The 288358-nt window shown below is 44.4% G+C and overlaps 1 protein-coding gene and 1 long non-coding RNA gene across 7 annotated transcripts; both read right to left on the bottom strand.

Moving 5' to 3' along the window:
* Positions 1 to 50753: 50753 nt before the first annotated feature.
* Positions 50754 to 54040, bottom strand: LOC141095213 (uncharacterized). Its single transcript, XR_012233336.1, has 2 exons — positions 51532 to 54040; positions 50754 to 51498 (listed from the first exon to the last, which is right to left on the bottom strand). It is a non-coding gene; the product is annotated as an uncharacterized lncRNA (long non-coding RNA).
* Positions 54041 to 54309: 269 nt separating this feature from the next.
* PXYLP1 (2-phosphoxylose phosphatase 1) lies at positions 54310 to 168653 on the bottom strand. 6 transcript variants are annotated; one of them, XM_073581098.1, is made up of 7 exons: positions 168265 to 168653; positions 95570 to 95705; positions 81138 to 81194; positions 75037 to 75207; positions 73610 to 73736; positions 68946 to 69085; positions 54310 to 55609 (listed from the first exon to the last, which is right to left on the bottom strand). In XM_073581098.1, exons 2-7 carry the CDS (start codon positions 95646 to 95648, stop codon positions 54678 to 54680), a joined length of 1506 nt encoding a protein of 501 aa, XP_073437199.1. In that variant the 5' UTR covers positions 95649 to 95705; positions 168265 to 168653; the 3' UTR covers positions 54310 to 54677. The 6 variants fall into 6 exon arrangements, with proteins under 6 accessions (XP_073437199.1, XP_073437198.1, XP_073437194.1 ...); XM_073581097.1 differs by lacking the exon at positions 168265 to 168653 and adding an exon at positions 148900 to 149001; XM_073581093.1 differs by lacking the exon at positions 168265 to 168653 and adding an exon at positions 148676 to 148887.
* Positions 168654 to 288358: the final 119705 nt, after the last annotated feature.

The following is a 288358-nucleotide window of genomic DNA, read 5'->3' as shown; positions in this document are numbered from 1 at the left end:
TAGTCTATCTAAATGGGCTTAAAGAATCATATTAAAATCTCCCATGCATATCATTTTAGCCTCAGGGTATTGTGCAACAAAAATCGCAGCCTGTTGGAGTATATCCATCTTAGCTGGTGGCAGATTATAAATATTGAGCAACACATAAGGCACCATATCTATGAATGCATAAATGAAGGTAATCTACCATCCAGAACGCTTTTTACTACTTGTGCCAACCATCGCAAGGATTTATGAATCATGATGACTACCCCCCTAGAATAAGACATATGTGTGGCGTGTCTCTGCCATTGTATCCAAGGTTTATTCATTCTAGATATAGTGTCTGGTGTCAGGTGAGTCTCTTGGAGACAGATTATCTGCACTTGTGTCTTATGTATCTGAGAAAACACCATATTCCGCTTCCTAGCAGTCCCCTTATGTTCCATGAAAAAAATTTAAGTAATGCCATGAGGGCTCCACAACAAATTTGTACCCAAAATAATATTCACCTCTTTCACCATCAGCTCCGTTACACACATATCTTCCCTGAATAATAAAGTAAAGATGCAACATTTGTTTCCAGCTAAATTCCTGATTAAAGGAAAAAACACTAACCAATAATGGTCATGAAAAAACAGCAAGGGATGCCCATGAACCTCTTCAAACTGAAGCATAGGCATAACTAGAATTCCCATACTCTCGTCCATCCATCCGAACCACCAATAACATGTATATCGGTTCTATCACATACTCGAGTACCCAATTCCCCCTCCCAGTTCAGCAGGTCCAAAATTATAAGTCTAGTCACCCAGTTTTTACTTGACCCTGAGGGTAACCGAGTTCCCAGACCAGGAAGAGCGACATCAGCGTCCCGGAGATGAACGCCCGCCACTCCTCCATTACCAACTCTTCTGTCAACCTCCCCATAGACAGGAGCTTATGTAGTCATGTGTCCAGCACATATCATATCTAGAAAGGAAAAAAGGGGGAAGAGAAATGCAACAGCAGCAAAATAGCCAATGTGCTAGATTAAACAAATTAATCTATAAACAGCCTGTAATAATTCACTGCAGCACCCAGTCCTGGTATAAGCATAAGTAATATGAGAGACATTAGTATTTGACCTTAGTAATGTACATCACTGTTGTTACTTCTGCCGTCTTTCTTTCCCAGAAATCCATTCCTCCGCCTCTATCGGATTCTGAAAGAAAATTACCCTTCCCTCATCTACTACTCTAAGCCTGGCTGAGTACGCCATAGAATTAACCACATTTACGCTCTTCAAGCGTCTTTTGATTGAGGTAAATGAGTAAATGAGGCTCTTCGCTTCTGTAGATCTGCCGAAAAATCTGGAAATAGCATCCCAGTAGTATTGTCATACTTTATTACATGGGCCTTCCGCGCTAACTGTAGGATATAGTCTCTGTCTTTCCAATTAAGAAATCTGGCCAACAGGGGTCTTGGGGGCGCCCCTGGGGGATTTGGTCTCCCTGGTACCCGGTGTGCCCCCTCCAACGCGTACACAGCAGAGAAGGTGGCTTCCAGAAACAAAGTACGGATACATTTTTCCTCAAACGCACTCGGATTGTTCCCTTCAGCTCTCTCCGGCAATCCAATGATACGGATATTATTTCGCCTTGATCTATTCTCCAGATCATTCTGCTTTTGTATACATAGCTCCAGACTGTTCCACTATACTGATCCACTCATTTAGAGGCGCCGTTTGGTCCTAGATATTTGAGATTCTGTCCTCCGCCTGCCGGACCTTTTCTCCCAAATTAGACATATCATTGCGGAGGAGTCCCAGGTCAGTTTTAACTTCTTCAATTTTCCCGGTCAGTGAAGCCGTACTGCCTTGAATGGCAATTAAGTTGTTCGGATACCTGTTTAAGAGTGGGCTCCATATCCATATCCTCTGAGTTTTGGGAGATTAATACCTCCTCTTGAATTGATTTATTTGAGGATTTTTGCGTGGACGTTAGATTATTGCCTCTGGCATAGGTCTTGAGTTTATCAGCAGCGGATTGTGATTTAGAGGGACTCATAGCGTCACTTCGGTTCATAAACAACTTGAGGGTAAATCACAGAAAAAAGTATTTTAATGAAATAAAGCACTACACAGTTTTCAACATTTTTATTGTACGCCCAAATCTAAGCAAAGCCCTCGATCACCTGAAAAAAAAAAACAAAACAACAGTATACTCCCTGATCCGACGTAGTCCTAATAACAATTGTCCCATGACGAGTCCAGCTCTGCTACATCTGGATGCATGACAACCAGATATAGCAGAGCTTGTAGATGACCACCGGAGATCTCCGGCGGTCACATACACTGTAGCTCTCGCGGTCAGCTGACCGTGAGAACTAGCCTAGTGTGACCGGAGATAACCTCTAGTCATGTACACGGCAGTTCTCACGGTAACACGGCAGTTCTCGCGATAAGCTAAGTTATCGCGAGAACTGCAGTGGATGCGAACTTCCGGCAGCGGGACAGGTAAGACATTATGTTAATTAGTAGGCATGCATAGTAAGCTGCATTTATGCAGTTAATACGCATATGACTAATCATTAGATGCGGTTTTACCACATCTAATGATTGTCTATGGTAAATTTACGATGCGGCGATGGAGCGTTGCTGCATCGTAAACAGACATGCTGCATTCTGGAAAGACACGCCGCATGTCCATTTATGCGGGTCTATCGCCTGCGTCTTTTAACGCATAGTGGAGATAGGATTTCATGAAATCCTCTCCACTATGCTGTAAAATCTGGATGCTGCGGTTGAGCGCAGCGTCAAACACGCAGCGTTTCCTGACCGTGGAAACATACCCTTAGTTTCCACAAAGTTTACATGTTTATTTCAGTGAACGCTGTGTAGGGAAGGTGATCTGAAGGACGGAATTGTCTGTAGGAAGAAGGGATGCTGGGTGCACTGTAGATGGATGTTTATAATAATAGAAGGGAAACAGCTGGGGGAAAATGGAATAGGAGTGCAGTACCTAAGTTTGACCACAAGATGGCAGGGGGGAGCATGAGTACAGGACTTGACAGCAGCTAATGGCTTTAGAAACCGCTTAGTCATGGGGGGCGGGGAGACAGGAACCCAGGAGGGGATTTCCCGAGGAGGGAGATAAATAGGACAGGAGAGGGTTCCAGAGCGTTCCAGTCCTGGGAGGAGCTCAGGAGGAGAAAAACCAGTGAAGGAGAATGAACAGCAGTGGGGAGCTCGACCAGGGGACTGAGGAGAAAAGAAGTCAGGAGGGTGGCCCCGACACGAAGAACCGCAGGACAGACGAGGCCCCGGGGGTACCAAATAGACGACGACCTCGGACTGGTGAAGCGCTGGCTGTAGATAGGCCTAGGGCAGCCCCAGTGAAAGAGCCGTGAGGAACGTCACTACGACAGAAGGAAGGTGCAGGTACCCGGGCCTGAATACGGAGAGTTGTAAAGGTGCTGCGTCGTATGGCTACGGTCGTCAGGAGGACGGCCAATAAACTCGGACCTGTTGTACCCAAAAATCTGCCTCCGTCTCGTCTCTGTGTCATCTGTGCGTGGTAAGCAGTGGACTACCCCCCAACCTAGCCCCTTCCACAGCTGTGAACGCTTTTCAGTTGATCCTTTTAACTGGACATTGAAAAGCGGCTAAGGAGTAAGAAGCTAAATAAGCAATAATGTATCCTGAAAACACTTTTTAATTGTAGTTTTCCACAGTGATTTCAGTCATTTTCATTCTTAATGATCTTTTTGTTGATAGTTTCCTAAAAAAAGAAGTCATGCTCAGAAAAAAAAAACAGAACAGTATGTATCAGAATAATGCAACATTTTACAGGTGTGGAGAAGAGAGGTTCACTGCCGATATCACCTGGTAGGGCAGGGAACAAGCTCTAATGACTCATGACTCATTATGGCTGCAGGCTTGCTACAGTTCCATAATGCCAAGGTTGACTCATTACAGTATTATAGAATGGCTTCTGGCTCGTGCAGAAATGTCACATTTTACATTTATTGTAATTATTAACACTCTCCATGCAGTGGCACAACTATAATAGGTGCAGATATTGCAATTACATCCAGTCATGTTTAGTCATGGAAATATGTATGTTACAGTGCAGATAGCAGGTGATGGCTGACACTCAGCTGCAAACCCTCAGATGCTGCAGTAAATACTGTCAAGGTAACCCCTTCCAAGAAGAGACAATTTGGGTTCAGATGCAAACGATCTCCAATCTTCCATAATTGGTTCAAATTAAATGAATATGATGCATCATAGATAAGAAAATAACACACAGCTAGTGTCTGTCAGTCTTGTCTGCCCTCAGATCCGAAGCAATAAGTATTTTATTGCACCCCCAGAAGAAAGGGGAATGGCTAAGTACTTTAACTAAGAAAGAAAGTACCTTGGGAATAACAATTCCATAATTATGGATTCTGCTGAATTCCTCGAAACTGGCTGTGTCCAGTTTCCTATGGCTTCTGTAACAAAGAAAACAACACAAAGACACCAATATCAGAGAAAGCGCCCTGTGTTATTGCTTTTATGAATAACACTTATAAAGCTCATACTAAAATACAGAGATATCAGAGATATATAGGTATATTAAATTTTCTAAATAATAATCAAAGCAAAGTATAAATATTTACCATAACAATACTGACTACAGCATGTAAGCAGTTAGGCCTCCTTCACACGTTCTGATGATTCCTGTACAGGAGAAACCAGTACTGGTGAGATCCGTGGTCTGTGTCCGTGTGCCATCCATATGTACATGTGTGATATCCATGTGTCTGTGTGCTGTCCGTGGTCCGTGTCTCTGTATTTCACATCCATGTGCCGCGATCCATATGTCCTTGTGATACGTATCGGTGCCTGGGAAAAACAGTACATTTCACTTTGATCCCAGGCTCCTGCTGCTGAAGGCAGCTCTTATCATTGTCACCTGGTAACGCTGATCTTAGTGTGGCCAGGATACAACGATGGAAATTCTATTCAGCAGCTGAGTAATTCCTGTTTGAAATAAGGAATTAAATTAAAAAAACAGCGAGAGCTCACATACAATTTTCATGACCAGCATAAGGAAAGCCCACAGCTTGGGGCTGATGCTAATAACCTGGGACAAGGGACAATATCCTATGAGGTTCCCAGGCTATTAATAAAAGATCACAGCTGTATGCTTAGCCTTTACTGGTGAATTTACGGGGGGACCCCAGAAAAAAGTGATATAGGGACCCCCTAAAAATTCAAACCAGCAAAGGCTAAACAGACAGATGTGGGTTGATATTAATAGCCTGGGAAGGAGTAAGAGATATTGCCCCACCCACGCTACCAACATCAGCTCTCAGCTGCATCCATAAGACGTGCCAAATCTGGCACTTGGCCTCGCTCTTCACACTTGCCATGTGGCATGGCAAGGGGGGTAATATTTGTGGGGTTGATGTCACCTTTGGACTGTCTGGTGACATCAAGCCGAGGGGTTAGTAAAGTAGAGGCATCTATAAGACGCCTATCAATTACTAACCCCATAATCATATTGTAAAAAAATTTCCAAATTTATTTAAAAATAAAGTTTCAATAATAAAAACAACAGAGGTAGAGAGGACATGTTTTCTATGGGCTCCTGCCTAACCTGAATACGTTTGGAGAAAAAACCCTATTTCACATACATCGCCCCCCCCCCCCCAGACTGGGCTGGTGACCCTCTTCACCCCTTGGAACTGACCTGGTTGCTGCAGGGCAACATCTTCCACCCTCACAAGACTCTGGGGGATCAACAAGAAGTGGAGGGGCACCATTTCCCTGCTCCGAACTCTTCCTGGGAGAGCTGACGCCGAGGCAACGAAGACGGGAGAGGAGGTAGGGGGGACGCGACTGTCCCTTGGAGTCTCCTGCCCTGGCAGTTGCGGTCCCGGCTCCCCCCTCTCCTCTGTCAGTGGACGGAGGTCCGTGCTTCATCGGAGGCCGCACCAGACTTACACGCTGCCGGGGAGCACGGGGTCCCCCACTGGTTTCCCCCCTGGTACGGGATCTGCAATTGCCCGGGTGGAGGCTCCTGCTGTGGCATCCCAGAGTTGCTCCTCGTGACCCGCATCATCTTGGAGACGGAACCCTGCAGCACTCTGGGAACCTGGAACTACAGGTGCAAGGTCTACTCCTTGGCAACGGCTTACAGAGCGCACGATCACTGACTGCTCCCTGTACACGAGCAGACTGAATTGGTGGAGAGAGGGCTTCACACCGAGGGAAGGAGAGGAAGAGAGAGTAGTGGGAAGAGGAACTTAGCTGTGGCTTCTATATCTAGGACAAAAATCCTAAAAAGAGGAAATATCTCAGTTTGGACAATGCACACAGGCTGTATTACATCTCTGAATCCTCTTTTATAAAAACCTTTGAACTCTCTCACAACTTTCCTAATAGGCCATAGTGGCTAGATATACTGTACCTTTATTACTATACTTTTCCCTCACTAAGACTGAATATAATACAAAAGTCTGGGGCTACTCCACTGCCACCTACTGGCTGATAACAACACAATTTGTACAACTGCTCTTGATGTATATCTCTACTAAATGAGGGACTCCTGGTAGACTTCCAGAAGCGGGGCACCCAGCGTGACCACCTTTTAAATTAGCGCCTGCCTATATAGCCCAGTCTGCTGAATACCACCACTATAGGCGGGGAATCCAACTGACTAAGTATGAGGTTTCCCTCCTCAGAACCACTATCTTTCAGGACCTGTAGTTTCTTTTCTTTTTCTTTCCGGAGGCCCTGCGTGATTCACTAGACATTACATATGTTTCTGGTGACATCATTCAAAGTAACCCACAGCAGGGCCTACTGTAAATGATCGCAGGCTCCTTCAGGAGCATCAAGGTAGGACTCCTAAAACATTGCATAATGGCCACTCACACTATCATTCCTAGTTAGTGGCGTTCTAAAGGGCCTTTTACACATAGCGAGATCGCTAAAGCGTCACCGATTTTGTGACACAACAGCGATCTCGCAAGCGATCTCGCTTTGTGTGACACGTACCTGCGACCGCCCCCCCCCCGCTGGATATCGCTGATCGCGCTCGAATGTCCTGGGCCATTTTTTCCTCATTGGCGTCCCGCTGGCGCCGACTAGCGACGCATGGACGCAGGCGGATGTCGTCATCATCGCTGTGGTGTGACAGGTAAGAGCGACCGCCGACGGATCGCTTATCGCTGCTGCGTCGCTGGTGAGATCTGCCTGTTTGGCAGCTTACTAGCGACCATTTAGCGATGCACCATCGATCCTGACCAGGTCGTATCATTGCCGGAATCGCTGGTGCATCGCTAAATGTAACGGGACCCTAAGCCTCAAATTTTGGGGATTGGATAGTTAAAGTGGATTTCCTATGTAGGATGGAGAGGCTATCATCTGTTACAACGCAGCATGAGGATACACTTTACAAAACATGGCAAGAATAGATTATGTTTCGCGAATCGACTGAATTCTTAACACTCTTGGAGACAAATTAGTGGAGTAGGGTAGAACAGAGAGGCAGTTAACAAACGGGAGAGATTCAACTCTCCTCATACATCACCCCTCAGTTCCCTTCTCCCCCCCCACTTTCTTCCGTTCTCTTAATCAGACCCCCCATTTCCTCCTTTCTCTGTTTTGCGTACTTTCTATTACCTACTCTACATTCTTTTCTTCTTTTCATTCTATTTTGTTTATTGGATGTTTATGATGATAAGGAATATGATATTCAAGACAGCATTATGGCAACGCTCTGGACAATCAATTAATGGTTATTGAGTGAATCCGACTCATGTAAGCTGGTAATGATTTACTTGATTGTCTTGCTGTTTTACTTGACTGTTTTGCTATTTTTTGCTTTTCCCTGTCCTTGCATGGATACTTTTTACTTTTTGTATGTTATATATGAAAATATTCAATAAAAACTGTTTAAGAAATGGTGCCTGCCATGTTCCAACAACGACTCTATCAGTGACAGCCAGGGTAGATATCTAATCTTTAAAGCGGATATAGCCGGGAAAATATATTTTTTGGTCAGTCTTTATGCTCCTAACTGTGACCAACATCACTTCTAAACATCACTTCTTCATATTCTTTTAGGACTGGGGCCCAACCATCTAATAGTAAGGGGAGACTTTAACTTAGTACAATGTCCTGCTCTGGACTGTTCCCATCTTCCCCACAAACCTCAGTGGCCACTGCCTCTCTTCTTCACTTTATGGAACAGCTCTCACTTTGTGACCCGTGGAGAGTGATGAACTCTGCAGCTAGAGAATACACATGCCATTCCCTTACTCATCAATCCTTCTCTCGTATTAACTACTTCCTCATCTCCACACAACTATTTCCTCAACATCATAATTCTCGCATCCACCCAATACTGATCTCAGATCATGCTTCCATTTCATTAGCCCTGATTTTAACAGACCCAAGCAGGGCCGGACTGGGACTAAAATTCAGCCCTGGCATTTGAAGTTACACAGGCCTACTAGTCACATGGTGACTAAATAATATCTTTGTACACTTGTAGGTTACAAGAAGTGAGAGGAGATTAACACGACTATATAACATGTAGTCACAGCTGTGCCCAGTATTTCAGCTCAGTCCTATTTATTGCTTTTAGGTACAGTACTCCTCCCAAAGCTCTGTCCCCTTTTGTACGCACAGTGACAGAATTCCTGGCAGAACTGCTATCCATTGGGCAACAAGACCCCCTGGTCACAGCCGCCCCTATCATACCTCCCAAGTTTTGAAGAAGGGAAAGAGGGAGAAAGACAGTGGCGCGCTGCAAATTTTAGGCCACATCCTTTTCACAACTAGCCACACCCATGTCCACGCCCAACCGCACCCATTTAGCACTGCTGATCACACTGATTGGTACTGAGGGTACAGTGGCTGGCATTATGGGCACACTGACTGGCACTTAAGGAAGAGAGAAAACAGAGAGAGAGAAAAAAGAAAACAGAGAGAGTGAAAGAAAGGAGAGCGAGAGAGAAAGAAAAAACAGAGAGAGAAAGAAGGAAGAACAGAGAGAGAAAGAAAGAAAGAACAGAGAGAGACAGAGAAAGAACAGAGAGAGAAAGAAAGAAGTAAAGAAAAGAAAGAACAGAGAAAAAGAAAGAGAGGAAAGAAAAAGAAAGAAAGAGGGGAAAGAAAACAGAGAGAGAAAGAAAAAAGAAAGATTAGAGAGAGAAAGAAAGAACAGAGAGAGAAAGAAAATGAGGGAAAGACAGAACATAGAATGAGAAAGAAAAAGAGAGAAAGAAATAAAGATTCTATAAAAATACTATAGCAGCCCGGCTCCCATTGTAGTGCCCACCTGAGCCTCCCGATGCAGGACATATCATGATCCGCTCACATGGCCGGCATCCCCGATTCCAAGGCGATCCTGCTGTCTGCGCTGTCGGAGGAGGACATGGTGATGGAACAGAAGCATTCCTAGTTCCGTCACAATCTCCTCATGAAATTATCTCATATCCGGTCAGCTTCCAGCACATCACTTCCGGTGGAACATCATGTGTGCGTTTTAAAATGCTCCTCGGAGCTCCGCCGTGTACTCCTGTGTCCGTGGGAAAAGCCCGCTTTGTATGCTTCGTACACACTTGGCTCCACTCCGTACATCCCGTACACATATGGCTCCACTCCGTACACTCACGGCTCCGCTCCGTATACCCCATACACACCCGGCCCTGCTCCGTACACCAAGTACACACACGACTCCGGTCCTCTCCGTACACCTCGTACACGTGCGGCTCCTCTCCGTCCACCTCGGACACGCGCCACTTCGCTCCGTCCACCTCATACACAAACAGCTCCACTCCGTCCACAAGCGGCTCCGCTCCATACACCCCGTACACGCGCGGCTTCGTACACCCCGTACACGCACGGCTCCTTTCCGTACACCTCGTACACGTGCGGCTCCTCTCCGTACACCTCGTACACGCGCGGCTCCTCTCCGTACACCTGGTACACGCGGCTCCGTTCTGTACACCTCGTACACACACGGCTCCTCTCCGTACACCTCGTACACACACGGCTCCGCTCCGTACACCTCGTACACACAGCTCTGCTACATCTACCCTGTAAAACCCTCCTGACCCCACACATACTTACCTCATCCAGCACCATGACAATCAGCACAGCAGAGTCCGGCAGACACCAAGAGACAGGGCTGTGCGCACAGGACCTGTGATGAGGTCACAGGAGGGGCGGAGTCAGGGGTCACATGATCAGGGGTCTGGACAAAGGCTCCTGATCATGTGACCCCTGACTCCTCCCCTCCTGTGACCTCATCACAGGTCCTGTGTACAGAGAAGAGAGCAGGCAAGCGACGCTGTGAGTGGCTGCGGTGCGGGACGGGGCAGGGCATTCAAGCTAGGGCGAGGATGGGGGGGCGTGGCAACTTATCTCCCTGCAGTGCGGGATAGAAAAATCCTGGGAGGGTTGGAAACTATAACCACCGTGCCCGCAGAGGGCCGGCGGCAAAAACAACAGCCAGGCCAGTGGCCGCATCAGCTGGCAAGCGGCCCACATGACAGCGGCCCAGCGTGAAAATGCCCGGTTGGGCATATTACCAATCCGGGCCTGGACCCAAGCCTCCAGACACGACACTGGAGATTTCCATCCTACCTGGCAGAATCAGACAATTTTAAAACTTTCCTTAATGGGAATCTGTCACCCATATTTAGTGATATCATGTAAAGATATCACTAAATTGTGCATCCCATAAGGATTCTAGTAGGGCTTTTGACTCCCCCGGACCCTGCACCTTTGAGGCATAAATACCTTTTTAGCTTGTTGGGGATGCATGCAAATCGCTGCAGTCCGGTCCGATGGGCGTGGCTTAGTGGTCTTCTCCCCCCACCTCCTTGGCTTGCTTCACGTAATCTTTGTCTGTGAATACCACAGACGCCGTTGGTTTCCGTGCTTACGCAATGTAAAGGCGCCCGGCGCCTGCACAGTATGCTTTGTCCAACTGTGGGCGAAACATAAAATTGCTACTGCACAAGCGCCAGTATTTTCCCGTGTGGTCTATGCGGTCTTCACATGCAGGACACACTTCCGGGGCATAGACCGCACTGGAAAATACCGGCGCTTGCGCAGTAGTGATTTTATGCTTCGCCCACAGTTGGGCAAAGCATAATGCGCAGGCGCCGGGGGCCTTTACATTGCACAAGCGCGGAAACCAACGGCGTCTGTGTTTTTCACAGACGAAGATTACGTGAAGCAAGCCGAGGAGGTGGGGGGAAGACCACTAAGCCATGCCCATCAGACCGGACCGCGGCGATTTGCATACATCCCCAACAGGGGGAGTCAAAAGCCCTACTAAAATCCTTATGGGACACACTTTAGAGATATCTTTACATGATATCACTAAATATGGATGACAGATTCCCTTTAAATCACACTGGAATGACTTTCCAGACGACAACGTCATCCATACCAATGATATCCCTCTGCTCTGGGCCACTTCTAAGGCTGTCATGAGAGGGCATGTCATCGGTTATCTGTCATGTAGGAGGAAAGCACATAGAAAATAATTTGATGCCTTGAATGCCTCCCTCCTTCAAACTCAGACAACAATTGCCCAGTCCCCTTCCCCTGATGCACAATGAGCTTACTCTATGGCCAAAAATCTTCTAGACTCTTTTATACATTTTCAATCACACTGACAAATTTAATTAACCTGTAATAAATTTTACCGCTAGGGAAACAGGACGGGCAATTACTAGCTACCCTAACTAAAAACATACAACCCTACAAACCAGTTATTAATCTACAGAACCCTACAACAGGCTTACAGGTGACTGGTCATGAAGAGATAACGTAAAGTTTTAGTGACTATTATGAGGACCTCTATAGAGCCTCCCCTGCCAGTCCCCCTGCAATCAACTCCTTTTTGAACCTTATTAATCTACCATCAGAGATAACAGAGGACATGGTGAGACAAGCTACAGTTGTGGCCAAAAGTATTGACACCCCTGCAATTCTGTCAGGTACTACTCAGTTTCTTCCTGAAAATGATTGCAAACACAAATTCTTTGGTATTATCGTCATTTAATTTGTCTTAAATGAAAAAACACAAAAGAGAATGAAGCAAAAAGCAAAACATTGATCATTTCACACAAAACTCCAAAAATGGTCCAGACAAAAGTATTGGCACCCTCAGCCTAATACTTGGTTACACAACCTTTAGCCAAAATAACTGCGACCAATCGCTTCCGGTAACCATCAATGAGTTTCTCACAATGCTCTGCTGGAATTTTAGACCATTCTTCTTTGGCAAACTGCTCCAGGTCCCTGTTATTTGAAGGGTGCCTTCTCCAAACTGCCATTTTTAGATCTCTCCACAGGTGTTCTATGGGATTCAGGTCTGGACTCATTGCTGGCCACCTTAGAAGCCTCCAGTGCTTTCTCTCAAACCATTTTCTAGTGCTTTTTGAAGTGTTTTGGGTCATTGTCCTGCTGGAAGACCCATGACCTCTGAGGGAGACCCAGCTTTCTCACACTGGGCCCTACATTATGCTGCAAAATTTGTTGGTAGTCTTCAGACTTCATAATGCAATGCACACGGTCAAGCAGTCCAGTGCCAGAGGCAGCAAAGCAACCCCAAAACATCAGGGAACCTCCGCCATGTTTGACTGTAGGGACCGTGTTCTTTTCTTTGAATGCCTCTTTTTTTCTCCTGTAAACTCTATGTTGATGCCTTTGCCCAAAAAGCTCTACTTTTGTCTCATCTGACCAGAGAACATTCTTCCAAAACGTTTTAGGCTTTTTCAGGAAAGTTTTGGCAAACTCCTGCCTGGCTTTTTTATGTCTCGGGGTAAGAAGTGGGGTCTTCCTGGGTCTCCTACCATACAGTCCCTTTTCATTCAGACGCCGACGGATAGTACGGGTTGACACTGTTGTACCCTCGGACTGCAGGGCAGCTTGAACTTGTTTGGATGTTAGTCGAGGTTCTTTATCCAACATCCGCACATTGCGTTGAAATCTCTTGTCAATTTTTCTTTTCCGTCCACATCTAGGGAGGTTAGCCACAGTGCCATGGGCTTTAAACTTCTTGATGACACTGCGCACGGTAGACACAGGAACATTCAGGTCTTTGGAGATGGACTTGTAGCCTTGAGATTGCTCATGCTTCCTCACAATTTGGTTTCTCAAGTCCTCAGACAGTTCTTTGGTCTTCCTTCTTTTCTCCATGCTCAATGTGGTACACACAAGGACACAGGACAGAGGTTGAGTCAACTTTAATCCATGTCAACTGGCTGCAAGTGTGATTTACTTATTGCCAACACCTGTCAGGTGCCACAGGTAAGTTACAGGTGCTGCTAATTACACAAATTAGAGAAGCATCACATGATTTTTTGAACAGTGCCAATATTTTTGTCCACCCTCTTTTTTATGTTTGGTGTGGAATTATATCCAATTTGGCTTTAGGACAATTCTTTTTGTGTTTTTTCATTTAAGACAAATTAAATGAAGATAATAATACCAAAGAATTTGCATTTGCAATCATTTTCAGGAAGAAGCTGAGTATTATCTGACAGAATTGCAGGGGTGTCAATACTTTTGTCCACAACTGTATATCAGGTGCATCTAACGGTAGGACCCCAGGCCCCGATGGTTTCTCTGAGGAATATTATAAGATTCTCTCCCCTGACTTGGTACCCATTTTGTCTAATCTCTTTAACAAAGCTTTTCTTCAAGGAGCTTCTATCGACCAATTTACAGACATGCACAATAGTTATTCCCAAATCTAATAGAGACCCATTATTGCCACAATCGTATCGCCCAATCTCACTCCTCAACCACAATTATAAGCCCTTGCGAAGATCCTGGCGATACCTCTACAGACGTTGTTGCCTGGCCTTCTATGTGAGACTGAAACAGCATTTACCCAGGGACGGAGCAGTGTGGCAAATGTATTCATGGCGGTCACAGTTACGGTTCTGGCCCAAGATGCATCGAGACCGCCGGCAATGCTGATGAGTCTTGATGCCAAAAAAGCCTTTGATGAAGTGGCATGGCCTTTCCTATACGAAGTCCTGGGTAGGGGAAATTTTGGTCCAAAGTTCCTACAGCATGTCCAATACCTTCATACAAATGCATATACTAGGGTGTCGGTTAACTGATGTGATGTGCCAACAATTGACCTTTTCAGGGGCTTTAAACAGGGATGTCCTCTGTCACCCCTCTTATTCAACCTGTCTATAGACCCTCTATTACGTCATCTATTACAGATCCCTACTTTTAGGGGGCTTACGACGGGTTCTAAAGAGTTGAAGGTTGTGGCGTTTGCAGATGATATTCTGCTGGTAGCAACCAACCCCAAAAGGGTCTTACACTCTCTTAAACAAGAGTTGGGGGATGTGGGAGGCTTGTTGGGCTATGATATCAACTAGGACAAAACAGAGGTGATGATGCTACGCGGCCCCTTCAAACCTTTATGGGTATCAAGGTTCCCGTGTCAATTTACTAATGGCCCATTAAAATACTTGGGAATACAGGTGACAAAACACCCAGCTAAATTATACAAAACCAATATTAAATCATATCTCAAATACTTAGAATCTACCTTAGTCAAATGGAATGATTTTAACTTGCCATACCTAGGTAGAGCCAACTTAATTAAAATGACATAGTTTCCAAGTCTCCTCTACCTCTTCCATACTCTCCCGAAAGAGATCAAGTATCTGTATCGCTCATTCATCTGGGAGGGGAAGAAGCCCCGTATAACCTTTAAACTACTCCAACAACTGAGGGGGAACTGGGGCAAAACTTCCCTGATATTAGACACTATAACCTAGCATCCCTGTTCCAGATGGTTGTGGACTAGCTGGGAGGGACGTCTTAAAGCGCCCAAAATGACTTGGAATGCTGTCTTGCCCCGGGACTGGCTCTCCCTGCTCTCCTACATCTTCCTTATACTGAACTCCTGACTGAGGTAAGAGTTAGCCCACTTCTAATGTCTACACAGAAGGCATAGCAGAAGTTACGTCGACATTTCCACTCTCTACTTGGATGTCTCTCCTCCTCCCACTCATTGGTAACCCCCACTTTCATTATGGACACTCTCAAACCCGTCTTCTACCAAGTACTCTCAGGGTATAACATCTATTAAAAACTTAGTCCACCCCGAGGAACGACGGATATACTCAATAGGGGAGTTACAATGTAAATATCCCACCGCCTTATTCCCTCCCTTCCAATACTTGCACGGTAAAAGTTATGTAGCAAAACTGCTAACACATCTTTCTGAACAAGAATGGAGACCATCCCTGCTTAGACAGTTTACTAAATCTAATTCTTCATCTGACCAAATAGCCACTAACTACAAATTCATCCATGTAGCTCTGAATTATGAACAATACCAATTTCCGCTAACAAAATGGCAGATTGAAGACTCAAGCTTGTCCTGCAGCACCATCCTGAAAGCTCTAGATTAAGCCTATAAATTCCTCCCTTCAGCTCGTTTCCTAGAAATGAGACTGAAAATCTGTCATGGATCCTACCTAACTCAACAAAAGGGACATAGAATGAGGCTGTACACAACTCCCAAATGTGTTTTAAATGCCATTCCCCAAAGGTCAACCTGTTTCATTGCTGTACTCTCTCCCAACACAGTGCAGGGCACTTGGCATTTGTCACAGAACACCAGGATAGGCAAATTCGCCACTGGTGCCCTGTGCCCTTCACAGATGAAAGCAGGTTCACACTGAGTACATGTGACAGACGTGACAGTCTGGAGACGCCGTGGAGGGCAATCTGCTGCCTGCAACATCCTTCAGCATGACCTGTTTGGCCGTGGGTCAGTAATGGTGTGGGGTGGCATTTCTTCAGCTGGTTGCATGGTTTTGGGCTGTGAGCACAACCCCCATCTGTGGACGTCAGGCCCTCAGACAATCCTCATGTAGTCGGTTTCTAACCGTTTGGGCAGACATGCACATTTGTGGCCTGCAGGAGGTCATTTTGCAGGGCACTGGCAGTGCTCCTCCTGTTCCTCCTTACAAAAAGGCGGAGGTAGCGGTCCTGCTGCTGGGTTGTTGCCCTCCTACGGTCCCCTCCATGACTCCTGGTGTACTGGTCTGTCTCCTGGTAGTGCCTCCAGCCTCTGGACACTATGTTAACAGAAACAGCAAACCTTCTTGCCACAACTCGCGTTGATGTGCCATCCTGGATGAGCTGCACTACCTGAGCCACTTGTGTGGGTTGTAGAGTCCTTCTCATGCTACCACGAGTGTGAAAGTACAACCAACATTCAAAAGTGACCAAAACATCAGCCAGAAAGCATTGGTACTGAAAAGTGGTCTGTGGTCCCCACCTGCAGAACCACTCCTTTATTGAGGGTGTCTTGATAATTGTCAATCATTTCCAGCTGTTGTCTATTCCATTTGCACAACAGCATGCGAAATTGATTGTCAATCAGTGTTGCTTCCTAAGTGGACAGTTTGATTTCACAGAAGTTTGATTTACTTGGAGTTATATTCTGTTCTTTAAGTGTTCCCTTTATTTTTTTGAGCATTGTATTTATTTCTGGGATAAAAATATTTCTTTAAAAGAGAAACTGACTTGCTGTGTTTTTCGCACAGTGGAAGATCACTAACTAGTTCATAGACTTGATAGGTATAGACATTCATATACTTTGAGGTATTCATTTCAAATTACAAAGGATCATCGTTGTTCACATCGTTCATTATGTCATGATTGGATCTGTTCTTTCTCTTTTTGGATGTGTTGTTGGGTTGTATTATTCTACCAATAAAGAATTGCTCCAAGAAACTTTTGCTTGATTTTGTTTTATTATTTTTAATATTTTGATTATGCAGTGGATCCACGACTTATGGAAGTGCATTAGACACGTGTATATATATATATATATATATATATATATATATATATATTTATTATGCACCTTTTCATATGTAAAAACATGTAGGTCTTACATATAACCCTTTTGAGATACCATACACCCAGACATGACTTACTTTGTGTGAGTGAGAATCATTTTTGTCCAAAGTATTTGTTCCATTATGGTTTCTGGCGCACGCACATTATATGTTCAATCGGCGAACGCGCTGTAGACATTTTCTTCAGACTTGCTCTGGCGCCCGTGCATGATGCAGCTTGGCTCGACGCTTTTGCAGTCTAGACCTACGCATGGTTTTCTTGCGCATGCGCTGTGTGCGTCTCCTTGAGCACCTGCGCCGTCTGTACTCTGCCGACGCACGCGCGATAGATAACTTTTTAACGCATGCGCAGTTCAACTTTTAACAAACTTTATAGACATGTGTCTCACTACATCACAGACAAGATGGCTGCGATCACGTTTCTCTCTGGTTAGTTTACTTTCTGATAATTAATCGGTTTCCATACCGGAATGGCATATATACTTTACACATGCCAAGTACAGCACACTACTTTTCCCCTGATGAAGCCACAGCGGTAGTGGCGATACGCATGGGGTTTTCACCCCCCTGTTACTCCCCTCAGCTTTCACGGCTCTATACTGGATCTTTTCATCCCCATACCATTGGGTGTGAGCTCCAGGGTGTCTTTTTCCTGTTGCATCTCAGGAACTGGTTTGGCTACCTATTTCCTACATGTATTCATTTGTCTTATTTGTGCCTCTTCCTGTGACTATCCAGTGGCTTTATTAGCCACAAACATTGAGCACACACTTTGATATATATTTTTTGCCTTTTTCCGGACTTTTATTCATATGGTGCTGTGAATAGGCAGACTAAGTCACTTTAATAATTAATTTAAGTGTGCGCTTTGTTATTCTACTTCAGCTACTTATTATTGGGAAAAAGCTAGCAACATGTATATTCCTTTGTTTACGAAGGATTCTGCAATCTACATTCATGAGCCTTTTTCTATTTCTACGTGATTCTATGCTGTGTGAGTCTAACTGTGGGTTAGTCATTGCCATATTATTGGCATGGCTAGATGGAGTTTTCCATAGTATTTTTTAGATGTTTTTATTCAGTGTTGTCCTTTTGTTGCATGTGTTTTCTTTGTTATACATAATAAAGTTTGTCATTTTTTTGATCATTTTGGGTGTTCCCATTTTGTGGGCATGTTTCTTTTTCTCCTTTTTGCACATGTTCATTCAACATGCTCTTGGACAACCGCTTATAATATTATTTAGTGGTGCCCTCCGTGCTTTGTCCTACTCAATTGTGCGCCGTTGTGCTGCACGCATCAGACAAATGTCTTCTGATGCGTCTTTTCAATTGACCTGTTGTGCAACCAACATACACATGGCGCATTGGATTAAATAAACTACCGTAGTTCTCCTGTGTTACAGTTTATAAAGCTTTTAATCGGATAAATCTGTTCTGTGGCATGGAGATAAAAGTGGTTGTTTGATTAACATGAACGCAGGTTTTGCACAGAATGTGGATGCATTTAGAAAAAAACCAAAAACTTATACTTTATCCATCTTTTCTGAATGTTTTTATTTTTTTCATTTTGAAATGAACTTGGTGAAAGCGTTCCCCCTAATGTTGGAGCTTTTTTTTTTTAGCAACAAAGTGAAATTCAGAGTCTTTCAGTAAATTTGCTAGTTTTTGTCTTGGTACAAAACAGGCACATTTTCTGATTATCTCTATAATTTTGTTATACTGGTGACTGCAATTTATTGAGAAGGTAATGGAAGCATTCTTATTATATATATATATATATATATATATATATATATATATATATATATATATATATATATATTTTTTAACAATATTTTTTATTGTATCATTATGGTCCAACAAATTTATTTATTGTTATAGCGCCATTTATTCCATGGCGCTTTACATGTGAGGAGGGGTATACATAATACATACAAGTACAGTAATCTTAAACAATACAAGTCACGACTGGTACAGGAGGAGAGAGGACCCTGCCCGTGAGGGCTCACAATCTACAAGGGATGGGTGAGGATACAGTTGGCGAGGGTAGAGCTGGTCGTGCAGCGGTTTGGTGGTTACTGCAGGTTGTAGGCTTGTCGAAAGAAGTAGGTCTTCTGTCAATCTTAGCAACCACTGACTTCACTTTATGAAGAGACCATTGTGGATAGCCTTATGGACTGCCATGGACAGTTTCATGGACTGTTAGAAGCAAAACTGATGGAAGACATTGTTGTGGGTCTGGATATTCGGAAACTTATGAAGGACAACGTGTTTGAAAAAAAAATGAAAGCTGTTGAGAAAAGGGCTTGACATTCTTTTGAAGAAGTTGAGAAGAAATTTCTGGGTAACAACAAAGTTCCAAAATTTAAGTCCATCGTGGAGAACATACTGAAACGTTTCAAAGCCTTTGGTGGACTGGTGAATTTGAAGTTTTTTTATTTACATTTGAACTACTTTACTGAAAATATTGGTGCTCTTAAAGATCGAGGACAAAGATTTCATTAGGATATTAAGGAGATAGAACAATGATACCAAGGTAGAAGGAACATGAACATGATGAACATGATGAGGGACCACTGCTGGACGCTTCACAGAGAAGATCCACACGCCTTCTATTAGGCTGGTTTCACATTTGCGTTTTTTTGCGCTTGAAAAAAACGCATACGTGCGCATGCATTTTTTCCCCTATATTTAACATGGGTGCGCATACCTGCGCGCTGGCATGCGCACGTATGCGATTTTCATGCGCTGCGTTTTTTTGGGGTGTGCGTTTGTATTTCACAGACGCTACATGTTGCATTTTTTGGTCCTGGAAAAAAACGTATGCGCACGTTTTGCGCTAAAAATGGCCATTATAGCCTATGGATGCGCATACGTGCGCACTGGCATGCGCATGTATGCGTTTTTTTATCGCTGCGTTTTTTTGGTGGTGTCCACTTGTTGTACTAGTTATAAACTTCTAAAGTAAAAAAAAAAAAGTCTATATAAAGGAGGTGCCTGCCAAAACTCTGCCACTACTACACTGACAGATTGGAGAGCAGACAGTCACCAAGGAACACATTATCAGCGCAAGAATGTGAGTATATTACATTATATGCCTGTCCTTTTAAATTATGTATGTACTAATGATTTTTATTATTTTTACATGCAGTATGTCTTCAGAATCCGAATATTCCCCATCGCGGCAAGGAATTGGCGCAAGCAGACCGTGAGGTGATTATTTTCGTGCATCTGGTAAGTATATCTGCTGCTACTCCAAATCTCTTACGTTTTTTTCAACTTTTTTAAGACATCATCCTCATCATCTTCTGCGGACGGGACTTCTGAGGGCGAAGAGCAGGAGCAGCGAAGCCAAGTCCCAGTGGTGATACGGAATGTATGTATCAAATGATTTGTAATGTTCTTTATTTTTTATCTTCTATTTTTACTCTTTTTTTATGTTTCTTTTTTTTGTAACTTTTTATTCAATTTAAATTTGATTATTCTAATGAATGTGTTTTGTCTAGGTTCCACAACGGGATGAAGACGTCTACCTGGATAATGAGCAGCTCATCAGCCTGGTCCAGGAGCGTGCGCCGTTGTGGGACAGCCGTGACCGGCTGTACAAGGACAATGTGGTGACCCGGCGGCTATGGAATGAGGTGGCCGCAGCGTTGATGGATGGCTGGGACAGCGCCACAGCATCCTCCAAAAAGGCGTTTAGTGAGTATTTCCCTGCTCTGTATTGTGCCGCAGTGACTGTTGTCCTTGACGGCACTGTTGGGTTTCGTGCTAGATATATTCTAGCAGGAAACCCAACAGTGTCATCGGGCTCTACAGTGACTGCTTTGAGTATTGTATTGCTATATTGTGCCGCAGTGACTGTTGTCCTTGACGGCACTGTTGGGTTTCGTGCTAGGTATATTCTAGCAGGAAACCCAACAGTGTCATCGGGCTCTACAGTGACTGCTTTGAGTATTGTATTGCTATATTGTGCCGCAGTGACTGTTGTCCTTGACGGCACTGTTGGGTTTCGGGCTAGGTATATTCTAGCAGGAAACCCAAAGTGTCATCGGGCTCTACAGTGACTGCTTTGAGTATTGTATTGCTATATTGTGCCGCAGTGACTGTTGTCCTTGACGGCACTGTTTTTTTTTTCCTAACAGTGGACAAAGTCCGAACACGTTGGCGTTCGATCAAGGACCGCTTCAACAGTGATGTTCGTGCTGAGGGCCAGGTTCGCAGTGGATCTGCGTCAAGGACCAGAACTAGATACAGTCACTATCACGCGTTGCAGTTCCTAAGACCGGTCCTTGCCACGAGATCGTAAGTATTATAAATTTTGGGTTTTTATTTTTATTAATCTGTGTTTTTCTAATCCACAGCTGATGTTTCTTGTAAAGGCATGGTAGTAATGATTTTCCTTTCTTCCACAGCACCTGGAGCAGCACCCTGCAACCTGGCCCTGGAGCGGTCCTTCCTCGGACGTCCTCTGACCCGTCCCAGCCATCCGACAGCCAGGAAGCACCTTGCAGGTCAGCCACACACACAGCTGATGACCAGGAAGCTGGGCCATCAGGTGTTCCCCTGTCCCAGGTCTCTGCCACTGGCTATGCGGGCACTACCCGCCAGCGGCAGAGGGCCTTGGACAGGAATGTCTTGCCCGAGTTTATGCATTTGAGCGAGGCCTTTAATTCCAGCCTCAAGTCGCTGTCCGACAGAGTTGAAAGCGGTTTTGCACTCATGGAACGTGGTTTTAACCACTTTGAACACCGCTTCAATTCTGTAGAACAGCGCCTTGACCGTCTGGAGGCCGACCTCAACAGACCAGCACACCATTTTTTTAGTAAGATTGAAAAGGGCATGGCGGAACACCTTAGTCCTGAGCAACAGCTGAATGTGCTGCAGGCCTGCAACAATGCTTTCTTGCAGGCTATGCAGCATAATCAGTACGGTCAGCAGTCAGTGGTGTCATTTCCACCTGTGCCACCATTGACTCGCTTCACCTCACTACCGACTTGTGCTGCATACCACTGCACGGACACCTCTATTCAAAGCCAGGACACCCACCGTTACACCACCACAAGTCTGAGTGCAGCTGGTCACTTCACCGACACCACCATGGCAAGCGCTGCTCCTGTCTGGAGCACCACCGCCACTCCCATGCATGCGTGGAGCTCAGCCACCACTAGGCAAACATGGAACAGCCCTGCCGCTACAACAACATGTAGTAGCCCTGCCACCACCACTCCACAAACCTGGACCATCACTGCCACCACCAGTCCTCCTGCAAGGACGAGCACTGCCAACCAAGAGCAGCAGCAGCAGCCACCTCAGCAGCAGCAGCAGCCACCTCAGCAGCAGCCACCTCAGCAGCAGCAGCAGCAGCCGCCACCTCAGCAGCAGCAGCAGCCACCTCAGCAGCAGCAGCCACCTCAGCAGCAGCAGCAGCCACCCCAGCAGACGGGGGACCTACACTCAATATTTGCCCCAAGTTCAAGGCGAAATCAGCCACCTCAGCAGCAGCAGCCACCTCAGCAGCAGCAGCAGCCACCCCAGCAGACGGGGGACCTACACTCAATATTTGCCCCAAGTTCAAGGCGAAATCCATCAAGGCGGGCATTGGGCCAAAGTCGGTCCAGGCACACAAGTCTACGGCGACATGCCATTACAACAAATGTACCTGAACAGATTTCCTCTCCTCCAAGTGTTCCTAGTTTAATTCCCTTAACTGGACTACCTTCCCCCACAAGTTTTGTTGCCCCTTCCCCTCAAACACCGTCTTCAACTGCAAGTGTTGCATATTCCCTGCACACCCCCAAATTGAATCCATCTGCCCCCAAACGCCAGAAAAAATAATTTTTTGGTTTATTTTTGTGATTAAAAATAAATTTACATTTGTGGTTCACCATTACAAAGTTTCATTAATGTTGTTTGCACCGCTCACACACACTGATGGGTAAATACATGTTAAAAACCAACCCAAGGCCTAGTATAGTCATATGTGAAATAACACGGACTAGTATAGTCATACCAAGGCCTAGTGTAATAACTCGAGTTTTACCAACTTGGATCTAGTTTCATGAAAAACAAAAAGTTGAAACTTGTCTAAAAAATAAGTTTCTTTCTTAAAAAGTTTCACCAGTTTGTTTTTTGTGAAACAAGATGCTAGTTGGTAAAAATCGAGTTATTACAGTAGGCCTTGGTATGACTATACTAGGCCGTGGTATTTCACATGACTATACTAGTGTAGGCCCAAGGCCTACTATACTCATATTTGAAATACCACGGCCTAGTATAGTCATTCCAAGGCCTAGTGTTATAACTCTAGTTTTAACAACTAGAATCTGGTTTCATGAAAAACAAACTGTTGAAACTTGTCAAGTTTCACCAGTTTGTTTTTCGTGAAACAAGATCCTAGTTGGTAAAAATCGAGTTATTACAGTAGGCCTTGGTATGACTATACTAGGCCGTGGTATTTCACATGACTATACTAGTGTAGGCCCAAGGCCTACTATACTCATATTTGAAATACCACGGCCTAGTATAGTCATTCCAAGGCCTAGTGTAATAACTCTAGTTTTAACAACTAGAATCTGGTTTCATGAAAAACAAACTGTTGAAACTTGTCAAGTTTCACCAGTTTGTTTTTCGTGAAACAAGATCCTAGTTGGTAAAAAGTTTCACCAGTTTGTTTTTTGTGAAACAAGATGCTAGTTGGTAAAAATCGAGTTATTACAGTAGGCCTTGGTATGACTATACTAGGCCGTGGTATTTCACATGACTATACTAGTGTAGGCCCAAGGCCTACTATACTCATATTTGAAATACCACGGCCTAGTATAGTCATTCCAAGGCCTAGTGTTATAACTCTAGTTTTAACAACTAGAATCTGGTTTCATGAAAAACAAACTGTTGAAACTTGTCAAGTTTCACCAGTTTGTTTTTCGTGAAACAAGATCCTAGTTGGTAAAAATCGAGTTATTACAGTAGGCCTTGGTATGACTATACTAGGCCGTGGTATTTCACATATGACTATACTAGTAGGCCCAAGGCCTACTATACTCATATTTTAAATACCACGGCCTAGTATAGTCATTCCAAGGCCTAGTGTAATAACTCTAGAAACTTGTCTATTTATACACTACCACAATTTTAAATAAAAGTTGGAATTGAGCTGATTACATTCATCCACTCAATGCTGACTTGTATTCCCCATTGACTTTCATTGGGTGGGGTTGGGTTTTGAAAAAATCACATACTTTTTTTTCAACTAGTTTGACAATTTTCTCTTGAAAAAATTTGGTTTCCTGATTCATGGCCTGCAGCTTTGCTCGTTCCAATATATTTCACGCAGACTAGCAATGCTGCATTTTAACTCATATGTGTATTTACCTGCCCAGGTGTGTGAACATCAAAAAATTCAGTTATACATGGGAAGTTTTTTATTTAATTGGATTTTAAAAAATATAGTGCACTCAGTAATGGTATCAAATAAGGTTTTTTATTACCATAAACAAACAAAAACATTACACCATTTCATCTTGCCAGTGCACCCGTCCTACATCAGAAATAAAGTAGGCCGCAAATTGGTCCCTCATTTGGCCAACTTCAACGGATGACCTGAGAGTGTGCTGAGTGAATTCAGGCAATGGGTTAGGAGCATCATCGTCCAGTTCAAAGGTCGGGTGCTCTTTAGCCATCACAAAGTTATGTAGAACCACACAGGCCTTCACCACCTCATCGACTGTTTCAATTTTAAGATTAATGGCCGTGCCCAGAATTCGCCATCTGGAGACAAGAATCCCAAAAGCACACTCGACAGTTCTTCTGGCCCTGGTCAGCCTGTAATTAAATATTTTTTTGGTGTGGTCCAAGTCCCGGCTGGAGTAGGGTTTCAGTAAGTTTCCGCACATTTGAAAAGCCTCATCGCCAACCATTACAAAGGGCAGTGGCGGAGCTTCGGTGTGAGGAAGAGGCCGTGGCATAGGGAAATTAAATTGGTTGCCATACAACCTCCGGCCCATGTCTGAGTTTTTAAAAGCCTGTGAGTCATTACCACGGCCAAATGCTCCAATGTCCACTGCTACAAACATACATCCGGCATCCGCAATGGCCATGAGTACTATTGAAAAGTACTTTTTGTAATTATAGTACTCAGATCCCGTTCTTTTGGGTTTGATGATCCGTATGTGTTTACCATCAACAGCTCCCAAACAGTTGGGAAAATTGCATACTGTCCAGAATTTGTCAGCAATTTCCATCCACTTTTCAGCGGTGGGCAGGGGCAGAAATTCTGGACAAAGAACATTCCAGAGAGCCCGGCAGGTGTCAGCAACAATTCCAGACAAGGTAGAGATTCCAATACGGTACTGGAAGTGTAGTGAAGATAGGGTTTCTCCAGTCGCCAGGAATCTGTGAACAGACAAAGAAGTAAAATTAATATTTATGTATATTATTTTAAAAAACTATAAAATAAAATATTAGTACATTCACAAAAACTAATTACCCAAGGTTTTGAATACTAAATTTAAAAAAAAAACATCAGACCGCACCCCTTGGTTTAATATTACATACCGTAATGTCACCAGTAGCCGTTCCTCAGGAGGAATCGCACGACGGAGCTGTGTGTCCTGTCTCCGGATGGATTGTTGGACACGAGCAAGCAAATCCCTGAAACTTTCTTGGGACATCCGGATATAATCTATAAATTTCTCCGGGTTTGCCTGGAGCTCGCTGTAGAGGGTGTGGTATGCCCCACGGCTCTCCCGGAGTTCAACAATCGGATGTATCCACATACGCCGCCGCTGCAGTCTTCGCTCCCTCTCTCTTCCTTTGTTCATGGCAAGCAACTGCATACGCCTGAGCCATCGCGATGTCCAAATCCAAGTTGAAGTGAAAACTCTTCCAGCGCAGATCCATGGTCACGAGAAGAATCAAGCAATTGTGAAGAATACTGTAGACAGGGTCTATATATTAACATACCACACCCACAATGAAGTCCCATTGGTCTTGTGTGTTGTTGAATGTTTTTTTTTTCTTTTTTGGGTTTTTTTTCCAAAATCTGTAAAAAAACGCAAACGCACAAAAAACGCACAAAAACGCTGCGTTTTTTTCCTGCATGCGCATAAAAATGCTTGAAAAAAACGCAGCGTTTGTATGCATTTGTATGCGTTTTTTCAATGCGTTTTTTTGCGGGAAAAACGCGCTGCAAAAAAAAGCAAGTGTGAAACAGGCCTAAGGCTATGTGCACACACTGCGGAATCACCTGCGGGTTTTTCCCCGCAGAACAGCAGGTAAAAACGCAGGCAAAGTGACCTGCGGTTTTTCTGCGGTTTGGCCTGTGATTTTTCCCCTGCGGTTTCACACCTCTACTAAGTTAAAGGTGTGAAACTGCAGCGGGATCCGCAGAAACAACTGACATGCTGCGGTTTATAAACCGCAGCAAAACCGCTAGGAAAAAAACGCAGCGTGAGCACAGCGGTTTTGAAAACCCATAGGGTTACATGGTACTGTACCATGTCTGCGGAACTGCAGAGGAACCGCAGCAAAAACCGCAGCGTGTGCACATAGCCTAAGAGAAAACGTATCAAGAGAAGTTTGAAGAGAAATGAAAAGGAGCAAGAATTAATTTCCAATAAAGAATGAATGTTCAATACATTTATATATATTATGGTGTACATTTTTTTTCATCTCACTTGTATGGAATTTAACATGGGTTTTTTTGCAAAATCCATACGTGATGGTTAAAAATGGAAGTGTTTTTTTTTTTTTTAAATCAGGGTATGAGAAAACATAAGAATCAGTCACTAGATTTGAAATAATTTTCATAAACCCAAATTTTACATACTTGTGTTAATGGTTCTTAAAGGGAGGAGCAAAGCATGGCTGTGCTAATCCAACATCAGTAACATCTTGACGATGGGTTTTGTCTCTTATTGCAAAGCAGCCAAATTCAAACAATTTCGCCTAAGCTCCATTACCAAGCAATGAATGCATACAATAGAGCCGATCTTACTAGAAGAAAGCCGTTATGATGTTTTCAGCCCTTTGAAATTAAAGCAAAGGTTTATTTATGTGGCCATATATCCTCCGTGCAGGTCTGATCCTGTTATAAAGGATCACAGATCTCTACACCGCTCTATAATGGCAGTATTCCTAGTTACACTATGGTAGTAGTGAATCACAGCTATAAAACTCGTGATTGTAGAATTTGTATTGAGCAAGGTTTTATAAAACACATCTGTAGCAGACCCTGAAAATCCATTTTTAGCCAGGAAGAAAAATATCCATCAGAATACACCGAAGAGCGCCATTACTGACGTCACCTCACTCTCCAACATTACATATGTGCACTGTACTGAGCGGATACTGGCAATCGCTCTCGGGTCATGCTTAGTGTCCAGAGCCCACATTACAATACAATAATGTAACACTGCCCCCACCTGGCAAAAATGAATATAGCAGCCAGTTCCTCATAATGCAAGCATCAATGGACATGAATGTGACACTACATTAATACGATGAATAATACTTGTTCAGAATAAGTACCAAAATTGAAGTCTCCAGCTACTTATGTCCTGCATCATGGTACTAGATATTAAATGCTTGTGGGAAATGGCACCGCAGGCTGATCTCTGGTGTGCAGCTGAATGCATACAGTTAGTTGTCCATCAGCAACAGTTCCTGAGTGGAGAGAAGGCCATATGTTAGCATAGTACAGGTGTTTCTCAAAAAATTAGAATATCAAAAAGTTCAGTTCTTCAAAAAGTGAAACTCCTATTATATAATATACTGTCAAAAGGGCACGCACAGCGCATTATTACTTTCTAGGGGGAGAAATGTGCCCACTGTTTTCTTAGGCACTTGCACCCGGCATTGCTATATTCTAGAGGTTTGTTTTACCATCTAGAGGACTCACAGAACCACACCCCAGGTGCAGTAATAGGGAATCATACGGCATAGGCTCAGTCAGGGGTGGGACTACCGCGGTCGCAGAGGTCACAGCTGCGACAGGGCCCGGAGTGTTAAGGGGCCCGATCATGGAGCTGCAGCTGCTCATTGGCTGTGCAGCTCCTTGCTTTGAGTGGCTGCCAGGCTTCAATTGGCCTGACACAATCATTGCACACAGGACCTGTGATGAGGTCACAGGAGGGGAGGAGTCAGGAGTCACATGATCAGGAGCCTCCCAAGTGTGTGTGTGCAGGACTCTGCTGTGCTGGTTGTCATGGTGCTGCTGGATGAAGGTAAGTTTATGTGTGGGGTCAGGAGGGGTTTACAGGGTGGATGTAGCAGAGCTGTGTGTGTATGAGTTGTACGGAGCGGAGGTGCGTGTGTATGAAGTGTATGGAGTGGAGCCGCGTGTGTACGAGGTGGACGGAGCAGAGCCTTGTGTGTACAAGGTGTACGGAGCAGAGCCTTGTGTGTACAAGGTGTACGGAGCAGAGCCGTGTGTGTACGAGGTGTACGGAGCGGAGCCGTGTGTATGAGGTGTACGGAGAAGAGCAGAGTGTGTACGAGGTGAGCGGAGCCATGTGTGTACAAGGTGTACGGAGCAGAGCCGTGTGTGTTATGATTGGGTCACCGAGGAGGAAAGCAAGAAAAAGCTATAAGCCACAGAAAACCAGAGAGGTTGGTAACTAAGCGGATTGCAGACCCCTGACCTATCCACACAACTAGCAGTAGCCGTGGAGCGTACCTACGATGATTCTAGATGCCTCGACACAGCCGGAGTACTAAATAAGCCTAAAGCAAGAAAGGGGAAAGCTAAACTGCCCCAGAGCAGACCCCAATAGATAGCCCCCAAACATATATTGTCGGTGAGACAAGATGAAAACACAAACGCAGGTAGGAATATAGGCTGAGCAAACGATGGGGCCCAAACTAACTAGACAGGACAGGAAAGGAAAGACACGGTCTGCAATCACGCAAAAAACCCTGCAAAAAATGCCCAACACGTCTGATAGAAAAAACACTGAAGTCAATAGACTTCTCCCACTATATCAGCACTCTGGTATATTCTGAAAACAGAGCAAAGAGAGGCCAATCTAATAAGGGACAAAAACAAACTGGCACAAACAGTAACATAAGGATGGAAATTCTCCACAGCCCCAGCTGGGGCTGGCTGACCACACAAAACTGAAATAGACAAAACTAAACCAAATGTGAACAATAGCAAAAGAACACTTAGTTTCCAGCTCAGTCCCTGCATGCTCAAGCTATGACCACAGGAGGCAGGAAAAAATCACCAGCAGGGATAGAGGGAGTCGGCTGTCTTAAATCCAATCAGAAACTCCAGATGTCCAATCGTCCTCATTATCAGGTGGCAGACCTCTGTTAAATAGATCAGCTCCATTACCTCCTGTAACCACCAGAAGGAGCCCGGAAAGATCACTAGTAACCAGAGGTAGGCCAGAAAGTGAATTCACAACAGTACCCCCCCCTTGAAGAGGGGTCACTGAACCCACATCCTCGCCACCAGGCCGATCAGGATGGGCCCGGTGAAAAGCATGAACCAATCTATCGGCATGAATGTCAGAAGCAGAGACCCAAGAATTATCCTCCTGGCCATAACCCTTCCTTTTGACCAAGTACTGGAATCTCCATCTAGCCAAACAAGAATCCAATATTTTCTCTACCTCATATTCCACATTGCATTTAACCAATACAGGGTCAGGAGGTGCCACCATAGGAACTACTGGCTCAACAAACCTCTTCAACAGAAATTTATGAAACACATTATGGATCTTAAATGAAACTGGAAGCGCCAATCGAAAAGAAAACAGGATTAAGAATCTCCAAAATCTTATAAGGTCCAATGAATCTTGGTTTGAACTTTGGAGACGCAACCTTCATAGGAATATTCTTTGCCGACAATCAAACCATATCACCCACTTTAAACCGGGGACCAATGGTCCTATGCCGGTTGGAAAACCGTTGAGCTTTTTCCTGAGAGAGGGACAACTTATGCACCACTTGGTCCCAAATCTGCTGCATTCTCTCTACCACAGTGTCCACACTTGGGCAGATCGAAGACTCCACTTGCCCCGAAGAAAATCGAGGCTGAAACCCAAAGTTACAGAAAAAGGGCGACATCAAAGTGGCAGAACTAGCTCTATTGTTTAGTGCGAATTTGGCCAAGGGCAAAAATGAGACCCAATCATCCTGATCAGCAGATATAAAACATCTCAAATAGGACTCCAAAATCTGGTTTGTTCTCTCAGTCTGCCCATTGGTCTGAGGATGAAACGCAGGGGAGAAAGATAACTGAATTCCCAGATTGGAACAAAAAGTTCTCCAAAATCTGGAAACAAACTGGACTCCTTTGTCCGATACAATGTTCTCAGGAATCCCATGCAACCTAACCACCTGTTGTAAAAACAAGGGCACCAACTCTGAAGAAGATGGCAACTTTGGGAGTGGTACAAGATGGATCATCTTAGAAAATATATCACAAATCACCCAGATAAGTCATATTCTGAGAGACAGGAAGATCAGAAATAAAATCCATTGAGATATGGGTCCATGGCCTCTTGGGCACCGGCAGGGGCATCAACAACCCACTAGAATGAGAACAGGGTTTAGACCGAGAACAAGTCCCACAGGACTGCACAAAATTCCTGACATCACGAGATAAGGCATGCCACCAAAAAGACCGACTCACCAAATCTCTGGTACCAAAAATACCTGGATGACCAGCCAACGTGGAGCAATGAATTTCAGACATTACTCTCTTCCTCCACTGGTCAGGAACATACAATTTTCCCATAGGGCAACGCTCAGGTTTGTCCTCCTGAAATTCCTCCAGGGCACGTCTCAAATTGGGCGAGATGGCGGAAAGAACTACCCCCTCACCTAGAATGGCAGTAGGCTCGGTCACAATAAGAGAATCCGCAAAGAAACTCCTAGAAAGGGCGTCCATCTTAACATTCTTAGTGCCCGGAAGAAAAGAGACCACAAAATTAAAATGCGTGAAAAACAAGGCCCACCTAGCCTGTCTAGGATTCAAGCGTTTGGCTGATCCAAGATAAATCAAATTCTTGTGGTCGGTGAGGACCACAACTTGATGTCTAACTCCCTCCAGCCAATGTCTCCACTCTTCAAATGCCCATTTCATGGCCAACAATTACCGATTCCCCACGTCATAGTTACGTTCAGATGGGGAGAATTTTTGAGAAAAGAAGGCACAGGGATTCATTTTAGAAGTCACTGGATCTTTTTGGGACAAAAGAGCTCCTGCACCAATCTCAGAAGCATCTACCTCCACCTGAAATGGAAGGGAGACATCAGGTTGCCGTAGAACCAGAGCAGAAGTGAATCTCCACTTAAGCTCCTGAAATGCCGAGACTGCCTCTGGAGACCAATTCACCACATCAGCGCCCTTTTTGGTCAGATCAGTCAGTGATTTGACAATACCAGAAAAATTACCTATAAATTTACGATAGAAATTAGCAAAATCCAAAAACTTCTGGAGAGCCTTCAAAGAAGTGGGCTGAACCCAATCATAAATGGCCTGTACCTTGGCCAGGTCCATTTCAATAGCCGGCGGAGACAAAAAAATCCCAAAAATGAAATCCTCTGTACACCAAAGAGGCATTTCGATCCCTTAACGTACAGGGCATTTTCCCTCAAAATCCGGAACACAGTCCGGACATGTTCCACATGAGAATCCCAATCACTGGAAAAGATCAAAATATCATCCAGATAAATGATCAAAAACTCATCCACAAAGTCCTACAAAATATCGTTCATAACAGATTGGAAGACAGAAGGGGCATTAGTGAGCCCAAAAGGCATCACCAGGTACTCAAAATGTCCCTCCGAAGTATTAAACTCCGTCTTCCATTCATCACCGTGCTTGATGCGAATAAGATTATACGCCGCCCCCCTGAGGTCAAGCTTAGTAAACCAGCAGACACTCTTAACTCTGGAGAATAAATCAGACAACAGGGGTAACGGGTACTGATATTTAACAGTGATTTTGTTAAGGGAACGATAGTCAATACAAGGCCTTAATGAACCATCTTTCTTGGTCACAAAAAAAAAACCACAGCACCTAAGGGTGAAGAGGATGGTCTAATACGACCCTTCTCCAACGACTCCTTGATATAAGATCGCATAGCATCATGTTCGGGTACCGATAAGATGAAAAGCCGACCCTTGGGAAATTTAGACCCAGGCATTAACTCAATTGCACAGTCATAACTCCTATGAGGAGGCAAAGATGCAGACTTACTCTCACTAAATACATCAGAAAAATCAGCCAAATAATCAGGAATATCATGAGATTAGGGAGAGGTGGAGAAAACAGGAGTGTCATTAAGAACACACTGACAACCCCAACTCACTACAGACACAGATTTCCAATCCAAAACAGGATTATGAGTTTGCAACCAGAGAAAACCCAGAACAATAGTATCATGCAAATTGTGCAGCACCAAAAATTTACAATTTTCTTGGTTGTCCGGGGCAACCCGCATTATCACCTGGGTCCAAAACTGGGGTTTATTCTCCGCCAAAGGAGTAGCATCAATACCCCTCAAAGGGATAGGAGTCCGCAGGGGTATCATGGGAAAACCACAACGTTTAGCAAAGTCCAAATCCATCAGATTCAAAGCTGCTCCTGAATCCACAAAAGCCTTAGCGGAAAATGTAGATAAGGAGCCAATCAGAGTAATTGCCAAAAGGAACTTAGGTTGTACACTGCCCACAGCAAATGTGTGCGCAAAACGTTTCTCTCGTTTAGGGCAGACAGAAATAGTATGAGAGGCGTCTCCACAGAAAAAACACAGCTTATTACGCCTTCTAAACTCCTGACGTTGCGCCCTAGACAAAACCCTATCACATTGCATGGGTTCAGACGTTTGTTCAAAAGGCGGCAACGCCTCTCGTGTAGTTTTACGTTCACGTAAACGCCGATCAACTTGAATGGCTAATGACATAGAATCATCAAGACCAGAGGGAACAGGAAATCCCACCATAATATCTTTTATGGTTTCTGATAAACCCTTCTGAAAGAGAGCTGCTAAGGCTAGTTTCACACTAGCGTTTATGAGCGCAGCAACGGCCTGTGCACGGCCGCCGCTAAGCCCCGCCCCCTTCCGCACCCCGCCGGTAGCTCCGCCCACCGGTGCATGACGCTGCATGCGCCCTGCGTCCCCTATCTTTATCACAGGGGGCGCAGGCCGTGCACAGTATGCGTTTGGCGGCGCATGCGCCTTTTTGACGGTGCGCCGACGCAACCAAACTGCAGCAGGTTGCGTTTGGCGCAGGTCGGCGCACCGTCAAAAGGACGCATGCGCCGCCAAACGCATACTGCGCACGGCCTGCGCCCCCTGTGATAAAGATAGGGGACGCAGGGCGCATGCAGAGTCATGCGCCGGTGGGCGGAGCTACCGGCGGGGGCGCGGCAGGGGGTGGGGCTTAGCGGCGGCCGTGCGCAGGCCGTCGCTGCGCTCATAAACGCTAGTGTGAAACTAGCCTAAGGCACAGTCATTCCATGTAGTAAGGACCGCCCACTTTCTGAATTTTTGACAGTATAACTCTGCAGAATCCTGACCCTGGTTCAATGCCAATAGGGTTTTCTCAGCTTGATCAATAGCATTAGGTTCATCATACAACAACCCCAAGGCTTGAAAAAAGCATCCACATTAGTCAGAATAGGATTTCCAGGTGTCAGAGAAAAAGCCCAATCCTGGGGATCGCCGCGCAGCAAGGAGATGACAATTTTAACCTGCTGCGCAGAGCTCCCCGATGAGTTAGGTTTCAAGGCAAGAAATAGTTTACAATTATTCTTAAAATTCAAAAATATAGACCGATTCCCAGAAAACACATCTGGAGTAGGGATTTTTGGTTCAACAGCAGGTGATTGAGCGAGATAGGCGGAAATTCCCTGCACTTCAGCAGCAAGCTGCTCAACATGATCAGACAATTGCTTAATCTCCATAAAAAAAATAAAAAAAATAAATATATAAATATATATATATATATATATATATATATATATATATATATAAAAATTCTGACACTTTTTTTTACAATTCTCTCCTGCTTTTGAGTACCGTGGAATCTGCAGTTTAGGCTGGTGATTCTGTTATGATTGGGTCACCGAGGAGGAAAGCACAAAACTGAAATAGACAAAACCAAATCAAATGTGAACAATAGCAAAAGAACACTTAGTTTCCAGCTCAGTCCCTACATGCTCAAGCTAAGACCTCAGGAGGCAGGAAAAAATCACCAGCAGGGATAGAGGGAGTCGGCTGTCTTAAATCCAATCAGAAACTCCAGATGTCCAATCGTCCTCCTCATGATCAGGTGGCAGACCTCTGCTAATTAGATCAGCTCCATTACCTCCTGTAACCACCAGAGGGAGCCCGGAAAGATCACTAGTTACCAGAGGTAGGCCAGAAACTGAATTCACAACACGTGTGTGTACGAGGTGTACGGAGCAAAGCCGTGTGTGTACAAGGTGTATAGAGCGGAGCCGTGTGTGTACGAAGTGTTCGGAGCGGAGCCGCGTGTGTACGAGGTGTACGGAGCAGAGATGTGCATGTATTTTGGCATGGGGGGCCCCATTTGAAAGTTCGCACGGGGCCCATAACTTTGTAGTAATGCCACTGGGCTCAGTATTGGGGGAACGGCAGGATGAGGGGTTTGTGTGGTTTGGGAATACATGGTGACGGTGCTGAAAATATGAGACGTGAAATGTGTGTTTGTTGTAATCTCTGCAGCCAAGTCCTGGCTGGAAGAAGTCGTCATGTTGTTCTGGGCCAGATGGAAAAGACGGGAAAAGTGAACGATTCCATCAAAAAGAACATCCTCTGTGAGTTACCATCTGTAGCTGTGCAGTAATCTCTTACACATTCTGCAGCACGGGTATCTACCAATATATGTCACTATATGGCGGTAACATCAATGTTGGTCTTTGTATAGATTATTTTCGGAAACTGCATGGTCATCTGCTGAGATTCTCCTACATCTACTATGAGGATGCAGCACCATAGTTGTAATTAGGGTTACCTGGTTAGGGGCCCACTCAGAAGTTTCATCCCCTGAACCAAAACCCTAGCTACGCCTCTGGATTTAAGTAAAATTTACTCATTAGGTGACAATACTTTGCTAATATCTCTGCAATGGAAAAAAGGTGTTATTCCACTTTGCAGCCAATATTGCATCATGTGTCACGTCCAGTTTAACATGAAAAATTTGGTGAAAGATCCTTTTAGGCAAATGATGAAAAAATGTCACAACATGTAGATTTATTCAGTATCCAGCAGCTCGCTTTGCAATTGATAGTCAATGATGTCCCAGATGTGTCCGGTGGGAGACAAGACCAGAGGCGCTGAAGGCGAAGGCAGCGTATTTAGACCACACGGGCTGCTCACAGTAGCACAAGCACCATGGTTCCTGGTGTTGTGCTGAAAATCAGCTTTTGTGAAACTGGAAAGTTTGGGGTATTGGGAATTTGGTTAAGTTTAATAATGTCGTTAAGGGCTCGCTCACACTGTCGTATTACACGGCCATGTGCTATCTGATGTTTTATTGGATAGCACTCCGCCTAATATTATTGAGGGAGTGCAGATCTGCGATTATTTCATCATAGCAATTCGGCATTAGAGATCAAACACAGCATGCTGCGACTGCATCCAAAAATCGGATCACGCGCATCCATACAAGTCTATGGGGGTGTGTAAAACATCAGACTGCACTCGGAAGTCATCCGAATGCAGTCAGACTACCACAGATGCCGGCAATAAAGGAGATGGAGAAATTACTTTCTCTGTCTCCTTCACACCTGCGCTGAGATTCTCTCATGAGAGAGAATTGGAGCAAAGTGAAATGACGCTCATGTCAAACTCTGATCAGAGTGTGAGCTAAGTGTCATCTGCATAATTGGCCTGATTCTCTTGCATGACAGAATCGGCAGCCGTGTGATCCCGACCTTACGCTTAGAAATACAGGCAGATACTTATCCATCATGCAGTACCATCAAGGAGGCATCTGATTGGCTATAAATATATTTTGCAGCAGGACAACGACCCAAAACATACAGCCAATGTCATTGAAGGGACTCTGTCAGCACAGAATGACTCTTGAAACCAATTACAGGTGATTGGTGAACTGCGGCGGGGCCAATCATTTATATACACCTTCCCACCTGCCTGTTTTCCATCTATCTCCACCCTTCTCTAGCTTTATTAAGCCAGAGCTGTCAATCACAGAAGAAGAGTGTGAGGAAAATCGAGCAGGTGAGAAGGTATGTATAAATGATTGACTCCGCCATGATGCACAGAGCACCTGTACTTTTCTTGAACAGTCATTCTGTGCTGATAGAGACCCTGTAAAGGTATAGTCGAAAATCAAATTTGATTTTCATCCTAAGGCCGGTTTCACACTTGCAACTGCAATGTGAGAAACTTGCGCGAGTCTCTCGCCTCAATACCCGGCACTGCCGCCGGCACTCGGGACCAGAATGTGCGGCTGCATGTATTTCTATGCAGCTGAGCGCTCCCGATCCCGAGTGCCAGCGGCAGTGCCGGGTATTGAGGCGAGAGACTTGCGCGAGTTTCTCACATTGCAGTTGCAAGTATAACCCCGGCCTAAAGGTCATTTTACAGAAGCCCTCCCATGACATTTTTTTTCCACTTAACCTGTGCATGTAGTATAGTGTGACTGTGTTAATATTTCAAGCAAGAAGAAATAGACATCACTCACCGATCTTGTCGAAAAATTGTCTTCTTTCTTTATTGGCAAAGATAGAACCAGAAGCACCTGATGACTAAAGATAATACAACATACAGAACATACAACATACAGAACATACAACATACAGAACATACAACATACATTGTGAAAGCCATTTCTGGGTAATGCATAAAGCATACAGTGAGTCGTATACAGCTGAGCAGTGATGTCACTGAGAAGAGGAGCACAACAGCGCTGAATACTGGAAAAGGTGGCGCTTTTTAGCTCGAAACCTCCGTCAGCAGCACTCCCACACTCCTGTCCTCACTCTCCCGGCCAGGAGGTTTTATTGTTGCCAATAAAGAAAGACGACAATTTTTCCACAAGATCGGTGAGTGCGGTCTATTTCTTCTTGCTTGGAATTGTTGATATTGTGTTCTTCGGACTAGCACCCAGTATCTTCAGGTACAGCCTGCAACATATCTTATTGTGTGCCGTGGAGCAGTACAGCGGTGCCGTCCTCCTTTGCCCTAGAGGTATTTTTGGACATTTGACTGCGTTAATATACTCACCTGCTGCCACCATTTCCGGTATTCAGCGCTGTTGTGCTCCTCTTCTCAGTGACATCACTGCTCAGCTGTATACGACTCACTGTATGCTTTATGTATTACCCAGAATAGGCATTTACAATGTAAGTCTATGGCCTGTTTCACACATCCGTTTGTCACCATCAGTCAAAATCCACCGTTTTGGAAAAAAACGGATCCGCCATTTTTCTTTGCGGATCCATTTTTTCCCCCATTGACTTTCATTATCGGCGGATTTTGACTGATGGCCGTCCGTAGCATCCGCATTTTTGCGGATCCGCCAATACTTTGGCGTCCGCTGACCTGACTGGACGGACCTTGCAACGTTTTTTCTCTCCCCAGATCTGCTATTTTCTGTTTTAACCCGCAATTGTCTGGCTGCTGGATGAAAATCTCTCTCTCTTCATCGCGCGATCTCCGGCCCCATTTCTCTCATCGCGCAATCTCCAGCCCCATTCATCGCGTGATCTCCATGCTCTCACCCACATCCCGCGAGATGATCGCTCACCGCAGATGTCCGCTCACTACATCCACCGGTATTAATTTTTTTTTTTCTTTTTCCCCAGGCGCGGCTCCTTTAAATTTTTAACATCGGCAGATCCGTACATCCGCCGATCCCCGTTTCTGTCAGTCCGCCTGCGGATCCGTTTTCCGCTATTTTGGCGGATTGAGACTGACAGAAAAAACTGATGTGTGAAACAGGCCTATGGAGCAGCGTCAGACGCTTCTGGCTCACACAGAGTATACAGTGAGACAGACTGAAATGGTGACGTCACTGAGAAGAGGCACAGAAGAGCACGGGATACTGGCAAAGTAGGGGAATATAATAATATACACACATAGTTCACATGTACACAGGTTTAGCGGAAAAAAAACTTCATGGAAGTAATCACTTCTCGAATATAATTCAATATTCCATACTGTTTCCGCTCTACTCTTCTTGCTTTTTTTTAACTTCTGTTCCTATGGTGGTTCTTTTATTGAGAATCTTTAGTGTAAACAAGAATACTCAAATGAGACGCCATCAGATGTCAGAGGCAGCTGTCCCCTCCCTGAAGAGTCATTGGTGACGTCCGTTTCGGGAACTCGGCCAGTCTCTTCTCTATCGAGATGGTGCTATACGCCTTTGAGCGTGCACTCTCTCGCTGGCAAGAGAGTGCATGGTCACTGCGCAGTCACAGTAATAAAGCACTGTAAGCAGCGATGGCATACTGACCATGTTTTTAAAATGACTACTGCCTCATAATCAGTAGAGCAAGTATTATCCCAGCCCCAGGCCCTGATGGCGTCCCACTTTATCACTAGGAATTTGCAAAGAAAACGTCATCAAAATGGGAACAGTAGGGAATTTTCATTTGAAATATGTTAGCAGAGTGATTGAATAATTGACATTTAGGATGAAATTCAAATTTGGTTTCAGAAGACCACTTTAAGAACTATCTTCAGTGTCATGAAGAACAAGGAGGCCTGGAAGTGATAATATGGCTCTCACAGATCCCTGATCTCAAAATCAAGGTTGCCTGGGATTGCATGAAGAGACAGATCTTATGTGATGCAGACTTGTGCAAACCCTTCTCTCATCAGTTCTCCAAGAGGTTTGCAACAATCTCCCTGCAGAGATCTTTCAAAAACTGTGTGCAGTGTACGTAGAAGAGTTGGTTTAGATTTATCTTTCCTTTATACACTTTGCATTTTCTAAATTGATATGAAACTTTTAACATTTCTATTTTTGAAAGCAGTCTTCCTTTGCCTCATTTTTTCCCATATAGCCTGGAACTGCTGCTCATAGATAATGGATTGTGTGGATTCAGCTGCACACCAGAGATAACACCGGGGCACCGCTGTTCAAAAATCTTATAATACTATCACATTATATATATTCTGAGATGCAACTAGACTGATCCCATGAGCATACTGTATATTTACAGCTCTGAGAACATTATGCAGCAGCTATTTAGCACTTTTATGAGCTTTCAAATCTAGACTTAGGCTCCTTTAATGCCGATTTCACACTTCATTGTACAGTCGAAGTCACATTATGTACAAGACGCATAATGCTAGGTCTGAGGCCGGTATCCACAGCGATTTTCTCAGCTTCATGCAAGTGAATGGCTCCATCATTGTTCCAGACTGGAGTATAATTTTTTGGGCATAGCAACAGAGATACTGACGAGAGAAAATTTTCCGGTTCAAAAGTCCAGATCCCCATTGTTTTTAATGGGGTTTGGGTTGAAACTCGAGTACACAAACCGAACTTTGGAATAAAGTTTGGATCGGTTGCTAGAACTCTTACTTCCATGTGTCCGCTCATCCCTGATCAAACAGTATGTCTGGAGGAGAATGAACAACCTGCCTAGAGTGAAGTAAGGCGGGTGGTCGGTGACAACTAGTTATGGTGGTGGCCTGATGATGCTTTAGGTCAGCTTTGCTCCTTTGCCAATGAAAACCAGCAGCATGTTGACGTGAAGATTGATTCAATAAAGTATCAGGATATCCAATGAGAAAACTTTGGGCCCAATTCATGCAAGCTTTTCAACCAGTATTCTGGATTAAAAAGAATTATAAAGACACAAAAGTTTGGTGCAATGTAAGGCTGGGCTAAAATTGTACAACTTTTGGTGCTCACATCATGTCAAATTGGCTAGGGCTGGGGTGAGACGTGGGTTTGGTGACCACCACTAGTGATTACCTGTGCCACAAATCTTACTTCAGCAGAGGCTCAAGTAAGATTTGTTGTGAGGTGCACACAAAAGGCGCAAACCACTTGTCTGACACTCCTGATTCATAAAGAGGTCATACGTCTCTTCCGCATATGTCCTCAAGCGTGGCATGAACAATGCCGGTCTTGTAGAATTGTGGCCTTCAAGTCTAGAGTGAGCTGAAGCTTGGCCATCAATGGCACTTCCAACAGAATGATCCCAAACATACCTCAAAGTCCACCAAGGCTTGGCGGGAGAAGAAGTCCTTAAACATGTTGAAGTTGCAGTCACAATTGCTTGACTTGAACTCCATAGAAAATCTGTGATCGGATATGAAGGCGGCCAATTTAAATTGTTCTTGTTTGATTGGTTTCTTATACAGGTGCTTCTTACAAAAATTAGAATCTCATCAAAAAGTTAATTTATGTCAGACCTACAATACAAGAAGTGAAACTCATATATAGTCATTACAAACAGAGTAATCTATTTCAAGTGTTTATTTCTGTTAATGTTGATGATTATGGCTTACAGTCAATGAAAACCCAAAAGTCATTATCTCAGTAATACTTTATAACACCAACTCGAAAAATTATTTTAAAATCCAAAATGTTGGCCTACTGAAATATTTGTTAGGTAAATGGACTCAATACTTGGTCGGGGCTCTTTTTGCATCAATTACTGCATCAATGTGGTGTGGCATGGAGGTGATCAGCCTGTGGCACTGCTGAGGTCTTATGGAAGTTGCTTTGATAGCAGCCTTCTGCTCCTTTGCCTTGTTGTGTCTGGTGTCTCTCATCTTCCTCTTGACAATACCCCATAGATTCTCTATGGGCTTAAGGTCAGGTGAGTTTGCTGGCCAATCAAGCACAATGATACTGTTGTTTTTAAACCAGGTATTGGTACTTTTTGCAGTGTGGACAGGTGCCAAGTCCTGCTGGAGAATGAAATTTCCATCTCCAAAAAGCTTGTCGGCGGAGGGAAGCATGAAGTGCTCTAAAATTTCCTGGTACATAGCTGTGCTGACTTTGGTCTTGATAAAACACAGTGAACCTACTCCAGCAGATGACATGGCTCCCCAAACCGTCACTGATTGTGGAGACTTCACACCGACCTCAAACAACTTGGATTGTGTGCCTCTCAATTCTTCCTCCAGACTCTGGCACCTTACTTTCCAAATGAAATGCAAAATTTACTTGTTTTCAGATGAAAGTAACACCTTGGGCCACAGTACAGTTCTTTTTCTCCTTGGCCCAGGTAAGATGCTTCTGGCGTTGTCTATTGGTCATAAGTGGCTAGACACAAGGAATGTGACACTTGTAGCCCACGTCCTGGATATGTCTGTGTGTGTTGGCTCTAGAAGCAATGATTCCAGCAGCAGTCCTTTTCTTAACCATCCATTCAAGGCTGCGGTTATCCTGGTTACTCACTTATACGGCACCATTAATTCCACAGCGCTCTACAGACACACTTTACTACACTTTTTCCTTCCACTCAACTTCCATTAATATGCTTGGATACAGCAGTCTGTGAACAGTCAGCTTCTTTAGCAATGACCTTTTGTGGCTTACCCTCCTTGTGGATTGTGTCAATGCCTGCCTTCTGTCAAGTCAACAGTCTTCCCCATGATTGTGGCGCCTACTGCAACAGACAAAGGGACCTTTTTAAACACTTAGGAAGCCTTTGCAGGTGTTTTTTGTTAATTATTCTAATTTACTGAGATAATGACTTTTGAGTTTGCATTGGGTGTAAGCAATAATCATTAACAGAAATAAACACTTGAAATAGATCACTGTGTGTAATGACTATATATGAGTTTCACTTTTTGTATTGAAGAACTGAAACAAATTAACTTTTTGCTGATATTCTAATTTTGTGAGAAACATCTGTATACAGTAGAAAGTACAGTTGTGGCCAAAAGTATTGACACCCCTGCAATTCTGTCAGATAATACTCAGTTTCTTCCTGAAAATGATTGCAAACACAAATTCTTTGGTATTATTACCTTCATTTAATTTATCTTAAATGAAAAAACACAAAAAGAATTGTCCTAAAGCCAAACTGGATATAATTCCACATCAAACATAAAAAAAAGAGGGTGGACAAAAGTATTGGCACTGTTCGAAAAATCATGTGATGCTTCTCTAATTTGTGTAATTAATAGCACCTGTAACTTACCTGTGGCACCTAACAGGTGTTGGCAATAACTAAATCACACTTGCAGCCAGATGACATGGATTAAAGTTGACTCAACCTCTGTCCTGTGTCCTTGTGTGTACCACATTGAGCATGGAGAAAAGAAAGAAGACCAAAGAACTGTCTGAGGACTTGAGAAACCAAATTGTGAGGAAGCATGAGCAATCTTAAGGCTACAAGTCCATCTCCAAAGACCTGAATGTTCCTGTGTCTACCGTGCGCAGTGTCATCAAGAAGTTTAAAGCCCATGGCACTGTGGCTAACCTCCCTAGATGTGGACGGAAAAGAAAAATTGACAAGAGATTTCAACGCAAGATTGTGCGGATGTTGGATAAAGAACCTCGACTAACATCCAAACAAGTTCAAGCTGCCCTGCAGTCCGAGGGTACAAGTGTCAACCCGTACTATCCGTCGGCGTCTGAATGAAAAGGGACTGTATGGTAGGAGACCCAGGAAGACCCCACTTCTTAGACATAAAAAAGCCTGGCTGGAGTTTGCCAAAACTTTCCTGAAAAAGCCTAAACCGTTTTGGAAGAATGTTCTCTGGTCTGGTTCCCTGATGTTTTGGGGTTGCTTTGCTGCCTCTGGCACTGGACTGCTTGACTGTGTACATGGCATTATGAAGTCAGAAGACTACCAACAAATTTTGCAGCATAATGTAGGGCCCAGTGTGAGAAAGCTGGGTCTCCCTCAGAGGCCATGGGTCTTCCAGCAGGACAATGACCCAAAACACACTTCAAAAAGCACTAGAAAATGGTTTGAGAGAAAGCACTGGAGACTTCTAAGGTGGCCAGCAATGAGTCCAGACCTGAATCCCATAGAACACCTGTGGAGAGATCTAAAAATGGCAGTTTGGAGAAGGCACCCTTCAAATATCAGGGACCTGGAGCAGTTTGCCAAAGAAGAATGGTCTAAAATTCCAGCAGAGCATTGTAAGAAACTCATTGATGGTTACCGGAAGCGATTGGTCGCAGTTATTTTGGCTAAAGGTTGTGCAACCAAGTATTAGGCTGAGGGTGCCAATACTTTTGTCTGGCCCATTTTTGGAGTTTTGTGTGAAATGATCAATGTTTTGCTTTTTGCTTCATTCTCTTTTGTGTTTTTTCATTTAAGACAAATTAAATGAAGATAATACCAAAGAATTTGTGTTTGCAATCATTTTCAGGAAGAAACTGAGTATTATCTGACAGAATTGCAGGGGTGTCAATACTTTTGGCCACAACTGTATGTACACTTTGATAATTCTACTTTTAATGGGTGTTAATGATATATTAACAGGAGCATTGTTTGTATATTGAGTGTGAGGCTATGTTCACACGGTCAGTATTTGGTGAGTTTTTTAACCCCGGAATTCGTAAGCCAAAAATAGTAGTGGGCGATAAATACAGAAGTGAGCGGTGGCACGGTTAGCACTGCAGCCTTGCAGCGCTGGAGTCCTGGTTCAAATCCCACCAAGGACAACATCTGCAAGGAGTTTGTATGTTCTCACCGTGTTTGCGTGGGTTTCCTCCCACACTAATGATAATGTGTGCAAACTTTAAAGCACTGCGGAGTATGTTGGCGCTATATAAAGATTATTATTATAAGTGGTGTATACTTTTCCTACGATTGTTCCACTCCTGGTTTTGGCTTACAAACCCGGAGGTAAAAACTGATCAAATAAGAATAAAATAAGATGCAAAATCTGGCTGTTTTTGACCTGCCGATAGGGTCCTCCTCCGTAACGTCAATGCTCTGGTTAACCCTTATATGCCTTTGTTTTCATTCTGAGAACTATGATTTGCTGTCCCTGAATCAGTCCAGTGCCTGATGTATCAGGACATCGTTGCCAGGAGGTGTTTTTTAATGAACTGAAGGCTTTATTCACGGAATGACCATTCAGCATATTTGCTGGGAAGATGGAATACCTACATGTAACCCCAAATGTAACTCAATAAAATCAAACCTTTTGTATAACATATTACATGGTATACAGTTTTATGGGATGTTCCTATACACAGTGACACAATTTAATGAAGACATTACAAATACATCATGAAAAAAACTTGTTTCAAGCAATGTCCAGATTGCAGTAGGTTCTGTAAGGCCTCTTTCAGACATCCGGTGTCAGGGGTCCGGGGGCCTGCGGCGAATAGCCGGGCCGCCGGATCCGGCCTGCAGCGGTGACACCGGATGTACATGCGGCCCCTGATGCGACTTGGAGGACATTTAAAGGAGCCGCAGCAGCGGGGGTCGAGAGAGCCAGCCGGAGAGAGATCGGGAGGCGAGAGAGCAGCCAGAGAGACAGCGGGGGACAAGAGAGCAGCCGAAGAGACAGCGGGGGACGAGAGAGCAGCCGAAGAGAGCGGGGGACCAGAGAACAGCCGAAGAGACAGCGGGGGACGAGAGAGCAGCCAGAGAGACAGCGGGGGACGAGAGAGCAGCCAGAGAGACAGCGGGGGACGAGAGAGCAGCCAGAGAGACAGAGGGGGACGAGAGAGCCAGCCAAAGAAAGGTATGGAGCGTATGGAGAGAGAGAGAGAGAGAGAGAGAGAGAGAGAGAGAAGGGGAGGGGGAGAGAGAGAGAGAGAGAGATGCGCGCCGGGCACTTGTGGGGTTAAAACTCATAGTGCCCGGGCATGCGCAGTTGAAAAAGCCGGTCCGGCGCTGCAAAAAAACGTTGCAGCCAACGTTTTTTGCAGACGCCGGACGGCGCATGTTTGCCGTATCCGGCAAAACCCGGAGGCGCCGCATGTCCATCCGGCATGATGCGGCGATCATTATATTCTATGTGAAAAAACCGGATCCAATTCCGGATCTGGTTTACACAAATTTCGCCGCATCATGCCGGATTTAAAAAAACGGATGTGTGAAAGTAGCCTTAGAAGGGTCCAGTATTTACACAAAGCTGCAACATGTAGGACAATGAAATGGTACAATAGTATGGAGGGTTTCATGAAACAAGTAATACCGTATAAAACGCAAGAGCACGAGACCAGAACATACTAATGAGAGAAGACGCGAGTAGTCACAATCTACAATGACTCATTTTTCCATTAAGGCAACATGAACACAGGACGGATCTTCTGCTGTGGACTTTGAAGAAAATCCACTGCAATATCTGCAAAAAAAAAACAGTGATACATTTTGCTCTGGATTTACCACGCATTTCACTCTGAAATCCCCAATAAGAATCTACAGAAAGAATTAACAAGCTACAGGTTTCCACCCCGCATGGCAATATCCACTCTGAAAATGTAAGCAGTGTGGATAAGGTCTTATCTATTACAGTATTACACCGTAGATCTTCCACTACAAAATCCCAAAGAATGACTGCAGCTAAAACGCTACATGTGCATTTATTTATTGTACTTACTATCTAGCGCCATTAACTCCACAGCGCTTTACAGACATCAGCATCGCTGTCCCCACTGGGACTCACAATCTAGATTCCCTATCAGTATGTCTCTGGAGTGTGAGAGGAAACCGGAGAACCTGGAGGAAACCCACGCAAACAAGGCAAGCACATTCAAATTCCTTGCATTTACCCAAACTACCTCAGCCAGTCAAGTAAATGCAACCCGTCAGGTCCCCCAATTGTAGGTACTGTAGGTTCAGGTGCAATCTTTGAAGGATGTAGTTTTGTCAGTGTCACATGAGGACTGCCGTTTTCCAATCACACATCCTTGGAAATGACCAGCAGTCTGCACTCAATTCCATTCTGGTACAAACATTATGCAACTGTCAATCACACCCAGTGAGGTGTGGTTAGAAATTCAAAGACAAGTCTAGTTCAGGGGAAGAAACACCTCTACGAACTAATCATGCCTCATTAAAAGGGGGTGGCCATTACTTCATTAGGATAGGTCAGCAGTATCTGGTTGGTGTGGGTGCAATACCCAGCTCTGCTGTAGACAGCAGTTACCTGCAGCAGCTAGAATTTCTCGGGTACTGGCGGAACACAACAGCTCCGTTATTACCATAGTGGCCGCGGCCGGGTACTACAGATCCGCCTCTTATTAAAATGATCGGCAACTATGCAGTAGCCAGAGCGGAGATATCGCACACCCAAAGGATCGGATATTGATGGCCTATCTCAACTAAAAGTTGTGGTCAGCCTCTTCAATATTTGCAATGCTGCAAACTAAAATATCATTCTTCAAATATTGCCGCATTAGTATGTCACATAAAACATCTTATCGGATGAGGGAAAACTGCTCCCATAATGCTAGAGTAGTGGTTGGAGACAATCAGGGGACTTGAGAGGTTCCCTGTCAACTTATGGGTGAAGAGGTGAAGATTGTGGACACGTCCGCAGTTAGGATCCTGCAAACGTTACCGACACCCAAAACACATAAGGAGAGGGGTGAAACCTCTAACCTGACTATATTCCAGAGTGAGACTTACACATGGAACTTTTTGCTAAAATCCAGGACAATGTGTCATTTTTAGCGGATACACAAGTGCAATGACCAATGTGGCCAACATGTGCAGTTACGAAAGTCTACAATCAGTGTCCATCTTTTTTCGGAGGGGTATTCAAGTCTCAGGAAATAAAGGTTGTGTATAGTTTTAAGTTATAGATTCCCAAAGAATGACTGCAATTAAAGCTCTTGAAAGCCAAAATAACTGATGCAGAAAGTAGATTGGAAAATCTCAGAACTTTCCATTGTACAATAAATGACCTTTAGTTGCCGAACTTCGTGTTTAATCTAAGTCGTTCAGCACAAAAGTTTTGATCATTTTGTAATCTATCTTCTAGGGAATGTGTCATTATGACCTAATCTTTAAATCAAATTCTTAAAGATATATATATATTAACTTTTGATTTTTTGTTTTTTCAATTCTTAATCACTAGCTATGAAGGGGTTATATTAGACTCTCTAGGCCGTGTACTATACTCTAACTTCCTGTTCTGTGCAGAAGACTTTTCAGCAGTCTCAATATCATCACAGGCTGATTTAGGAAAGTTAAAACCTCTAGCTACAGTAGATAACACAGAATCCAACATCAAGTGATGTATAGCTCACCTCTTCCCACTTCTTTCACAGTGACCTTGCATGCTCAAATAACACTAGAAATGAATAGTGTCAAAGTCTGTCTTTTGTTAATGACCATGTGTAAAACAAAGTAAAAGTCTAATATTAGGCCTAGTGTCCAGCGTAGATACTGTTAAGACTGAATATTATTTTTTTTTACAATATATAGAACAAAGAATCTGATTTAAACAATAGGTAATTTCCGATGACACATTCCTTTTAATGTCAGATCTCAATTTTTCCCCTGCCCTTCTTCCTTCCACACTTTAATACAGTTGTCCAAGCACTCTCTCCCACCAGATTACCATTGGGCACGAGGAGATGTGGACACATCAGTCTACCAAGCATTGTACACCGGACAATCAGAATGAGCCCCAGCGGATTGTGGCTACCAGTCATAGGCCTTGGCAATCGCATCACCCGGAGTGGAATGGAGTGCATCCACATCTGATATCAGATAAGGCTAGAATGTGCAGGGACAAAATAATCTGATTTCCTGCAGTCAAGGTGATGGGGGACCTGAGGCACTTACTGCATACACATATTTCATTAGTAACTTCCTTTAGATTTCTTAATAATGTTATAGTACCAGTGTGAACAGAGCCTAATAAAACCACATGCTCATAGGCACAATCAGACTTCGTATACAGTTAGGTCCATATATATATAAGTGAGTTCAAGACTTCAGGCAGTCATTGCCAACAAAGAGTTTTCAACCAAGTACTAGAAATGAACATTTTACTTACAATTATTTAATCTGTCCAATTACTTTTGGTCCCTTTAAAAACGGGGTGGCACATGTTAAGGAGCTGAAACTCCTAAACCCTTCATCCAATTTTAATGTGGATACCCTCAAATGAAAGCTGAAAGTCTGAACTTCAACTGCAGCTCAATTGTTTTGTTTAAAATTCATTGTGGTAATGTCTAGAACCAAAATTAGAAAAATGTTTTCTCTGTCCAAATATATATGGACCTAACTGTATGCTGTCGATTTTTGTGGCATATTCTGCCTAATACAATACATAGTGAAGGTATCCTATTGCTAGATTCATGCTGCCCAAACTGCGGTCATGAATCAGAGACTGGTTGCGTGATCGCAGTGTTTTACATTAACGCATTACCATTTCAGAGAAAGTATAATTTACAAAAAAGTTAGAACATAGAGGGGAACATGACCAGACCGGTGGTGGCACCAGCTGTCTTCTTCCTGCCCCAGGGATGTAATAGGTGTTTACATAGGGAGAGATCTGGGACAAGGCAGGGAGTCCGTTTTTTTCTCTATAGGCCCCGGCTGCCTTTTAAAAACTTTCTTCTCTGAAATGTTGGCTGCAATCATGTCGTCAGGCTCATATTCAAGCTGCCCGTAGTTCAGGCAGCACGGATCTAGTGACAGGTTCCCTATAATAGTATTTTCCCACACTTTTTCCCCCCTAGTTGCAGCTACAGGGAGATAAAAATTTATCATTTACCCTATATTTGTCTGAATAGGAGAGGGGCATTTGGAACTCAGAAAAAGAGATTTCTGTCCCCTTTACCGATAGAGTGTAAGACACATTTTGATGTACTAGTACGTATTTGATGTTGTTGTACATTGTTAAAAAGAAAACTGTCTAGAGGAATGATTTGTTCTAATAAAGCAGCAGAGTATCGAATGTAAAAGGCGTATATTCTTTTAAAGCGAACCTGTCAGCAGAATGTTGCCAGGTAAACTACAGTGTCCGGTTGGTACCATTATACTGATCAAAAAGGATACCTGGGGTGAAGAAATCTGTCTTGTGGAATCAGTGTTAGAAGTGTTCAGTTAGGCTAGTTTCACATTTGCACTTTATAGCGCAGCAACGGCCTGCACACGGCCGCCGCTAAGCCCCACCCCCTCCCGGCTCCCTGCCCGCCCCATCCGGTCATCGCCTCCTACTAGCGCACATGGGCGCTTGCGATCTGCGCACCCTATCTTTAGCATAGGGTGCGCAGATCGTGCGCTAGCAGGATTTTGCCGTGCGCTGCACACTTTTGAAGGTGCGCGCCGAAATGCAACATGCTGCGTTCGGCACTCACCTTCAAAAGTGCGCAGCGCACACCAAAATCCTGGTAGCGCACGATCTGCGCACCCTATGCTAAAGATAGGGTGCGCAGATCGCAAGCGCCCATGTGCGCTAGTAGGAGGCGATGACCGGATGGGGCGGGCAGGGAACCGGGAGGGGGCTGGGTTTAGCGGCGGCCGTGCGCAGGCCGTCGCTGCGCTATAAAGCGCAAATGTGAAACTAGCCTTAATGAGATGCTCATGCTCCGGGGTGGACTGTAGGCAGAGTCTTATCTTCATGCTCTAAGCCAGAGAAACCAAGGAAAGACCTGCCCATAGGCAGCCGTGATGCACAGTCAGTCACTATGATGAGAAACAGGTTTGTGCTTCGGAGCAGCCTGTGGGCAGGTCCATCCTTGGTTTCTCTGGCTTAGAGCAGACGCTGCCTACAGGCCGCCCCGGAGCAAGAGCATATCATTGACTGAAATCTTCTAATACTGATTACACAAGAACCACAAGACAGATTTCATCACCCCAGGTATCATTTTAATCAGTTTAACAGCATCAACCTTACAGTGTCTGTAGTTTACCGTATATACTCGCGTATAAGCTGAGATTTTCAGCCCATTTTTTTGGGCTGAAAGTCCCCCTCTCGGCTTATACGCGATTCATATACCGGGGGGTTGGCCGGGGAGGGGGAGCAGGGGTGTCAGAGATCATACTCACCCCCTCCTGGCTCATCTCTGCAGACCCCCTGCTTGTTCCATGTTCTCGGCGGTGACCCTGCTCTTCCTGCTTTCAGTAATCACGTGGTACCGCTCATTAAACTCATGAATATGCGCATATACATGAGTTTAGTGAGCGGTACCACGTGACTGCTGAAAGCAGGAAGAGCAGCGCGGTGCCGAGAACATGGGACAAGCAGGGGGGCTGCAGAGACCTGCACCAGGAGGGGGTGAGTATGACGGGGGAGCCATATTAACCTGTCCCTTGTTCCATCGCTGCACGTCGCTCTGCTGACTTGCTTCCTCTGGCAGTGACATTCAGGTGACGTAGGTAGTATGCGCCCTCTGCCTGAACAGTCACTGCAGAGCCGGCAGCGGCGAGGTGAGTACAGTTTTTTTTTTTTTTATTGAGGCAGCGGCAGCAAAATAATTGGTTTACCTTATGCTACCTGTGCAATTGGGGCCACTCACTGTGCAGCATTATACGGGGCCACTCACTGGGCAGCGTTATACGGGGCCACTCACTGGGCAGCATTATACGGGCCACTCACTGCGCAGCATTATAAGGGGCCACTCACTGCGCAGCATTATAAGGGGCCACTCACTGTGCAGCATTATATGGGGTCACTCACTGTGCAGCATTATAAGGGGCCACTCACTGTGAAGCATTATAAGTATTATACTGATGTCTCAATTAATTTTACTTTTATTGGTATCCATTTTTATTTTTGAAATTTACCAGTAGCTTCGGCATTTCCCACCCCAGGCTTATACGCGAGTCAATAAGTTTTCCCAGTTTTTTGTGACAAAATTAGGGGGGGGGGGGGGGGGTCAGCTTATACGCGAGTATATACGGTACTTAGCAAAATCCTGCTGACAGGTTCGCTTTAGTTACAGGTAATAACTGGCGGGTATAGCCCTCCACAGCAGTCTTTAGCCCTCACTCATATCTCAGTATTAGATCAGTATGGATATTTATATTTTATAAGAGAAATATAAATATTTCCATTATATTATTTCTGCATTTAGGATCTACTTAATTTGGCTTAAAAACACGGATGAAGACCACAAATTCAATAACAAACTGTGAATGAGGCCTGAGACAGGATTTATAAACTGTGCTCCAAATTATTATGCAAAAAGAGTTTAGGAGTGATAAGGTTAGAATTTTTTTGTTTGTCATTTAAACTCATTGATGGTGATGTGTGTCAGGGCTCTTTATATCCCTGAAAGCAATTGCAGATACCTGTGCAAATTAGTTTGGCAGGTGTGTCCAAATAAAGGCAAGACTACTTAAGAAGGCTGTTCCACATTATTAAGCAGCCTACATTTTTTGCCAAAATGGGAAAGAAAAAGGATGTGTCGGCTGCTGAGAAGCAACAAATTGTGGAGTATTTAGGTCAAGGCATGACTACAATCAACATTGCCAAGACACTTCATCGTGATCATTGCACAATCAAGAAGTATGTAGCCGATTCCCAGCACACACGTGTGCGTGCTGATAAGGAAAAATTGAGGACTCTTTCCAACAGGCAATTGCGTCAGGTTAAAAGAGCAGCTGCAAAAATGCCTTGTCATAGCAGCAGACAAGTTTTTGAAGCTGCTGGTTCCTCCAACGTCCCCCGAACAACAAGATGCAGGGTCCTTCAGAGGTTTGCAGCTGTAAGCCGTCGACCACCTCTATCCACTGCACACAAGCAGAAACGGCTCCAGTGGGCCAAACGAGACATGAAGACTGACTTCCAAACTGTTTTGTTCACCGATGAGTGCCGTGCAACGCTCGATGGTCCAGATGGATGGAGTGGAGGATGGCTGGTTGATGGACACCCCATGAAAACACGGCTAAGGCGCCAACAAGGAGGAGGTGGAGTAAAGTTTTGGGCTGGAATCATGGGGAGATTGTTGGCCCCTTTAGGATCCCTGAAGGGGTAAAGATGAACTCCATAATCTAAGTGGAGTTTCTAAAACAGCTCTTCCTGCCATGGTTCAAGAGGAAGAACCGTGCTTTCCGCAGCAAGATCATTTTCATGCATGATAATGCACCGTCTCATGCTGCAAATAACACATCTGCATCTCTGGCTGCTATGGGCATAAAAGAGGACACACTTATGGTGTGGCCACCATCTTCCCCTGACCTCAACCCCATTGAGAACCTCTGGAGCATCATCAAAAGGAGTGTCTATGATGGCAGGAGGCAGTTCACATCTAAGCAACAGCTCTGGGAGGGTATTCTGTCCACATGCAAAACAATTGAAGCACAAACCATCCAAAAACTGACATTCAATGGACGAGAGAGTTCAAAAGCTTCTTTCGAACAAGGGGTCCTATGTGCAAATGTAACATCACCTAGAATAAAGTTTTGACTTGAAAACTGTTTGATTTCATTTTGTAATAAGCTGATAATGCTTATAATTTCACAATTGACCTTTTTTTGTTCAAAATAAGAAGGTTGAAAACTCTGCTGTGCATAATAATTTGGAACATGCATTGTGAGTGTTTCTTATTTTTAAAATATACTGTTTTCATAGGCAGTTTGTTAAAAAACATTGCAATTATGCTAGAATATTAGATGACTGGAAAATAACAATGACTGCAATTCATATAGGTAATTTAGAGAAAATATGAGAAAATATTTTTTGCATAATAATTTGGAACACAGTGTAAGCAGTGTTTTAATGCATTTTTTTGTGTTTTAATTTATCTTCAATGCCTTTTAGTAAAAATGATGCAGCCAGATGTTACCGTTAAAGAGGTTTCCAGGACGAAACATTTATCTTGGCAGAGGCTACAAGTTTTTATATGCATAAAATAAACACAGATCTTTTACCTTCCCTCTTGGGGTCCAGAGGCGGCTCGTCATCACTGTTCCAGTGATTGGTTACTAGGTGCAGCAGTAACATCACAACTGTGGCACGCAGCATCACTGCAGTCAATCACTGAGCTCGGCAGATAGTGCGGTCTACATCGGTAGAGCGGCTGAGCTCAGCGATTGGCGGCATCGATGACGTGATGCAACAGCTGCAGCCAGTAACCAATCACTGGAGCAGCAGCAGAGAGCTGGCACTGGACCTGGGGAGGGTGAGTTACCAGTTGTGTTGATTACTTCATACCTAAACAAGACTCTGTAAAGGTAAAAAATTTATCCTGGAAACCCATTTAAGTCGATTGCCAAGTATTGAAAACTCTATATACCCAGAATTTTGGTACAAGGTAGGAGACACCGCTCTCTTGGCCCAGGAAAAAGCTTTGAATGGCGCACTATTCCTCACATCAAGAATATTGAATATTCAGACCATAATAATGCAAATCAGGGCATTGGTATAAATCATATTCATAGTCTTTCAAGTTTGATCAAGAAACCATTCAGTAAGCATCATGGCTTTCTAATTCTGGTGCACTTCTGCCAGACATTTGTCAGTAACATCAGGCATTCAATGTGTAAATTAACTAGAAACCTAAAAAGTCAGGTGTGACTGCAGATAAAGAAGTGATCTACCCTTATAGATGTGACCTCCTTTAAAAAAAAGCAGATCATGAGAAAATGACCTATTCTTTAAATTAGGTTTCTCTATCAAATGTATGCACAGAGTAACTGTTGCTGTAATATTTTTCAAAAATCAATAGTACACATGAAATTTAGAAACTTTGGAATACATTTTAATCAGAGGAAACTGCTTCTTTTGCCGCCAGGACCAATTATTCATTCTTAAAATTCTCAACTCATGGGTAAAATCTCTATTCAGTGAAGAAAGATCATGACTGAGAAAAGAGACGACAGTTGGTACTGATAAGGTTCTATGTAGATAGGAGGAGGGAGGAGCAAGAGGCAGAGGTTCACCTCCTCCTCTTCCTGTCACAACCGTCAGCTCTTAATGCAGCAATGGTAAATTTGCAAATCAGAAAAACTATCCTACATTTCTAATTGGATATATTTGGTAATAATATTATTAGTACATATACTACATATTGGGATAGGATCTTGTAGATGGGTATACCTCTTTAACATAAAACCTGATTTAAACAATAGGGCATTTTCTCATGATCACTTCCCTTTAAAGTGGATTTCACATCTTAAGGCCCCGTCACACAAAGATGCACCAGCGATCCCGGCAGCGATACGACCTTGTCAGGATCGCTGGTGCATCGCTACATGATTGCTGGTGAGCTGCCAAAGAGGCAGCTTCACCAACGATCAGCACCAGCGAGGACGCTGGTATCCAAGGTAAATATCGGGTTACTAAGCGGCGCGCGTCACTTAGTTACCCGATGTGTACCTTAGAAACCTACGTGCTTGCAGCTGCCGGCGCCAGCACGCAGGTTTCTAAGGTACACATCAGGTAACTAAGTGACGCGCGCCGCTTAGTAACCCGATATTTACCTTAGAGACCAGATCCCAGCGCCTGCTTAGAGCGCTGGGAGCCTCGCTGATCTCTCGCTGCCACACGCAGCGATGCGCGCTGGCCAGCGGGAGACCAGCGATTAAAAAATGGTCATTCATTAGAAAAAACGCATACATGATAGCTGCCAAATATTGATAATTAATACTATCTGTAACTTTCTTTCTTGAACACCTGAGAAAGTCATTCAAGGAATTATAGGTTATTGGGGTACGTTGTGGTCACATCTGAAGTGTAAGGTTGAGACCTGCGTAGGGCATTTTTTTTTTAAATTGCCGTTAACGTAATGCAATAACTTCCCTTGTGTCTTCCATAGGAGGCTGGTCACCTTATCAGTAATCGGTGTTAGTGGGGCTGTGGCACCCATCTGCATGGCAGACAGTGCGCAGGTCACACGTGCTCTGTGTTGACTTTGCTTTGCACAGATACTGAACCAAGATGTCGTGGATGGGACAATGAATTATTAGGTGTCTGGTCACGAATTCCGCTCTAGAACAACCTTGAATGACACGCGTCATAATAACTGGTACTGTTCAGGGCCGAGAACATTTCTTTTTTCACAAAGTTGACAAATTTTGACAGTGAACACAGAGGCCGATCCGAGCGCTTCTCGTGTTCTCTGCAGAAAGAAGTCTGAAAAGTAACGTCCTCCCCATTGTAGAGTATTCGGACGGTGTGCTCCTTCTGTCTGTCAGTGTTCTGCCACAGTTCGAATACTAAACGTGCGGCAAATCGAGGGAACCGAGCCTCTGTGAGACCGATGGCGCTGAGGACGGGCGAGAGGGTGACGTCATGGGCGGAGTACAAGGCGAACACTTCGGCCTTCTTGCCTTCTGAGATCCGTTGCATTCGGCTGACAGTCTGGTTTAACAGGGGGTAAATGGCTAATAGTGCATACTTGTAATACAGCTTCTTCTCGTGTCTCTCCCGCTCATCCTCAATTTGATGCGCCTTAATAACCTTAAAGTGCTCAATGTCTATGCAGCCATTCTTGGTGCATGGGAATGTAACATTGTGGCAAAAGTGACACAGCAATGAGTCGATGGGATTGGAGGCTCGTAATAGCCTAGTGGGGACCCCAACCACTTTGGCCATGTTAATATAGGTCTTTTCCAGCTGGGCATTTTTAATCCTATAGCCATACTGGCGCCGCTGCTCTTCTTCCAGGTAGTGGTTCCTCACCGGACAGTCACACTGACTGGAGCAGAAAATGCTGCTCCACTGGTGTCTAATGCTGATCTTCTTCCAGTCAAAACCAGGCAGGAAGCTGTAGAGGAAGGCGAGCCCGCTTTGCAGCGTCCTGCTTTTTCCAGTGGATTCAATGTAAAGCTGCTTTGCCGTCCATTCATTTGATAGAAGTTTATGTTTTTTCAAGTAAATTTCCCTTAGAATTTGTCCATTCTGTAAATGCTGCACAACGCCTGTAATAGAAAGGAAGATATTAGGGACAGCTGAAAATTCAACTCACTACTGAATATATGAATTATGGCACCTCCTCACCCAGCCAGGCACAAAATGACACTTAAGGTGAATTTCCCTTACAAAATGCTGCATTATGACTTAAAGGGGTATTCCCAACTCAAAGATCCCATCACAATATGTAGTAGGTGCAATAACAAGAACATCTGCAAATACCTCCAACTAGAAATGTAGTACAGTTCTTCTGATTCACTATGTTGCTTACCATGTGCAGGCACTGCAGTAACTTAAGTATCCATGGTTACGACCACACAAGTAGTGACAGTTAGCTTTTAGTGGTCGTAGCCATTGATACCTTAGCTACTGCAATGCCCTGCACATGGAAAGCGACATCGCGAATCAGAAGAATTATACTACATTTGTAATTGGAGGTATTTGCTATAATGGTTATTTTTATTACACCTACTACAGATTGGGATAGGACTACCCATTCAAGTTAAAAAGAAAAAAACAAAAGGAAGAAAACAAAACACCTATCTTGTATTATTACATCGGTGTTGATCCAAACCATTCTATTATGACCATACAAGGTAGGCGGACAACTCAAGTATGGTGATGCTCCATATTGAAAGCTTTTTTGGATACCAGTAACTTGAGCAAAACATTTTAGTATTCGAATCATCATTAGCTATAATACAGAAACTCAATACCCAGGGGCCGTGTACATTGGCGGGTGGGAGGAGAAACCTTGAATTGTTGAATTCAAGGTTCCCAACCATGCACGGGCGACAGCGAGGCTAAAGTCAGCACTCAACGCTGAGAGCGGTGGCACGTGGGCGGATAGCAGCCACTGCCGTGCATCAGTGTAGAGCCAGCTGTCAGTCAAAGTGCCGGGGTGTGCTAACAATTGTCAATTCTATAAATGTTGTGCAACGCCTTCAATAGAAAGTAAAATATTAGTCATGGTGGAAAAAAAATAGTAGTTACTTACCGATAACGGTATTTCTCTGATCCCATGACGGCACCACAGAGAGAGAGGGATCCGCCCTCAGGGACAGGAAACCTACAGATGAAAGGCGGTACCTCTCTCCCACATCAGTTGGTTTACAGAGCATTATACAGAACTTTCAGCTGCAATCAAATGGTTATAAAAAAATCCAAAATTAATCAAATTAAGCTTAATAGAGGCACCGCGTGGCTAAGTATCAAAGCTAATTAACTCACTCTAATGTGCACACCTGTGTGTGTGAAAGGGAGGGGATGTACGGGTGCCGTCATGGGATCAGAGAAATACCGTTATCGGTAAGTAACTATGATTTTCTCTTTCCCCCATGACGGCACCACGGAGAGAATTACAAAGATTGTACATCTAGAGAGGGACCATCGCCTCCAGAACCCTTTACCCAAAGGTGAGAACTGAAGAGAAGGTCAAGTCTAGACGGTAAGGTCTGAAGAATGTAGAGGGGGAAGACCAAGTGGCAGCTTTACATATCTGGTCTATTGAAAAAAAAGTTCAAAACCAACATAATTGTCATAAGTGGCCAGGAACCAATTGAACAACAGTAGTAGTTCCCCCACCAATAGTAGGGACTAATCAGTAATAGTGGAGTACTCCCAACAACATGCAATTTTAGAAAAAAATGGAGTAGCCATCAACCACAAAACAAAGGTATGGAAAGGATAAAAACCAGTCTTTATTATCTCACATTAAAAGAGTATCAAACATTTATAGGTGTATATATGAGGTGAAATAGTAAAAAAGCATTCCAGACACAGAGCAAAAGATCCCCCTACAAACACTTAAGATGACAATAGGCCAAGAAACCGCATACATAAATAGAATGAATGCACACAAGTCATCCAAGTGTGCTGTATTAATGTACCAAAACTATACAGTCATATGTAAAAGTTTGGGCACCCCTATTAATGTTAACCTTTTTTCTTTATAACAATTTTGGTTTTTGCAACAGGTATTTCAGTTTCATATATCTAATAACTGATGGACTCAGTTATATTTCTGGATTCAAATGAGGTTTATTGTACTAACAGAAAATGTGCAATCTGCATTTAAACAAAATTTGACCGGTGCAAAAGTATGGGCACCCTTATCATTTTCTTGATTTGAACACTCCTAACTACTTTTTACTGACTTCCTGAAGCACTAAATTGGTTTTGTAACCTCATTGAGCTTTGAACTTCATAGCCAGGTGTATCAAATCATGAGAAAAGGTATTTAAGGTGGCCACTTGCAAGTAGTTCTCCTATGTGATTCTCCTATGAAGAGTGGCATCATGGGCTCCTCAAAACAACTCTCAAATGATCTGAAAACCAAGATTATTCAACATAGCTTTTCAGGGGAAGGATACAAAAAGTTGTCTCAGAGATTTAACCAGTCAGTTTCCACTGTGAGGAACATAGTAAGGAAATGGAAGAACACAGGTACAGTTCTTGTTAAGCCCAGAAGTGGCAGGCCAAGAAAAATATCAGAAAGGCAGAGAAGAAGAATGGTGAGAACAGTCAAGGACAATCCACAGACCACCTCCAAAGACCTGCAGCATCATCTTGCTGCAGATGGTGTCACTGTGCATCGGTCAACAATACAGCGCATGCATAACGCCTTTTTGTATGACCAAACAACTCAATCTTTGTTTCATCAGTTCACAGGACCTTCTTCCAAAATGTAACTGGCTTGTCCAAATGTGCTTTTGCATACCTCAGGTGACTCTGTTTGTGGCGTGCTTGCAGAAACGGCTTCTTTCGCATCACTCTCCCATACAGCTTCTCCTTGTGCAAAGTGCGCTGTATTGTTGACCGATGCACAGTGACACCATCTGCAGCAAGATGATGCTGCAGGTCTTTGGAGGTGGTCTGTGGATTGTCCTTGACTGTTCTCACCATTCTTCTTCTCTGCCTTTCTGATATTTTTCTTCGCCTGCCACTTCTGGGCTTAATAAGAACTGTACCTGTGTTCTTCCATTTCCTTACTATGTTCCTCACAGTGGAAACTGACAGGTTAAATCTCTGAGACAACTTTTTGTATCCTTCCCCTGAAAAACTATGTTGAATAATCTTGGTTTTCAGATCATTTGAGAGTTGTTTTGAGGAGCCCATGATGCCACTCTTCATAGTTGAATCAAATTGGAGAACTACTTGCAAGTGGCCACTTTAAATACCTTTTCTCATGATTTGATGCACCTGGCTATGAAGTTCAAAGCTCAATGAGGTTACAAAACCAATTTAGTGCTTCAGGAAGTCAGTAAAAAGTAGTTAGGAGTGTTCAAATCAAGAAAATGATGAGGGTGCCCATACTTTTGCACCGGTCAAATTTTGTTTAAATGCAGATTGCACATTTTCTGTTAGAACAATAAACCTCATTTGAATCCAGAAATATAACTGAGTCCATCAGTTATTAGATATATGAAACTGAAATACCTGTTGCAAAAACCAAAATTGTTATAAAGAAAAAAGGTTAACATTAATAGGGGTGCCCAAACTTTTACATATGACTGTATCTCTATATTAAACACAAAGGTGCTGCACGCAACATAGTGCCAGGAATAACAGCAGGATGCGGCTCCAAAGAGTTTATCAATTTATACCGGGATCATACCCAGTATCCATAATGCCGATGTCACTTACCCATAGTGAAATTGCAGGAGAGGGGAGACACCTCACTCAACCCCGACGCGCGTTTCTCCACAGCTTTCTCAAGTGGAAGTGTCTGTCTGGCATCATCTACCCATATATAACTGCGGCGTCCCCGGTGTAGGTAATCAAGGCGGCGCATGCCCAGTGAGGCCGATCGGTACTCTCGGGATGACCCGCCATCATCAATGAGTCACACGCATATGAGGTGAAAACACCACTCAGACGTCATAAGAATGCACGCGACCCATAGAGTGATGGCCGAAGCATTGCGCACCAAAATCGGACACACCGCGCATGCGCACAAGATCAGCGCCATTTTTAGGAAAACTCACTGCGGGCAGCCATAGTGATGGTGTCTAGAAAATCCTAGTGCCACCCTCGATTGTAATAGAATATGCACTAAATAGAGGAGACCCATTACAGACCACCATAATGGTAATGTTAATGAGCTCATAATGTCATACTAAATTATATTAACCCCTCTAAAAAATAGATTCCGGATCGTCAGGGCACATATATAATAAAACATACCCTTCATGATAATACAATGCAAGAGTACATGATCATAAATATAGGTGGCACAAATAATACATATTATCAAAAGACTAAAACCTCCATAGATAAAACACTAAAAATGTATCAACCATCACACAGATTATATAAGATATTATTGCGGCTGACATTAATTCAATTAGTGAGTACATCATTGGTACATTAACCCCAAAGAAACCAACAAAATATGAAACACACCCCCGCCCACTCGAATTGCATCTCTTCAATGAATAGAAGGTGACTGGGAAGATTTTGCAGATGTTCCATCTGGATTCTTTAAATATCCAGGTCATCCTTGCTCCATCAGAGTACTTCCAATGTGTTGGAAACCGGGCACTGTACCATGTCCAATAGAATATAACTGTTGAGAAGAGCCTTAAGATGAAATACTTAACCTCAAGTGTATTATTTCACCTTACATGAGCTTTTTCAGATGAAAGTGTGACACTAAAGATGGCTGCCATCTCCTGCTTGCCTCATGCCATGTGCTATTGGAACTGGAGTTTCCAGTTTGGATCCATCCACGACGACACCCACTGTTATGACCTCATGGACCAACCCAGCCTGGTGACCTCATGGATCCACCCAGACCAGCTCACTGCCCAACCCACTAACCAATGGAATACATCAGGACACTCCCATTTTAGAGTTAACCGAGCCCCTTCACCAGAAAAACCTGTTTGAATCAATAAAGCGCTCTCTTCTCTTGCTCTCCCTTGGAGCTATGCCATAGATTGATCAAAGAGAGATTACATCCAACTGTGTGTGGTGTGATTCTTTTAGTGGCCACTGATCAATACCCATTGGGCCAGGGGCAGGCAACTATTGAACATTCTTTATTGTTCAACCCCTAACAATAACCACCACAACGGACTACTGATCCAAACAGCTGTAGGACATACTGAAGAGCCGACCCATATACAGATATGGGTATCAGGAAAAATACAAATGTGTGATTGTTCTTTTAGTTAAACACAAAAACAAATTAAAATCACAGCATGGACACAGACACACATGTCACATAGATAACAGTGGAAAATAGGAGGAATTAAAACCCAGACTGAATATTGACAGCATAGATAAGAAACCCCCGGGAAACAAACCAACTAGCCAGAACCCAGAATCTGTCACACTAATTTAGGCCCTTGTTCATAAAAAGGGTACAAAACTATTAGTTTCATTCAACCCAGCAGGTGTCTAATGTCACAATCCATCTGCACTCATGTTGTGCAAGGATTTTTTTGACATTACCACCACGAACACCACAGTCAATTCTATCGATCCCACGAACCATCAGGCCCTTGGTATTGGCATTATGAAATAATTTAAAATGTTTTGGAAGAGTTTTTAGGACAGAGACATCCTGAATGTCTTTGGATGCCATTATATCCCTAACCTGTTCGCGTACCCGGACTTTAAGCTCACGAGATGCAAGTCCGACGTAAACTTTGTTACATGGACAGGTAGCATAGTATACCACATTAGATGTATTACATGTGATATAACTCCTTACACAAAAAGTTCTCTTCCCATCAGATGTGGTAAAGGACGCAGTTTTACAGATATTAGGGCATGCAACACATCTGCCACAGGGAAAGCATCCTTGTGTGCAAGATGAACTCCGGACAGATGATGTTATGGGTACGTAATGACTTTTGACCAAATGATCTTTTAGATTCATACTACGTCTGGGGATTATTCTGGGCTGTCGTTGTAGACATGCCGTCAAAGTAGTGTCAGTGTGTAAAATAGACCAACATTTAGCGAAAATATCTTGAATACGATCCCACTGACAAGTCGATGTGGACACAAAACAGTGTCTTTATTCTTGTCCTGCCGGGCGTTAGTAGAATTGGCCAATAAGTCATTACGTGAGGTCCGTTTAGCCCTCTGATACCCTTGCTTAATACATCTGTTGCTATATCCTCTGGCCCTAAACCGCTGCCCCAGCTCCCTAGCCTGTTGTTCAAACATATTCTCTGTGGAACAGATGCGCCAGGTTATTAAAAACTGGCCCGTGGGAATGGCGCGAATAACCGGTGGAACATGCGCAGAAGACGTGTGTAACAAGGAGTTCACCACTGTTTCTTTACGAAACAGATCCGTCTGGATCGAGCCATCCGGGTCAACCCTAATTAGAACATCCAGGAATTCAATGTTCGACCTATGCCACTTATAGGTGAACTTCAGATTAAAAGTATTAGAATTTAGGTGACACAAACTCCTGGAGTTCGGATGATGACCCCTGCCAAATGACAAAGACATCATTGATATAACGGTGCCAGCACTGCACATGGTCAATGGCATGCATCCCGTCCCCATGAAAAACCTGCCTCTCCCAAAAGCCAAGAAACAGGTTAGCATAGGACGGGGCGCAAGCCGCACCCATGGCAGTGCCGCGCTTCTGCAAAAAGGGTCGACCCGGATGGCTCGATCCAGACAGATCTGTTTCGTAAAGAAACAGTGGTGAACTCCTTGTTACACGCGTCTTCTGCACATGTTCCACAGGTTATTCGCGCCATTCCCACGGGCCAGAACCCGGCACATCTGATCCACAGAGAATATGTTTGAACAACAGGCTAGGGAGCTGGGGCAGCGGTTTAGGGCCAGAGGATATAGCAACAGATGTATTAAGCAAGGGTATCAGAGGGCTAAACGGACCTCACGTAATGACTTATTGGCCAATTCTACTAACGCCCGGCAGGACAAGAATAAAGACACTGTTTTGTGTCCACATCAAATTGTCAGTGGGATCGTATTCGAGATATTTTCGCTAAATGTTGGCCTATTTCACACACTGACACTACTTTGACTGCGTCTACCACGACAACCCAGAATAATCCCCAGACGTAGTATGAATCTAAAAGATCATTTGGTCAAAAGTCATTACGTACCCATAACATCATCTGTCCGGAGTTCATCTCGCACACAAGGATGCTTTCCCTGTGGCAGATGTGTTGCATGCCCTAATATCTGTAAAACTGCGTCCTTTACCACATCTGATGGGAAGAGAACTTTTTGTATAAAGGGTTATATCACATGTAATACATCTAATGTGGTATACTATGCTACCTGTCCATGTAAGAAAGTTTACGTCGGATTTACATCTCGTGAGCTTAAAGTCCGGGTACGCGAACATGTTAGGATATAATGGCATCCAAAGACATTCAGGATGTCTCTGTCCTAAAAACTCTTCCAAAACACTTTAAATTATTTCATAATGCCAATCCCAAGGGCCTGATGGTTCGTGGCATCGATAGAATTAACTGTGGTGTTCGTGGTGGTAATGTCAAAAAATCCTTGCACAACATGAGTGCAGATGGATTGTGACATTAGACACCTTGGCACCTGCTGGGTTGAACGAAACTAAAGGCCCCGTCACACTAAGCGACTTACCAGCGATCCCGACACCGATATCAAGGTGTCGGGATCGCTAGTAAGTTGCTATGTGATCGCTGGTGAGCTGTCATTATTTAATTATGGATACTGGGTATGATCCCGATATAAATTGATAAACTCTTTGGAGCTGCATCCTGCTGTTATTCCTGGCACTATGTTGCATGCAGCACCTTTGTGTTTAATATAGAGACATAGTTTTGGTACATTAATACAGCACACTTGGGTGACTTGTGCGCATTGATTCAATTTATGTATGCGGTTTCTTGGCCTATTGTCATCTTAAATGTTTGTAGGGGGGATCTTTTGCTCTGTATTTGGAATGCTTTTTTCCTATTTCACCTCATATATACACCTATAAATGTTTGATATTCTTTTAATGTGAGATAATAAAGACTTGTTTTTATCCTTTCCATACCTTTGTTTTGTGGTTGATGGCTACTCCATTTTTTTCTAAAATTGCATATCTGGTCTATTGAAGCGCCGGCTTTCTCCGCCCAGGATGACGCCACTGCCCTGGTTGAATGGGTCCTTACGTCCTCTGGGATGGCCGCCCCGCAAGACGAGTAGGATACGGTGATGGCCTCTCATCCATCTCGCCAGTGTGGCCTTCGATGCTTTTTGACCCTTCCGTGGACCCTGAAAGCAGACAAACAGAGCCCTATCCTTCCTAAACTCCCTTGTGGTTATCAAGTATTGCACCAGGCACCTTTTTACATCTAAAGTGTGCAGTACCCCTTCTGTTTTGTTCTTGGGATTGGGACAGAAGGAGGGTAAGGAGATCTCCTGGGTCCTATAAAACTGTGACGGAACCTTGGGTCGGTTCTGAGAATTACCCTATCCTCCAGTACTTGAGTGAAGGGTGAGTGGGCAGATAAAGCTTGCATATCACTAATGCGACGGACAGAAGTTAAGGCTACGAGGAGGGAGGTCTTAAGGGATAATATTTTTAAGGGAGCCTCCGCTAGGGGTTCGAAGGGAGATTTGGTTAGTGCGTTTAGCACTAGGTTTAGATCCCAGGGGGGGTGCATAGAGGGATCGGCCTGGATCTACTTGAATCTCATAACCCACCGATTTTTGGCTAAGTCATGGTTATACAAAGCTCCCAAGGACGCCACCTGTACTTTCAAGGTGCTGGTAGCTAACCCCTTTTCCAACCCCTTCTGTAGGAATTCCAGAATTCTGTCTATTGGGATTTCTCCCGTTAGGTCAGAACTTGATACGGAAATGAATTTTTTCCATACTTTCCCATATGCCTTAGTGGTTACTGGCTTTCTACTTTGTAGTAGCGTGGATACCAATTTTGACGAGAAGACCCTATTGCTTAGGAGTTCCCTTTCAAAAGCCAAGCTGTCATGTGTAAGTTTTTTATATGGGGGTGATACACTAGTCCCTGGGATAGAAGGTCGGGAGTTTCTGGTAGGACCCGGGGGTCTGTAATGGACATTCTTCTCAGCCAGGAGAACCATTTTTTCCGAGGCCAGAAGGGGGCTATCACAATTACCATCGCTTTGTCCCCCCGTATTTTCCTCAGTACTAAGGGGATAAGAGATATTGGTGGGAAAGCGTAAGCCAGCTGATAATCCCAGGGTATCGTGAAGGCGTCTAGAGCTACTGGGCCCCCTCGGGGATCGATCGAGCAGAAGGTTTCCAGCTTCTAGTTCTGACTGTTCGCAAATAAGTCTACTTCTGGTCAGCCCCAGAGTTTCACAATCTGGTTGAAGACTAACTGGCTTAGTTCCCACTCCCCTTGTTTTAGGCGTGTTCTGCTTAAGAAGTCCGCTGTTCGGTTTTCCGAACCTTTTATGTGGAGGGCTGTCAGCGATTCTAGATTGTGTTATGCTAGGTGGAAGATGGATTTTGTTACCTCCATCAGCGCTCGAGACCTGGTGCCCCCTTGGTGGTTTAGATATGCTACTACTACCTGGTTGTCTGAGAAGACCCGTGTGTGTTGGGAGCGAAATGAATCCAGAAAAATGAACGAGAGCTAGTTTTACTGCCAGCAACTCTTTCATGTTTGAGGAAGCTGACTCTTTTCCCTGAGTCCAGGGCCCTTGTGCCACCTGACTGCCTAGATGTGCACCCCACCACCAGGGACTTGCGTCTGTGGTTAGGATCTTTGTCGCTGGTAATGCCCAAGGAACCCCCTTGGTTAGATTGACTGGATCTGCCCACCATGTTAAGGAATGTATTGTGTTTGGTGAGATGTCTAATTGCATGTCTAAATTCCCGTGTAGGGAAATGTCTGTGTCTAATATTTCCCATTGTAGGTCTCGAGTATGGCTTTGTGCCCACTGTACCGCTGGCATGCAGGCTGTCATTGATCCCAATAGAGACATTGATTTTCTCAGGGTAGTGACTGGGGAAGCTATCATTTGTGACACCATCAGTGTCATCTTTTGAATCTTCGTCTGCGGAAGATAACATTTCAGTTTGGTTGAGTCTAGTATTAACCCCAAGTACTCCTGTACCTGACTTGGTACAAGTCTGGATTTGGGCAAATTCAGCATCCATCCTAGACTCACTAGAGATCCAATGACCATGTCCAGTTGTTGTTTGCAGTGGTGAAAGGTGACGCCTACTACTAAGAGATCGTCCAGGTATGGAACTATCAGGGTGTTTTGCTCTTATGTGGGCCATTACTTCTGACATTTTTGTAAATACTCTTGGAGCAATAGCTAGCCCGAAGGGGAGAGCTCTGAACTGATGTTTTATCTCTCCCAGGATCGTCACCGCCACCCTGAGGTATTTCCTGTGGTGTCTGTAAATGGGTACATGGTAATATGCATCTCTCAAGTCTAATACAGCCATGAAGCAAGATGGGGGAAGCATTTTTACACAAGATTTTATTGTCTCCATTTTGAAATGCTGAATTTCCAGGAACTTGTTGAGTCTTTTTAGGTTTATGATTGCCCTGTATGTTCCGTCTGGCTTTCTGCGGAGGAAGAGAGGGGAGTTGAAGCCTTTGCCTCTGTCCTGGTAGGGGACTTCTTGTAATACCTCCTTTTTGTTGTCGGGGGGTTTGTTAAACATAAAGTCTTTGTTTTTATTTCTTTTATCCTCCCATCCTGCTTTGTTCCCTTTTGGGGGCCTTCGTCGCATAAATCTTCTGTTCCGAAAAGGCAGTTTGTATGACTGACTAGGGAACCCGAGAAAGGACTTTTTCTTGTCCCCCCTGCCTTGTCCAAGATGTCTAGCGTTGAGCCAAATAAAAAATTCCCAATCACACAGGATTGCACACTATTTGGTTTTTGTCTGCAAGTCTCCTGGCCAGCATTTTAGCAATAAGGCGCGTCTCGCAGCATTTGAGAAGGAGGCTGCTCTGGCTGCTAACCTAGTTGAGTCCACTGAAGCATCCACCAGGAAAGTTGCTGCTCCTTTCATTATAGAAACTGATCTTTGCATTGTTTCTCGAGACTTTTTCTTTTATTTGGGACTCTAAATTATCCAACCAGACCATTAGGGTGCGTGCCGTGCACGTGGCTGCTATGGCTGGCTTTAGTCCCCCTCCTGCCGCTTCCCAAGCATTTTTTTAAAAAGTTTCTGCTTTTTATCCATTGGGTCCTTCAGGGTGCCCATGTCTTCGAAGGGCAGGGCAAATTTTTTAGAAGCTTTTGCAACCGCTACGTCTAGTTTAGGTGCTTTACTCCATAGGGAGCAGGCCGGATCGTCAAAGGGGTATTTTCTCTTGGGTGTTAGGAGGACTTTCTTGTCTGGCTTTTTCCATTCTCGTTTAATTAGGGAGTGGATTTTCTCATTTATCAGAAAAGCCCTCCGTTTTTTTTGTTCTAGTCCACTGAACATTAAATCTTGGGCAGTTTTCTTAGGGCGTTCGTCTACCAGCCCCATAGTTGTCCTCACGGCTTTTACCAGGGCATCTGTCTCTTCAATAGGGAAGCAGCTGCGTCCCCCTTCTGAGGATGATGAGGAGGACTGGGAGGATGACGAATTACTTGAGTCAGATAGCGAGTCAGAAAGTGAACTAACACTGGACTCTGGAGACCTATGCCTGGATCTACGTTTTTTCTTTGAGGTTCTAACGCCCTTAAGGGCGTCTTCGACCTGGGTCCTTATCAGTGTTTTGAGGTCTGAAGCAAACCTCAGGGATTCCTCCTGGATTGTCTGTTTTATGCACGCCGCACAGAGCTTTTTCTCCCACGTAGGGGGTAGCTCCTCCGTGCATATGGCACATACCGTGTGTTTGGATTTGGCTGTGCATTTACGCCCCTGAAAGAAATAACCGCACACTAGAGAGCGGACTTTCACGGAGATCTCTCACCCTCCTTGTGGAACGAGAGATACCGTGTCGGGCGTAGGGATTATTTCTACCGCTGAATCCACTTCTGGTTGTGCTGCCACGGTGGAGCTTTGGCTGCATCGCGATCCTGAATGACCGCTGCTGCTGTGCTGTTGGGAAGAGGTGTGCTGGCGCTGAAAATGCTGGCACTGCTCTTGCGTTTGTCGCTGCCCCTGCTTCGGGGACTGCCGTCGCGTCTCCTTCTCCAGCTTGTCACCCATGGTGATTGCCCTCTGCCCCTTTAGTGGGGTTTAAATATGGACTACTTTCTTTTTTTTTTTTTTTTTTTTACTTGGAGCGCGGCGCCGCGTCATCACCCCTTCCCAGAGGTGTCCCGCGCCGCCGGCGGAAGTGACCGCCCGCGCATGTGCACTGCAAATTTCCCAGCAGTGCACTGCGCCTCACCTTCTCAAGGGAGTTGTGCTCATGCGTGCCAATGCTGGCGTCCCGCGCCCTCCCCCGGCTCCTGCACAGGCCCTGTATCCCGCGGTTCCTGGTGGCCGCCGCCTCCCTCCACTTACCGCTTCAAGGCCCGGCGGGAGGCTCCTCTTTAGTGGCCGCCGCCACTATATCTGGAGAAGGCACACATCTCTTTTTATTTTTTTTGGGATTGGCAGACTTGGTTTTCTTCTGCGTCTTCGCTGCCTCTCCCCACTCACCCACAATGTCCACCGACCCCGGTGGTGGTGCTTCGGGGGAAGCAAGAGAATGACCCCGACCCAGCCGCACTGGTTCGGCCCCCGGCATCCCACGTCGATCTGCAGGTACGTGCTGTAGGTTCCCCATCAGGGACAGGAAACCAACTGATGTGGGAGAGAGGTACCGCCTTTTTCATCTGTAGGTTTCCTGTCCCTGAGGGCGGATCCCTCTCTCTCCGTGGTGCCATCATGGGGGAAAGAGAAAATTGAAACCATTAGTGTTTTGCTGAGTATATAAATGTCACCTCCCTCACTCCAACAGACACAAAATGGCACTGTTATGGTGTATTTCTTTTCTAAATGCCATTAATATACCTTCAGTTTAATAAATAAAAAAAAATATCTTAAAGATAGGGCACCAATGAAAAAGTAGTGGTCAAGATCTTTATATATGCAAATAGTCTCTTCAGAGAAGAAGAGAACAGGAACTCTAGCGCCACCTATTAGATGTTGAAGTAGTACAAGCCAACATAATCCCTTTAAGGGAACTTGCCATGTGACGTATGATGAGAAGCCACACCATTTGCAGACGTGTTTTGGGGTGTCTTCCCCCCCCCTCAGTGCTAAACAGGAGAACAGGGCAAGACCCTGTTGACTTTTCGGATGGATACTCCTAGTGGGTGGCACCAGAGACTCTTTTCTTCCTCTCTGAAGCAGCTACTTACACATGGCAGCATAGTGTGGTGACATTACATTCATTAATTTTCTTACTTATGTTCACAAAATAAAACAGAGAAGAAAACGTACCTTTTTGGGTTAATTCTCCCATCTCACACAGTGAGTGGCTGGGAATACGAGGCAGGCTGCTCAATGCGCCATCCATCTGGGCGTCTGATCCTTTGGTCATGTGGTTGATAAAATCTTCCAGGTTTGGATGAGATGGCTTCCTAAAGAAAAAAAAAAAAAAAATGTAAGCAGAACCATAATCCACGGAGAATGCGCGTCTGACCGTTGGGTGCCGTGCGATTATGAACGCCTTTTTGTTAAGTTATGTAGACCTTTTGCCTTTTTCTGCCTTCTGGGATCATGGCCTCCTATATTGTCCACTTGCAGAATACCAGTGGCTTCGCTGGCGGAAAATATGTTAAATTGTTGGTTATGGTAGCTAAAGTAAAATTTTCCGTGTCACCCTGAAATTGACATTTTCTGAGAGCTACAGTAAAAAATTTTTTCCCTTTATTTTGGCATTTTACTAATTTGTCATAAAATTGATGTGAACAGCAACTTTTTTTTTTAATTTCAACATTTTTATTGATTTTACATATTCAATACATATTATGTAGTATAAACTATTACAACAATTTTTTTAACTACTTTTTTTTTTTTTTTTTTATCAAAAATGAAAAATGTATGCACCTTACACAAACATATAAAAGATTTACACCTAATTAACAACATAGTGCAACCCTTCCCTCCTCCCTCCAATGTAACCTATAGGTACTTCACAGACAAAAGAGTAAAATTGGTTTACAGTTAAACAGCTATCTATTGTAGTGCTTTTTGGTAAACAATGTTTCTGGTTTTACCTTCAGGTGCATATATAAAAACATTTTTGGGGTTACCCATTCTAGAGCAAGCAACGTACAACTGTCTATGTGAAAATCACGGGCTCTCCAAATTAATGCCGGCTACTTTAAGTGATTGACCTCGTGCTTTGTTTATAGTCATAGCAAATGCAAGTCGGATTGGGAACTGCAGATGCTTAAAATTGAAGGGCATGTCGCTTGGTAGCAAAGGAATACGCGTAATGAAAACATTTGCTCCCTTAGGCTACTTTCACACATCAGTTTTTTGCCGTCAGGCAGGATCCGGCTATTTTTAGAAAAAACGGATCCGGCATAAATTTTGGAGAACTGTAGAAACGGATCCATTTTTTTGCTGGATCCGTCTAGCAGGTTATATCTGTTTCCGGGGGCTGGCCAATTGGATCTGAGCATGCGCAGACTTAAAAAAACGGATCCGGTGGCTGGATCCGTCTTTTTCTGGATCCGGCTTTTTCGCCGGAGACAAAAAACGTTACAGTAGCCGTTTTTTCCAGACGCCGGAATGAGACAAGTAGCCGGATCCGGCAAAAAACGGATGAAACGCAATGCCATCCGGCGCGATCCGGCGCTAATGCAAGTCAATGGGGAAAAACTGGATCCGGCATGGCATTTTGCCGGATCCGGTTTTACAAAAAAAAGCCGGATCGCGCCTGACGGCAAAAAACTGATGTGTGAAAGAGGCCTTAGAGTTTCCCATAAGAATAGTGGCTTCAATAACATTGGGCATGAGACTCTGCAGCCCTCACACAGCATTACTATGACCTGAAGGAGCTCACATCTCAGTAATGAAAACCGCCTCACAGGCAGACTTGTCTCAGCTTTCACTTTACCTCAGCAGCTTCAGTGATGAAAGCTCCCTGTATAATAAGCAATAAGGACAATCTTACTATGAGGCATTTTTTGCCTGACCCATATTGCTGCTCAGTAATGTTCGTCCGTGTGCGTAGGGTGTATCCATCTGAGTGTGTTTGCAGGTGTGCATGTGGTATTTATGTGGTGGTGTTGTGGTATTTTTGAGGTGGTGGTTGTGTTTATCTAGAGTGGTCTGGTGTTTGTGTGGTGTGCTGTGGCATTTGTGTGGTGTTGTGCTTTTGAGTTGGTGTATGTCTCATGGCGGGGGGACGCTAGCAAGATGTAACGTGTGCAGTATTCTGCTCCTTTGGGTGGAGAGGGGGTGTGCCAAATTTCCCCCAAATCGGGTGAGAACTGTGGATTTGTATAGAGCGGGCTACTACAGATTTTGAGATTTTGTGTTTTATATATTTATAGACTAGCCACTGTGCCCTCAGTACCAGTCAGTGTGATCAGCAGTGCTAAATTGGTGTGGTTGGGGCGTGGACATGGATGTGACTAGTTGTGAAATGGGTGTGGTCAGGGCGTGGCCTAAATCTGCCATGCCGCAACCTTTGTCCCTCTTTCCCTTCTTCAAAAGTTGGGAGGTATGTTATAGTAGTTACAGTATATTCTTGTACATAGGAGTCAGTATTATTGTAGTTATAATCTTGTACATGGGGCAGTATTATAGTAGTTATATTCTTGTACATGGGGCATTATTATAGTAGTTATATTCTTGTACATAGGAGACAGTAGTATAGTAGTTTTACTCTTGTACACATGGGCAATATTATAGTAGTTATATTCTTGTACATAGGAGCAGTATTATAGTACGGTAGTTATATTTTTGTACATAGGGGCAGTATTATAGTAGTTATATTCTTGTACATTGGAGCAGTATTAGGCTGAGTGCAGACGTAGAATGGAAGAAATCCGCAGGTCAAATGACCTGCATTTTTCCTGTGGATTTCTTCCATTTTTCATGCGGTTTTCTTGCGGTTTTTGTGCGGTTTTCCCCCTGCCGATTTGGTGACAGGGGAGATGGAAAACCGCACAATAGTAACATGCTGCGGATTTTGTACCGCAGGAAAACCGCGCGGAAGAATCTGCAGTGTCTGCACAGCGGGTTTTTTTTTTTTTCATTGATTTTAAGGCTACTGTACATCACAATGCGGATATGCAATGTATCTGCGCGGTAAAATCCGCTGCGGATCCGCTGCAAATCTGCATCGTGTGCACACAGCCCAATAGTAGTTATATTCTTGTATATATGGGCAGTATTATAGAAGTTATATTTTTGTACATAGGGGCAGTATTATAGTAGTTATATTCTTGTACATAGGAGGCAGTATTATAGTAGTTATATTTTTGTATAAAGGAGCAGTATTATAGTAGTTCTATTCTTGTACATGGGGGCAGTATTATAGTAGTTATATTCTTGTACATAGGAGGCAGTATTATAATAGCTATATTAATGTACATAGGAGCAGTATTATAGTAGTTATATTCTTGTACATAGGAACAGTATTATAGTAGTTATATTCTTGTACATAGGAACAGTATTATATACTGCACCCTATGTAGAAGTACATATGGCTGATATTTTTCTGTTAGTCCATAGCTCAGGAAAACACTTTACTGGAGAATGTGAGACCATTTATAGTAATACTAGCTGAAGATCCCGGCGTTGCCTGGGCATAGCAACCAACTGTGGTTAGTTACAACAAAATATAATGATTATATTGCACATAAAAAGGGTGCATCTAATCCTATCCTGTGTGATACTGCCTGCTGAGCCGTGTATCTAATCCTATTCTTCTATGATACTGTGTGCTGAGCCGTGTATCTAATCCTATCCTGTGTGATACTGACTGCTGAGCTGTGTATCTAATCCTATCCTGTGTGATACTGACTGCTGAGCTGTGTATCTAATCCTATCCTGTGTGATACTGACTGCTGAGCTGATACTGACTGCTGAGCCGTGTATCTAATCCTATCCTGTGTGATACTGACTGCTGAGCTGATACTGACTGCTGAGCCGTGTATCTAATCCTATCCTGTGTGATACTGACTGCTGAGCTGTGTATCTAATCCTATCCTGTGTGATACTGGCTGCTGAGCCATGTATCTAATCCTATCCTGTGTGATACAGTCTGCTGATCCTTGTATCTAATCCTATCCTGTGTGATACTGACTGCTGAGCCATGTATCTAATCCTATCCTGTGTGATACTGGGCTCCCCCTGCAGTCTGTGTCAGAGGGTGGTCTGTGTTGGTACTATAATAAATTGTGTTATTTCCAGCTTTACAGAAGGACGATAACACCATAGAAATGATAAGAATAATAGGCCTCAGTTACCACAACTGTCTACAGAGAAAACTGTTGCTGATAGCAACCAATCACCGCTCATTTTTCATCTTTTAAACAGCTCTGGGACAGCGTGGTGAGTTTTGAGTGGCGACTTTTATGTGGCGAGGTTGGTGAATGTGTGGTGAAATGTGTGCTGAGGGTGGTATATGTGGTGAAGCACGTGGTAGCGTGTGGCACATTTTGTGTGTGTGTTCATATCCCCGTGTGTGGTGAGTATCCCATGTCAGGGCCCCACCTTAGCAACTGTACGGTATATACTCTATGGTGCCATCGCTCTCATTCTTTAAGTCCCCCTTGTTCACATTTGGCAGCTGTCAATTTGCCTCCAACACTTTTCCTTTCACTTTTTCCCCCATTATGTAGATAGGGGCAAAATTTTTTGGTGAATTGGAACGCGCGGGGTTAAAATTTCGCCTCACAACATAGATTATGATGCTCTCGGGGTCCAGACGTGTGATTGTGCCAAATTTTGTGGCTGTAGCTGCGACGGTGCAGATGCCAATCCCGGACATATACATACATACACACACATTGAGCTTTATATATTAGATATATACACACATATACACAGATTACATGCTATGGAAATGCCATTTTTACGCCAGGTAGGTTATAGACAAGGATAAAGACAAGCACTACAGGTTTTTAGAACATGCGCGATACCTGCCGGGCTCCAGGACACAGTCAATATCAGGTCTCTTGGTCTTAGGAATGGCGTACAGCGGATACCGATCTCCATGACGGATCATCACTTGGACGGACAACAATCTAAAGTTATGAGGAGCGTGGCCTGGAGAGGTGAAACACGGTAAGACACTAGAAATTGAACAGCAAAATTATGTAAGGTAAAGCTCTGGGGGGGAAGCTCATCAAAGCTCTTTATATTATAAAATTGATGTCCAAAAGTCTCAAATATTCTTCAACACGTAGTTGAATGACATTATGCAAATTTGGCATTTTTACTCCTGTTCCACAAACTTTTTTAAAAGTGGGCAGAGCTTAGCAGAAGGCTATGGTCAAAATAAGACCCAAGAGATTCACTGGAATTAACGCCACAAAGATGCCATAAGTTGTAGTAGAAATGTACGGCAGTCTGTGAAGGATGAGGCACACACCGCTCAATGAATGTGCCCCATATTACTCCAGTGGACCCTGGATCAGGACTGAAGTATCAAACTCCAATCTTGTGGAACTAACCGCTATGGATTTCATTTCCCTTGCTATACAACTTAAAAAGGGGTATGCCCATCTCCAAGATCCTCTCTCAATACGTAGTAAGTGTAATAATAATAATATTAGCAAATATCTCCAATTAGAAATGTAGTACAGTTTTTCTGATTAGCTATGTCTCTTTCCTTATGTGCAGGCATTGCTGGAACTTAGGTATCCATGGTTATGACCGTTAGCAACTAGCTAACTGTCACTATAACCATGTTGTAACCATGGATATGTACAGTCTTGCAATGCATGCACAAAAGAGACATAGCAAATCAGAAAAACTATACTACATTTCTAATAGGAGGTATTTCCTAATATTATTACACTTACTACATATTGGGATAGGATCTTGAAGATGGGCATACCCCTTTAACAGTCAGTGCAGGACTACTATGTCCAATTCTACCAGTGATGGACATTCCTATGAACAGAGCTACAGATAAAGACCACCCTAATGGACACTGTTGCGACCAGCAGGCATATTACCAGACTTATCCTGTAATGTGCAGCATCACTCTTGCAGGATGTCAGATAAGCCACCATTTGGAGGACAGCTATGGTCCCCAGCTCTGTATATTTGGCTCATCCAAACATGGATAATATGTTCCCAGGAGTCTGTGAGCGAACACACATCTGAAATAGGACTCTGCCTGCTTGATTTCAGGTGAAAGAGAACAGAAAGTTGGATCGGTGAAAAGAAAACAACCTATCTGATCATTGCTCTCGCTATGGGGAGGTCAGAGCGGCTGTCTCCGGACTTACTGAAATGGCATCAAAGCTCGTTCAGGATTTGGACAAAATAGGCATAAAAAGTCTAAAAATGCAATTTCTGGGGCATCGAGCTCAGTCCATTACTCCCAATATCACGTTACCTTCCATACTGCGCTCTGCCACTCCGGGACTATTACAGTACAGGAGGGCATCGTACAGCGGATCAGGCGCGGATGGCTCCGTCAGCAGGGCAGGCATGATTCTTTTACGATTTTTGGACGTGAGCGCTTCCTCCCTGTTTGAAACAGCCGGTATAAGCCGAATCGGTGACCCTGTTAAAAAAAATATATAAATAAATAGAATAAAATATATATATATATATATATATATATATATATATATAACGATTGATGCCGACTGATGCCAAATTTGATATGAAGACAAAGCCCCCAAAAACATTCACATGAGCAAACTGGCAGGCGATGGGTTACAGCTTTATTTGGTGCAAATTACTTTAAGAAATGCATCCGATATGATGATGCTGGTCATACCATTTGGAATATACTTGGAGAAAACCTCCCTGTGCATATATTGAACACGTGACCTAAACACGCCAGGACACCTTGGCAAGTACGGGCATTCTGCCTAGATATAGAGTGAAGGCAATGATGCGAAGCATACGGGTATATTCTCATCCCAACAGCACACTGTGTCCATGACTCCCATACGTGTGAATGGCGAGAGCATTGGACATGACGGAGCTGGTATATGGAGGACCCTCCTGGACAGACAAGACCTTTAGCCAACAGTCATTAATGGAAAATCCTTAAGACTAACAGGCATAGCTTTTAATAATAAGTGAGACCAAATTTCACCAAGGACATCTACAGGGAGTTTGTATAATTGCACTGCACAGTGCACTGTAAAAATTAAAATAAAAAATTCCATTTTTACTGGGTTTTTTTGTTCATGCTTAGTACCCAAAAAATAATTAAATAGTGATCAAAACCATAGTAACTACCATTAAATGGTACAAATACTATTCCTGCCAAGAAAAAAAAAAATAGCCCTCATATAGCTCCATCTACAGAAAAAGAAAAAAGTAATGGGTATCAGAATATGGCAAAAAAAGTAGTAAAAACAAAAAAAAAAAAAAACTACCGTACTTTTCAGACTATAGGACACACTAGAAGGTGCAGAGCATGTTAGGCAGCAGAATGTAGGAAAAATATAGGGTCCGTGTTCTTCATCACAGAAAGTGGCCTCCGAACTAAGACGACCTCACTTTTTGGCAAGATGAGTTCTTGCTAAAAAGTGCGTCTCAATAGTCCCAAAAATATGGTATTGACATTTAGTACTGTTATAATCAATCTGCAGAATAAAGAGAAATAATTATACCAAAACGGTGAAAATCCAAAGTATAGAATTGTTGTTTTGTCTTTCAAAGCGAAATCAGTGATCAATAAGTTGCATTTACCAAAATGAAAAAAAAAAAAAAAAATACAAAAAACATACCGCTCCATTGAAGGAAAATTTTAAACCGTATAGCTTTTAGAATAAAGCAACACAAAACAATTTTTGTGCATTTATTGTATAAAAAAAACCAAAAAAAAAAACCACTACAACAAAAAAAAAAAATCTATATAAATGATGATCTCTCCAGTGCAGGGCAGTACAATGAATAGAGTAAAATGTACAGCAAAAAAACAGTGTCCGAATTACGGCTTTGATTATATTCCTTCGTATAAAGAGCCAATAAAAGTTTGTTAAGTTATATGTATCCCAAAATAATGCCACTGGCAAACACAGCTCATCCCGAAAAAAACAAGCCCCCATCCAACTACAGAGTATGGGACTGCGATAATACAAGTGTAAAAAAAAGGTCATGATGCCAAGGGGTTAACAATGATTTTTATCCATGCCTAAAAATCCAATCCCCTGACAAACCAGCCTGTTGCTCGTTGATCGGACTATTCCTGGAACGTTTGCCAATTAATGGGTTTAGATACAAGGACCGAACCATATCGCATTCTTTATATCGCTATAATGATGGAGAAAGGGACATTTTATTCCGTAGCATCAGATGTGAGCTGGGCGCTGCTTGTGCCAGAGAGTGTCCTCACCCCTTTGTTTTTATGGGGAGCTTTAGTCACCCCCACTTTGTTCAGTATTGGGCCAATGCTCACTATGCGAGAACATTAAAGCTGACCATCAAAGACCAGAGGAGGGGAGGAAGGTTTACCGGCCAACCCTCATGACACTTTCCCAACTTAAGCAACGCCCAGTAGACATTTGCCGAAACAGAACACTTCAGGGCTGATTCATCAAAGCTTTTATGTCAGAAAACTGTCAGAGGCATTAAAAAGCCATAAAAATGTTTATGCAGTGGGGAGCTGCCCAACATTTTTGTAACTTTTGTCGTTTTTCGCCAGTTTGACAAACTTCTGCTGAAACAGGCCGTGCCTGGCGGGACAGGGGGCATGGCCACATCAGTCCATCAGAGTTATCAAAAAGGGCTGCACTTTGCACGCTAGAAATGCTACTCCAGTCCTCGACTAGAGTAGCATTTCTGACGCAATGCATGGAGGTGCACGCCATTTACAAGAGGCACTGGATTCACTAGGTAGTACGAATTCAGCCCCTTCTACTTCAGTCATGATGCATTAGCCCCTTCATTTTTGCCATCACTACAAACAGCAATGCGATTGTTCAACCTTGCTTTTTTATGACAACCATCAGTGTAAGTTGTGTTGTGAGCCTATTTATGTCAGTCACTGACACACAAGACAACACAAATGGTGATACCCTAGTCTCACCCACAGCTGCATTCATAATTCAGCTTTCCGGTCTCCCATCAATCCCCACTGAAGAAGCCTTTGGATGTTTAGTGCTCGGTCAATATCCACTGCTCATGTTGTATTCTATATTCTAGCGGTTCCTCTAAGAAGTTAGGGCCGGGACTTGTAGGATACCTGTAGTAACCATCAGAACTGTGAATGCAGCTCTGGATTATAATACAGTCATATGTTAAAGTTTGGGCACCCCTATTAATGTTAACCTTTTTTCTTTATAACAATTTTGGTTTTTGCAACAGCTATTTCAGTTTCATATATCTAATAATTGATGGACTCAGTTATATTTCTGGATTCAAATGAGGTTTATTGTACGAACAGAGAATGTGCAATCTGCATTTTAACAAAATTTGACCGGTGCAAAAGTATGGGCACCCTTATCATTTTCTTGATTTGAACACTCCTAACTACTTTTTACTGACTTCCTGAAGCACTAAATTGGTTTTGCACCCTCATTGAGCTTTGAACTTCATAGCCAGGTGTATCAAATCATGAGAAAAGGTATTTAAGGTGGCCACTTGCACGTAGTTCTCCAATTTGATTCAACTATGAAGAGTGGCATCATGGGCTCCTCAAAACAACTCTCAAATGATCTGAAAACAAAGATTATTCAACATAGCTTTTCAGGGGAAGGATACAAAAAGTTGTCTCAGAGATTTAACCTGTCAGTTTCCACTGTGAGGAACATAGTAAGGAAATGGAAGAACACAGGTACAGTTCTTGTTAAGCCCAGAAGTGGCAGGCCAAGAAAAATATCAGAAAGGCAGAGAAAAAGAATGGTGAGAACAGTCAAGGACAATCCACAGACCACCTCCAAAGACCGGCAGCATCATCTTGCTGCAGATGGTGTCACTGTGCATCAGTCAACAATACAGCGCACTTTGCACAAGGAGAAGCTGTATGGGAGAGTGATGCGAAAGAAGCCGTTTCTGCAAGCACGCCACAAACAGAGTCGCCTGAAGTATGCAAAATCACATTTGGACAAGCCAGTTACATTTTGGAAGAAGGTCCTATGGACTGATGAAACAAAGATTGAGTTGTTTGGTCATACAAAAAGGCGTTATGCATGGAGGCTAGAAAACACAGCATTCCAAGAAAAACACTTGCTACACACAGTAAAATTTGGTGGAGGTTCCATCATGCTTTGGGGCTGTGTGGCCAATGCCGGCACCGGGAATCTTGTTAAAGTTGAGGGTCACATGGATTCAACTCAGTATCAGCAGATTCTTGACAATAATGTGCAAGAATCAGTGACGAAGTTGAAGTTACGCAGGGGATGGATATTTCAGAAAGACAATGATCCAAAACACCTCTCCAAATCTACTCAGGCATTCATGCAGAGGAACAATTACAATGTTCTGGAATGGCCATCCCAGTCCCCAGACCTGAATATCATTGAACATCTGTGGGATGATTTGAAGCGGGCTGTCCATGCTCGTCGACCATCAAACTTAACTGAACTGGAATTGTTTTGTAAACAGGAATGGTCACAAATACCATCATCCAGGGTCCAGGAACTCATTAATAGCTACAGGAAGCGACTAGAGGCTGTTATTTTTGCAAAAGGAGGATCTGCGAAATATTAATGTCACTTTTATGTTGAGGTGCCCATACTTTTGCACCGGTCAAATTTTGTTTAAATGCAGATTGCACATTTTCTGTTAGTACAATAAACCTCATTTGAATCCAGAAATATAACTGAGTCCATCAGTTATTAGATATATGAAACTGAAATAGCTGTTGCAAAAACCAAAATTGATATAAAGAAAAAAGGTTAACATTAATAGGGGTGCCCAAACTTTAACATATGACTGTACAAGCTGTAACTCAGGATCAGTACTGGAACATACCGTATTTTCCGCTTTGTAAGACGCACTTTTTTTCCCCCCAAAATTGAGGGGAAAAAGGGGGTGCGTCTTACAAAGAGGATATACATTTGCGCTGCCACTGAGGGTACTTGCCGCGGCACTCTGTGCCCTGATGCTGCCGCTGCGCTGTCCGCCACCGCCGCGCTCCTGTCCCCCGGTGGTTTCTTCCGCCCCACCGCCGCCGCCGCGCTCTGTCCCGTTCAGCGTGGGGGGGGTCTCTGTCGCTCCATGCCTGCTTTCTTCTTGGAAAATGGCCGCCGCGCATGCGCAGACGGACATCTCGGCACTGAAATCTCGGGAGATGAGATTTCAGCGCTGAAATCTCATCTCCCGAGATTTCAGTGCCGAGATGTCCGTCTGCGCATGCGCGGCGGCCATTTTCCAGGAAGAAAGCAGGCATGGAGCGACAGAGACCCCCCCACGCTGAACGGGACAGAGCGCGGCGGCGGCGGTGGGGCGGAAGAAACCACCGGGGGACAGGAGCGAGGCGGTGGCGGACAGCGCAGCGGCAGCATCAGGGCACAGAGTGCCGCGGCAAGTACCCTCAGAACGGGACAGAGCGCGGCGATGGCGGCAAACACCGGGGGGACAGAGCGCGGTGGTGGCGGTAAGAACCGGGGGAGAGCGCGGCGGTGGTGGCAAGCAGGCACCGGGGGACAGCGTGCGGCGGTGGTGGCAAGCAGGCACCGGGGGACAGAGCGTGGTGGTGGTGGCAAGCATCAGGGGACAGAGGGCGGCGGCAGTAACAGACACCGGCAGCAGCACGCTGCACATCAAAACACCCCCTCATCCCAGCAGCAATGTTCCACTCCGGCCTCCTCCATCACCACCCCTGGAAAGCAATAAGACGCATGGATTATAAGATGCACCACCATTTTATTAAAAATAAAGTTTTTTTTCCTATTTTTCTCCTCAAAATTTGGGGTGCGTCTTATAATCCGGAGCGTCTTATAAAGCGAAAAATACGGTATCTGCAAAGTTATCCATATGGGTGATTGAGAGCTGAGACAGAGAAGAGTGACCTCCACACGATTTAGCTAAGGCTGTGGCTCTCAGGGTCCATGTACGACAAGCTGTGAAATTATGGAGTAGATAATACCAAGGAGGAAAGTGAACTGTGCTCCTGGGTATACAAAGCCTGGAGACACATAAGAATTAGACATAATTATACATATTTCTGCCCAAGCCCTTCTTATAAAATACATTAGAAAGACACAGCTCCCAGCTGCTCTGGATATTTATACTGTAATTTCTTGGGTGTGGAAATCCTAGAATTACAAGTCCATTTCATCCTGCGGTCCGCTCTCCAATTTCTCTGGCCTCAAAGAGCCGGTCTTGTATTGCACCCTGGTGTATAAGAGTTCACCGCAAAGTACGGAGGTAGCTTGGAAACAAAATGTGTTTACTTTAATTACTATCATTAAATCATAGGCGATGTTACTGCAAACGCAGAAGGTTTATTCTTACACAAAACTAAATACATTAACTCCGTGGCTCTCATCCGCGTACATTCCACATAGTGTTCCCCTCATTGTACATTACCTTGGAGGACATGGGTCTGCGCCTTAAGCTGCAAGCTGACAGGTAGCCATCTGGAGACTAGACACAAGGGGAAGATAGAAAACCATGGTTATAATGGGAGGTCTACAAAACAGTAGGAATGTCATTTTACAGCCATCACCTCGTTTGGTTTTTGTGACAGTGTTGAGGGGGCTACATCCAAAACGTGAATTCTCGGCGCTCCACAAACTCAACCTTTAAATGGGCTTGTGCCAAGATGTGAAAGGGGTTATCTCCAGGAACAGGAAAAAATAGCTAAAAGGGACATGTTATTATACATAAATTCTTAAATACTTATAATTAGCAAATCTCATTTTCCTTCTGGGGATGTAAATCACTATTATTATGGATTTATATAGCGCCATTTATTCCATGTCGCTTTACATGTGAAAAGGGGAAAATATAGACAAGTATAATAAACATGTGTAAGAAAAGGGACACACAAGTACATAAGGAGAGGGGACCCTGCCCGCGAGGGCTCACAGTCTACAGGGATGGGTAAGGATACACTAGGAGAGTGAAGAGCTGGTTGTGCGGTGGTTCAGTAGACCGAGGATCATTGCAGGCTGTAGGCTTGTCAGATCAGGTGGGTCTTCAGGTTCTTCTTGAAGGTTTCCGTTGATGGTGAGAGTCTGATGTGTTGCGGCAGAGAGTTCCAGAGTATGGGGGAAGCACGGGAGAAGTCTTGTATGCGGTTGTGGGAAGAAGAGATAAGGGGGAGTAGAGAAGGAGATCTCGAGATGATCGAAGGTTGCGTGGGGGTAGGTACCTAGAGACCATGTCACAGATGTATGGAGGAGCCAGGTTGTGGATGGCTTTGTATGTCATGGTTAGGGTTTTGAATTGGAGCCTCTGGGCAATAGGAAGCCAGTGAAGGGCCTGGCATAGGGGGAGGCTGGGGAATAGCGGGGAGAGAGGTGGATTAGTCGGGGAGCGGAGTGTAGGATGGACTGGAGCGGAGCCAGAGTGCTAGAGGGGAGGCCAGAGAGTAGGAGGTTGCAGCAGTTGAGGCAGGAGATAAGAGCATGCACTAGTGTTTTAGTGGTTTCGTGATTGAAGAATGAGCGGATCCGGGAAATAGTTTTGAGTTTGAGGTGGCAGGAAGAGGCGAGGGCTTGGATATGTAGTTTGAAAGAGAGCGCAGAGTCAAGGATCACCCCAAGGCACCGAGCGTGAGGGACTGGGGAAAGAGAGCAGCCATTGACATTGATGGATAGGTCTGGTGGAGGGGTAGAGTGAGATGGGAGAAAGATGATGAATTCTGTTTTGTCCATGTTCAGTTTGAGAAAGAGAGCAGAGAAGAAGGCTGAGATAGCAGACAGACATTGTGGGATTTCAGTCAGTAAGGAGGCGAGGTTGGGTCCAGATAGGTAGATCTGCGTGTCATCGGCATAGAGGTGATACTGCAAACCGTGGGATTCTATGAGCTGTCCCAAGCCAAAGGTGTAGATGGAGAATAGTAGTGATCCAAGGACAGAGCCTTGAGGAACACCAACAGACAGGGGGCGAGGTGAGGAGGTGGTGTGTGAGAGGGAGATACTGAATGTTCGGTCTGTTATGTATGATGAGATCCAGGATAGGGCCAAGTCAGTGATGCCAAGAGATGAGAGAGTCTGCAGCAGGAGGGAATGGTCTACGGTGTCGAAGGCAGAGGACAGGTCCAGGAGGAGGACAGAATAGTGTCGCTTGCTCTTGGCTATAGCATTATTGTGGTCTCCACCTTGCTACACTGACAGTAAGTTGTCCTAGAATATTTGGACAGGTGCCTGAGAGCATGTGCAGTAGGAAGCTCCATTGTTGTGACCTGAAGATACCAAAACCACGTATTGTCACTCTCATAGACAGGGTGGACAGCAGTGTGACATTGGTCTCCTTATCTCAGCACTCATGGTATCTCCAGTTTTAGATCAGATAGGGTGAACAGTAGTGTGAGCAGCCTCTTCTCAGCACACCTGGTATCTCAAGTACTAGATCACATAGACATGGAGGTCAGCAGTGTGGGTAGCTTCTTCTTACCCTCAGCAATTCTGGTATTACCAGTAATAGATCAGATAGGGTGGACAGCAGTGCGAGCAGCCTCTTTTTTTACCTCAGCACTCTTGCCATCTCCAGCATTGTGATAACTCCCAGAGGAACCTCGAGTGAAACGCGCGTTGAAGTGAGGGGCGGCCGCAGATTCTCCACCATGAACCCAAGTCAGTAATGGTTTTTCATCATCTTTTATTATCCACACTTCTGGCTTTCATATTCATCTATTTCTGTGTATAACTTTTACTAATTTTTTGTTTCTCATGCACTTGCACATTACGAGTAAATTTTTTGTTATACTGCTTACACATGATCACAGTTGATTCATGGTGCTCATGTTCCTCCACCTACCAATATTTAATTTGTATATTTTTTTTTTTTAAATTTTGTCGTTTAATGTTTTTATATTGTCTTGTCAAATTGGTGCTTCTATAATAAAAGTAATAAATTGTAAAACCCCTTTTGGGCTATTTAACGACTTCTTCAAGCAGGTTTTTAGGGTTAACAGTTTATTAGTCTGATTGATTTACTGCCTCAGTGCACCTTTATATGGTTTTTGATTAACTTATAGTAGAAGGAATTTAACCTTATAGTTTGTGAGCGGTGTCTACAGTAATGGATCAGAAAGACAGGGTGGACAGCAGTGTGAGCAGCCTCTTCTCACCATCCCTGGTATCTCCAGTGTTAGATCAGAATATCGTCTGGGAGCACATCTTCCTACATATGAAAGCAGAGGGTGGAGCGTCCTCCTGCACATGTTCGCAGGAACCCATCAAAACATTCTATGAAAGCTTTCTGTCAGTATAACAAGGTGGCATCCATTTAAATTCTATAATTAGTTCCTCTCTAGAAGCATCAATTGCAATTTGCAAATTAAAAGTATTTAGGAATTGATTCATAATGACATTTTCTCTAGTTATTTTTTTTTCAATTCCTGGAGAACCTCTTCAAGTTCTCGATCACTGTGGAAGTTCAACTACTAGGCTCAGCCCTCTCCACAGCTCCCGCTGATAATGAATGGAGTGGAGCAGAAATGTGCATGCTTGACATCAGCTTCATTCAGAGCCTCTTTCTTGGAATTGGTGGTGGTCCCAACAATTGGACCCCCAGCAATCAAGAATGCATATAAGATAACGTCACATCTTGGTACAAACCCTTTAAATCTTATATGCTCATGACACACAACTATACACGTCAACCCCTGACCTTACCCCTGATGTACTACAGAACGCCAGTGACTGTCTGTGCACAGTCTCCAACATCATGTCCGCTCTTTATCTGAAACTCAACCTCTCAAAACTGAACTTCTTCTGCTCCCGCAGTCTACTAACCTCCCTAAATCTGACATTTCCCTCTCCGTGGACAGCACCATAATAACACCCCAGCAGCAGGCGTGCTATCTGGGTGTTATGTTTGACACCAATCTGTCCTTCACATCCCATATACAATCTCTTGCCGCTTACACCTAAAGAAGATCTCTAGAATCCGCCCCTTTCTCACCATGGAAACAACAAAAACCCTCACTCTAGCATTGATCCACTCCTGCCTGGACTACTGCAACGCTCTATTAATTGGCCTCCCCATTACTCAACTATCCCCTCTCCAGTCCATCCTTAATGCAGCAGCCAGGGTCATCCATCTGGCTAATCGATACTCAGACGCATCCGCTCTTCGCCAGTCCTTACATTGAATTGGATCCTATAATGAATGGGCAGCCAAAGTACTTGTTCTCACCCACAAAGCTCTCCACAAGTGCAGCACCCCCCTACATCTCCTCCCTCATTTCTGTCTATCGGCCTAACCGACTGCTGCGCTCTGCAAACAACTTTCGACTAACCTCTGCACTAATCCGTACCTCCCACTCCCGACTTCAAAACTTCTCCCGCACTGCGCCAATCCTCTGGAATGCTCTACCCCAAAAAATGAGGACTATACACAATTTGCATAGTTTCAGGCGTTCCCTCAAAACACATTTGTTCAGAGCGGCCTATCACGTTCACTAATCAAACTCATTCTATATGTAAGTGTGCGTGTGTAGCCCATTCACTATCTCCAGCCATCCCTCAAGATGGCTGGACCATCATTGTAAATACACATCTGTACTTTGTATCTCCCCCACCTCATTGTAGATTGTAAGCTCTCACGAGCAGGGCCGTCTTATTTTGCTTAAATTATTGCATTGTTAACGTTGTATTTTGAAACTGTTGAACTGTAAAGCGCTGCGGAATATGTTGGCGCTATATAAAGATTATTTATTATTATTATTATTATTATTATTATTATACATGTGGATACATGTTGGCAGACCTTATTTACTATGGATATGAACACATATCAGAAATCCATTACAGTATAGTGTAGATTGTTTTTAAAACTTAACTACACTTTCTTTTGTTCACTTGCTTCAAAATTAAACCAAACTTTCTAAATAGTTTTCATTACATATGGTCTATCATTTTGCTGTTTACGAGTGTCTTATCTAGCGGAGTGCTCTGAAAAAACATTAGCAATATGTCAAAGCTCCTGCTGGCTCAGTGTGCTCCCTTCTCTCAGTGTTAGAGATAGCAGCAGGATGGTATTTACACACAGATCTCTGCATTATGGAGAGGAAAGAAACCATCTACAATTCAGGGAATAAACAAAAACAGACTAGAGATAAGGAGGAAAGAAGTACAGTGTGGAGGACACAACACAGGACCCGTTCCTCTCACGTCACCAATGTGACGTAACTACACAGGCACAGCTCTCCGACGCCCCCTTGGTCTCAGGTCAGTAAGGGAACTGCACCTAGAGCAAATGGCCACTGGGGAGGATGTCCTGTTACCCGCTGGGTATTCTAAGATTCGTGATCAGAGTAAAAGCATCAGCCCAAGATAAATTTTATAGTTTAATTGCCTTAAGGGCGCACTAGATAATTACAGAAATATACAGAAAGCTATACAATGGAATTACAGTGGATTTGCAGTCAGAGTAAAATATAACAATAAGGGTACAAGACTTAGAGATATTAAGCTGGAGGTCAATTTACCAGATTGTAGGGTGCACGTGGGTGCCGGGAGCTCTGCAGTCCACAGGTACAAGAATCTTAGTTGCCGGACAGACCCCCAAAGCACGGGCCGCTGCTCCCCTTAGCAGGTCTGTCCCCAGTTCCTTCTTAGATCACCATCGTCTGGTTCTTCTGTGTGAGTGTCTGTCTCTGCCATTGGCTGCTAGTTCTTAAACACGCTAGGTTCCTCCCCCCTGTGTCAGAGGGTGGGCTAATAATCTCCACCCTTTAGCTCTCTTCAGAACTTACTCGCAATATCTAAGTAAGGGGGTAACTTTCAACAGCATGATCGGATCAGGACATGAGATGTACCAGTGAATGCGGTTTGTTTTGCCTGTCGTGTGGAGAGCAAACATGGCCCCATTGGGTCGCTGTGGAGGGCCAATGTATCTCAGGTCCCAGAACCCTCACCGACTCAGGAGTCACACTGCCAGATGCGCGATTTCCTCAGGGTCACTCGGATATTTTTCACGAGTCCATAACTCGAAAGATGTGCTCATAATCCATGATCCTAGGATGGAGCCGGAGAGGCTGGGAGAGACAATGGATGTGTATTCCTGTGTCTGGCTGACGGGTATATTCTAATTGAAGCCCTCAGGCATCTTCCTGCCCCATGCTGGCGCGGCTCCTTACCTAAGCTTTGAAGTTCTGTTTTGGGCCTTATCTCATTATCATACTAAAAGGCCTTGCAATTCAACATTGGAGCACTAATTCCTGCTTTATTCACTATGCACACAGGCCCTGGGGGGGTAGGAGCAGTTGGCTGCCTGTAATTCTGGTGAACTCAGACCAAAATGGATGCCAAGCTCAGACATGAGGCAAGCATTAGGCCCCATATCCAAGATGGCGACTGCTCCTTCATCACATACAGTATTAGAGCTGTGCTCATATGAGAAGTGGAGAGGCGTACCCATAATACACACAGAACTCACATCCAACTCCAAGAGAAAAATCTGAAACTTGGATATGATTGCATATTAAAGGATCTAAAAATAAATGAAGGAATGACAATTGTGACCTAGTGAAATGTTATTAACTAAAAAGGTAACAATTAGCATGTGAAAAAAAAAACTTTTTTTCATATCACTCTTGTACATAGCCTTTAAATTAATGAACACAACCATAACATACGCTGCATGTTAAAGAATATAAAACCACAAATAGTATTAACTGTAATCTGTAGGTGAACCATCTGTATGGCCTTCATGGAAGAATTTAGAAAAGAATATACATTTTTTTGCCGAATTTCCAAAATAAGCCACAAAAGCAAAAGCCAAGTTTGTTATTCCTATTACAGACTTCCATATACGGTAGGTATCATACTAACACTTCATCACACCCGAAGGTAACAAGGTTTAAAACTAAAAGAATAAATTACCGTAGGTCATTTTATTAAAGCCAGCAATATTATATCCCTCTATTGATTCAGGCCCTTCAGAATAATTCCTACTGTATTTACGCACATTCTATGCATGAGTTACGACGTACAGGGCATACCAGTGACATTTTATGCATTTACCATCCAGAAGAGACATTTTACAAAAAAAATTAAAAATACAAATTTTATATATATAATTTCTTAAAAGAACATTTAAAAAAAAAAAAAATTGTTTGAAAATTAGATCATAATACCAACAATAATATTATAGCGCATGAATGTTTGCTGTTAGATACTCGAAGCCTTAAAAGGCATATAGTAAACAGATATCCTTCATTAAGAATATAAAATGCCTGCAAGTTATTAACAGTTATATGAATGGTAACTTCAGAATATGATCATTTTAGAAGACAGGGCACGCACCTATTAGGAACAGAATTAGAAACCCACTGTTGCTCATGTTGCAGTCTTCCAGAAGTCCACTATGGAAATGGCAGGGGTTTGCTAAAACACACTATATATTTTGTGTCTGGCAGAGAACCTCCTAGAGGGACAGGGCAACCTTTCACGGTTTTGCATACCTAACAGTTGATTCAGTTCCTTGCAAAGGAAAAAGGCAAAGTTAGACCACAGAAAGAAAGGCAGTCTCGATGTCTTAACCAACATTGACTTAAACATTTGCAAGTGAAGTTTTGTGGTCTTTGTTGCTAACTCGTTCAGTTCTGACACAGCACTCTCTAGACTGTCCAGAACACTTACTTTTGTATCCTAAAAGCCAACTTATTTGTAAGAAAATTCATCCTGACATATAATATATACAGTGGCATGTAAAAGTCTGGGCACCCCTGGGCAAAATTACTGTTATTGTGAACAGCTATGCAAGTTACAGATTACGTTTTCTGTAAAAGGGCTAAAGTCCTTGTACATTGTTCTACTGATCAGAGACACCTGCACAATATGGCCTTCATGGAAGAGTCATCAGAAGAAAACCTCTCCTGCGTCCTCATCATAAAATTCAGCATCTGAAGTATACAAAAGAACACTTAAACAAGCCTGATGCATTTTGGAAACAAATCCTATGTGCCGATGAGGTTAAAAAAAAAACCTCTTTGGCCATAATTCATGTAAAGCGCTGTGGAATTAATTGCGCTATATAAATGAGTAAAATAAACAAACAATGATCTAAAGGTATGTGTGAAGAATAAAGGGCACATAATTTCAGAAAAAAAACATCTCGCCAACCATTAAAAAGGGGATGGCTCAAACAAGCTTTGGGTTTGTGTTGCAACCAATGGCACATGGAACATTTCACGGGTACAGGGAAGAATGGATTCAATGAAATTTAAACAGATTGATGCAAACAAAACACCATCTGTAAAAAAGCTGAAGTTGAAAAGAGGATGGCTTCTACAAATAGATAATGATCCTAAGCACATGTCAAAATCCACAATAGACTAACACAAAAGGTGCAAGCTGAAGGTTTTACAATGGCCCTCACAGCCCCCTCATCTGAACATCATTAAAAATCTGTGGCTAGACCTCAAAATAGCAGTGCATGCAAAATGGCCCAGGTATCTCACAGAAGATATACTGTATATATAATCCATTCTTACAGTTCTGTGAGATACCCGGGTTGTTTTGCATGTACTGCTATTTTGAGGTCTAGCCACAGATTTTCAATGAAATATATATATATATTATATATATTATATATATTATATATATATATATATATATATATGTGTAACAACCCTGCCGACATCACTGCATGGCCTCCCATCCCCCACCAGTCTTACTACTCCAGGCCATGCTGTGAATTCTGTCTACTGCCGGCTCCATGCTGCATGCCTCCTGCCTGTGTGCATATGGGGCGGTGCCAGCACTCTCTGGTTCTTATAGAATCAGTGTGCATCTGCCTATGGTGTCCACAGCCAATTACCAAGAGGTCTCTGGTATTTAGGGGTGCCCGCTGCTTTCAGGATGGACATCAAAGCCAGGAATCAGAACTGGCTATCCTGTTTGGATACTGTATTTAATGGGGACACTATACAATCTGATAACACTGAAAATGGGCAAAAATCGCAATTAAAAAATTCTCTGGTATTTAAGGCAGCTCCAACCAGTGGAAGTGGCCTGAGCAACTATTTCCCTCAGTCAGTGCCTTGCTGCTGAGGTGCCAGGTCCTGTCCTGTTTCTGCCTTCTCTGGGGGCTGCATACCCAGATCTGTTTCCGTGCGCTTTAGGTCTTGTTTCTGCCTTCCTGAGGGCTGCATACTCAGGCCTGTGTTCTTGTCCTGTATGTGTATCCGTCCCTGTGTGTACTGTGCTCTATTCCTGCATCTTATCCTGTTCCTATACCTCACCTTGTCTGTACTCAGTCCTTACCTCTGTCTGTTGGTCTCCTTGTCTTTGGCTCCTTTCCCTGCTGTGTCTATCCTTGTGCCCTCCTCGTCTGCACCTGCTCCGCCTACCTGCGGTTCAGTCTTGCTCCGCATACCTGAGGTTCTACCTTTCACTCCTCGCACTCCTGCGGCTCTGAATTTCGCTCACCGCACTCCAGCGGCTCTGGATCAGATTCCTTGTAGGAATTGCTCAGACCTGACACCAATAATGTGGTGGTGCACCATCTTGCTGGAAAAACTCAGGTAACGGCCTCATCAATGAGAAGCAAAGGAGAGCCAGGCTGAAGTTTGCCAAAGACCATAAGGATTGGACCATAGAGGACTGGAGTAAGGTAATCTTCTCTGATGAGTCTAATTTTCAGCTCTGCCCAACACCTGGTCGTCTAATGGTTAGACGGAGACCAGAAGAGGCGTACAAGCCACAGTGTCGTGAACCCACTGTGAAATTTGGTGGAGGATCGGTGATGATCAGGGGATGCTTCAGCAAGGCTGGAATTGGGCAGGTTATTCTTTGCAAAGGACGTATGAATCAAGCCGCATACAAGGTTATCCTGGAAAAACAGTTGATTCTTTGTGCTAAGGCAATGTTCCCCAACTCTGAGGACTGTTTTTTTCCAGCAGTACAATGCGCCATGCCACACAGCTAGGTCAATCAATATGTGGATGAAGAACTACCACATCAGATCCCTGTCATGGGCAGCCAATCTCCAGACCTGAACCCCATTGAAAACCTCTGGAATGTTATCAAGAGGAAGATGGATAGTTATAAGCCATCAAACAAAGAAGAACTGCTTACATTTTTGTGCCACGAGTGGCATAAGGTCACCCACAAGCAGTGTGAAAGACTGGTGGAAAGCATGCCAAGATGTATGAAAGTTTTGATTAAAAACCATGGTTATTACACAAAATATTGATTTCTGAACTCTTCCTGAGTTAAAACATTAGTATTGCTGTTTCTAAATTATTATGAACTTGTTTTCTTAGCATTATGTGAGGTCTGCAAGCACTGCATTTTTTTGTTATTTTGACCATTTCTCATTTTCTGAAAATAAATACAAAATTTAGTGCTTGGAAATTTGAAGACATGTTGTCAGTAGTTTATAGAATAAAAGAGCTATTTACATTTTACTCAAAAATATACCTATAAAGAGAAAAATCAGAAAAACTGAAAATTTTTAAAAGTGGTCTCTTAATTTTTGCCAGAGCTGTATATGTATATATATTATACATATCACACAAATAATAATAATAATAATAATAATAATAATAATAAATTATAATCATCTTTATTTTTATATAGCGCTAACATATTCCGCAGCGCTTTACAGTTCGCACACATTATCATCACTGTCCCCGACGGGGCACAGAATCTAAATTCCCTATCAGTATGTCTTTGGAATGTGGGAGGAAACCGGAGTACCCGGAGGAAACCACGCAAAAACGGGGAGAACATACAAACTCCTTGCAGATGTTGTCCTTGGTGGGATTTGAAACCAGGATCCCAGCGCTGCAAGACTGCAGTGCTAACCACTGAGGCACCCTGCTGTTTGCATCTGCCTTGTATCCCCCTTCCCGATGCAGGGGGGGGGGGGGGAAGCAGGATTCCCAAAGGGGCAGGGGACCTTTGGCCGGACGCACAGGGGTCTGACCAACCCCTTGACCGTATGGCCACTGGCTTCCAGGTCTCTGACTTTTATCCCCCCCTCCCGGTGCAGGGGGGAAACAGGAACCCCTTCGGGGCGCGGTACCAACAGCCGGACACGAAAGGCGCCTGACTAACCCCTCGACCGAACAGCTGTTGGCTCCCGGGCCTGCGACACATGGGCCCGGTTTTAACAAAACGCTGATTTCTCTTTCGACGGGACAGCTATGACTGAGGTTGAGCACAATTGTCGCGGCTGGGCTGCAAACTCCCCCTCGGCTCATACCCAGACTGAGTAGATTCGGAAGGGGGCTTAATGGGTTGGCGGAGGGCTTAATATTCGCCCTGTGGCGGTCGGTATGGGGCTTAATATTTGACAGTTGCACAGGGGCTTGGTTCTCTTTATTGGGACGAGTCGTATATATCTGTATGGATACCTGGGATCTACTTCTGTGCCATGTCCCTGCTTATTCTTTGACTCACTGGTTGAGTTAGTAGGATTCGTTACCTCCGGAATGATTTCCATACTGCCTCCCTGCTCATTCTCTGATGCACTGGTTGTAGGCATTACTGGTGACTGACTCTCGGCTTCATCCTTCTTTCCTGCATTTACCACCAACGCGAGGGCATGACACGTCTGTCAGGGTCTTCTCCCGGTAAACTCTCTCAGCCACGTTGTTTGTATGTGCCAAGTACCGTGCAAACAGTTGCTTTTCGCAGTCGGTGTATTGTGAAGTAGTCCATGTTTCACATACCCAGGTGGCTTGTGATGTTTGGGAGGTTGTAGCTCGAATGGTATCGCCTATACATACATATCTATACATACACACATATTACCATTTGTATTTTTGTGAATTCCACATTTTGTTTTTTTTTGCGAATTCCGAGTTTTGTATTCAAGACTTCAACCTTTTCCCAGCTATTGACAGCCAATATGGCACCTGTGCGTCTGGGTGATACCTGATTGAAGCTGAATTTCAAAAGAATAAAAAGGTTTCAGTGTCATTCATCGATCTTTGTGCCGCATATGACACTGTGTGGAGGGAAGGGCTTCTATATACCGTATTTTTCGGACCATAAGACGCACTTTTTTCCCCCAAAATTTTGGGGGAAAGTGGGGGGTGCGTCTTATGGTCGCAATGTTCCTACCTCCAAGGCTGGTGCGGGTGCCGCGGGGCTCTGTAGTGCGGTGGTGGCAGCGGGCTATGCTCCGGTGCCGGGGTAGCGGCTCTCTGTGCTCCGATGCAGGGGCGGCGGCTCCGCCAGCATTTCCTCCAAGCCCGGAGGCCCCCGGCACATCCCTTGCTGGCGGCCGCCGCCATGTTGCGGTGGCCTCCGGGAGCATGGATGCCGGAAAGATGGCCGCCGGTCCGGGGACGGCGCATGTGCAGGTTCAGATCTTGTCCCGAGATCCCGGGCTTGGAGGAAATGCCGGTGGAGCCGCCGCCCCTGCACCGGAGCACAACGAGCCGCCACCCTCACCCCACAGAGCCCAGCTGCCCCAGCACAGCCCACCTGCCCTAGCACAGCTGCCCCATCCCCAGCACAGCAGCCACAGCCCAGCTGCCCCAGCACAACAAACCTGCCCCAGCACAGAGCCGCCACCGCACGAGCCTGGACCACTGAACGACCCCTGTGACCACTCCACCTGTGCCGGATCCCTTCCCAGGTAAGCTGAATTTGGACTGTAAGACGGACCCCCATTTGACACATTTTTTTCCCTATTTTCCATCTGAAAATTGGGGTGCGTCTTATGGTCCGGTGCGTCTTATAGTTCGAAAAATACGGTAAGTTTCTGAAGGTGATTAAATGTAAGAAAATAACGTACCTCTTAAATAAGAGGATTGCAAATCAAACCTTTCAACTTATGGGTGATTCAACCAGCTGTAAGAAATCCTTAAACAATGGTTTGGCATAGGGATCAGTGCTGACACCCCTCCTGTTTGCTTTGTATCTAGCTGACATTCCTGACACATTATCACAGAAATTTGGATACACCGATGACTGGCTACTTGCTACAGTGAGCAAAACAATGGTGGAAGCAGAGGAATATCTAACAGAAGATCTTAGTGTAATGGGAAAATATCTTCGACAATGGAGGCTAAAGCCCAATCCAACAAAAACAGAAGTATGTTGCTTTCATTTACACAACGCAAGTGCCAAGACTGAACTCAAAGTACATTTTGAAGGTCAACTTGTCAAACAATTTCAATCCTAAATATTTATGCATAACCCTTGATAGAAGCCTAACCTTCAAATCTCACTTGGATAAGACAGCACAGAAATTGAAAGCACGCAATAATATCATTCAGAAACTCTGCGGATCCTCCTGGGGTTCTTCAACATATATCTTGAGAACATCTACCATTGCCTTGTTGTACTCTGCTGCAGAATATTGTGCACCAGTATGGTTGAATACTTGTCATGTGAATGCAATCGACACTCAGCTGAACAACTCTATGTGCATAATATCTGGTGCTATCAGACCTACGCCCATCCACTGGTTACCTGTCTAGAGCCATATCGCACCTGCAAACCTGAGAAGACAAAAGCTCCTACCATACGAACCGCAATTACCCTGTACGAACAGGATTTCAATTTAGAAGAGAAATGGCGATAACTTTGGGTCAGTGCAGTAGTCCATTAACAATTCTCGGTTCAGCTGCAGAGCTATGCCTGATTACAACTAACACAGTACAGCAGAGTTGAATTTTGTTTAGAAACGCATTTGCAGTTCTCATCTAACGGTGCAGTCAGTTCTGCTGCGCTGCCCTTCCCCACAATGGCTGCCTGTGAGATGCCAGCTGGCGCAAAATACTTTGTGATAAAATTTTACAACTTATCAAATTGAAACTTTTTGTAGACTTTTGATGCTTTCATATCAATTATGCCCATTTCTGATAAAATAAGTGGACCTAGGGTGGGACAGGGGCGAAACGGGTTTGACGCCACAGATCCTCTGGTTCAAGACAAGTTGTGGCGTACATTACACCAAAGATCTTACTCCAGTATCTCACTTGAGTAAGATTAGTGGTGTAATGCACATTACTTTTCAGACACACCTGATTCAATAAAATAAATGTGCCTCTAAATAAATCAGAAGCATCTGATTCCAACATGCCCTCTCATCAAGACCAACGTTGCTCACGCTGGTCTTGATGAATTGGGGCCATAGTGTAAGACAGTCTAAATATGCCCCAAAATTGATCAAACAGCACGAGTCACTTTGATGCATTTTAAGACTTTTTAGTTGAGTGACTCCACACTCATTAATGTCATCCAATCTGCTAAGTTTACAAGCACTTTTTCCCCATTTAAGAAGATGAGAATACCCCCTTGACTGTCCTGTCCTTCAAACAGCACATCCAAATTCTTGCCACCTCCTGTCGCCTCCAGTTCAAAAATATTTCCAGGATCCGTCCTTTCTTCAACACTCACTCCATGAAAATGCTTGTGCATGCCCTAATCATATCCCGCCTTGACTACTTCAACATCTTCCTCTGTGGCCTACCTTCTAACACTCTCGCACCCCTCCAGTCTGTTCTTAACTCTGCTGCCCGACTAATTAATCTCTCTCCTCGCTACACTCCTGCTTCTCCACTCTGCAAATTCCTTCACTGGCTCCCGATTTCTCAGCATATCCAGTTTAAACTACTTAGATTAGTTTCACACTAGCGTTAGGAGGTGCAGCGCACGGCCGCTGTGCAGCTACGCCCCCTCCGGTCAGCTCCTCCTATGGGCGCATGGCGCTGCATGCGACCTGCGTACCCTATCGTTAGCATTGGGTATGCAGGCCGTGCGCTGGTATGATTTTGATGGCGCATGAGCCCTTTTGACGGTGTGCCGAGCGCACCAAAATGCAACACGGTGCAACAACCACTAAATTTTAGAAAAGGTTTCATTGAGAGTCATACTCACAGAACTGAAGGCTGGTACTCAGAAAAGCCAGAAGGGCAGCCAGGGCCAGCAGTAAGAGAAAGCGATTTCGGAGAAGCATTCTTCAATTCCTTCTACTTAGTCTTCATGATTTCTTTGTTTCTGCCATTAAACATCCCTGAAAGTGAAAAAGTTAAATATTAATTCTCCATAAAAAGCTGCATCTGTGAAATAATTTTAGTTAAAGTGGTGGTAACAGGGAAAATGTTGCTATGAGTTTCATAAATGTACAGATTTCAGAAGTAGATTTGACCTCAGATTTCACATTTTGTAATGACAAAGTAAAATTCTCATCAACTTAAAGCTGTGGCCCCGATTCATGTTTTCAATTTTGCATTTTCATTTTTCCTCTTCTTCCAAGAACCATAACTTTTGTAATTTTGTTAAAAATGGCACAAGAGGGCTTGGTTTTTTTTGGTATGAGTTGAACTTTTGAATGACACCATTCAATGTATCACGAGAAATGGTGAAAAAAGTGCAATTCCATCATTGTTTTTTGGACTTCTTATTTATCGTGTTCACAATACAGTAAAAATTACCTGGCAATGTGATTCTCCAGGTCAGTATCATTATGTAGATATTAGATATGTAGTTTTTTTTTCATTTGGTGAAAAAAAAAATTGGGATATTTGCATGAAAAAGAAAGAAAATCCTTGAGTCGCCATTTTCCAAGATTCATAACATTTTCAATTTTTGGTTGATGGGGCTGGGTGACTGCTTATTTTTTGTAAGCTGAGCTGACCTTTTTATTAATACCTTTTTGGGGATTAAACACAATGTCTTCCATCACCTCTTACTGCATTTTTTTGGCATTGTTGTGTCATCTGAAAAACCTGGTATTTAGATTTTTTTTCCTCATTACACCATTTATCGATCAGGTTAATTTTATATTTTGAAAGATTGGACTTTTACAAAAAGGTAACAATACCACAGTACTGCTGTATAGAGCAAAAATCAGTATCCTATAAACACCAGCCAGAAGCTGCGTTCACTGTCATGACAGGCACAGGGATCTTCAGCAGACCGATGGCTGTTATGGTAACTCATTAAGATGGTGGTAAGATAGTGCGCATGCGCTATGATGTCATCAAATTGAAGGACCGTTCTCATTGGTTGCCCATGACATATATACTAACTTCAGATCACTAGTAAGCCACGCCTCCTGAGGAAGCCATGGCATAACGCGCGTAGGGGCGGCAGGGCATCGTTACCCTTCACAACATGCAAGTGTTACTTCATTAGGACATTACGTATTTATTCATGCCTTTTTGATAGGGCTCTGTTGTGATACAGTGTTTAGTCAGACGGGTGTTTGCACTTTGAACTTCTATATGTGTGTATACATTCACAACTGTGTGGCGGCAGGAAGCATTGGCTTTTTTTGTCAGCTCCTTAATAGATTGCTGGCCAGCTATGACTAATTTTATAAAGGCTGTCTGACTATGTTGTTTTGCATACCCTTGGCCTTTTAGGTTTATATACTACTCTATGTTTTATTCTTTGTTTAATAAAATATGTGATTTTAGCCAAAAAAAACTCTCTGATCGCCTCTTCTTAATTGAACTGTGGGATAATTTTGTTTAGCATGAATCAGCTGTGAGACTCCTTTTATCATTGTGCTTGTGATTGTAAGACTAAATCAGACACATTAAGACGGCCCATATGTCGGCATTTCAGGCAAGTTCACTTTTCCAGGAATCTAGAATTCTGAGAGTTCTTCAGTGCCCAGTCACTATGTACAGCAAATACATTATTCCTGGAATTCTAATTTGCAGAAATCCCTAGTATATGTAATACAAAAAAACCCTATGTGATATATCTCATCAAAGCAGGGTCAATCATTGCTGATTGGGGTGAGAGAATCCTCCCGGTTTTTTAGCCGAAATCCGAAGTATATCTAGCGAGAAGGAAGAGTACAGTACAACCTCTTACTTTACATTTCCTGTTTCTTTTCAATCCACTTCCAATTTGTCTTAGAGAACCCCTCAAAAACTGAGGTGACAAGAAAAAAAAAAAAATATAATAATAATAATAATAATAATAATAATAATAAATAATGTTAAGGCTTATGTTTGAGGCCCTTGAAAACAAGATTAGAGTGTATTCGCTGATAGGGGCACTGACTGTGCGGACGGAGTCACTGTGGGCCCTGTTGGTTATCATTTTCGGCCATATACGCCTTTCTGAGGAGGTCTCCAAGACGTGGTCGAATGCATTTTGGTGCAAGACTCAATTAGCAGTATTTAAAACACCAATATCCACAAATAATGCTAATGGCACTTCTTCTAAACTGAAATGACAACATAAACTCAGGTTAAGTGTACAGGAGACCGAGTGTAGTAGAGATCCATAATTTAAAAATGATCTTTATTGAAACAAAATGACTAAAAATAATAAATGTAGAATGTCATACAAGGGATCCAGGTTTGCAAACACTATAAAAGAATGAAGGACATGACAATATAAAGATGGGGTACTTAAATAATGAGAATACTGTGATCCCCCGGGAAAAGCTGGTGGCGAAACGCACGTCGGTGTGACGGGACACTGAGCTCATCATCCCATCCCTAGGCATCTGTCATCACCTACATTTACAAGGTATTCTTGCTGTTTAGAGGGGTTCCAATGTTGAGCAGATCCTATAGCCATCTTATGTACATGCTATTGCTTTGTCTATCAGCGATCCCTGTATGACAGTTTCAATTAGAAGTATATGGACAAAAATTATGTCCAATAGAGCCCACAGTGACTCCGTCTGCGCATCTGCCAGAGTCCAGTTTTCCAGGGTGTCAGACATAAGCACCGACGGACCCAATGATCTGAGGGGAAAACGAAATATGAACATAGCATTAAAAGTAGTGTGCGGCTCTTTGTGGTACAAGGCACACTATAGCGCATCATGAATTAAACGAGCGGGCATTGCCTGAGATGGCATAAACTGGTGTGAAAACACTGAAAGTTGCAATATTTCTATGCAAGATTGCTTTGTACAAAACTTTACGCCAGTTTTTTGATGGATCGGGGCCTAGTCCTCTTCAAAATGTATAAATGCTTTTTGCAAGTCACTTGAAAGAAATAAAACATATTTGTACCATGCAGCTTCCTACTAGAGAGGAGCAGATTGATCTGCTGCAAATCAACAGAGTTAAATTTCTTGAAATTTGCAGGTCCCCGAGATTTCAAACAATTTGCAATTCGATTTAAGAGAATCGGAAAAGAAAAAAATGTCAGATACCATGTCACAAACTGCCAAATCCTGAAGCAGCAGTGTGAGCGAGGGATGACGACATCAGGCTCGGCTTTTCCCATAATGCCTTGCAGCTATGATATTCCATAGTCTAGCACAGCCAATCGGGGAGGCATCACAAGGACTACAAAAAGGCAAGCAGCGCTATTTTAGGATTTCACAGTCAAGTGATAGGCGGTCAAAGCGCACAGCTCATTACACATAGGGATCAATATACTTAATCTGTTAGTGGAACAATACTGCAGAGCTGAGGTACATGGGATTCACATAGTCCAACTACAGCTTCCATATTCAAAGGTTCAATTGATAGGAGATTCTGGACCCGCATAGTCAATGTAAGTGTAAATTGATATAAATTGTGACATACTGCAGTAAAAGCACCTGTGTAAAAGCCTTTTTTTAATTCACACAATGCACATAAGGTGGGTAGTTTAGTACCCCATCATCCTATATTTGCTACTGAAGACAAATCCTGAAATTAAGGCTGGTGTGTCACTAAAATTGTGCTTCCTGGCTTCTAAGAAGGACAGAAGAAAAATGTCCACATTCCAGAAATTTAAATATCTTCCTCAAAGTGTGCGTGTTTTTTCGTTGTTCAGACTTCCTTGTAGTAGCCCAATAGTATACCCCTATATTCCACCAACGATACAGACAACTTCCCTCTAAAAGGGATAATCTTTGGATAGTTATGACAATTTAAGTAGCCTAAAAAGTTTGTTAGTGCAGTGTGTTGCTAAAGGGAATCGTTATTATTAGAGATGAGCGACTTTGCCTTTTTTAGGGTCGAGTCAGGTTTCATGAAACCCGACTTTCTCAAAAGTCGAGTCGAACAAAATCGGCCGACTATCGGGAAAAGCTGAAGGTCCGTCTGAAACATGAAACCCAATGCAAGTCAATGGGGAAGCAAAGTCGGCAGTGAGTGGAGGACAGTAAACACACCTACATGCCGGACTGCTTTTTTAAAGTGCACAAAATCTCTCTCTCTGGACGCTGCACATGTCATCTCGTTGGTCCTTGCTCAGTGGCTGAAAAAAGTCACGTGCAAGCACGCATTTTGGGAAATCCGACTTTGGCACTCGTTTTTCCGACCACATGGCCGACTTCATGCTGTGGTCGGGTTTCAGTCGGCGAAACCTGACTTTGCCATAAGTCGGCGACTTATGAATCTGCCAGACCTGTTTCGCTCAACTCTAGTTATTTTTTTTTTCTCAAGTATAAAATGTGAAAAATTTTAAAAGTTTTAATATTTTCACCTTTCAAACACTAGGGGGAGCAGCTGCTCACATTTGATATGATTAAGTGTAAAGGCCCCGTCACACTAAGCGACTAACCAGCGATCCCGACACCGATATCAAGGTGTCAGGATCGCTGGTAAGTCGCTATGTGATCGCTGGTGAGCTGTCACACAGACAGCTTCACCAGCGATCAGCACAGCGATGCCAAGCATGCGGCATCGCTGTAAAAAATAATAATAATAAAAAAAAAAAAAAAAATATATAGTTATTCTCACCTTCCGACGTCCTGTTCAGCCATCCTGCCTCTCTCCACGCTCCGGTCCCAGTGATCCTTTGCACGAATGACCGCGAGACTTTGTTATCCCTCGAGACCGTGACATCTCGCGGTCATTCGTGCAAAGGATCACTGGGACCGGAGCGTGGAGAGAGGCAGGATGACTGAACAGGACGTCGGAAGGTGAGAATAACTATATTTTTTATTATTTTTTACAGCTGATCGCTGGTCTCCCGCCTGTCACACACAGCGATGCGTGCTGGCCAGCGGGAGACCAGCGACCAAAGAAATGTCCAGAGGTTTCTTCCAGCGATCAGCGATACCGGCAGGGGGGCCGCTCGCTGATCGCTGTCACACACAGCGATCTCGCTGGTGAGATCGCTGTTACGTCACAAAAGTTGTGACTCAGCAGCGATCTCGCTACCGAGATCGCTTAGTGAGACGGGGCCTTTATGCTAGCTTGCATTTTGGCTGCAGTAAATATGGGCGGGATCTGCTATGTGTCTGACGTCACTCCTACCCTTCTGGGTGTTTGCAAAAAGAGAGGGGAGGATAAAGTTTAGGATCACAATGCAGAGCCATTTTGTTGGTGGCTTCAATGTGATACTAATGTGCGGACAGAGTCACCAAGTACCGCTGAGAGTTGTTTTATTTGTTTTTTTTTTAAGTCTGTAAAATAAATAATACCCCTAACAGCTCCTAGTTTTGCTAGCATTGTGTAGCAACTCACTTGGAAAAATAGGTTAAGCACTAAAAACTGCAACTGACCCTGCCGGTTCCTGTACAGACTAGATATCCTGACCCGAACTCCTTAGTGGTACCTGTGAGTGCATAGCTAGATGTAGCCACAGTCTGAGATGGCAACTCTGGCCTACATGGTCTAAAAGGCTGAAGAGTTGCTTCATGTTCCTCCTAAAGAACTGGAGAGCAGAGTGTGAATTACCTACAAGAGGAGAAGTGTGCTAATAAATGGAAAGATGCAAGAGAGAGTTTAGAAAATAACGAAATACCAAATTAAGAATAAAGCAAGTACTGTCACCAAATATTATACACGGATACCAATTACACGTTGTCAGTGCTCCTATATATTGTAGTGCCTCATCTTAACATATGTAATAAGGAGGACTAGAGTCAGAATAGACTAAAATATCAAACTTTGTTACAAAAGGTAATAATAATTACAAAATCTTTATTATAATTATAGGTACAATAGTGATCTAATCGCTAGGTAAAAAAATTGGGCCTGGAAATAGATGAGGACATAGCAGGTTAAATACATGCAACAAAAGAGAGGGGGTATTTTAAGGAACAAAGTTTCAAAAAAGACATTGAGTAATCTGGTGTCAATGGTTAATATAACCCAAAAGTAGAGGTAGAGAGATCTCAATAGTAGGACAATAACTCAATGTCTGTTAGAAGTTAACAATGGACTCGTGTTGGATGTATTACATATTACAAAGGTAATGATTAGAAAGAGTATTCACCAATTGAGTCAAGAGGTCCCGTCTGCTCCACGCCCGCATTCCCCAACGTGCGTTCTGCGTCAATGTCGCTTCCCCCGAGGAAGCGGGGACTCGAACATATTTTTTGAGCATGCCCAAGGCTCTCAGCACTCGAGCATGCCCTGATAGCACCGTATCTGAGCACGTTCAATCATCACTACTATCCATTGCATACTGGTAACAACCTGACAAGATCTGACCATTTTGAAGATCATCTGATGAAGTTTCCAGCCATCACAATTTGGCACTTGTCAAACTCACTGAAATCTTAAATTGCCCATTCTTCCCGCTTCTGAAACAACCTTTGAGAACTGTCTGTTCCGCGGCTCATACTTGGAGCGTCTTTCCAGGCCGCAGCATGTCAGTTTCTCTTGCGGAGACACTAGGTCACCCATAGAATGTATTGTACGTGGTGAATCGGCACAGTTCAGTGAACACATGCAGATTCACCTGTGTTCAATAAACGGCAGCGCATTGGATGCTGCAAATTAAAAGCTGCTGTAAAAAATGAATTGTAAAAAAGTCATCCCTCTTTTCTGGATGAATCTGAACGATTTTTTGTTTTATACAATATTGTGACCCTACCTTTAATGTTATGGATTATGGGTGTTTAAAAAACTTTTCGTGACGAGGTGATCACCTTCCACTAATGTGTCCTTGTTTACAATAAGGTGAGGTTTGTTTTTATCTATTAGGTGTTGGAGCCACGGCATTTATATTTTGTACTTTTCAATAATCCAGCATGTTTCTCTCATTGAAATGCATGGGTTTAGCTCAAGGGAGGCAGACAGTGGAGGAGTCCTCTTGAAGGTAACACTTTATGATGTTGACCCTTCTGACACACAGGTTACAAGTCAAGGGATTTAATCCCATTGTCAACATGTTTTTTGCACTGATAAGAGCAGGAAAGTAAAAAATCCTGGGTCTGAGTGCAGGTTAAATCATAGGTCATGTCACTTCAGGAAATCTGACATTGGAGAACAGCTCATCTTTAAATGGCAGTCTGTTCTGCCAAACAGAGGAAAGAAATCCATAGATGTTTTAGAACCAAGAGCGCTAACAACTTAATGGGATTTTTTTCTTCAGATAATTTGTACCAGCCAGAACACCGGATGAAGTAGATTGTATTTTTTTACTCTTGGTATTTTAGATCTATTTTTTTTAATTTCTGTAGAAGATGACTGGGGGTGGTTAACCGTGTCTGAGCTGCTGCTACGCTGGGTTATCATTAAAGGGACACTCAGAGACATGCTTTACAATGACTTACGGCAGTGCGTTCTGCACAGGTCATAGTATAAGAGGTGTCCAGACCACCTGCTCTCAATCCAGGATCATGTTATTTGCCTTCAGCCTTAGAATATATTGCAAACGTTGAGTATTTGCAGATTTTTTTGCAGCAAAAAAACTAAGTGTTTGCAGGAAAAATGCTGCACGTTTTGTGTGCATTTTTTATGCATTCATTTGAATGGGAAAAAAATACTAAAAAATATTGACAGTTTGCAGATCTGAAAAAAACAAAACCGCTTTGATAAATCAAATCTGCAAAGAAAAAACAAGCAGCATGTTCAGATTTCAGAAATCTCATTCACTTTGCTGGTACAATAAAACACTGCTTTTTTTTCATGCCCTCCTGAGGAAGTGTTGATGAAACACGCGTCGGGGTGGAGGGACACGGCTCAGACACTGCATCATTCTGTTAATTGCCTACTTAGGGCTTTGTGCCTATGTTTACCATTGTTTAGCAGCCAAATATTTGAGCTAATCACTCACGGTATATTTTAAGTCTGGTTGTCATTACTATGAACTTGTACTTGTAATAGGATATATGTCCATATAGCTCCTTTCTTTGCCTTCCTATTCGGGTTTGGCTTGCCTAATCTTTGGCGGATTTACGCACTGGCACTTTATAATAGGAGCCTTTTTGATATCAGATTTCTTGTTTAAACCAGTATTGACTATTATTTATGCTGCTCCATAGGCAATTGATGTTTAATAGGGTCCGTAATTAATGTGTCCCTCGCATTTGAGGCATCTTTTTATCAGTTTATTTGTAGTAATCATGATTATAATAAAGATTGTAATGGATTTCTTTAATTTTGTGCTGGTTGCGCTTTCTCTGATTACCCGTTATCACTCCTCAATTCGAATGGTTAGGGATTTCAGATGGGTTTATATATACTGCTCTTTTTTTTCACAGCAAAAACGCAGCATGTGAATAAAGCCTTTGTAATAAAACTTTTAGGCTAATTTCTTACTTGCGTTCAAAGTTCCAACACAAGTGATGACATTTTTAAGAAAACAAAAGAGCCGCATAGTGTGGGGGTGTTTCTGTACAGGCATGTTCATACATGGCATTTTAGCTGCGCTGTTTTTTTTTCTGTGCCAAAAACTAAAAGTGTTGGTAGAAAAATCGCTACTGATAAGCATTTTTAGTGCGCTTTAAGATGCTTTTTTCACATTCATTTGAATGGATGAACAACACGCTGATAGAATTGACATGCTGCACATTCCAAAAACACACGGCATCTAAAAAAAAAAAAAATGAAATAAAAAAGTATAGCATGTTAATATTTTAGAAATTTCGATTATTTTGCTGATACTGAAAGACAGTGTTATTTCGGTACAAAAAAAAAAAAAAAAAAAAAAAAAAAAAAAAATCGGCACAAGTGAACATACCCTTAAAATGACTTTCACACAAACAAACCAAATTACAACCATTACAGTCAATGGGCCATTTTTCATATCCTTTAAGAAAAGGGTCCATTTCTACAGGAATTCAGTTTCTCAGGGAGGGAAAAAAAAAGGAATTCCAAAATGTCAGTGTAAACCTATCCTTACCAGTCATTGTAATCCTGCCTGTGATGATAACGCGAGAACTACTGAACTGAGCTCTCTACAGAACGTGTCAGCTTATGATGAGGCTCAGGCCAACTATACACATCCAATTACGGACCGCAATGTACAGACATGTCGCACGTCTCCGGACCCAAGCTCAACATCCTCACAGTCATGTATAAAGCTGCCTACCTAGAGGACGGAAACCACCAGGCAGTATCTGCAGATTGCAGTCTGTACTCTGATGTGGCATCCGCATGAAAACAGCACGATTTTAGGAACATTTTTAAACACAAATATAAAGTGTCATAAACCCCAATATCGCTGCCACAAATTTATCACAAACACCACTGACCCACTCATGATACACGCACTGCAGATGCTACTGTCAAGAGCCAGCGAGACACCGGCACTGGGCACCACACTAGCTCACATCCAGCTCTTCCAAGCTTTAGGGTTCACTACGTGCACAAGGTAACACAAGCAAGCCATTTCCTCTCTTTGAGATGGTGGGAAAGTTAGAGCAACAAGGGACAAACCCATTACATTACTGATTTAATATACAAAAGCACAGTGCCTTGAAAAGGTTACAAAAGATGGAACAATATTCTGAATTGAGAGTCCTCAGTGGTTGATACCTTTTAATGGCTAACTGAAAAGATGGTAACACATTGCAAGCTTTCGAGACCACTCAGGTCTCTTCATCAGGCATTGACTAATACAACATCTGAAGAATCACATATTTAGGCTGGAGTCACACACAACCATTAAAAAATCGGTCCCATTTTAACGGTACGAAATCGCACAAAGAATTCTTGGCCAGCTATCCGTCTGTCATCCCATTTTCCGGCAAGGAACCAATTTTAATCGAATCTAAGCATCAAATTGACATCTAATGCCAATGCCCTATCCTGTAGACCTGGAGAAGTTGTGCGATTTAATCGCAAGTCACACGTTTGTTGCGTTTTCCAATGCGTTTTTTTATCGCATCCATAGACTTGCATTGTGGAATCCGATCCGAAAATCGGTGACAATCGCAGCATGCTGCGATTGTCTCGGTCCGAGGATCGGATGCGATAAAAAAAAAAAATCACATGATGTGAGCTGCCCCATAGAATAACATGGGTTCGAATGCAATGCGATTTTTTATCACATTGCATTCAACCGTTTTAATCGCTAGTGTGACCCCGGCCTTATACACAAAACAGCACAGGAATAACGCAATAGATAAGACAAGTGACGTGAAGCAGAACTATCATTATGGGAGAGGGAAAACAAATATTGGACCAGTTCATAGATAAGGAGTGTGAAAGTTTTATTGTCCTCTGATTGGGGTCTCCTAATGTGTTGTGATGCCCCCACAAGGGTCCCACCAAACCCCACCTCACCCCTCCCGCTGAGGTAAGAGAGGAATTACTTATTAAATTTGATTCTAATCCAGTTTTGCTTTCATCATTTCCGCTGTGTTTCATATTTTTCTCCAGAAACAATATGGCAGTCATGTTAATAAAAATCCTTCAAGCATTCTATACATACCAAACAGGTATAAACATGGGAGATCTTGCATTTGTGTGGGTTGCCAGCTACAAATATTTTTTGCCATTTTAGCCACTGAGGCGAAAATCATGGATATATCCATAGATTCCATAAAGCTAGAATTATAATTTTAAAAACAATTCAAACATTGTTTTACATTGTGCGGTCTATGGAGTACAGACGGAACGACTACACCAGGTGAAAGCACTGCTGTCCTGGCGTTTAACACCCATGTGCCAGTGCGGCATACAGGACATCTCTACTGGGCCAGATGGTTATCCATCATTGACAGCCACTTATTAATTCCTCTATATACAGACACTCCGTGTCTGCTTTTCATCAGATAACCCACTTTAATTACCTGTTCACAGCAGGGGTTACAGGCTGTGATCCCCCAGCGTTTGATCTGTATAACACATGACATAGAGGTTACCATAATTTTTGTTTTTAAAGTACAATTAACATAAAAACTTGTTTTTTTCTGGACAGGTCATTTTCTGACTATACATTCCCTTTATAATAATAGATCACCTGTGCAAAGAAGAAGTCTGACAACTTAAACAGGTTCAGAATTATTTTTCTATATTAAAAACCAGAGAAATGAGCCAAGCACAAGTTTTTTATTTTTCTATACTGTGCACCTAAAAGACTGCAGTGGGAACAACTTGTATCATTAAAGTTGTCACCGAAAATTCATCATGCAAAAATTCAAAATAATAAAAACTAAGTGAAGTCATGCCCAAAAGCAACACCTGAAGTACAGTGTCATTGTAGATGAGAGGTATAATGGCATGCTACTCTCTGCCACCCTCCCAGTACTTCTCTTCCCCAGTAATGTATGCGGCTCGCACTATGTCATGAATGTAAAATGCATCCTATACTCGCGTTACCCTTGGTCACATCTGCCTTTTTTATTTTGAAATCTTCCCTGTAAAGAAGATTAGGAGAGTGTAAAACATCTGGCTCCAGCAACAATCAATAGCGGCTTCTGTGTCTGTCTCCAGTAAAGTACGGACCTAATTCTATCAGATGGCTCCAGACATTCACCATTAAAAAAGTGGACTGCACTTACTGAACACTCGTGTGTATTAAAAAGGATCTCAGCAAGAACCAGGAGATCCATTATGAAGCCCTTCACCGTAATGTACAGAAGTGAGAGGAAGGACAAAGTGGAGGTACGCTGCAGTTACACATCTAGCCCTCTACACTTCTCTATATTAGGACTACTTCCAGTCATTCGTTCAACACTCCTTATAAAAGGCGGTCTCTGTTCTGCATGGCTCCTGTAACACTGTAATCATAAGAAAAACTGAAAATCTTACCGTATTCTAAAATGACTCTATGTCTGGATGGCCAAGGCAAAAGCTGGACCCAATGTGTTTGAATTATTGGTGCAGATTGTTTTTTAGTTGCGGTGTCAATATTATTTACCATAATTAAATACATACAATTTATATATAAAGTATATGAAAAAAACGGAACACCAAATATAAAAATATGTATATCTATATATAGAGAGAAAGACAGAGAGAGAGAGAGACACACAGACAAACAGTCATTGCTGAAAGTGTTGGCACCCTTCCAGAAAATAAAGTATTTCTCCCTGAAAAATATTGCAATTGCACATTTTGCTATACATGTTCATTTCCTTTGCGTGTATTGGACCACAAAAAAAAAAAAAAAAAAGTGGGTAAAAAACTTTGTTTCAAGCATGTGATGCTCATTCAAATTCACATGTGGCAAGTAAAAGGTGTGGGTAATATGAAAATCACTCCTGAAACCAGACAAAAAGGAGAGAAGTTGACTCAATCTTTGCATTGTGTGTCTGTCTATGTGTGCCACACTAAGCATGGAGAACAGAAAGAGAAGATAATTGATTGTGGACTTGAGAACCAAAATTGTTGAACAATATCAACACTCTCAAGGTTACAAATCCATCTCCAGAGATCTTTATGTTCTCCTTTGTCCAGAGTGTGCAACACAATAAAGAAGATTCCAACCCATAGTACTGTAGCTAATCTCCCTGGGAGTGGATGGCAGAGTAAAAAAAAAAAAAGATGAACGTTTACAACGCAGGATAGTCTGGATCGTGGGTAAGCAGACCCACGTTCCAAAGAAATTCAAGCTGTCCTGCAGGCCCAGAGTGCATCAGGCTTAGGGGTACTTCTCACATAGCGAGATCGTTGGAACGTCACAGGTTTTGTGATGCAACAGAGACCTCGCTACGTGTGACACATAGCGGCGACCGGGCCCCCGCTGCGATATCACTGATCGTGCTCGAATGTCCTAAGCCATTTTTTGATCGTTGGTGTCCGGCTGGCCAGCATGGCGACTCAGAACTCACTCCTATCGAGGTCTGAGTCGTCAGAATAGCTGCTGTATGACAAGGTCGAACAGCAAAAGAACAACAAGGTTTACCCATACAGGCCTCCAAACAAATGCACTATCAGGATGCAGTGGACCCATATAATAAAGATGGCAACACAGGTGCAAAAATACCAATCAAGCAACTGCTCCAGCCTACCAATACATGGAGGGGGCGATTGCCTGGTATGTTGATGCACAAAACAACTTGTATGCGGCGCTGTTCACACTAAGGCCATGCACAGCATCCAGGCCAGCCTAGTAGTGACACCCTTCTATTAGTTCAGGCGGGCTGCCCAGCGCTAACAAAATGCATGCCGTGTGAACAGACACCGCAGTTTACAAGACCAAATGGGCCCAACTGCACCCCGAATAAAAAGTGCAAAAAACACATTTACGGGTACCTAACACTAAACACTTTTTTAAAATGGAGCAGTTGCTTGATTGGTATTTTTGCACCTGTGTTGCCATCTTTATTATATGGGTCCACTGCATCCTGATAGTGCATTTGTTTGGAGGCCTGTACGGGTAAACCTTGTTGTTCTTTTGCTGTTCTCATTATTGGAGGATTTTCAAGTCCTCTTTTTGTACTGTGCTGTATTATTATTTAGTGTTAGGTACCCGTAAGCGTGGAGATCTTTGACGTAGGTTACGGGCTCACGTATTTTGGCCAAAATATCAGCTAATACTCCAGATTTTTTAAAATGTGTTTTTTGCACTTTTTATTCAGGGTTCAGTTGGGCCCATTTGGTCTTGTAAACTGCGGTGTCTGTTCACACGGCATGCATTTTGTTAGCGCTGGGCAGCCCGCCTGAACTAATAGAAGGGTGTTGGTACTAGGCTGGCCTGGATGCTGTGCATGGCCTTAGTGTGAACAGCGCCGCATACAAGTTGTTTTGTGCATCAACATACCAGGCAATCGCCCCCTCCATGTATTGGTAGGCTGGAGCAGTTGCTTGATTGGTATTTTTGCACCTGTGTTGCCATCTTTATTATATGGGTCCACTGCATCCTGATAGTGCATTTGTTTGGAGGCCTGTACGGGTAAACCTTGTTGTTCTTTTGCTGTTCTCATTATTGGAGGATTTTCAAGTCCTCTTTTTGTACTGTGCTGTATTATTTGCATGACAAGGTCCCAACGACCGCCGAGGTCGTTATACAGATCGCCGCATCGTTGCTGCGTCGTTGAGTAGATCTGCCTGTTTGACAGCTTACTAGCGACCATGTAGTGATGCACCAGCGATCCTTACCAGGTCGTATTGTTGTCGGGATCACTGGAGCGTCGCTATGTGTAACGGTACCCTTAGTGCGAACTATTCGTTGACGTTTGAATTAAATAACACTATGGTAGGATATCCAGGAGGACCCCATTGCTGACACAGAGATAAAGAGCTAGACTGCAGTTTACTAAAATGTACGCAAGCCAAAATCATTCTGGTAAAAGTGTCTTGGGGACAGATGAGGCCAAGATAGAACTTTTTGATAAAGCAAATCATTCTACGGCTTTCCGAAAACAGAATGAGGCCTACGAAGAAATGAACACAGGACCTACAATCATATATGGTGGAGATTCAAAGATGTTTTGCTGCCTCTAGCACTGGGTGACTTTAATATATGCAAGGCATCATGAAATCTGAAGATTACCAAAGGATTTGGGTCACAATGTAGTGCCCAGTGTCAGAAAACGGAGTTTATCTAAGGTCATGGGTCTTCCAGCAGGACAATGACCCTAAACACGCTTCGCGTGGCAATCAGCCAAGCCCTCTGTGTCCTGCACGCAGTTATACCGGGTCCTTTTTCAACACTCGAAATACATCACAGACTCTGCTATCACCAATGTTAGCACAAGTGAGTGCCATCTAGCAATCCAGTAAAGTCGGGTGACTTTACAGTTGTTGTTCAACTATATGCGCTATTTTAAGCCCAGTGATTTATATTATCTCAGCAGCACCACTGGGCTATTTATTCTAACCAATCTTCGGATTTTCAACAATCTCAAATGTAATACTATAAGGATTCTCAAGTCAAATCATATATATATATATATATATATATATATATATATATATATATATATATATATATATATATATATATATATATATATATATCCCTTAAAAATGGTACTTTATTATTTAAAAACCACAAATGTGGTATACACCAGAAAAGAAGTGACTAGAAACGAAGAAATGAAATTAAGTGTTCAAACAAAGCCCATACTAAGGTGACACCTTGGAATCCCTCATAGGAGACTGAGCCGTATCCTGCCTGTCCGCGGAGGTTGGCACCCTAGGGGGGGAACGTTATGGCGCCCCCGCTCAACGATGGCTGTCCCTAGGGGCCCTAGTAAACCCTACCGCCACTAGTGGTCCCTTCTACCCGATACAAATAAGGGAACCCCTACTTCTAGACAGAGACCAAACTGCTCTATAGAGGACCCTGTGCCCCAGAGAAAGAGGTTAAAAATAAATAGAACACATATGGCATTCGGTGGTCAAATTTGAGCAAAGACTCAGTTGCAAATAGTGCCTCAATCCTATGTACAAGATATATTAGTATATGAAAAGGGCACTGACTCTAATAAGTCATAACCCACAAGACAGCCTAAGGCTATATCCCATTGCTGTAAATACACAAAAAACGCAGAACTGCCACAGCGATACTTATCTGCAATTTCTGCCACCTGCCAATAAACAGTTAAAGCCTCAGCTAGATAAAACACATATGGCATTCGGTGGTCAAATTTGAACAGCAGATATCATCATGGGAAGCAGCAATTGTGAATAGTGCCTCAATCTCATATAAAAGATATATTGATATATGAAAAAGGCACTGACTCCAATAAGTCATAACCCACAAAACGGCCAGAGGCTGTATCCCATTGCTATATATATATACACAAGAAACGCAGAACTGCCACAGCGATACTCATCTGCATTTTCTGCCACCTGCTAGCTATTTGCACCTTTATGGGACACTAGATATCGCAGCATCGGGCCTCCTGATGAGCCTAATAAGGCGAAACGCGTTGAGGCGTTAACTGGTTTGGTGGCAGGTGGCAGAAAATGCAGATGAGTATCGCTGTGGCAGTTCTGAGTTTCTTGTATATATATATATATATATATATATATATATATATATATATATATATATATATATATATATATATATATATATATATATATATATATATATAGCAATGGGATACAGCCTCTGGCCATTTTGTGGGTTATGACTTATTAGAGTCAGTGCCCTTTTCATATACTAATATATCTTGTACATAGGATTGAGGCACTATTTGCAACTGTGTCTTTGCTCAAATTTGACCACCGAATGCCATATGTGTTCTATTTATTTTTAACCTCTTTCTCTGGGGCACAGGGTCCTCTATAGAGCAGTTTGGTCTCTGTCTAGAAGTAGGGGTTCCCTTATTTGTATCGGGTAGAAGGGACCACTAGTGGCGGTAGGGTTTACTAGGGCCCCTAGGGACAGCCATCATTGAGCGGGGGCGCCATAACGTTCCCCCCTAGGGTGCCAACCTCCGCGGACAGGCAGGATACGGCTCAGTCTCATATGAGGGATTCCAAGGTGTCACCTTAGTATGGGCTTTGTTTGAACACTTAATTTCATTTCTTCGTTTCTAGTCACTTCTTTTCTGGTGTATACCACATTTGTGGTTTTTAAATAATAAAGTACCATTTTTAAGGGATATATATATATGATTTGACAATCTTCAGATTTTGCCAGCACAAGTAAGTATCCAATACTGACGCTTAATACTTAGCGACCTTATCATAGTACAGTGATGTAGAACACATTTTGTACACTATTTCAGCAACTACATCGATTAGCTGATAACCACATTTGATCACCTACTAGTCCTATCTGCATCACATATATATATATACACACACACACACACACACACACACACACACACACACACACATATATACACACGTGCCTTATGTCTGTCTGTAACCGAAATCCCGGTGTGCTGATAGGTCGCGGCCGCCAGGCCGCAACCAATCAACAACAGGCGCAGTCCGCAATTACAAGGACGCGTCACCGCTACCATGCTGTGACCGTCTGGAGATCAGCGGCGCTAGCCGCTGATCTCCCAACGGTTGCCGCGGGTCATCTCCGGGCGCACGGGTGTCAGCGGCGACGCAGCCGGAGATGCCCGGCGCCCGGAGATGACCCGCGGCAACCGTCATGAGATCAGCGGCACTAGCCGGGACCCAGGGTCCGGAGAAGAGACTCCTTCGGTACCATAAACGTGTAAAAAATAGAATTAAAATAAAAAATAGTGATCTACTCACCTTCCGACGGCCCCCGGAATCTGTCCCTCCTCTCCACGCTGCCGGCATCTTCCGTTCCCAGTACTGCTTTGCGCGAAATACCGCTGATGACGTAGCGCTCTCGTGAGAGGACGTCAGCAGCGGTCTTTGGCGCAAAGCAGTACTGGGAACGGAAGATGCCGGCAGCGTGGAGAGGAGGGACAGATTCCGGGGGCCGTCGGAAGGTGAGTAGATCACTATTTTTTATTTTAATCTCCCGCTGGTCATATTCTAGAGTACCTGATGCTTTAGAATCGGGCCAGCAGCTAGTGATAGTATAAGTATCAGTCAAATATCTATCACCTTATAACACTTGTACGTGAGTCTTTCAGGTCCAGTCAAACCTTCTCATTTCAGTTTAGCGCGGTGATTACTTTCTATCTAGAATACCTCATCGGACTATCTTCACAGGAGAGCACACAGAACCTGTTTTAATCACCAGCTGTTTCTGAATCCACAGCCTTATCCTCTCTGGATGGCAGGCGCCAGTGTACATTATCAATTCTATATTTCAAGAAGAACCCAGAATTGGGTGTAAAAGTGCTGGAGAGCTCTGCAGTGGCCAGCAATGAGCCCGGATCCAAGGGCTTCTCACACGAGCATATAACACGGCTGAGTGCTTTGCGACAAGACGTGTTTTATAGCATAGCACTCAAACCAGTGTTATTCTATGGGGCAGCTCAGATCCGTGATTATTTTGTAGTGCTCATTTGGCATAAAAAGAACAATTGCAGTATGCTGCTACTGCGTCCGAGAATCTGATCGCACTCACCCATGCAAGTCTATGGGTCCATGTGAAATATTGGACTGCACTCGGATGTCACCCGAGTGCAGTCTGATTACCAGGAATCCTGGGAATGGAGGAGATGGGAGAAATTACTTTATCAGTCTCCCCTGCACCTATGCTACAATTCTCTCAAGCAAGAGGAACGGAGCACAGTGTGGGAACACCTGTGGAAAGATGTTAAAATTCCTGTTGGGAGAAGGCACCCTTCAAATATGAGAGACCTGGAGCAGTTTAAAAAAAGAAGAGTGGTCCAAAATCCCAGTTGAGAGGTGTAAGAAGCTTGTTGATGAATATAGGAAGCAATTGATTGCAGTTATTTATTGCAAACAGTGTGCAACCAAATATTATGTTGGGGGTGCCAACAATTTTGTTTGGCCCATTGTTGGGGTTGTGTGTGAAATTATGTCCAATTTGCCCTTTTTCCCCTCAGTCTTTTTGTGCTGTTCCAATACACAGAAAGGAAATAAACAATGTGTACAATAAAACGTGCAATAGCAATAATGTTCTGGGAGAAATACTTCATAGTCCAGAACAATTTCAAGGGTGCCAACACTTTCAGCCATGACTGTAGAGAGTGAGTGAGAGAGATAGAGAGATATTATTGCAGGGATCCTCGCTTTCTAGGTAGCGTTCACACAGGCACGAAGCTTCTCGGTGCAAACTTGAAAGTTTATGATCTTTAACCGCTTCCCAACATGTGCCGTACTAGTACTGCTCTGCAGGAATTGTGATCCCACAAACAGCAGTACTAGCACGGCACGCTGATTGCGCGGCCTCACAATGAGTGCCGCGGCGATCAGCTGACACCCCGCCGCAATGCCCACGATCAGTGCCATCACTGATCGTGGTCATTTAACCCCTGTGATGCCACTGTCGGTAAAGAGAAGCATCGGACAGGGAGGGGACTCCCTGAATGCTTCCATCAGGACATCGCAATGGGATCACGTTGGCCTGATGGTCTCCATGGAGACCCCCGGCACCAAGATGGTCTGGGGTCCTGCAGGGAAGGTGGCTTGTGAGCGCCTGCTGAGAGCGCATACTCTGCAGTGCAGTGTCAGATCAGCGACCTGACATTACATAGTGAGGTCCTATCCTGGGACAATGTAAAAAAGTAAAATGTAGAATATATATATATATTCAATAAAACTACACATATTTGGTATTGCCGCGTCCATAACGACCCGCTCTATAAAACTATCCCACTAGTTAACCCCTTTAGTGAACGCCATAAAAAAAACGAGGCAAAAAAAACAATGCTCCATCATAGCGCTGAACAAAAAGAGCAATAAAACGCAATCAGCTCCATCAGCAGAAAAATAAAAGTTATAGCTCTCAGAATAAAGCGATGCAAAAATAGTTTTCATTGTGTAAAAGCGCCAACACATAAAAAAAAAAACAACATAACTGAGGTATCGCTGTAATCGTACTGACCCGAAGAATAAAGCTGCCTATCAATTTTACCACACACGGAACAGTATAAGAAAAACAAAAAAAAACAAACAGCAATTTCTGAATTGATGGTTTTTGTTTATTCTGCCTCCCAAAAATCAGACTAGAAAGTGATCAAAAAATGTCATGTGCCCGAAAATGGTACCAATAAAAATATGGTGATGCAAAAACTAGTTTCACAAAAAACATTTTTTAGTGTGTGACAGCAGCCAAACATAAAAACCCAATATATAAATCTTTTATTGCTGTAATTGCACCTACCCAGAGAATAAAGTCACCTACGGTAATTACTTATACCGCACGAGGAATGGCGTAAAAAATAAATAAAACCAATTCACCACCTGTTTTTTTTCATTCTGCCTCCCAAAGATAGCAGCAAGGCTCAGCGCACATTTATCCTGCGCTCTGCGCTTACATGGGGGTTTCTGTGTAAATCTCTGAAATACGGGATTCAGACAGAACCTCCGGTGGAAGATTCTCTATAATGAGGTAGATGGAGGCACTGTGGACGCCGTCTGACCTGTGATCCGGCGGTGTCCATCTTTTTAGGATTGCATAAAAGCACGGTCGGCCACAGTTTTGTGCACTTGTGAGAAGAATGGCACCGCTGAACAGCGGCCAGATGGAGTCCAGAGTAAGGGTACCGTCACATTTAGCGATGCACCAGCGATCTCGACCACGATACGACCCGGTCAGGATCGCTGGTGCATCGCTAAATCAGGGCTGTGGAGTCGGAGTCGTGGAGTCGGAGTTAGTTTTGGTTGGAGTCGGAGTCGGTAGAAATGTACCGACTCCAGCTTTAAAAAAAATGTATTAATATTTCATAATTGAACTTTCATATGAATTTTATAAATGTTACTCAAATATATATGTTCTATCAAACTATGAACAACAGTGATAAGCAGTTCTGCTGGAGATAGAGACATTTCTTAAGGGCCTGTCACACTAAGAGATATCGCTAGCAATATCGCTATAACTTGTGACGTTATAGCGATATTGCTAGCGATATCGCTATGTCTGATACTTACCTACGACCGCTCCCCCGCTGGTTATCGCTGATCGCGCGAGAACGTTCAGGACTGTTTCTCGTCGTCAGCTTCCTGCGGCGCTTCCTGCTGTGACGACGAGCGACGCGTGGAGCCGGGCGGGAGGACGCAGGATCGCCTGGTGTGACAGGTAAGTAGCGACCCCCGTCCCCAGCGATGTCGCTGGTGAGATCTGCCTGTGTGGCAGCTCACTAGCGACTACTTAGCGATGTACCAGCGATCCTGACCGCGTCATATCGCTGGTCGGGATCGCTGGTACATCGCTAAGTGTGACAGTACCTTTACTTCTTGTGTGTCACTGTTCTCCACTGCCCTTATCTAATCTTATACTTGGTTAACCTCATGCTGCCCCAACCCCCCTACTTACAATGTATGAAACTGAAAGTGAAAATGTGTTGCAAATTCTTAGTAGTAAAGCTCCTCCTCTAGACTAGATCATACTAGGTGTGCGTCTTCCAAGCATCTCACAGCTGCCTGCTACTCAGAAGAGGAAGACTGTAAGAAGTATTATCCTTTCAACAAACTTTGCATCAGTTAACTGTGAGTACATGAGGAATAATAACAGTATTACTGACCACTATATCAGTTGTACGACCTGGAAATAATTTTGTACAATTGTTTTTAGGAAAAACAATTGTCATTTGGATTGTGAATGCAGAATTAAAAACCTGAGGATGTCAAAGAAGCATCACATTAAATCAGCTGTATTTGAACATTTCACCATCACTCAAGATAGAAAACATTATGTCTGTCAGTGTATGACAAATGATCCAGACGAAAACAAATGCTGTGAAGCCAAGATGAGTGCATATTCAGGCAAAGATAAAAATGCTCCTACCAGAGCTTCTAATCTAAAGAGACATTTACAGCGCTTTCATCCAGAAGTACTGAAAGCAGTGGATGAGAAAGACTGCATCCAAACCAATGAACCAGTGCCCAGCTCTTCCAGCCAAACAAAGGAGCAGAGAACTTTGCAGCCATCAGTTGCAAGATATTTTGTCAGTGACAAAGTTACTGTGACAATGACAGTAGATACATTTAAAAAACAGATCATAGAGCTTGTTGTAAAGGATAGTGTGCCTATTTCATTATTTTCACTACCAGCTTTTATGTGTCTGAATGGGGAAATGGCCCGCAAGCTTGGTGTTTCTCTGGAGAGAGAGAGTATTAGAAAATTAGTAATCGAAGAAGCTTTTAAACAAAAGGAAGAACTTAAAAAAACTCTCAAGGGACGCTTTCTGTTTCTTAAAATGGATGCCTGCACACGTCACAGAGTGAACTATTTTGCCATCAATGTCCGATTTGTTTGTGACAAAAATGAAATAGTTACCAAGACATTGGCAGTAAAAGACACCAAAGCTCATCACACCAGTGAGTTTCTCCAGGTCTTGGTGGAAAAGGTTCTGCAAGACTATGAACTTAAAAAAGAGCAAGTTCTTTCTGTCGTAACTGACAATGCTTCAAATATGATAAGTACTATTAAGCTAATGAATGAGAGTAATGATGGTGACCAGCAGCTAGAAGAACATTCTGTGTCCACAGACACAGAAATGTTTGAAATAGAGGAACACAGTATTGTAACTGAGGAGCAAACTGAAGTTGCTTCAGATGAACAGCAACATGATAGTTTAGATGATCTTGTTGAAACTGTGTCAATATGTTCTTTCATTCATCACATGCGCTGTGTTGTGCATACGCTACAGCTGGCTATAAGAGACAGTCTGCAAGAAGGACATGCTGCTGCACTGATTGGCAAGGTGAGAAAATTGGCTACTGTTGCCAGAACCCCTAAAGTTGACTCAATTTTGAAGAGACGTGCTGGAAAAGGGGCAATTATTGATCAAGCCACACGATGGGGCAGTACTTACTTAATGATTCAGCGCTTGGTTGAACTGAAAACCTTTCTTGTAGACATGGCTAACCCTCAACTGACGCTAAATGAAAGTCAGTGGAATCAGGTGACTGAGCTGGAAAAATTGCTAGAGCACCCATTTACAGTGACTAAAAAAATTACAAGCAGAGGACTTAACTCCAGGTATTTTCTTAAAGGAGTGGAAGAACCTGATGTTTCGCCTGTCCCAAAGAGGAGGGTTAATTGCAAGTGGCATTGCTACATTAATGAAACGGAGAGAGGAGCTACTATTACAAAATAACATTTTTTTGGCAGCTGTTTATGTAGACCCAATGCATCGGATTCTTCTAGATGATCAACAGCTAAGTAAAGGAAAAGAAGCTCTGTTTGAAATAGCAGTAAGGATGAAAGGGTTGCAGAACAGTCAGGAGGAACAAGAAGAATTTGGTCGTCCTGCCACATCTTCACCCTCAATCATCAACTGATGAAGAATTTAATTTCGAAAAATATTTGGATCACAAGGACCGTGCAAAGCGTTCCCGCATAGAAGAAGAGTCATCCCCATCAAGGAACACAGCCAGTACATTTCAGCAGAATTTTTTATGTGCACTAAAAGAAATTGAGAAGTTTGACCGTTCATCAAAAATAACAGTGCAACAAGCGATTCCTCTGTATCCTGACATTGTCAGAGATGTTGCCCGAGTGGTTACTGCTTTGCCACCCACACAAGTTAGTGTAGAGAGGTTGTTCTCTGCTCTCAAAATAATTAGATCAGATTTGAGGGCATCCATGAAGGAGGATCTGACAGAGGCAATACTTTTTCTGAGGACAAATTTATAGATTTCTTCTTATTAACTGCATAAAAGTGTTTATTGCATATTTACTTACAGTTTAGAAAAGTTTATAAAAGTTATTTGCTATATTCTAATTGTATTCTAATAAATGTAGTTTTTGCTCTAAGTGGTCTGATTACTTATATGATGGTGAGAAACTGAATAAGCACGATGTTTAATATTTTACAACAGTAAATTTGTTGTTATGAATTGGCCATTTATGAAGGAGTCGGAGTCGGAGCCGGAGTCGGAGCCTGATAAAATCCAGGAGTCGGAGTCGCAACTGTGGCTTACCGACTCCACAGCCCTGCGCTAAATGGTCGCTAGTGAGCTGCCACACAGGCAGATCTCACCAGCGACGCAGCAGCGGTCGTTACTTATCTGTCAGACGCGGCGATGAAGACGTCCTCCCGCCCGCGTCCACGCGTCACTCGTCGGCGCCACAGGAAGTGGCCGACGACAAACGGCCCAGGATGTTCTCGCGCGATCAGCGATAGCCAGCGGGGGAGGCGGTCGGAGGTAAATATCACACATAGCGATATCGCTAACAATATCGCTGCTGCGTCACAAAATTGGTGACGCTTAAGCGATATCGTTAGCGATCTCGCTTAGTGTGACGGGGCCTTAACTCTGCTGCCTCATTATAGTAAATGGATCCCTCGGGGGGTTTTATCTGTCACGTCACTCAGAGATTAAGATGGAAACCCCAAAGTAAATGCTCAGCGTAGATCGCCAGATACATGCGATACCTAACGTTGTGTAAAATGTTCCCAATAAAAGCTTCAACTAAATCCACAAAAAAGTAAGTCCCCACTCAGATCTGTCATCTGTTAACAGAAATATAGGGGGCTTCCACCTTACTGGTAGCACAAAGGCTCTGGAAAAGGTAAATGGCTTCACGCTCCCCAAAAGAAATTCAGCAAATTCTCCGATCCCAAATGCCCCCCTCCCTTCTGAGCCCCAGTGTGACTAAACCACATATAGTGCCCACATGTTAGGCATTTCTGTACTGAAGAGAGCCTGCCTAATATACAGGTGTGTGTCTCCAGAAGCTGGGCATAATGTACTGGTGACTACAACTGCAGTTTGCAATTTTCACTCAGCAACAACCACTGCTACCCGTTTCTGGAAAACACCCATGGAGTCAAAATCGTTACTAAATCTGTAGATAAATTCCCAAAATGGTTTCAATTGTGGGGGTTTTCCACTGTTTAGGCACATCAGGGGCTCTCCAAATGCAACATGGCATCCGCTAATTATTCCAGCATATTTTACATTCAAAAACTCAAATGGCGCTCCTTCCATTCCAAACCCTGCCATGTGCCTAAACAGTTGTTTTCTTCCACATATTGGGTATCTGCGCACTCAGGAGAAATTGCACAACACATTTTATTGAAGAATTTCTCGTTACCCTTATGAAAATGCAAAATTTGGAGCTAAAAAAGATTTATGTGGGAAAATTGGGATTTTTTTTTATTTTCACAGCTTAACGTTATAAACTTCTGTGAAGCACCTGGGGGTTCAAGGTGCTCAATACATATCTAGATGAGGTCCCTAAGGGGTCTAGTTTCCAAAATGGTGTCACTTGTGGGGGGTTTCCACTGATTAGGCACATCAGGGGATGTCCAAACGCGACAGAGACTGCTAATTAAGCCAGGAAATGTTACATTCAAAAAGCAAAATGGTGCTCCTTCCTTTCCGAGCCCTGCCGTGCGCCCAAACAGTAGATTTCCCCACATGTGGGGTATCGGTATGCTCAAGAGAAATTGCACAACAAAAACGTATGGTCCATTTTCTCCTGTTACCCTTACAAAAGTAAAAAAAAAAAAAAAAAAAAAAAAAGGTTAAAGGAAAATTTTTATGAAAGAAAATTAAATGTTTATTTTTTTTCTTCCACATTCCAAAAATTCCTGTGACGCACCTGAAGGGTTAATAAACTTCTTGAATGTGGTGTTGAGTACCTTGAGGGCTGAACTTTTTAGAAAGGTGTCATTGGGGGTATTTACTGTCATATAGGCCCTTCAAAGTCACTTCAAATGCGAGGTGGTCGCTAAAAAAATAAAAACGGTATTGCAAATTTTTCTGTAAAAATGAGGAATCGCTGGTCAACTTTTAACCCTTATAATGTCCTAACAAAAAAAAAAAAAAAAATATGTTTCCAAAATTGTGCTGATGTAAAGTAGACATGTGGGAAGTGTTATTTATTAACTATTCTGTCCAAGATGACTCCCTGATTTAAGGGCATAAAAATTAAAAGTTCGAAAATTGCAAAATTTTTCACCAAATTTCAGGGTTTTTTTTAACAAACACAAGTCATACCAAATAAATTTTACCACTATTATAAAGTACAATATGTCACGAGAAAACCACCTCAGAATCACCGGGATCCACTGAAGCGTTCTGAGTTATTACCTCAAAGTGACAATGGTCAGAATTGTAAAAACTGGCCTGGTCAGGAGGGTGAAAACAGGCTTCGGGGTTTTTGAAATGAAAACAAGTCAGCCTTTTCCCAGCATGAATAGTAAACCGAAGGAACAGAAAACAAACAGTTCATATAATTGTGGCTTCTCAGAGCAGGCTTGTTCAAAAGTGCATCCATGTTTAGTCAGCCACTAGCAGGGGCTGACCGGTATTCAGCAAGTCTTCCACTTGATCACACAGAAACAAGTCCCAGAAAAGTTTCCATCTCCACACCCAGACAGTAAGTGAGGAAGGTGAACTGCCATTTAGAACCTGTTCCTAGACCTGGAGGTAAGATCCTACTCTGCTCTTTTAGCTGCTCGTAAAACCCCAATTCATGAATCCAGGCCCAAAGAGAAAAAACAAAAAATTCTCAGCACTATATGCGCTGGAGCCTGCTTCTCCGGGTCCTACATCACAGAGGCTTGGCACCTTGGGGACACAAACCTTCTGCCATACATATATATATATATATATATATATATATATATATATATATATATATCGTGCAAATTTCTCAGTTATTTTAAGGCCACTGGGTATTCTAATACACTGACACTTCCTGCCCTGTAAAAATCTTTTTTCAGCAGTTATGTCATTGTCACTAGTGATGAGTGAGTATACTCGTTGCTCGGGTGGTCTCTGAGTATTTTGGTGTGCTCAGAGATTTAGTTTTTGTCGACGCAGCTCCTTGATTTGTGGCTGCTATACAGCCCGAGTACATGTGGGGGTTGCTGGTTTGTTAGGGAATCCCCACATGTATTCAGGCTGTCTAGCAGCGGCAAATCATGCAGCTGCGTTGACAAAAACTAAATCTCCGAGTATTTGGATGTGCTTGGAGATCACCCGAGCAATGAGTATACTCACTGATCACTAATTGTCACCACAGGCAGGATTACAATGAAAGATTACACCTATGCAGTATATTGACCACACATAGGTGATGGTCACAGTTTACCTCCTCCATGCAGAATGACAACTGCACAGGTCATGGAACATACCTAGATCCATGAAAAGTCAACGTTTTTCTCCACATTAGAGAGGTATCTATGGTTTATGCGACTGCTGTAAAGCATACATCAATGGCAGTTTAGGCAAGAGGGCCGCTCCCATAATTATGAAGTACTCAACATTGAAATTGCAACAAGAATGAAAAGTTGTGGAATTATAGAAATCACAAAAATAATAGACATGCGGACTGGCATTGTCGTGTTGAGAGATGACCATACCACCACCAAAACAATGTAACCCTGAGCTGTTGGTGTACCTGGAAAAAAGGCTAAAGAGTCCAGCTACAATACAATATACCACCCCACACCATGATTCTGGGAGTAGGACTGGTATGTTTTTTGTGCTACTTTGGCCTGTAGCATCTCCAGATTTGTGTTCCATCAAGCAAATCTAGGCCGTCATTGGTCAGCAGTCGCAAAGAGAGCTGCCAACACCAGATCTTTAAGATTTGCCCACATGCATTTAGCATGGCAGAACGTTCCTTAGGCAACTATCCATAACCTCATTAACAGCATGCGAAAGCGTGAAAGAACGTATATTTCTGCTCATGGCGTTCTCATTACTGACTAATTCAGAAGGTTTTGAAAATGTTTCCTTTCAATCATTTGCATATCATTACCATGTCTATCGATCCTGTGAATTCCACAATTCCATGACTTTTCCTACTTGGTGTTACAATTTTAATCTTGAGGAATGTGGAACAAAAAAAAAAAAAAAAATCTACAATCATAAAACAAAAACAGAAACATAATAAAAAAGGAATATCTTTTGATGTGGATTTAATTACTTAAAAAATATAGGCGTTTCATTCTCTTTAAATGTCAGTTCTGCCATTACAACGCAGCATTTTCGAAGTATAAAGCACTGAATGAATTAGAAATGACATGACTCAAAGGTGGCATTACTGAAAGAGTGATTATTACTCTGTTGTTACCAGATACTAGCGGGACCTAAACCTCAGGATTATTATGCATTGGCGTAAAATACTTCAGCTGCTTTAGAATCCAGAGCACACAGAATGTATAAAGTCTGTTTAGTTGTTGTATGAGCATAAATGATTTTGTTGAGTCATGCGAGCCCCGTGCCGGCACCGTTCCACCTGTGTGGGCACTAGCACTCGTGAGGCTCACATGAGGCTGTTATGCCAGGTGAGCCCTGTGCCCAATCGGGAGGAAGTGAACGGCCAGCCACAGCTCTCGCTTCATTTTGATTACTTATATTTCCGAAGGCGAAGACAGTGACGCCAGCGCTGATCGGTTGCAGGGCTCACCTGGCATATCAACGTCATTTGAGCCTCAGGAACACGAGTGCCAACACAAACTTACCTGGGACTCAAACTTTGTCATTTATGTCATTAAATGCCCTTGTGGTCTCCGGTATGTGGGGGAGACCACACAGCATGTTAAGGATCATATAGCTAGCCACAAATCCACGATACGTTGTGACAAAACGTGGCTTCCACTCCCAGATCATTTTATCACCTCCAGACACTCTGTGGCTAAGCTAAAATTCCAAGTAATCCAGCAGATCCCACACCCCAGAAGAGGGGGTAATCACATAAAACTCTTAAAATCAAGGGAAACATTTTGGATATACACATTGGATACCCTCTCACCAAAAGGTCTTAATAGAGAAATACACTGGCTTGTTTCATTTCTCAATATCTTTATTAATCATATTTTCTGTTTTCCAGACCCGATGATAATATACGCTTATGGTGAGTATCATCAATAGCCCTGAACTACTTTGGCAGCTAGTAGTTGTGGTGTAGTGACCACTATGTCCACTAAGGGGCGCTGTGTGGGTGTCCCAGGACGGGCCTACAGGCATATCCATTGTGGTAATGGGTATAGAATGCTGAATGACCGCTATGTATCCCAAGGTAGGTGGCCTTGAGATGCAGGCTCGAGTATTGATCAGCAAAGGTACTGCCGACATTTCCGTTACTATGTGTCAGGGAAGCCTGTGTGTGGATGTGTGTAATAGGACCTTTAGTGAGGTCATAGCCATGTGATCACCTGTGGGTGCGGTTATGGACCATGTAAGGTACCTGAGGTCTGGTCACAGGAGAGAGCGCGCATGGATCTGATTGGGCCATGTGGAAGGTCCCGGCAGGCCTAGGTGGAGGAAGGTGGGCTACCTTCCTGAAGACCACGTGCTGAGGCTGCTGACCCGGTGAGGCCTATGTATGATGGCTGTATGTGAGGAGGGATAAGCCTCCTGTGCTTTGCTGAGGCTCCAGGACTGAGCCTGAAATAATGGACATTTTTATGTTCTTTTTTGCCTAAGCTAGAGGCTATTTTTGGTGATATGCTGATTTAAGGTTTATGACACAAATAAACTGCATGAACTTTAAAAGGAACCTGCCTCTTGACTGTCTCCCACTGCACCTGAGCGAGTCGAATCCCTACAATGTCTAGTATTTTCGCCATATGATACCCATAACCTTTACATATAGTCTTATATAATGAGGCTTTTCCTTCTGTTCCCTGCAGTCCCTGACACTAAACTGCCGTCTCAGCGCCTGCGCGTACGGGTCACTTAGTTACTGAATTAAGCGCAGAGCTTCTCTAGGGACGGCCGCGCATGCGCGCTCGCTCTCCCGGCTTACTAGCAGTACTTACGGGCCGGATGATGCATTTCCGACCCGGCGGTCACCACCGCTATTTAGACTGCACCTTTTCCCATGACAGCACGCCTACACCATCCACCGCTGATACACGCTGTAGTTAAGGTAATCTTATCCTCCTAATCTTTGCTACCACACCCCAACGGAGGTACTCAGTGCTCCTATTCTACACCGAATACCGCATACCTATATGTGATTTCTAGTGTGCTCTCCTTTCACAACCCCTTTGTTACAAGTCTATGAAGTAACGTAGCATTTTCACCACTTTTTGAAGGATTACTTAATGCCTCTAATTTATCACAGGTCCTCAGTCATATTGGACATAATCTTATACACTTAATAAAGCAACCTATTTGAGCAGGTATATATATATATCTTTGGCACCTGGATTGGAAACATTTCTTGCCTCCATCACAATATATTAACTCTCCCCATTTCCTACAGCATCCTCAAATTTCCCTAAGAGATTCCTCTATGTGCGAATAGTCTTTATACTAAGGTAATTGTATATCATTCTCTTTACTGAGTATATTCCAGCCTTTGGGCTTCCTTTTCTTTATATACTCTTACCTATATAGAGGCATTTGGAACCTCTCGTACTGTATGCACCTAGCCTCATGATCTCTTTGGTCTTCCAGTCACTTTGGTGAACAGTTGGTGCTTATGTTCTATGGTTTCCACTAAACTACCATTTGTGGACATTTAGATTTTTATTCTTTTTGGTGTAAAATAAATGAATGTATATGTACAGTATATATCTATATATTTATTTTTGTTTCTGTTTTGTCTTCTAGCGACTTTATGAATAAGACTCGGAGGGTCGAAACGTCCTTTATACTAAGCAACTTTATGAATAAGACTCGGAGGGTCGAAACGTCCTTTATACTAAGCAACTTTATGAATAAGATTTGGGAGGGTCGAAACGTCCTTTATACTAAGCAACTTTATGAATAAGACTCGGAGGGTCGAAACGTCCTTTATACTAAGCAACTTTATGAATAAGACTCGGAGGGTCGAAACGTCCTTTATACTAAGCAACTTTATGAATAAGACTCGGGAGGGTCGAAATGTCATATGTTTTTCCCGGTCGCTTTCTAATTTGTTTTGCTCCCATTATTATGTCTCGTGAATAAAATTCACTTTCTTTGCATATATAACCACTAGAATATACGGTGTGTTTCAAAACTTCTAACACAGCTGGAACGGTGCCGACACAGGAAGAGAGTATAGGTAAAGGGGGAAAACATTCAAATCGAGAAGGGTTTGTCCTAGTAGTGGAGAACCCCTTTAACTCTACTGCCAGATGAATCCACCTCTCCACTCCCTACCACAAATCCCTTCATTGGCTCCCAATTCCCCAACGTATCCAGTTCAAGCTACTAACTTTGACCTACAAAGCTTTCCGCAATCTGTCTCCTCCAAATTTCTCCAATCTAATCTCCCGACATCTTCCCACACAGCCTCTGTTCCTCCCAAGATCTTCTTCTCACCTCCACAGTTCTACTTTTGTCACCCAATTGCCTCCAGAACTTCTCTCGGGTATCCCCCATCCTTCGGAACGCTGTGCTCCAACACGTCCGGTTATCCACCACATTCAGATGAAATGTAAAAATGTATCTCCTCAAAAAAGCTCACCACCACCGAAGCTGCCACAACCTCCCCCAACCTACTATCTCCTTCCCCGTTATCCTGAAGATTGCAAGTCCGCAGGGGCAGGACCCTCTTCCCCTCTGTACCAGTTTATCATTCCTTTGTTCACTGTAATTTATATTTGTGTTTTGCGTGCAACAAGTTCTCATGTACAGAACCATGGAATCAATGGTGCTCCAAAAATGTGACTCGGAGGGGAGTGCGATAACTGCAAGATTTCAGGAATATTTTTAATATAAAACTAAAGGGGAAAAAAAAAAAAATCTAAAAATCTTTGCATTAAAACTGGTCATTGACATCAAATTTATGTCGGATGAGTAGCCGTGCCATTTTAAAATGAGTGATAAGTAGCTGCTCAACACCTATGGCACGCTTTGCTTGTAGGATTGAACAGGTAAGGCACATTTGTTAAAAGGTAATATGTGATCAGAAAATAATCTTTTGCTTAAAATGGTATTTGTTTTTTGTTTTGATTGGGATACGGAAAACAATTCCTGAAAGTAAAAAAAAACAAACAAAAAAAAAAAACCCACGATTAAGAGTGTTTGTACTACTCACACTGGCCACTAGGGCAATTATAGACTGATACTTCCTGTTCGATCACAAAATCCACATGTACATTAGAAGCAACAGGCCAACTCAGACCCTATCTGTTGTATGAAAGAGTCTAATAAAGGTGCGCAAAAGTCATCATATAAGAGGAACTGAGAGTGGGGGATCCTGTGTGATCAGCTGTTACTAGTCATGAAAAATAGGGAAAAGCTACAGACAAACCAGGATCACCTGAATAGACAAAATTTTATTGGATACAAAAAAAAGACATAACCAATTAAAAACATTTAAAAAGTCATAGACATGACAATAAACCAACCCTGCTAGCCCACAATAGAGCTAAATAACTCCCCCAGAAAAACGAATGTTACACACAAGCGGTTTATAGTAGCTTATATCCCATAAGGCAATACAGCTTTCCAAACAATAGGTGTAGGTATCAATGAGGATAACACAAAATAATTGTTGAATATGAACATAGTAAACCGACTACACCTATAGAGGGGTGAAGCAACACCTATTCCCTAGTCACCCACATACTGATATATGCTATAGAAATGTAAAAATAAACATTCCCAATAACTCCAATCGCCATGTGTAAACCTATGAAAAGTCCACAAGGAGGGGAAAGAGTAATTCCCAGAAATACATTGTATTCATGTCATTTGTGACATCTATACTAAGAACCACTCAAATGAGAAGTGTACTCATCCCACCAAAGCTGAATGCAGTCATATAGAAATATCTATTGCTGGGGGAGCGTGTGGAGATGCCAGACGCGTGTCGCCACGACTAGGTGGCTTCATCAGGGGCAAGTGGTTATACCAAAAAGGTATCCTATATATATGTTCAACAAATTAACAAATGAAGTGCAGCTGCAGCGTTACCTCATCGGACACGTCTTGGAGGCAGCGGCAAATCCTCAGGAGAGTTCATAATGATGTGTACACAACACACGTGAGTAGAGAAGGATTCCGGAAAACCCGGAAGTACAAATAATATACACACATAGAGTTCCTAACGCGCAGGTCTTAACATGGTCGGCGCTTGCGCAGTCACATAGCTCACATATCAGAGTACCCAATGCGCAGGTCTTAACATGGTCGGCGCTTGCGCAGTCACATAGCTCACATATCAGAGTACCCAATGCGCAGGTCTTAACATGGTCGGCGCTTGCGCAGTCACATAGCTCACATATCAGAGTACCCAACGCGCAGGTCTTAACAAGGTCGGCGCTTGCGCAGTCGCATAACACCTCCTCGCAACACGGGCATCAGAAGCGGAAGTGCGTCTCTGGTTAGAAGAGAAACCATGGTGAGGGGAGAAACAAATACAGAACATATTAAAAGAGTACAGTGTTAACAATCTCACGGCATAAATACATCAAGAGAAATCCTAATACGCTGATAAAGTAGAAATAAATATGAAGACCGTCGATCGCTGATTTTTAAATATTGATATGCAGACTAGTAATAAAAAGAATGAAACCTACCACTGAGCATGTCTGAATAAAGCCAACACATGCGCAGTGACAGAACGACTAAGAATACACAGATACAATGTCTCATAGTATGCAAAAAAACAAGAATAATGGCTCAGCCAAAAACCAAAAAAGATTGAACAATGTCACACAATACGATCTCCATGGGTAAAGGATCAATCACCATAAAGATAGACGGTTCATCCAAGGATAGAAAAGGAATGCGCATATCCAAACAGATTGGAAGCTACATATGGTAATTTGTAATTTCACATTCACATAATGAATTCATGTGTCAAAAAACAATCATGTATTGGGAAAAGCTTCCAGGTGACTTGGCGAGATGGGTGGGACCAGTCACCTACAAACCCACCGAGGGGCATGGGTCTTAACGCCCAGGATAAAGCCTGTGTGTATGGCTGTGTGTGAAATAGGACCTTTAGTGAGGTCATAACCAGGTGATCCATACATCACGTGTGGGTGTGGTTATGGACCATATAAGGTGCCTGAGGTCTGGTCACATGGGGGGAGAGAGTGCATGGACCTGGTTGGTTCATGTGGAAGGTCCTGGAAGGTCTAGGTGTTGGAAGGTGTGCTGCCCTCCTGAATAGCACCTGCTGCGACATTGGACCTGGTGAGGCCGGTGTGTTGGGAGACCCTGGGAGTAGGGTTGGATCCCTGAACAGCACCCGGACAGGCCAAGTGTGTGAGCAGAGTCTGTGACGGCCTGCGTTTGGGGAAGCCACTGCCCAGCTGTGGTTCTGGATCCGTGAGGCGGTCTAGTGAATAAGGCACTGTCCGGAACAGTGAGCCCAGTGCGGCCGCTTCCCCGAGAGAAAGGACTAACCGAGAGTCAGCGTCTGGAGCAGGAGCTCCTCAGAGGTAACCCCCATACAGTGGGCAATAACTGTGTTGAGGCTATAGAGCCTGTTTTCTGGACATGGCACACAGGACTGAGAGCAAAGCTCTACTGTGGACATAATTGATCTGTCTAATACAAGACTGTTTGCCTTAGGCCTGTTTCACACTTCAGTTTTTTTGATGTCAGTCAAAATCCGCCACTTTTAGAAAAAAACGGATCCCCCCCTTTTTTTGGAGGATCCGTTTTTTTTCCCCATAGACTTACATTAGCGGCGGATTTTGACTGATGGTCATCCGTTGCATCCGTTTTTTGACGGATCCGCTAAAATGTTAGCGGTTCCCGGGCGGAGCAGACGGACAATGAAACGTTTTTTTTACATTGGCGGACTGCTTTTTCTGACTGCGCCTGCCCGGGAGAATTTGTCAGTGATGCATTTTAACCCTAAATGCCGTTTTGGAATCGGCGGAATAAAAAAAAAAAAATTCTCTCTCTGTGTCATTGGCTTGTGGAAAAACGGAAACAGATCCGTTTTTTCACACACTGGCGGATTTTGACTGACGTCAAAAAACTGAAATGTGAAACAGGCCTTATGTTGCCTTATATGGTTTATGCCGTTTAATAAACCACATAGACTGTTTAAACGGAAAGTGTTCCTGTGTGCCGTGAATCCGCTGCCAAGTGAGTGCTCCCCAATACACTCGGTGAGCGCAGCCTTACAATGTATATATACATTTTTTTTTTAATCTCTGATGGTATAGTTAACTATTGTATCCTTGATATATGGGAAAGGAAAGTGTACAGCATTGTTACTGATCCCGTACAAAGGCGCTGCTCAAATCAAATTCAAACCTTCTGCTAGACACATGTTGGGAGAATTTCCCAACGTATACCTTCAACAAAATCGCCAAAGTCATACTACAGCCATAACGCGATATACCTTTGTTATTGGCCACGAATGGTCTCTGCAAAATCGCAGAAACACATTCAACATTGATCAAAGCGTTGGATCAAACAAGACAACACAAGTCCATAGCGATGTGAAAGAAAATCGGACAGCACTCGGATGCCATTCGTGTGTTGTCAGTTTTTTCACAGTCATAAGGGAGGAAAAAAAAATAAAATGTGATGAAACTCAGATGTTACTCTGATGGAAATTTGATGATAATCGCTGATGAAGCTCTATCAGTTTTTCACACATGTGAAAAAACCCTGACATCTGAATGAGGCCTTAATATAATATATACCACATTCAGTGCTTGAATGGACAGAACAGTATTCAGGATTGCTGCCCTATTAACTGCCTAACCAACAGTGTTGGATTAAAACTGAAGCACACATTAGAAGCGTCCCCTCGACATGTTTCACTACAACAGCGGCTTCATCAGGGGATGGGATAAGATGTAATAAAGACATGGACGAAATGGTTGGTAAGCTTCGGTTAATTTAAGAAAAAGACAAAAATTATCACTGAAATTATGTGAAATTGATAGAAGTAGTTTTCAATGTAAAGTTACTGAATATTAACCACTGAAAACCTGATATTGCTTTTGAATTGTGTTTCAACAGAAAGCTTTTATAAAACAAATGAAAATTATCTCGACAAAATGATGACACTAAATATTTTTGGTACAACCTTATGAGGCAATCACTGCAAACAAGCGATTTCTGTAACTCCCAATGCACTTGTCCGCAGGTATTTGGTCCCACTCATCGTAAGCAAACTGCTCCAGCTGGCTTAGGCCGCTTTCACACTTCAGGCTTTGGAATCCGGCGGCCTGCGGTGAGAAGCCGTAGTACCGGATGCGGCTGAAAACGCACACACCGGATGCTTCATTTGGCCGGATACGGTGGAGGAGAAATTTAAAGGAACAGATCAGCAAATGTGAGTGAATATGAATGAGAGTGAGAAAAAGAGCGTGAGAGAGAGAGGGAGATTTTATGTTTTGCCGCCGCTTGCAGGGTTGACGCGGAGAGATCCGACTGCAGGGTTTGACGCGGAGAGATCCGCTTGCAGGGTTAATTGACGTGGAGAGATTTTATTTTTGCCGCCGCTTGCAGGGTTAATTGACGCCCGAGGAAATATGCCGGGCATGCGCAGTAGAGAAAAGCGGTCCGGCAGAGGGAAAAAACGTTGCATGCAACGTTTTTTCACAACGTCGCATCGTCACTTTTCTCCAGATCCGGGAAAAGCCGGACGCGCCGCGTGTTAATGTGGCGTCATCTGGCAACAATGTATCCCAATGGTGTAAAAGCCGGATCCGGCACCACATATCGCCAGATCCGGTTAGGGAAATTTTTGCCGCAGGGTGCCGGAATCAAAAAGACGGAAGTCTGAAAGTAGCCTTAGGTGTGAAGGTGCCTTCTCCAGACTGCAGGTTCAAGCTCCTTCTGCAGATGTTCAATTAAATTTAGATCATGGCTCATAGAAGCCACTTCAGAATAGTCCAATGCTTTGCTCAGCTATTCTTGGTATTATTGTATGTTTTTAGCTGAGTAGTTTGGGTCATTATCCTGTTGGAGGACTCACTGCCTGAGACTTTGCTTTTTGACAATGGGCTGCACATTTTGCTCCAGAAAGCCTTGATAATCTTGAGATTTCATTCTACTCTGCACAGATACAGCAAACCAGCCCTAAAACATAACCGAGCCTTCTCGATGTTTCACAATGGGTACAGTGTTCTTTTCTTCATATGCTTCATTAGTGTGCCTTTGAACATAGGAGCTGATGTGAATTGTCAAAAAGCTTGTTTTGTCGCATATGACATTCTCTGAGAAGGCTTTTGTGGCTTGTCAATATGCATTTTGCCATTTCAGAAAATTCCAGTCTAAATTGTTATCAATTTTCCTCTTGCTGCCTCATCCAGGTAGATTGGCTACGACGCATAGAAAAACTTCTGAATATATGTGCAACTGTAACAGGAACATCAAGCTGTTTGGAGATGGTGTTATAGCCTTGACCTTTAACTCGATGGTCTATCATTTTCTTTATAATCTCTTAAGACAACTCACTCTCTTTGCTTAATGTTCAGTGAGGTACATACCATGATACCAAACAGTACAGTGACTACTTTTCACCTTTCAAACTAGGCACACCTGACTGATTTCAAATTTGTAGACATCTGTGATACCAGTTACAGGACATACAGTGGGGAAAAAAAGTATTTAGTCAGCCACCAGTTGTGCAAGTTCTCCCACCTAAAAAAGACGAGAGGCCTGTAATCATAGGTAGACCACAAGTATGAGAGTCAAAATGAGAAAAGAAATCCAGAAAATCACCTTGTCTGATTTGGCAAGATTTATTTTTCAAATTATGCTGGAAAATAAGTATTTGGTCATTAACAAAAGTTCATCTTAATTTTGTTATATATCCTTTGTTGGCAATGACAGAGGTCAAACGTTTCCTGTAAGTCTTCACAAAGTTGGCACACAATGTTGTCGGTATGTTGGCCCATTCCTCCATGCAGATCTCCTCTAGAGCAATGATATTTTAGGCTTGTCGCTGGGCAACACGGACTTTCAAATCCCTCCAAAGGTTTTCTATGAGGTTGAGATCTGGAGACTGGTTTGGCCACTCCAGGACCTTCACATGCTTCTTACGAAGCCACTGCTCCATTGTCCTGGCAGTGAGCTTGGGATCATTATCATGCTGAAAGACCCATCCACGTTTCATCTTCAATGCCCTTGCTGATGGAAGGAGGTTTGCACTCAAAATCTCACCATATATGGGCCCATTCATTTTATCATGTACACAGATCAGTCGTCCTGCTCCCTTTGCAGAGAAACAACACCAAAGCAGGATGTTGCCACCCCCATGCATCACAGTAGGTATGGTGTTCTTTGGATGCAACTCAGCATTCTGTCTCCTCCAAACACGACAAGTTTTTGTTTATACCAATCAGTTCTATTTTGGTTTCATCAGACCATATGACATTCTCCCAATACTATTCTGGATAATCCAAACGCTCTCTAGTCAACTTCAGATGGGCTCGGAGATGTACTGGCTTAAGCAGGGGAACACGTCTGGAACTGCAGGATCTAAGTCCCTGGTGGCGTAGTGAGTTATTGATGGTAGCCTTTGTTACAGTGGTCCCAGCTCTATGCAGGTCAGTCACTAGGTCCCCCCGTGTAGTTCTGGGATTTTTGCTCACTGTTCTTGTGATCATTTAGACCCCACGGGGTGAGATCTAGCGTGGAGACCCAGATCGAGGGAGATCAGTGATCTTGTGTGTCTTCCATTTTCTTATTATTGCTCCCACAGTTGATTTCATCACACCAAGCTGCTTGCCTATTGCAGATTCAGTCTTCCCAGCCTGGTGCAGGGCTACAATTTTGTTTCTGGTGTCCTTCAACATCTCTTTGGTCTTCACCATAGTGGAGTTTGGAGTATGACTGTTTGAACTTGTTATCAGTATAAAAGACACCTGTCCACAACCTCAAACAGGTGCCATTACTACAGGTAATGCGTGGAGGACAGAGGAGCCTCTTAAAGAAGTTACAGGTCTGTGCGAGCCAGAAATCTTGCATGTTTTTAGGTGATCATAGTCTTATTTTCCACAATAATTTGAAAAATAAATCTTCCCAAATCAGACAAGGTGATTTTCTGGATTTGTTTTCTCATTTTGACTCTCATAGTTGTGGTCTACCTATGATGTCAATTACAAGCCTCATTTTTTTTTAAATGGCAGAACTTGAACAAGTGGTGGCTGACTAAATACTTTTTTTCCCCCCACTGTGCCTTAGTTTATGTCCATATAGTCAAATTATTTACAATCTTTTCTAGGGAATCTATCATTTTTATCCAGGCCACTTTCATTAATTTGGTTTCTTTCACATTTTTCTGTTGAACAATTGGGTAGCAATGTGATATTAGTTGTTAGAAAAATATTTGGAATTGAGAGTTCTCAGTGGTTGATACTCAGGTCTCTTCATCAGGCTGGACTAATACAAAATGTGAAGAATCACATTTATACACAACACAGCACAGAACTGTCATTATGGGAGAGTGATAAACAGTTGTGTCCATAAATATTGGAACAGTTCATAGATAAGGAGTGAAAGTTTTATAGTCCTCTGATTGGGGTTTGGTTCTGTGTTGTGATACACCCACAAGGTCTGAAGAGCAAATTCCTTAATTGATGTAAAAAGACATAAATCCATGCGGCACATTCATTCCTGCTCTGAGTGTGTCAAAGGTCGTCATGAGTTTATACTCCCAGACTCTTCTGTCTCTCTGAGATTTGAAGTTACCTTTCAATACAAGTAATTTCAGGTCAATGATGCTGTAATCAGGCATACAAAAATATTTGGTCACAGGTAGAGCCATTCTTTTTTTCTCTTATTGTGTGGCGGTGAGAATTCATCCTTGTTCTAAGCTTTTTCCCTGTCTCACCTACATACAGACTCCAGTTGGACATTTAGTACAAATAATTAAGTACACCACATTAGATGCGATGCAGCTGAAAGTACCTGGGATCTTGTAGCCCTGATGTGAATTAGGGATCTCTATCTTGTCTGTGTTCTTTATAAATGGACAGGTTTTACATTTTTCAAGGATAGGTTCCTGCAACTGTTGGAGAGGTCAGGGAGCTTCTGACAATGATGCCATTTGGTAACGCACAGTAGTGGGGGGTCTGGAAAAATGGATTGTAATCGGGCATCTTTTTGTAGTAAAGGTTATAATTTCCATGCAATTCCCATTAGCACATCCAGATTTGGATTGTAGGTGACTACTAGAGGTACCCGGCTATTTTCTTCTTTAGCTTTGTAACGTAGGAGATGATTCCTTGATAATCTGGTGGCTCTTGTAATCTGGTTTTTAATTGTTCTTGGAAGGTAGCCCTGATTCAAAAAGGTCTTTCTGAGGCGACCGAGGTGTTCACCTCTATCCATGGGGTTAGAATATATACGATTGTATCTGATGGCTTGGCTGTAGACAATAGTTTTTTATGTGTTTTGGATGGCTTCTGATACAGGGATGTCTTTATTTCATTGTTCTGTAGCTTAATGATGGTGTCCAAAAAGTTAATTTCAGTCCTGGAGTAGTTGAGTGTTGGGTTGATGGTGGGATGAAATTGATCAAACTGTTCATGGAACGTCCTTAGCTGTGGCTCAGACTCTGTCTGGATGATTAAAAGGTCATCAATGTAGCGGTAGTAGGCCAGAGGCATGATGGGACATGAGGACAAGATGTCACTTTCAAGCTTGGCCATGAAAATATTTGCATACTGTGGAGCCATTTTACCTCTCATTTCTGTGCCAGTTTTCTGTAGATATATCTTGTTGTCAAATTCCAAGTAATTGTGGGTGAGGAGAAGTAAAATGGCTCCACAGTATGCAAATCTTTTCATGGTCAAACTTGAAAATGACTTCTTGTCCTCATGTCCCAGCAGGCCTCTGGTCTACTAGATTTCCTGTATCATTAGTCGTTATTCAGTAAATTAAAACTAAAAATTACTTTTGACAGTTTCAAGTTATTTCTTTGACCATTGTGGATTTTTCTTGCTTTTAACAGAAAGGTACCAATAATTTTGTCCATGCCTGTATACAGTGTCTGTAGATTACTGAATATATTGCATTAATGATGAGGGAACCCACCAAGTGTTTGGACTTTTAATTCCTATAGTACCTCTTACAATCACACAATGTTTAAATGCATAAATAATACAAGTTACTTGTAATGATCTGTTACAAAAAAAGCTGGCCTACTAGAGGAAATTAAGCCCTTTTATTATTGAATTTTTAAATTTATTGATTTAAAGGGGTTATCTACTACTGTAACATTGATGACCCAAATGATTAGATGTTCTGTGTTTGTGGACGGAGCGGCTCAGTTACAGAGCTGCACAGCGCACCTGTCTACTGTATAGTGGCTGCGGCCGAGTACTGCATATCCACCACTATTGATCTGCATAGTACTCAGCCGCTATACAGTAGATAGATCCAGTGTCGGACTGGAGTGCCAAGGGCCCACCAGTAACACTGACTTTGGGGGCCCACTTGCATACAAATATAACACTACCCTCGTTCACAAATTTATCTATATATAATAAACTGGGTAGTTTGATTAATGAATGATTAGAGGTTGCCCTTTTCTATACAGAATCAATTGAATTATGACAAGTACTTCTCATACAGTGGGGTTGGGGGCCCAAATCTGCATAGGGGCCCACCGGGGGATTCCCATGTTACCCTATGGGCCAGTCCGAGCCTGGATAGATCAGTTCCTCCCACTGCTGTCAACAAGAACAGCTTATCGGCAGGGGTGCCAGGTGTCGCACCCCCATCAATCAGGCATTGATGATCTATTCTAAGGATAGATCATCAATGTTAAAGTAGTGGACAACCTCTAATTCCTCTCCCAAATCAGCCATTTCCTTTCCTGGTTACTTTTGTATGCCAACTCATCTAGGAAATTATCCGATACGGAGAAGAAACTCATACACAGGCAGAACATACAAACTCCATGTAAATATTATCCCGAATAGATTCTAATCTAGGAGCCCAGAGAAGGAAGACAATAGTGCCAATCACAGAGCCACCATGGTGCCAATCACAGAATGCCACCTTTTCTGTCAGTCAGTCCATTATACTCACTCTATGCTGGCACTGGTCAGTCAATTACGTGTTGAATTATAAATATGTAGCAGAAATTTAGATTCAGAATTATAGGCCATATAAGTTTACATACAAAATGATATACAGTTATAGACCATGCGCCTGACAAATTCATATACACAGTACCTAGACATAAGAACTGTATAAACTAACCCAAGCTACAAGCAACCCACAGTTTCACACTGTCACTTCATTCATGTCCAGCAATTGTAGTCAGCTCACAATTCCTATTCTGACATAATCAGATTAAATTGCAGAGTATGGTGTGTAGTAATAAAGTATTAATAGGTGCGGGAGCCCTTGAAATGCAACTAGCTATTTAACATTCTCTGTCCTAAAATCAACTTTACACCGGTTACATGGAAAGCAAATAATAAAGCAGAGAAAACTGCGGAAGGAAAATTCTTTCATGTCTAACGCTGCATGACACGGCGTTCAATGATTATTTACCGTTTCATTATTATCAGTGATTACTGCTGGCATATATCTTGTTCAGAGCTGGGATCACATGGGAAATAAGAAAATAAGGATTTAACAAAGATTACTCTTATACTATTTAATGCGTCTCTCTAAAAGAAAAAATAAAGGTATAAAGGCTTATTGAAGAAGCTGTATGAACCCTCATGCTACTCGATCCCTTAGAGAAGGGAGGACACTGAATATATTGATCTATAATTATTACGTTACTATAGATATTAAACATGGCATGGATAGCATAATCCATCAGCCCGATATTACGTTGGAGTGGTTGTTATGTTATGTTCGTCCCTTGGCTACGACAACGAAAATATATCTCCCATAAATATCAGCTGTATGCAAACCCTAAAATTCATCAATGACCACTGGCACCAGAAAGTCTGCGATCAGTGATTTGAACAGAGGAAGCTATTGTCTTGGAAGTGTACTTCTTTGCCTCTGAATAAATGAATCCCTGTCTTGGTGGCAGTTATCTTCTAATTACCTGGTCACTACAGGAGATCCTTAATTCAATGGAGTTTGAAGTGTCAGCTCTCTCACTTCCCCAGTTATAATTAATCCCATATGTTCAATGGGAGGGTGACATGTCCCATCTCCGGAGATGTCTTTATGGATTTAAATTTTTCTCTATGACAGATACTGATGGCAATTTATTTTTTAGCTGCCCTTCTATAAATGACAGCCTCCCCTGAATATATCTTCCTTATGGGTGTAAGGTTTTATGATCTCATGAGGGTCATGTTGAGGATATATGGGGTTTACTTGATAGCCATTACTTGTATTTTACAGTCTATTATTATACAAGTTTTGATTTTCTCTCATCTCCCAGAGGAGATCAGTATTGGAAATATTTAGCTTGTGCTTTGCCATGATAGGTTCAGCAGACTCCTTCCCATAGAATTCATGTCAAGGGACCTTCATTCATGAGACTACATTAAGGCTGTGTGCCCACGTAAGCGTTTTTTGAAGCGTTTTGACCGGGACAAACGCTTAAAACGCATAAAAGAAGCGTCCCATTCATTTTAAATGAATTCCGCACTTTTGTGCCGCTCAAAAAACGCTTAGCGGTCAAAAACGCAGGATGCTCATTAATTTTGCAGAAAAGTCCGCGTTTTTGCTATTTTCTATGAGTCAGAAAACACGCGGAACAAATGCATCAAAAACGCGCATTTTTTAAAGCAAAAAACGCGTGGAAATAAAACACGCGTTTTCTGGGAAGGTGTCCGGTTTTGAAGCAGAATGTGGGCACATAGCCTAAAGGTGTTCGCTAGGACTTTGATAGTGATGGCCTAACCTAAGGACAGGTTGTTTTTGTCGGGGGTCCAACGCCACCTTGATTAGCTATTAGTAGGTACCATGGCAGCCAGGTGTAAGCAGCTCCGTACACTGTGCAGTGGTCATTCTTGGGTACTACATGCCAGCTGTGATTAAGGTGGGTGTCTGAGCTGGAGGACACTTTGCTGCCCCCATACACAAGATCATCAGGAAAACCTCTAACCTCTAGCTTCAGGTTATTATCTACCATGTATGGCTTTCTTTAGTCTAATAATTTTATATTGATAACGCAGCTAGGAGAGCATGGATAAAAAGCCCTAAAGCAAGGTACATTTTTTTAAGCATTCATAGTCACTAGAATTTATTAAAATTAAACATCCCATTTAAGAGTTTGTAGGACCCTCGGCTGCAATTAAATCAGATTTAAAACTGTATATGAAGGACATGGGACCCTCATTCTTGGGACTGGCGAGGGTCCCAGTGCACGCGCATCCCGTCTGTTACACAAAAGCAGAAAGTAAGGTGTGTACATGTGAAAAGTGTGCAAATACATCTATATACTGTAAAGCAGTAGAGTCAGGGGCTAAAGGCTGAGCACTCGGGGGCATTCCCCCCATTTCCAGTCATGCAGTTGTAGAAGGTCTCACTGCTGGTGGCCTGGCGACCCTTCTAACATCAGAAAGAAGAGAATATAACCATCTGCAGGGACATTTTTCTCTTCTATTTCCTTTGGTTGAGTAGTCTGCCTAAAAAAAAAGACTTTGATTTCCCAACCTGCATGAATACATTAGTTTCCTTTGTCTTTCTTCCTTCAGAATATGACAAAGTCTTCTATTATTTTCTGTGAAATGAAGGACTTCGCATTCCAGACTAAACGCGGTACTGTCATATAAAGCTGGAGAAAAGCAGCATCGAGCCACTCACTTTAAGATGCGCCTGCGAAGACATCATTCCCTGGGAAGCAAATCACTCTTTCCATTTGCCACCATCGGAGATCTGCAGTGGGGGGCGGCTGTAGTCGGGCATAATTGGCATGGTACAAGGCAAATGTTGTAATCTGAGCAGATGGATTGGAAAGCTGCAAACTAAATAAATAATCAATAGACGTATTGAGGCTGGAAAACAAAGTGGGCGGAATGAATTATTAAACTCCCCCGTGTTTTCTGTAATAACTATTAAAAGGCTTTTCGCAGTAATCACTATATATGCACAGAGGGATTAGGAAGAGACAAGCGATTGATTTCAAATTGAGCCAAGTCTCTGAGAGTTATTTCTAATGATTTGTGGTTTACAGAATGATCACGGTCTAATAGTTACAGGGTACAAAGTATGTTATTATAGCAATAGACAAAGAGTTCTCGTGTAACTTACCCATTCAGATAGTGCAGCACCGTCCATGCAAAGTGCAGATGGAGGAACCCCGGAATTAGAGAATGAAGCTCCTACAGGGATTTTTCCCCATTTGGACAGGCCTCGGATGTGTGACTGTTGGTGCGACTCTCACGGATCGGCACAATGAATGAGACAATGTTCCTGCATATCCGTTTGCATGGCAGTGCCTGGTCTTATTCACATAGATGGGACGGTGCTGCTAACACTTTTGTTCTAGGCTGAATGGCGGAGGTTGAAGAGTTCAGACTCCCACTGATCAAGCACTGATGGTCTTTCCCATCTGGAGAACCCCTTTAAAATAAAGCACCATCGTTTCACCTTTTTAAAAGCCAAAAATAAAAAAAATAATATGATGTCACATACAACCATATTCTCACGTTCTATTGCAATAGGTATTTGGTAATAAAAGGCTCACTTTTACGACCTCCGTACACTTTACAGTCAGCCAAAACTGCCGATCGGCTGAACAGTCTAGTGTAAAGGCCCCGGCTGTCACACATAGAAGCACCAGCGATCCCGACAACTATACGACCTTGTCAGGATCGCTGGTGCCTCGCTACATGATCGCTGGTCAGCTGCCAAACAGGCAGCTGTACCAGCGAGGACGCTGGTCTCTAAGGTAAATATCGGGCACGCGTCACTTAGTTACCCGATGTGTACCTTAGAAATCTGCGTCCTCACGCCGGGAGCTGCCAGCACGCAAGTTTCTAAGGTACACATCGGGTAACTAAGCGACGCGCGACGCTTAGTAACCCGATATTTACCTTAGATACCAACTCCTAGCGCCTGCTTAGAGCGCTGGGAGCCTCGCTGATTGTTGGCTCCCGCTGCCACACGCAGCGATGCGCGCTGGCCAGCGGGAGAGCAATGAAGAAAAAAATGGCCCAGGCCGATCGAGGATGATCAACGATACCCGGCGGGGGGGGGGGCCTGTCGCTGATCCCGGTCACACACAGCGCTCTCGCTGGCGAGATCGCTGTGTCATCACAAAATCAGCGATGTCGCTAGCGAGATCGCTGTGTGTGACGGGGCCTTTAGAGCGTAGAAAAAAAAAAACAAGGAACCACTGGGCTGGAAATGACGAGTGGCACTGTCACTCTGAAGTTAAACATTTATACACTGAACAGGTGCCTTCATCAGGCCACACGGCTACCTAAGAGCCATCATCTTATCCAGTGGTTCCTTGCTTCTTTTGTACTCTCTACTGTACTTATTGCTGTTACCATCATGTATGACCAACAAGGAGGAGAACCAGCTGGTCCACTCTTCAAAAGTTTTCAGACAGAGTTTAGCTACGGTGAGCAGATTCGGTTACTCTCCTTTACCCAAACCTCAACACTATGGAGCAGCTCTTAATAGATTTTTCCTTTAAAATAATGATATATGTATGGGGTTCTCCCAACTCTTCCCTCTGTCGGTGGTGTTGTGGGAGAAAAGAGTTCAAACTGCCCAAACCTAATACCCACTAATTTTGTTTCCTCAAGATGTAGGCAGCTGCCAGAGGTGTCTGGAAGTGACCCATTAGATGGGTGCCGACTGAACGATGCTTTGGCCAAGTCTCGCATACACAGGAATGTTGGTTTTGTGAGTGCTCCAGTACGCTCTATGTGAAAGCTGACAACTCACACATTGTTCTGTAGATAAGCTACCAGCCAATGTAATTGGAAGTCTGAAATCATACATGCCTGATCAGATCTCCCCCAACTATCAGCCAAAAGGCTTCCTCATACACAATAGATTGTGAGCCGGGCCTAACGATATCAGCCACTACGGCCAACATTAGCCTAATGCGTTTTGGAGGCTTTTACTCTTATCTTCCCATAGAGAACATAGCTCAACCGAGCACTCATATAAATGGGGGAGTCGTAAGAGATAACTGTCGAAAATGCGGTCAGTCGACATCTATCTAAGGTGTGTGGTGGGCACACTAAGGGCCACGTCACACACAGCGACGCACCAGCAATCCCGACAACAATATGACCTTGTCAGGATCGCTGGTGAGCTCTCAAACAGGCAGCTTCACCAGCGACACGCGGGTAACAAGCGACGCACGTCGCTAAGGTACCCACTGTGTACTTTAGTTACCAGCGCACTGGTGAAGGGAGCTGGTAACCAAGGTACACATCGGGTTTCTAAGCGGCACGCGGCACTTAGAAACCCGATGTGTACCTTGGTTACCAGCTCCCTGCACCAGCGCGCTGGTAACTAAGGTCCAAATCGGCTTTCAAAGCGCTTGCGCAGTGCTTAGGCCGGTTTCACATTTGCGCTTTATAGCGCTGCGACGGCCTGCGCACGGCCGCCGCTAAGCCCCGCCCCCTGCCGGCTCCCTGCCCGTCATCGCCGCCTACTAGCGCACATGGACGCTTGCGATCTGCGCACCCTATCTTTAGCATAGGGTGCGCAGATCGTGCGCTGGCAGGATTTTGCCGTGCGCTGCACACTTTTGAAGGTGCGCCCGTGTGCGCCGAACGCAGCATGTTGCATTTCGCCGCGCACGGCGCACCTTCAAAAGTGCGCAGTGCACGGCAAAATCCTGCTAGCGCACGGCGGCAGCGATGACTGGAAGGGGCGGGCAGGGAGCCGGCAGGGGGCGGGGCTTAGCGGCGGCCGTGCGCAGGCCGTCGCAGCGCTATAAAGCGCAAATGTGAAACCGGCCTTAGAAACCCGATGTGTACCTTAGTTACCAGCACCAGCTCGCTGATCGCTGGTCTCCCGCCTGCCACACGCAGCGATGCGTGCTTGACAGCGGGAGACCAGCGATCCAAAAAATGTCCTGGCCTTTCCAGGATGATCAGCGATACCCGGCAGGGGGACCGGTCGCTGGTGTCACACACAGCGATCTCGCTGGTGAGATCGTTGTTGCGTCACAAAACTTTTGACTCAGCAGCGATCTCGCTAGCGAGATCGCTGTGTGTGATGGGGGCTTGTATTGCCAACTGTTTAGCAATAAGGTTCGGATACGGCTTAAAAGAAGGCACCGCTTGGATATGACACAATTTTATTATACAATGATTAATTTAAATGATAAAACACCAAATTAATGTAATGGCAGATATAATATTACCCTGTTTTGTTAATTAATTTCATGTGAATCATACAATTATTATGAATTATAGTACATAGAGAAATAAGCATCCATACTATACATTACCAAGCATTGTAACATCACTTCTCCACTGGAGGGACCACAGTGTCAACGAGAAGGAAATATTCTGGTCTTGTCATCACAGAAACCGTGCACCCACGATACCTTCTGGAAATGTCCCTCCCTCACTGACACAGGGTCCACCTTTTTATACACAACTTCCAGATCCTCCCCTATTACATCTGTGGAGTATGTTTAGGCTGCATTAGAATCTTGAAATTGCACAGTTGATTGTTGTCTTGATAACAGCACAAGACTTCAAGGTCTGTTTGTTATAGACTACTACAATCTTAAAGTTTTGGTTGCACCAACCCAAGATCTGTTTGCCTTTAACAATCAATGTTGCACTGTTCAAAGTTCAACATATGTTGCCTGTTACAAAGTTAACTCTTCATGATCATAGCATAACGCTCTAAGATGGTCGCATATGGGCAGCATGACTTCCATAATCACCTATTCTGAAAACTGGATACCTATCATAACCCAGGCACACACTCATACTTGTCTCATTTGAATCACAATCGGTCCTTGATTATTGATGTCATGCATGACCATTGCTACATCAGACTGTCAAAACAGTATCTATCACTGTTTGACAAAGCAAGTATCACAGTGGTCACTTGTGTGCAAATCAGGATAATGAATCTTTGAAACACAGAGCTTCAAAGACCACAGAACAATTCCTTGTCTTACGGTATTGACACAGAGCAAACGCTTTGTGGCTCAGTATCAAAGTTCAGCATTAATGATATTACACCATAGTATATTGCAATGTATAGTGTTTGGATTCAAACAACCATATTTCATATTTACAATACTTTCCACCCTTGGTCTAGTGACCACACTATATCAAAGCATATAAGCAATATATTACAATATGTAGGCTATAAGATATCCATATTTTTATTAGCACCACAGGGCTTAAGGCAGGTAGAGACATACAAGAAAAAGGATGGCTGCGAATAAGTAACATGCCTCATACACAATTCCACTACGGATCAAAAATACTGTACAAAGCCTGGTAGAGGTCCATATACCCCGAAGCACCATCAATTTTATTCTAAGACCTAGCCAGTATTTTTCTTACGGATTCCTTATAATAGGTGGAGAAGACACAGGAGACTCTGCATTGTCGGGACTCTGTGGACACAATGCCATGTACGCGAGCCCTAAGCATTTACAGGAGCACTTGACCACAAATCAGAAAGTCTTGTCCCTAATCCCAGACAGCTGTTTCTCGACATGTCTCAGCATGGATGTGGCTGCTCAGGACAGAACAATACGCTCACACAATTTGTCTGAATTATGTGGATTTTTTGGGCACCTATTGACAGATCTACCTCCTGTATCTACATGTTGTACAGGTGTTATTGTGTTAGCCTACAGAAACTAGTCTAGATTTTACTTTCCCGGCAATAAAGACGCAGGGACATCGTTCGAAAACAATGCCAAAATACAAGTGCCAGCAGCAGATTTCTATGCTGATATATAATACAGCTGACAGTAATAATCCCTATTCCCTACCATCTAGTTATGGTGATGACATGAAGGGCGAGTGACCCACATTTTATCGCCCACATATCAATTACACATGTGCCTCCGGTAGCAAAACAACCTATAATATTGTTTTTTTTTTTTTTTTTTTTTTTTTAAAAGGAAGCAGATTGGATCTCAAACTACAAGAATATGGAAAACTAGAATTAAGGCATTTTCCGGTTGCCTAAAGGCATTATTTGGGTACCTGCACAAGCAGCCCTAGAATACCCGATGTAAGGTCACCAGGAACAGGCCATTTCCTACAGCGCAACCGTCTTCTCCAGGATGATCGGCACGATTGATTATGTCTTACGTGCATGGGTGCAATAGTTGTCCTATTTTCAATAGTTATCTGTGGCATGTGTGTGACCATGTATCTATGTCTCTGCATTATGTCTCACCTGTTTTACCCTCTAGACTACAAATTATTACATGGATGGCACCAGGTCTACAGGATAAGCCATATTGACCCATACCCATCTTGAGAAAGGGGTCCGTCGCGCCCCTTTGTGAGTGGAGAGGTGGCCTACATGGTCAATTCTATGGGCTCTCCGAAAAGACCTCAAAAAATGCACTAGATGGGAACAGCCATCACAGGACTATTGTTTCCACATGGTGATAACCTAGAGATTATTCATTATGCATGAATCAGTATATCTTTGGGGTGTGGGAGGAAACACACGCAAACCCGAGGCGAACATACGAACTCCTTGCAGATGTCGTCCGTGGGGGGGGGGATTTGAACCCAGGACTGCAGCGCGACAAGGCTACACTTAACCACTGAGCCATCGTGCAGCCCCACCCTATAGATATGAACTGACCAATCAGTAGTAGGTTATCCAGTGCGCACAGGCTGCCATTGTTCTTGGAAGATTATCATGAAACAAGCTTTACTAGGAATGTTCATTCATAAAAGTGTGGTGTAAATGTACCTTGAAGGCAAACTATAAAATTATTGTGTTACATGTATACAGCGGCATTTAACACGTGCCGGGGGTGCGTGGAGCCCATCGGCGTGCCCGTGATGTGATCTCGGAGTGGCTATGGGTTGCCATGACAACCAGGGGTCTGCTGTTGGCCTCCATGCATGTCAAGGCGATTCTACTGTGAAAGCCGTTAACTACAGTAGTATTCATAGGAGACCATAATTCTCACTATACATAGCAGTACTGAAGTAGTACAGTACAAGTGATCAGATGATCGCATCTTCAAGTCACCTAAGGGGACTAAAGCCCCCGTCACACACAGCGATGTCGCTAGAGAGATCGCTGTGTGTGACACTTCTCAGCGACCGGCCCCCTGCCGGGTATCGCTGATCGTCCTGGAATGGCCAGGCGGGAGACCAGTGATCAGCGAGCTGGTAACCAAGGTAAACATCAGGTTTCTAAGCTCCGCGCGGCGTCGCAGAACGATTTACGCAGTGTTAAAAAGCACAGCGGGCAGGAGATCTCTATACATCACATGCACTATGCTGGGACTGTAAGATGCTGCGTTATTGATACACAGTGTTAAAAACTCAGCCTTAAAGGCGATAAAATTCACCCCCTTTAAGAAATGGGTCCACAATAAAAGCAGCGACTGTCATATCTTGGGTGTCATTCTTACACTTTCTGACATTAATGATCAGCAAGTTCATTTTCCTAACTCGATTCATGAAAACCAATGTGCTTGTTTCCTCCGGAGGGCAGGTTCCACCCCGCATCCTAAGAGATGGCTGATTTACATAGAAGCAGAAGAAGAGCTCCTCTAATATTACACACCGAGACATACGGAAGACGAAGCGCCCGCAGGACTGCTCTGTGTGCCAGGGGCTGATGGGGGAGTGGGCAAAATTGCAGAACTAGTTTTTTCTTCCTATCTAACAGGAAAAGGTCACACAAGGTTAACTATTTCATTTCCTAATGTAAACATCCAGAGATTCCCTTACAGCCAAGTCACCTGATAACCGAGAGCTGATGAGGATTATTGAGCAGATTCTGCTCCAAATATTCCCATCCTGGACCCAGTGCTGGAGTTTTTAAAGGGGGATTTTGCAAAATGACATTTCCAAGTTTAAAAAAAAAAAAAAGGGGGAGTTGGGCATTTTTCCTCCTTCAAGTGATTGAAAAGTCAATTTTGGAGAGGTTTTTTGTAAGCAGATACAATCTCCGCATGTGCTCACAGGGAGCAGTAAGTGCTCAAATCATTCTCAAAAATTGTAATAAGTTGGAATTTCTGCCCGTTTCCACCTCAAAAACTGGGGGCCGACGCATCACGGCTTTCCGGACAAAATCCTGGTGTAAAAGTCTTGAATAGTTGCAAAATTTAGGCGCAAGTCGGAAGAGTACACGGCCCGTCCGCTGCTCCTGAATCAGGACTGTCTGACCCCACCGCGGCCCCCCGAACAATACCGGTCTTCATGCATAGACCCATAGTCAGGCTCGGACTGGCCCACAGGAGAAGAGATGAAATCCCCCCGGTGGGCCCCAGTGCAAATCTCGGCCCCCAACCTTACTGTATGGGCAGTACTGGGCATAATTCACTTGATTCTCTCTGTACAGAAAAAAGCAGCATCTCATCATTCATTAACCCCTTCACTACCCAGCTCATTATTATATACAGATATATAGCTACATTTGTGAATCAGGGTCATGTAATACCCAGGTAAAAAGTGGGCCCCCAAGGTCAGTGTTACTGGTGGGCCCTTGGCACCCCAGGCCGACACTGCCCATAGTATCTCGCCCCCCAACTTCCACTTGAAAAAATACCGCACCGTGTGCACTAGAGGTGGGGTCTCACCAGCTAAATGAGAGGGAGTTTATTCAAAGAGAATCGGAAACATTATCTAATGTGGAGCAAAGTCGCTCGCAGCACAGAAAATGGATTTTGGAAGTTTTTTTTCCTAGTGTTGACTCTTAAAGGGAATCTTTCAGCAGTTTATCGCGATGTAAACTGAGGACAGCAGGAGGTAGGGGTTGAAAAACAGATTTCAGCAATGTGTCACTTATCAGGCTATGTACTGTTTACTTACAATGAAGGTTTTATCATCAGGGCATTATCATTGCTCGACTCCGCCCCCTCCTGTAATAAGCAGCTCACTGTCAATAGACTATGTACATACAGAGCCTGGTGTGGGTGGGGCTAACTTCCTCAGCTCTGCTGCATTCTATAGCTATAAGGGCTGATTGTGTCAGAACGGCTGCACACCGGCAGAATCGGGGGTCTCTTTTCTTACATCGTGCTGCTCTCAGATGTGAGAGCAAAAACCTGCCGCCAGATTCCCTTTAAAAAATCCCCGTGTGAATAGAGTGTGGATTTCGGGAGCCCGTCCTTCCATAAGGAGGTTCTGCTAAAAAAGAAAAAAAACCTTCAAAGTTACCTCCTGACTCAACCGGAGCAAGAATCAAAGAAACCCACGCAGGAAAATAAGAGAGCAGCAAACCTTGGTACAGCTGCAGGACACACAGCACCTGGCCCCGCGCCCTCCATCCGGGGACAATAAGGGGTCTCCACCGCAGCAGGCGTGCTGCCCAGACCACCCAGAGGGTCCTGATGACGTCACTGGGGTCCCGGAGCCACGGGCGGGTTAACCCCACAAGGCAGTAAGCTGCCGGTCATGACTCCACGTCCCCAGACCCCGTGCCCCCCCTGGTGCCGGCTGAGGAGGGGGCGCACAGCTGCAGTGACGGCGGGTCAGGGGGTGAAGGTGAGGAGCGCAGCGCCTACCTGGCAGCCTGGACACCGAGCCGGAGGAGCGCAGAGACGAGCACAGCCAGGGAGGAGGCGGGGGCAGAGCGATGAATGAGAGAAAGTGGAGGGAGGAAGAGGAGGAGACAGCGGAGGACCGGAGCGGGGCCACAATGGAGGGGGGGACACGGGGGCGGCCAGCCTGCGCCCTCTCCGGCGCTCTACGTGGAGGTCTGTGAGTGGCGGCGCCGCCCACGTCTCACCTTGCCGGACTCTAGGCGCTGCTTAGCAACCGTTGCCATGTAAACGTCACTTGTCTGCCACTCTACGTGTCCCTCAGGTGGGTACGCGGGGAGCTCCGCCGCCATCTTTTTCTTGGGCAGATGGACTCCAGGTGACCGGTGCATGGCTGAAACTTTCAAGGACACTGATGAGAAGTAATGCAGGTGTGACGAGGGGCTCCGAGCTGACAATGGAGCAGAGAGCTGGCTGATTGCTAGAGGCAACGGATCCACAGTGAGCACACAAGTCATAATACAGCCGAAAAGTGCAGGGATATATAGTATAGGTATATATATAGTATAGGGGAATGTAGTATAGGGATATATAGTATCAGGGCATGTAGTATAGGGGCATGTAGTATAGGGATATATAGTATAGGGGAATGTAGTATAGGGATATATAGTATAGGGGCATGTAGTATAGGGATATATAGTATAGGGGCATGTAGTATAGGGATATATAGTATCGGGGCATGTAGTATAGCGATATATAGTATCGGGGCATGTAGTATAGGGATATATAGTATCGGGGCATGTAGTATAGGGGCATGTAGTATAGGTATATATAGAATAGGGGCATGTAGTATAGGGATATATAGTATAGGGGCATGTAGTATAGGGATATATAGTATAGGGATATATAGTATCGGGGCATGTAGTATAGGGATATATAGTATAGGGGCATGTAGTATAGGGTTATATAGAATAGGGGCATGTAGTATAGGGATATATAGTAAAGGGGCATGTAGTATAGGGATATATAGTATAGGTATATATAGTATCGGGGCATGTAGTATAGGGTTATATAGAATAGGGGCATGTAGTATAGGGATATATAGTATAGGTATATATATAGTATAGGGGAATGTAGTATAGGGATATATAGTATCAGGGCATGTAGTATAGATATATATAGTATAGGGGCATGTAGTAGAGGGATATATAGTATAGGGGAATGTAGTATAGGGATATATAGTATAGGGGCATGTAGTATAGGAATATATAGTATAGGGGCATGTAGTATAGGGATATATAGTATCGGGGCATATAGTATAGGGATATATAGTATAGGTATATATATAGTATAGGGGAATGTAGTATAGGGGCATGTAGTATAGGGACATATAGTATCGGGGCATGTAGTATAGGAATATATAGTATCGGGGCATGTAGTATAGGGATATATAGTATCGGGGCATGTAGTATAGGGATATATAGTATCGGTATATATAGTATAGGGGCATGTAGTATAGGGATATATAGTATAGGTATATATAGAATAGGGGCATGTGGTATAGGGATATATAGTATAGGGGCATGTAGTATAGGAATATATAGTATAGGGGCATGTAGTATAGGGATATATAGTATCGGGGCATATAGTATAGGGATATATAGTATAGGTATATATATAGTATAGGGGAATGTAGTATAGGGGCATGTAGTATAGGGATATATAGTATAGGGGCATGTAGTATAGGGATATATAGTATAGGTATATATAGTATCGGGGCATGTAGTATAGGGTTATATAGAATAGGGGCATGTAGTATAGGGATATATAGTATAGGTATATATATAGTATAGGGGAATGTAGTATAGGGATATATAGTATCAGGGCATGTAGTATAGATATATATAGTATAGGGGCATGTAGTAGAGGAATATATAGTATAGTGGAATGTAGTATAGGGATATATAGTATAGGGGCATGTAGTATAGGAATATATAGTATAGGGGCATGTAGTATAGGGATATATAGTATCGGGGCATATAGTATAGGGATATATAGTATAGGTATATATATAGTATAGGGGAATGTAGTATAGGGGCATGTAGTATAGGGACATATAGTATCGGGGCATGTAGTATAGGGATATATAGTATCGGGGCATGTAGTATAGGGATATATAGTATCGGGGCATGTAGTATAGGGATATATAGTATAGGTATATATAGTATAGGGGCATGTAGTATAGGGATATATAGTATAGGTATATATAGAATAGGGGCATGTGGTATAGGGATATATAGTATAGGGGCATGTAGTATAGGGATATATAGTATAGGTATATATAGTATCGGGGCATATAGTATAGGTATATATAGTATCGGGGCATATAGTATAGGTATATATAGTATCAGAGCATATAGTATAGGTATATATAGTATCGGGGCATATAGTATAGGTATATATAGTATAGGGGCATGTAGTATAGGGATATATAGTATCGGGGCATGTAGTATAGGGATATATAGTATCGGGGCATGTAGTATAGGGATATATAGTATAGGGATATATAGTATCGGGGCATGTAGTATAGGGATATGTAGTATAGGGATATATAGTATCGGGACATGTAGTATAGGGGAATGTAGTATAGGGATATGTAGTATAGGGATATATAGTATAGGGGCATGTAGTATAGGGTTATATAGAATAGGGGCATGTAGTATAGGGATATATAGTGTAGGGCATGTAGTATAGGGATATATAGTATAGGGACACTGAGTACACATACATACCTTGTTGACATCAAAGAAGTTTATACACATAAAAGAGCACTTAGACATGCAGGGAGGGGGACACACAGAGGGGAGCTGTGACAGAGACAATACAGAGATTAGAGAGAGATGGAAACAGATTGTATTCTACCTGAATGATGTAATGTATGTTTAACCCCTTAGTGACAGAGCCATTTTGCAGCTTAATGACCAGGCCAATTTTTACAATTCTGACCACTGTCACTTTATGAGGTTATAACTCTGGAACGCTTCCATGGATCCCAGTGATTCTGAAATTTGTTTTTTTCGTGACATATTGTACTTCATGTTTGTGGTAAAATTTCATCAATATGACTTGCGTTTATTTATGAAAAAAAACAGAAATATGGCAAAAAAATTTCATTTTTCAAACTTTAAATTTTTATGCCCTTAAATCAGAGATATGTCACACAAATTTCATATTAAATAACATTTCCCACATGTCTACTTTACATAAGCACAATTTTGGAAACAATTTTTTTTTTTATTAGGAACTTATAAGGGTTAAAAGTTGACCAGCGATTTCTCATTTTTACAACAAAATTTACAAAACCATTTTTTTTTAGGGACCACCTCACATTTGAAGTCGCTATGAGGGGTGTACATGACAGAAAATACCCAAAAGTGACACCATTCTAAAAACTGGACCCCTCAAGGTGCTCAAAACCACATTCAAGAAGTTTATTAACCCTTTACGTGCTTCACAGGAACTGAAGCAATGTGGAAGGAAAAAATTAACATTTAACTTTTATTTGCAAAAAATTTACATCAGAGCCAATTTTTTTTATTTTCACAAGTATGAAAAGAGAAAATGAACCACAAAATTTGTGCAATTTCTTCTGAATACTCCGATACCCCATATGTGGGGGTAAACCACTTTTTGGGCGCACGGCAGAGCTCGCAAGGGAAGGAGCACCGTTTGACTTTTTCAAAGCAGAATTGGCTGGAATTGAGATCGGACGCCATGTTGTGTTCGGAGATCCCCTGATGTGCCTAAACAGTGGAAACCCCCAACAAGTGACCCCATTTTGGAAACTAGACCCCTTAAGGAACTTATCTAGATGTGTGGTGAGCACTTTGAACCTCCAAGTGCTTCACAGAAGTTTATAACGTAGAACCGTGAAAATAAAAAATCGTTTTTTTTCCACAAAAATGATATTTAAGCCCCCAAATTTTTATTTTTACAAGGGTAACAGGAGAAATTAGACACCCAAAGTTGTTGTGCAATTTGTCCTGAGTACGCCCATACCTCATATGTGGAGGTAAACCACTTTTTGGGCGCACGGCAGAGCTCGCAAGGGAAGGAGCACCGTTTCACTTTTTCATAGCAGAATTGTCTGGAATTTAGATTGGATGCCATGTCGCATTTGGAGATCCCCTGATGTGTCTAAATAGTGAAAAAAAACACAAGTGACACCATTTTGGAAACTAGACCCCTTAAGGAACTTATCTAGATGTGTGGTGAGCACTTTAAACCCCCAAGTGCTTCATAGAAGTTTATAACGCAGAAAATAAAAATTCATTTTTTTTTTCCTCAAAAATGATTTTTTAGCCTGCTACTTTTTATTTTCCCAAGGGTAACAGGAGATATTGGACCACAAAAGTTGTTATACCATTTGTCCTGAGTACACTGATACCCCATATGTGGGGGGGAACCACTGTTTGGGCACATGGAAGAGGAAGGGAAGGAACGCCATTTTGGAATGCAGAATTCGTTGGAATGTTCTGCGGGTGTCATGTTGCGTTTGCAGAGCCCCTAATGTGCCTAAACAGTAGAAACCCCCCACAAGTGACCCCATTTTGGAAACCAGACCCCCCAAGGAGCTTATCTAGATGTGTGGTGAGCACTTTGAACCCCCAAGTGCTTCACAGAAGTTTATAACGCAGAGCCGTGAAAATAAAAAAATCTTTTTTTTTTCCACAAAAGTGATTTTTCAGCCCCCATTTTTTTTATTTTTCCAAGGGTAATAGGAGAAATTAGACCCTCAGAGTTGGTAAATAATGGAAACCCCTCAATTCTTGCTCCAATCCCAACCCTAACCCTAATGCTAATCCCTAATCCTAACCCTAATTCCAACCCTAACCCTAATTCTAAGGCTGGGTTCACACGTAGCGGAAATTACCGCGGAAAAACTAGCATTTTGCAAGCGTAATTAGCTTGCAGAATTGCTAGCGTTTTCCAAGCGATCTGTAGCATCGCTTGGAGAACTGATTGACAGGTTGGTCACACTCGTCAAACATAATGTTTGACGAGTGTGACCAACTTTTTACTATTGAGGCCGCCTATGCGGCATCAATAGTAAAAGGTAGAATGTAAATAATAAAAAACGACGTCCCGCGCAGAATTTAAAATAAAAAATATTGTTATTCTCACCTTCCGACGTCTCGCGCAGCCTTCCCACCTCTCTCCACGCTCCCGGTCCCAGTAATCCTTTGCGCGAATTACCGCGATGACGTCCGTTCTCGCGGGATCGCGACGCCTCGCGGTCATTCGCAATGACAGCGAGACATCGCGATCCCGCGAGAACGGACGTCATCGCTCGCAAAGGCTTACTGGGACCGGGAGCGTGGAGAGAGGCGGGAAGGCTGCGCGAGACGTCGGAAGGTGAGAATAACAATATTTTTTATTTTAAATTCTATTGTAGACCACTTCACCACCTGGCTTACTCACTTTCTATCCTGTGACATCCCCACCCTCATCATGGGAGACTTTAACATCCCCATCAATGATCCGCTCTCCCAGTCTGACTCTCATCTTCTTTCTCTAACTTCTTCATTCGGCCTCTCACATTTTACTAATTCTCCTACACATGAGGACGGGAATACTCTGGACCTGGTTTTCTCCCGTCCCGGCTCGCTGCACGACTTTACTAACTCACCTCTCCCGCTCTCGAACCACAACCTTCTTTCCTTCTCTGTCAAGAATTGTCTCCTCACCCGGGACACCCCAACTTACCACACTTATCGGAATACACGTACCATTAATACCCAACAGCTTAGGGACAATCTCCACACATCTTTAGCCCCATCTCCACCCTCTCCTGTCCAGACATAGCATTGTCACACTTCAATAATACACTGAAGAATGCCCTAGATGAAGCAGCACCTTCTATACGCAGAAAGACCCGACACAGACAACGGCAGCCCTGGCACACAACGCAAACACGCTTTCTTCAGCGCTGCTCGAGGTGTGCAGAGCGGCAGTGGAGAAAATCTCTCTTAGCAGAAGACTTCATCCACTATAAGTTCATGCTCAAAACCTATAACTCTGCCCTTCATCTGGCCAAACAATCCTACTTCACCACCCTCATCGCCTCACTATCCAACAACCCAAGACGACTTTTTGAAACCTTAAACTCCCTCCTGAAACCTAAAGTACAGGCCCCCATCACCAAGCTCAGCGGTGAGGATCTGGCCGCTTATTTCCTAGAAAAAATCAACCACATCCATCAAGATATCTCAGCCCTATCTCCTCAGTGCCTGGATCCCCTTCCCTGCCGCACCTCAAGCTCACTAGACATCTTTGAGCCTGTTTCAGAAGAAGAAGTTTCCAAGCTCCTCGCTTCTGCTCGGCCTACAACCTGCAACAGTGACCCTATTCCTTCACAGCTCCTGCAGTCTCTCTCACCAGTGGTCACCACTCACCTGACTAAAATATTTAACCTCTCTCTTTCTTCAGGTATATTTCCCTCCTCATTTAAACATGCCATCATAACCCCTTTACTTAAAAAGCCATCCCTGGACCAGAACTGCACTGCTAACTACAGACCTGTCTCTAACCTTCCCTTCATCTCTAAACTCCTGGAACGCCTGGTCCACTCCCGTCTAATCCGCTATCTCTCGGATAACTCTCTTCTCGACCCCTTACAATCTGGTTTCCGCTCTTTACACTCTACTGAAACTGCCCTCACTAAAGTCTCTAATGATTTAACAGCTAAATTGAAAGGTCATTGCTCCCTGCTGATTCTCCTGGATCTCTCTGCCGCATTTGACACTGTGGATCACCAGCTCCTCCTCACTATGCTCCGCTCTATAGGCCTCAAGGACACAGCCCTCTCCTGGTTCTCCTCCTACCTCTCTGACCGCTCCTTCACTGTATCTTTTTCCGGCTCCTCTTCCTCTTCTCGTCCCCTTACTATCGGGGTCCCGCAGGGCTCAGTCCTAGGCCCCCTCCTCTTCTCTTTATACACTGCCCCTATTGGACAAACAATCAGCAGATTTGGGTTCCAGTATCATCTCTATGCTGATGACACCCAATTATACACTTCTTCCCCTGACATCACCCCTACCCTAATTCAAAATACCAAGGATTGTCTGTCTGCTGTCTCTAGCATCATGTCCTCCCTCTATCTGAAACTAAATCTCTCTAAAACTGAACTTCTTGTGTTTCTCCCCTTTACTAACCTCACTCTACCTAACATCGAAATAACCCTGGAGGGTTCAACCATAACTCCCAAGCAGCATGCCCGCTGTCTTGGGGTCATATTCGACACTGAACTTTCCTTTACTCCGTACATCCGATCACTCAGTCGCTCTTGTCACCTGCATCTTAAAAACATCTCCAGAATCCGACCTTTTCTCACCTTTGAAACTGCTAAGACTCTTACTGTCGCTCTTATTCATTCTCGTCTGGACTACTGCAACTCTCTTCTGATCGGTCTCCCTCTTACCAAACTTTCTCCTCTCCAATCCATCTTGAATGCGGCAGCCAGGGTCATATTTCTGTCCAACCGCTTCACCGATGCCTCCATCTTGTGCCAGTCATTACACTGGCTACCTATTCGCTACAGGGTCCAGTATAAACATCTCTCTCACCCACAAAGCTCTCCACTGTTCTGCACCGCCTTATATCTCCTCTCTCGTCTCTGTCTATCGCCCTACACGTGCCCTCCGTTCTACAAATGACCTAAGACTAACATCCCCCGTAATCTGAACCTCGCACCTCTGTCTCCAAGACTTCTCTCGTGCTGCTCCAGCTCTCTGGAATGCACTTCCCCAGACGATCAGAGTGATACCTAGCCCTGATCTATTCAAGCGCGCTTTGAAAACCCATCTCTTCAAACAAGCCTACCACATCAACTACTCAGCAAGCTAACTTTGCCCTGTTCCCTCCTTCCAAATATTATTCTGAATCTGCACCCTACTATTCATCTGTCTCCACACCCTTCATGCACATGATAACTGCACTTGATACTTGTCTATTGCACTTAAACACACGGGCTGATGACCGGATCATGCAGCTTTATATGAAAATCCCTATTATAATTGCCAGACCTGAATTAACAAGCATTTCTCACCTACTGTGTCCCCCCATTTCCTTGTAGATTGTAAGCTTGCGAGCAGGGACCTCACTCCTAATGTCACTGTTTGAATTGTCTTAGCTTGTATTGAATTTATTGTCTGTATATGTCCCCGCTTAATTGTAAAGTGCTGCGGAATATGTTGGCGCTATATAAATAAAAATTATTATTATTATTATTATTTTTTACAGGGATATGGTACCCAAAGCCCGGAGGACAGTCTCCTCTCCTCCGGACTGTGGGTACCATCCGCAAATGTTCTGCTTACTTTTCGCATGGTGTGCACAGCCACATGCAGATAGTAAGCAGAACAATACATTCCTATGGGTGCGGGATCGCCGCAATTCCGCGAAATTAATGAGCATGCTGCATTTTTTACCGAGAAGCAATTCCGCCGCGGTAAAAACCGCAGCATTAGCACAGCATTGCGGAATCCCATAGGAATGCATGGGATGCTTATTTTTCGCGGCAAAATCGCGTGGTAAAAAGCGCCTCGGAAACGCGAAAAAAACGCCACGTGTGAACTCAGCCTAACCCTAACCCTAATGAAAAATTGAAAATAAATATATTTTCTGTATTTCATTATATTTATTTATATAAGGGGGTGATAAACGGGGTTTTTTTTACTATTTTTTTTTATTTTGATCAATGTGATAGTTTATCACAGTGATCAAAATGAAGGAATGGAATCTGCAGGCCGGCAGATTTGACGGGGGCTCTGCGCATGCGCCTGCCATTTTCTTCCAGAACGAAGATGGCTCCCACCGGAGGAGGCAGGAGGGACCCAGGACCACCAGGAGGGGACCCGGGAGGTACCAGGGGGGATCAGGGACCCCATTTCTCTCTCCTCTGATGTGCGATCACATCAGAGGAGAGAGAAATTAAATGCAAAATCGCGGCTTTTCTTTTTTTTGCGATCGCCGTTATAGGGTTAATAACGGCGATCGCAAAAGCCGGGTCGATAAAAACCATCCCGATTCATGTTCTCTGGGGTCTCGGCTACCTCCGGCAGCCGAGACCCCGGAGAAAATCCGACGCTGGGGGGCGCTATTTACTTTTTCCACAGTGCAGTGAATTAACATCGCTATGGTTTAAGTACCCTTAGCAGCCGCCGTTAAAAGGCGCATCAGCGTACATATAGTATAGGGACTTTGCAGTATAAGCACATGTAGTATGCAGTGCAGAGTGTCAGATCAGCGACCTGACATTATATAGTGATGTCCCATCCTGGGACAATGTATAAAAGTAGAAAAAAAAAAAAATTAGCATGTGTAAAAATATATATTTTTTTACATTCCTAAATAAAGAAAAATAAATATTTTTCCAATAAATACATTTATTTATATAAATAAAAAAAAGCAATAGCAGTATACATATTTGGTATCGCCGCATCTATACCGACCCGCTCTATAAAACTGACTAGTTAACCCCTTCAGTGAACACCATAAAAAAATATAAAACAAGGGAAAAAACAATGCTTTATCATCATACTGCCGAACAAAAACTGCAATAAAACGCGATCAAAAAGACGTATGTAAATTAAACTGGAATATTTCAATGTGAAGCGAAAAAAGGAGAAATATGCAGCACTCACCAATATAGCTGAAAAACTGTGCGTCTTTATTTCACATAAATTCCATCAATAGATATGTGGACATGCAGGACGTTAGAGGAATGCTAGGGGAGGGAGGTGCCGGACTACGGCCGTTTCGCGATTACTCGCTTCTACGGGTCCAGGTGTCACCTGGACCCGTAGAAACGAGTAAATCGCGCACCTCCCTCCCCTACCATTCCTCTAACGTCCTGCATGTCCACATATCTATTGATGGAATTTATGTGATGTAAAGACGCACAGTTTTTCAGCTACATTGGTGAGTGCTGCATATTTCTCCTTTTTTCGCTTCACATTGAAATATTCATGTTTTTTCATGCAAGCACCTCCGTTTTTTGACTGAAATATATACCGCAATACTTCAGATAAATAGCTCCGTCTGGTAATGTGGTGATTTGTGTGCCCTAGTATGCCGTTCATCTGTTTGCTCTTTGCTGGGTAAATTAAACTGGTACCGCTGAAAATGTTATCTTGTCTTGCAAAAATCAATACCCCATACAGCTCCATCAGCAGTAAAATGAAAAAGTTATAGCTCTCAGAATAAAGCGATGCAAAAATAATTATTTCTATCAAATAGTTTTTATTGTGTAAAAGCGCCAAAACATAAAAAAAACTATATAACTGTGGTATCGCTGTAATCGCACTGACCCAAAGAATAAAGCTATTTCATCAATTTTGCCACACGCGGAACGGTATAAGAAAAACAAAAAGTAATTCCTGAATTGCTTGTTTTTGCTCATTCTGTCTCACAAAAATCGGAATAGAAAGCGATCAAAAAACGTCATGTGCCTAAAATGGTACAAATAAAAACATCAGCTCGTCCCGCAAAATACAAACCCTCACATGACTGTCGGCCGAAATATGAAAAAGTTATAACTCTCAAAATATGATGATGCAAAAACTATTTTCCACAATAAAAAGCGTTTTTAGAGTGTGACAGCAGCCAAACATAAAAACCCAATATAAATCTGGTATCGCTGTAATTGCATGGACCCAAAGAATAAAGTCGCCTAAACACTTATACCGCACGAGGAACAGCGTAAAAAATAAAACCAATTCTTCACATGCTGTTTAACCCTGCTGTTCTGTTCGGTCAAAATTGACCGTTTTTGAACTTTGATATTTTTAAAAAAATTCATTATGCGGTTCTGAAACTTGTGGTTACTTCTATTTTCCTAATTTGAGGGGTTCTTTCTAAGGGTACTTTTTTTTTTTTTTGGTTTAGTTTTTGCACCACATTTTTTTTTTTTTTTTTTTTACACTTGTACTGTCCCGGTCAAAAATGACCGAATAGCATTTTATGCTAATTTCAGCCATTTTTTGAGTAAAACAAATGAGTTATAATTTATTTTGAGACTACTTATTGCATCTACTATTGTTTAAAAAGTACCGTAAACAGTTGCTTTAGGTGCAGATTTACACATGCTTTCAGTACAAACCACACGCATTGGCTTTCAGTACAGTGCTGTGCAATTTTTTTTCTCTATGTTATTTACCCTGCTTTTCCTCTAAAAATAAATAAATTCAGTTGTCACCAAAACTGATTTTTTTTTAATTATTTTTACTATTTTTTTTCAAAATGTTTGCACGCATTTTATACTATAGTTAATTTTAGTTCTAGTTAGTTATAGTAGTAGTAGTAGTTGTTTTAGTTAAGCTCAAATTTGTAATTTCTGTGCAGAATTCAATAATCCCTTGTAACCTTTATAAATAAAAAAGGTTAGTTTTTTTACGGATTTTTTTTTTTATAATGACCAACCATGTTCACACACAGTATAATAATGCAACAGGTATTCAAAAAAAATTTTTAAGTAGCTAAAACAGCATTTTAATAGGTCCGGTCAAAAATGACCTTAGCAGTACAAGTGTATAGTGGAAACGAACAGAATAGCAGGGTTGAGTGAGGCTCAGCGCACATTTATTCTGCGCTGAGCACTTGCATCGGGGTTTCTGCGTAAATCTCTGAAATGATTCAGACAGAACTCCCGGCGGAAGATTCCCTATAATGAGGCAGATGAAGGCACTGTGGACGCTGTCTGACCTGTGATCCGGCGGTGTCCGTCTTTTTGGGATTGCATAAAAGTGCTGTCGACCACAGTTTTGTGCACTTCTGAAAAGGACGCGGCTGAACAGAGGCCAGACGGAGTCCAGAGTAACTCCGTGCCTGACAAAGGAAGTCAATCCGAAACGCGCGTCGGGGCGCTTGTGTGCGTTCAGGATCTTAACCCCTTAAGGTATTTTGTCCTGTTTTTAATATAACCTCTGGCATACTTTGTTTTGCACTTTATATTTATAGGGCTTATGTGTGCACCCAAGGTTCTAACACCTGAGGGCAGTGTGTTTTGCTCATAATATACCTTCAGGTGTCTTTTGTTATTTGCACATATACCTTTCATAGGTTTTCTTGTATATTGCAACTTTGCACATTGAGCGTTTATTTATTCATTGTTTGGCACTTTATTATTCTGCAGTATTTATTATTTTTATTTTTTCCACTTATCCACTGCTATCACTGTTACCAGAGGCCCTTATATGGACTTTTATCACCTTTGTGGGTTATTAGATATATTTATTTAGCGTTATTTACTCTACATGGTATCATTATTGATCCTGTATATGCGCACATTGTGTTTTTTTAAATTTTGAACTTTTAATATTGTCCTGCCATTATATTATATTATTATATGTTAATCTAAATAAACATTATTACACAAACTTCCTGTCTGGAATTCTCTGTCTATTCTGTGCTCTTGGTATTTGGTTTTGCTCCCATTATAGTGAATGGATCCCTCAGGGGTTTCATCTGTCTTGTCACTCAGAGATTTAGTCCACGTGCACACTGTCAGTATTTTATATCAGAATTTGTAGCCAAAATCAGGAAAGGAACAATCAGAGGAAAAGTATAATGGAAACATGTCACCACTTCCGCATTTCTCACCCACTCCTGATTTTGGCTTACAAATTCTGATGTAAAATACTGACCAAATACTGAACATGTGAATACAGCCTTAGATGGAAACCCTAAAGTAAGTGGTCAGTGTAGAGCTCCGGATAGATGTGATCCCAAACATTATGTAAAAATGTTCCCAATAAAAGCTTCAACTCAATCCACAAAAAAGCAAGTCCCCACTCAGATCTGTCATCTGTTAAAGGAAATATAGGGGGCTTCCACATTACTGGTAGCACAAAGGCTCTTGAAAAGCAAAATAGCTTCACGCTGCCAAAAAGAATTTCAGCAAATTCTCCGATTCCAAATGCCCTCCTTTCTTCTGAGCCCCAGTGTGCCTAAACAACATTTAGCACCCATATGTTTGACATTTCTGAAGTGATGAGAACCTGTCTAATTTACAGGTGCATGTCTCACTATAGTGGAGTTTGGAGTGTGACTGTTTGAGGTTGTGCCTTTTATACTGATAACTAGAGTTGAGCGACTTTGGTCGGATCGGGTTTCGTGAAACCCGAATGAAACAAAATAAGTTTCAGATGAAACTCGTCCGACTAGAGCAAAACAGTAGGAGTTTCGTCCGAAACCCGACCCCAATGCAAGTCAATGGGAAATAAAAGTCGGACGAAACTCCGACTTTTTTTGCTCTAGTCGGACGAGTTTCATCTGAAACTTATTTTGTTTCATTCGGGTTTCACGAAACCCGATCCGACCAAAGTCGCTCAACTCTACTGATAACAAGTTCAAACAGGTGCCATTACTACAGGTAATGAGTGGAGGACAGAGGAGCCTCTTAAAGAAGAAGTTACAGGTCTATGAGAGCCAGAAATCTTGCCTGTTTTTTAGTGACCAAATATTTTCCACCATAATTTGAAAAATAAATCTTGCCAAATTAGACAAGGTGATTTTCTGGATTTGTTTGCTCACTTTGACTCTCATAGTTGTGGTCTACCTATAATGTCAATTACCGGCCTCGCTCATTTGTTTAAGTAGGAGAACTTGCACAATTGGTGGCTGACAAAATACACTTTTCCCCACTGTATGTTTAATGATAATCTTCTCTGTATTCACTCATCTTGTTCAGCACTTGATGTACTTATCAATTGTCATGATACTAGTGCTGGTGGACCTGCACTTCTAGGGTTAATGTTTTGATCTCAGTGCAGACTCTTACCTGCACACCTGGGACTTATTATGGTGGCCTCATTGGTTTTGGGAAAGCTTCTTATAGCCTCAGGAAGCTCCCATCCCCGTCAGTTATACTTTCGCCCTTGGCAGAGTTGTTTTGACCCCTGAGTGTGTTTGTGCTGTGTTCTGGTTGCTTGATACTTTGTGTACGACTCGGTCTGTTCTCTGTATATTGCTTGTTGGATTCTGCTTGTTAACTTCTATTTTCTATTTGGTTTTGACCCCTGCTTGGCCTCGACTATCCGTTCTGTCTCATCCCTGGTACTTTACTGCTATCTCTGTGTATGACCTCCGTTTTGCCTGACTCTGAGTATTTCTGTATAGAGTCCTGCTGATTTCTGGAATCAGGATGCTAAGACCCGCCCCCTTGCAGTCACATGACTGTAGGTTCTTCACTGCTTGCTAAACTCCAGCATCCCCAGGTCCTGTTTGTCAGTACTTTCCGGCCGTACCTGACCCCGGGCCCCCCTACAGTGCGGGTGAGTCCCTGCTCAGCGGAGGCTGCATGCCGGCGCTGACAGGACCCTGACATCAATATTGCAATATACAAGGTAATCAACGGGAATGGCGCAATTACGTTCAATAATGAGACAAGTGTATGGGTTGTCATTAGTAAAAGATTGAGCATATGATACATCTAGCTAATTGTCTTACTGACTAGCTATAAATGCCTTTTAAGAATACATTAGCCAGACACAAATCTTGTCTTTATGGTGCGCAAACTGCATTGGAAACACTACAGGAGTTTACATGTAATCTGTCCAGTAGTCATTTTCTGTTTGCACAGCATGGATGACTGTGTTGTGCTGTATGCACACAAGGGTGTGATCGCCATTACTTCACAGCACTTGTAAGGATGTTAGTACAGAAAATGCAAGCAATGCAGACAGAGCATTTTCTGCTTTTCAACTAATTCTGTTTCCAGTGATTTTTTTAATTGATATTTTTTGTAAGAATTACTATAATAAAATATTGTTATTGAAACTGTAATCATAGAGAAATTTATTTTTGCTGTAATGGAAATCAGACCTACACATACTATATATGTTGAGCGTATGCAAAATGTACGCATCACCCTACATAGGCAAAGCTGCAGTGTAAAGCATGAGAGATTGAGTGAGTGTCAATCTGAGCTGGCACTCATCAGCGTAAATAAAATCGCTCCGATGTTGTTCCTGAAAACTATGACCAATGTCAGGTGAGTACAATGCAATTTTTCTCGCTTACCATCCGTATGACATGTATGCAATCCTGTTATGACTGGGTCATCGAGGAGGAAAGCAAGACCAAGGTAAGCCACAGAAAACCAGAGAGGTTGGTAACTAAGCGGATTGCAGACCCCTGATCCTATCCACACAACTAGCAGTAGCCGTGAAGCGTACCTTCGATGATTCTAGACGCCTCGACACAGCCGGAGAACTAAATAAGCCTAAAGCAAGAAAGGGGAAATCTAAACTGCCCCAGAGCAGACACCAAAGGAATAGACAGCCCCCAAACCTATTGTCGGTGAGACAAGATGAGAACACAAACACAGGTAGGAAAATAGGCTGAGCAAATGATGTGGCCCACACTAACTAGATAGGACAAGAAAGGAAAGACACTGCAATCACGCAAAAAAAGCCCTGCAAAAAATGTCCAACACGTCTGATAGAAAAATACTGAAGTCACTCGACTTCGCCCACTATATCAGCCCTCTGGCCTCTTTTTGCTCTGCTCTCAGAATATGCCAATCTAGTAAGGGACAAAAACAAACTGGCACAAGCAGTAACATAAGGATGGAAATTTAGCACAGCCCCAGCCGGGGCAGGCTGACGACACAAAACTGAATAGACAAAACCAAATCAAATGTGAACAATAGCAAAAGAACACTTAGCTTGAGCATGCAGGGACTGAGCTGGAAACTAAGACCGCAGGAGGCAGGAAAAAATCACCAGCAGGGATAGAGGGAGTCGGCTGTCTTAAATCCAGTCAAAAACTCCAGATGTCCAATCGTCCTCATTATCAGGTGGCAGGCCTCTGTTAATTAGATCAGCTCCATTACCTCCTGTAACCACCAGAGGGAGCCCGGAAAGAGAACTAGCGACCCCTCTGTCAATATAACCAACTCCACTACCTTCACTAGTAACCAGAGGTAGGCCAGAAAGTGAATTCACAACACAATCCGTATGCAATGCGTTTTTAACATCAACTTTTACATACTGTATTTCTCTATCATTTAAAGCTAGTTTTATAACTATTAAAACAATCTTGTATACAGATAGATAGCTGATAGAAAGAACTACCGTATAAACTCAAGTATAAGCCGACCCGAGTATAAGTCTGGCACCTAATTTGGCCACGGAAAACAAGGAAAATGTATTGACTCGAGAATAAGCCGGATATGCATTGACCCTCATCCCTATCCTTGTATGCATGGATCCTCATCCCTGTCTTGGTCTGCATGGCTCCTCATCCCTATTCTTGTATGCATGGTTCCTCATCCCTATTCTTGTATGCATGGCTCCTTATCCCCGTCCTTGTCTACATGGCTCCTTATCCCTATCCTGGTATGCATGGCTCCTCATCCCTATCCTTGTATGCATGGTTCCTCATCCCTGTCCTTGTCTACATGGTTCCTCATCCCTGTCCTTGTCTACATGGCTCCTCATCCCTGTCCTTGTCTACATGGCTCATTGTTGTGAGTTCATTTTCCCCTTCACTACTGAGGCCCGAGGAACTCCCTCTTCTGGTAAAGAAAGGTAGTGAGCCTGATTATCAAACACCTGAGTCTGATGATGATGACTGGCTGAGTGGAGTTACTGACTGGATATAAGGCTGCCGACGCCCTTCTGCCCTGCGGGTGATTTCTCTGTGGGATCCTTGGAGACCAGTCTGAATTCCTGTTCCTCTAAAGCTAAGTTTTCTGCTCGGCTTTTTGCATTTGTGCTTAGACTTTGTTTTGCTTTGTTTTTCTGGATTTCTGCCATTCCCTGCTGGGGTGTGCTGAATTCCTTTAGCTCTGTCTTCTGAAAATACCTGAGTGCTGATTTAGTTTTTGAAGCCTAGCTGCTTTAGGGTCTTTTTCATATCAGCTTGTTGGCTTATGTCTTTGATAGAGGTTTGGCAGATTGCAGACAGCAACCTTCCTTTCCTGTTCTGTTTAGCTAGCTTGGGCCCCATCGTTTGCTCAGCCTATCTTTCTATCTGTGTGAGTGTTTTTTCATCTTGCTTCACCGTCATTATATGTTGGGGGCTGCCTTTTACTTTGGGGTCTGCTCTGGGGCAGTTTAGATTTCCTTTTCTGTCTTTAGGCTATTTAGCGCTCCGGCTGTGATCGAGGGGTCTAGGGCATCGTAGGAACCCCCCACGGCTACTGCTAGTTGTGTTGAAAGGTTCAGGGGTCTGCAATCTGATAGTTGCCAACTTCTCTGGTTTTCTGGACGTAGCTTCTATTTTTGTGTCTGCCTCCTACGGTGACTCAATCATAACAGCTCCTCATCCCTGTTCTTGTCTACATGGCTCCTCATCCCTGTCCTTGTCTACATGGCTCCTCATTCCCGTCCTTGTCAGCATGGCTCCTCATCCCAATCCTTGTCTGCATGGTTCCTGATCCCTGTCCTTGTCTGCATGGCTCCTCATCCCTATCCTTGTCTGCATGGCTCCTTATCCCCATCCTTGTCTGCATGGTTCCTCATCCCCGTCCTTGTATTCATGGCTCCTCATCCCTATCCTTGTCTGCATGGCTCCTCATCCCCGTCCTTGTCTGCATTGTTCCTCATCCCTATCCTTGTATGCATGGTTACTCATCCCTGTCCTTGTCTGCATGGCTCCTCATCACTATCCTTGTCTGCATGGCTCCTTATCTCCGTCCTTTTAAGCATGGTTCCTCATCCCTGTCCTTGTATGCATGGCTCCTCATCCCTATCCTTGTCTGCATGGCTCCTCATCCCTATCCTTGTCTGCATGGTTCCTCATCACTAGCCTTGAATTCATGGCCCCCCATGAGAAAAGCATATAAAAAAAGTTCCTACTTACCTTCCCTGCGCGCCCTTCCCTGCGCAGCATCCTGTTCCGGCTTCCAGCATCTCTTGCGGCCGAGCGATCATGTGACCCTACACATTAAGTTAATGAATATTCACCTCTCTCCACTCACCGGGGATACCTGATCGCCCGGCCGCAGGAGCTGGTGGAAGCCGGACACGATGCTGCGAGGGCGCGCAGAGAAAGTAAGAAGGAGGTTTTTTTTTTACAGCAGCTGGAAGCCTGCGGCTGTAACTGTGTGCGCTATAAGAGACATGAATAGTCATTGCCAGTGCAGTGAATATTCATTTCTTTTTAGCAGCGGACGCAGTTATAGCCCCCTATTATTGCCTCCTCTAACATCAATGACAGCTTTGAAGTCTTTTGTGGTAGTTGTGGATGAGGTTCCGATTGCCTCCCGTTACTTTGTCTTCTCAGTTTGGTCTGCTTTCTAGATGGCCTCTGAAGTGACCCCAACGCAGGGTAGGCTCATCAGTACCCTCCACATGCCATATCAGCAGCCATGTTGGAAACAGAAAGAAAAGAACGCCTATATGAGCAGAGGAGGCAGCTGTAGGAAAACCGGGGGCACCAAATAGCATGACTGTCCAGGAGAAATGTGTAGACACTTTTTAGTCTCAGGTTAAAGAGCCATGTTAATTTTACAGCATACAAAGACATTTTAAACTATTGCATTCTCCCAGTGTTGTGGCAGGAGTTTGGGGAAGGCACTTTTATTTTACCATGACTGTGTCCAATGCACATACAGAAATCCAAACTTATGGTTTGGTGTGAATGAGTGCCAATAGCCACACAGAGCCCTAATCCCAACCACATTGCAAGCTAGACATTCTTGTCCAATGCCTGACCTCATAAATGCTACTTTGGTAGAATAGACACAAATTCCCACAAACACGCTAAAACATGTACAGTAGTAAAAAGCCGTGCCAGAGTGGCGGCTATTATAGCTGCAAAAGAGGGCCCAACTCCTATGTACCCCATGCTTTAGGAATGAGATGTCCAACAAGCTGATTGCTGAAAGGGTGATGGTCAGGTGTCCACACACTGGTGACCAATTAGTGAATCCGCTAAGCAACACCCAGAGAGGATGACATGGTGTTATCATATTATAAGTGGCTGTGCTCCTGTATATCAAACATCATTCAGACGTCCATTTTTCACAGATAGAATATGTAACCATTGTAGTCTATCAGGGCTCTTTACGAGTCCATGTTTTTTTGTAGATCTAGTGTCCATAAAAAAATAATTAAAAAAAGGAGATATGTCTATATTTGATCCAAGTCATGGTCCAAACTTGTCGATCCAAATCAATTGGTCAGTCAAAAAACGGCAGCATCCGATTGGCATCCTTATGTCATCCACGTGCTGCTGGTTCTTTACTGTTTAATGAGTAGGAGAAGGGAGACTATTGGAATTTTTGTTTGCGTTTCATATGTGATGTAAGATAGCGCTTATTGTTGGGGGACACTCGCTTGGCAGCGCATTCACGTCACACAGGAACACTTTCCGTTAAAACAGTCCAATGCAGTTTATTATGGCATCATAAACCGCACCGTAAGCCATGTTATATGTCACAGGCTTACACATAGTTCATAACATTTCAACATATGGCTTTTCCTTGCAGTCCCTAAACACGCTAGACCTCCTCACTGTTCAGTTACCGTGGGCAACCGCACAGTTCATTAATGTTCATAGAACACAACAGGCACCAACAGTCATATCCCCATGTCCGGGGTTACCTCGCAGGAGCTCCGGCTCCAGATGCCGACACTTTGTCAGTCCTCTCTTTCCCAGGGAAGCTGCCGAACTGGGATCACCGTCCCGGATAACATCTTGCTCACCAGGCCACCTGACAGTCCAGATCCACAGACGGACAGTAGATCCCCCAATGCAATACTCCTTTGGTCTCCCAACACACCGGCCTCACCAGGTCGAGGGCCTCAGCGGGTGCTATTCAGGATGTCCGTCCCCTCCTGAGACCGTTCAACACTTACGCTTCACCGGGTGCTATTCAGGGATCCATCCCTACTCCCAGGGACTCCCAACACATCGGCCTCACCAGGTCCAAGGTCGCAGCAGGTGCTATTCAGGAAGGCAGCACACCTTCCAACACCTAGACCCTCCAGGACCTTCCACCCTGAACCATTCAGGTACACACTCCCCTGTGACCTTCCCTGGTCACCTTATATGGTCCGTAGCCACGCCCACCGGATCACATGGCTATGACCTCATCGCAGGTCCTATTCAAACACCGAGCCACACACAGGCTTTACTTTGGGCATTCAGACACATGCCCCTGGGTGGGTTTGTAGGTGACTGGTCCCACCCATCTCACCAGCCACCTGGAAGCTCTCCCTATTACACTGCAGCAAACCCTCAGCAGTACCTCTGCTGATCAACACATGTTCCAGCTTCCATCACAAGGCACCCACCCTTGTGAAACATATCGGCCGTTCACAACCCTGCTGCTCACCACTTCCCCATCACAATAAAGGAAATGCCTGCATGCATGTCCTGGGAAGGCCATACAGCGCCCCCTAGCTGTCACAGGGGTCACTGCATCACATACCCCCCTTATTCAAACTTGTGGGGTTGAACACTTGTCACAAACCGGGGGCCTCGGGACCGGGCACCCATGTCACCTTGCCCTACCAGTCGAGAGGGCCCTCTCAGTCATCTTTGAGCGTCAGCTCCCGAGACGTAGTCCATCACTGTCATTGTATCCCTCTCTGGGACCACCACATTATCAGACTTTGTCCTTTCACGTTTCAGAGTCCGTCTGTTAGGCCTCGCCCCCCCCCCAGCGTTCCTTATGTCGGCCTTGAGCTTTGGCCTTTCAGTCACAGTCCAACTGTGTTACCAAACCCTTGTTAGTCTCCACGTTTCTGCCATATGCTCCGCCACCCAACCTTTCTCTCAATGGTCGGCTCGCCCGGTTCGTACGGTCATGAGTCCCATGTCCAGTCGAGCTAACTGGCTGGTCTGAGTCTGACCCTTTGTCGCTACGTCCACCACCGCGTCTCCTGTCTATGCTACTAAGACTAGAACTGCCACTTGCAGATTCTCGACATCCTTGTCTTCGGCTACCTGCCACTTCATCATTTGGAGGATCCCTTCGGGTTCTTATATCTTGGGATGGAGGTGGATGCCACCTGATGTTCTGCATCTGTTTATTCATCTGCAGTCAGTCCCGTCGTAGCTGCTCTATCTCCTTCAGGTGCGCTACCCGATATTCCAGGAGCATGCGGAGGTTCCCAATGCTTTCCACCGAGCCAACAACAATGACTGGAACCATGTCATCTTCAACAGCTACTTGGATTTCACCAGCAGGTGAGATCCTCACTCTCTTCACACCGGATCGATTCACCATCTCCTGCATCACCTTTCCAAATCTTCCAACGACTTTCCCCACCAGACTTCTGGGTACCGGAATTATGTCTTTCACATATCCCAGCCGACTTTGAGCTTTCCTCGCTAGCTCCAGGTGTCGAGGGGCTTTCTCATTACCCAACACGACCATCTGCTTTGTTTGGAGACATTGTAGGTGCATCTCCTTCAGGACAGTCACCCGCTTCTCTGTGACTTCCCTATCTGCCAGTATCACCAACTGGTTTGTCTCTGGGGCTCAGTTCACACTATAGGCTTTTATTGCCTTTTTAAAGGCCTCATGCGCACCCTCACTGGCACACGCTTCTCGCATGTCTTCGGGTACCTCCATCACGTACTCGAAGAGTGAAGCCTCATTCTCTTCATGGACAGATGGCTCCTGGTTTACCACGGACACTTCCCTCAAGACATCTGCCACGACCGGGTGACTGTCTTGTTCAGCTTCTGGCTCACAATCTTCCTGAAATTTACACTCTTCAGGCCCCTCTTCCAAGATCGGCATTGGCAGTTCTGCCTTGCTATCAGTCGGGCACGGCCCCTGTAAGTTTTTGACCTCCACCTTCTCCTCTTGCGGAAGATATCTCACTGCTTCTCTGAGCACTTCCACATCTTGCCCTAGGGTCTTATTCCCACCTTGCCACGTTGTCAGGTGACCTGTGAGCTTCAAAACTTCTTTCTCCAGCTCATCCACTCTGTGTTCGGCCGTTTGTCTCAGGGTTTTGACTGCCGAGAGCTCGGACTCTAGGTGGCGCAGCCGCTCCAACTGCGTGGAGTTGGCGAATTCCATACTCGCCACGTTTAAAAACTCCTTCGCCAGCTGTTGACAGATCTCTTCGTGCCCTCTCTCCAAGTTTCGTATGTGCGCTTCTACCTGGTACAAACTGTCATTACATGGGTCCGAGCTTGTGTCTGCACAATCTTGTCCTCAGCCCTAGTGGGTGCTAACGGCAATACCATGTCATCCCCGGTGTCTGTGTCACACCCCATTGTATGGAAAACACTCATGTTGCTCTCTGTTCGGCTGTCCGCTTCTTTTTCTACCACATCATCAGTCACACTGTGGTACCCGTCAGGTGACATCATGTCCGTAAGTTGGGCAGACTCACCCTTCTCTCTGGTCATACTTTCAGGCATGGCTACTACCGTCCTGTCACAAAGTTGGGCCCGTCCACCATTTCCTAACATAGGACTGTCAACTTTAGGGGGTGCACTTTCCACACCATTACCTCCCACACACATTATTTCTACAGACACTTCTCCTTTTGTCCACCAGTCCACCAGTCCCACAGGGCTTCCAAGTCTCGTCCTATTACCATAGTACACCGTAAGTCCGGGACTACTGTCACTTTATGGTACGTGGAACTCTTAGTCGTGTCAATGTAGAGGTATGCTGTCAAATGTTCTTTATCGTCCCCACCAAAGCCATTCAATCTCGTCCCCGTCCCAGGCGACACAGAACGTCCAGGAGGGGTCCTCAACCCAGACACCCAACTCCCTGGGTCTAAGAATCCCATCACCCGTTCTCCATCCAGCCAGAAGGGGCACTGTATCAGTTCACTGACCGGGCTATCCACAGTATAGCAGGGGCCTGCATAGCAGGAACTTTGCTGCTCCCAGCTACAGTCCAATGGCGCCTTCGCCGCTGCCTCTTTCTTTGCCACCACCTCAATTTGGGTTACTGCCCCCTTTTGGGACTCCACCCCTTTTACATCTGGATGCTCCTCCCCTTTTGGGCCACTATCCCCTTTTGGGACTCCGCCTCCCTCTGGGACTCCACCCCTTTTTGGGTCACCACCCTGATTTGGCCCACCGCCTCCCTTTGGGGCTCCACCCCTTTTGGGTCACCACCCCGATTTGGGCCACCACTGCATCCAAGTGAGAAATGGATGCAACTCTGTCAGTTAAAATGCACATCTGTAGCAAACATGGATGAAATTCGGACTCCGCGATAAAAATGTATTAAAATTAAGAAAATTGTAGCTTGAATTTTGGGAAAAGACAGGATAGAAGGTACTTGAATACAATGTACAATATATTAATATATTATATATTTTGAATGGTGTAAGTTGAACAGAGCAGGTCAGATATGACCTTGGTCAGATTTGACATCATTTGAAGTGACATCTTTAAAGTGATACAAATATACCAGAAATGGTCCAGAAATCGGTCAGACGGTAAGACTAACCACTACTTTCTTACTTTACGTGCTTTTTTTTTAACCCTGCTCTTTAACCATGCTCACATTTGCCATCACCATTTTTGCTCCACTAATCTTCACTCTCCTTCGCTATCCCCAAACCCCTGCAACCTTGCACCAAATAACTATCTCCCACTCTCTCTTACCCCCCCACCTCGCTTTATCTGCCGACATACTCCTTAACCTCAGACCTCTCCTACTAAAATACATTACAAGACGATCACTCTCCTTCACCCACCTGCTTTCCCGTTCTCTGCTTCTCACTGCTGGTGACATATCCCCCAGTCCTGGCCCCCCTGGCTCATACATCCCACTAATCCTCACCCCTATCTTTCTCACACTAAGAGAAACTACCGCAATCCCTCACACTTAAAACCTGTGCCACTGACCCCCTCCCTCCCTCACCCTCTTTCTGGAGCACTTTGGAATGCTCGCTCAATCTGCAATAAGCTCCACGTGATCGACAACCTCTTTACCTCCCGCAATCTTTCCTTCCTGGCACTCACTGAGACCTGGCTGACACCTCCTGACAAGGCCTCCCCAGCCGCGCTGAGTTATGGCGGCCTCCACTTTACCCACACTCCTCGCCCTGGCAACAGACATGGTGGAGGAGTGGGTTTCCTCCTTTCTAAAAACTGCTCCTTCAATCCTATCCATCCCCCACCCTCCCTTATCCTCCCTTCTTTCGAGGTTCACTTTGTCCGTATTTACTCTCCCTCTAATATCCAAATGGCTGTCATATACCGACCACCGGGCTCAGCCACTGCCTTCATCGACCAATTCTCCACCTGGCTCCTCCACTTTCTTCTGACATCCCCACCATCATCATGGGGGACTTCAACATCCCCATTCACACCCACCAGCCAGCAGCCTCCAAACTCCTGTCACCTGCCTCATCCTTTGGACATACTCAGAGGTCCTCCACAGCCACCCACACAGGTGGACATACATTAGACCTCATCTTCACCCGCCTCTGTTCCCTATCTAATCTCACAACCTCTCCCTTCCCCCATCTGACTACCATCTACTCACCTTCTTGTCCTTGTCCTTCTCACCTGCCCCCCATGTCCAGCCACTAGCACATCCTCGCACACCTAGACATTCACAGACTCTCAGACTCTCTTCTACCTCTGTCCTCCGCATCTTCACTCCACAACACGGACAGTGCCACCGCTTTCTACAACGCCACCCTCGCATCAGCCATAGACTCCATCGCTGCTCTCATGCATGGCAAAGTGCGAAAAACCAATAGGTAACCCAGACACAACAACCTCACCAAAAAACTTCGACAAGTATCCAGGGTCACGGAGCGGCGTTGGAAGAAAACATGCCTGCCAGACGACTTCACTGCTTTCAAACAAGCTACACTTGCCTTTAAATCAGCCCTCACCTCTGCTAAACAGACATATTTCACAAACCTTGCATCTTCATTATCCCACACCCCAAAACAACTGTTCAGCACTTTCAACTCTCTCCTCCGTCCACCACTGCCACCTCCAACTCCCCTCATCTCTGCTGAGGACTTTGCCACCTACTTCAAAAACAAGATCGACCAAACAAGGCAAACCTTTACAATTCCACCACCCCAACCACTCCACATACCAGACCTCTGTCCTTCCCTAATAACCTCCCTCTCCAACATCACTGAAGGAGAGCTTACTCATCTGTGCACTTGACCCCATCCCTTCCCACCTGCTCCCCCAACCTCACTAACATGATCATTTCAGCCCTAACCCATCTCTTCAACCTATCCCTAACTTCTGGTACCTTCCCCTCTGCCTTCAAACATGCCACCATAACACCCATCCTCAAAAAATCAAACCTTGACCCAACTGCTATGCCCAGCTATCGCCCCATATCACTGCTCCCGTTTGCTTCCAAACTCCTTGAACAGCATGTCCATGCTCAACTTTCCTCCCACCTCTCATCTAACTCCCTCCTTGACATCCTGCAATCTGGCTTCCGCCTCCACCTCTCCACTGAAACTGCCCTGACCAAAATTACTAATGACTTACTCACAGCCAAAGCTAACAGACAGTTCTCCATCCTCCTCCTTCTCGACCTGTTCTCTGCCTTTGACACAGTTGACCACTACCTACTGCTACAGATTCTTTCTTCCCTTGGCATCAAAGACCTTGCCCTGTCCTGGATTTCCTCATACCTTTCTAACCACACATTCAGCGTTTCCCACTCCCACACTACCTCCTCATCTCGCCCCCTCTCTGTTGGAGTCCCCCAAGGCTCTGTCCTGGGACCCTACTTTTTTCCATCTATACTCTTGGACTAGGACAACTCATAAAGCCCCATGGCTTCCAGTACCACCTGTATGCAGATGACACTCAGATCTACCTCTCTGGCCCAGATGTCACCTCTCTGCTGTCCAGAATCCCGGAGTGTCTATCAGCCATATCCTCCATTTTCACCTCTCGCTTCCTAAAACTCAATGTAGACAAAACTGAACTCATTATCTTTCCTCCATCTCACATATATTCCCTACCCTATCTATCTATTATGGTAAACGGCATCACACTCTCTCCCGCACCTGAAATCCGCTGCCTCGGAGTAACTCTCGACTCTGCCCTGTCCTTCAAACCACACGTCCAAACTCTTGGCACCTCCTGTCGCCTCCAACTCAAAAATATTTCCAGAATCCGTCCCTTCTTCAGCCTTCAATCTACTAAAACTCTTGTACATGCCCTCATCATCTCACGCCTTGACTACTGCAACACTCTCCTCTATGGCCTCCCTGCTAACTCTCTTGTGCAACTCCAGTCTGTCCTCAATTCTGCTGCCCGACTAATCCATCTCTCTCCTCGCTACTCCCCTGTCTCTCTCCTCTGCAAATCCCTCCATTGGCTCCCAATTCTCCAACGAATCCAGTTCAAACTACTAACACTGACCTACAAAGCCATCCACAACCTTTCCCCTCCCTATATCTCTGAACTAATCTCCCAATATCTTCCCTCATGTAATCTTCGATCCTCCCAAGACCTCCTACGCTCCTTCACACTTATTCGTTCCTCACACAACCGCCTCCAAGATTTCTCCCGAATATCCCCTATCCTCTGGAATTCCATGCCTCAACACGTCCGATTATCCACCACCCTCGGATCCTTCAAACGAAACTGAAAACCCATCTTTTCAGGAAAGCTTACAGCCTGCAATAACCATTCTGCCGCCTCACCACCGCCTGAGCTGCCGCCTCATCACCACCAGAGCTGCTGCACCCCCGACCTTCTGTCTCTTCCTCACTATCCCGTAGAATGTAAGTCCGCAAGGACAGGGTCCTCTCCCCTCTGCACCAGTCTGTCATTGTAAAATTGTTTACTGTTAACGATATCTATAACTTTGTAACCCCCCTTCTCATGTACAGAACCATGGAATTAATAGCGCTATATAAATAAATAATAATTAACCTCTTCATGACCTTATGATTTTCCGCTTTTGCACTTTCGTTTTTCCTTCCTCCCCCACGACAGCACACCTAGAGGATGTTATCCCTTTCCTAATAGGGACAGGAAATGACAAAGAAGTTAAATAACCCCTCCCACATGTTCCCCTTCAGTGTTCTTTCCTGTCCCTAATAGGGATGAAGAGGTCATCCTCGGTGTACTGTGCTGGCAACGGTCACTGGGGAGAAAAAGAATCTGTCTGAGCAGCAGACTTACGGCTCCTCCCGGAGCACTGCTCCCGTCTCCATGGGACCCAGGACCCCCCTCCAGTTCGCACCTTCGGGTAACCTCTGGGTGGTTTCTTCAGCTGGAGGCCTCTTGGAGCTCTCCAGCCTCTCTCTTCCTCTGGCGATGTGGAGCAACGTGTTGTGCTGGGCGTGCACCCGCGAAGATTTCTAGATCTGAAGCCGGCGGCAGGATATGACGTCACACGCTGGCTGGCTTCAGCATATAGGAGGAATTTTGCGTCCCATGCTGGAACACCTGACAGATGGCGTCACCGGGCATCTAAGGTAGAACCACTGTATGGTAAAACAGCATGGAGATGTCAGATTCCTCTAGCACTGCATCTGTTAGGCGTTGGATTCCCACCTCTGCAAAACAGGAATCTTGAGCCTTGCCTTCTGCGGTCTCCCATTAAGTCCCAGCCCCGAGGAGCCTGCTCAGCAAAGACATCATTCCCAGCCTGCTCAGGCTAGTGCTTTCAGGTTGGTTGCTGCTGCCACCCCTGGGTCAACTTTGGCAATCCGCACCAGCCAGCTGCGCTGTACGTACTTCATGTGGTGTTCATCTATCAGCTGCACCCTGTGACTGTTAACAGGGCACAGCGTTCAGTAAGGGTCTCTCCCTTGCGTTGCAGTTGCCATGCCGAACGCTAGTGGGTCTAGAGGGACTCTAACCCGTGTCCTTGGGGCAGGGTCCTGTGACCAAAACACTAGTGTTCACTCTGCGGTATCGCGGCCCTGTGAAGCAACAGGGTCTGCCTCCTTTTCACCGGGTGAAGTTAACCCGCATGTGTTTGCTATACCTCCAGTTTCTGTCTGCCATTAACAAGCAGCAGTCTACCATCTCTGCATGGTGGACCCCGGGCTGCGAACGCACCTCATTACCATCTTTTATTATTTGGTGCGTTCCGCCAGCCCTAACATTATACTAGTGTCAGGGTCTGGCTAGCAATGGCAGACGAACAGCAACTGCTGCAGTACATCCGGCAGCTGGAGGGCAGGTTGGCGGCTCTCGAGCGTTCAGCCTCAGCTGCGGATGTTACTGTGGTCGCTGTTCAGGCAGTCACAGAGACTGTCTCCCGTGTGACCACTGCCATCCCTGCCTCAACTTTGTCCCGCCTCCCCCTGCCTGAGAAGTCCTCTGGTGATATTACTTCATGTAGGGGCTTCGTGAACCAGTGCTCTATACAACTAGAGCTGCTGGAGGCATGATTCCCCTTAGAGCGGGCTAATGTGGAATTTGTTGTTTCCCTCTTGTCGGGCAGGGCTTTGGAGTGGGCCACACCGCTGTGGGAATGCGGTGATCAGGTGATACAGAGCGCTTCTCAGTTCTTGGCCGCTCTGAAGCAGGTCTTTTTGGGACCGAGAGCCACCAATGACACCGTGCTCCAGTTGCTGGCACTTTCACAGGGTTTGTCCTTGGTCAGCCATTATGCCATCTGGTTCCGGACCCTGGTCTCTGAGCTGGATTGGCCAGACATGGTCCTCATCCCAGTGTTCTGGAGAGGTCTGGCTGACCACGTGAAGGACGTCCTGTCCACCAGGGAGATTCTCGCTACACTGGAAGAGCTTATTACAGTCTCTACCCGTATTGACCTTCGCTTTGTCGAGCGAAGGTTGGAGCGGGCCCAGAGGTTTAGGTTGGCACCGAGTTTTTCTAAATCTCAGGAGTCTTCCAATAGGGCGTTCGAGCCGCAAGAGGCCACGGAGGGTTCTCGCTCGGGAACCAGGTCTCGGTCTGCTCGAGCACCCGTGGTCTGCTATGTGTGCCAGCAATCTGGTCACCTTGCCATCCGGTGTCCACAGCGGTCAGGAAAATGCTCTCATCCAGTGGTCTTTGGGGGACGCTTACTGGGCTCAGCGGCGTTTTCTCCCAAGCTGTCCTTTGGGGGGACGCTTGAGTTTGGTTCATCCATTCTGGCGGTGGAGGTATGCGTGGACTCTGGAGCGGAGGGCAATTTTATGTCATCTGCCTTCACTCAACGGCACGCAATACCCCTGGTTATGCTATCCAAACCAGTCACTGTCAGAGTGGTGAATGGTGTGACCCTACCCTCACAGATTACACACCAGACCGCCGCTTTGCTACTCTCGGTGTCAACATCCCATCAGGAGACAATATCCCTTCTCGTCATGCCCGAGTGTAACGATCAGGTCCTTTTAAGGGTCTCCTGACTATGCTACAACTCCCCTCATATAGAGTGGTCCTCAGGGAGAATTCTGGGATGGAGTAAAACATGTGAGGGTAGATGTCTGAGGGAGTGCGTCCAGGTTGCCTCCACCGAAGTCCCCGCAGATCTTTCCTCTCTACCCACACACTGTCAACAGTATGCAGATGTGTTCTCCAAGCGGGCGGCAGAGACTCTTCCGCCTCATCGCCCCTACGACTGTCCTTTTGACCTCTTGCCTGGTGCTGAGCCTCCTCAGGGTCGAGTATATCCCCTTTCTCTCTTGTAGACAGAGACCATGTCTCGGTATATCAGGGAGAATCTGGCAAGGGGATTCATTAGGAAGTCGGTGTCACGAGCAGGGGCAAGATTCTTCTTCGTCTAGAAGAAGGACGGAGAACTGCGTCCCTGCATCGATTACAGGGGTCTTAATGCTATCACCGTTAAGAATAAGTACCCTCTGCACCTGATATCGGAGCTGTTTGATATGCTACGGGGAGCGAGAGTGTTTACCAAACTCGATCTGCGGGGGGCTTACAACCTGATGCGCATCCGTGAGGGGGACGAATGGAAAACGGCTTTTAACACCAGGGATGGGCACTATGAATACCTGGTGATGCCCTTTGGGCTCTGTAATGCCGCGGCCATCTTTCAAGACTTTGTGAACGATATCTTCCTGGATATGCTTACAACCTCGGTAGTAGTCTGTCTGGATGATATTCTCACCTACTCTCCAGATATTGACTCCCACCTGAGAGCTGTTGGCAAAGTCTTCGACCTCCTGTGGGCAAACTCCCTGTATGCCAAGTTGGAGAAGTGTGTGTTTTGAGCAGGAGTCCTTGCCTTTCCTGGGCTATATCATCTCCGCTCAGGAACTGGCAAGGGATCCTGCCAAACTACAGGCGGTGATGGATTGGCAGGAGCCCCATTCTCTCAAAGCGGTGCCACTCTTTATGGGGTTCATAAACTACTACTGCCAAGTCATCCCCACTTCTCGACTTTGATAGCCCCCTTGGTGGCCCTCACCAAGAAGGGTTCAAATCCCAAGTTGTGGTCGGAACTTGTCTCTAAGGCCTTCTCCTCCATTAAGTCCCATTTCTCTAGCGCTCCCATTCTACATCGCCCTGATGTAGATAAACCCTTCATTCTGGAGGTGGATGCCTCGCCCGTCGGTGCTGGAGCGGTCCTGTTCCAGAAGGACACACAAGGTCGGAAGCACCCTTGCTTCTTTTTCTCTAAGACCTTCACACCGGCGGAGAGGAATTATTCCATCAGGGACAGGGAGTTGCTAGCGATGAAGTTGGCCTTCTCGGAGTGGGGACACCTCCTGGAGGGGGCTCGCCACCCTTTCCAGGTGTTCACCGACCACAAGAACTTGGTGTATTTGCAGACAGCCCAGCGGCTAAATTCTCGCCAGGCCAGATGGTCTTTGTTCTTCTCCCGGGTCCACTTTACCCTCCATTTTCTCTCCGGTGAGAAGAACGTCCAGGTCGATGTTCTGTCCCGCTCCATGGTGTCTTCGGAGGAGGAGCCTGGGCTGATTGTCCCTCCTGAGAGCCTGAGGACCGTGGCTCCGGTCACTCTTGAGTCGGTACCCCCGGCCAAGACATTTGTAACTGCCCGTCTGCGACCGGAGTTCCTCTCTTGTGCTCACTCATCCAGGGTGGGTGGACATTTTGGGACAAAACGGACCTCTGAGCTTCTGGCGAGGACGTACTGGAGGCCACATATGGCCCGTGACGTCAGGGACTATATTGGAGCATGTGTCTCCTGCGCCCGGAATACATCCCCTCGGCAATGGCCCGCTGGGCTACTTTACCGCCTGCCAGTGGCGGATCTTAATAGGGGCGGATGGGGCGGTCGCCCCGGGCCCAAGGTTTTTTGGGAGCCCAGGGGCCAATCCGGAGCCGCCGCAGCGCAATTTTGGCTTCCCCCAATCGTCACGTGTCGGCGGCTGCGCTGCGCTGAATGGCTGGCTCAGTCACCTGATCCTCCTCCCCTCTCTCCGCAGCGTCCGCGCTCATTCCGGCCAGCAACTGGCATCACGTGGCTGCATCAGAGTGACGCTGGCCACTCACACTCTGGCAGCGGCTCCTCTGTTCCCTCCCCTTCGTTGGTGTCCATAGATACAGCGGGGCCCGGCAACTGACAGCCCAGCCGACGCCGTGTATCACAGGAGGAAGAAGAACTCTCTGGTGCCTTGTGGACAGTGTTGCAGCAGCACTGCCTGTTCCTCACCTCTCCGAACTTGGGGGTAAGTCGCAGCAGGGTGGGGCGGAGGTATGTCATGACTGACTCATGTGGATGTGGGGAAAAACACTCTTTGTTATACATGTACTTTAGCCCTATGTTGATTGCTCATTAAATATTATAAACTGAATGTACATTTCCTGCCTATTGATGATTACCCTCTAAGAGTACACCGCATAACATCTGGGCCTCCGTCCTTGATCGCCGACACACGTGTTTTAGCCCTTAGTTGCCTACCACATCTTTCTCTCACCTACTTTATGTGGATGTGGGGGGCATGGGGGGGGCCTTGGTCAAGAAGGGTGCCGGGTGCCCAGACTTTAGGAACAGCCTCGGACCAGTGAGCAGTGCACTGCACGCATTATGTAACGTAACCCATTCAGGTCCTCACATCACGTCCCCTATGGCCAGGTTCACGTTGGGCGATTTTGTGCGTATTGGCCGTAGGCCTACAGCTTATGTGCAACGTCTTTTTAGGCCATGTCCACACGTGGCGGAATGGTGGCGGGTTTTCCGTATGGACCCGCAGCAAACCAAGTGCGGTCCGTACGGCTGTCAATTCCCGCACGGGGACCGCAGCGCTCAGCTAGCTGTATTTATGCATGATGGTTTCAAACTGCACAGGTGAGAGATCCTTTTCAAAACTTAAAAATGAGTTGGGGAGTCAAATGGGACAAGACAGAGTCAATCATCTCTCTTTACTGAGCATTGAACAAGAGCTTTTGAAGAGTCTAGACCTCTCAGAAATCATCAATGACTTTAGCACCAAAAAATCTCGCCGAAAAAGTCTGTGAGCAGTGTATGATCTTCAGTGTCAAAAAAAATCCGAGTTTCTATTCCATTAAGAAATTGTTGCCTGTACTCATTGCACTTTTCCTGTTAGGCTACCACCCACACAGATATACATCTGTATAGATAAATAATTATGTTGAATTATTGTTTAATATTATGTTTACATGTTCTTATATGCACTTACATGTGGTACGGTGAATGTAGCCTTATGTTTACCTTGTATGAAGAAATACAGGCCAGTATATACCACATTATATATTTTGACTGTTGATTTTGAGGAATATTTAATATTATTTATATTGTTTGACCATACAATACAATTTCTTGTGAGAAAAAAGTAATTTTTCTTTGTTTTTATGGTCTAATAAATGTTACAATTTGTATACCTAAAAATCAGCATATGCAGTGTTTTTGTGAGAAGAGCCACAAAATTTTGACAGAAAATGTTTTCCTGGGAAGGGGGGTACTGGGGCCCAGGTTTTAGGAACAGCCACGGGCCCATGGTCCACTTAATCCGCCACTGCCCCCTGCCGATGGTGGACAGGCCCTGGGAGATGGTCGGTATGGATTTTGTGGTGGGACTGCCCAAGTCCAGGGGCAGCACGGTCATTTGGGTTGTCACCGACCATTTCTCTAAGATGGTGCACCTGGTGCCTCTTTCCCGGTCACCTTCTGCACGGGGCCTGGCGATGTTGTTCATTAAGCATGTCTTCCGCCTTCACGGTATGCCGGACAAGATTTGCATCTCACTTTTGGAGAGAGTTATGTCATCTGCTCCGTATTTTTTTTTTAACTATTTTAGATCTACTCTTAAATTGTGTGAGTTGATTGAGTGAGATTCTTCATCTTGAGGATTCATGGATTGTCACGTTAATATTTCTTATATATGGAGGCTTTATTGTCCTATATATTATATATTATTTTTTATTATTATTTTTATGATTTATTTTTATTATTTATTATTTATTATTTTTTATTTATTATTTTTTTTATTTTTTTTATTATTATTATTATTACTTATATGTATTCTTTATTTTTTATTATTTATCATTATTTTTATATTTATATTTTTATTATTTTGTATTATGATACTCTTGTTTATCATTTATTATATGTCTATTAATCATTTGTATAATGTGTGTATATATATACATATATAGTATGGGGAGATTATTAATCTTGGTATTTATTATCAGTATTTTTGTATTATTATATATATATATATTTTGTGGCTATTGTATAGTGCCAATTATTATTATTATTTTTTACCCCCTTTCCTTCCTTTTCTAGTCTCCATAAGTTATTGTTCTAATTATTCTAATAATTTACCCATGTGTCTGGGTTTAGGAAGTGCGCATGCGCTCCTGGTGGTATAGTTGTGTGTCTGCATCATGCGTCCATGGCAACATACTGCGGACTACGCATTCACACTCTTCTCCTTGCCGTCAGCGCATGTGCCGCTGAATCCTCTCCCTCTCACATTGGATCTGCTGAGTATGGATGTGGGCGGACCTGTGCGCGTGCGCAGCCAGGATCTTGGACTCCTCGCTCCTGCGTCTGTGTCCTGGCAACGTCGGTTAGTTCCGGGTTGCCGGTCATGTGACGGGGGGGCGGGTTGTATGTCATTACCATCTTTTATTATTTGGTGCATTCCGCCAGCCCTAACAGCATCTGCAGATCCCAGCACCCTCCCGGTCCCAGTAAGTACTCTGGCACTGGGTGTCCATTTCCAGAGTGCAGGTTTAGAATCTTATTATTCCGTCTCCCCTTTCTTGTAGGGAGACAAGGAACCTGCACCAGGTAGCAAGTCCAAGACTTCACTGAGTTGTCAGTCTGTACAAAAAAATTGGCCTCTTCGCATAAGAAGACATTATCCAAAGAGTGCACGGAGAAAGTCATCAGGGAAGAACAACCATCCTTTCTGGAAGAAATTAAGGGCCTAATCCAACAGGAGATTAAAACCTCCCTGGCCGCCTTTTTCCAGACCACACCCTCTACCAGAGTCCCTCCAGAAGCTAAAAGGAGGAAGCTAAATCTAGAGGAAGAATAGAATGATGAGTCTCAGGATGAAACGTCGATCCCAGACGAGCCTCTGGAAGAAGGTGAATTATTCCTGGACCCAGAGATTTCCGAGCAGGAGAGATATTACTTCTCCTCAGGGGATATAGAGGAACTCCTCACGGCAGTAATGAGGACCATGGAGATTGAGGAGGAGAAGACGGCCCAGACGGTACAGGAAGAAATGTTCGGGGGTCTCCGTTCTAGGAAGAAGCAGGTGTTTCCCATTCATAAAAAACATCCGGGTTCTGGTCCTAGAAGAGTGAGAATCCCCAGAAAAGAGGCTGACCATTCCAGCAGAGATGAAGGACAGGTTCCCGGTAGACGACAAGACAGCATTATGCTGATCAGAGATTCCAAGAGTCGACGTCCAGATTGCTAGGGTAGCTAAGAAGACCATGCTACCATTTGAGGATGCCTCACAGTTGAAGGACCCTCTGGAATGCAAGATGGATGGACTACTGAGGAAATCATGGGAAACCTTGGAATCTTTAATGAATACCAATGCCTTATCTACCTGTGTGGCCCTATCGATGTACTGTTGGCTGGGGCAGCTGGAGGAACACCTGTCCACAGGTACTCCCAGAGATGACATCCTAGCTTCCCTACCTCTCCAGAAGGCAACAGATTTTCTAGCGGTTGCCTCTCCAGAATCCTTGAGAGTGGCAGCAAGATTATCAGATTTGTCAAACTCTGTGAAACGAGCACCCTGGCTGAGATCTTGGAGCGGGGACATGACTTAAAAAATGAAGCTGTGTTCTATCCTCTTCAAGGGGAAGTACATGTTTGGTCCTGCCCACAATGAGCTGTTAAAAAAGGCTTTGGACAAAAAGAAGACCTTACCACTATCTAGGAATACTAGGAAAAGACCCTTCTGTTCCCAACAAGGGCATACACTTCAATACAAGGGGAAGGGCAAGTCAGAGCGCTGGAGCTACCTGAAATGGGGAAAAGACAAGAATCTTTTTCTTCACCACTCCCAGAGACAAAAGAAGCCATGACGCCATCACGGTAGGAGGTCACATCTCAAATTTCCTTCCACTGTGGCACAAGATCTGCTCAGATCAATGGACTCTAAGGGTACCGTTACACTTAGCGATGCACCAGCGATCCCGACAATGATATGGATCGCTGGTGCATCGCCACACAGGCAGATCTCACCAGCGACATCGCTGGGGTCGGGGGTCGCTACTTACCTGTCAGACGAGGCGATCCTGACGTCCTCCCGCCCGCGTCCACGCGTCGCTCGTTGGCGCCACAGGAAGCCCAGCAGGAAGCGCACGACGAGAAATGATCCAGGACCTTCTCGCGCAACCAGCGATAATCAGCGGGGGGAACCGGTCGGAGGTAAGTATCACATGTAGCGATATCGCTAGCAATATCACTGCTACTTCACAAAATCGGTGACTTTACAGCGATATTGCTAGCGATATCGCTATGTGTAACGGGGGCTTAAAATCAGTCAGAGAAGGAATAAAGATAGAGTTGGTCTCATATCCTCAAAAGACAATAAGAGCAATGCAACTCTCCTCTCCAGAGCTACAGTCCACCTTGATAGCGGGAGTAGAAAACTTATTAGCCACAGGGGTTGCCTCCATAGTCTTGGAAAGAGAATGGAACAGGGGACACTACTCAAACCTGTTATCCATAAAAAATCCAAATGGGTCTCACTGGGTCATAATCAATCTGAAACCCCTGAATCGATATGTAGTATACAGGAGATTCAAGATGGAATCCGTCAGGTCAACAGTACCTCTGACTGGGCAGGATTTCGTCATGGCAACTATAGACCTACAGGATGCATATTATCACATCCCGATCCATCCAACTTATCGGAGATTCCTAAGATTTGCAATCGCCAAGGGAAAAGCACATAAGCCATTACCAGTTCAATGTCCTCCCGTTTGAGCTATCCTCAGCCCCATGGATCTTCACAAAGATCATGTCAGAGGTCATGGCATATATCAAAGGTCAGCACACATGCATAGTCCTATACCTCGACCACCTCTTTTTGGTGGCTCCTTCGGTACCCATGCTACAGGAACACCTGCAGATGACAACCCAGATCTTATCTTCCCTAAGCTGGAACACATTTTCTTTATTATATTTTCTATCAATTATTCTTTTTCTTTCTTTCTCTACTGGACGCAAGACGCTGACCATCTACGCTTGGCCTGTCACCTGTCACTTTCAATTCTTCAGTCTTTATTCAATTCTCACATTCTATCTCAAAACTTTTCTAATTCTCTGTATCAAATATTCTATAAAAGACATTTACTTTTCATAAGACACAACATTATCAAATACGTTATCATAAAACATTCAAAATTCTTGTAAGGTGCTGAACACTGCTCCCAGCCGGGATTTCTTGCAGTGTCCCTTGAGGTAGACATCATTCTTCGAAAAGTGTCCATGCAAAAACATTATCTTCGCAAAGAGTCTCTTTATATGTAAAACCAAGAAAGGGCACCTAAAGAGGTGCAACTATTTACAATAAAAGCTTTTGGATCAATCAGCGTCTATGATCTCCACAGTTCCATTTCAAAAACAACGCTGCCAATCAAAAACTGGGCAACATGATGAACAAAAAGAAGACAAAGGCACAACTGGTGCAACAAACCCTCCTGGGTAACGAGACCTAGTAAATTATTTCAATTGTGGTCCCCTCCTGGGGTTCTGGTAGCTGAACTGGAATTGTTCTCAGAGGTGGTATCATCGTGATTCTGGCTTCTTGTTAAAGGGCCTTGAATCTGTGGCAAATGGAACCCATCCTCAATAGGTGGTTCCACTGTTCTGGTACGAGCTCTAGCTCCTAAGGCTTCTGCAGTGTGTTGGTGCTGATGAGCAACTGCCTGTGAATTTGGCAGTGAAGGGATCTCGAGGTCAACGTCCCAAAACGATCCAGATCCCCCTCTGACCTGTAGATGTCGGATCGGGCATGCCGGCTCCAACTGTACCCCCACCAGCATGGTCCTCCTCCTCCCCATCAACCCATTAGGAAGGCCGGGGTAAATACCTGGGATTTCCCGCCGATGCGGCCTCTACTCCGGGGCAGGTGGTGTGGCAGCGGATGCTGCCCGGTGAGACATCGGGGATAGCGGTGGAGCCAATAGCAGCATCAGCAGTTCCGGTTCTGCGGGGGCGGCTGGCGGGACCTGCGCAGCCGTGCCAGGTCCGAGCAGGGGTTCCTCTTCAGATCCCTGGGCTGTGTACAACTCCTCCGCTATCAGCGGCAAAGAAGGAACAGAGTACGCTGCTGGTAGCATGGCAGCAGCTCCAAGCTCCGTGGGGTCTGCCAGGAAAAGATCCGGTGCGGCAGCGGCGGGTACCGGTGTTGCGGGTACCGCAGGTGTGGGCCTTTCCTGGGCGCGCTGCAGGTCTAATGTCCATAGCGCTTCTCGCCTCAGTCGCAGGCGGCGTGTCAGCTGGATAATCTCATCCTCCAGCTGTTGGGGATTCGTTCTTGAGATCGGGTCGGAGCCTTCAGCCATGGCGCCAGGGAGATTCAGTTCCCCGCGCTCCGCAGGCCTCCTTCCCTTGCTCTCCAAAATGGCATTCTGGCGTTCTTCTTCTTGCTCCGCCCTTATGCTCGCCACTGGCTTTCTCTGCCCCTCCTTCCGGGGGCGGTGTCTTCTTCCAGCGCCTCCATACCAAGCCAGTATACGAACCCCTCGGGGGGTGGGCCATGCATCGGTCACATAGTAATTCAGGCAGAGACGGCCAAAGACTCTTCGCGGTCTTTTCTTAGGACCTCCCATCTCTTCACGCCCTTCTTCTCCGCGCCAGCAGCCATTTCTAATGTCCATTTTACAGTCTATTAAAATTTGGTCTTCTGCACATTTTCAAAAGTTGTAAATCCAAGGCACACAGAACCTGATGGCATCGGGTCTCGTCATCCTGTTCGTGACGCCAAAATTGGGTCGCCCTCGCACACCCAGGGCAGCGGGGTACTCGGTACCGGGCCGGTGTCAAGGCGGGAAGGTGTCACAGCAGCGGTGACCCGGTCCGTGGCCCTGGGTGCCCAATATCAATGGCGGTGATGTTAATGGTGTTAAAGTTTATATGAATAGTTCGTGATGCCACCCGTGGTGTTTGGCAAGTAAGATGTTAAGCCAACGCTGCATACAGATCCGCTGGGACTGATGGTGTGGTGCAGCAGAGATGGTATAGCTCCCCACAGGTGGAGCTGTAGTCCCAGGGCAGTGTAGGTGCAATGAATGAGGAGAGGTGCAGAATGGTATGGAGGCTGGTGCCCAGGTGTAGTGGTGCGGGAGTAACTGGAGGACACCAGAGTATGCGGTTCCAAAGCTTTACTCACTGTTTGCAGTTCACACAACTGCCTGCCTCCGCACTGTGTTCTCCAGGTCAGGGCTCCAGCCAACCTCCAGGCAGGATGGGATTCTCCCTTCCACACTCCGCCAACATGTACCTTACTGAACGACTCCTCCAATGCGTCTTTAGGTGCGAAGCACTCCCGTACTTAGTTACCCTGGAATGCCTCTCTCTAGGTGTTCCTAGTCTTTACTTGTAAGACAGAAAGCTGTAGCCTGCTTCGGGGACTCCTCACTGCGTCCCGGCTCTCTATTCAGTTGCTGCTGTGTCCCAAGTCTATGATGCTAGCAAGGCGTTAGCGGCTCACTACTCCTCCGGTGTCTGTTGCCGGACATAAAGATCCAATCAACCTCGGGGACCGGGCCCCGGCCTTTGCGCTCTCTGGACTGGAAGGGTTCTCTCTCTTTCTCAACCTGCTTCCCACCATCCTTCTATTCTCCTTCGTTCTGATCTGTTCTCTCTTATGGAAGGTTAGGTTATCAATCTTATCAGTCTCTTTCTCTGGTCTTTCTCGTGCCAGCAGCCCAGATCACTGGGACCTGTTGCAGCACGTCCCTCAGACACCCATCTTCTCTCTTCTCTCTCCTCTAACCAACTAACTACTAGCTTTCACTATTCCCACTCTTTTGTATCATCTCTCTCCACCCGCCTCCCAGCACATCTCGTGTTACGAAGCAGGGTTCCACGAGGGGTGCTCTGCTAACCCCCAGCATGAAGCTGTTAGGTGGCCCCACTGAACTATCCTGTGTGTGGAATGCAGGTGTGGAGCGGGTCAGGAGTTCCCAGCCTACCTGGATGGTGGGGCACTACACCTTAGGAGAAGGTGCAGTACCTCTGTGGCGACTGAAGCCTCAGGGGCGTCACAGTAGCATGGGCATAAGTGCACACCAGGACACTTCAGACTCACATCCTGGCAAACTGGGACAGATCCCCAGAATTCTTGGACAATAAGATCCGGATACCACCTCGTGTAAAGTCCTCATTGACATGGTGGCTAAAGAAAGAGAACTTAAGCAGAGGGGTTCCCTGGATGCAAGACCCAGCGGTCACTATAAAAGTAGACGCTAGCAGGAAAGGATAGGGAGCCAGGGTATCCAAACACGTATTACAGGGATGCTGGTCAGACGAGATAAGCCAACAGTCCTCAAACTTCAGGGAACTGTAGGCGGTAGAGGAAGTCCTCAGGACCGCCATAACCTTAGTCCAGGGTACCCATGTCAAAATATATTCAGACAACATGACAATAAGTTGCCCACCTTCGTCATCAGGGAAGTACAAGGCACGAGGATCTGAAGGCAATACTGGCCAGAATATTTTCATGGGCCGAAGAACATCTTCTCTACCTGTCCGATCTGCACATAAAGAAAGGGTGCGGTAAACATACAGGCCGATTTTCTGAGCAGGACAAAGATCCATCTAGGGGAATGGAGCTTAGACCCTAAGGTCTTTCAGATACTGACCAGAAGGTGGGGCCATCCAGAGGTGGACCTATTTGCAAGTGGTCAGAATGCTAAGGTGGATCAATATTATTCACTAAATCCAGCCAAACCCTGCTTACCTGTAGATGCGTTAGCCCACCAATGGACATTCAGACTGGCTTATGCCTTCCCTCCATTACCAATTCTACCAAGAGTTCTACAAAATATAAGGATGGAATGGGTGAAGGTAATCTTGGTAGCTCTATTCTGGCCCAAAAGAAGCTGGTTCGGGACCCTTGAAAACCTAAGGGTAGACGGACCAATAGAAGTACCCCTGGTCAGAAGCCTTCTCTACCAGGAACCAATATTTCATCTGGATCCTGAGAGGTTACACCTGAAGGCCTGGCTTCTGAGATCTCAAGCCTGAAGACCAGAGGATTGTCAGAGAGGGTCATTAGGACACTGCAGAGAAGTCGAAAGTTCAGTGACCAACTCCATTTACCAGAAGATATGGAAGACCTTTATCGCATGGAGTGCAACCGAACGACCTAACCCACACCAGGCGAACTTAGCTCATATCCTGGATTTTCTGCAAGAAGAGCTAGAGAAGGGTCTCAGACCTAGCACCCTCAAAGTCCAGGTGGTGGCCCTAAACTCATATTTTGACTAGACATTAGCCGACCACCAATGGATTAGAAGGTTTATGACAGCAGCACCTCGCATATGTCCAAAACCTACGAACTTTTCACTGAATTGAATAATCACTTTATGGGACTTTAAGCAGCGATCATCCAGTCAACTGTGCTATACACATGCTATATATATGTAGAGCAGAAATCACGATCTCCTGTGAACAGTGCCATTACTGAGATAGATATTGGAAGCCATAATTCGAGTGGGTACATTTTTTCTCTTAGATTAAAGGGGTTGTCCACTACTATGATAACCCCTTTTTATTCCTCATATTTGGCCTCATTGATATAAAAACACCTATATTTCACCTCCTGTGTCGTTCTAGTGGTATGAGCACTCATTCTCCCAGCAAGGCCGCCATTTAGGGAATTACTGCCCTTACTGGTGTACGGGGCTCGTACTGGGCCCAAATCTTTTTGCTTGTGCTCACCGGGCACCAGGGGCAGGATATGGCCGGTTCAGTAAAAGAACATGCGTCCTCAGATGCACATTCAGTTGAAATCTACAGTTGATGGCTTCCTGCAAGGCAATAGTTAACAGCTACAAACCAGCTAGGCTGACGTCGGTGCACATGTCTCCAGCTTATGATGTCACTGCCATGCGCCGGCACGTCTGTGCCTCAAGTATCGTGGAGCAGGAGGGTGCTGCTGGACCGTGGCCAGGTAAGTAAAATCTTTTTTTTTTTTGCACTGAAAGCAGACATATGGGGCCAGGATGGGAGATCATATGGGAGCAGGATAGGAGATCATATGAGGGCAGGGTTGGAGATCATATGGGGCTAAGATGGGAAATCATATGGGGGCAGGATGGAGACAAATGGGGCCAGGATGGGAGAACATATGGGGGCGGGAAGGGATAACATATGGTGGCAGGATGAAGACATATGGGGCCAGGATGAAGACACATGGGGCCAGGATGAGAGAATATATGGCGGCAGTTGGGAGAACATTTGGGGGCAGGATGAAGACACATGGGGCTAGGATCAGGATGGAAGAACATATGGGTGCAAGATGAAGACACGTGGTGCCAGGATCGAGATATATGGGACCAGGATGGAAGAACATAGGGGGACAGGATGGGAGAAGATATGGGGACAGGATGGGAGAACATATGAGGGAAAGATGAAGACGCATGGGGCCAGGATGGGAGAACATGGGTTCAGGATGGAGACACATGGGGCCAGGATGGGAGAACATATGGCAGCAGGATAGATCATATGAGGGCAGGATGAGAGATCATATGGAGGCAGGATGGAAATCATATGGAGGCTGGATGGACATACATGGTGCCAGGATGGGAGAATATATGGGGGCTGAATGAACACACATGGGGCCAGGATGGGAGAACATATAGGGGCAAGATGAAGACACAGGGCAAGGATGGGAGATCATATGGGGGACAAGATGGAGACATATGGGTCCAGGATGGGAGAACATATTGGAGCAAGATTAAGACACGTGATCAGGATAGGAGAACATATGAGGGTTTGATGGAGACATATGGGACCAGGATGGGAGGACATGTGGGGCAGGATGGAGACATTATTGAGATTCTCCAGTAAAGCATCTCAGGAAATCCTCTAATATGTTTCCCACAGAACAGGTTAAACTTACCAGCCTATAAATTCCAGGCTCAGATGTTGTCTCCTTCTTGAATGTACCACATTTGCTACATGGCTGTAGCACTGGTGGGTGAACGTATTGCTGGCCGGTGAACATAATGCTGGTGGATGTGGACTCACTGCGTCATGGGCTGGGCTTTCCCTGGAGGGGTGTGGCTAGGTGTCTACTGAGTCTTCACTAGAGCCTCTGGGGGGTGAGGATAGGTTGGGCTGCTGGTAGACACCAGGTACCACTCCAGGGCAGTCCCCAGGACTGCAGCAATAGACTGGAGGGTCAGAGGCGCAGGTACAAGGTACAGGATGGCAAAGACAAGGACGAGGTGAGGGGGTCTGAGATCAGGGCACGCAGCACAGGTTCAGGATACGTAGCCGAGGTCAGACAGGACAGGGTTATTAGATGACTCAACAGTGGGAGAAACAAAACACACATGAATTAGCAGAACACTAGCAGAACAAACTGACTAGGGAGCAATGCTTGGGCCAACAGTGATTGGAGGAGCTGCCTAATTTAAAGCCTGCTTGCATGGGAAGGCCAAGGAACATAATCAGCCACACATCCCCAAAGCCAAATGGAATCAGACTCACATGCAGCAGTGCTGCAAGAGGCAAAACTCAGCGAGCCGGCCTGACACAAAGAGGAGCAGAGTGGTGACAGCGGTGAGTAGGGCGGTGCTGAGGAGGCATGCGAGTTACCGCCGTAACAGCGGCAGTCATGTTATTCAGACCAGTATAACAGAATCCTTGAATATTAGAAATAGTGGTCTATCACAGCACTTAAAGAAGCATTGCCATCAGTTTTTATGCTCTCAATTTATTGCAGTCATCATATTATACAGCACTGTGTACTTACAATTGCTTATTTTACCTTTATACCTAGTCAATTCTATTTTTTTTTCTGATTTATGTAGAAACAGAAAGTCTTTTGTCCCTGCATGAATCATTCCCCTCTTCAATTCCTGACCCAGCTGCTCATCCCCCCCCCACCATAGACTTTCACAGTAGCACATTACTCATGCAGAGAAAATTGACCTCCTGTTTCTACATAGAGCTTAGACGGATTCAGTTAGTCAATTTTTAATCATAGACCTAATGGAAAACAGAATAATTAGCTGGGTCGAAGAGCAAAATCAGCAATTGTGAGTACACAGTGCTACATAATATGATTAGAGTTGAGCGAAACAGGTCGAAAAAATTCAAAAGTCGCCGACTTTCGCCAAAGTCGGGTTTCATGAAACGAAACCCGACCTTAGCGTGAGGTTGGCCACGAGGTCGGTGACTTTAGCGCCAAAGTCGCGTTTCAAAAGATGCTTTAGCGCCCTTTTTCAGCCAATCAGGAAGAACGGACACTGTGGGCAACGTGATGACATAAGCAGCGGTCACCTCTATCTTGGAGAAGGGCATGCAAATGATTGGCTTGCTTTGTGGGGCATCACAGGCGGTATAAAAGGGCGTGCACGCCGACCGCCATGTTACTCATGCTGATCTCAGAATAGGGAGAGCTGCTGCTGCTACTGATTCTGTAGGCAGAGCGTTAGGAAGGCAAAAAGAAAAAAAAAACTGCTTCTGCTGATAGCACTTTTCACTATAGTTACTGTGCAGTGAAAGGTGAAGATTTTTGCTGTTGTGCAGCAGCGCTGGTGGTGATTAACCTGCCTTTTAAGGCTAGCTGCATTGCTGTGTGCACACTGGTGTTCAAACTGCTTTTTTAAAAGCAATCCAAATTTTATTGTTTTGTCATTTTTTCACACACCGTACAGCAGAGTACGCTCCTCACACAGTACCATGTACCGGCTGTTATCACGGCCAAATTGAAGCTATCTGTGTGTGACTCTGTAAGGAAAAGCCGAGGAGTTTGTCCGTTCTTACAGACCTACACCTTATAGTTTTGTCCATTTTTCAAACAGTTTAGTATATCTGCTGTTTGATTACATTCAAAACTAGAGAGAGACAGCGTGTGTCAGTCCGTATCCAAAAACACGGAGCTTGACAATTTTACATACACCGTACAGCGGTGTACGTGTATGCTCCTCTCACAGTACCGTGTAACGGCTGTTATCACGGCCAAATTGAAGCTAAGTGTGTGACTCTGTAAGGAAAAGCCGAGGAGTTTGTCCGTTCTTACAGACCTACACTCTAGGGAGATTCCAATTCTGCCTAATTCTATATACACCTTGTAGTTTGTCATACACTAGGCAATTTCTGCCTGTCACATTGCGGTGTAATATACACAGGGCCTGACAGAATCCAACTGTGTCCTGAAGTCTAGAGAGATTCCAATTCTCCTCAGTCCTCTATACACCATCCAGAATCTGCCTGTCACATTGCGGTGTAATATAAACAGGGCCTGACAGAATTCAACTGTGTCCTGAAGTCTAGAGAGATTCAAATTCTCCCCGCTACTATATACTCCTTGTACCTTGTTTTACAGTACCATATAGTTGGTGGTTTTTTGGGTACATTTTCCCCAAAAATGAGGAAGTGTGGTGGAAGAGTCCGTGGAAGTGGGCGGGGGTTGGCAGCTGGTAATGAAGGTGTTGGGGTTTGTTGTGGATCTGCTGGTAGTGGCAAAAGCAAAATAGCACTTAATGCAGGAGGTGTTGAGCCTGCGTCATCGTCTGGCTCCACAAAGCCTCGAAGGCTCCCTTTTCTGGGAGTAGGTAAACCGCTTTTAAAGCCGGAGCGTCAAGAACAAGTTTTGGCTTACATTGCTGACTCAGCCTCCAGCTCTATCGCCTCCTCTTCTGAAGTTTTAAAAAATAAAAGCACTGAGTGCTCATTGGAGGCTCATGGTCATGAACCACACCTTTCCTTGTGCCCTTCACCCCAACCAAAATTGAAGGATGCGGCAGGCCACACTACAGATTACTCCATGGAGCTGTTTTCATATACCATGCCTGGGTTATCAAGTCAAATCGTGAATTACCCAGGCCAAGATGAATCTGACATGGAGTGCACTGATGCACAGCCACTGATAGATGATTCTGCTGGTACATTCACTCAGAGCACTACATTGTCCTCGCAGTGTACTGAGGCAGAATCTGACCCTGATGAAACTCAGGTGCCCCTTCCCGCATACTATACCACCATACACTGTGACACAGAGGAAGGTGCACATGACATTGAAGAGGAGGTGATGGATGACCCAGTTGTTGACCCAGATTGGCATCCATTGGGGGAAGAGGGTGCCGCTGCCAATAGCTCAGAAGAGGAGGAGGAGCATCTGCAGCGGGTATCGATATCACAACAGCTGTTATCTGGCAGGCCCGGAGCAGTCCAAAAACAGGTTACAAAAACCAAAAGAGTTGCAGGACAGCTTGGCCAGGCAGTCAAAATCGCACAGCGTGCAAGGCCTCAAAATGTCTTCCATAGTAGGAAGAGTGCAGTGTGGCACTTTTTTGAACAAAATCCTAATGATCAGGCAAAGGTTATCTGTAAGAAGTGCACAAAGACCTTTAGCCGAGGGAAAAATCTGAGAAATTTGAATACCAGTTGCATGCTAAGACATTTAACCACCATGCACTTGCAAGCGTGGACGGACTACCAAAACTCATGTACCACATGTGCAACTGCTCCCAAAGAAGGTAGTCAGCAACACTTCATTGTTTCCCCCAATGTAAGCCCACTGGTTAGCACACCACCAGCAGCAAATGTTGAGTTGTCGTCGCAAGGGCAAATCAGTCAGGTAATCACACTGTTATTGCAACGAAAGACTGAATCTAGGCCATCAGAAAGAACACCAACTCCATCACATCATTAACCCTCTCTCAGTCCGCCATGTCCACCGCTAGTTCGACCATATGCAGCTCTCTAGTCCAGCTCACCCTACCAGAGACTATGAGTAGGACAAGAAAGTACTCATCCTCTCATCCGCGTACACTGGGTTTGAACGCCCACATTGCCAAACTAATCTTGTTAGAGATGATGCCCTATCGGTTGGTTGAAAGCGCAGCTTTCCGCGAACTCATGGCCTACGCAGTACCACGCTATGACCTACCCAGTCGCCACTTCTTTTCTCGCAAAGCCATCCCAGCCCTCCACCTTCATGTAAAAGACTGCATTGTACATGCACTCAAGCAATCAGTGAGTGGAAAGGTGCACCTCACAAGTGATGCATGGTCCAGTAGGCATGGCCAGGGCCGTTACGTGTCCATCACTGCGCACTGGGTTAATGTGGTGGATGCAGGGTCCACAGGCGACAGCAGTGGTGGGACAGTGCTGTCTAGCCCACGGTATAGGAAACAGTTGGCTGTAGGCGTTCGACCCTCCTCCTCCTCCTCCAGAAGCGAAAGCTCGTCCACAGAACGCAGTCGCACGAGCACTCCATCCGCAGCTGCCAGTGTTGCACACGAGGTGTCCCCCTATCGATCAGCTAGTGGAAAGCGTCAGCAGGCTGTGTTGAAGATGATGTGTTTGGGTGACAGACACACCGCGGAGGTACTGGCCGACTACTTTCAGCGACAAGCTGAGTCATGGCTAGGCAGTCTACATCTTGAGGCAGGCAAGGTAGTTAGTGATAACGGCCAGAATTTTGTGGCAGCCATAGCCCTTTCAAAACTCAGACACATACCTTGCTTGGCTCACACCTTGAACCTGGTGGTGCAGTGCTTCCTCAATAATTATCCGGAGTTAACAGGCCTGCTCCAGAAGGTCCGAAGACTGTGCTCACACATCCGCCGGTCGCCGGTACACTCCAGTCATATGCAGAAGCTGCAGCGATTGCTCCACCTTCCCAAGCACTGCCTAATTATTGACGTTGCAACAAGGTGGAACTCCACCCTGCACATGGTTGAGCGGATGTGCGAAAAGAGGCAGGCCGTAATGCATTTGTGGGAGGATACACGGTCAGGCACTTTGAGGGCAGACATGGAGTTGACAGGTGTGCAGTGGTCGAAGCTGAAAGACCTCTGTAAAGTCCTTCAGTGTTTTGAGGAATGCACACGGCTGGTAAGCGCAGACGACGCCATCTTAAGCATGAGCATCCCACTTAAGCGTCTGCTCATGCAAACTTTGACGCACCTTAAGGAGCAGGCGTCTGCAGCCGAGGATGATGAGGAAGACGAGGAGGGAAGCCTTGATGACAGTCAGCCATTGTCTGCTCCTGGAACTCTCCTGGACAAGGTGGAGGAAGAAGAGGAGGAGGAGGATGATGATGGGGATGATTATTTAGGGGAGGAGGATGCTTCTCGTGGGGCAAGAGAAAATGTTGGCGTGGCAAGGTCTGGTACAGGGTTTGTGCGTGACTGGAGGGATGTGGATTTGCCAGAAAGTGCTCTTCCACCCAGCACTCGCAGTGCATCATTGACACCGGGAACATTGGCCCATATGTCAGATTATGCCTTGCAGATCCTAAAAAGGGACCCCCACATTGCCAAAATGATGAACGATGACGACTACTGGTTGGCCAGCATCCTGGATCCACACTATAAAGGCAAATTCCAAAACATCATGCCACAGGAGAACCTTGACCTAACATTGGCTAACAAACAAGCAACTCTGGTAAATCGGTTGGTTGAGGGATTCCCAGCACACAGCAGCGGTGATGGTTCTCACACGAGCCGTAGGGGCCGGAAGCAACTTGGAAGAGGTGTTGGTGGTGCACACATCAGAAGTGGCTTTGGAGACAGGGGTTTCATGACCATGTTGTGGACTGATTTTTCAAGTCCCGCTCACACGACTGGTAATACTGCATCGATTGAAAGTGACAGGAGACAGCACTTGTCAACTATGGTTACAAACTACTTCTCGTCCCATATCGATGTTCTCCCTCACAGGTCATTCCCTTTTGACTATTGGGCCGCTAAACTGGACACCTGGACTGAATTGGCACAATATGCCTTACAGGAGCTCGCTTGCCCAGCTGCAAGTGTGCTATCGGAAAGAGTCTTCAGTGCTGCTGGATCAATCCTGACAGAAAAAAGGACCCGTCTCTCGACCCAAAATGTGGATGATCTAACCTTCATTAAAATGAACCATGCATGGGTTTCCAAGTATTTTGTCACACCTTACCCTGATGACACATAGGGTGACAGAAAAATGGCTTTCTTTGGTCCTCTTCTTCCTGGGACTTGACTAATTTCACCTTTAGCAGCAGGTGAATCTCCCACATCAACATATGTCATTTTGTAAACCTCCCTAACTGGGCTGCCTCCTCCCCCCATGGACGGGGTCACCACCTAGCGCACGCAACCGTGCGAGTGCCGTTGCCCTGGACAGGTGGGTGGGCTGACTCTTGGGCATGGGCACTGGCACAGGGTCCCTCATAGTGCAATCAAGTGTCTCTGATGGTGGGGGTCCACACCCGCCGTCAGACACACCGCCGTACTATGAGGGGCCCAGTGCCAGTACCGACGCCCACGAGTGGGCCCCCCTTGTTTGGGCAGGGCCCCAGAATTTGCAATGTTTACCTCTCCCTGCTCCTCTGCTGTGTAGTCTGGGCTGTCAAATCCTTCCCTGGGACTGCCACTACAAATTTGGTTAACTGATAGAAGATGATGGTTAAGATGTAACAGCTTCTTGTGGTGTCTGTCATGATGCATACCAGTGATGTAGTATGAGATAACTACATAAGCAGTTGCCCCGGGCAACAAAGTCTATGAGGGTGCAAATTTCTCGTTTCCATGTGCAGCTGTGCACTGAGTTCCCACCTAGCAATGCCTATGTAGAGCACAGAAGTCAAAGTGAATTTATCATCAGCTGCTACACTTTTGGCAAAGCCCTTGATAAACCTCCAGTATTACCCAGGCTGTCCCACTAACGCCCTCAGTCCTCTCAGCTTGGTAGAGGTAGAGCATTTTTGTGCTGTGACCACTTTCTCTGTGATGGGATGGACTCAAGTGCTGGAAATGGTATGCCCCAGGTACTTAATCTCCCTTTGAAACAAGTGGAACTTCCAAGGCTTGAGCTTGAGCCGATGTCTTTGAAGCCGTTCTAACACCTGCCCCAATCAGATGAGATGGTCTTCAAAAGTGGATGAGTAAATTACAATGTTGTCAAGATATATTAGGATAGATTCAAAGTTCATGATCCCAAGGTATCTTTCCATTAATTATTGAAACACCACCGCTGCATTTGTCAATCCGAAAGGCATCCAGTAAAATTGAAATAATCCCACAGGGAGGACAAAACCAGTCTTAGGCTGGAGTCACACTGCCGTATTTCTCGTGTGATAATCGCATCGCACTGCACGGACTGGCCGACACCTCTCCTGACCTGACCATGACAGCGTGATGGATTACTATGCAGCTGTCAAGCTCCGGTCAGGAGAGCCGACAGCCAGTGCGAGTTTTTCGATGCGATTCTCCCACGAGAAATATGGCAGTGTGTCTCTGCCCTTAGGCCTATCCTTCACAGCCACGGTAACCTGCCAGTAGGCACAGGCCACAGTCCAGATCGAGGGATGAATCTTCCCCATTTGTCCCAGGGAGAACTCCGTGAGATTTGCTTATATTTCCTCTAGGAGATGGTGGCTGGCTCAGACCTCACCCCTATTTTCCTTTGCGTTAAGGGACATTGACAAAGTCATCAGGTCCCCCTTCACAAGCATCAATTCTATGGCATCAGTCCACATCGTGAGGTCTTGCAGCATTACGTACATTTGAGCTATCACCTGAATACTTACCCCAGGTAAATTTATACAGCGCATGGGTACAGTGGCTAGAGTGCAGGCAACCAACAGTCCTGGTGTTGAGCAAAAAAGGAAAAAAAAATGAGGCACTTACTAGATTGCAGTGTAACCAGAGTCCTTTATTTTACCATATTCGGCACGGACAGCGGTTTTAGGACAGGTGTCCGTCGTCAGTCTTTGTTCCCCGCATGCCTCTGTTCACCTGCCCTAAAAACCGCTGTCCATGCTGAATATGGTAAAATAAAGGACTCTGGTTACACTGCAATCTGGTGAGTGCTGCATTTTTTTCCTTTTTTGCTGGATTCCTATGTTGTTTATTTCATGCTGAGCACCAGCTATTAATTGCGAATTTTTACCGCCACTTGGTCTGTGAAGATGGGACATGATCAGTACACAGCCAAATAAGAAATACGTGAGTGCCTTTCTTTTTTATTCTACATTTGCAGTCCTGGGGTTGTTTTGTCCCTTTCTGTAGGTTCAATCTGAACATCTACTCCTTCTCATGCTATATGTGCCCACACTGGCATAGTGAGTACGGTCTGCTCTGCTGGTAAGGTCACTGTAGCCTCCAGGAGTACCACCACCTTGCCAAGGTGCTGGGAAGTGGCCGGTAACTTCTAAATCTGACTGACCTGTAGAGCTGCTTGAATACTCTTTTACTTGCATGAGAGTGAGCTGCTTGGGTCCAATTGTTCCTTCGCTGTCTATCAGAGATTAATTGTCCTACTTCTTTCAAGACATTCATCCATAAATGGGTCTCTGTCATCCGTCCTCCGGGCCTTTTACCAAAACAATCCCTTTCCTGCTCAACTCTTTCCCGCACACTCGTACAGACATCCACAGTGCTCCAGGCAACGGGATGGTCACCTGGGTGGCAGCCATCAGTCAAATCGTTGGTTCCTTTCTGGAAGAGGCAACAATTGGGAAGTGAGTTCGGAAGTAGGGCTAATTCTGACTGTATGCCGGGGGTTATGGGATACAGAAGTAGCATTCTCCTCAATTGCTCCACCCAGTCCCACTGCAATAAATTACTTCTTGGAAACTTCAGAAGGTTGCTAAGCATAGTCTCCAGGGGTATGCTTCCCAGGCAGGCTCAGTTACGGACTGATCTACCATTTCTGCTTTGGAATGTTGCATCCTGCAGACGACGCCAAATATAAAGCAGGTAATCGGATGCAACACGCAAACAGGGACAAGGAAACCGATTAAACGTGTGTGTGACTCCTGTGGTGTAGTGACCACTGTGTCCACTAGGGGTCGCTGTGTGGGTGTTCCAGGACAGGTGTATAAGCATTTCCAGTCCTGATAGGAGTAGGATGCTGAATGATCGTAATGCATCTCAAGGTGGGTGGCCTTGAGATGAAAGCTTGCTTATGTGCTGATCAGCAGAGCTGATCTTTCGTTCCAATGTGTCAGGGAGAAGTCTTTAGATAGCTGAAGAGACAGGCGGAACCAGCTACCTACAAATCCACCCAGGGGTGTGTCTAGAACGCCATACTAAATGTATAAATGCTTGTAGGACCTGTGATGAGGTCATAGCCATGTGACCCGGTGGGCGTGGCTACGGACCATGTAAGGTGGCCAGGGTAGGTCACATGAGAAAATGCTTGGACCCCGTTGGTCCATTGTGGAAGGTCCCACTGGGAGATAGGGCTTCCTGCCTGACAGCACGTGAAAGCTGTGTTTAATGGCTGCAAGTGTCTGACAGTTCCCAGGGAGAGGGAATGAACGTCTGCAGTGAGCTGAAGCAGCCATGAGGTAACCCTGATGGGTGAGATAACTGTGAGGCTGAAGAGCCTGCGTATGGAACATTGCATAACCTGTGTGACCACAGTCTGGACAGAGTGAAGCTCTGTCATGGACGCTATGCTGTTTTCTATTGCATTGATGGTTTATGATGCATGAATAAACCGCATGGACTGAGATTGTTTTATGGAAAACCCGTGCCGGATCTTATTTTTTGGCTGCCAAGCGAGTGTCCCCTATCTGAATGACAGTGTTACCTTACACTCCGGAAATAAATATACATAGATTTACATTTTTCCATACATACACCATATAGAGCTGTCCGCTTCTGATACAGTACTGTATATCTGCTGTTTGGATTATGGTCAAATCCATACTGAGACAGCGTGTGTGTGACTCCGGAAATAAATACACATAGATTTACATTTTTCCATACATATGTGGTGCCCCTGAGGCTCAGTCGCCACAGAGGTACTGCACCTTCTCCTAAGGTGTAGTGCCCCACCAACTAGGTAAGTTGGGAACTCCTTTCCACACTCCAAAACCTGCACCCACACACAGGATAGTTCAGCAATGGACCACATTGCGGCTCCATGCTTAGAGGGTAGCAGAGCACTTTTCGTGGGTCCTTGCTTCGTAACACGAGATGTGCTGGGAGGTGGGTGGTTAGGTATAAAAGAGTGGGAAGGTTTAGAATCAGAGTTAGTTCAGTCTGAGAGCAGGCTGACAGGAGGTCAGCCTGAGGGGAGGTCAAGGCGGAGGAAGACAGTCAGTCAGGAGAGGCTAAGGATTGGTCTTCGTGGAACGAGCTCCCCAGAAGAGAGATAGAAGAGAGAGTGCTGCAGCTGCCTCAGTGATCTGAGCCAGCTGGCACGGGAAAGGAACAGAAGGAGAAAGACGTAGAACTGCAACCTAAGCTTCCTTAAGAGAGAGAAGGAACAGCGCGGAACGAAGGAGTAGGAGAACAGAGAGGAGTTGTGGGTAGGAAGAGGAACCCTGCCTATAGGTTCTCAGCGCAAAGCCGGGGCCTGGTCCCCGAGGTTGTATGGACACTTATGGTTCTGCAGCAGACACCGGTGGAGTAGTTGGCTGTAAATGCATTACTCCCATCCAAGACTTGGGGCACAACAGCATCTGTATAGGGAGCCGGGACTCAGGAGAAAGGGAGTCCCGGAAGTAGGCTACAGCTGTCTGCCGTACAAGGAAGAGTTGTTAGGAACATCTGACAGGAGGAACTTCAGAGTACTACGGTACTGGAGCTCTTCACACCAACAGCGCAATATAGGAGTCGTTCAGGATAGGTACATGTTGGCGGAGTGTTGTAGAGGAGAAGCCTGACTTGCCCGGGTGGTTGATTGAGTCTCTGCCCCAGAGGACACAGCACTGAGGCTGGCACCAGCGTGCACCATGAACTGTGAGTAAAGCTTTGGAACTACAAGCCCTGGTGTCTTCCAGTCCTTGTGCGCCAACACCGTCAGCACCGCTACATCTGGGTATCATCCTTTACTCTACCTGCGCCTACACACTGCCCTGGGTTTACAGCTTCACCTGTGGGGAGCTATACCATCTATGCTGCAACACACCATCAGCCCCAGAGGATCTGCACGCAGCGTTGGCTTAACATCTTGCTTGCCAAACACCACAGGTGGCGTCACAAACTATTCAATTCCATTACCCACACACCACCATTGACATTGGGCGCTCAGGGCCACGGACCGGGTCACAGCTGCCGTGATACTTTCCCCTGACACCGACCCGGTACCGAGTACCCCACAGCCCTGAGACGGGGGCAACCCACATACACCGTATAGAGCTTTCCGCTTCTGATACTGTACCGTATATCTGCTGTTTGGATTACGATCAAATCCATACTGAGACAGCGTGTGTGTGACTCCAGAAATAAATATGCATAGATTTAAATTTTTCCATACACCGTATAGAGCTGTCCGCTTCTATTCAGTACCGTATATCTGCTGTTTGGATTACGGTCAAATGCATACTGGGAGAGCGTGACTAAGGAAATATATACGGAGATTTAAAATTTTCACTACACCTTATACAGCTGTACGCTCCTCATATAGTACCATATATCTGCTGGTTGGATTACGGTCAAATACATACTGGGAGAGCGTCTGTGACTAAGGAAATATATACAGAGTTTTTAAATTTTCACTACACCTTATACAGCTGTACGTTCCTCATATATTACCATATATCTGCTGGTTGGATTACGGTCAAATACATACTGGGAGAGGGTCTTTGACTAAGGAAATATATATGGAGATTTAAATTTTTCACTACACCTTATACAGCTGTACGCTCCTCATATAGTACCATATATCTGCTGGCTGGATTACGGTCAAATACATACTGGAAGAGCGTCTGTGACTAAGGAAATATATATGTAGATTTAAAATTTTCACTACACCTTATACAGCTGTACGCTCATCATATAGTACCATATATCTGCTGGTATTTTTGGTACATTTTCCCAAACATGAGGAAGTATGGTGGAAGAGGCCGTGGACGTGGGCTGGGGGGCAGCTGGTACTGATGGTGGTGGTGGTACATCTGCTGGTTATGCCAAATAAGCACATTAGCAGCTAAGGAAGGAGATGTTGAGCCAGCGTCATCGTCTGGCTCAAGAAGGCCTGTAAGGTTCCCTTTTCTGGTATTAGGTAAACCGCTTTTAAAGCCAGAGCATCAGGAACAGGTTTTGGCTTACATTGCTGAAACAGCCTCCAGCTCTATCGTCTCCTCTTCTGAAGTGTCAAAAACTGCAAGCACTGAGTCGTCAGTGCAACCTTCTGGTCAGGAACAACACCTTTCCTTGTGTCCTTCACCCCACCAAAAATGAAGGATGCAGCAGGCCACACTTCAGATTACTCCATGGAGCTCTGTTGTGAGCTCATTTTCGGGTTTGCCTCTGGCTTCTGGTGAGGGTTATGGAACTGGCTGTGCTGACAGAGGAGTAGTGAGTTCTCTATCTGGACTCCCTCTGTTGGTGAAGGGAGGTAATGAAGCTGATCTAAATGGCAGAGACCGGCCACCTGAGGAGGAGGACTGCGATTGGACATTAGGAGTTTCTGATTGGATTTAAGGCAGCCGACTCCCTAGTTTCTTGCTGGTGATTTTTCCTGACTGTGGCTCCTGGTTTCCAGTTTGGTTCCTGCCTTCCTAAAGCTAAGTTTTCTCTGCTATTGTTCATATGAGTTTTTGTCTGGTTTACTTAGTTTTTGTGTTCAGCCAGCCCTGGCTGGGACTGGGCTGAATCCCCATTTTGTCTCTGATCAGTTGATCTCTTTTGCTCTGTCTTCAGAATATACCTGAGTGCTGATATAGTGATTTGAAGTCTAGCGACTTCAGGGCCTTTTTCTATCAGACGTGTTGGACATTCTTTTTTGCAGGGTTTTTTGCGTGATTGCACACAGCAGCTTTTCTTTCCTGTCCTTTCTAGCTAGCGAGGGCCCCATCGTTTGCTCAGCCTATCTTTCTACCTGTGTCAGTGTTTTCATCTTGTTTCACCGACAATACATGTCGGGGGCTGTCTTTTGCTTTAGGGTCTGCTCTGGGGCAGTTTAGATTTTCCCTTTCTTTCTTTCGGCTTATTTAGTTCTCCGGCCGTGATGAGGCATCTAGGACCACCGTAGGTACGCTCCACGGCTACTTCTAGTTGTTGTGGATAGGATCAGGGGTCTGCAATCCGCTAGTTACCAACCTCTCCGGTTTTCTTGGCTTAGCTTGATTTTTGTTTTTTCCTCCTCGGTGACTCATTCATAACAGAGCTCTTTTCACATACCATGCCTGAGTTATCAAGTCAAATCCTGAATTCCCCAGTCCAAGATGAATCTGACATGGAGTGCACTGATGCACAGCCACTGCTAGATGATTCTGCTGGTACATTGACCCAGAGCACTACATTGCCCTCGCAGTCTACTGAGCCAGAATCTGACCCTGATGAAACTCAGGTGCCCCTTCCCGCATACTATACAGGGCCGGACTGGGACTAAAATTCAGCCCTGGCATTTGAAGTTACACAGGCCCACTAGTCACATGGTGACTATATAATATCTTTGTACACTTGTAGGTTACAAGAAGTGAGAGGAGATTAACACGACTATATAACATGTAGTCACAGCTGTGCCCAGTATTTCAGCTCAGTCCTATTTATTGCTTTTAGGTACAGTACTCCTCCCAAAGCTCTGTCCCCTTTTGTATGCATGATTACAGAATTCCTGGCAGAACTGCTCTCTATTGGGCAACCAGACCCCCTGGTCATAGCCGCCCCTATCATACCTCCCAACTTTTGAAGAAGGGAAAGACGGACAAAGACTGCGCGCGCCGCTGCAAATTTTGGCCACGCCCAGCCACACCCATTTCACAACTAGTCACACCCATGTCCACACCTAATCGCACCCATTTAGCACTGCTGATCACACTGACTGGTACTGAGGGCACAGTGGCTGGCATTATGGGCACACTGACTGGCACTAAAGAAGAGAGAAAACAGAGAGAGAGAGAAAAAAGAAAACAGAGAGAGCGAGAAAGAAAGGGGAAAGAAAGAAAGAACAGAGAGAGACAGAGAAAGAACAGAGAGAGAAAGAAAGAAGTAAAGAAAGAACAGAGAGAAAGAGAGGAAAGAAAAAGAAAGAAAGAGGGGAAGAAAGAACAGAGAGAGAAAAAAAGAACAGAGAGAGAAAGAAAATGAGGGAAAGACAGAACAGAGAGTGAAAGAACAGAGAAAGAAAGAAAAAGAGAGAAAGAAATAAAGAAAGATTCTACAAAGATACTATAGCAGCCCGGCTCCCATTGTAGTGCCCACCTGAGCCTCCCGGTGCAGGACCTATCATGATCCGCTCACATGGCCGGCATCCCCGATTCCAAGGCGATCCTGCTGTCTGCGCTGTCGGAGGAGGACACGGTGATGGATCTGAAGCATTCCTGGTTCCGTCACAATCTCCTCAAGAAATTATCTAATTTCCGGTCAGCTTCCAGCACATCACTTCAGGTGGAACGTCATGTGTGTGTTTTAAAATGTTCCTCGGGGCTCCGCCGTGTACTCCTGTGTCCGTGGGAAAAGCCCGCTTTGTACACACTTGGCATCCCGTACACATATGGCTCCACTCCATACACACACGGCTCCACTCCGTCCACCTCGTACACGCGTGGCTCCTCTCCGTACACCTCATACACACACGGCTCCACCTCGTACACACACACGGCTCCGCTCAGTACACCTCGTACACACGCGGCTCCGCTCCGTACACCTCGTACACGCGCGGCTCCTCTCCGTATACCTTATACACGCGCGGCTCCACCTCGTACACACACGGCTCCGCTCCGTACACCTCGTACACACACGGCTCCTCTCCGTACACCTCGTACACGCGCGGCTCCACCTCGTACACACACGGCTCCGCTCCGTACACCTCGTACACACACACGGCTCCGCTCCGTACACCTCGTACACACACACGGCTCCGCTCCGTACACCTCGTACACACACACGGCTCAGCTCCGTACACCTCGTACACACACACGGCTCAGCTCCGTACACCTCGTACACACACACGGCTCCGCTCCGTACACCTCGTACACACACACGGCTCCGCTCCGTACACCTCGTACACACACACGGCTCCGCTCCGTACACCTCGTACACACACGGCTCCGTTCCGTACACCTCGTACACACACGGCTCCACTCCGTACACCTCGTACACACACGGCTCCGCTCCGTACACCTCGTACACACATGGCTCCGCTCCATACACCTCATACACACACAGCTCTGCTACATCCACACTGTAAATCCTGACCCCACACAACTTACCTCAACCAGCACCATGACAACAGCAGAGTCTTGCAGACGCAAGGCTGAGCGCACAGGACCTGTGATGAGGTCACAGGAGGGGCGGAGTCAGGGGTGACATGATCGGGGGTCTGGACAAAGGCTCCTGATCATGTGACCCCCTGACTCCTCCCCTCCTGTGACCTCACACAGGTCCTGCGAACAGAGCGAGCAGGCAAGCGAATGCGACGCAGTGAGTGGCTGCGGGGGGGAGGGGGTCTCATGCTAAGGCGAGGATGGGGTGCGAGGGGGGGCGTGGCGGCTTATCTCCCTGCAGTGCGGGAGGAACTTGGAAACTATCACCGCCGTGCCCGCAGAGGGCCGGCGGCAGGAGCAACAGTGGCCGCAGCAGTTGGCAAGCGGCCAGATGATCGGCGCTGCCGCCCGCGGCCCACGTGACAGCGGCCCAGCGGGAAAATGCCCGGTTGGTTATATTGCCAATCCGGGCCTGATACTATACCACCTTACACGGTGACACAGAGGAAGGTGCAGATGAAATTGAAGAGGTAATAGATGACCCGGATTGGCATCCATTGGGGGAAGAGGGTGCCGCTGGCAATAGGTCAGAAGAGGAGAAGCATCTGCAGCAGGCATCGTCATCGCAGCAGCAGTTATCTGGCAGGCCCGTAGCTGTCCAAAAACGTGGTAAAAAAACAAAGAGTTGCTAGACAGCTTGGCCAGACGGTTAAATCAGCACAGCGTGCAAGCCCTGAAAATTTATACCATAGTAGGAAGAGTGCAGTGTGGCACTTTTTTGACCAAAATCCTATCGATGATGCAAAGGTTATCTGTAAGAAGTGTGGAAGGACCTTTAGCCGAGGGAAAAATCTCCAAAATTTGAATACCAGTTGCATGCTTTGACATTTAACCACCATGCACTTGCAAGCATGGATGGACTACAAAACCTCAGGTAGCACATGTGCACCTGCTCCGACTGAAGATAGCCAGCAACGCTCCATTGCTTCCCCCACTGTAAGCCCACCGGTAAGCACACCAGCAGCAAGAAATGTTGACGTGTTGTCACAAGGCCAAATCAGTCAGGGAATCACAATGTTTTTGCAACGAAAGACTGAATCAAGGCCATCACCACCACCACCATCACCAACCCCCTGTCAGTCCGACAGGTCCACCGCTAGTTCCCCCATATGCAGCTCTCAAGTCCAGCTCACCCTACCAGACACTCTGAGTAGGACAAGAAAGTACTCATCTTCTCATCCGCATACACTGGCTCTGAACGCCTACATTGGCAAACTGATCTCATTAGAGATGATGCCCTTCCATTTGGTTGAAAGCGAAGTGTTCCGAGAGCTCATGGCCTTCGCTGTCCCACGCTATGACCTACCCAGTCGGCACTTCTTTTCTAGAAAACCCATCCCTGCCCTCCACCTGCATGTGAAAAACCGCATTATCCATGCACTCAAACAATCAGTGAGTGGAAAGGTGCACCTCACAACAGATGCATGGGCCAGTAGGCATGGCCAGGGCCGTTACGTGTCCATCACTGCGCACTGGGTTAATGTGGTGGATGCAGGGTCCACAGGGGACAGCGACGGTGGGACTGTGCTGCCTAGCCCATGGTATAGGAAACAGTTGGCTGTAGGCGTTCAACCCTCCTCCTCCTCCAGAATCGAAAGCTCGTCGACAGAGCGCAGTCGCACAAGCACTCCATCCGCAGCTGCCAGTGTTGCACTCGAGGTGTCCCACTATCGAACAGCTAGTTGTAAGCGTCACCAGGCTATTTTAAAGATGATGTCTTTGGGCGACAACAGACACACCGCGGAGGTACTGGCCGACTACTTGCAGCGAGAAACTGAGTCATGGCTGGGCAGTCTAGATCTTGAGCCAGGCAAGGTAGTCAGTGATAACGGCCGTAATTTTGTGGCGGCCATAGCCCTTGCAAAACTCAAACTGCACACCTGGCCTGAATTGGCACAATATGCCTTACAGGAGCTCGCTTGCCTTGCTGGTAGTGTGCTATCAGAAAGAGACTTCAGTGCTGCTTGATCAATCCTGACAGAAAGAAGCACCCGGCTGTCGACCCAAAATGTTGGTGATCTCACCTTCATTAAAATGAACCATGCCTGGGTTTCAAAGGATTTTGTACCACCTTCCCCTGATGACACATAGGTTGCCAGCAAAATGGCTCGCTTTGTCCTCCTCTTCCTCCGACTTCTGCAATTCCTCCATTTGCAGCTGCTGATCATCCAGCCTATACCTCCACATATGCCAGTTTTTCCACCTCCCTAACTGGCCTGTACCCCCCAGGGCCGGCATCAGCACCTGGTGCACCCGGGCAGGTGCCGGGGCCCTGAGCAGGTGGGGGACCCACTCGTGGGCGATGGCACTGGCACAGGGCCCCTCACAGTACGCAAAAGTCTCTGACGGGGGGGCCCACTCGCCATCACAGACTCCGTCGTACTATGAGGGGCCCTGTGCCACTGCCACACTGCCATCGCCCACGAGCGGGCCCCCCCTGCTTACTCAGGGCACCAGCACTTGCAATACTTACCTCTCCCTGCTCCACCGCTGTAACATTTTCCGCGTTTCCTGACAGTGACATTCAGATCAGAGAGCGCAATGACGTCACGTCTGTACGCCCTCTGTCTAAACAGTCCAAGTGCAGAGAGCTGGAAGATGGCGACGCTGAGGAGTCTAGAGTAGAGCAGTGCCCAGCGAGGAAAGGTATTTCATTTTTTTAATGTTTGGAGCAATATATGGGGAGCATTGGAGAATAATATATGGGGCCCATCATACACTTGAGCATCATAGATAGGGCCCATTGTACACTGGAGCATCATATGGGGCCCATTATATAAGGAGCATTATATGGGCCCATCATACACTGGAGCATTATAAATGGGGCACATCATACACTGGAGCATCATCCATGGGGTCCATCATACACCGGCGCATTATAAATGGGGCCCATTATATATGGAGCATTATACACTGTTTGCATAATTATTTTTTTTATATCGGGTAATTTTTTATTAAACATTTTCAAAAATTGAAGAACAGGTAGTCATATACAGGATATTTCCCAAATAGTGTATTACATAAACACAATAGAACCCCCAAAAAATCCTTCCCAACTCACCCCCCACCCTCACCCGAAAAAACACCTCTCGTCTCTCCCGATGCATTTGTTCTCTCACAGCTACAATTTTTGGGTTGTATCCTCCTCAACGCTCTCATCCATGCTAATCTAGGAGGTGCCAACCCTGGTGTGTCCAACCAAAGTGCCCACATATCTTCTCATTTCTTAGTTGTTCTCTTTTGATACACATATTTTTCCATATCTATATTATTATTAACTGCATTGGTAACTTCCGCGATTGTGGGTACAGAAGATCCTTTCCAGTGAGCCGCCACCCTTTTACGAGCTTGATATAATATTCGTGAGTCTGCCAGTTGGTGCTCCTCCGAAAGCAGCAAAGTCTCCACCCGCCCCAGAAGAGCCATTTTGGTGTTTAGTACCATTTGACATTGATAGACAGTATTAAGTTAATAATTCACACCTCCCCAAAACCTACGTAACCGAGGACAGTTCCAGGTCATGTGTATCAGATCCGCATTGGGGTTCCACATTTCCAACAATCTGCCTCTCTAGCATAGCCCATTTTAAACAGCCGTACAGGGGTTCGATAAACTCGATGAAGCAAATAAAGATGCGACACTGCGCCTCGCTAACCGAGACTTTCGTGACTTCTTGCAATGCATCCTCCCATTCATCATCTGTTAAATCACCTACATCAACTTGCCACTTATTCTTCAGCGTCTCTAAACTTGCCACTCTCTTTTTTCCAACATGGTTGCATATATCATGGATATAATACCTCTTGATACTCCTCCCATCACTACCTTATCCAACAGCGGAGTTTTAGCTGGATTACTTAGTGGAGCGAGTCGCTGTTGTGCTTCACAAGCACGTCTCAGCTGGAGATATTGAAAAAATCTTTTATTAGGGATGAAAAATGTCTGTTTGAGATCCTCAAAAGATCGAAACTCCCCTTCCGAATAAAGCTGTGATACTAGTTTAAGCCCTCTCCTCTCCCATAGCTCAAAACCCTCTAATTTATTTAGCTCTGTACAAGTTTCTCCAGATCAGGGAATGCACCGTGACTCCCTGTATACTCAATATTTCTTTGGCCGTGTTCCATACCTTATCCATGCACTTCATTTTCGGATTATTGATAGCTTGACCCTGACTGAACCGCCCTGAGTCTAGTGCCTGCACCAGTAAGTCCTTTCCCACTATGCATGTAAGCATACATCCCGAGGAACTTCACATGAGGGAATCCTCCTCCCCCATCCTCTGAAATGCTGCAACTGCGCTGCAAGATAACACAGAAACGGGTCAGGAACCGCTAATCCCCCCAGTTCTTTAGATGTACGCAAAACCTCCAACAGAATTCTAGGAACACTCCTCTTCCAGATAAGCTTTCTAAATATTCTGTTTATCTGATAAAAGAGTCGACCAGGAATCCAAATGGGTGCATTGTGGAGGGCATACAAAGCTTGTGGCACGAGTTCCATTTTTACCAGGTTTGCCCTTCCCACCATACTCAGTGGTAACTTGCACCAGTCCTTTATTTTTGGATGAAATTTAGCAAGTAGCGGAGTAATATTTGAACGCTCAAAATCTTGTATATTATACCCAATATGAATTCCCAAATATTTAAACTCTTTGACTACATTTAATCGTCTGGCCAATTCCAAGGAGTTCTCGGGAGCATCTCCCACCGGCATTATTGAAGATTTCTCCCAGTTAATACATAAACCAGAGATCACTGCGAAGGATCCAAAGACTTCCATTGCCATCCTCAGAAAAGACGGCCACTCTCCCAAAAACAAGAGCATGTCATCAGCATACAACGCTATTTTTTCTTGCAAAGACTCATACCCAAACCCCTTAATTTCAGGTGTCGCCCGAATTACTACTTCCAAGGGCTCAATTGCCAGAGCAAACAGTAGGGGAGACAAGGGGGCACCCCTGTCTGGTCCCTCTGTGTAAGTTAATTGTATTTGAGATCTCCCCATTAATTCTAATTTTGGCCTCTGGACTCAAATACAGCAGCTGTATCCAGGCAATAAAATTTTTACGGAAACCCATCTTGGCTAATATAGCCCACAGATATGGCCATTCGACGCTGTCAAATGCTTTAGCAGCATCCAAAGATGCAACAGCCCTAGGTTCCTTTCCCTTTGATCGGATCTGTAAATTTAGATACAACCGTAGGATATTAATTGAAGTTGATTTCTCTGGCATAAAACCAGTTTGATCTGGTTGAATAATACTAGATATTACTCTAGACAACCGCATCGCCAGAATCTTTGCAAAAATCTTGACATCATTGTTAAAAAGGGAGATAGGCCTTTATGACTCTGGAAGACAAGGATCCTTATCAGCCTTGGGGACCACCACTATGATTGCTTTATTCAAGGACCGGGGCAAGTGCCCATCTTCCCTAGCCGCCTCAAACACCTTTAACAGCTGTGGAAGCATTATATTTGAGTACTGTTTATATACCTCCACAGGCAGCCCATCAGACCCCGGTGTCTTATTCCCTGCCATGGAATCTAGAGCCTCCTCTAATTTCTCCAGACTAATTGGTGCCTACAGCCCAACAGCTTCCGATTCCAACAGAGTAGGTAGACCAGCAGTCCCCAAAAGCTACTGAGCAATTTGTCAGAGAACCCGCCCTGCGAATTATATTATATCTCAAAAAACTCGCTAAAAGTTGCTAGAATTGCCCCAGAAGATCTTTCTAGTTCCCCATTTTTGTTTTTTATCTCCGCTACCATTGCAGGGCCAGATTGAGTCTTGTTCAGGGTAGCTAGTAGATGTTCGGTTCCCTCCCCCTCCCCGAAAGAGACCTGCTGCCGTAAGTATCGTTTATTTGCAGCTTTTGAAAGCTTATGTTGGGCTGATCGCTTTTCCGCATCTTTTAATGCGTTAAAATGTATATCCGACGGAGTTTTCAAATATTGCAATTCTGCAGAGATAGCTTCCTTCTGTAAAAGTTCCTCATATTCTCTAGACTTAGATCTAACTCTATTCACTTCCGAGATCAACAGTCCTCTCAGATAAGCTTTAGACGCATCCCATATTATTTTCCTGGGGGCTGTACCCTCATTAATAGCAAAAAATTCTTTTAGCAAGTCAGGGATCCTAGCATCTGCTTGAATAATAGGTAACCAGAATGCGTTAAATGACCATGGTGCCCGTTCCCCTCTCCCGCCATTTTCCCAATTAAATGTCGCCATAACAGGGGAGTGATCTGACAAGGCCCTAGGTTGATACTTGTTTGCATAATTATTACTAGGCAAGTTGTATTTGAGAGAATTCTTTTTATTATTGAACAACAACTATGTTCTCAATCAACCGAAAAGACTCCTAAATATCAAAGCTTAATATTTTTGGAAGTTGGAGTGGGGTTTTTTTAGATTTGGCTATCTTAGGAGCATATCTGTTTGTGCAGGTAACTATTACTGTGCAGAATTATTAGGCAACTTAATAAAACCAAATATATACCCATCTCACTTGTTTATTTTCACCAGGTAAACCAATATAACAACACAAAATGTAGAAATAAACATTTCTGACATTCAAAACCAAAAAAAAAAATGGACCAACATAGCCACCTTTCTTTATGATGACACTCAAAAGCCTTCCATCCATAGATTCTGTCAGTTGCTTGATCTGTTTACGATCAACATTGCGTGCAGCAGCCACCACAGCCTCTCTGACACTGTTCCCAGAGGTGTAATGTTTTGACTCCCTGTAGATCTCACATTTTATGATGGACCACAGGTTCTCTATGGGGTTCAGATCAGGTGAACAAGGGGGCCATGTCATTATTTTTTCTTCTTTTAGACCTTTACTGGGCAGCCACACTGTGGAGTGTTTGGATGCATGTGATGGAGCATTGGCCTGCATGAAAATCATGTTTTTCTTGAACGATACCGACTTCTTCCTGTACCACTGGTTGAAGAAGGTGTCTTCCAAAAACTGGCAGTAGGTCTGGGAGTTGAGCGTCACTCCATCCTCAACCCGAAAAGGTCCCACAAGTTCATCTTTGATGATACTAGCCCATACCAGTACCCCACCTCCACCTTGCTGGCGTCTGAGTCAGAGTGGAGCTCTCTGCCTTTTACTGATCCAGCCTCGGGCCCATCCATCTGGCCCATCAAGAGTCATTCTCATTTCATCAGTCCATAAAACCTTACAAAAAACTGCCTTAACATATTTCTTGCAGTCTTGACTTTTATCTTATGTTTCTTGTTCAAAGGTGGTCGTTTTCTAGCCTCCTTACCTTGGCCATGTCCCTGAGTATGGCATACCTTGTGATTTTTGATACTCCAGTAACGTTGCAGCTCTGAAATATGGCAAAACTGGTGGTAAATGGCATCTTGGCAGCTTCATGCTTGATTTTCCTCAATTCATGGACAGTTATTTTGAGCCTTTTTTTATCAACACGCTTTTTGCGACCCTGTTGGCTATTTGCCATGAAACGCTTCAAAAGTTTGGCAATTTCAAGACTGTTGCATCCCTCTGCAAGACATCTCACAATTTTTGACTTTTCAGAGTCCGTCAAATCTCTCTTCTGACCCATTTTGCCAAAGGAAAGGAAGTTACCTAATAATTAAGCACACCTTATATAGGGTGTTGATGTCATTAGACCACACCCCTCCTCATTACAGAGATGCAAATCACCTGATTAACATAATTGGCAATTGGCTTTCAAGCCTATACATCCTTGGAGGAGGACAACATATATGAAAAGGATGATGCAATCGAAATACTCATTTGCCTTATAATTCTGCACACAGTGCATAAGCCCATCATACACTGGAGCATCATCCATGGGGCCCATCATATACTGCAGCATCATATGGGGCCCATTACATATGGAGCATAATATAGGCCCATCATACAATGGAGTATCATCCATGGGGCCCATCATATACTGGAGCATCATATGGGGCCCATCATATACTAGAGCATCATATGGGGCCCATTATATATTGGAGCATAATATAGGCCCATCGTACAATGGAGCATCATCCATGGGGCCCATCATATACTGGAGCATCATATGGGGCCCATCATATACTAGAGCATCATATGGGGTCCATTATATATACAGCATTATATAGGCCCATCATACAATGGAGCATCATCCAGGGGGCCCATCATATACTGGAACATCATGTGGGGTTCATTATTTATGGGGCATCATATAGGGTATGGAGCATTATATGGAGCACATATGGGGCCTATTCTGTATGGAGCAATATGTGGGGCCCATCATATACTGTATGGAGCTTTATATGCGACTCATTATACTGTATGTAGCAATATGAGAAAACAGGAGAACACCAGAGTCCAAACTATATTCATACGTGTAATTTTATTAGTACAAATTCTAGACTTGTGAGAAACAGGATATGTATACAAATATATCAATATCAAATGGTCAGTTAAATTATTTAGCCTGAAACTGTGAAAAGAAACAGAATGGCGATATTATTTAAAAGGCCAAAGTAAGCAACAAAGAGAGGGGTAGATAGTATTATATGCCCATCACATATGAAGTGGGAATAGACAATGATCATAATAGAGGTCCCAATAAGTAATGCAAATATGCAGTAAAAAGTAAATGGTAATTATCTGGCTATATTGCACAATGCCCTAATTTGTAAACTGTTGGCACAGCAGTTGGGGATGCAGTCACAGCCGGCGCGGAGTAATTGTATTCAGTCACAATACCTAACAATATTAGTCTGTATTCATGCTAGCTGCGGCTGCAGACACCACCACTGAGTCAAAAAGTGCAGCAAAGGCCACAAAATGCCAGAGTAATGGGAGCCAAGAAAATTACATGCTAAGATATATTGCACCAAACCCACATAAACAAGTGTATAGGAACATACATTATCATGAAAGAATACCCTAAAAAAATACTTTATTAGTTAAAAAACATATTCGCCATCCCATAGTTGAGTGCCCATATACCCATCACACATCCTTCATCTCATAGTCCCATGCCCATATACCCATCATACATATCCTCTATCCCATAGTCCCGTGCCCATATACCCATCATACATATCCGCCATCCCATAGTCCCGTGCCCATATACCCATCATACATATCCTCCATCCCATAGTCCAGTGCCCATATACCCATCACACATCCTCCATCCCATAGTCCCGTGCCCATATACCCATCATACATATCTACGATCCCATAGGCCCGTGCCGATATACCCATCATACATATCCTCCGTCCCATAGTCGAGTGCCCATATACCCATCACACAGCCTCCATCCCATAGTCCCATGCCCATAAACCCATCACACATCCTCCATCCCATAGTTCCGTGCCCATATACCCTTCATACATATCCACGATCCCATAGGCCCGTGCCCATATACCCATCATACATATCCTCCATCCCATAGTCGAGTGCCCATATACCCATCACACATCCTACTTCCCATAGTCCCATGCCCATATACCCATCACGCATCCTCCATCCCATAGTCCCGTGCCCATATACCCATCATACATATCCTCCATCCCATAGGCCCGTGCCCATATACCCATCATACATATTCGCCATCCCATAGTCGAGTCCCATATACTCATCACACATCCTTCATCTCATAGTCCCATGCCCATATACCCATCATACATATCCTCCATCTCATAGTCCAGTGCCCATATACCCATCATACATATCCTCCATCCCATAGTCGGGTGCCCATATACCCATCACACATCCTTCATCCCATAGACCCATGCCCATATACCCATCATACATATCCTCCATCCCATAGTCCCGTGCCCATATACCCATCACACATCCTCCATCCCATAGTCCCGTGCCCATATACCCATCATACATATCCTCCATCCCATAGGCCCGTGCCCATATACCCATCATACATATTCGCCATCCCATAGTCGAGTCCCATATACTCATCACACATCCTTCATCTCATAGTCCCATGCCCATATACCCATCATACATATCCTCCATCTCATAGTCCAGTGCCCATATACCCATCATACATATCCTCCATCCCATAGTCGGGTGCCCATATACCCATCACACATCCTTCATCCCATAGACCCATGCCCATATACCCATCATACATATCCTCCATCCCATAGTCCCGTGTCCATATACCCATTATGCATATCCTCCATCCCATAGTCCCGTGCCCATATACCCGTCATACATATCCTCCATCCCATAGTCCCGTGCCCATATACTCGTCACACATCCTCCATCCCATAGTCCGGCGCACATATACCCATCACACATCCTCCATCCCATGGTCAACCATTATGACATCATAATGAGTGGCGGGGCTTGCAACCTATGATGACATCAGCGTCGCCATGGCAACCATTATGACATCATAATGAGGGGCGGGGCTTGATACACACACACTTTTTCCCCATTATGTAGCTAGGGGCAAAATTGGTTGGTGAATTGGAACTCGTGGGGTTAAAATTTCGCCTCACAACATAGCCTAGGACACTCTCGGGGTCCAGACGTGTGACTGTGCCAAATTGTGGGCTGTAGCTGCGACGGTGCGGATGCCAATCCCAGACATACACATACACTCCCCATAGGTAAACATTATATAGTATAATGCACTCCCCATAAGTAAATGTTATATAGTATAATTCACTCCCCATAGGTAAATGCTATATAGTATAATGCACTCCCCATAGGTAAACGCTATATAGTATAATGCACTCCCCATAGGTAAACGCTATATAGTATAATGCACTGCCCATAGGTAAATGTTATATAGTATAATTCACTCCCCATAGGTAAATGCTATTTAGTATAATGCACTCCCCATAGGTAAATGCTATATAGTATAATGCACTCCCCATAGGTAAACGGTTTATAGTATAATGCACTCCCCATAGGTAAACGTTATATAGTATAATGCACTCCCCATAAGTAAATGCTATACAGTATAATGCACTCCCCATAGGTAAACATTATATAGTTTAATGCACTCCTCATAAGTAAATGTTATATAGTATAATACACTCCCCATAAGTAAATGTTATATAGTATAATGCACTCCCCATAAGTAAATGTTATATAGTATAATACACTCCCCATAGGTAAACACTATATAGTATAATGCACTCCCCATAAGTAAATGTTATATAGTATAATACACTCCCCATAAGTAAATGTTATATAGTATAATACACTCCCCATAAGTAAATGTTATATAGTATAATGCACTCCCCATAAGTAAATGTTATATAGTATAATACACTCCCCATAGGTAAACGCTATATAGTATAATGCACTCCCCATACGTAAACGCTATATAGTATAATGCACTCCCCATAAGTAAATGTTATATAGTATAATACACTCCCCATAAGTAAATGTTATATAGTATAATGCACTCCCCATAAGTAAACGCTATATAGTATAATGCACTCCCCATACGTAAACGTTATATAGTATAATGCACTCCCCATAAGTAAATGTTATATAGTATAATACACTCCCCATAAGTAAATGTTATATAGTATAATGCACTCCCCATAAGTAAATGTTATATAGTATAATGCACTCCCCATAGGTAAATGTTATATAGTATAATGCACTCCCCATAAGTAAACGCTATATAGTATAATGCACTCCCCATAGGTAAACATCATATAGTATAATGCACTCCCCATAAGTAAATGTTATATAGTATAATACACTCCCCATAAGTAAATGTTATATAGTATAATGCACTCCCCATAGGTAAACGTTATATAGTATAATGCACTCCCCATAGGTAAACGTTATATAGTATAATGCACTCCCCATAGGTAAACGTTATATAGTATAATGCACTCCCCATAGGTAAATGTTATACAGTATAATGCACTCCCCATAGGTAAATGTTATATAGTATAATGCACTCCCCATAGGTAAATGTTATATAGTATAATACACTCCCCATAGGTAAACGTTATATAGTATAATGCACTCCCCATAAGTAAATGTTATACAGTATAATGCACTCCCCATAGGTAAACGTTATATAGTATAATGCACTCCCCATAGGTAAACGTTATATAGTATAATGCACTCCCCATAGGTAAATGTTATACAGTATAATGCACTCCCCATAAGTAAATGTTATATATTATAATGCACTCCCCATAGGTAAGCGTTATATAGTATATTGCACTCCCCATAGGTAAACGTTATATAGTATAATGCACTCCCCATAAGTAAATGTTATACAGTATAATGCACTCCCCATAGGTAAATGTTATATAGTATAATGCACTCCCCATAAGTAAATGTTATACAGTATAATGCACTCCCCATAGGTAAATGTTATATAGTATAATGCACTCCCCATAGGTAAATGTTATATAGTATATTGCACTCCCCATAAGTAAATGTTATATAGTATAATGCACTCCCGATAGGTAAACGTTATATAGTATATTGCACTCCCCATAAGTAAATGTTATATAGTATATTGCACTCCCCATAAGTAAATGTTATATAGTATAATGCACTCCCCATAGGTAAGCGTTATATAGTATAATGCACTCCTCATAGGTAAACGTTATATAGTATAATGCACTCCCCATAAGTAAATGTTATACAGTATAATGCACTCCCCATAGGTAAATGTTATATAGTATAATGCACTCCCCATAGGTAAATGTTATATAGTATAATGCACTCCCCATAGGTAAACGTTATATAGTATAATGCACTCCCCATAGGTAAACGTTATATAGTATAATGCACTCCCCATAAGTAAATGCTATACAGTATAATGCACTCCCCATAGGTAAATGTTATATAGTATAATGCACTCCCCATAAGTAAATGCTATACAGTATAATGCACTCCCCATAGGTAAATGTTATATAGTATAATGCACTCCCCATAAGTAAACGCTATATAGTATAATGCACTCCCCATAGGTAAACATCATATAGTATAATGCACTCCCCATAAGTAAATGTTATATAGTATAATACACTCCCCATAAGTAAATGTTATATAGTATAATGCACTCCTCATAGGTAAATGTTATATAGTATAATGCACTCCCCATAGGTAAACGTTATAAGTAAGTAAATAAGTAAATGTTATATAGTATAATGCACTCCCCATAGGTAAGCGTTATATAGTATATTGCACTCCCCATAGGTAAACGTTATATAGTATATTGCACTTCCCATAAGTAAATGTTATATAGTATATTGCACTCCCCATAGGTAAACGTTATATAGTATATTGCACTCCCCATAGGTAAACGTTATATAGTATATTGCACTCCCCATAAGTAAATGTTATATAGTATAATGCACTCCCCATAGGTAAGCGTTATTTAGTATAATGCACTCCTCATAGGTAAACGTTACATAGTATATTGCACTCCCCATAAGTAAATGCTATATAGTATAATGCACTCCTCATAGGTAAACGTTATATAGTATAATGCACTCCCCATAAGTAAATGTTATACAGTATAATGCACTCCCCATAGGTAAATGTTATACAGTATAATGCACTCCCCATAAGTAAATGTTATATAGTATAATGCACTCCCCATAGGTAAATGTTATATAGTATAATGCACTCCCCATAGGTAAATGTTATATAGTATAATGCACTCCCCATAGGTAAATGTTATATAGTATAATGCACTCCCCATAGGTAAATGTTATATAGTATATTGCACTCCCCATAAGTAAATGTTATACAGTATAATGCACTCCCCATAGGTAAATGCTATACAGTATAATGCACTCCCCCTAGGTAAATGTTATATAGTATAATTCCCTCCCCATAGGTAAACGTTATATAGTATAATGCACTCCCCATAGGTAAACGTTATATAGTATAATGCACTCCCCATGGGCCTTTATGTAGTAAAATGTACTTCCTGTAAGCAGGATCTATGTAGTATAATGCACTCCCCATAAAAAAAATCTCAGGACAGCGGGCACGGTGACATCATTACTTGGCAGTGTCTGCGTCAGTGCCATCAGAAGCAGTGGGGGGATGATGGGAGAGGGAGCGTGATACTCTCATCATTGCTTTCAACTCTATCGGCATTCAGTTGGTTCAGTTGAACTTGCAATATCCGGTGGTCCGGCTCATAGCGGCTGGATGGCTATGCGGGGAGATGAAGTCTCCCTGCTCTGCCTCCGAGTTTAATTGTGCTGCGCACGCCCATCCAGTTAGCAGTAGCGTAGCTCGCGGTGGGCCTCTCAGAGCATGGGGCCCGGGGTGACCGTCCCCACTGCCCCCCTCCAGTAGCTAAGCTACTGCCAGGAGGATTTATATCTTCTGCCCGGGTAGGAGGCTGATGAGCGCTGCATGGGCACTTACAAGTACATCTCGAACGCCCAACCTCAACGTCCCCTCCAAATAAACGCCAGTCTTGGCACTTCATACAGCGTAGGTATGAGGGGAGAAATCCCCCCCCTCCCCAACCTGCTTTCTAGGCACTCGCCCTCTGGTGCCTAGTGGCAAATGCCGCCCTGACTGGCACTCTTCTCTACATAACCTGTACATCCTTCCTGACTCTGCTCCCCACCCATCAGCCCAAGCGCTTTGCAATCGGCTCGGGTTCCTGCTAGCCCACTTAGGCCTCTTTCACACATCAGTTTTTTGCCTTCAGGCGCGATCCGGCTTTTTTTTGTAAAACCGGATCCGGCAAAATGCAATGCCGGATCCAGTTTTTCCCCATTGACTTGCATTAGCGCCGGATCGTGCCGGATGGCATTGCGTTTCATCCGTTTTTTGCCGGATCCGGCAACTTGTCTCATTCCAGCGTCTGGAAAAAACGGCTACTGTAATGTTTTTTGTCTCCGGCGAAAAAGCCGGAAGAGCCGGATCCGGCGCTTCCAGCTTTTTGCTACAATGAAAGTCTATGGGCGCCGGAATGCGCCGGATCCAGGAAAAGACGGATCCAGCCACCGGATCCGGTTTTTTTAAGTCTGCGCATGCTCAGATCCAATTGGCCAGCCCCCAGGAACAGAGACGGATCCAGCAAAAAAACGGATCCGTTTCTACAGTTCTCCAAAATTTATGCCGGATCCGTTTTTTCTAAAAATAGCCGGATCCTGCCTGACGGAAAAAAACTGATGTGTGAAAGTAGCCTTACATGTGTAGCTTTGTCACCCAGGAGAGGCGTGTTTCCCCATTCACGCTGTAGACTTAGAGCACAAGAGAGGCATGTCTTAGATGACAGGGCCCGTCAGAGAAGTGTCACCTTGTTGTGGTTGATGTGCTCACATGAATTGGCCAATTTATGTGCTAACAACCTTCACTTTCGTAAGTAGTTAAAAAAATGTACTTTTAATTAGTTTACTCAGCAATTCTGATAGATTTTGTGTTTCCATATATATTGGTCTCCAGAGTGCTGCTGCACGCCTCCTTTTTGCAAGTTATATACTGTACATTGTATATATGAGAATTTGTATAGAAAGCTATTTCCAGGTCAGATTCATCAGTTGCTGTGAACGGTGATGTCATAGACTAGAATGTCCTGAGCCTGTGCAGTGTGACCTCAGCGTCGGAGTGTGAGCAGGCTGCGGCTAACTCTCCTGTCTCGGGTTATTAGTAGTTTCTATAAGTTTTCAGTCTTTTCCTCTATACAATGACGATGTCTTGCTTTTCTCTTTCTTCACTCCCGTCTCTGAGATCAGCACTCCGCCATTTACTTGTACCTGTTACACCGGATAAAATCTTTTTCCTATTTATTTTAAACCATTTCCAGTGCGATTGACGAGAGATTTTATTTCTTGACGATTGACGAGAGATTTTATTATTTCCACTGGAGGAGATCATTTCACATTGGATCATGGATGTAAGTGATGAATTACCATCTAGAATGGAGAAGTCGGGGCTGATAGTCGTATGTCAGCACAATAGACGCACAACCCTCATCACACCAAATATTCTGATCATTCTTTCTACATTTACAGGTTTCATCTTCCAATGCTGACGATGGATTCCAGTAAGTAAATCTTCATTAGAAGTGTGTGATCTCTAGAATCCTATAGATTTTATCATTGCTTTTAGGGGGTTTTGCGTTTTGTGTCCCTTTACATTTTTCTTTTCTTTCTGCTGGATGATACAATAATTAGCTTCCGTCTGAAGGGGTAGATCTTGAAATCTTACTGCATGGAAAATAAATCATCAAATGGCGCTGGTGGTCCACACAGCTAATAAAGGGGGTCCCAATAAGGGGAGATAGCAGCTCAATAGTCCTTACTAAAACATAGGAGAATGAGTTGTGTGCCGAGGACTGTTATACATTCTGCTATGTAGTGAGATATATGTATACAGCTCACATGTGGACAGGAGGTTCTAGCAGAGCTTTCCTATTGTCAGCAGCCCGCTGCCTTCATTATATAAAGTTCCCACAGTCACTGGGGTAGTTATACAGCTATGGAGCAGAAATCATGGAGGGCTTTATTACAGCCGGTCATCTCTTGCCATTGATGCACCAAGAAATTGCATTTTTGGAGAAAATTATAGTAGATTTTTCTGGAGCAGAGGACACCCCTGTTCTCTAAGATTTCACCCATTACGTATTTTTTATTTGTAAGTGTCATAAGAGAAAAAGGAAGTTACACATTATTGTGCAAATATGGAACAAGTCATCGTTTGTGACTTTTTGGCATAAGGAGAATGAGTTATAAATCTTACACTTGTGCTTTTATTCTTACAGGATTGATGATGGTCCAGATATGACGTAAGCAGATCATTGTATTGTTCTATGTGATAAGTCCAGACATTGTGTGGCCCTGGGGCCTGTTACAGGGGCCATGCAGCAGATACCAGAGTTGTTTTTTTTAACCCCTTAACGACCAAGCCATTTTGTAGGTTAAAGACCAGGCCTTCATTTTGAAATCGGACCACTGTCACTTTATATGGTTATAACTCTGGAACGCTTCAACGTATCCTGCTGATTCTGAGATTGTTTTTTCGTGATCTATTGTACTTCATGTTAGTGGTAAAATTTCTTCGATATGACTTGCGTTTATTTATGAAAAAAATGGAAATATGGCAAAAAAATTTAAAATTTTGCAATTTTCAAACTTTTAATTTTTATGCCCTTAAATCAGAGAGATATGTCACAAAAAATAGTTCATAAATAACATTTCTCACATGTCTACTTTACATCAGCACAATTTTGGAACCAAAGTTTTTTTTTCTTAGGAAGTTATAAGGGTTAGAAGTTGACCAGCGATTTCTCATTATTCCAACAAAATTTACAAAGCCATTTTTTTTAGGGACCACCTCACATTTGAAGAGAGTTTGGGGGGGGTCAATATAACAGAAAATACCCAAAAGTGACACCATTCTAAAAACTGCACCCCCTCAAGGTGTCCAAAACCACATTCAAGAAGCTTAGGTACTTCAAAAGAATTGAAGCAATGTGGAAGGAAAAAATGAACATTTAACTTTTTTTTCCCAAAAATTTTTATTTGGACACATTTTTTTTATTTTGTCAAGGGTATCAGGAGAAAATGAACCACAATATTTGTTGTGCAATTTCTCCTGAGTACACCGATACCCCATGTGTGGAGGAAGACCAATCTTTAGGCGCACGGCAGTACTCAGAAGGGAAGGAGCATCATTTGAGATTTTGAATGTCAAATTGGCTGGAATCGAGAGCGGACGCCATGTCGCGTTTGGAGAGCCCCTGATGTACCTAAACAGTGGAAACCCCCCACAAATGACCCCATTTTGGAAACTAGACCCCCCAAGGAACTTATCTAAATGTGTGTTGAGCACTTTGAACCCCCAAGGGCTTCACAGAAGGTTATAACATAGAGCCGCTCAAATTTCAGCTTCTCCTGCTGATCAATGCTGTGTTTGGTCTGTCAGATTGACAGACCAATCACAGCGCTGTGGGTGCAGGGACCAAGAGCAAGGGTCCCTGCCCCCCTACCTGTGCCTCTTAGCTGTCATAGACAGCTGTCGGCACTGAACTGAAACTGCATGTTTACACGCAGTGACAGTTCAAAGGCAGGACATGCAGAGTCCGTCATGGTGCTGAAAGTTACCTCCTGCCATGACGGACTGTGCACGTCCATAGACATTAAGGGGTTAAAGTGAACCTGTCAGCAGGATGTTGCTCACTAGACTGCAATCACTGTCAGGTCGGCGCCGTTATACTGATTACAATGATACCTTGGTTGATGAAATCTGTCTTGTGGTTGTTGCCTAATCATTATTTTCAGTTTTGAATTAATGAGATTCTTGTGCTCCGGCGCGGCCCGTGGTGGTGGGGGGCTGTGGGCAGCATGTGAGGGGTCTTTATGTGGTGCTCTGCTTGCATTTTCATCAGTGTGGGCTTATGACAGGTCACTGACCCGCCCCCTATTTTACATAATGCACATACTATTGTGGGGTTAGAAAAGAAAGCTTACATTCAGCAAAACGGCGCCTGGACAGTAGCATGTATCACATATTAGCAATATAGTATAGTAATATATTTGTATGCTGATATGTGTATATAGTAATTTGTGTATATGGATATCATATGTGTATAGTAATATGTGTGTATACTGATATTATGTATATATAGCAATATAATGTGTATACAGGTATTATGTGTGTATACGAATCAGACATCAAGAGAAAGTCAGAGCTGCGGCTGGCTAATCACTTTGTGCTGATGTCTGATATGTGTGAAGGCGGGCAGCGTGAAGCCTGCGCCGATTTGGCACAGGGATAGCGTAATATAACAATGTTACATCAGTTACTCCGGATTATTATGCTGCATTAATATACAGTATCCTACTACAACAGGGAGCTGGACAGCTCACCTATAAGCTTCTATAGCAGGGTCATAAGCTTGACCTTCATATTACCACAACATTTTTAAGCAGTCGGACTGATGAAGGCCATGTAGGCGAAACGCTTTTATGCAGACTGCGTAAATAAAATTTTCTTCTATGGATGCCTTGAGGGCCAAGTTATTTTTACCATTAGGCTTTGGTTTGGGTAACCTACTTGTGCACCCTACAGTAGTGCCACGCTATATAATATAAGACCATACAGACTGACACTGAAATGTCCGCAGCTTATTCACCAAATCATTATTATTTTATTTTACAGAAGACCAGTGACAAAGATAATGTGAGTAATCAAGTGCTATTTCTTCCTGAGGTTTCTTGTATAACTATCCCTCAGATATAGGGGGCAGTGAGAGGTGGGATCAATGGGTGATGGAGAGAAGTGACTGATGTCTTCATTATTATACAAATGACAGACATCCTGATGAAGCTCCCATGTTATACCTTTAGTCTGCGCACACAATGTCATCTATAGCCTGATATTCACACTATTAGGACACGTGGTCAGGTCGTCTGCCAAAGCTACAATGGATGGTTTAGACCAACGGATACTCACGTGTGTGAATGGCCCAGTCAATGTGCAGACCTAAATCACACTGAGAATATGCGGCAAGACTTGAAAATTGCTGTTCACAGATGCCTCCATCCAATCTCACTGAGATAGAGATAGTTTAGAAAAAAGAATGGGCAACAGACCCTAAAATACTTGCAGAAGTTATAGCAGGTGATCCTACAGTCTGGGGACCGGTGCCCTGTGCGACCGACCACACAGGTCGCACATAGCTAAGACTGGCCATGTTCCAATGTGCCTGTGGGGAGAGAAGAAGGAGAAAAAATAATCATTAATACGTTTATAACATAATAATTGTTATCTAATAACATCCTTATTGCTGTAAAGCAGCAAAGGGAAGCGCTTGTGCCTCTCAGACTCCCTCCATAGCGAAGGATTATATAAAGGCACCATCACAATCTATCGTTGCTCACAGCCTTATCTAGTGATGCAATAAGTATAAAATCCATATAAGAAGAACGCTCTGTGGCACTCACCAGCGTGGAACTTCTTTATTGAACAGAAATCACATACAAGCAGCATTTTCCGGTGCAGGGCCCATGCAGCGAGCATTGCTGGCCATAAAAGCCTCTGGTGTGTTCCCCGCTCCTGGAACTGCCATTTCTATGTGCTTTTTGCTTAATTAATGATGATGAAGTTTCACCATTGGTGAGTGCCACTGTTGTGTCTTCCTATATGGATCTTGTAAATATTTTTATTATTTCTTAATGGGGTTGGTCCACAAACAAATATTATCATAGAGTCCCCTATTCCGATCACTTTTTTTTTAAACTCAAGTGGAGCAATCCTGTGCATGAGTGACCTTCGCTTCCTTCATTCTAATGGTCAGTGGGAGCACCAAACTTCATATAAATATCACTTATTGTGCAGATAAATAATAAAATAAAAGATTTTCATGGGGTGAGACTGTTTAATGAGGCTAAGTAACTTTTTCTTTTCAATCTCGTAATATAACAATACAAATTGGCCCTTATAAAAGACAGAGCCATGACAGGCGGTGGGAAGGATAACAGGCCACCAAGGAAACTAGAGGGAGAGTGCACAATGTATGGATTGATATATATGCAGAGTGTGTAATATACAGTACATATAAAAGCTGATTATGGAGAGGGTTTGGGTGTATTTTAAATAACTGTCTATTTCAAAGCCATCATGTTGAAATTTAAGAACTTAGGATATGGGTCAAATTCTAAAACTGATTCCCTGGATTCGGAGAGCTTTTTCCACTTCTGATAAGAAGATGGGTCGTTGTTGCCAGGGTTTTGATTATGGAGCGGCTGTGCTTTATTGCATCACCAGGTTTATTTCACCACTAGCTGAAGAGCCCAGTGCTGCCCGGGCATAGTAACTAACTACGGTTAGTTATAACAAATTATAATGATTATATCTATATATAAAGCTGAGTGTAGAGCCCCGCCCACTCCGCATAGCCACATTCACTATAATATCCCACATCATCCCGTCAGCCAGAGCTACCGGACTACAACCCCTAATATCCCACATCCCCGTCAGCTAGAGCTACCGGACTACAACCCCTAATATCCCACATCATCCCGTCAGCCAGAGCCACCGGACTACAACCCATAATATCCCATCAGCTAGAGGCACCGGACTACAACCCCTAATATCCCACATCATCCCGTCAGCTAGATGCACCGGACTACAACCCCTAATATCCCACATCATCCCGTCAGCCAGAGCCACCGGACTACAACCCATAATATCCCACATCATCCCATCAAAGCCACCAGACTACTACCCCTAATATCCCATCAGCTAGAGGCACCGGACTACTACCACTAATATTCCACATCATCCCATCAGAGCCATCGGACTACTACTGTTACGGGCTTGCGGAATGCACCAAATAATAAAGATGGAATAAGGCGCGTTCGCAGCCCGGGGTCCACCATGCAGAGGTGGTAAACTGCTGCTTGGTAATGGCGGAGGTTATACAGCATACAATAAATAAAAACACGCGGGTTAGCGTCACCCGGAGTGTACAGACGCGAGTTCTGTTACTTCACAGAGCCGTGGTGCCGCACAAAGTAAATGCCGAAGCCTGTTAAGCTCACAGGACTCGGCCAGATGAGCGCTAGAGTACGGACACAGGGCTCTGTCCCAAGGACACAGGATTAGAGTCCTTCTAGTCCACTAGCGTTCGGCTCCACTGCCGTGGTGCCAGCACGGGATAATAACCCCAGATAGGTGTGCACAGAGCTGCTCAGGCAGACGCCTCTAATCGCCCAGGGTTGGGCCAGATAAGCTCACAGGTTGCGCAAGGCACTGCACAGGCGGTAGCTGCCACCTGCCGTGGTACAATAGTGCCCTGCAGAGGGCGACACCATCGGACGCTTGTGTGTGCAGAGTATTAAGAGCACAGTTGCGTGAGCATAGCCACCCATTGGCGCTGACTAACTCTGAATCCCTAACCAACATGCGTATCAAAGGAAGGGGAGATTTAACCCCCAAGGGTGGTTTGCACGTTCATGATCGGGCCAATTTTTACAATTCTGACCACTGTCCCTTTATGAGGTAATAACTCTGAAACGCTTCCATGGATCCCGATGATTCTGACATTGTTTTCTCATGACATATTGTCATATTCATGTTAGTGGTAAAATTTAATTCAAATAACTTGCGTTTATTTGTGAAAAAAGCGGAAAATTTTGAAAATTTCACAATTTTCCAACTTTGAATTTTTATGCCCTTAAATCTCAGAGATATGGCACACAAAAACATAATAAATAACATTTCCCACATGTTTACTTTACATCAGTACAATTTTGGAACCAAAATTTTTTTTTTGTTAGGAAGTTATAAGGGTTAAAATTTGACCAGCAGTTTCTCATTTTTGCAACACAAACAGGACCTGAAGCACGGAACTGCTGGGGGCGTGACCTAAGCTCTGGAGTGCCAGGAACGGAAGGAAAAGTCTTAGAAGGGTAATTACGGGAAAAAGTTACCAAGGGGCATAGACAAGGACATAAACCAGATCAGGCTGGGGTCAAAGCATGAGATAGCATGACAGTACCAAAGGATTAGACAGAACAGATAGTCAGGACTAAGCCAAGGGGTCATACACAGAGACAGCAGCACAGTACAAAAGGGGCAGGCAAAACTCGTAACAGGGACACAGCCAAATCAGAACCAGACAGACGTAACATAGCACAGACACAAAGCACTGGCACAGACACAGCAGGGTCAAACACACTCGGCCAAGGGTCAGAGTATAAGTGACAGAGAATGACCCCACAATGAGGCTATAAGAAGCCTCCCAGAATCCCAAAGTGAGGCCATCCAGGTTGACCCTAAAACCACCTAATCCCAGAAACTCAGCAGACCATGGCAAGTGCATTATACTATATGAAGGACTATGTGAAGTGCAATATACTATATGGAGGACTATTGGGGAAGCATTCTACTGTATGGAGGACTATGCTATGCTCATTATACTATATTGAGATCTATGGGATGTACATTATACTATATGGAAGGCAATGTGGGGCCCATTATACCATATAGAGGGCTATTATAATATTTGGAGGGATGCCATTATAATATTTTGAGGTTTATATGGGGCCTTTATACCATTTGTAGGGCTGTTTGGGGGGACCATAATACAATTTAGGGGGCTATGTGGGGGCCATTATACCGTTTGTAGGGCTGTTTGGGGGGACCATAATACTATTTAGGGGGCTATGTGGGGGCCCTTACAATATTTGGAGGGCTATGTGGGATCCATTAAAATATTTGGAGGGCTATTTGGAAGCCTTTATACTTTATAGAGGGCTATGTGGGGCCATTATACTGTTTGCAAGCAATTATACAGTGTGAAGGTTTTGTGGGGTCCATAATACTATGTGAAAAGCAGTGTGGGGGCTTTTTGGAGGGCTAGTGGGGGCCATTATAGAGTGTAGAGAGGTGTGGGGGCCATTATTCGTTATGTAGGCCCATTATATTGGTTGGGGGACTGTAGAGTAATTCACTGTTAGGGTATCAGTGTTTGTTGGGCACTTTTGTTGGCATCATTCTTTATGGGTGCAATGAAAGAATAATAAATATTTGTGATATTTAATATGTTTAGTCAGGGCCGGACTGAGACCAAAAAGCAGCCCTGGCACAAAAAAAAATTCACCAGCCCACATACAATGAATGTCCTCAACCAAATCGTAGAACACTGGCAGGTTGTGCCAACTTTTGCTTTAGCTCACACACAAAGCCTCACACACAGCCTCACACATAGCCTCACACACACATGTATCACACAGCACACACACAGCTCACGCTCACACACGTATCACACAGCTCACACACACACACTGCTCACGCTCACACACACACACTGCTCACGCTCACACACGAATGTATCACAGCTCACACACACGTACATCACACATAGCTCACGCTCACACACACGTATCTCACACAGCTCACACACGTACGTTACACACATAGCTCACGCTCACACACACGTATCTCACACACACACACACACATATATCACACACATAGCTCACGCTCACACACACGTATCTCACACACACACACACGTATCACACACAGCTCACGCACACACACACACATGTATCACACAGCTCACACACGTAGCTCACGCACACACACGTATCACACAGCTCACATACATAGCTTGCGCGCACACACACACATATCACACAGCTCACACACATAGCTCACGCTCACATACAGCACACACACAGCTCACGCTCACACATGTATCACACATCTCACACATCTCACACACGCATGTATCACACACATAGCTCACGCTCACACACACGTATCTCTCACACACCCGTATCACATAGCTCACACACATCACACGCATGTATCACACAGCTCTCACACACAAAAACTCACACACAGCTCACACATATCACACACGCATATGTATCACACAGCACACACAGCTCACGCTCACACACGTATCACACAGCTCACACATGTATCACACATCTCACACACGTATCACACATCTCACACACGCATGTATCACACACATAGCTCACGCTCACACACACGTATCTCTCACACACCCGTATCACATAGCTCACACACATCACACGCATGTATCACACAGCTCTCACACACAAAAACACACACAGCTCACACATATCACACACGCATATGTATCACACAGCACACACAGCTCACGCTCACACACGTATCACACAGCTCACACATGTATCACATAGCTCACACATGTATCACAAACACGTAGCTCACACACATAGCTCACACTCACATACACGTAGTTCTCTCACACACACACACACGTATCACACAGCTCACACACACACTGCTCACGCTCACACACACACACTGCTCACGCTCACACACGAATGTATCACAGCTCACACACACGTACATCACACACATAGCTCACGCTCACACACACGTATCTCACACTGCTCACACACGTACGTTACACACATAGCTCACGCTCACACACGTATCTCACACACACACACACATATATCACACACATAGCTCACGCTCACACACACGTATCTCACACACACACACGTATCACACACAGCTCACGCACACACACACGTATCTCACACACACACACACGTATCACACACAGCTCACGCACACACACACATGTATCACACAGCTCACACACATAGCTCACGCACACACGTATCACACAGCTCACATACATAGCTTGCGCGCACACACACACATATCACACAGCTCACACACATAGCTCACGCTCACATACAGCACACACACAGCTCACGCTCACACATGTATCACACACGCATGTATCACACACATAGCTCACGCTCACACACACGTATCTCTCACACACCCGTATCACATAGCTCACACACATCACACGCATGAATCACACAGCTCTCACACACAAAAACTCACACACAGCTCACACATATCACACACGCATATGTATCACACAGCACACACAGCTCACGCTCACACACGTATCACACAGCTCACACATGTATCACATAGCTCACACATGTATCACAAACACGTAGCTCACACACATAGCTCACACTCACATACACGTAGTTCTCTCACACACACACACGTATCACACAGCTCACACACACAGTTCGTGTATCTCACACACACGTATCACACAGGATTGCGCCGCTGACAGTGGTGCAGCATGTGACAAGCGCCCTATGCACACCTCCGAGTGCAGTTATATTACTAGGCAACCAACAGTTTTCTCACTGCATAACAACACCTCAGCAGACACCGACATGGTGGGAGAAATCTAGCATCCCCAGGAACATAAGCTCCCAGCCATTGTCTGCCCCCCAGAAAGGAGGACAGAGCACATGACAGAAATGAATCCCCCCCTCCCGTGGATCAATGGTATGCAAGTTAGGGCAAATCCACTCAGCGTATTGGTACTGACCCCAGGCCTTTCTTAAAGGGATCTCCGGTATGGAAGGCAGGGCAAATCCATCCAGTGCTTTGGTTCTGACCACATGCCTCTCTTAAAGGGACTCTCGGTATGGAAGTCAGGGCAATTGCCTTCAAATGCTTTGGTACTGACCCCAGGCTGATGGGATGATGTGGGATTTTAGGCGTAGTAGTCTGGTGGCTCTGACGGGAATGACGTGGGATATTAGGGGTAGTAGTCCGGCAGCTGTGATGGGATGATGTGGGATATTAGTGGTAGTTGTCCGGTGGCTCTCGCTGACAGGATAATGTGGGATATTAGGGGTAGTAGTCCGGCGGATGTGACGGAATGATGTGTGATATTAGTGGTAGTTGTCCGGTGGCTCTGGCTGACTGGATGATGTGGGATATTAGGGGTAGTAGTCCAGCAGCTGTGACGGGATGATGTGGGATATTAGGGGTAGTTGTCCGGTGGCTCTGGCTGACAGGATGATGTGGGATATTAGGGGTAGTAGTCCGGAGGATGTGACAGAATGATGTGGGATATTAGGAGTAGTAGTCCGGTGGCTCTGGGTGACGGGATGATGTGGGATATTAAGGGTAGTAGTCCGGCAGCACTGGCTGACGGGACGATGTGGGATATTATAGTGAATGTGGCTATGACGAGTGGGCGGGGCTCTACACTCAGCTATATATATATAGATATAATCATTATAATTTGTTATAACTAACCACAGTTAGTTACTATGCCCGGGCAGCGCCGGGCTCTTCAGCTAGTAGTAAATATTGATCACGGCAGTGGGAGGCAGCGACAACTGTCACCCCCTCTGGAGTTTGGAGGACTATGAGGAGTGCATTATACTGTATGGAGGACTATGGGGGTGCATTATACTGTACTATATGGAGGACTATGGGTTGTGCAATATACTATATGGAGAATTAGGGTCAATTATACTGTATTATATTGTAGAGTCCATAATATTGTGTGAAGAGCTCTGTGAGGGCCAACATACTGTTTGGACTGTAGTGGGGGCCATTATAGAGTGAAGAGAGGTATGGGGGCCATTTTTCTGTATGTAGGCCCATTTTATACTGCATGGAGGGCCGTGGGAGGGTCACAATTGGGGAATCATACTTTGTCTCAGGAGTTGATGGGAGGTATAGTAGAGTCATCATACTGTGCGTGTGGAGGGTACTGTGAAAGAATTCACTGTAGGGGTATCATACAATGTTTGTGGGGCACTTTTGTTTTCATCATACTATATGGGCACAATTTTCCCCTTAGATACCCTGCCCATTTTTGTTTTTGCTTTTCTGTTTTTCCCTCCCCTTCTTCCCAGAGCCATAACTTTTTTATTTTTCTGTAAATATGGCCATGTGGGAGCTTGTTTTTAGCATGACGAGTTGTACGTTTGAACAACGCAATTGGTTATACCATATCATGTACTCAAAAACGGGAACAAAATTCCAAGTGCGGTGAAATTGCAAAAAAAAGTGCAATTCCACAATGGTTTTTTGCAATTTTTTTTTTACCATGTTCACCAGATGCTAAAACTGTCCTGCCATTATGATTCTCCAGGTAATTACGTGTTCATAGACACCAAACATGTCTAGGTTCTTTTTTATTTAGGGAGTGAAAAGAAAATCCAAAGTTTGGTTAAAAAAAATTGCGTCATTTTCTGAGACCCATAGCGTCTCCATTTTTCATGATCTCAGGTTGGGTGATGGCTTATTTTTTGTGTGCCGAGCTGACGTTTTTATTGATACCATTTTGGGGCAGATACAATCTTTTGATCGCCCGTTATTGCATTTTAATGCAATGTCACTGCGACCAAAAAAACGTAATTCTGGCATTTTGACTTTTTTTGTCGCTACACCGTTTAGCGCTCGGGTTAATCCTTTTTCAATTGATAGATCGGGCGATTCTGAACGCAGCGATACCAGATATGTGTATGTTTGTTTGTTTTTATTGTTTTATTTTGAATAGGGCGAAATGGGGGTGATTTAAACTTTTATATTCTTTTTATTTTTTTTATATTTTTAATAACATTTTTTATTACTTTTGACATGCTTCAATAGCCTCCATGAAGAAGAGCATGATGTAGACGTCAGGTAAGTAGAGTAGTGATTATATGGATAATAAGGGATATACAGCATGGCCTCATATATACTCGGCTGCAGATGATGCATATCAGTGATGTAGTATGAGATAACTACATAAGCAGTTGCCCCGGGCAACAAAGTCTATGAGGGTGCAAATTTCTCGTTTCCATGTGCAGCTGTGCACTGAGTTCTCACCTAAAAGTGAATTTATCATCAGCTGCTACACTTTTGGCAAAGCCCTTGATAAACCTCCAGTATTACCTAGGCTGTCCCACTAACGCCCTCAGTCCTCTCAGCTTGGTAGGGGTAGACCATTTTTGTGCTGTGACCACTTTCTCTGTGATGGGATGGACTCAAGTGCTGGAAATGGTATGCCCCAGGTACTTAATCTCCCTTTGAAACAAGTGGCACTTCCAAGGCTTGAGCTTGAGCCGATGTCTTTGAAGCCGTTCTAACACCTGCCCCAATCAGATGAGATGGTCTTCAAAAGTGGATGAGTAAATTACAATGTTGTCAAGATATATTAGGATAGCTTCAAAGTTCAAGATCCCAAGGTATCTTTCCATTAATTATTGAAACACCACCGCTGCATTTGTCAATCCGAAAGGCATCCAGTAAAATTGAAATAATCCCACAGGGAGGACAAAACCAGTCTTAGGCTGGAGTCACACTGCCGTATTTCTCGTGCGATAATCGCATCGCACTGCATGGATTGGCCGACACCTCTCCTGACCTGACCATGACAGCGTGATGGATTACTATGCAGCTGTCAAGCTCCGGTCAGGAGAGCCGACAGCCAGTGCGAGTTTTTCGATGCGATTCTCCCACGAGAAATATGGCAGTGTGTCTCTGCCCTTAGGCCTATCCTTCACAGCCACGGTAACCTGCCAGTAGGCACAGGCCACAGTCCAGATCGAGGGATGAATCTTCCCCATTTGTCCCAAGGAGAACTCCGTGAGATTTGCTTACATTTCCTCTAGGAGATGGTGGCTGGCTCAGACCTCACCCCTATTTTCCTTTGCGTTAAGGGACATTGACAAAGTCATCAGGTCCCCCTTCACAAGCATCAATTCTATGGCATCAGTCCACATCGTGAGGTCTTGCAGCATTACGTACACTTGAGCTATCACCTGAATACTTACCCCACGTAAATTTATACAGCGCATGGGTACAGTGGCTAGAGTGCAGGCAACCAACAGTCCTGGTGTTGAGCAAAAAAGGAAAAAAAACAAGCAGCACTCACCAGATTGCAGTGTAACCAGAGTCCTTTATTTTACCATATTCGGCATGGACAGCGGTTTTAGGACAGGTGTCCATCGTCAGTGTTTGTTCCCCGCATGTCTCTGTTCACCTGCCCTAAAAACCGCTGTCCATGCTGAATATGGTAAAATAAAGGACTCTGGTTACACTGCAATCTGGTGAGTGCCGCATTTTTTTCCTTTTTTGCTGGATTCCTATGTTGTTTATTTCATGCTGAGCACCAGCTATTAATTGCGAATTTTTACCGCCACTTGGTCTGTGAAGATGAGACATGATCAATACACAGCCAAATAAGAAATACGTGAGTGCCTTTCTTTTTTATTCTACATTTGCAGTCCTGGGGTTGTTTTGTCCCTTTCTGTAGGCTCAATCTGAACATCTACTCCTTCTCATGCTACATATGCCCACACTGGCATAGTGAGTACGGTCTGCTCTGCTGGTAAGGTCACTGTAGCCTCCAGGAGTACCACCACCTTGCCAAGGTGCTGGGAGGCGGCCGGTAACTTCTGAATCTGACTGACCTGTAGAGCTGCTTGAATACTCTTTTACTTGCATGAGAGTGAGCTGCTTGGGTCCAATTGTTCCTTCGCTGTCTATAGGAGATTAATTGTCCTACTTCTTTCAAGACATTCATCCATAGATGGGTCTCTGTCCTCCGTCCTCCGGGCCTTTTACCAAAACAATCCCTTTCCTGCTCAACTCTTTCCCACACACTCGTACAGACATCCACAGTGCTCCAGGCAACGGGATGGTCACCTGGGTGGCAGCCATCAGTCAAATGGTTGGTTCCTTTCTGGAAGAGGCAACAATTGGGAAGTGAGTTCGGAAGTATGGCTAATTCTGACTGTACGCCAGGGGTCATGGAATACAGAAGTAGCATGCTCCTCAATTGCTCCACCCAGTCCCACTGCAATAAATTACTTCTTGGAAACTTCAGAAGGTTGCTAAGCATAGTCTCCAGGGGTTTGCTTCCCAGGAAGACTCAGTTACGGACAGATCTACCATTTCTGCTTTGGAATGTTGCATCCTGCAGACGACGCCAAATATAAAGCAGGTAATCGGATGCAACACGCAAACAGGGACAAGGTAACTGACTAAACTCTTTATTTCTCCAGAATGGTGGGAAAATGGGGTAACTGTGGCAATGGTGAATGATGTAAAACCTGATATTTACAGCATGAAATATACAATATCAAATATACAATGAATTCTCAGGTTCACTGTAACTGTTATGTTACTAAATCATTATATAACTTCACAACTGCCTAACAAGGGTCGTAGTCACGGTACTATGAGAGTCACTGTACTGTCTATTCCTCTGGCAGAGGCTCTAGTGGGGGTCTCCAGTTCTTCCCACTAAGCTGCAAGTCCTCCTGACAAAGCCTGGCAGAGTCCACTGGGCCTCTCTCACATCAACCGATCCCATCCACTATGTTGCACAACCCCAGACCAACCCCTGTACCGTACACCAGTGCTAGAAGCAATGACCCGGCTCATTCGTGCCTCTTGTTCACCCTTGCAGCCATCCTTCCCCGAGCGAAGATTCCCAACAAACTTTCGGTGCTTGACCGGCGACAGGTGTCTCTTGTACCAAGTGGGATTAGGCTTAGGCTCAGCTTTTGACTGGTGTTGACTGGGCACCGGATCTTGACCAATGTAGGTCTGATCTTTAGCCTTGACCAGTATTGTCTGGATTCTTGAACTTGCCTGGCGCAGGTCTGGTTCCCAAATATTGCTCTGTATGGCCTGGTTCCTGAACTTTGACTGGCGTCATCTAGACTCTTAATCTAGATGTGCCACAACCCGCTGGCTCAAACTTTGTCTACCTCGGCACACGTCTTGCCCATCCTTCGTGTTGGCTCTAAATATCCTCTTATCTTGGCTCGCTGGCCTCTTATACCAGGGAACTGTGTCATCAAGGTCACCTGACCCCGTGCTCCATTTAAACTTGTCCTTCCTGTAACTCTGCTTATTCTGGTTGGTTCCTCAGGGTCCCAAATGAACAGGATATGGAAGTCCTTATACTGAGATGCCGCAGAGCGCTCAGAATTCTCATCCTTAACTTGACACCCTCTTACAGGTAAACCAAAAAGAATGTAATATAATATGATAAATAATATATGTCCTGTTTGAGGAGCAACTTCTTCCACCACCCTGCCTACAAGACAGAGACTAATTGGTAATCGAGTACTGAAAGGAAAACAATAGTTCTGAGTATATAGCTAGGATTCCACCATTACAGGCCTCAGGTGTCCACAATAATCACAATGAGGTTATTAATAACAGTTTTACATGTCATCTCCACTAATGATCACAATAAAGATCTGATCGTGGATAAATTCAATGACAGGAGAAATATCAATGTAATTCTATATATGCCAAATTATATGTTTATATGTCAGTTGTCTCTAATAGTGGAGAAGATGAAGAATAAGTTGAGAAGAAGGATGGAGACGTTATATAAGTGGAAATGTATGGATAATGAGAGGATCATATAGACATTATACACTCACTGGCCACTTTATTAGGTACACCATGCTAGTAACGGGTTGGACCCCCTTTTGCCTTCAGAACTGCCTCAATTCTTCGCGGCAGAGATTCAACAAGGTGCTGGAAGCATTCCTCAGAGATTTTGGACCATATTGACATGATGGCATCACACAGTTGGCGCAGATTTGTCGGCTGCACATCCCTGATGCGAATCTCCCGTTCCACCACATCCCAAAGATGCTCTATTGGATTGAGATCTGGTGACTGAGGAGGCCATTTGAGTACAGTGAACTCATTGTCATGTTCAAGAAACCAATCTGAGATGATTCGAGCTTTATGACATGGCGCATTATCCTGCTGAAAGTAGCCATCAGATGTTGGGTACATTGTGGTCATAAAGGGATGGACATGGTCAGCAACAATACTCAGGTAGGCTGTGGCATTGCAACGATGCTCAATTGGTACCAAGGGGCCCAAAGAGTGCCAAGAAAAAATTCCCCACACCATGACACCACCACCACCAGCCTGAACCGTTGATACAAGGCAGGATGGATCCATGCTTTCATGTTGTTTACGCCAAATTCTGACCCTACCATCCGAATGTCGCAGCAGAAATCGAGACTCATCAGACCAGGCAACGTTTTTCCAATCTTCTACTGTCCAATTTCGATGAGCTTGTGCAAATTGTAGCCTCAGTTTCCTGTTCTTAGCTGAGAGGAGTGGTACCCGGTGTGGTCTTCTGCTGCTGTAGCCCATCTGCCTCAAAGTTCGACGCACTGTGCGTTCAGAGATGCTCTTCTGCCTACCTTGGTTGTAACGGGTGGCAATTTGAGTCACTGTTGCCTTTCTATCAGCTCGAACCAGTCTGCCCATTCTCCTCAGACCTCTGGCATCAACAAGGCATTTCCGGTCACAGAACTGCCGCTCACTGGATTTTTTTTCTTTTTCGGACCATTCTCTGTAAACCCTAGAGATGGTTGTGCGTGAAAATCCCAGTAGATCAGCAGTTTCTGAAATACTCAGACCAGCCCTTCTGGCACCAACAATCATGCCACGTTCAAAGGCACTCAAATCACCTTTCTTCCCCATACTGATGCTCGGTTTGAACTGCAGGAGATTGTCTTGACCATGTCTACATGCCTAAATGCACTGAGTTGCCGCCATGTGATTGGCTGATTAGAAATTAAGTCTTAACACACAGTTGGACAGGTGTACCTAATAAAGTGGCCAGTGAGTGTATATTAAATGAGGGATATACAACATGGCCTCACATATACCGTATACGGTCATGATGACGCATACTGAATTGTACATAGTTTGTATAAGGAGTATGTGTGGATACGAGGAGGCATTTTTTTTACTAGATATCAGAGCAGATATACAACGATGGTCTCATGTGACAGCTATATATAGACAACCCTGATGAAGAGAGTAGCTATCTCTCGAAACATGTCGGTATTGTGCTGCCTTTGAGCCACCGTCTTACCCCCAGTGTGACGTCACGCTAGCCCTGCCCCATCACACGCCGAGTCCCTCAGCGTTGCTCTCGGCTGGAGCACGCGAGGCAACGGCGGTCTCCACGTCCATACGGATTAGCAGCAGCAGCCCCAGCCCCCACGCTGAGCACCCAAGCCTGCCTCACTGAGCACTGGCCCTGCAAGTAAGTGCACCAGAATTAAGCACCTCGTTTCACTAGTGGGCACATGCTGTCACTAACGCTCATTCACTTTGCAGGAACTCGCCTGTTGAAATTGGCATGCAGTAAGGTCAGCATTCAGATATCATCTCAAACATCTATTTATCCCCCTCTTTTTTTTTTTTTTTGTTTTATTTTTCAACTATTATATTTTTTACATCAGAAACAGGCTGCAACATTCCAATCTTAATACTTGGCAATGGCTACATTTACAGCATATATTTTATATGGTTCTGATTTCCTTAAGTGAGTAAATCAAGATTAGTTCATATTTTATTTTATTTTATTTATTTATTTTTTTTTCCCTCTGTAACACACTAACGGGCTCACCCCCATTTAACCCTATATTATCTACTCAGCAGTTTTGGCATCCAAATATATACATCTATGACAAGGTGAATAGTCTCAGAATACTGCTATACATCCACCACCACGTGATTTTTTCACACACAAGCAAGTAAGTACTCAGTTATATTATTTTTTTCAGTTCCCAGTATAGCGCGGTGTATTTCTTTTCTTATATATAGATAACCTTTTCTGTTACATAGAGCCAATAATTTCAGGTGTCTGTGTTTCTTGGTCGGTATTTGGACCACAAGGCCAAAGCCAGACACGGGTCCCCTCATCCAAACTTAAGAGCAACATATATGGTTATAAGCAGAGTTGAGTGAAACGGGTCAGTCAAATTCAAAAGTCGCCGACTTTCTCAAAAGTCCACGACTTTCACTAAAGTCGGGTTTCGCCGAGCGAAACCCGACCATAGCGTTAGGTCGACCGTGTGGTCGCCGACCCGAGCGCCAAAGTCGCGTTTCCCATAATGCTTTCAGACGCCTTTTCTCTGCCAGTGAGCAAGGACGCACACTGTGGGCAACGCGATGACATGGGCAGTGGCCACCACCATCTTAGAGAAGGGCATTGCAGTGATTGGCTTGCTTTGTGTGGCGTCACAGTGGCTATAAAAGCCCTGACCGCCGACCACCATTTTACTTCTGCTGATGTTAGTATAGGGAGAGGTTGCTGGCTGCCACTGTTTCTCAATGAGGAGAGTGTTAGGCAGGAAAGAAAACAGATAGGCAGGGAAGAAAAAACATTCTGTGCTTGTGCTGATAGCAATTGTGCTGTACAGTTAGTGTGCAGTGACAAGGGAGGATTTTTTTGTGTGCAGCAGCGCTGGTTATTAGGCTGCCTTATTAGGCTACCTGATATCTGCATTGCTGTGTGCGCACTGCTGTGCAGACTGCTTTTTACACAGCACTTCTACTTTTATTCTTTTTTTCTGAATAGTTACCGAGCGTTCATTGTTTCCCCACACCTTACTGGGGTTGGACGCTCCTCACACACTACCGTGTACCGGCTGGTATCACGGACAAATACATGCTATCTGTGTGTGACTCCGGAAAAAAATAGACGGAGATTTACATTTTTTCCATGCATACACCGTATAGAGCTGTCCACTTCTGATACAGTACCGTATATATCTGCTGTTTGCATAACGGTCAAATCCATACTGAGACAGCGTCTGTGTGTGACTCCGGAAAAAATACAGGTAATAGTGATGACGGTTGTAGGGGAGCGCCAGCCGTGCGTTATTTAGGGAGATCAATGCAGCTCCAGCCGGGTGCCTCAAGAGAGGAAGTAGGTTACGGTGCTGGATAAACCCGGTCGGAAGGAGCGCAAAGAGAGGGGGTAATGGATTTAAAATCTTCTTTTATTATTGTAGTCCACAATGCCTTTCGACAGAATCATCTGTCTTTCTCAGGTGGCAGTACACCAATAATAAAAGAAGATTTTAAATCTATTACCCCCCTCTCTTTGCGCTCCTTCCAACCGGGTTTATCCAGCTCCGGAAAAAAATAGACATAGATTTACATTTTTCCATACATACACCGTATAGAGCTGTCCGCTTCTAATACAGTACCGTATATCTGCTGTTTGTATTACGGTCAAATCCATACTGAGACAACGTGTGTGTGACTCCTGTGGTGTAGTGACCACTGTGTCCGCTAGGGGTCGCTGTGTGGGTGTCCCAGGACAGGCGTATAAGCATTTCCAGTCCTGATAGGAGTAGGATGCTGAATGATCGTAATGCATCTCAAGGTGGGTGGCCTTGAGATGAAGGCTTGCTTATGTGTTGATCAGCAGAGCTGATCTTTCGTTCCAATGTGTCAGGGAGAAGTATTCAAGTAGCTGAAGAGACGGGCGATACCAGCTACCTACAAATCCACCCAGGGGTGTATCTAGAACGCCATACTAAAGAATGTATAAATGCTTGTAGGATTTGTGATGAGGTCATAGCCATGTGACCCGGTGGGCGTGGCTACGGACCATATAAGGTGGCCAGGGTAGGTTACATGAGAAAATGCTTGGACCCAGTTGGTCCATTGTGGAAGGTCCCACTGGGAGATGGGGCTTCCTGCCTGACAGCACGTGAATGCTGTGTTTAATGGCTGCAAGTGTCTGACAGTTCCCAGGGAGAGGGAATGATCGTCTGCAGTGAGCTGAAGCAGCCATGAGGTAACCCTGATGGGTGAGATAACTGTGAGGCTGAAGAGCCTGCGTATGGAACATTGCATAACCTGTGTGACCACAGGCTGGACAGAGTGAAGCTCTGTCATGGACGCTTTTCTATTGCTTTGATGGTTTATGATGCATGAATAAACCGCATGGACTGAGATTGTTTTATGGAAAAACCCATGCCGGATGTGATTATTTGGCTGCCAAGCGAGTGTCCCCTATCTGAATGACAGCGCTACCTTTCAATTGGTGGAGAATGCTATGGGCAGTGTTGTAGCCTTGTTGCTAGGAGCAACGGAAGAGGACTGCAAAATTTCGGTTGCTAAGAGCAACGGTTTCCAAAGGCACATGGTGCAGTGCTGGCAACGCTGAGCCGGGAGAGCCGGTCAGTGGAAAAGACTTATAGGACACCTCTGCGGTAGAGGGGTCCGAGAATCTGCGCAGCCAGCAGGTGACGGTCATGAAAGCCGTGTGAAATGCTGACCGGGGTCAGTGAGAAAGAGACTGGTGAGATTGCTAGGGTGCCTCTGCGGTAAGAGGTACCCGAGGACCTGTGTAGCCGACACAGGTAAAGGACAGGTGTTCGTGTGGTACAGACCTGGGTCAGTGAGAGAGACTGTGTACCTGTAGGGTTCAGTGAGCAAGGTCCTGGAGGGTCAGTGTTGGGAAATTCTAGGAGAAGAGTCGCATCCCTGGAGCACGTGGTATGACCTTGGACCTGGTGAGGCGTAAGTGTTGGACAGTCTCAGGCGGAGACGGATGTCCTGACTAGCACCCGCCGAGCCCCTGGACCTAGTGAGGCCGGTGTGTTGGGAGACCCTGGGAGGAGGGTCGGCTCCCTGAATAGCACCCGGTGCACCCTGTGTGTTGGATGGTCTCAGGCTGAGACGGAACGTCCTGAATAGCACACAGACAGGACACCTGAGTTTGGTGGTGCATGTGTGTTTTTTTTCTTTTCTCTCTAAAGTCAGCTTGCGGTGGCTCAGGAGAGTCAAGAAGGGGACAAGCGGCTTGCTGTAACTCGGCGGGGTTACGAAGGTGACAAGCGGCTTACTGTAACTCGGTGGGGTTACGAAGGTGACACCAGCAGCTGTGTGTGAACGGCAGCTGGAGGTATCAGAGATCGGTGACAGCAGGAGCTGTGGTGGTGCCAGCAAGGACTTGTGTGGTATCGTAAAAGAGACATAAACTGTGTTGTGTGAACTGTGGTCTGAGAAGACCTGTAGAACGGGCATGGGGAGATCCCGAAAGGGGGCGGTGACCCAAATCGGGGTGGTAGCCCAAAAGGGGGTGGAGTCCCAGAAGGGGACGGTGACCCAAACGAGGTGGTAACCCAAAAAGGGGTGGAGTCCCAGAGGGAGGCGGTGGCCAAATTGGGATGGTGGTCCAGAAAGGGGCCGAGTTATCAAAAGGGGCAGCACTGGGTCCCTCAGTGGACATGTCTGGGGAACCGCAGTGTGTGTATGTCTTTTGAGGAGTGCAGCATGTATTTTCCAGATAATGACGGGCCACAGTTGTGTACCGTGATGCTGCATCGGGAAGGAGTCTCTAGTAGGCTGGACTCAAAGAGTCAGGTGACTCTGACAGGAACTCCTCTCGTTTTATCTCTGACCGAGAAAAACGTCAGGGTTCGCGGCGACCATGGGGTCATTGTGAACTATACGGTAGACAGAGTAATGTTTGAGGGGACCAAAGGTGGTGAGTGCAAAGGGGGCGGGATACCACGTGACTTAGTGTATGCCTTGGAGAGGGGCCGGGACTTTGTTTTGTTTGATGACGTATGGTCGGACGAAGGAGACGTTTCGACTGTGGGGCCAGCAGACACTGAGACGGTGATGCCTCCTAAAGTGGACAGGTCAGAGGTAGAACTGACCGGAAGAAGAGGTACATCTGCCCAACTTACGGACCTAGCGTCTTGTGACATGACGGATGGTGACCTGACTAATGAGACAACTGGGGTAAAAACACAGTTAGACGGTAATGGGACGGTTCACTCGGCTGACGGGACTGACCCAGTGGTACCCTTTGACAATATAATTAATTTGGTAGTGGTGCGACACGTGCTGGCCAAAAGAGAACAAGATCATGAGATACAGTTAATAAAAGAGACAGTGGAAGAACATCTCAAATGAGAGAGAGTCCTGAGACAAATGGCCGAGCACAGAGTGGAGGGGCTCAAGAAAGAAGTCTTGGGGCTCAGAGGTCACCTGTCCACCTGGCAAAGTGTGAACAAGACCCTTAGGGAAGAGATGGATGAACTCAGATGAGTAGTAAAAGGTCTTCTGCGGGAGAAGAGCTTGGACGAAGACTTACAGCCGCCGAGCACGACTGATAAAAAGATGGAACTGCCAGTACCCATCTTGGCAAAGAGTCATGAAGAGATAAAATCTCATGAAGTTGGTGAGCTAAGAATTGAAGAAGAGTCACCCGGTCGGGACAACTGTGGTGAGGGAAGTGTCCGTGGTAAACCCAGAGCCTTCTGTCCAGGAAAAAAGCGAGGCCATGACCTTCAAGTCTGTGATTGATGTGCCCGAAGACTTGCAAGAAGCCTGTGCTGAGGAAGGTGTGCATGAGTCTTTTAAAGAGGCGGTCAAGGCGTGTAAGGTGCACTGGGCACCTGAGACTCAGCAGTTGGTGATAATATCAACCAGGGAAGATACAGCAAACCGGGTAGCTGTCCTGAAGGAGATGCATTTGCAATGTCTCCACGCCAAACAGTTGGTCAGGCAGAGTAATATGAAAGCTGCTCGACGCCTAGAGTTAGCAAGGGAGGCTATGGATCGGCTGGGTTTGTGGAAAGATGTGATTCCGGTACCCAAAGGTCTGATTGGGAGAATCATTGGAAGATTCGGGAAGGTAATGCAAGACCTTGTGAATATCTCCGGTGTGGTGAGCGTGAGGATCCCTCCTGATGATGAAGACCAGGTATCCAGTGAAGAGGGTAGGATTCCCATCATGGTGGTTGGCTCCGTGGAAAGCCTGAGAAACTTTCGGATGCTCTTGGAGTATCGAGGGGGGTACCTGCAAGAGATTGAGCAGTTGAGGCTGGACCGTCTGCGGATCAATAAAGAGGTACCGAACACCAGGTGGCGGCCGCCTTCAACCCAAGATGTAAGAACCCGAAGGGTTCCTCCAAGTAGTGACATGGCAGGTGACTGAAGATTGTCAGCAAGTGGCATTGCGACGGGCAGTACAAGGCTGAGAGACCTTAGGCCCTGTGAGACTAAACAGTGTCTGATGACGCAGACAGACTGTGACTGGAGGGCCAAAGATCAGGGCCGATATTCTGACCGCTGGGGGAGGGGGAGGCCTAACGTAGAGATGAGGCCGGATGACAGACGGAGACGGTTCTCTCGACCTGTGGGGCAAGGTTTAATGAGTGCCCGGTCTTGAGATCCCGGGGTAATGTTGTGTGATCAACCCCACAAGTTTGAACAGAGGGAGAGGTATGTGGTGTAATGACCACTGTGTCCGCCAGGGGGCGCTGTGTGGGTGTCCCAGGACAGGCGTATAAGCATTTCCAGTGTCCTGATATGAGTAGGATGCTGAATGATCGTAATGTATCTCAAGGTGGGTGGCCTTGAGATGAAGTCTTGCTTATGTGCTGATCAGCAGAGCTGATCTTTCGTTCCAATGTGTCAGGGAGAAGTCTTCAGGTAGCTGATGAGACGGGCAGAACCAGCTACCTACAAATCCACCCAGGGGTGTGTCTAGAATGCCATACTAAAGAATGTATAAATGCTTGTAGGACCTGTGATGAGGTCATAGCCATGTGACCCGGTGGGCGTGGCTACGGACCATATAAGGTGGCCAGGGTAGGTTACATGAGAAAATGCTTGGACCCGGTTGGTCCATTTTGGAAGGTCCCACTGGGAGATGGGGCTTCCTGCCTGACAGCACGTGAATGCTGTGTTTAATGGCTACAAGTGTCTGACAGTTCCCAGGGAGAGGGAATGAACATCTGCAGTGAGCTGAAGCAGCCATGAGGTAACCCTGATGGGTGAGATAACTGTGAGGCTGAAGAGCCTGCGTATGGAACATTGCATAACCTGTGTGACCACAGGCTGGACAGAGTGAAGCTCTGTCATGGATGCTATGCTGTTTTCTATTGCTTTGATGGTTTATGATGCATGAATAAACCACATGGACTGAGATTGTTTTATGGAAAACCCGTGCCGGATCTGATTATTTGTCCCCTATCTGAATGACAGCGCCAGCTTACACTCCGGAAATATACATAGATTTACATTTTTCCATACATACACCACATAGAGCTGTCCGCTTCTGATACAGTACCATATATCTGCTGTTTGGATTACGGTCAAATCCATACTGAGACAGCGTGTTTGTGTGACTCCGGAAATAAATAGACATAGATTTACATTTTTCCATACACCGTATAGAGCTGTCTGCTTCTGATACAGTACTGTATATCTGCTGTTTGGATTATGGTCAAATCCATACTGAGACAGCGTGTGTGTGACTCCGGAAATAAATTCACATAGATTTACATTTTTCCATACATATGTGGCGCCCCTGAGGCTCAGTTGCCACAGAGGCACTGCACCTTCTCCTAAGCTGTAGTGCCCCACCAACTAGGTAAGTTGGGAACTCCTTTCCACACTCCAACACCTGCACCCACACACAGGATAGTTCAGCAATGGACCACATTGCGGCTCCATGCTTAGAGGGCAGCAGAGCACCTTTCGTGGGTCCTTGCCTCGTAACACGAGATGTGCTGGGAGGTGGGTGGAGTTAGGTATAAAAGAGTGGGAAGGTTTAGAATTAGAGTTAGTTCAGTCTGGAGTTCAGTCTGAGAGCAGGCTGACAGGAGGTCAGTCTGAGTGGAGGTCAAGGCAGAGGAAGACAGTCAGTCAGGAGAGGCTGAGTACTGGTCTTCGTGGAACGAGCTCCCCAGAAGAGAGATAGAAGAGAGAGTGCTGCAGCTACCTCAGTGATCTGAGCCAGCTGGCACGGGAAAGGAACAGAAGGAGAAAGATGTAGAACTGCAACCTAAGCTTCCATAAGAGAGAGAAGGAACAGCGCGGAACGAAGGAGTAGGAGAACAGAGAGGAGTTGTGGGTTGGAAGAGGAACCCTGCCTATAGGTTCTCAGCGCAAGGCCGGGCCCGGTCTCCGAGGTTGTATGGACAATTATGGTTCTGCAGCAGACACTGGTGGAGTAGTTGGCTGTAAATGCATTACTCCCATCCAAGACTTGGGGCACAACAGCATCTGTATAGGGAGCTGGGACTCAGGAGAAAGGGAGTCCCGGAAGTAGGCTACAGCTGTCTGCCGTTCAAGGAAGAGTTGTTAGGAACATCTGACAGGAGGAACTTCAGAGTACCACAGTACTGGAGCTTTTCACACCAACAGCGCAATATAGGAGTCGTTCAGGATAGGTACATGTTGGCAGAGTGTTGGAGAGGAGAAGCCTGACTTGCCCGGGTGGTTGATTGAGTCTCTGCCCCGGAGGACACAGCACTGAGGCAGGCACCAGTGTGCACCACGAACTGTGAGTAAAGCTTTGGAACTACAAGCCCTGGTGTCTTCCAGTCCTTGTGTGCCAACACCGTCAGCACCGCAACATCTGGGTATCATCCTTTACACTACCTGCACCTACACACTGCCCTGGGGTTACAGCTTCACCTGTGGGGAGCTATACCATCTGTGCTGCAACACACCATCAGCCCCAGAGGATCTGCACGCAGCGTTGGCTTAACATCTTGATTGCCAAACACCACAGGTGGCGTCACGAACTATTCAATTCCATTAACCACACACCACCATTGACATTGGGCGCCCAGGGTCACGGACCGGGTCACAGCTGCCGTGATACTTTCCCCCTGACACCGACCCGGTACCGAGTACCCCACTGCCCTTCGACGGGGGCGACCCACATACACCGTATAGAGCTTTCCGCTTCTGATACTGTACCGTATATCTGCTGTTTGGATTACGATCAAATCCATACTGAGACAGCGTGTGTGTGTGACTCTGGAAATAAATATGCATAGATTTAAATTTTTCCATACACCGTATAGAGCTGTCCGCTTCTATTCAGTACCACATATCTGCTGTTTGGATTACGGTCAAATGCATACTGGGAGAGCGTGACTAAGGAAATATATACGGAGATTTAAAATTTTCACTACACCTTATACAGCTGTACGTTCCTCATATAGTACCATATATCTGCTGGTATTTTTGGTACATTTTCCCAAACATGAGGAAGTATGGTGGAAGAGGCTGTGGACGTGGGCGGGGGGGCAGCTGGCACTGATAGTGGTGGTACATCTGCTGGTTATGCCAAAAAAGCACAATAGCAGCTAAGGGAGGAGATGTTGAGCCAGCGTCATCGTCTGGCTCAAGAAGGCCTGTAAGGTTCCCTTTTCAGGGAGTAGGTAAACCGCTTTTAAAGCCGGAGCATCAGGAACAGGTTTTGGCTTACATTGCTGAAACAGCCTCCAGCTCTATCGCCTCCTCTTCTGAAGTGTCAAAAACTGCGAGCACTGAGTCGTCAGTGCAACCTTCTGGTCAGGAACAATACCTTTCCTTGTGTCCTTCACCCCCACCAAAAGTGAAGGATGCGGCAGGCCACACTTCAGATTACTCCATGGAGCTCTGTTGTGAGCTCATTTTCGGGTTTGCCTCTGGCTTCTGGTGAGGGTTATGGAGCTGACTGTGCTGACAGAGGAGTAGTGAGTTCTCTATCTGGACTCCCTCTGTTGGTGAAGGGAGGTGATGAAGCTGATCTAAATGGCAGAGACCGGCCACCTGAGGAGAAGGACTGCGATTGAACATCAGGAGTTTCTGATTGGATTTAAGGCAGCCGACTCCCTAGTTTCTTGCTGGTAATTTTTCCTGACTGTGGCTCCTGGTTTCCAGTTTGGTTCCTGCCTTCCTAAAGCTAAGTTTTCTCTGCTATTGTTCATATGAGTTTTTGTCAGGTTTACTTAGTTTTTGTGTTCAGCCAGCCCTGGCTGGGACTGGGCTGAATCCCCCTTTTGTCTCTGATCAGTTGATCTCTTTTGCTCTGTCTTCAGAATATACCTGAGTGCTGATATAGTGATTTGAAGTCTAGCGACTTCAGGGCCTTTTTCTATCAGACGTGTTGGACATTCTTTTTTGCAGGGTTTTTTGCATGATTGCAGACAGCAGCTTTTCTTTCCTTTCCTTTCTAGCTAGCGAGGGCCCCATTGTTAGCTCAGCCTATCTTTTTACCTGTGTCTGTGTTTTCATCTTGTTTCAATGACAATACATGTCGGGGGCTGTCTTTTGCTTTGGGGTCTGCTCTGGGGCAGTTTAGATTTTCCCTTTCTTTCTTTAGGCTTATTTAGTTCTCCGGCCGTGACAAGGCGTCTAGGACCACCGTAGGCACGCTCCACGGCTACTGCTAGTTGTTGTGGATAGGATCAGGGGTCTGCAATCCGCTAGTTACCAACCTCTCCGGTTTTCTGGGCTTAGCTTGATTTTTATTTTTTCCTCCTCGATGACTCATTCATAACAGAGCTCTTTTCACATACCATGTCTGGGTTATCAAGTCAAATCCTGAATTCCCCAGTCCAAGATGAATCTGACATGGAGTGCACTGATGCACAGCCACTGCTAGATGATTCTGCTGGTACATTGACCCATAGCACTACATTGCCCTCGCAGTCTACTGAGCCAGAATCTGACCCTGATGAAACTCAGGTGCCCCTTCCCGCATACTATACCACCTTACACGGTGACACAGAGGAAGGTGCAGATGAAATTGAAGAGGAGGTGATAGATGACCCAGTTGTTGACCCGGATTGGCATCCATTGGGGCAAGAGGGTGCCGCTGGCAAAGGTCAGAAGAGGAGAAGGATCTGCAGCAGGCATCGTCATCGCAGCAGCAGTTATCTGGCAGGCCCGTAGCTGTCCAAAAACGTAAACAAAAAGAGTTGCAGGACAGCTTGGCCAGACGGTCAAATCAACACAGCGTGCAAGCCCTGAAAATTTATACCATGGTAGGAAGAGTGCAGTGTGGCACTTTTTTGACCAAAATCCTATTGATGAGGCAAAGGTTATCTGTAAGAAGTGCGGAAGGACCTTTAGCCGAGGGAAAAATCTCCGAAATTTGAATACCAGTTGCATGCTTAGACATTTATCCACCATGCACTTGCAAGCGTGGAAGGACTACAAAACCTCAGGTAGCACATGTGCATCTGCTCCGACTGAAGATAGCCAGCAACGCTCCATCGCTTCCCCCACTGTAAGCCCACCGGTAAGCACACCAGCAGCAAGAAATGTTGAGGTGTTGTCACAAGGCCAAAGCAGTCAGGGAATCACAATGTTTTTGCAATGAAAGACTGAATCTAGGCCATCACCACCATCACCAACCCCCTGTCAGTCCGACAGGTCCACCGCTAGTTCCGCCATATGCAGCTCTCAAGTCCAGCTCACCCTACCAGACACTCTGAGTAGGACAAGAAAGTACTCATCTTCTCATCCGTGTGCACTGGCTCTGAACGCCTACATTGCCAAACTGATCTCATTAGAGATGATGCCCTTCCATTTGGTTAAAAGCGAAGTGTTCCGAGAGCTCATGGCCTACGCTGTCCCACGCTATGACCTACCCAGTCGGCACTTTTCTAGAAAAGCCATCCCTGCCCTCCACCTGCATGTGAAAAACCGCATTGTCCATGCACTCAAACAATCAGTGAGTGGAAAGATGCACCTCACAACAGATGCATGGGCCAGTAGCCATGGCCAGGGCCGTTACATGTCCATCACTGCGCACTGAGTTAATGTGGTGGATGCAGGGTCCACAGGGGACAGCGACGGTGGGACAGTGCTGCCTAGCCCACGGTATAGGAAACAGTTGGCTGTAGGTGTTCGACCCTCCTCCTCCTCCAGAAGTGAAAGCTCGTCGACAGAGCGCAGTCGCACAAGCACTCCATCTGCAGCTGGTACTGGCCGACTACTTGCAGCGAGAAATTGAGTCATGGCTGGGCAGTCTAGATCTTGAGCCAGGTAAGGTAGTCAGTGATAACGGCCGTAATTTTGTGGCGGCCATAGCCCTTGCAAATCTCAAACTGGACACCTGGCCTGAATTGGCACAATATGCCTTACAGGAGCTCGCTTGCCCTGCTGGTAGTGTGCTATCAGAAAGAGACTTCAGTGCCGCTTGATCAGTCCTGACAGAAAGAAGCACCCAGCTGTCGACCCAAAATGTTGGTGATCTCACCTTCATTAAAATGAACCATGCCTGGGTTTCAAAGGATTTTGTACCACCTTCCCCTGATGACACATAGGTTGCCAGCAAAATGGCTCGCTTTGTCCTCCTCTTCCTCCGACTTCTGCAATTCCTCCATTTGCAGCTGCTGATCATCCAGCCTATACCTCCACCTATGCCAGTTTTTCCACCTCCCTAACTGACCTGTACCCCCCCCAGGGCCGGCGTCAGCACCTGGCGCACCCGGGCAGGTGCTGGGGCCCTGAGTAGGTGGGGGGCCCACTCGTGGGCGATGGCACTGGAACAGGGCCCCTCACAGTACGCAAAAGTCTCTGACGGTGGAGGGGCCCACTCGCCGTCACAGACACCGTAGTACTATGAGGGGCCCTGTGCCACTGCCGCCGCCCATGAATGGCCCCCCTGCTTACTCAGGGCACCAGCACTTGCAATACTTACCTCTCCCTGCTCCACTGCTGTGACCTTTTCCGCGTTTCCTGACAGTGACATTCAGATCAGAGAGCGCAATGACGTCACGTCTGTACGCCCTCTGTCTGAACAGTCCAAGTGCAGAGAGCTGGAAGATGGCGACGCTGAGGAGTCTAGAGGAGAGCAGTGCCCAGCGAGGAAAGGTATTTCTTTTTTTAATGTTTGGAGCAATATATGGGGAGCATTGGAGAATAATATATGGGGCCCATCATACACTTGAGCATCATAGATAGGGCCCATTGTACACTGGAGCATCATATGGGGCCCATTATATAAGGAGCATTATATGGGCCCATCATACACTGGAGCATTATAAATGGGGCACATCATACACTGGAGCATCATCCATGGGGCCCATCATACACCTGCGCATTATAAATGGGACCCATTATATATGGAGCATTATACACTGTTTGCATAATTATTTTTTATATCAGGTAATTTTTTATTAAACATTTTCAAAAATTTAAAATACAGGTAGTCATATTCAGGATATTTCCCAAATAGTGTAATACATAAACACAATAGAACCCCACAAAAATCCTTCCCAACTCACTCCCCACCCTCACCCGAAAAAACACCTCTCGTCTCTCCCGATACATTTGTTCTCTCACAGCTACAATTTTTGGGTTATATCCTCCTCAACGCTCTCATCCATGCTAATCTAGGAGGCGCCAACCCTGGTGTGTCCAACCAAGGTGCCCACATATCTTCTCATTTCTTAGTTGTTCTCTTTTGATACACAGCGCTGCATGATCCGTACGGTGGGACTGGAAAGGTGAGCTGATCTTTGTTGCTTCTTTTTGATATTTAGTTCGATCTTGCTCCCCTCTCAAATATCAATTCTTTTTTCTATGAATATCACCCAAGCTGGACTTCTGCTTTACCTTCATACTACTTAGAGCACTGCATGATCCGGGCGGTGGGACTGGAGAGGAGGTGAGCTTATCTTTGTTGCTTCTTTTTTTATATTTAGTGCGATCTTCCTCCCCTCTCAAATATCATTTCTTTTCTTATGGATATCACCCTCGCTGGACTTCTGCTACACCTTCATACTAATTGCAGCAGTGCATGATCCGTGCGGTGGGACTGGAGAGGAGGTGAGCTGATCTTTGTTGCTTCTTTTTTGATATTTAGTGCGATCTTGCTCCCCTCTCAAATATGATTTCTTTTTTTATGGATATCACCCTTGCTGGACTTCTGCTTCACCATCATACTACTTGCAACACTCCATGATCCGCACGGTGGGACTTGAGAGGAGGTGAGCTGAACTTTGTTGCTTCTTTTTTGATATTTAGTGCGATCTTTCTCCCCTCTCAAATATCATTAGTTTTTTTATGGATATCACCCTCACTGGACTTCTGCTTCACCTTCATACTACTTGCAGCACTGCCTGATCCGCACGGAGGGACTGGAGAGGAGATGAGCTGATCTTTGTTGCTTCTTTTTTGATATTTAGTACGATCTTGCTCCCCTCTCAAATATGATTTGTTTTTTTTATGGATATCACCCTCGCTGGACTTCTGCTTCACCTTCATACTACTTGCAGCACTTGATGATCCACGTGTTGGGACTGGAGAGGAGGTGAGCTGATCTTTGTTGCTTCTTTTTTGATATTTAGTGTAATCTTGCTCTCCTCTCAAATATCATTTGTTTTTTATGGATATCACCCTCGCTGCACTAATGCTTCATCTTCATACTACTTGCAGCGCTGCATGATCCGTGCGGTGGGACTGGAGAGGCGAGCTGATCTTTGCTGCTTTTTTTATATTTAGTGCGATCTTGCTCCCCTCTCAAATATCATTTGTTTTTTCTATGAATATCACCCAAGCTGGACTTCTGCTTCACCTTCATACTACTTACAGCACAGCATGATCCGCGCGGTGGGACTGGAGAGGAGATGCGCTGAACTTTGTGACTTCTTTTTTGATATTTAGTGCGATCTTCCTTCCCTCTCAAATATCATTTGCTTTTTTTATGGATATCACCCTCGCTGGACTTCTGCTTCATCTTCATACTACCTGCAGCACTGCATGATCCACGCGGTGGGACTGGAGAGGAGGTGAGCTGAGCTTTGTTGCTTCTTTTTTGATATTTAGTGCGATCTTGCTCCCCTCTCAAATATCATTTGTTTTTTACGGATATCACCCTCGCTGGACTTCTGCTTCACCTTCATACTACTTACAGCACTGCATGATCCGCGCGGTGGGACTGGACAGGAGGTGAGCTGATCTTTGTGGCTTCTTTTTTGATATTTAGTGTGATCTTGCTCCCCTCTCAATTATTTGTTTTTTTATGGATATCATCCTCGCTGGACTTCTGCTTCACATTCATACTACTTGCAGCACTGCGTGATCCGCTTGGTTGGATTGGAAAGGAGGTGAGCTGATCTTTGTTGCTTCTTTTTTGATATTTAGTGCGATCTTCCTCCCCTCCCAAATATAATTTGTTTTTTCTATGAATATCATCCAAGCTGGACTTCTGCTTCACCTTCATACTACTTGCAGCACTGCATGATACGCGCGGTGGGACTGAAGAGGAGGTGAGCTGATCTTCGTTGCTTCTTTTTTGATATTTAGTGCAATCTTGCTCCCCTCTCAAATATCATTCATGATCCGCGCGGAGGGACTGGAGAGGAGGTGAGCTGATCTTTGTGGCTTCTTTTTTGATGTTTAGTGGAGAGGAGGTGAGCTGATCTTTGTTGCTTCTTATTTGATATATAGTGCGATCTTGCTGCCCTCTCAAATCTTTGTTTTTTTATGGATATCACCCTCGCTGGACTTCTGCTTCACCTTCATACTACTTGCAGCACTGCATGATCCGTGCGGTGGGACTGGAGAGGAGGTGAGCTTATCTTTGTTGCTTCTTTTTTGATATTTAGTGTGATCTTCCTCCCCTCTCAAATATCATTTCTTTTTCTTATGGATATCAACCTCGCTGGACATCTGCTTCACCTTCATACTAATTGCAGCAGTGCATGATCCGTGTGGTGGGACTGGAGAGGAGGTGAGATGATCTTTGTTGCTTCTTTTTTGATATTTAATGCGATCTTGCTTCCCTCTCAAATATGATTTGTTTTTTTATGGATATCACCCTCGCTGGACTTCTGCTTCACCTTCATACTACTTGCAGCACTGCATGATCCGCAAGGAGGGACTGGAGAGGAGGTGAGCTGATCTTTGTTGCTTCTTTTTCGATATTTAGTGTAATCTTCCTCACCTCTCAAATATCATTTCTTTTTTTATGGATATCACCCTCGCTGGACTTCTGCTTCACCTTCATACTAATTGCAGCACTACATGATCCGTGCGGTGTGACTGGAGAGGAGGTGAGCTGATCTTTGTTGCTTCTTTTTTTATATTTAGTGCGATCTTTCTCCTGTCTCAAATATTTGTTTTTTCATGGATAACACCCTCGCTGGACTTCTGCTTCACCTTCATACTACTTGCAGCACTGCATGATTCGTACGGAGAGACTGGAGAGGAGGTGAGCTGATCTTTGTTGCTTCTTTTTTGATATTTAGTGCGACCTTGCTCCCCTCTGAAATATTTGTTTTTTTATGGATATCACCCTCGCTGGACTTCTGCTTCACCTTCATACTACTTACAGCACTGCATGATCCACGCGGTGGGACTGGAGAGGAGGTGAGCTTATCATTGTGGCTTCTTTTTTGATATTTAGTGCGATCTTGCTCCCCTCTCAAATATTTTTTTTTATGGGTATCACCCTTGCTGGACTTCTGCTTCACCATCATACTACTTGCATCACTGCATGATCCACGCGGTGGGACTGGGGAGGAGATGAGCTGATCTTTGTTGCTTCTTTTTTGATATTTAGTGCAATCTTGCTTCCCTCTCTAATATGATTTGTTTTTTTATCGATCTAACCCTCGCTGGACTTCTGCTTCACCTTCATACTACTTGCAGCACTGCATGATCCGCACTGTGGGACCGGAGAGGAGGTGTGCTGATCTTTGTTGCTTCTTTTTTGATATTTTGTGCGATCTTTCTCCCCTCTCAATTATGATTTTTTTTATGGATATCACCTTTGCTGGACTTCTTCACCGTCATACTGCTTGCAGCACTGCATGATCTGTGCGGTGGGACTGGAGAGGAGGTGATCTGATATCTGTTGCTTCTTTTTTTATATTTAGTGCGATCTTGCTCCCCTCTGAAATATCATTTGTTTTTTATGAATATCACCCTCGCTGGAATTCTGCTTCACCTTCATACTACTTGCAGCGCTACATTATCCATGCGATGGGATTGGAGAGGAGGTGAACTGATTTTTGTTGCTTCATTTTTTATATTTAGTGCGATCTTGCTCCCCTCTCAAATATTTGTTTTTTATGGATATCACCCTGTCTGGACTTCTGATTCACCTTCATACTACTTGCAGCACTGCATTATCCGCGCGGTGGGACAGAAGAGGATGTGAGCTGATCTTTGTTGCTTCTTTTTTGAAATTTAGTGCAATTTTGCTCCCCTCTCAAATATCATTTGTTTTTTATGGATATCACCCTCGCTGCACTTATGCTTCATCTTCATACTACTTGCAGCGCTGCATGATCTGTGTGGTGGGACTGGAGAGGTGTGCTGATCTTTGTAGCTTCTTTTTGATATTTAGTGCGATCTTGCTCCCCTCTCAAATATCATTTGTTTTTTCTATGAATATCACCCTCGCTGGACTTCTGCTTTTACCTTCATACTAATTACAGCACAGCATGATCCAAGCGGTGGGACTGGAGAGGAGGTGAGCTGAACTTTGTGACTTCTTTTTGATATTTAGTGCGATCTTGTTCCCCTCTCAAATACCATTTGCTTTTTTTATGGATATCACCCTCGCTGGAATTCTGCTTCATCTTCATACTACTTGCAGCACTGCATGATCCAAGCAGTGGAACTGGAGATGAGGTGAGCTGATCTTTGTTGCTTCTTTTTTGATATTTAGTGCAATCTTGTTCCCCTCTCAAATATCATTTTTTTTATGTATATCACCGTCGCTGGACTTAAGCTTCACCTTCATACTACTTGCAGCACTGCATGATCCGCGCGGTGGGACTGAAGAGGAGGTGAGCTGATCTTTGTTGCTTCTTTTTTGATATTTAGTGCGATCTTCCTCCCCTCTCATATATGATTTGTTTTTTATGGATATCACCCTCGCTGGACTTCTGCTTCACCTTCATACTACTTACAGCACTGCATGATCCGTGCGGTGGGGCTGGAGAGGAGGTGAGCTAATCTTTGTGGCTTCTTTTTTGATGTTTAATGCGATCTTGCTCCCCTCTCAAATATTTGTTTTTTTATGGATATCACCCTCGCTGGACTTCTGGTTCACCTTCAAACTACTTGCAGCACTGCTTGATCCGTGCGGTGGGACTGGAGAGGAGGTGAGCTTATCTTTGTTGCTTCTTTTTTGATATTTAGTGCGATCTTCCTCCCCTCTCAAATATCATTTCTTTTTCTTATGGATATCAACCTCGCTGGACTTCTGCTTCACCTTCATACTACTTGCAGCACTGAATGATCCGCGCGGTGGGACTGGAGAGCAGGTGAGCTGATCTTTGTTGCTTCTTTTTTGATATTTATTGCGATCTTCCTCCCCTCTCAAATATCATTTCTTTTTCTTATTGATATCACCCTCGATGGACTTCTGCTTCACCTTCATACTAATTGCAGCAGTGCATGATCCGTGCGTTGGGACTGGAGAGGACGTGAGATGATCTTTGTTGCTTCTTGTTTGATATTTAGTGTGATCTTGCTTCCCTCTCAAATATGATTTGTTTTTTATGGATCTCACCCTCGCTGAACTTCGGCTTCACCTTCATACTACTTGCAGCACTGCATCATCCGCGCTGTGGGACTGGAGAGGAGATGAGCTGATCTTTGTTGCTTCTTTTTTGATATTTAGTGCGATCTTTCCTCTCAAATATCATTTGTTTTTTATGGATATCACCCTCGCTGGACTTCTGCTTCACCTTCATACTACTTGCAGCACTGCATGATCCGCACGGAGGGACTGGAGAGGAAGTGAGCATCTGATCTTTGTTGCTTCTTTTTTGATATTTTGTGCGATCTTTCTCCCCTATCAAATATCATTTGTTTGTTTTATGGATATCACCCTCGCTGGACTTCTGCTTCATCTTCATACTACTTGCAGCACTGCATGATCCGCGCGGTTGGACTGGAGAAGAGGTGAGCTGATCTTTGTTGCTTCTTTTTTGATATTTTGTGCAATCTTGCTCCCCTCTCAAATATCATTTGTTATTTTATGGATATCACCCTCACTGGACTTAAACTTCACCTTCATGCTACTTGCAGCACTGCATGATCCGTGCTGTGGGACTGGAGAGGAGGTTAGCTGATCTTTGTTGATTCTTTTTTGATATTTAGTGTGATCTTGCTCCCCTCTCAAATATCATTTGTTTTTTTATGGATATCACCCTCGCTGGACTTCTGCTTTACCTTCATACTACTTGCAGCACTGCATGATCCACGCGTTGGGACTGGAGAGGAGGTGAGCTGATCTTTGTTGCTTCTTTTTTGATATTTAGTGCGATCTTGCTCCCCTCTCAAATATCATTTGTTTTTTATGGATATCACCCTCTCTGCACTTCTGCTTCAACTTCATACTACCTGCAGCGCTGCATGATCCGTACGGTGGGATTGTAGAGGTGAGCTGATCTTTGTTGCTTCTTTTTGATATTTAGTGTGATCTTGCTCCCCTCTCAAATATCATTTGTTTTTTCTATGAATATCACCCAAGCTGGATATCTGCTTTACCTTCATACTACTTAGAGCACTGCATGATCCGGGCGGTGGGACTGGAGAGGAGGTGAGCTTATCTTTGTTGCTTCTTTTTTGATATTTAGTGCGATCTTCCTCCCCTCTCAAATATCATTTCTTTTTCTTATGGATATCACCCTCGCTGGACTTCTGCTACACCTTCATACTAATTCCAGCAGTGCATGATCCGTGCGGTGGGACTGGAGAGGAGGTAAGCTGATCTTTGTTGCTTCTTTTTTGATATTTAGTGTGATCTTGCTCCCCTACCAAATATCATTTGTTTTTTTATGGATATCACCCTCGCTGGAATTCTGCTTCACCTTCATACTACTTGCAGAGCTGCATTATCCAAGCGATGGGACTGGAGAGGAGGTGAGCTGATCTTTGTTGCTTCTTTTTTGATATTTAGTGTGATCTTGCTCCTCTCTCAAATATGATTTGTTTTTTTATGAATATCACCCTCGCTGGACTTCTGCTTTACCTTCATACTACATGCAGCACTGCATGATCCGTGCGGTGGGACTGGAGAGGTGAGCTGATCTGTGTTGCCATCTATCATTTGTTTTTTCTATGAATATCACCCAAGCTGGACTTCTGCTTTACCGTAATACTACTTACAGCACTGCATGATCCACGCTTTGGGGCTGGAGAGGAGGTGAGCTGATCTTTGTTGATTCTTTTTTGATATTTAGTGTAATCATCCTCCCCTCTCAAATATCATTTCTTTTTTTATGGATATCACCCTTGCTGGACTTCTGCTTCACCTTCATTACTAATTGCAGCACTGCATGATCGGTGCGGTGGGACTGGAGAGGAGGTGAGATGATCTTTGTTGCTTCTTTCTTGATATTTAGTGCGATCTTTCCTCTCAAATATCATTTGTTTTTTATGGATATCACCCTCGCTGGACTTCTGCTTCACCTTCATACTACTTGCAGCACTGCATGATCCACACGGAGGGACTGGAGAGGAAGTGAGCATCTGATCTTTGTTGCTTCTTTTTTGATATTTTGTGCGATCTTTCTCCCCTATCAAATATCATTTGTTTGTTTTATGTATATCACCCTCGCTGGACTTCTACTTCATCTTCATACTACTTGCAGCACTGCATGATCCACGCGGTTGGACTGGAGAAGAGGTGAGCTGATCTTTGTTGCTTCTTTTTTGATATTTTGTGCAATCTTGCTCCCCTCTCAAATATCATTTGTTATTTTATGGATATCACCCTCACTGGACTTAAACTTCACCTTCATGCTACTTGCAGCACTGCATGATCCGTGCTGTGGGACTGGAGAGGAGGTTAGCTGATCTTTGTTGCTTCTTTTTTGATATTTAGTGTGATCTTGCTCCCCTCTCAAATATCATTTGTTTTTTTATGGATATCACCCTCGCTGGACTTCTGCTTTACCTTCATACTACTTGCAGCACTGCATGATCCACGCGTTGGGACTGGAGAGGAGGTGAGCTGATCTTTGTTGCTTCTTTTTTGATATTTAGTGCGATCTTGCTCTCCTCTCAAATATCATTTGTTTTTTATGGATATCACCCTCTCTGCACTTCTGCTTCAACTTCATACTACCTGCAGCGCTGCATGATCCGTACGGTGGGATTGTAGAGGTGAGCTGATCTTTGTTGCTTCTTTTTGATATTTAGTGTGATCTTGCTCCCCTCTCAAATATCATTTGTTTTTTCTATGAATATCACCCAAGCTGGATATCTGCTTTACCTTCATACTACTTAGAGCACTGCATGATCCGGGCGGTGGGACTGGAGAGGAGGTGAGCTTATCTTTGCTGCTTCTTTTTTGATATTTAGTGCGATCTTCCTCCCCTCTCAAATATCATTTCTTTTTCTTATGGATATCACCCTCGCTGGACTTCTGCTACACCTTCATACTAATTCCAGCAGTGTATGATCCGTGCGGTGGGACTGGAGAGGAGGTAAGCTGATCTTTGTTGCTTCTTTTTTGATATTTAGTGTGATCTTGCTCCCCTACCAAATATCATTTGTTTTTTTATGGATATCACCCTCGCTGGAATTCTGCTTCACCTTCATACTACTTGCAGAGCTGCATTATCCAAGCGATGGGACTGGAGAGGAGGTGAGCTGATCTTTGTTGCTTCTTTTTTGATATTTAGTGTGATCTTGCTCCTCTCTCAAATATGATTTGTTTTTTTATGAATATCACCCTCACTGGACTTCTGCTTTACCTTCATACTACATGCAGCACTGCATGATCCGTGCGGTGGGACTGGAGAGGTGAGCTGATCTGTGTTGCCATCTATCATTTGTTTTTTCTATGAATATCACCCAACCTGGACTTCTGCTTTACCTTAATACTACTTACAGCACTGCATGATCCACGCTTTGGGGCTGGAGAGGAGGTGAGCTGATCTTTGTTGATTCTTTTTTGATATTTAGTGTAATCATCCTCCCCTCTCAAATATCATTTCTTTTTTTTATGGATATCACCCTTGCTGGACTTCTGCTTCACCTTCATTACTAATTGCAGCACTGCATGATCTGTGCGGTGGGACTGGAGAGGAGGTGAGATGATCTTTGTTGCTTCTTTTTTGATATTTAGTGCGATCTTGCTCCCCTCTCAAATATTTTTTTATGGATATCACCCTTGCTGGACTTCTGCTTCTCCATCATACTACTTGCATCACTGTATGATCCGCGCGGTGGGACTGGGGAGGAGGTGATCTGATCTTTGTAGCTTCTTTTTTGATGTTTAGTGGAGAGGAGGTGAGCTGATCTTTGTTGCTTCTTATTTGATATATAGTGCGATCTTGCTGCCCTCTCAAATCTTTGTTTTTTTATGGATATCACCCTCGCTGGACTTCTGCTTCACCTTCATACTACTTGCAGCACTGCATGATCCGTGCGGTGGGACTGGAGAGGAGGTGAGCTTATCTTTGTTGCTTCTTTTTTGATATTTAGTGTGATCTTCCTCCCCTCTCAAATATCATTTCTTTTTCTTATGGATATCAACCTCGCTGGACTTCTGCTTCACCTTCATACTAACTGCAGCAGTGCATGATCCGTGTGGTGGGACTGGAGAGGAGGTGAGATGATCTTTGTTGCTTCTTTTTTGATATTTAATGCGATCTTGCTTCCCTCTCAAATATGATTTGTTTTTTTATGGATATCACCCTCGCTGGACTTCTGCTTCACCTTCATACTATTTGCAGCACTGCATGATCCGCAAGGAGGGACTGGAGAGGAGGTGAGCTGATCTTTGTTGCTTCTTTTTCGATATTTAGTGTAATCTTCCTCACCTCTCAAATATCATTTCTTTTTTTATGGATATCACCCTCGCTGGACTTCTGCTTCACCTTCATACTAATTGCAGCACTACATGATCCGTGCGGTGTGACTGGAGAGGAGGTGAGCTGATCTTTGTTGCTTCTTTTTTTATATTTAGTGCGATCTTTCTCCCGTCTCAAATATTTGTTTTTTCATGGATAACACCCTCGCTGGACTTCTGCTTCACCTTCATACTACTTGCAGCACTGCATGATTCGTACGGAGAGACTGGAGAGGAGGTGAGCTGATCTTTGTTGCTTCTTTTTTGATATTTAGTGCGACCTTGCTCCCCTCTGAAATATTTGTTTTTTATGGATATCACCCTCGCTGGACTTCTGCTTCACCTTCATACTACTTACAGCACTGCATGTTCCACGCGGTGGGACTGGAGAGGAGGTGAGCTTATCGTTGTGGCTTCTTTTTTGATATTTAGTGCGATCTTGCTCCCCTCTCAAATATTTTTTTTTATGGGTATCACCCTTGCTGGACTTCTGCTTCACCATCATACTACTTGCATCACTGCATGATCCGCGCGGTGGGACTGGGGAGGAGATGAGCTGATCTTTGTTGCTTCTTTTTTGATATTTAGTGCAATCTTGCTTCCCTCGCTAATATGATTTTTTTTTTTATCGATCTCACCCTCGCTGGACTTCTGCTTCACCTTCATACTACTTGCAGCACTGCATGATCCGCACTGTGGGACCGGAGAGGAGGTGTGCTGATCTTTGTTGCTTCTTTTTTGATATTTTGTGCGATCTTTCTCCCCTCTCAATTATGATTTTTTTTATGGATATCACCTTTGCTGGACTTCTTCACCGTCATACTGCTTGCAGCACTGCATGATCCGTGCGGTGGGACTGGAGAGGAGGTGATCTGATATCTGTTGCTTCTTTTTTTATATTTAGTGCGATCTTGCTCCCCTCTGAAATATCATTTGTTTTTTATGAATATCACCCTCGCTGGAATTCTGCTTCACCTTCATACTACTTGCAGCGCTACATTATCCATGCGATGGGATTGGAGAGGAGGTGAACTGATTTTTGTTGCTTCATTTTTTATATTTAGTGCGATCTTGCTCCCCTCTCAAATATTTGTTTTTTATGGATATCACCCTTTCTGGACTTCTGATTCACCTTCATACTACTTGCAGCACTGCATTATCCACGCGGTGGGACAGAAGAGGATGTGAGCTGATCTTTGTTGCTTCTTTTTTGATATTTAGTGCAATTTTGCTCCCCTCTCAAATATCATTTGTTTTTTATGGATATCACCCTCGCTGCACTTATGCTTCATCTTCATACTACTTGCAGCGCTGCATGATCTGTGTGGTGGGACTGGAGAGGTGTGCTGATCTTTGTAGCTTCTTTTTGATATTTAGTGCGATCTTGCTCCCCTCTCAAATATCATTTGTTTTTTCTATGAATATCACCCTCGCTGGACTTCTGCTTTTACCTTCATACTAATTACAGCACAGCATGATCCAAGCGGTGGGACTGGAGAGGAGGTGAGCTGAACTTTGTGACTTCTTTTTGATATTTAGTGCGATCTTGTTCCCCTCTCAAATACCATTTGCTTTTTTTATGGATATCACCCTCGCTGGAATTCTGCTTCATCTTCATACTACTTGCAGCACTGCATGATCCACGCAGTGGAACTGGAGATGAGGTGAGCTGATCTTTGTTGCTTCTTTTTTGATATTTAGTGCAATCTTGTTCCCCTCTCAAATATCATTTTTTTTATGTATATCACCGTCGCTGGACTTAAGCTTCACCTTCATACTACTTGCAGCACTGCATGATCCGCGCGGTAGGACTGAAGAGGAGGTGAGCTGATCTTTGTTGCTTCTTTTTTGATATTTAGTGCGATCTTCCTCCCCTCTCATATATGATTTGTTTTTTATGGATATCACCCTCGCTGGACTTCTGCTTCACCTTCATACTACTTACAGCACTGCATGATCCGCGCGGTGGGACTGGAGAGGAGGTGAGCTGATCTTTGTGGCTTCTTTTTTGATGTTTAATGCGATCTTGCTCCCCTCTCAAATATTTGTTTTTTTATGGATATCACCCTTGCTGGACTTCTGGTTCACCTTCAAACTACTTGCAGCACTGCTTGATCCGTGCGGTGGGACTGGAGAGGAGGTGAGCTTATCTTTGTTGCTTCTTTTTTGATATTTAGTGCGATCTTCCTCCCCTCTCAAATATCATTTCTTTTTCTTATGGATATCAACCTCGCTGGACTTCTGCTTCACCTTCATACTACTTGCAGCACTGAATGATCCGCGCGGTGGGACTGGAGAGCAGGTGAGCTGATCTTTGTTGCTTCTTTTTTGATATTTATTGCGATCTTCCTCCCCTCTCAAATATCATTTCTTTTTCTTATTGATATCACCCTCGATGGACTTGTGCTTCACCTTCATACTAATTGCAGCAGTGCATGATCCGTGCGTTGGGACTGGAGAGGAGGTGAGATGATCTTTGTTGCTTCTTGTTTGATATTTAGTGTGATCTTGCTTCCCTCTCAAATATGATTTGTTTTTTATGGATCTCACCCTCGCTGGACTTCGGCTTCACCTTCATACTACTTGCAGCACTGCATGATCCGCGCTGTGGGACTGGAGAGGAGATGAGCTGATCTTTGTTGCTTCTTTTTTGATATTTAGTGCGATCTTTCCTCTCAAATATCATTTGTTTTTTATGGATATCACCCTCGCTGGACTTCTGCTTCACCTTCATACTACTTGCAGCACTGCATGATCCGCATGGAGGGACTGGAGAGGAAGTGAGCATCTGATCTTTGTTGCTTCTTTTTTGATATTTTGTGCTATCTTTCTCCCCTATCAAATATCATTTGTTTGTTTTATGGATATCACCCTCGCTGGACTTCTGCTTCATCTTCATACTACTTGCAGCACTGCCTGATCCGCGCGGTTGGACTGGAGAAGAGGTGAGCTGATCTTTGTTGCTTCTTTTTTGATATTTTGTGCAGTCTTGCTCCCCTCTCAAATATCATTTGTTATTTTATGGATATCACCCTCACTGGACTTAAACTTCACCTTCATGCTACTTGCAGCACTGCATGATCTGTGCTGTGGGACTGGAGAGGAGGTTAGCTGATCTTTGTTGCTTCTTTTTTGATATTTAGTGTGATCTTGCTCCCCTCTCAAATATCATTTGTTTTTTTATGGATATCACCCTCGCTGGACTTCTGCTTTACCTTCATACTACTTGCAGCACTGCATGATCCACGCGTTGGGACTGGAGAGGAGGTGAGCTGATCTTTGTTGCTTAGTTATTTATATTTAGTGCGATCTTGCTCCCCTCTGAAATATCATTTGATTTTTTTATGGATATCACCCTCGCTGGAATTCTGCTTCACCTTCATACTACTTGCCAGCGCTACATTATCCATGCGATGGGACTGGAGAGGAGGTGAGCTGATCTTTGTTGTTTCTTTTTTGATATTTAGTGCGATCTTGCTCCCCTCTCATATATTATTTGTTTTTTATGGATATCACCCTCGCTGGACTTCTGCTTCACCTTCATACTACTTACATCACTGCATGATCCACGCGGTTGGACTGGAGAGGAGCTGAGCTTATCGTTGTGGCTTCTTTTTTGATATTTAGTGCGATCTTGCTCCCCTCTCAAATATTTGGTTTTTTTTGGATATCACCCTGTCTGGACTTCTGATTCACCTTCATACTACTTGCAGCACTGCATGATCCGCTTGGTGAGACTGGAGAGGAGGTGAGCTGATCTTTGTTGCTTCTTTTTTGATATTTAGTGCGATCTTCCTCCCCTCTCAAATATCATTTGTTTTTTTATGGATATCACCCTCGCTGGACTTCTGATTCATGTTCATACTACTTGCAGCACTGAATGATCCGCGTGGTGGGACTGGAGAGGAGGTGAGCTGATCTTTGTTGCTTCTCTTTTGATATTTAGTGCGATCTTTCTCCAGTCTCAAATATCATTTGTTTTTTTTATGGATATCACCCTGTCAGGACTTCTGCTTCACCTTCATACTACTTGCAGCACTGCATGATTCGCACGGAGGGACTGGAGAGGAGGTGAGCTGATCTTTGTTGCTTCTTTTTTGATGTTTAGTGCGATCTTTCTCCCCTCTCAAATATCATTTGTTATTTTATGGATATCACCCTCGCTGTACTTAAACTTCACCTTCATGCTACTTGCAGCACTGCATGATCCGTGCTGTGGGACTGTAGAGGAGGTGAGCTGATCTTTGTTGCTTCTTTTTGATATTTAGTGTGATCTTGCTCCCCTCTCAAATATCATTTGTTTTTTAATGTATATCACCCTCGCTGGAATTCTGCTTCACCTTCATAATCCTTGCAGCACTGCATTATCCATACGATGGGACTGGAGAGGAGGTGAGCTGATCTTTGTTGCTTCTTTTTTGATATTTAGTGTGATCTTGCTCCCCTCTCAAATATGATTTGTTTTTTTATGGATATCGCCCTCGCTGGACTAATGCTTTACCTTCATACTACGTGCAGCACTGCATCATCCGTGCGGTGGGACTGGAGAGGTGAGCTGATCTTTGTTGCCATCTATCATTTGTTTTTTCCATGAATATCACCCAAGCTGGACTTCTGCTTTACCTTCATACTACTTAAAGCACTGCATGATCCACGCTTTGGGACTGGAGAGGAGGTGAGCTGATCTTTGTTGCTTCTTTTTCGATATTTAGTGTAATCTTCCTCCCCTCTCAAATATTATTTCTTTTTTTATGGATATCACCCTCGCTGGACTTCTGCTTCACCTTCATACTAATTGCAGCACTGCATGATCCATGCAGTGTGACTGGGGAGGATGTGAGCTGATCTTTGTTGCTTCTTTTTTGATGTTTAGTGCAGTCTTGCTTCCCTCTCAAATATGATGTGTTTTTTTTATGGATCTCACCCTCGCTGGACTTCTACTTCACCTTCATACTACTTGCAGCACTGCATGATCCGCACTGTGGGACTGGAGAGGAGGTGTGCTGATCTTTGTTGCTTCTTTTTTGATATTTTGTGCGATCTTTCTCCCCTCTCAAATATGACTTGTTTTTTATGGACATCACCCTCGCTGGACTTCTGCTTCATCTTCATACTAATTGTAGCACTGCATGATCCGAGTGGTGGGACTGGAGAGGAGGTGAGCTGATCTTTGTTGCTTCTTTTTTGATATTTAGTGCGATCTTTCTCCCCTACCAAATATCATTTGTTTTTTTATGGATATCACCCTCGCTGGACTTAAACTTCACCTTCATACTACTTGCAGCACTGCATGATCCGCGCTGTGGGACTGGAGAGGAGGTGAGCTGATCTTTGTTGCTTCTTTTTTGACATTTAGTGGGATCTTGGTCCCCTCTCAAATATCATTTCTTTTTCTTATTGATATCACCCTCGATGGACTTCTGCTTCACCTTCATACTAATTGCAGCAGTGCATGATCCGTGCGTTGGGACTGGAGAGGAGGTGAGATGATCTTTGTTGCTTCTTTTTTGATATTTAGTGTGATCTTGCTTCCCTCTCAAATATGATTTGTTTTTTATGGATCTCACCCTCGCTGGACTTCAGCTTCACCTTCATACTACTTGCAGCACTGCATGATCCGCGCTGTGGGACTGGAGAGGAGGTGAGCTGATCTTTGTTGCTTCTTTTTTGATATTTAGTGCGATCTTTCCTCTCAAATATCATTTGTTTTTTATGGATATCACCCTCGCTGGACTTCTGCTTCACCTTCATACTACTTGCAGCACTGCATGATCCGCACGGAGGGACTGGAGAGGAAGTGAGCATCTGATCTTTGTTGCTTCTTTTTTTATATTTTGTGCGATCTTTCTCCCCTATCAAATATCATTTGTTTGTTTTATGGATATCACCCTCGCTGGACTTCTGCTTCATCTTCATACTACTTGCAGCACTGCATGATCCGCGCGGTTGGACTGGAGAAGAGGTGAGCTGATCTTTGTTGCTTCTTTTTTGATATTTTGTGCAATCTTGCTCCCCTCTCAAATATCATTTGTTATTTTATGGATATCACCCTCACTGGACTTAAACTTCACCTTCATGCTACTTGCAGCACTGCATGATCCGTGCTGTGGGACTGGAGAGGAGGTTAGCTGATCTTTGTTGCTTCTTTTTTGATATTTAGTGTGATCTTGCTCCCCTCTCAAATATCATTTGTTTTTTTATGGATATCACCCGTGCTGGACTTCTGCTTTACCTTCATACTACTTGCAGCACTGCATGATCCACGCGTTGGGACTGGAGAGGAGGTGAGCTGATCTTTGTTGCTTCTTTTTTGATATTTAGTGCGATCTTGCTCCCCTCTCAAATATCATTTGTTTTTTATGAATATCACCCTCTCTGCACTTCTGCTTCAACTTCATACTACCTGCAGCGCTGCATGATCCGTACGGTGGGATTGTAGAGGTGAGCTGATCTTTGTTGCTTCTTTTTGATATTTAGTGTGATCTTGCTCCCCTCTCAAATATCATTTGTTTTTTCTATGAATATCACCCAAGCTGGATATCTGCTTTACCTTCATACTACTTAGAGCACTGCATGATCCGGGCGGTGGGACTGGAGAGGAGGTGAGCTTATCTTTGTTGCTTCTTTTTTGATATTTAGTGCGATCTTCCTCCCCTCTCAAATATCATTTCTTTTTCTTATGGATATCACCCTCGCTGGACTTCTGCTACACCTTCATACTAATTCCAGCAGTGCATGATCCGTGCGGTGGGACTGGAGAGGAGGTAAGCTGATCTTTGTTGCTTCTTTTTTGATATTTAGTGTGATCTTGCTCCCCTACCAAATATCATTTGTTTTTTTTATGGATATCACCCTCGCTGGAATTCTGCTTCACCTTCATACTACTTGCAGAGCTGCATTATCCAAGCGATGGGACTGGAGAGGAGGTGAGCTGATCTTTGTTGCTTCTTTTTTGATATTTAGTGTGATCTTGCTCCTCTCTCAAATATGATTTGTTTTTTTTGAATATCACCCTCGCTGGACTTCTGCTTTACCTTCATACTACATGCAGCACTGCATGATCCGTGCGGTGGGACTGGAGAGGTGAGCTGATCTGTGTTGCCATCTATCATTTGTTTTTTCTATGAATATCACCCAAGCTGGATATCTGCTTTACCTTCATACTACTTAGAGCACTGCATGATCCGGGCAGTGGGACTGGAGAGGAGGTGAGCTTATCTTTGTTGCTTCTTTTTTGATATTTAGTGCGATCTTCCTCCCCTCTCAAATATCATTTCTTTTTCTTATGGATATCACCCTCGCTGGACTTCTGCTACACCTTCATACTAATTCCAGCAGTGCATGATCCGTGTGGTGGGACTGGAGAGGAGGTAAGCTGATCTTTGTTGCTTCTTTTTTGATATTTAGTGTGATCTTGCTCCCCTACCAAATATCATTTGTTTTTTTATGGATATCACCCTCGCTGGAATTCTGCTTCACCTTCATACTACTTGCAGAGCTGCATTATCCAAGCGATGGGACTGGAGAGGAGGTGAGCTGATCTTTGTTGCTTTTTTTTTGATATTTAGTGTGATCTTGCTCCTCTCTCAAATATGATTTGTTTTTTTATGAATATCACCCTCACTGGACTTCTGCTTTACCTTCATACTACATGCAGCACTGCATGATCCGTGCGGTGGGACTGGAGAGGTGAGCTGATCTGTGTTGCCATCTATCATTTGTTTTTTCTATGAATATCACCCAAGCTGGACTTCTGCTTTACCTTAATACTACTTACAGCACTGCATGATCCACGCTTTGGGGCTGGAGAGGAGGTGAGCTGATCTTTGTTGATTCTTTTTTGATATTTAGTGTAATCATCCTCCCCTCTCAAATATCATTTCTTTTTTTTATGGATATCACCCTTGCTGGACTTCTGCTTCACCTTCATTACTAATTGCAGCACTGCATGATCGGTGCGGTGGGACTGGAGAGGAGGTGAGATGATCTTTGTTGCTTCTTTTTTGATATTTAGTGCGATCTTGCTCCCCTCTCAAATATTTTTTTTATGGATATCACCCTTGCTGGACTTCTGCTTCTCCATCATACTACTTGCATCACTGTAAGATCCGCGCGGTGGGACTGGGGAGGAGGTGAGCTGATCTTTGTTGCTTCTTTTTTGATATTTAGTGCAATCTTGCTTCCCTCTCAAATATGATTTGTTTTTTTATGGATCTCACCCTCGCTGGACTTTGCTTCACCTTCATACTACTTGCAGCACTGCATGATCCGCGTGGTGGGACTGGAGAGGAGGAGGTGTGCTGATATTTGTTGCTTTTTTTTATATTTTGTGCGTTCTTTCTCCCCTCTCAAATATCATTTGTTTTTTTTATGGATATCACCCTCGCTGGACTTCTGCTTCATCTTCATACTAATTGCAGTACTGCATGATCCACGTGGTGGGACTGGAGAGGAGGTGAGCTGATCTTTGTTGCTTCTTTTTTGATATTTAGTGCGATCTTGCTTCCCTCTCAAATATGATTTGTTTTTTTATGGATCTCACCCTCGCTGGACTTTGCTTCACCTTCATACTACTTGCAGCACTGCATGATCCGCGTGGTGGGACTGGAGAGGAGGAGGTGTGCTGATATTTGTTGCTTTTTTTTTATATTTTGTGCGTTCTTTCTCCCCTCTCAAATATCATTTGTTTTTTTATGGATATCACCCTCGCTGGACTTCTGCTTCATCTTCATACTAATTGCAGTACTGCATTATCCATACGATGGGACTGGAGAGGAGGTGAGCTGATCTTTGTTGCTTCTTTTCTGATATTTAGTGTGATCTTGCTCCCCTCTCAAATATGATTTGTTTTTTTATGGATATCACCCTCGCTGGACTTCTGTTTCACCTCCATACTACTTGCAGCACTGCATGATTCACACGGAGGGACTGGAGAGGAGGTGAGCTCATCTTTGTTGCTTCTTTTTTGATATTTAGTGCAATCTTTCTCCCCTACCAAATATCATTTGTTTTTTTATGGATATCACCCTCGCTGGACTTAAACTTCACCTTCATACTACTTGCAGCACTGCATGATCCGCGCTGTGGGACTGGAGAGGAGGCGAGCTGATCTTTGTTGCTTCTTTTTTGATATTTGGTGTGATCTTTGTCCCCTCTCAAATATCATTAGTTTTTTTATGGCTATCACCCTCGCTGGACTTCTGCTTCACCTTCATACTACTTGCAGCACTGCATGATCTACGCGTTGGGACTGGAGAGGAGGTGAGCTTATCGTTGTTGCTTCTTTTTTGATATTTAGTGCGATCTTGCTCCCCTCTCAAATATCATTTGTTTTTTATGGATATCACCCTCTCTGCACTTCTGCTTCATCTTCATACTACTTACAGCGCTGCATGATCCGTACGGTGGGACTGGAGAGGTGAGCTGATCTTTGTTGCTTCTTTTTGATATTTAGTGTGATCTTGCTCCCCTCTCAAATATCATTTGTTTTTTTCTATTAATCTCACCCAAGCTGGATATCTGCTTTACCTTCATACTACTTAGAGCACTGCATGATGCGGGCGGTGGGACTGAAGAGGAGGTGAGCTTATCTTTGTTGCTTCTTTTTGATATTTAGTGCGATCTTCCTCCCCTCTCAAATATCATTTCTTTTTCTTATGGATATCACCCTCGCTGGACTTCTGCTACACCTTCATACTAATTGCAGCAGTGCATGATCCGTGCGGTGGGACTGGATAGGAGGTGAGCTGATCTTTGTTGCTTCTTTTTTGATATTTAGTGCGATCTTCCTCCCCTCTCAAATATCATTTCTTTTTCTTATGGATATCACCCTTGCTGGACTTCTGCTTCACCATCATACTACTTGCATCACTGCATGATCCGCGCGGTGGGACTGGAGAGGAGGTAAGCTGATCTTTGTTGCTTTTTTTATATTTAGTGCGATCTTGCTTCCCTCTCAAATATGATTTTTTTTATGGATATCACCTTTGCTGGACTTCTGCTTCACCGTCATACTACTTGCAGCATTGCATGATCCACGCGGTGGGACTGGAGAGGAGGTGTGCTGATATTTGTTGCTTAGTTATTTATATTTAGTGCGATCTTGCTCCCCTCTGAAATATCATTTGATTTTTTTATGGATATCACCCTCGCTGGAATTCTGCTTCACCTTCATACTACTTGCCAGCGCTACATTATCCATGCGATGGGACTAGAGAGGAGGTGAGCTGATCTTTGTTGTTTCTTTTTTGATATTTAGTGCGATCTTGCTCCCCTCTCATATATTATTTGTTTTTTATGGATATCAAACTCGCTGGACTTCTGCTTCACCTTCATACTACTTACAGCACTGCATGATCCACGCGGTTGGACTGGAGAGGAGCTGAGCTTATCGTTGTGGCTTCTTTTTTGATATTTAGTGCGATCTTGCTCCCCTCTCAAATATTTGTTTTTTTTTGGATATCACCCTTTCTGGACTTCTGATTCACCTTCATACTACTTGCAGCACTGCATGATCCGCTTGGTGAGACTGGAGAGGAGGTGAGCTGATCTTTGTTGCTTCTTTTTTGATATTTAGTGCGATCTTCCTCCCCTCTCAAATATCATTTGTTTTTTTATGGATATCACCCTCGCTGGACTTCTGATTCACGTTCATACTACTTGCAGCACTGAATGATCCGCTTGGTGGGACTGAAGAGGATGTGAGCTGATTTTTGTTGCTTCTTTTTTGATATTTAATGCAATCTTGCTCCCCTCTCAAATATCATTTGTTATTTTATGGATATCACCCTCGCTGGACTTAAACTTCACCTTCATACTACTTGCAGCACTGCATGACCCGCACTGTGGGACTGGAGAGGAGGTGAGCTGATCTTTGTTGCTTCTCTTTTGATATTTAGTGCGATCTTTCTCCAGTCTCAAATATCATTTGTTTTTTTATGGATATCACCCTGTCAGGACTTCTGCTTCACCTTCATACTACTTGCAGCACTGCATGATTCGCACGGAGGGACTGGAGAGGAGGTGAGCTGATCTTTGTTGCTTCTTTTTTGATATTTAGTGCGATCTTTCTCCCCTCTCAAATATCATTTGTTATTTTATGGATATCACCCTCGCTGTACTTAAACTTCACCTTCATGCTACTTGCAGCACTGCATGATCCGTGCTGTGGGACTGTAGAGTAGGTGAGCTGATCTTTGTTGCTTCTTTTTGATATTTAGTGTGATCTTGCTCCCCTCTCAAATATCATTTGTTTTTTAATGGATATCACCCTCGCTGGAATTCTGCTTCACCTTCATACTCCTTGCAGCACTGCATTATCCATACGATGGGACTGGAGAGGAGGTGAGCTGATCTTTGTTGCTTCTTTTCTGATATTTAGTGTGATCTTGCTCCCCTCTCAAATATGATTTGTTTTTTTATGGATATCACCCTCGCTGGACTTCTGCTTTACCTTCATACTACGTGCAGCACTGCATCATCCGTGCGGTGGGACTGGAGAGGTGAGCTGATCTTTGTTGCCATCTATCATTTGTTTTTTCCATGAATATCACCCAAGCTGGACTTCTGCTTTACCTTCATACTACTTAAAGCACTGCATGATCCACGCTTTGGGACTGGAGAGGAGGTGAGCTGATCTTTGTTGCTTCTTTTTCGATATTTAGTGTAATCTTCCTCCCCTCAAATATTATTTCTTTTTTTATGGATATCACCCTCGCTGGACTTCTGCTTCACCTTCATACTAATTGCAGCACTGCATGATCCATGCAGTGTGACTGGAGAGGAGTTGAGCTGATAATTGTTGCTTCTTTTTTAATATTTAGTGCGATCTTGCTCCCCTTTCAAATATTTTTTTTATGGATTTCACCCTTGCTGGACTTCTGCTTCACCACCATACTACTTGCATCACTGCATGATCCACGCGGTGGGACTGGGGAGGAGGTGAGCTGATCTTTGTTGCTTCTTTTTTGATGTTTAGTGCAGTCTTGCTTCCCTCTCAAATATGATGTGTTTTTTTTTATGGATCTCACCCTCGCTGGACTTCTACTTCACCTTCATACTACTTGCAGCACTGCATGATCCGCACTGTGGGACTGGAGAGGAGGTGTGCTGATCTTTGTTGCTTCTTTTTTGATATTTTGTGCGATCTTTCTCCCCTCTCAAATATGACTTGTTTTTTATGGATATCACCCTCGCTGGACTTCTGCTTCATCTTCATACTAATTGTAGCACTGCATGATCCGAGTGGTGGGACTGGAGAGGAGGTGAGCTGATCTTTGTTGCTTCTTTTTTTATATTTAGTGCGATCTTTCTCCCCTACCAAATATCATTTGTTTTTTTATGGATATCACCCTCGCTGGACTTAAACTTCACATTCATACTACTTGCAGCACTGCATGATCCGCGCTGTGGGACTGGAGAGGAGGTGAGCTGATCTTTGTTGCTTCTTTTTTGACATTTAGTGGGATCTTGGTCCCCTCTCAAATATCTTTAGTTTTTTATGGATATCACCCTCGCTGGACTTCTGATTCACCTTCATACTACTTCCAGCACTGCATGATCCGCTCGTTGGGACTGGAGAGGAGGTGAGCTGAGCTTTGTTGCTTCTTTTTTGATATTTAGTGCGATCTTGCTCCCCTCTCAAATATCTTTTGTTTTTTATGCATATCACCCTCGCTGGACTTCTGCTTCACCTTCATACTACTTACAGCACTGCATGGTCCACGCAGTGGGACTGGAGAGGAGGTGAGCTTATCGTTGTGGCTTCTTTTTTGATATTTAGTGCGATCTTGCTCCCCTCTCAAATATTTGTTTTTTATGAATATCACCCTGTCTGTACTTCTGATTCACCTTCTTACTACTTGTAGCACTGCATTATCTGCTTGGTGAAACTGGAGAGGAGGTGAGCTGTTCTTTGTTGCTTCTTTTCTGATATTTAGTGCGATCTTCCTCCCCTCTCAAATATCATTTTTTTTTATGGATATCACCCTCTCTGGACTTCTGATTGACCCTCATACTACTTGCAGCACTGCATTATCCGCTTGGTGAAACTGGAGAGGAGGTGAGCTGATCTTTGTTGCTTCTTTTTTGATATTTAGTGCAATCTTGCTCCCCTCTCAAATATCATTTGTTATTTTATGGATATCACCCTCGCTGGACTTAAACTTCACCTTCATACTCCTTGCATCACTGCATGATCTGCGCTGTGGGACTGGAGAGGAGGTGAGCTGATCTTTGTTGCTTCTTTTTTGATAGTTAGTGCGATCTTTCTTCCCTACCAAATATCATTTGTTTTTTTATGGATATCACCCTCGCTGGACTTAAACTTCACCTTCATACTACTTGCAGCACTGCACGATCTGCGCTGTGGGACTGGAGAGGAGGTGAGCTGATCTTTGTGGCTTCTTTTTTGATATTTAGTGCGATCTTTCTCCCCTCTCAAATATCATTTGTTATTTTATGGATATCACCCTCGCTGTACTTAAACTTCACCTTCATGCTACTTGCAGCACTGCATGATCCGTGCTGTGGGACTGGAGAGGAGGTGAGCTGATCTTTGTTGCTTCTTTTTGATATTTAGTGTGATCTTGCTCCCCTCTCAAATATCATTTGTTTTTTAATGGATATCACCCTCGCTGGAATTCTGCTTCACCTTCATACTCTTTGCAGCACTGCATTATCCATGCGATGGGACTGGAGAGGAGGTGAGCTGATCTTTATTGCTTCTTTTTTGATATTTAGTGCGATCTTTCTCCCCTCTCAAATATCATTTGTTATTTTATGGATATCACCCTCGCTGTACTTAAACTTCACCTTCAAGCTACTTGCAGCACTGCATGATCCGTGCTGTGGGAATGGAGAGGAGGTGAGCTGATCTTTGTTGCTTCTTTTTGATATTTAGTGTGATCTTGCTCCCCTCTCAAATATCATTTGTTTTTTAATGGATATCACCCTCGCTGGAATTCTGCTTCACCTTCATACTACTTGCAGCACTGCATCATCCGTGCGGTGTGACTGGAGAGGTGAGCTGATCTTTGTTGCCATCTATCATTTGTTTTTTCCATGAGTATCACCCAAGCTGGACTTCTGCTTTACCTTCATACTACTTAAAGCACTGCATGATCCACGCTTTGGGACTGGAGAGGAGGTGAGCTGATCTTTGTTGCTTCTTTTTCGATATTTAGTGTAATCTTCCTCCCCTCTCAAATATTATTTCTTTTTTTATGGATATCACCCTCGCTGGACTTCTGCTTCACCTTCATACTAATTGCAACACTGCATGATCCATGCAGTGTGACTGGAGAGGAGTTGAGCTGATCTTTGTTGCTTCTTTTTTAATATTTAGTGCGATCTTGCTCCCCTCTCAAATATTTTTTTTATGGATATCACCCTTGCTGGACTTCTGCTTCACCATCATACTACTTGCATCACTGCATGATCCACGCGGTGGGACTGGGGAGGAGGTGAGCTGATCTTTGTTGCTTCTTTTTTGATGTTTAGTGCAGTCTTGCTTCCCTCTCAAATATGATGTGTTTTTTTTATGGATCTCACCCTCGCTGGACTTCTACTTCACCTTCATACTACTTGCAACACTGCGTGATCCGCACTGTGGGACTGGAGAGGAGGTGTGCTGATCTTTGTTGCTTCTTTTTTGATATTTTGTGCGATCTTTCTCCCCTCTCAAATATGACTTGTTTTTTATGGATATCACCCTCGCTGGACTTCTGCTTCATCTTCATACTAATTGTAGCACTCCATGATCCGAGTGGTGGGACTGGAGAGGAGGTGAGCTGATCTTTGTTGCTTCTTTTTTGATATTTAGTGCGATCTTTCTCCCCTACCAAATATCATTTGTTTTTTTATGGATATCACCCTCGCTGGACTTAAACTTCACCTTCATACTACTTGCAGCACTGCATGATCCGCGCTGTGGGACTGGAGAGGAGGTGAGCTGATCTTTGTTGCTTCTTTTTTGACATTTAGTGGGATCTTGGTCCCCTCTCAAATATCTTTAGTTTTTTTATGGATATCACCCTCGCTGGACTTCTGCTTCACCTTCATACTACTTCCAGCACTGCATGATCCGTGCGTTGGGACTGGAGAGGAGGTGAGCTGAGCTTTGTTGCTTCTTTTTTGATATTTAGTGCGATCTTGCTCCCCTCTCAAATATCTTTTGTTTTTTATGGATATCACCCTCTCTGCACTTCTGCTTCATCTTCATACTACTTGCAGCGCTGCATGATCCATACGGTGGGACTGGAGAGGTGAGCTGATCTTTGTTCTTTCTTTTTGATATTTATTGCGATCTTGCTCCCCTCTCAAATATCATATGTTTTTTCTATAAATATCACCCAAGCTGGACTTCTGCTTTACCTTCATACTAAGAGCAGTGCATGATCCGGGCGATGGGACTGGAGAGGAGGTGAGCTGATCTTTGTTGCTTCTTTTTTTATATTTAGTGCGATCTTGCTCCCCTCTGAAATATTTGTTTTTTATGGATATCACCCTCACTGGACTTCTGCTTCATCTTCATACTACTTACAGCACTGCATGGTTCACGCAGTGGGACTGGAGAGGAGGTGAGCTTATCGTTGTGACTTCTTTTTTGATATTTAGTGCGATCTTGCTCCCCTCTCAAATATTTGTTTTTTATGGATATCACCCTGTCTGGACTTCTGATTCACCTTCTTACTTCTTGCAGCACTGCATTATCCGCTTGGTGAAACTGGAGAGGAGGTGAGCTGTTCTTTGTTGCTTCTTTTCTGATATTTAATGCGATCTTCCTCCCCTCTCAAATATCATTTTTTTTATGGATATCACCCTCTCTGGACTTCTGATTCACCTTCATACTACTTGCAGCACTGCATGATCCACGCGTTGGGACTGGAGAGGAGGTGAGCTGATCTTTGTTGCTTCTTTTTTGATATTTCGTGCGATCTTGCTCCCCTTTCAAATATCATTTGTTTTTTATGGATATCACCCTCTCTGCACTTCTGCTTCATCTTCATACTACTTGCAGCGCTGCATGATCCGCACGGTGGGACTGGAGAGGTGAGCTGATCTTTGTTGCTTCTTTTTGATATTTAGTGTGATCTTGCTCCCCTCTCAAATATCATTTGTTTTTTCTATGAATATCACCCAAGCTGGATATCTGCTTTACCTTCATACTACTTAGAGCACTGCATGATCCGGGCGGTGGGACTGGAGAGGAGGTGAGCTTATCTTTGTTGCTTCTTTTTTGATATTTAGTGCGATCTTCCTCCCCTCTCAAATATCATTTCTTTTTTTTATGAATATCACCCTTGCTGGACTTCTGCTACACCTTCATACTGATTGCAGCAGTGCATGATCCGTGCGGTGGGACTGGATAGGAGGTGAGCTAATCTTTGTTGCTTCTTTTTTGATATTTAGTGCGATCTTGCTCCCCTCTCAAATATGATTTCTTTTTTTATGGATATCACCCTCGCTGGACTTCTGCTTCACCATCATACTACTTGCATTACTGCATGATCCGGCGGTGTGACTGGAGAGGAGGTAAGCTGATCTTTGTTGCTTTTTTTATATTTAGTGCGATCTTGCTTCCCTCTCAAATATGATTTTTTTTTATGGATATCACCTTTGCTGGACTTCTGCTTCACCGTCATACTACTTGCAGCATTGCATGATCCACGCGGTGGGACTGGAGAGGAGGTGAGCTGATATTTGTTGCTTATTTTTTTATATTTAGTGCGATCTTGCTCCCCTTTGAAATATCATTTGATTTTTTTATGGATATCACCCTCGCTGGAATTCTGCTTCACCTTCATACTACTTGCCAGCGCTACATTATCCATGCGATGGGACTGGAGAGGTGAGATGATCTTTGTTGATTCTTTTTTTATATTTAGTGCGATCTTGCTCCCCTCTCATATATTATTTGTTTTTTATGGATATCACCCTGTCTGAACTTCTGATTCACCTTCATACTACTTGCAGCACTGCATGATCCGCTTGGTGAGACAGGAGAGGAGGTGAGCTGATCTTTGTTGCTTCTTTTTTGATATTTAGTGCGATCTTCCTCCCCTCTCAAATATCATTTGTTTTTTATGGATATCACCCTCGCTGGACTTCTGATTCACCTTCATACTACTTGCAGCACTGAATGATCCGCGCGGTCGGACTGAAGAGGATGTGAGCTGATCTTTGTTGCTTCTTTTTTGATATTTAATGCAATCTTGCTCCCCTCTCAAATATCATTTGTTATTTTATGGATATCACCCTCGCTGGACTTAAACTTCACCTTCATACTACTTGCAGCACTGCATGATCCGCACTGTGGGACTGGAGAGGAGGTGAGCTGATCTTTGTTGCTTCTTTTTTGATATTTAGTGCATTCTTTCTCCCGTCTCAAATATCATTCGTTTTTTTATGGATATCACCCTGTTTGGACTTCTGCTTCACCTTCATACTACTTGCAGCACTGCATGATTCGCATGGAGGGACTGGAGAGGAGGTGAGCTGATCTTTGTTGCTTATTTTTTGATATTTAGTGCGATCTTTCTCCCCTCTCAAATATCATTTGTTATTTTATGGATATCACCCTCGCTGGACTTAAACTTCACCTTCATGCTACTTGCAGCACTGCATGATCCGTGCTGTGGGACTGGAGAGGAGGTGAGCTGATCTTAGTTGCTTCTTTTTGATATTTAGTGTGATCTTGCTCCCCTCTCAAATATGATTTGTTTTTTTATGGATATCACCCTCGCTGGACTTCTGCTTTACCTTCATACTACTTGCAGCACTGCATCATCCGTACAGTGGGACTGGAGAGGTGAGCTGATCTTTGTTGCCATCTATCATTTGTTTTTTCTATGAATATCACCCAAGCTGGACTTCGGCTTTACCTTCATACGACTTAAAGCACTGCATGATCCACGCTTTGGGACTGGAGAGGAGGTGAGCTGATCTTTGTTGCTTCTTTTTCGATATTTAGTGTAATCTTCCTCCCCTCTCAAATATCATTTTTTTTTTATGGATATCACCCTCGCTGGACTTCTGCTTCACGTTCATACTAATTGCAGCACTGCATGATCCATGTGGTGTGACTGGAGAGGAGTTGAGCTGATCTTTGTTGCTTCTTTTTTAATATTTAGTGCGATCTTGCTCCCCTCTCAAATATTTTTTTTTATGGATATCACCCTTGCTGGACTTCTGCTTCACCATCATACTACTTGCATCACTGCATGATCCACGCGGTGGGACTGGGGAGGAGGTGAGATGATCTTTGATGCTTCTTTTTTGATATTTAGTGCAATCTTGCTTCCCTCTCAAATATGATTTGTTCTTTTTATGGATCTCACCCTTGCTGGACTTCTGCTTCACCTTCATACTACTTGCAGCACTGCATGATCCTCACTGTGGGACTGGAGAGGAGGTGAGCTGATCTTTGTTGCTTCTTTTTTGATATTTAGTGCGATCTTGGTCCCCTCTCAAATATCTTTAGTTTTTTTATGGATATCACCCTTGCTGGACTTCTGCTTCACCTTCATACTACTTGCAGCACTGCATGATCCGCGCAGGCTGACTGGAGAGGAGGTGAGCTGATCTTTGTTGCTTCTTTTTTGATATTTAGTGCGATCTTGCTCCCCTCTCAAATATCTTTTGTTTTTTATGGATATCACCCTCTCTCCACTTCTGCTTCATCTTCATACTACTTGCAGCGCTGCATGATCCATACGGTGGGACTGGAGAGGTGATCTGATCTTTGTTGCTTATTTTTTTATATTTAGTGCGATCTTGCTCCCCTCTGAAATATCATTTGATTTTTTTATGGATATCACCCTCGCTGGAATTCTGCTTCACCTTCATACTACTTGCCAGCGCTACATTATCCATGCGATGGGACTGGAGAGGAGGTGAGCTGATCTTTGTTGCTTCTTTTTTTATATTTAGTGCGATCTTGCTCCCCTCTCAAATACGATTTCTTTTTTAATGGATATCACCCTTGCTGGACTTCTGCTTCACCATCATACTACTTTTATCACTGCATGATCCGCGCGGTGGGACTGGAGAGGAGGTAAGCTGATCTTTGTTGCTTTTTTTATATTTAGTGCGATCTTGCTTCCCTCTCAAATATGATTTTTTGTTATGGATATCACCTTTGCTGGACTTCTGCTTCACCGTCATACTACTTGCAGCATTGCATGATCCACGCGGTGGGACTGGAGAGGAGGTGAGCTGATATTTGTTGCTTATTTTTTTATATTTAGTGCGATCTTGCTCCCCTCTGAAATATCATTTGATTTTTTAATGGATATCACCCTCGCTGGAATTCTGCTTCACCTTCATACTACTTGCCAGCGCTACATTATCCATGCGATGGGACTAGAGAGGAGGTGAGCTGATCTTTGTTGCTTCTTTTTTTATATTTAGTGCGATCTTGCTCCCCTCTCATATATTATTTGTTTTTTATGGATATCACCCTGTCTGGACTTCTGATTCACCTTCATACTACTTGCAGCACTTCATGATCCGCTTGGTGAGACTGGAGAGGAGGTGAGCTGATCTTTGTTGCTTCTTTTTTGATATTTAGTGCGATCTTCCTCCCCTCTCAAATATCATTTGTTTTTTATGGATATCACTCTCGCTGGACTTCTGATTCACCTTCATACTACTTTCAGCACTGCATGATCCGCGCTGTTGGACTGGAGAGGAGGTGAGCTGATCTTTGTTGCTTCATTTTTGATATTTAGTGCGATCTTTCTCCCGTCTCAAATATCATTTTTTTTTTATGGATATCACCCTGTCTGGACTTCTGCTTCACCTTCATACTACTTGCAGTACTGCATGATTCGCACGGAGGGACTGGAGAGGAGGTGAGCTAATCTTTGTTGCTTCTGTTTTGATATTTAGTGCGATCTTTCTCCCCTCTCAAATATCATTTGTTATTTTATGGATATCACCCTCGCTGGACTTAAACTTCACCTTCATGCTACTTGCAGCACTGCATGATCCGTGCTGTGGGACTGGAGAGGAGGTGAGCTGATCTTAGTTGTTTATTTTTGATATTTAGTGTGATCTTGCTCTCCTCTCAAATATCATTTGTTTTTTTTATGGATATCACCCTCGCTGGAATTCTGCTTCACCTTCATACTACTTGCAGCACTGCATGATCCACGTGGTGGGACTGGAGAGGTGAGCTGATCTTTGTTGCCATTTATCATTTGTTTTTTCTATGAATATCACCCAAGCTGGACTTCTGCTTTACCTTCATACTACTTAAAGCACTGCATGATCCACGCTTTGGGACTGGAGAGGAGGTGAGCTGATCTTTGTTGCTTCTTTTTCGATATTTAGTGTAATCTTCCTCCCCTCTCAAATATTATTTCTTTTTTTATGGATATCACCCTCGCTGGACTTCTGCTTCACCTTCATACTAATTGCAACACTGCATGATCCATGCAGTGTGACTGGAGAGGAGTTGAGCTGATCTTTGTTGCTTCTTTTTTAATATTTAGTGCGATCTTGCTCCCCTCTCAAATATTTTTTTTTATGGATATCACCCTTGCTGGACTTCTGCTTCACCATCATACTACTTGCATCACTGCATGATCCACGCGGTGGGACTGGGGAGGAGGTGAGCTGATCTTTGTTGCTTCTTTTTTGATGTTTAGTGCAGTCTTGCTTCCCTCTCAAATATGATGTGTTTTTTTTATGGATCTCACCCTCGCTGGACTTCTACTTCACCTTCATACTACTTGCAGCACTGCGTGATCCGCACTGTGGGACTGGAGAGGAGGTGTGCTGATCTTTGTTGCTTCTTTTTTGATATTTTGTGCGATCTTTCTCCCCTCTCAAATATGACTTGTTTTTTATGGATATCACCCTCGCTGGACTTCTGCTTCATCTTCATACTAATTGTAGCACTCCATGATCCGAGTGGTGGGACTGGAGAGGAGGTGAGCTGATCTTTGTTGCTTCTTTTTTGATATTTAGTGCGATCTTTCTCCCCTACCAAATATCATTTGTTTTTTTATGGATATCACCCTCGCTGGACTTAAACTTCACCTTCATACTACTTGCAGCACTGCATGATCCGCGCTGTGGGACTGGAGAGGAGGTGAGCTGATCTTTGTTGCTTCTTTTTTGACATGTAGTGGGATCTTGGTCCCCTCTCAAATATCTTTAGTTTTTTTATGGATATCACCCTCGCTGGACTTCTGCTTCACCTTCATACTACTTCCAGCACTGCATGATCCGTGCGTTGGGACTGGAGAGGAGGTGAGCTGAGCTTTGTTGCTTCTTTTTTGATATTTAGTGCGATCTTGCTCCCCTCTCAAATATCTTTTGTTTTTTATGGATATCACCCTCTCTGCACTTCTGCTTCATCTTCATACTACTTGCAGCGCTGCATGATCCATACGGTGGGACTGGAGAGGTGAGCTGATCTTTGTTCTTTCTTTTTGATATTTATTGCGATCTTGCTCCCCTCTCAAATATCATATGTTTTTTCTATAAATATCACCCAAGCTGGACTTCTGCTTTACCTTCATACTAAGAGCAGTGCATGATCCGGGCGATGGGACTGGAGAGGAGGTGAGCTGATCTTTGTTGCTTCTTTTTTTATATTTAGTGCGATCTTGCTCCCCTCTGAAATATTTGTTTTTTATGGATATCACCCTCACTGGACTTCTGCTTCATCTTCATACTACTTACAGCACTGCATGGTTCACGCAGTGGGACTGGAGAGGAGGTGAGCTTATCGTTGTGACTTCTTTTTTGATATTTAGTGCGATCTTGCTCCCCTCTCAAATATTTGTTTTTTATGCATATCACCCTGTCTGGACTTCTGATTCACCTTCTTACTTCTTGCAGCACTGCATTATCCGCTTGGTGAAACTGGAGAGGAGGTGAGCTGTTCTTTGTTGCTTCTTTTCTGATATTTAGTGCGATCTTCCTCCCCTCTCAAATATCATTTTTTTTATGGATATCACCCTCTCTGGACTTCTGATTCACCTTCATACTACTTGCAGCACTGCATGATCCACGCGTTGGGACTGGAGAGGAGGTGAGCTGATCTTTGTTGCTTCTTTTTTGATATTTCGTGCGATCTTGCTCCCCTTTCAAATATCATTTGTTTTTTATGGATATCACCCTCTCTGCACTTCTGCTTCATCTTCATACTACTTGCAGCGCTGCATGATCCGCACGGTGGGACTGGAGAGGTGAGCTGATCTTTGTTGCTTCTTTTTGATATTTAGTGTGATCTTGCTCCCCTCTCAAATATCATTTGTTTTTTCTATGAATATCACCCAAGCTGGATATCTGCTTTACCTTCATACTACTTAGAGCACTGCATGATCCGGGCGGTGGGACTGGAGAGGAGGTGAGCTTATCTTTGTTGCTTCTTTTTTGATATTTAGTGCGATCTTCCTCCCCTCTCAAATATCATTTCTTTTTTTTATGAATATCACCCTTGCTGGACTTCTGCTACACCTTCATACTGATTGCAGCAGTGCATGATCCGTGCGGTGGGACTGGATAGGAGGTGAGCTAATCTTTGTTGCTTCTTTTTTGATATTTAGTGCGATCTTGCTCCCCTCTCAAATATGATTTCTTTTTTTATGGATATCACCCTCGCTGGACTTCTGCTTCACCATCATACTACTTGCATTACTGCATGATCCGGCGGTGTGACTGGAGAGGAGGTAAGCTGATCTTTGTTGCTTTTTTTATATTTAGTGCGATCTTGCTTCCCTCTCAAATATGATTTTTTTTTATGGATATCACCTTTGCTGGACTTCTGCTTCACCGTCATACTACTTGCAGCATTGCATGATCCACGCGGTGGGACTGGAGAGGAGGTGAGCTGATATTTGTTGCTTATTTTTTTATATTTAGTGCGATCTTGCTCCCCTTTGAAATATCATTTGATTTTTTTATGGATATCACCCTCGCTGGAATTCTGCTTCACCTTCATACTACTTGCCAGCGCTACATTATCCATGCGATGGGACTGGAGAGGTGAGATGATCTTTGTTGATTCTTTTTTTATATTTAGTGCGATCTTGCTCCCCTCTCATATATTATTTGTTTTTTATGGATATCACCCTGTCTGAACTTCTGATTCACCTTCATACTACTTGCAGCACTGCATGATCCGCTTGGTGAGACAGGAGAGGAGGTGAGCTGATCTTTGTTGCTTCTTTTTTGATATTTAGTGCGATCTTCCTCCCCTCTCAAATATCATTTGTTTTTTATGGATATCACCCTCGCTGGACTTCTGATTCACCTTCATACTACTTGCAGCACTGAATGATCCGCGCGGTCGGACTGAAGAGGATGTGAGCTGATCTTTGTTGCTTCTTTTTTGATATTTAATGCAATCTTGCTCCCCTCTCAAATATCATTTGTTATTTTATGGATATCACCCTCGCTGGACTTAAACTTCACCTTCATACTACTTGCAGCACTGCATGATCCGCACTGTGGGACTGGAGAGGAGGTGAGCTGATCTTTGTTGCTTCTTTTTTGATATTTAGTGCAATCTTTCTCCCGTCTCAAATATCATTCGTTTTTTTATGGATATCACCCTGTTTGGACTTCTGCTTCACCTTCATACTACTTGCAGCACTGCATGATTCGCATGGAGGGACTGGAGAGGAGGTGAGCTGATCTTTGTTGCTTATTTTTTGATATTTAGTGCGATCTTTCTCCCCTCTCAAATATCATTTGTTATTTTATGGATATCACCCTCGCTGGACTTAAACTTCACCTTCATGCTACTTGCAGCACTGCATGATCCGTGCTGTGGGACTGGAGAGGAGGTGAGCTGATCTTAGTTGCTTCTTTTTGATATTTAGTGTGATCTTGCTCCCCTCTCAAATATGATTTGTTTTTTTATGGATATCACCCTCGCTGGACTTCTGCTTTACCTTCATACTACTTGCAGCACTGCATCATCCGTACGGTGGGACTGGAGAGGTGAGCTGATCTTTGTTGCCATCTATCATGTTTTTTTTTCTATGAATATCACCCAAGCTGGACTTCGGCTTTACCTTCATACGACTTAAAGCACTGCATGATCCACGCTTTGGGACTGGAGAGGAGGTGAGCTGATCTTTGTTGCTTCTTTTTCGATATTTAGTGTAATCTTCCTCCCCTCTCAAATATTATTTCTTTTTTTATGGATATCACCCTCGCTGGACTTCTGCTTCACCTTCATACTAATTGCAACACTGCATGATCCATGCAGTGTGACTGGAGAGGAGTTGAGCTGATCTTTGTTGCTTCTTTTTTAATATTTAGTGCGATCTTGCTCCCCTCTCAAATATTTTTTTTTATGGATATCACCCTTGCTGGACTTCTGCTTCACCATCATACTACTTGCATCACTGCATGATCCACGCGGTGGGACTGGGGAGGAGGTGAGCTGATCTTTGTTGCTTCTTTTTTGATGTTTAGTGCAGTCTTGCTTCCCTCTCAAATATGATGTGTTTTTTTTATGGATCTCACCCTCGCTGGACTTCTACTTCACCTTCATACTACTTGCAGCACTGCGTGATCCGCACTGTGGGACTGGAGAGGAGGTGTGCTGATCTTTGTTGCTTCTTTTTTGATATTTTGTGCGATCTTTCTCCCCTCTCAAATATGACTTGTTTTTTATGGATATCACCCTCGCTGGACTTCTGCTTCATCTTCATACTAATTGTAGCACTCCATGATCCGAGTGGTGGGACTGGAGAGGAGGTGAGCTGATCTTTGTTGCTTCTTTTTTGATATTTAGTGCGATCTTTCTCCCCTACCAAATATCATTTGTTTTTTTATGGATATCACCCTCGCTGGACTTAAACTTCACCTTCATACTACTTGCAGCACTGCATGATCCGCGCTGTGGGACTGGAGAGGAGGTGAGCTGATCTTTGTTGCTTCTTTTTTGACATGTAGTGGGATCTTGGTCCCCTCTCAAATATCTTTAGTTTTTTTATGGATATCACCCTCGCTGGACTTCTGCTTCACCTTCATACTACTTCCAGCACTGCATGATCCGTGCGTTGGGACTGGAGAGGAGGTGAGCTGAGCTTTGTTGCTTCTTTTTTGATATTTAGTGCGATCTTGCTCCCCTCTCAAATATCTTTTGTTTTTTATGGATATCACCCTCTCTGCACTTCTGCTTCATCTTCATACTACTTGCAGCGCTGCATGATCCATACGGTGGGACTGGAGAGGTGAGCTGATCTTTGTTCTTTCTTTTTGATATTTATTGCGATCTTGCTCCCCTCTCAAATATCATATGTTTTTTCTATAAATATCACCCAAGCTGGACTTCTGCTTTACCTTCATACTAAGAGCAGTGCATGATCCGGGCGATGGGACTGGAGAGGAGGTGAGCTGATCTTTGTTGCTTCTTTTTTTATATTTAGTGCGATCTTGCTCCCCTCTGAAATATTTGTTTTTTATGGATATCACCCTCACTGGACTTCTGCTTCATCTTCATACTACTTACAGCACTGCATGGTTCACGCAGTGGGACTGGAGAGGAGGTGAGCTTATCGTTGTGACTTCTTTTTTGATATTTAGTGCGATCTTGCTCCCCTCTCAAATATTTGTTTTTTATGCATATCACCCTGTCTGGACTTCTGATTCACCTTCTTACTTCTTGCAGCACTGCATTATCCGCTTGGTGAAACTGGAGAGGAGGTGAGCTGTTCTTTGTTGCTTCTTTTCTGATATTTAGTGCGATCTTCCTCCCCTCTCAAATATCATTTTTTTTATGGATATCACCCTCTCTGGACTTCTGATTCACCTTCATACTACTTGCAGCACTGCATGATCCACGCGTTGGGACTGGAGAGGAGGTGAGCTGATCTTTGTTGCTTCTTTTTTGATATTTCGTGCGATCTTGCTCCCCTTTCAAATATCATTTGTTTTTTATGGATATCACCCTCTCTGCACTTCTGCTTCATCTTCATACTACTTGCAGCGCTGCATGATCCGCACGGTGGGACTGGAGAGGTGAGCTGATCTTTGTTGCTTCTTTTTGATATTTAGTGTGATCTTGCTCCCCTCTCAAATATCATTTGTTTTTTCTATGAATATCACCCAAGCTGGATATCTGCTTTACCTTCATACTACTTAGAGCACTGCATGATCCGGGCGGTGGGACTGGAGAGGAGGTGAGCTTATCTTTGTTGCTTCTTTTTTGATATTTAGTGCGATCTTCCTCCCCTCTCAAATATCATTTCTTTTTTTTATGAATATCACCCTTGCTGGACTTCTGCTACACCTTCATACTGATTGCAGCAGTGCATGATCCGTGCGGTGG

Source organism: Dendrobates tinctorius, unplaced genomic scaffold, assembly GCF_039654945.1.
Source record: "Dendrobates tinctorius isolate UK_male_01 unplaced genomic scaffold, ASM3965494v1 ptg000069l, whole genome shotgun sequence".
NCBI classification, from domain to species: domain Eukaryota; kingdom Metazoa; phylum Chordata; class Amphibia; order Anura; family Dendrobatidae; genus Dendrobates; species Dendrobates tinctorius.
The sequence above is the reverse complement of the archived record's forward strand: the minus strand, read 5'-3'. Positions and strand labels throughout refer to the sequence as shown.

Excerpts from the sequence above, each read along its gene's own strand:
- PXYLP1 (XM_073581098.1), bottom strand. The coding sequence starts at position 95,648 with ATGCTTCTCCGAAATCGCTTTCTCTTACTGCTGGCCCTGGCTGCCCTT. Across the intron at positions 73,737-75,036 it reads GGCAGAGCGCAGTATGGAAG|GCCACGCTCCTCATAACTTT; the intron begins GTAACGTGATAT and ends TCACCTCTCCAG. Across the intron at positions 55,610-68,945 it reads GGGAGAATTAACCCAAAAAG|GCGTTGTGCAGCATTTACAG; the intron begins GTACGTTTTCTT and ends TTTCTATTACAG.